Source organism: Saccopteryx leptura, chromosome 7 (assembly GCF_036850995.1).
Source record: "Saccopteryx leptura isolate mSacLep1 chromosome 7, mSacLep1_pri_phased_curated, whole genome shotgun sequence".
Classification (NCBI taxonomy): Eukaryota; Metazoa; Chordata; class Mammalia; order Chiroptera; family Emballonuridae; genus Saccopteryx; species Saccopteryx leptura.
Window position 1 is genome coordinate 51,098,536 of NC_089509.1, and position 237,750 is coordinate 51,336,285.

At 36.3% G+C, this 237,750-nt stretch overlaps 1 protein-coding gene, 2 non-coding genes and 1 pseudogene across 6 annotated transcripts; 3 read left to right on the plus strand and 1 right to left on the minus strand.

Moving 5' to 3' along the window:
* The first annotated feature begins 49,476 nt into the window (after nt 1–49,476).
* Nucleotides 49,477–192,824, plus strand: LOC136378259 (sodium channel protein type 2 subunit alpha-like). 4 transcript variants are annotated; one of them, XM_066344907.1, is made up of 27 exons: nt 49,477–49,668; nt 92,787–93,101; nt 94,250–94,368; nt 99,729–99,818; nt 100,514–100,642; nt 101,021–101,112; nt 102,192–102,464; nt 106,808–106,871; nt 108,369–108,510; nt 108,648–108,854; nt 110,216–110,497; nt 126,048–126,395; nt 128,353–128,482; nt 132,655–132,893; nt 144,041–144,214; nt 147,115–147,471; nt 148,924–149,403; nt 160,251–160,371; nt 165,791–165,945; nt 167,604–167,777; nt 173,451–173,573; nt 176,623–176,904; nt 178,214–178,267; nt 181,665–181,802; nt 182,367–182,471; nt 187,900–188,170; nt 189,856–192,824. In XM_066344907.1, the coding sequence occupies exons 2-27, from the start codon at nt 92,835–92,837 to the stop codon at nt 191,049–191,051; spliced, it is 6,012 nt and encodes a 2,003-aa protein (XP_066201004.1). In that variant the 5' UTR covers nt 49,477–49,668; nt 92,787–92,834; the 3' UTR covers nt 191,052–192,824. The 4 variants fall into 4 exon arrangements, with proteins under 4 accessions (XP_066201004.1, XP_066201001.1, XP_066201000.1 ...); XM_066344904.1 differs by lacking the exons at nt 49,477–49,668; nt 92,787–93,101; nt 94,250–94,368 and having other exon boundaries at nt 99,734–99,818; XM_066344903.1 differs by lacking the exons at nt 49,477–49,668; nt 92,787–93,101; nt 94,250–94,368; nt 101,021–101,112 and adding an exon at nt 101,208–101,299 and having other exon boundaries at nt 99,734–99,818.
* LOC136379291 (small nucleolar RNA U13) lies at nt 147,730–147,833 on the minus strand. Its single transcript, XR_010746765.1, has one exon. It is a non-coding gene; the product is annotated as a small nucleolar RNA U13 (small nucleolar RNA).
* Nucleotides 192,825–194,981: 2,157 nt separating the features above from the next.
* Nucleotides 194,982–203,994, plus strand: LOC136378991 (omega-amidase NIT2 pseudogene; annotated as a pseudogene).
* A 12,715-nt stretch (nt 203,995–216,709) lies between these two features.
* LOC136379255 (small nucleolar RNA SNORA3/SNORA45 family) lies at nt 216,710–216,821 on the plus strand. Its single transcript, XR_010746737.1, has one exon. It is a non-coding gene; the product is annotated as a small nucleolar RNA SNORA3/SNORA45 family (small nucleolar RNA).
* The last annotated feature ends 20,929 nt before the right edge of the window (nt 216,822–237,750 follow it).

Sequence of the window (237,750 nt, forward strand, 5' to 3'; positions counted from 1 at the left end):
TATTTTATGTAAAATGTGTTTATACCTAGTTTACTGATTTTAAAAAGTGAATTTAACTAAAAATATCCCTCACTGTTTATAAGTTCACTTTATTAGTGGTGCAATGAAATTAAAGGATATATTTTTAAATTTTTATTTAGAAAATTAAATTTAGCAAGGTGACATTGATCAATAAGAGTACATAGGTTTCAGGTAAATGTTTCTATAGTATTTGAACTGTTGATTATGTTGTAAGGATATTTAAATCAAATTAATCACAATTGAAATTGTCTTAATATTTCAGAAAATAACTACCCTGTTTAAGTTTACAAAGTAGATTAATTTTCCAACGTGCTCTATGGACAGGTTGTTGAGGAAAGGATGAAGATCAGGAAGTACAGAAGGAGGAATTGGAAGATAGTAATGAAGAGAAATTTGGAAAGGAAACAAGGAACTATATTACTAAGAGACTCCGTATATAAATACTAGAAGGAAGCCAAGAGGAAGACAGGAAGAAACATGGCATGTTACAAACCTGGGAGAAAAAGGTGTTGCCTAAGTTGATGGAAGTAGAGATAGATGAAAGTATATAGATTTGAAAGGTGTTATAGGGTGTATGTTGTATATATGAATTTCAACCTACATACAAGTGTGTGAAAATAGTAAATTAATAGTAATTTCAAATTAAGTTAACCAGGGCACCTCCACTCATCACATTGTGGATTAAAAAGGGGGCCACATACTAAGTCTCACAAGTTCAGTAGAGGCCTGCATGGTGGGCCATAAAAACTCAGAGACTTAAAGTAACTACATGGGATGGTCTAAAATTAAAACTTTCTAACTAAAGGCACGTCATGATGGGTAGTCATGTCCTAGGCCAGTGTTTTCTTTGACCAAAGTCAATATTTACCTAAACTGAGCCTATTGTCTTCGGGCATCTATGTTAACGTGCCTTTGGAACGTCAGAGTGATCCCCTTTTGTCAGACCCCTCAGGACACAACCTCCCTCCAGAGCATGAGACTACAGAACCCCTCATTGTTATCTTGATCTCTCACATACCATCCCTGTGGACTGTAATGTTTATTGTTAACTATCCTGTACCTACCAATGTAAAAGAAGTATGTGTCTATCCATTTTACCTTCTTTCCATTCTCGGAAATTCCCCTACTTTACTTTTCCTGCCTCTCTAATTCACCACCAGTGGATTTCATGTAACCCTCTTTGATTATGAGGTGTATAGAAAAAGAAAAGATGCAAAACTGCCATTCTTTGGCACATTTTCTCAATACATTGAGATTTTTCTTCCCAGTACTTGCCATCGGTTTGGCTCAAATAAACTCATAAGAATTCTCTGCCTGTTTGGACTTTTCTTGCATTGACAATATCAAAGTTCCAGAGTCTTCCATAGGGCCAAGGCATGATGGACGAGTTGAGGGGTTCAATTTTTGTTCATATATTTGCATAAGTTATAAGGATTCATTTAGTCAACAGATATTGAGCATCTACTGTTTTCCAGGAAATGTCTTTGGCACTTAGAACAAATAAGTAAATAAAACAAAGATTCCCTCTTTCAGGAAGTTTATAATTTAGTTATAGAAAAGTTAAAGCCAATAACAAATAATCATAATAGGCTAGTTAGTTATATACTATGATAGAAGATGATTAGTGCTACCTAAAGAAGTTAAAATTAAAACACAGTAGAAAGGAGCCCTGGCTGGTTGGCTCAGTGGTAGGGCATCGGCTCTGCATGTGGATGTCCTGGGTTTGATTCACAGTCAGGGCACACAGGAGAGGTGCCCATCTGCTTCTCCACCTCTCCCTCTCTCACTTCTCTCTCTCTCTCACCCTCTCTCTCTTCTCCTCCCATCCTGCAGCCAAGGCTTGATTAGAGCAAGTTGGCCCAGGACAGTTTCATGGGCAATTAAGCAAGGACCCCAGATGGGCAGAGCATCACCCCTTAGTGGGCTTACCAGGTGGATCTTGGTTGGAGCACATGTGAGAGTCTCTCTCTGCCCACTCACCTCTCACTAAAAGTTAAAAAAAAAAAAAAACAGTGGAAAGGATTAGAATGTTAAATGGGATGGTGAATTGTAATATTATGAGTGATCTCAAAAGGATTTATTAAGATGATAAATTTAATCAGTGATGTGTCTTTGGTAAATTTTGTCAAAATCTTTTAGAGACTGAGAATCTTGGTGCCTGGATTCATGTATTTTGGATGTAAAATTTAGCCATGCCTCTTTAAGGTCTTTGTCCCTTTATAGGCTGCTATGAGAAAAGAGAACCCAAATTCCTTTTTCTTAAATAACTATTTCTCTCAATCTGTATGCAGGTTCAAGAGGTCAGTGTCTCTTTTCTAAATTTATTTTCTTTCCTTTAAACCCTATCTTCTTTTTTTTTTTCACACTGTAATTTTTTTTTTTTTTTTTTTTTTTTTTGTATTTTTCTGAAGCTGGAAACGGGGAGAGACAGTCAGACAGACTCCCGCATGCGCCCAACGGGATCCACCCGGCACGCCCACCAGGGGCGATGCTCTGCCCACCAGGGGGCAGATGCTCTGCCCCTCCGGGGGTTGCTCTGCCGCGACCAGAGCCACTCTAGCGCCTGGGGCAGAGGCCAAGGAGCCATCCCCAGCACCTGGGCCATCTTTGCTCCAATGGAGCCTTGGCTGCGGGAGGGGAAGAGAGAGACAGAGAGGAAGGAGGGGGTGGGGGTGGAGAAGCAAATGGGCGCTTCTCCTATGTGCCCTGGCCGGGAATCGAACCCGGGTCCCCCGCACGCCAGGCCGACGCTCTACCGCTGAGCCAACCGGCCAGGGCTCACACTGTAATTTTTTAACCTACCATTTTCTATCCAGTTTTCTCTTTAATAGTTGGGAAAAGTTTTGGGTTGTGTGTTTCTTCAGAGTTCCTTGCATATTCCCTTCTTTTTCTTACTTGATGTCTACCTGAAACAGCTTTCTCTCCTTTGGATGTGAAGCAAACACAATGATATTCAAAGTGAGGAATCTACTTTCCCTAGTGGTGGCTGAGTGGCCAGATGCTGCAACCCAGAAATGTAAGGAGTTAGTTCTTTGTGTCATCAGTCTTGACCATATGAAGCAAGTCTATTGAGGGTCCATAATCTAGGCATTCGGGAAACAGCAGATTTCCTTACATTCTACAAACATTTTATTTAGATTTTGGTGTTCCATTCCACTGTAGTGAAAGGATATTTACACTACAGTATCATTTTCAAGACTGATTGCCTCCCCTCCTCATCACCAGAAGTGAAGCTTCCATCATCTTAGCCAAAGTCACTAGTTTTCTACCCAAACAATTTACTTCTCAGATTTTCATTTATTTATCTACCTGTCCTTCACCTCTCTGATACTTTGATATGAAAAATATATGACATAAAAATGTAATGGCTTATATTTATTGGACACAGTGATTGGTAAGGATGTGTTAAGTGCTTCACATGGATTTCCCCCCCCGCCCCAGCTCTATGAGGTAAGTGCTGATATTGCCTACATTTTAAAGATGTAGACATTGTGGCTTCAAGAGGTTAAGTAATTTGACCAAGATTACACAGTTCATAAATATGGGGTAGGAATGTCAGTAGTTACGGTACCTCTTGTACAAAACATTGGCTTTAAATAATTGTGGAAATAAATGGAACAAAACTATAAAATAAATTACAGTAAAATATCTCTTAAAGGAATATTTTTTTTTGACAGAAAAAAGAGGTAATGTATTGGCCCTGGCCAGGTTGCTCAGTGGATAAATTGTTGTACAGAGTATCAAAGGTCTCAGGTTCAATTACCGGTCACATAAGAGAAACAATTAATGAGTACACAATTAAATACAACAACTAAGTGAAACAATGAGTTGATGAATCTCTTTCTTCCTCCTTTTCTTCTCTCTCTCTCTCAAACCAGTGGATAAAAGGTAATGCATTTTATAATGCTTCCGCTTTTCAGATCCAGAAGATGGTGATGGAGTAGGCAGACGTTCCAACAACAAACTCCCAGGACCAAATTGGATTACAACTTAATTTAAGAACAATCATCTTGAAAAACCAATTAAAGACTAAATCAGGGGTAGTCAACATTTTTATACCTACCACCCACTTTTGTATCTCTGTTAGTAGTAAAATTTTCTAACTGCCCACCGGTTCTACAGTAATGGTGATTTATAAAGTAGAGAAGTAACTTTACTTTATAAAATTTATAAAGCAGATTTACAGCAAGTTAAAGCATATAATAATGATTACTTACTAAGTACTTTATGTCAGATTTTTGCTGTTTGGCAGAATAACTCTTTATAAAACAACTTACTATAGTTAAATCTATCCTTTTATTTATACTTTGATTGCTCTGCTACCGCCCACCATGAAAGCTGGAAAGCCCACTAGTGGGCAGTAGGGACCAGGTTGACTACCACTGGACTAAATGAAGAGAAGTCTATAACCAAGAATCAAAGAAGAAGCCACAAAGAAACTCGTAGGAAAGGCGGATACATAAAAGAGGCTGCCTTGTTCCCAGGAGTAAGGGGGAGATAAAATATATTATGCTCACTTTGTTAAAGATAGTGCTGCCCACGTGGAAGCCCGTCGCCCAGGTGATATTAATGTGTGTTGGGGGCGGGCTGTGGGCAGGCAGGATCCTTGTAGTCTGGGGCTTGGTTTTAGGACTAAGCCTTTCCCACCCTTTTTGATGCGGGGTGGTACAATCCCATCATGCCTCAGATAAGTGACTTTGTATTAGAGTCTTCCCTATTTTGTATACTGGATTAAAGGTTTTGATTTCTGTACTATAAAGTGGGGTAGACCGGAAACTTGCTCTCTTGGTTCCTGAGATTATCATTAGAGCAGAGAACAGAGAAAGGCCATGTGGAGGAGAGGAGAGAGGTAGCCAAGATGGCAGAGTGCTAAAGGAGAAGCTAGTTAGTGAAGAGTTTGTGCAGAGAGGAGATGGGGAACAAAGGAGAATGAGGCTGGTGAGGTAGACACCTTTGATTCTAGGAAACTCGGATAAGTCAGTAGCTTTGTGAGCACTGAATGAGTGGGTTTTGGAGCCCAGTGTGTGTTTTTACTTGCCCACCTGGTGCAAGCTAGGATTAAAGGTAATGGCCCACCAGTTCGTGGGCCATTACTGTCTGTCCAAATCCAACGCAAACCTGCACGGGCCAGGGAGCTGTGATGGTGGCCATGGATACTGGCTTTGTAGTGACACTAAGAGGTGTGGATTCTCAGCCCCAGGCCTGAAGCCCCAGTTTAGATCCCAGAGCCTAGAAGAGGCACCCAGGCAGTATTTAGCCATGAAAAGAGCTGGGTTACTGTTTGTGAGAAAGAGACAGAACTCTCAGATCCAGGCTCTGTCTTAAAGGGCCCGCACAATAAACCCTCCTTCACAGCCATTTACCTTGGGGCTCCAGGGGTGGGGAGAGCTGAGAAGACTGGAGTTGTGAGAGGAGAGTGTAAACCTGTAGGCCCATGGAGAGACACTGTGGGGGAAGGCCACCCTGGTGCTGAATCATTCCCCAACACTAAAGTGGTCATTTTTCCTGGGAAAAGCAACACCAACAAAGAAAAGCAATTACCCTGCCCACTGGAGTCTCTCTTACTCCACTCAGAGCAAAGCATCGCTCAGAAGCCAGGGGCACATCAGGGACACATGTTTTGGGTGCTGAGGCCTGAGCTACACCGCCCATCACCCCATGCTTCTGAGTACTTACCAGAGGGTCGTAGGCCAGTGGCACCAGGCCAGGGGGCAGACCACACCTCTGGATCTCAGAGGCCATACCCACTGGACTCCTATGGCCACCACACCCTTCTGAGGTCTGGAAAAATGAGAAAGTCTGGATAGAATTACACCTGAGGCCAAGGGACAAGCCACACCCACTACCCTTCCTAATCCCTGCATTACCATCCTTAGCCCAACAAGCAGCCAACAGTAAGAGGCATCAGAAAGTAGAAATCAGGGGAACTTGAACTTTTAAGCTGACTTTCCCCAGGACAAGAATAGCTAAAAGCCAACCCAGGAGTGCAGATGATATTTAACAATGGCACCTGGGCCCAGCAGTGGCAGACACAAACTCTGGATTGCTTGTAGCTCCAAGAAGGTTGCTAAGGGCCAGTCATAGGCTGTGAAGAAGAAATAGAAAACTTCCCAGACAAAAAAAAAAAACTCAAGAAATTCATTAGAACCAAACCAATACTGCAAGAAATGTTAAGGGGCCTGTTGTAAACAGAGCAAAGGAAAAAGAAATTCTAGAAAAAAAGGAATGTAGATTTAAAAACAAAATGGCAATAAACAACTACATATCAATAATAACCTTAAATGTAAATGGATAAAATGATCCAATCAAAAGACAAGGGTCTGGCCAGGCCATGGCACAGTGGATGGAGCATCGGACTGGGATGTGGAGTACCCAGGTTCAAGACCCCAAGGTTGCAAGCTTGAGTGCAGGCTCAACTGGTTTGAGCAAAGCTCACCAGCTAGAACCCAGGGTCTCTGGCTTGAGCGGGAGATTGCTCGGTCTGTTGTTGTCCCACGATCGGGGCACATGTGAGAGGGCTGTCGGTGAGTGGCTAGAGTGTTGAAATGAAAAACTGATGATTGATGCTTCTCATCTCTCTGTGTTCCTATCTGTCCATCCCTATCTATTCCTCTCTCTGACTCTCGCTCTGTCTCTGTAAAAAAAATAAATAAAATAAAAAGTTTTACAAAAAAAGAAATTATATGCATGATACACTTACTGTTTATCATTCTATCTTATTTCACTTAAAACAGATGTGGATCAAAACCTATCAAATTAAAAAAAAACATAGGGTAGCTGTGTGGATAAGAAAACAGGACCCATACAAATGCTGTCTACAAGAGACCCACCTTAAAACAAAAGATACACATAGACTGAAAGTAAAGGGATGAAAAAAATATTTCATGAAAAATATTTTCAATGAAAAAAAAGCTGGGGTAGCAATACTTATATCTGACAAAATAGAATTTAAAACAAAGGCTATAGTAAGGGATAAAGAAAGTCACTACGTAATGATAAAGGGAGTAATCCAACAGGAGAACATGACCATTGTAAATATCTATATGCCTAATATAGGAGCACCTAAATATACAAAGCTGATTTTGTGTCTCTCTCTCTCTCTCTCTCTCTCTCTCTGTGTGTGTGTGTGTGTGTGTGTGTGTGTGTGGCAGAGACAGAGAGAGGGACAGATAGGAACAGACAGACAGGAAGGGAGGGAGATGAGAAACATCAACTCTTTGTTGCAGTTCCTTAGCTGTTCATTGATTGATTTCTCATATGTTTCTTGACTGGGGAACTACAGCAGACTGAGTGGCCCCATGCTCGAGCCAATGACCTTGGGCTCAAGCTGGTGAGCCTTGCTCAAACCAGATGAGCCCACATTCAAGCTGGCGACCTCGGGGTCTCAAACCTGGGTCTTCCACATCCCAGTCCGACACTTCATCCACTGCACCACTGCCTGGTCAGGCTACAAAGCTGATTTTGATGGACATAAAGGGCGAGATCAACAGCAATACTATAATAGTAGGGGATTTTAGTACTCCACTAACATCAATAGATAGGTCCTCCAGACAGAAAATTAACAAAGAAACAGCAGCCTTAAATGACTCACTAGATCAACTAGATTTAATTGATATCTTCAGAAACTTTCACCCCAAAGCCGCAGAATATACATTCTTTTCAGGTGCTCATGGTACCTTCTCTAGAATAGACCACATGTTAGGACACAAAACGAGTCTCACTAAATTGAAGAAGATTGAAATCATATCCAGCATCTTCTCTGATCACAATGGCATGAAACTAGAAATTACCTACCATAGGAAAACTAAAAAACATTCAAACACTTGGAGGCTAAATAGCATATTATTAAATAATGAAAAAGTTAACAATGAGAACAAGGAAGAAATAAAAAGTTTCTTTGAAACAAATGAAAATGAACATACCACTCAAAATCTATGGAACACAGCAAAAGCAGTCCTGAGAGGGAAGTTCATAGCACTACAAGCATACCTTGAGAAGCAAGAAAAAGCTCAAATAAACAACTTAACCCTGAATTTAAAAGAACTAGAAAAAGAACAACAAATAAAGCACAGAGGAAGTAGAAGAAAAGAAATAATAAAGATCAGAGCAGAAATAAATGACATAGAAGCTAAAAAACCAATACAGAAGATCAATGAAACCAAGAGCTGGTTCTTTGAAAAGGTAAATAAGATTGATGAACCTTTAACCAGACTCACCAAGAAAAAAAGAGAGAGGACTCAAATAAATAAAATTAAAAATGAAAGTGGAGAAGTAACAACTGACACAGCAGAAATACAAAGGATTGTAAAATATACTATGAAAATCTGTATGCCAAAAAACTGGACAACCTAGGTGAAATGGATAAATTCCTGGAAACATAATCTCTCAAAAATCAATCTGGAAGAATCAGAAAACCTAAACAGGCCAATAACAACAAATGAAATTGAAACAGTTATCAAAATACTCCCAACAAACATTAGTCCTGGACAACATGGCTTTACAGGTGAATTTTACCAAATATTCAAAGACAAACTAACACCTATCCTTCTCAAGCTATTTCAAAAAATTCAAGAGGAGGGAAGACTTCCAAACTCCTTTTATGAGGCAAGCATAATCCTCATTCCAAAACCAGGTAAAGACACTACAAAGAAAGAAAACTATAGACTAATATCTCTGATGAACCTAGATACTAAAAGTCTCAACAAAATATTAGCAAACTAAATCCAGCAATACATGAAAAAAATCATACATAATGATCAAGTGGGTTTTATGTTGGGATTTTAAGGCTGGTACAATATTTGCAATTCAATCAATGTGATTTGTCAGATAAACAAAAGGAAGAAAAAATCACATGATAATATCAATAGATGCAGAAAAATAATTTAATAAAATCCAGAACCCATTTATGATCAACATTTTCAGCAAAGTGGGAATACAAGGAACATACCTCAACATGATAAAGGCCATCTATGACAGACCCACAGCCAACATCATACTCAATGGGCCAAAATTAAAAACAATCCCTTCAAGATCAGGTACAAGGCATAGGTGCCCCCTTTCACCACTCTAATTCAACATAGTTCTAGAAGTGCTAGCCACAGCAATCAAACAAGAAGAAATAAAAGGCATCCAAATTGGAAAAGAAGAAGTAAAACTATCATTATTTGCAGATGATATAATACTGTACATAGAAAACCCTAAAATCTCAGTCAAAAAACTACTAGACCTGATAAACAAACCCAGCAAGCTGGCAGGATATATAATTAATATTCAGAAATCAGTGGCATTTTTACACACTGACAATAAACTGTCTGAAAAAGAAATTAAGGAAACAATCCTCTTCATTATAGCAACATCAACAACAAAAAAATTAAGTACCTAGGAATAAATTTAACGAAGGAGGTAAAAGACTTGTACTCAAAGAATTATAAAACATTGATAAAAGAAATCAAGGAAGATACAAAGAAGTGGAAGCATACACCGTGTTCATGGATAGGAAAAATAAACATCATTGAAATTCTATCTTACCCAAAGCAATCTATATATTCAATTTAATTCCTATTAAAATACCAATGACTTACTTCAAAGATATAGAACAAATATTCCAAAATTTTATATGGAACCAATAAAGAACATGAATAGCCTCAGTGATCCTGAAAAAGAAGAATAACGTAGGAGGTATCACACTTTCTGATATCATGTTATACTACAAGGCCATTAGTACCCAAAACAGCATGGTACTGGCATAAGAACAGGCATACAGATCAATGGAACTGAACAGAAAATCCAGAAATAAACCCACACTGTTATGGCCAATTGATGTTTGGCAAAGGAGGTAAGAGCATACAATGGAGTAAAGGCAGTCTTTTTAACAAATGGTGTTGGGAAAATTGGACAGCTACCTGCAAAAAAAAAGAAACTAGGCCACCAATTTATACCATTCACAAAAATAAACTCAAAATGGATAAAAGACTTAAATGTAAGTTGTAAAACCATAAACATCTTGGAAAAAAACATAGTAAATAAACCCTCCGACATATCTCGTAGCAGTATCTTTGCTGATTTATCTCCACAAGCAAGTGAAATAAAGGACAGGATAAACAAATAGGACTATAAGCTAAAAAGCTTCTGCACAGCAAAAGGCAATGTGAACAAAATAAAAAGACAACCCACACAATGGGAGAACATAATCGCCAATACTTCTGATAAGGGGTTAATATAAAAAATTTATAAAAAACTTCTAAAACTCAACACCAGGAAGGTAAACAATCTAATTAAAAAATGAGAAAAGAACTAAACTGACACTTCTCCAAAGAAGACATACAGATGGCCACCAGGCATATGAAAAAATGTTCAACATCACTAATCATTAGAGAAATGCAAACTAAAACCACAATGAGATACCACCTCACACCTGTCAGAATGGCACTCATCAACAAAACAACACACAATAAGTGCTGGTGAGTGTGGAGAAAAAGGAACCCTCCTGCACTGCTGGTGGGAATGCAGACTGGTGTAACCGCTATGGAGAATTGTTTGGAGTTACCTCAATATATTAAAAATGGAACTACCTTTTGACCCACCTATCCCATTTTTAGGAATATATCTTAAGAACTCTAAATCACTGATTCAAAAAAAGATATTCACCCCCCATGTTTATTGCAGCATTGTTTACAATAGCTAAGATCTGGAAACAGCCCAAGTGTCCATCAGTGGATGAGTGGATTAAAAAGCTGTGGTACGTATACATAGTAAATACTATGCTGCTGTGAAAAGGGAAATCTTATCTTTTGCAACAGCATGGATGGACCTGGAGACTATTATGTTAAGTGAAATAAGCCAGGCAGAGAAAGACAAATATCATATGATCTCACTTATATGTGGAATCTAATGAACAAAGTGAACTGAGGAACAGAATAGAGGCAGAGGCGGGGTCACAGGGACCAGGAACAGCGTTCAGAAGGAAGGGGGATGATGGGATGGGATTAGAGAAGGTAAAGGGATTCATGAAATTATATATACATAACACAGAGATATAGATAGCAGGACAGCAAATCCCAGAGGGAGGGGAGAGGATGTTGAGGGGAGGGGGGCAAAGGGGTATAAAGGGAACATGGGGGTGGGGGTGTGGAAGTTATATTCAATGGGACACTTGAATCCATGTAAACATAATAAGTTAAAATTAATAAAAAATTTTAAAAAATGCTGCAGCTTTTCTAACCTGACATCTAATTAAGCAACTTGAAAAAAATAATATTAAAAGCTGCAGACAGCAGGAGTGCTCATATCAGAAAATTTTAATTACTAAGTATGAAGACAAATAAATTTGAAAATGGTGAATACAGTTTATAGGTAATGATTCTCAAATCTGACCCAAATGATAAGAGTAGCAGTCTCACAATTGTTAAGAGTTCAAATTCCATAAGAAAATATTAATTGTGTTATAGTGTTCAAGCCTAGGTAATGAAAAAAAAAATGTAACTTTAAGCATACAAAGTTTGGTTCTGTGGGAAAAAAATAAACACTATAATTTACCATAAATCTACCGAATTGTGTGGGTAGATCTAAGCAATTCTTCTCTCTCCCTTGTTAACTAATACTAAATGTCTTGTAAAATCTTTTGCATGATACCAGCATTTTTTTTCCTTTTTGCAATGAGTTATCTCTAGAAACACAAGTTTTTGTAATCTCTATCTAGAAAATAAGAGGACCTTTACTTTCCTTGCAAAATGTTCCTCTAGCTAAAGACAATAATCTGTTCCAAATTGGTAATGTGCAATCTCCCAGAAAAATCTTTCCCTCTGCTACCCAGACGAACAGGTGGCCCTGGCTTTGGTTCTTATTGCTATGAGTCTCTGCACACCTGGACCCAATTGTTCAGTCTCAAGTGGAGCAGGTGGGATGAGAGTGGGCTTGTCCTGTGGGACATAGCACAGTACTTCGCAGTCTCACTGAGTGGGTGGGCGGGCACAGGCTATGGGAGGCTCCAGAGGGCGCCAAATAGAAGACCTGATGAAGCACATACAGACTTTAGAATCTAAAATAATCCCTGGCAGGGAGTAGGATCTAGCAGCAGCTCACACAGTAGTTAAAAGCTGGTTAACACCAAGGCAGGTGCTCTGCCCAGCTGGACAATCGTAAGCACTTAAATAAATATTAGTTGTTGGTTTATTCTCACTGATTTAAGAATGTCAGCTTCCCAACCTTTAGTTAGATACTGCTAATTTACTCCACGTAGCTTCTTATTTATTTACTCATTCATTTATTCAGTTGTAAGAACACAGCAAAGGAAGTAGTCATATGAAAGCAAGGCTGCAGGTCACTATATCTGTGTAGGTTTGTAAACATAAATAAAAGTGTACAACCCATTAGCTCTCTAGTTCTCAGGAGCGGAAACTTCTGAGCAAGAATCATGTCATTCATCTACATTATTTTTTTTTTTTGTATTTTTCTGAAGTTGGAAACAGGGAGGCAGTCAGACAGACTCCCACATGTGCCCTACTGGGATCCACCCAGCATGTCCACCAGGGGGCAATGCTCCACCCATCCAGGGCATCGCTCTGTTGCAACCAGAGCCATTCTAGCGCCTGAGGCAGAGGCCATGGAGCCATCCTTAGCGCCTGGGCCAACTTTGCTTCAATGGAGCCTCGGCTGTGGGAGGGGAAGAGAGAGACAGAGAGGAAGGAGAGGGGGAGGGGTGGAGAAGCAGATGGGCACTTCTTCTGTGTGCCCTGGCCGGGAATCATACTCGGGACTCCTGCACGCCAGGCCGACACTCTACCACTGAGCCAACCGGCCAGGGCCTCATCTACATTATTTGATTATTATAATAGATCAGAGAATTGTTCAATGTGTTTCATATAAAAAATAATGTAATATTACTGTTAAAGAGTACACTGATTCAGGAAACCTCACCTTCAAAGTTCAAGGAATAACTTATAACTGGAATTTGAATCTTTTAAAAATATTGATGATTGAGTTATTTATTTACTCAACAAGTGTTTATTATAACCTTATGATGTGGCCCTCGTCTGCTAGATGGGGCACACAGGTAAGAATAAAACATGCTCCCTGACCTCAAGGAGCTTACAAACCAGGGAAGGAGACTGACAACACACCAGTGTGCACACGGTGCACAGCTGGAGAGAAAGGCAGGCACAGCTGCTGTTAGACACCTGGCTGGACTGCTCTGTAGAGAAAAATAGGTTTTTCTTTTATTAAGTAACCTAGAAACAACTATAAAACTTGGATAGCAGACATTAAGATGTGCAAATGTCCTAAAGTCACTCACCATACACAGAATGGTCTCTGTGAAAGGTATTACTGAACTCTTCTGATAAACTTTGTCAAAGGAAATCATGGACCATACTGACACCATATGCATTTTAGAGCACTGTGGATTTTGAGTGATAGAACCTTTATTCAAAAGATTAAGAAAGAAGGGGCAAAAATGGTGTAATGAACTAAATGTTGTAGGAGCTAAAGGTCCTTTGAGCTATCTGGGTCCAAGTTCTGAAGTGATAGCATCTGAAATCTTTTCCTCCATTTTTGGCTCTATTTTTCTATGCTGCCTTTTTTTCTTAGGCAAGCTGTCTGGATATGGTGAACTCCTGCAGGTCCTGGCTTACATCCAACCAGACTCAAGAATAGTGAGAATTTACATGCTTTATTACCAACGGCACTGGCAAATATCACAGGATCAGCTCTGATGACCTCTGATTAGATCAAGTGTTCAGCCCTGACTAATCACAGGGGCCAGTAATATGTGTTGCTCCAAAATTCAAAACCTGGGTCACGTACAACTTCTAGAGCAGGGGATAGAGTTAGCCCAAACAAATCAGGTGAATTGAAAACTTCTCTGAGAAATCTGGGAGCTCTTACTAGAAGTGAGAATGGTTGCTGGGCAAACCAACTACCAAAACCACATGATATTTATTTATTCTTTTCTTTTTGGGGCGTGAGAGGAGGGAAGATAGTGAGGCAAACTCCCACATGCACCAGGACAGGGATCTACCCAGCAACCCTGTCTTGGGCCAATGCTTGAGTAGAGATCTATTTTTAGAGCCTGAGGCTAATGTGCTCAGAACAACTGAGCTATCCTAAATTCCTGGGGCTGACATTTGAACCAATCAAGCCATGGCTGTGGGAGGAGAAGAGAAATATAAGGGGAAGAAGGAGGAAGGAGTAACAGATGGTTGCTTCTCCTGTGTACCTTGACTGGAATCGAACCTGGGACAGTCATATGCCAGGCCAATGCTCTATCCACTGAGCCACCAGCCAGGGTGACTTTTTTTAAATTAAACTTTGTATTTTGAGATTTCTGTAGACCCACATGTTTTTTCTCAGATTAAAAATATAATAATTTGCTCAAACCTCCTAAGCTACTCTCTAAAATACCTTCTGTTTTAATGTTATTAAAGGCAATTTCCAATTTGCATTTAAATTCAACATTTCTGTTTCAGAACATGGAAAAAATACTAGGTTCCTGCTTTGCTACTAAAAATCTGTGTAATATTAAGCAAATCGCTTGAATTGTCTGAGCCTCAGTGTTTTATCTGTAAATGCAGTAATTTTTTTGTCTTCTCTCACAAGATTGTTGCCAAGAAAAATAAAATGACAATGTGGTTTTCAAACTGTAAACTATTACTGCATTCCTTCACAAGCTTTATTTAGTTATTTGTTATTTATTTTTTAGCGAGAGAGAGGGCCAGACAGGGACAAACAGACAGAAAGGGAGAGAAATGAGAAGCATCAACTCATAGTTGCATTACCTTAGTTTTTCATTGATTGCTTTCTCATATGTGCCTTGACCAGAGGGTTACAGCAGAGTGAGTGACCCCTTGCTCAAGCCAGTGACCTTGGGCTTCAAGCCAGCGTTATCTTTGGGCTCAAGCCAGTGACCATGGGGTCATGTCTATGATCCCATGCTCGAGCCGGTGAACCCGCACTCAAGCTGGTGAGCCTACAGTCAAGTCAGATGAGCCTGCACTCCAGCAGGCGACCTCGGGGTTTCCAACCTGGGTCCTCAGCATCACAGGCCGATGCTCTATCCACTGTGCCACCTCCTGGTCAAGCCACAAGTTATATTTTTAAAGCAAATATTTTACTTAACTTTGTATAAAAATTTCTTTCCATTGTATTATGACTACTACTTATATACACACAGAAAACATTAGATATAGCCTCCTTTACTTTCAAAAATATTAAAACTTGGCTTTTATACTCTTTTGACTCCTCTAGACTCTTCCAATAGCTTTTTATTGCTTATTTGTTAGTCATCTGTCAGTTAGCCATACTTATTCTATTATTTGAAAACCTTCAAAATAAGATAAACATTGTGCTGTTAGTTAGGTGGCTATTAAAATGCCTGCACAAACTATATGCAGTAACTTCCTTTCAGGATCCTTTGCAATAGGTATCCTTATCCATATAGTGACAGTGTACAATATAATGGCCCTTTGAATATGCAGATTTTTTTCAATAAATACCCGTTCTGTTTAAGATCTATAGTTGGGAGTCTGTGAATGCAGAGGTCCTATATGTATTGATCCATTTCATATAGGAAACTTGGTCTTCTGGGGATTTTTTTTTATCCATGGAGGTCCTAGAACCAATGTCCTGCAGGCACTAAGGGACAAGTGCGTTTAGGGTAAGTCAAAATTATACTCAGACTTGCTACTGTGCAGGAAGTTGAAGCCCCTAGCCCCGGAGTTATTCAAGGGTAAACTATAAATGCTGGACCATCGGTTTGTTTATAGACTATCCACAGCCAAATAATACATTGAGCAGAGAGAGCTCACAGTGTCTGATCTTAAAAGGTAATTCTATTTTTATTTCCAGGAATTTTTTAAAGGGTATATACAGTGGGAGATTTTCTTCCCTGCTCATGGTTCAAATTTGAGGCCTGCCCCAATCATTTTTCTGGTCACTCGTAAGTAATACAAAGTCACATGGTCTTATTTTGTCACAAACATATTCTCAATGTACTAACTCTATATATCTATACCCATTGTAAAAACAAAACAAAACTTTGAGCCTGATTCGTGTGTGAGCACGTGGCAGCGCCCCGTGTGTGCGGCCTGTATAACACTACTGGTGCTTGCGCTCAGGGGGATGGCGGATGGCGGATTGCCTGCCCACACTGGGAGGGGCCATTTTTGCTGTTTGTTTGTCTGAGAAGAGGTTTTCCCCTGCCTGTGTGCTTGTCCACCGTTGTGAGACTTTATTAAATGAAATGGCCCTAAAAAAATAAAATAAAATAAAAATAAAACTTTAAATGAATTTAATTTAAACTTAACATTTTTGGCCCCAGCCAGTTGGCTCAGCGGTAGAGTGTCCGCCAGGCATGTGGAAGACCCGGGTTTGATTCCTGGTCAGGGAACATAGGGGAAGCGCCTATCTGCTTCTCCACCCTTCCCTCTCTACTTCCTCTCTGTCTCTCTCTTCCTCTCCTGCAGCCAAAGCTCCATTGGAGCAAAAGTTGGCCCAGGCACTGAGGATGGCTCCATGGTCTCTGTCTCAGGTGCTAGAAATGCTCCAGCCATAATGGAGCAACACCCCAGATGGGCAGAGCATCGCCCTCTGGAGGGCATGCCGGGTGGAGCCCGTTCAGGCGAATGCAGGAGTCTGACTGCCTTCCCGCTTCTAACTTTGGAAAAATATAAATAAATAAATAAATAAACAAACAACATTTTCTCTCCCTCAGTGGAAACTGAAAGGTGGGTGTCTCTTCCCCTCGTCCTGATCCCACCTCTCCTCCCAACACAGCACTCTGGTTCTGATCCCTCCAGGATTAAAGATGGGTCAAGATGGAAAGTGTGAGAAAGAGAGTTCTTCCTTGGTGGGGAAGGTTGATAAATGACTTTTCCGTCTTGACATGTCAGGGATTACAGGTGTTTAAAGGTCATTCTTTTAAGAGTGCTCCTGTAGAGGGACTATTTAAGGACATTTGACTGCATTTTCCTTCACATGGGCATTACCTCCTGGAAGAAACTCCTCCCTCAGCTCCTGGCTTTCTGGCAGTCCACTTCACACAGATTATTTATCCACCTCATCGTCTTTTCAAGTAAACAGTTGAAAGCATTTAAAACTGGTTCCAGATTGTGAAACATTTTAAATATTTTGCCTAAGAATTTCTGCAGATAGACTTAATCTCAGTGCAGAAACCACTTCTCCCATTTTGCAGAAGTAGCATTTGCAAAACTTCATTTTAGATTTTTCTGCGCCCTACTCTTTATTAAGCTCTGGGGACTTGTATTAAGCTCTATAACTCATCCCATTGAAATCCCTGTCACTATGCTTTATGTGAGGACAGACAGAGCTACCTTCACTATTCTCTGTTTAGTGCAGGGTGTTTGGGGGACTAACGAGCAGAAAGTTTTTTTTAAATCCTCTTTGAAAATCCTAATTTCCACAGACCTACTTTTGTTCCCTGAGGTGAATGCTGGCTTTTGAGAGACATGAAACTTGTCTCAGATATGGATTCTGGAAATTTCTTTGCAATACACCATTGCATTTATTAATTCTTGGAGATTTATGGGGTAATTTTTCTAATTTAAACACCCTGATTCATATATTGTGTTTAAACCATATTTATTTCATCTTTTCAAATCCTTCATAGAGTGCTGTTACATTTGTATAAAACACCACTGATGCACTTTCTTTTTTTTTAAGTTGAGAGGACAGGAAAATAGTGAGAGAGTCTCCAGCATAAGCCCTGACCGAGATCTACCTGGCAATCCTATCTAAGGCCGATGCTCAATCAGTCAAGCCATTTTTAGCACCTGAGGTTGACCCTCTAGAGCCAGTTGAGCTATCTTCAGTGCCTGGGCCAGCGGTTGAACCAATCAAGCCACTGACTCTGGGAGGGGAAGAGGGAGAGAATAGGGAGAGGGAAGGGGAGAGAAGCAGTTGTCCACTTCTTTTGTGTGCCTTGACTGGGAATTGAGCCTAAGACATTTATTTGCCAGGCTGACACTCTATCCATTTACTTTTCAGCATCTCTATAATCTATTGAATTTTCTACTAGCAGGTGGTGAACACACAATACAATGTAGAGGTGTTGTATTATAAAATTGTACCCCTAATGTCTATATCATTTTATTAACCAGTGTTACCCCAATAATTTCACTTTACAAAAGTGATCAGAAACTGCAACAAGTTTGTCCTTGCTTTATCCTCTCTTTGAAGAGTGTCCTTGTAGATTAATTGGACTAGCACAGTTTATATCGTCACTGACAAGTACCATGATGTCAATGATGATAAATGTCAATAACACAGTTTTTCTTCTTTAAGATTAAGTAGCTCAAACAATATTTCTTTACTAATTAGAAACTTGTCAATCAAATTCTCACACTTTTGGTAGAACTTTTAGAACACATGAAGATTAAGGACATAGCTTTTACTTTTTAAATTAGTTGCTAGTTGTTAGTAAATAAGTGGTAAAGGGCCTTAAACAATAAGTAAACAATTTGGTAAAAAAGAAATAACCATAATAATAAACTAGAGTGTTCATCTCCTAAAGAACCACTTCCAGACTTCAAAGTTTGACATAACTAAAACCACACAATCAATTAAATTCTTGACTACCTCTAGTGATCTACACAGAAAACATCTGCCAGAAAAAAAAATCTATTCTGGTTATGATGGTGACATAAAGATTAATGATTAAGCTGTAGACATTCTTCAATCACATTCATATGCATGAACATATACACACATAATTCTAATTAGAGAAGACTATTTAAGTAATTTCAACAAGCTTCAGTCTTACGATTCTTTGTGTCATTACACAATAGCATGCTAACTGCTGAAAAAGGAACCATTGAAAAACTATGTTATGTCATAAACTTGGGGGAAATAAATGAGGTGACAAAACAAGGGTGTCTGTCATTTCTTTTACAAGTTGAAGGCATTGCATTTAGTTAACACATTATGTCTGTTGGACAATCTTCATGACATTATAAATATGGAGGTCAATTGCAGGCAGATATACTGAAGTCAATTTCCTAAGAGCTGAATTCACTGGGTATGTCCTTAACATTAGCAAAAGCAAAACCTAGTATATTGTAAGAGCAAATAAAATGAGATTGTTATTTAAGAAACCAAATTTGTAATTGAGTGCAAGTGTTTCAAGAGTGAGAACTAAAAGTGCTTTCTGAGAGCTATCCTTCATCTGATAATGTTTTCCCTGAGCACTTGCAAATAAAAAGATTTCTAAGCTAGAAACTGAGAATATGACAACTTATCCCCCATGTGTATTCTTTCCCCAATGCATTTAATTTAATTTTTAAACAGCTTTATTGAGAAATAATTTGCATATCATGTAATTCACTGATTTAAAGTGTACAATGCAATACTTTTAGTGTATTTACAGAATTGTATAGCTATCACCACAATGAATTTTAGAACATATTTCCCACCTCTGGAAGAAACCTCCTATTCTTTAGTAATCACTTTCCATTTTATCCAACTCTTCACCCTTTCATCTCCATTCCTAGGTTACCACTAATCTACTCCAGGTCTTTATCAATTTACCCATTCTGAATGTTTTATTTAATGAAATTATACATTATGTGGTCTTTTGTGACAGGCTTTTTTCACTAACATGATTTCAAGATTCATCCATTATATAGTGTATATCAGTATTTCATTCATTTAATTGCCAGATAATATTTTATTGTAAAAAATATACCACACCTTACCTATCCATTCATCAGTGATGGACCTTTGTATTATGTCCAATTTTTGGCTGTTATGAGTACTTCTGCTATGAGCATTCCTGTACAAGATTCTGTGTGAATGTATTTTTTCTTATTCTTTTTGGTATATATCTAAGAATAAAATTGCTGGGTCATATGTTAATTTTAGGTTTAACTTTTTGAGAAACTGCCAAACTGTTTGCAAAATGGCTGCGCCATTTTACATTTGTATTGGCATGTAGAAAGTTCTAATTTCTCTATATTTTCATCAACACTTGTATTTTTCTTCTGTTTTTTTAAATTATTATAGTCATTGAGTGTGAACTGAAATCTATTTTTTTAGCAACAGAGACAGAGAGAGGGACAGACAGGGACAGACAGGGACAGACAGGCAGGAAGGGAGAGAGATGAGAAGTATCAATTCTTTGTTGCAGCACCCTACTTGTTCATTGATTGTTTTCTCATATGTGCCTTGACCCAGGGGTTACAGCAGAGCGAGTGACCCCTTGCTCAAGCCAGCAACCCCATGCTCAAGCTGGTGAGCCTGTGCTCAAGCCAGATGAGCTCATGCTCACCCTGGCAACCTCAGGGTTTCAAACCTAGCTCCTCTGCGTCCCAGTCTGATGCTCTATCCATTACTCCACCACCTGGGCAGGCTCTCCTTGTGGCTTTCATTTTCATTTCCCTAATGATTGATAAAATTGAACATTTTTTCCTGTTCTTATTGTCCATTTGTATATTTTCATTAGAGAAATGTTTATTAAAACTCTTTGCCCATTTTTAAATTGGATATTTTTATTAATTGTTAAACTGTAAAAATTTTTTATATATTCTGGATACAAATCTTTTATAAGATACATAATTTTCAAATATTTTCTCCCATTCCATGGATTGTTCTTTTCTTTTATTTTGATAGTTGTTGTTGGTTTCTTTTTACTGAAATGACATGGTTTGCCAAACCATAGATTTCTACTGCACAGCTCAATATAACACCATCTGCACATTGCATCGTGCACCTTCTGCCCTAAACAAAGTATCTTTCCATCTTGATTTCCCCCCTTTGCCCTCGTTCCCCTACCTTCACAACCGTTTTCCTCTGGCTGTTTCCACCCTGGTGTCTGCCTCTCTGTGTTATGCATATAAGTTTTTCGGTAATTCCCTTAAACATTTCCATTCAGTCGTCTTGCCCTCCTTCCCCTCTCTCAGCTGTCCATCTGTTCCATGTGTCCATGCCTCTGTTTTTGTTTATCAGTTTCTTTTCTGTGGATTGTCTTTTTATTTTCTTGATAGTGTTCTTTAAAAGACAAAAGATTTTTGTTTTGATGAATTCTAATTTATTAATTTATCTTTTGTCACATGTGCTTTTTATGTTGTATCTAAGAAATCATGAATATAACGAAGATTTACTTCTGTGTTTACTCTAATTTGAAAAGACATGTACATTCCTATATCCACTGTAGCATTATTTATAATAGCCATAATATAGCCAAGATATGAAAGCAACTGAGGTAACTATTGATAAATGAATGAATAAAGAAGATTTGATATATATAATGTAAATATATATAATGACATATATATATGTCATTATATATAATGGAATATTGCTCATCCATGAAAAAAGAATAAAATCTTGACATTTGTGATAATGTGGGTGGCGCTAAAGGTTATTAGGATAAGTGAATAAGTCAGAGAAAGACAAATATTGTATAAATTCACTTATATGTGGAATTTAAAAAACAAAGCAAATGATCAAGTATAACAAAACAAAAACAGGTTCAAAGATACAGAGAACAAACTGATAGTTGCCAGAGTGGAGGGGGTGGGGAGAATGTGTAAAACTGGCGAAAGGCATTAAGAGGTACAAACTTCCAGTAATAAAATAAATGTCATAAAGATGTAATGTACAGCTTAGGAAATATAGACAATAATATTGTTATAACTTTGTGTGGTTATTAGACATATTGAGGTATATAAATGTTGAATCACTATGTCGTACACCTGAAACTAATATAATATTGTATATCAACTATATTTCAATTAAAATTTTTAAAAATATTTAGTTCTAGCCTGACCAGGTGGTGACGCAGTGGATAGACATTGAACTGAGATATGGACGACCCAGGTTCGAGGCCCTGAGGTCACCTACTTGAGTGTGGGCTCATCCGGCTTGAGCACAGGCTCACCAACTTGAGCATAGGGTCACTAGCTTGAGCGTGGGATCATAGACACGACCCCATGGTCGCTGGCTCGAGCCCAAAGGTCCTGGCTTCAGCAAGGGGTCACTTGCTCAGCTGTAGCCCTCGAGTCAAGGCACATATGAGAGAGCAATTAATGAACAGGGAGGGTGCTGCAACAAAGAATTGATGCTTTTCATTTCTCCCTTCCTCTCTGTCTCTACCATTCTCCCTCTCTGACTTTCTTTCTGTCAAAAAAATAAAAATGAATAAATAAATAATATTTACTTCTACATTCTCTTCTAAGAGTTTTATTTAGTTCTTGAATTTAAGTTTATGATCCATTTTGACTTAAGTTTTCTGTGTGGCCTAAGAAAGGGTTTTAAGTTCATTCTTTTGTATGTGGATATCTGATAGATCCAGTACCTTTGTTGAAATGATCAATGAATTTTCTCAACACCCTAAGCTTAACAACTTGTTGATAAATACTGTATATTATAAGTTTTTAATTTCTCTCTTATCTATTCTTTTTCCATTCTGTTGCTTCTATCTTACAACCTTGTTAGTTTTCACTGGGATAGGGAGTGTGTGTGTGTGTGTGTGTGTGTGTGTGTGTGTGTGATGTGTCATTTGTGTCTGCAATCTCATCTATATACATTATCATGTTTTTGTGTGGTGCCTACATTTCTTATTTATGAAACAGAATTTATTCCATAAATATTTAAATATTAAAAAGAAAAATAAACTGAAGAAAAATTCTTCAATCCTTTACAAACTGTGAGGCTGAGTTTTCAGAAACCACCTTTTGATTTGTTTTTTAGGAAGCAAGCAAATGAAGAGAATACCAAGTACCTGAAATGAGGAATGTGATCCCATTAAAGGGAAAGAGAGACACTGGGATGTGAAAATGAAATTGTATGGAGCAAAGAAGAGTGAGGGTATAACAAACTTTGGTTTTTCTATATTTGGGGGGAGGTTCAAGAATTAGATAGTATTTTAAATAAAAGATCCATATATGAATCTGTTAATATATCAGAAGGGCTCATTTAGGGATATTTAGGATATAGTCCTGCTGAAAGACTCATAGAAATGAATAGATTTTATATCCCAAGTATACTAAGAATGTATTTCTTTCTATAACCAAAACATAATCAACATGCGTATACCTTCTTTATAGTCTATGATATTATTTGTATTAATACCATAACATTTATGAGATGTTTACTCTGGCCCTGGCCAATGTCTCAGTGGATAGGGTATTGGCCTAGCATATGGATGTACTGGGTTCAATTCCTGGTCAGGGCACCCAGGGAAACCACCATCTGCTTCTCTCTCCCTTCTTCTCTCTTTTCTCTCCCTCTTTCCTTCCTGCAGCCAATGGCTTGATTGGTTTGAGCATGGCCCAAGGCACTGAGGATAGCTTGGTTGGTCCAAGGGTATCAGCCTCAGGCACTAAAACTAGTTATTTTAGCATCAGCCCAAGACAAGGTTGCTGGGTGGATCCTGTTCAAGGTGCATGCAGAAGTCTGTCTCACTATCTCCCCTCCTCTCACTTAAGGGGAAAAAAAGAAAGAAAAAAGAAATATTAATTTTATTCTAGGAATTTTTTTCTACTGAAAAATTTTTAACAACTTTTTAACATTTTATTAATAGAATATTCACAACCTTACAAATAGTTACTGATGAGTATCACAGAGGTATTAAATGCTCCTTGAAAGGCTAGATAAATATTTGAACCAAGATTTCATCCACGGATTGTCTTGCACCAAAGCCCACATTCTTTCCTAGCCTAAGCACACACCAAAATATTGACTATATACTTATTCTGTTATTATCAGAATCAATGCTAAAAACTCATTGTTTAGAGAAAAGAGACAATATGGGCAAGAGTATTCAGAATAAGTTAAGAAATAAGTGACTCTTCAGCCAGGATGATGTAGGAGATAAGATGAAGATATGAAAGAGATAGTGGGTGTGACATCAGAGAAATGGTGCTGTGAGGAGCACAACCAAAAAATCTCCCCAAAATTTCAACAAGTTTATAAACCAGAGACAGAAAAATCTATCCTTGGAGAGTATGGAAGTTCCACACACTGAAGGGTGAAGGTAGGATCGAGCGAAAAATTGATTAAATATATAATCAACCCTGAAGGAAATAAGTCGAACAAAGAAGCACTCTGCCTTCCTCACTAACCTGAGCAAAGGCTGCTTTCACTTGGAACTGAGAGTTGGGGGGGGGGGTGTCTAAGGGTGTGGAGGAAGCTAGGCTATGGCACAGACGTTCGTTCAAGCCGAGGAAAGAGTGTGCCTGTGGTGAATCAGCCCACGCGAGCAGCCGCCCGCACGCTGCGAGCATCCCAACTGCGTGCGCCACAAGCAACCACCTGTGCCACGAGCAGCAGCTGCGAGCAGCACGCAGGGAGTGCACCAAAGCAAACTTCCCTATGCCCGAGTTTCTCTCTGTAGGCTGGGCGCCTCACCCAGCCATTCAAGCTAACAATCAAGCATCGGGGGAGGGGCGCGTGGGCAGCTTGCAGTCCTTCGGGGAGCACATCAGCAGATCCAATTGCTGAAACTAGCTTAACCCACAGTCTGCTCACCTCCCAACTGACCTATGTGGCTCTAATTGATAAGATCTCTCTCAGTTCAGTGATCTAAGACAAGAGGCATGATATTTTTTAGTGCCTCTTGCTAAAGGGGTGGGGGCAACTTCTGATTGGCAGAGCTTTCATACTCAGAAATATATGCTAAAAAGAGGGACTTGGCAGATGTTAAGACCTCCTGTATTGCAGGCAGCAACTAGGGCATCTTCTTCCCAGCCAAAACAGGTTACAAAGTGTGGAAAACCTGGGGAGAGTGGTCCCACAGAGTGCTAGGAGTGCTGAACAAGCCTGGAAGCACATAGAAAGTCACCTTGAGAGCAACTGGCTCCCAGCCCCACCTGATTACGTTGGCGACTCTGACTGCCAGAGCCTTACCCAGAGCCCTGCATTGAGTGGGGATAGAGTGGGGATTTGCCAACTCTCTAAACCTCTTACTCCCCAGGCAGAGGCAGCGGCAGCCTCACAGATGGATCATCAGGCTGCTAATTCAGGAAGGAGAGACTAGGAGAAAGGCTCTGGGAAAACGGACTCTCTCATTGTCGGAGCCTGCAAACGCTAACAAGCCTTGACTACCAACGAGACTTAAGCCAAATATATGACATTGCCGTAGAGTCTCATCAACTGCAAATCCCTACCTAAGCATGCCACAGGGACAGAGTCTGGGGTACAGAGTCACTGACCAGGAAGAGGGAGAGGAAAGAAAAAGGAAGAAGAAGTTAACTTCTCAAAATCAAGAAAAATCCACAGACTTTATAACTATTCCACTATTTTTTTGTTTCTTTCATCTTCTTGCCTTTATATTATTATTATTTCTATTTCCTCCACCTTGGTCCTTTTATTCTCTACCCATCTTATTCTTTCCTTTTCTTGAACTACACTACCCATAAGTGTTACATTTTATTTCTTTTCTTCTTCCTTACTCTCCATGAGGGTTACACTCCAAAACCCTTAACTCTCTCTCTCTTTTTGTTTTTTTTTCTTTTTTCTTCCTTTCTTTTTCCCCTTTTTCTTATTTCTCCCTTTCTATTAGTTTCTTCTTTTCTCCTTTTAATTTTCCTCTCATTCAATCCTCATTCATGAACAAATTTTTTAATTTGGGACTCAAGTTTTTTTGTGTGTATGTGGCATTTTGGGTGCTTTTTACTTCGCTTTTTAACTCATTAGCATTCTTCCCAAACCAGGATCTCCATTCAATTTAGTCTTTGCTCCACTTATTACAATAGTTATTTTTTTTCCTTTTTCCTGTTTCCCTCTTATTCCTCTCATTATATCTTAGTCGACCATCACTTACAAGAAAATCATTTTATACTTGACCCAAATTTTTTCCTTTTTTGTATTTTGTGGGTCCTACTTCCTTTTTTGCCCCTTGAACACTTACCCTCAACACAGGCCCTCCATTATAGGCAGTTTTAGTTCCATTTAGCATAATATAATTCACAGTTCATCACGATATTTTCCTAAGGAGGAGAGGAGAGGAGGAGAGGAGAAGAAAGAAAGGGGGGATAATAAATTATTATTGGTTTTTTCCCAAATTTTTTTTATTTTTTTTTTATTTTTTATTTTGTTTACTTTTTTTACTTTTTATTCTTTATTAATTCTCATTAGTGCTATCAACAAGACCATTCTCAGATGCCATTAAGAAAAAGGAAATCGAATATCATGGATACAAAAGATAGAGAAATAACACAGATAGATGTGGAAAAATCTATGGAGAAAAAATTTAATATATTGGAAACCTTGGAGCTAAATGACAGAGAATTCAAAATAGAAATCCTAAAAATACTCAGAGATACAAAAGAAAACACAGAAAGGCAATTTAGGGAGCTCAGAAAACAATTCAATGAACACAAAGAATATATTACCAAGGAAATTGACACTATAAAAACAAATCAGAGATGAAAAACAAGGTAACAAACTTAGCTAATAGAACAAGCCAGATAGAAGGTAGGATTAGTGATATAGAAGACAAGCAACTTCAGGCACAACAGAGAGAAGAAGAGAGAGACTCAAAAATTAAAAAAATGAGAAAGCCCTACAGGATTTGTCTAACTCCATCAAAAAGAATAACATAAGAATAATAGGTATATCAGAGGGAGAAGAGAAAATGGAATGGAGAATATATTCAAACAAATAATAGACGAGAACTTCCCAAGCCTGGTGAAAGAACTAAAGCCTCAAATTCAAGAAGCCAAACAGAACACCAAGTTTTCTTAACCACAACAAACTTACTCCAAGGCACATCATAATGAAAATGGCACAAACCAACGACAAAGAAAAAATTCTCAAGGCAGCCAGGGAAAATAAGAATACAACATATAAAGGAAGGCCTATTAGATTATCATCAGATTTCTCAGCAGAAACTCTACGAGCTAGAAGAGAGTGGACACCAATATTTAAAGTCCTGAAAGAGAGGAACTTTCAGCCAAGAATACTATACCCATCAAAGCTATCCTTCAAGTACAAAGGAGAAATAAAAACATTCACAAATATAGAAGAGATGAAGAAATTTATCATCAGAAAACCCCCACTCCAGGAAATACTAAAGGGGGTTTTCCAACCAGATTCAAAGAACAAAACAAAACAAAACCACAAGTAAAAGCTCCATCAAGAACACAATAAAATCAAATTTAAACTATGATACAGAGAAAAAAAAGGGGGGGGGAGAGGAGGACAGAGATTAACAGTAGCAAAGGACGATGAAGTGCAGAAACACTCATAAGATAGGGTACTACAATAAATATGGTAGGTACCCTTTTTATTTCTTAATGGTAACCACACTTGAAAAAACCCCCACAGAAGCACATGACTTAAAAAAGGTAGCAACAGAGGAAAGAAGTATGGAATACAAACAAACAAAAACAAATGATAGAAAAACAAAAGAGAAGAATCAAACAAGATACAAAACTAACAGAAAGCAATTTATAAAATGGCAATAGGAAACCCACAAATGTCAATAATTACACTAAATGTAAATGGATTAAACTCACCAATAAAAAGGCACAGTGTAGCGGAATGGATTAAAAAAGAAAATCCAACTGTATGCTGCCTACAAGAAACACATCTAAGCAACAAGGATAAAAACAAATTCAAAGTGAAAGGCTGGAAAACAATACTCCAAGCAAATAACATCCAAAAAAAAGCAGGTGCAGCAATACTCATATCTTATAATGCTGACTACAAGACAGAAAAAGTACTCAGAGACAAAAATGATCATTTCATAGTGATTAAAGGGACACTGAATCAAAAGACATAACAATTCTTAATATAAATGCACCAAACCAAGGCACCAAAATATATAAGACAGCTGACCTAAAAACAAAAACTGACAAAAATACAATCATACTTGGAGACCTCAATACACTGCTGATGGCTCTAGATCAGTCATCCAAACAGAGAATCAATAAAGATATATTGGCCTTAAACGAAACACTAGAGCACCTGGATATGATAGACATCTACAGGACACTTCATCCCAAAGTGACAGAGTATACATTTTTCTGTAGTGTACATGGAACATTCTCAAGAATTGAGCTATAAAAATAACATCAGGAAATTCAGAAAAATTGAAATTGTACCAAGCATATTTTCTGATCATAAAGCCTTGAAACTAGAATTCAACTGCAAAAAAGAGGAAAAAAAATCCCACAAAAATGTGGAAACTAAACAACATACTTTTAAAAAATGAATGGGTCAAAGAAGAAATAAGTGCAGAGATCAAAAGATATATACAGACAAATGAAAATGACAACACAACATATCAGAATCTCTGGGATGCAGCAAAAGCAACAAGAAGAGGAAAGTTCATATCACTTCAGGCCTTATGAACAAATAAGAGAGAGCCCAAGTAAACCACTTTAAATCTTAAGGAACTAAAAAAAGAAGAACAAAGACAACCCAAAACCAGCAGGAGAAAGAAATAATAAAAATCTGAGAAGAAATAAATGAAATAGAGAACAGAAAAACTATAGAAAAAATTAATAAAACTAGGAGCTGGTTCTTTGAAAAGATCAACAAAATTGACAAATCCTTGGCAAGACTCACCAAGGAAAAAAGAGAAAGAACTCATATAAACAAAATCCAAAATGAAAGAGGAGAAATCACCACGGACAATGTATATATACAAAGAATTATTATAGAATACTATGAAAAACTTTATGCCACTAAATTCAACAACCTAGAAGAAATGGATAAATTCCTAGAACAATACAACCTTCCTAGACTGAGTCATGATGAAGCAGAAAGCCTAAACAGACCAATTAGCAGGGAGGAAATAGAAAAAACTATTTAAAACCTTCCCAAAAATAAAAGTTCAGGCCCAGACGGTTATACTAGTGAATTCTATCAAACATTCAAAGAAGACTTGGTTCCTATTCTACTCAAAGTGTTCCAAAAAGTTGAAGAAGAAGCAATACTTCCAAACACATTTTATGAGGCCAACATAACCCTCATACCAAAAGCTGGAATTACAATACAAAAAAAAGAAAACTACAGACCAATGTCTCTAATGAATACAGATGCTAAAATACTAAACAAAATGCTGGCAAATCAAATACAACAACATATTAAAAAAATAATACATCATGATCAAGTGGGATTCATCCCAGAATCTCAAGGATGGTTCAACATACGTAAAATGGTTAACGTAATACACTATATCAACAAAATAAAGAACAAAAACCACATGATCTTATCAATAGATGCAGAAAAGACATTCGATAAAATACAACACAACTTTATGTTAAGACACTCAACAAAATGGGTATAGAAGGAAAATATCTCAACATGATAAAGGCCATATATGATAAACCATCAGCCAACATCATATTAAATGGCATAAAACTGAGGACTTTCCACCTGAAATCAGGAACAAGACAGGGTTGTCCACTCTCTCCACTCTTATTTAATGTGGTGCTAGAAGTTCTGGCCAGAGCGATCAGACAAGAGAAAGAAATAAAAGGCATCCATTCATATTGGAAAAGAAAAAGTAAAGGTATCACTTTTTGCAGATGATATGATCCTATACATCAAAAACCCCAAAGACTCCACAAAAAGATTACTAGAAACAATTAACCAATACAGTAAGGTCACAGGATACAAAATTAAAATACAAAAGTCCTTAGCTTTCTATATGCCAACAATGAAATATTAGAAAACGAACTAAAAAAAAATAATCCCCTTCACGATTGCAACAAAAAAAATAAAATACCTAGGAATAAACATAACAAAGAATGTAAAGGACCTATATAATAAAAACTACAAAGCATTGTTAAGGGAAATCAAAAAAGATACAATGAGATGGAAAAATATTTCTTGTTCTTGGATAGGAAGAATAAATATAATCATAATGACCATATTACCCAAAGCAATTTATAAATTTAATGCAATTCCCATCAAAATTCCTATGACATTTTTTTAAAAAAATGGAATAAAATATCATCAGATTTATATGGAAATATAAAAAACCTCGAATAGCCAAAGCAATCCTAAAGAAAGAGAATGAAGCTGGGGTCATTACAATACCTGACTTCAAACTATATTATAGAGCCACGACAATCAAAACAGCATGGTATTGCAGAAAAATAGACACTCAGACCAATGGAACAGAATAGAAAATTCAGAAATAAAACCACATATATATGGTCAAATAATTATTGATAAAGGGGCCAACAACACACAATGGAGAAAAGAAAGCCTCTTCAACAAATGGTGCTGGGAAAACTGGAAAGCCACATGCAAAAGAATGAAACTCGACTACAGCTTGTCCCCTTGTACTAACATTAATTCAAAATGGATCAAAGACCTAAATATAAGACTTGAAACAATAAGGTACATAGAAGAAGACATAGGTACTAAACTCATGGACCTGGGTTTTAAAGAGCATTTTATGAATTTGACTCCAAAGGCAAGAGAAGTGAAGGCAAAGATAAATGAATGGGAATACATCAGACTAAGAAGTTTTTGCTCAGCAAGAAAAACTGACAACAAAATAGACAGCCAACTAAATGGGAAATGATATTTTCAAACAACAGCTCAGATAAGGGCCTAATTTCCAAAATTTACAAAGAACTCATAAAACTCAACAACAAACAAACAAACAATCCAATAAAAAAATGGGAAGAGGACATGAACAGACACTTCTCCCAGGAAGAAATACAAATGGCCAACAGATATATGAAAAGATGCTCATCTTCATTAGTTATTAGAGAAATGCAAATCAAAACTATAATGAGATACCACCTCACACCTGTTAGATTAGCTATTATCAACAAGACAGGTAATAGCAAATGTTGGAGAGGCTGTGGAGAAAAAGGAACCCTCATTCACTGTTGGTGGGAATGTAAAGTAGTACAACCATTATGGAAGAAAGTATGGTGGTTCCTCAAAAAACTGAAAATAGTACTACCTTATAACCCAGCAATTCCTCTACTGGGTATATACCCCAAAAACTCAGAAACATTGATTCGTAAAGACACATGTAGCCCCATGTTCATTGCAGCATTTTTCACAGTGGCCAAGACATGGAAACAACCGAAAAGCCCTTCAATAGAAGACTGGATAAAGAAGATGTGGCACATATACACTATGGAATACTACTCAGCCATAAGAAATGATGATATCGGATCATTTACAACAAAATGGTGGGATCTTGATAACATTATATGAAGTGAAATAAGTAAATCAGAAAAAAACAAGAACTACATGATTCCATACATTGGTGGGACATAAAAACAAGACTAAGAGACATGGATAAGAGTGTGGTGTTTACCGGGTGTGGGGGGGAGGGGGGGTGTGGGATGGGAGGAGGGAGAGGGGGAGGGGGAGGGGGAGGGCCACAAAGAAAACTAGATAGAGGGTGATGGAGGACAATCTGACTTTGGGTGATGGGTATGCAACATAATTGAATGACAAGATAACCTGGACATGTTTTCTTTGAATATATGTACCCTGATTTATTGATGCCACCCCATTAACATTAATAAAAATTTATTTATAAAAAAAAAGAAAGAAATAGTGGAGGCATTCTACCATAAACAGTAGCATAGTACAAGAACTAGTTTCTTAAAACATTTATTCTGGGTCTTATGAAAGATTGCTTTTTGATTCATCTCTTTGGGACAAATGTTTTTGCCTGATTTAATAGAAATGGTATTTTCTCTGCAGATACCTCTGAGCCATACTCTGAGATGCAGAGATATTTCTTGTTAGAACCAGCTCTGCTAGCATGGTTGAATAAGCAAAATTATTTCTCTAAGCTATCTGAAATGAAGCTGAGATACCAATAAGCAAATCATAATACACAAGAATGGAAAAGACAAGCATTTATTCCATCCAACTAGTGCTTACATTAATCTGATTAATTAAAGCATGAATGAAAACTATTCACTTGTGTTATGAAAGAGCAGCAGTAAATCAGCTTTTTACCCAAGGAGATACACACTGTGATTGCTGGCTCTCATTCTGTTTTTAGCCTGCTTACTTTCTTTGTTAAAAGCAATGCCTTTTTTGTCATGTTTTCTAATAGTTGAAGTTGGGCCAGTGCATAGCCAGAAAAGAGTTTTGCTTATTTCACTGATGACCAGACTCAAACTCAAGCAGGGTTTTAATAATGAAATTAATCATGAAATTTGTCATCAGACAAGCTCATATGCATGCCCACAAGACAACTACCCAAATGGAAATTACTATGAGGGTCATCTTATTCATTTTTGAGGATTTTTCGAGGGATTTAGTTCCCACTTGGGTTTTCTCTAATCAACTTTCTTGTAAAAATGTTTACAAGCACCACATTTATTTCCAATTTTCTATCTGCTGCATTTACTATGGGGTTTCAGTAGGGAAAAAAATGTTTTTTATTGAATCTGTTCTAAAGACGGATTCTTCAGGATTCCTTAAATTACATAGAAAACTTAAGAATCTGGTCCAAATTGCTCATAAATTAGCCTTTTACTCAAAGTCTGATGTTGACTGAGTTTGGGATTTGATCTTTCAACGTCTGTCTGGAATGACTTTTTGAATATATTAGTGAGACTTAAATGAGCCTCTGTTATAAGGCGTCACCAATTTGTTCAAAAGACCAGAAAGTGTTAGTAGTCTCATAAATGCAGGACTGAAAGCAATAAGATATAAGAAATGGCTCACAATTGCCTGACCTATTGTGGTGCAGCAGATAAATTGTCGATCTGGAACACTGAGGTCGCTAATTCGAAACCCAGGCTTGCCTGGTCAAGGTACATATGGGAGTTGCTTCTTGCTCCTCCCCACCTTCTCTCTTTCTCTTTTCCCTCTCTAAAATGAATAATTTTTTTTAAATGTCTAAAAAAAGAAATTGCTCACAATTGAAATCACCTTAAAATAAAATTTAATGTGAAAGTAGTTGATTATGACACTGAGTGCCATAAAGTTGAAAATATTTGTAAAAAATTTCTTGGTAATAAATGAATATGCAAAGTAGTGTTTAAATATAACATCTAGTTATGTTTCAGTAAACAATAAGTTTATTTAAAAGTTAGACTGAGTGGGAGGCAAGAGAGGGGAGGAGAAACTTTAACTGGTAATTCAAAATATAGGTTATAAGAGTTTCCCAAATATAGATGATATTTGACCAAGCAATAAATTTATAAAACACATGGTCTGAAGGTCTAGGCAAAACCCCCAAAGGAGCAGGTCCTAAAATAACATCATTTTGTTCAACATCGTTTCTGTTAGGGCAAAATGTATCCTCAAGGCTCAAAAGCACCCCTTCCTAACCTTTTCTCAGTCAGTATGTGATGAACTGTACTTAACCTTTAAGTGACCAAACAGGAACCTGTTACCACAGGAGCCCGTTACCAATGAAGGCAGGAACCAAAACAACCCTGTTACCAATGGAGGCAAGAACAGAAACAGAAGAATATCACAAGCCCAGGCTGGAGGCCTGGTGACCAGCATCAACAAAAACTGCCAGAAGGGGGCAGCAGAGTATAAAACTAACCCTCTCACCCCTGCTCCGGCTGACTCTCATGGGACTCAGCCCACCTGCACCCAGGTGTTTGCAATAAATCTTCTTTGCTACACTTTGGCCTTTGCGTGGTTGATGTGACTTCTGTCAGGTCCCAGACCTTTCTGTTTCATATGTTGGTGAGAAAAAGGAAAAGTCCATTCCTGGTCAGAGCCATGTTTGTGTAGTCTGCACATTCTCCCTTGTCTGCTTGGGTTTTCTCTGGGCACTCGTCTCCTCCTGCATCTCAAAGATGTGCATGTGAAATTAAACGGCAAGTGTACAATGTCCCAGTCTGAGTGAGTGTGGGTTGTGGGTACACCCTGTGATGGAAAGGTGTCCTGCCCAGGGTGGGATCCTGCCTTACGTCCTAAGCTGTTGGGATGGGCTCCAGTCACACTCATCTCCGAACTGGAATAAGCAACTTGGGAAAGAATTCTCTCGTTTTTATTAATCATTCTTACATGTATGTATAGCTTACATTTATTTCAATGTTTAATATTAGAAGTGTTTTGGGTCTTTATTTAAAACTGTGGTGGTGTCTTTGAGACCTGATATATGCCATAGGAACGTAACTCTTACTTTTGTCTATTAACCAATGGTAAAATTAATTTCATTATAAAGTACCTTGTCTCACTTAAAGTTGCAGTTCCTAAGACCCTATGGACAATGTTAAATGAGGACTGATTGTAGGTTTGTGGTAGAAGTATAAGTATACTGGCATACATAGTTCTGTTGCTTTACCTGAGAAATCTCTCTTGATCTCCTCCTTTCCAACCTTGAAAGTATAACTCTATCATCTGTATACTTGCCTGTATTATATGTTTGTTTTACACTCTGTGCATATCTTGGTTTCATTTTGTGTTTCATTGATTAGAAGTTGAACTACCTGAAGCAGAGATGTTGCCTTGTTCATCTTTGCATCCCAAGCACCTAGCACAGGGCCTTTTAATAAACACTTACCCAATTGAAAAAATCTACATAGTTTTCTGGGTATTCTCAGACATTTGGGATTGACTTTACTTAAAGGGACCAGACAGGTTTGAAATATTTTGTGTTATCTTTTTAAGTCCACATGGCTAACACTTAGAGGTGCAAATGAGGTAGAGGAGAGCCCAAGAGCTATTTCTAGGAAGAAAGCATTTCTCTGATCCTTTGCTTCTGCCACAGTGTTAATAACACTTTGTTCAGCACCCACACTGTCCATTTCATTCCAGTTGGGACTCTTCTGATTAAAAGTCTACTCTTTGTATTCCCAGAGACAGACTAAAAGAATGGTAGATCACAAGGACAAAACTAAATAAATATGATATTACAATGTGACAGCATTTACATCAATGCCAAGGGAAAAAAACAAAGAAGCTCAAGGTTCTATTGGGATTATTATCCAGCACTGCCTACTGATAATTTTTAAATAGTTTTGTAGCAGTTTATTGTTTTCAAAATAACTTCATTAGCATTTTTTCATTTGATTGATCTTTCTAAAAACCTTGTGAATTTGAGTGGTAAAGGAAGCTATAATACTGTACTAACAATAAAGGAGAAGGAAAAGAAAGATGAACCTGTTTTAGATAATACAGTCTACACAGGTTCTGAGATTTGCAAGATTGGTAGATTATCAAAAAGACAATGATGGGAAAGAAAGAAGATTCTCAGTAGAGATGATAATGTGAAAAGAAGGGAACTGAGGCATAAAATATATATTGTGGTTGGCAGTAGCCAGTAAAATAAAACCTAATATGGTCTATGGTGGAAATGGGGTGGGGGTAAACTTGGTAAGGTGAGGTAGGCATAAATCACATCACAAAGGATCTTGCTTGCCCTCTTAAAAGTGTTGGGACTTCATCTCTGGACAGCATTGAGCCATCGAATGCTTTCTAAAAGCTATGATCAGTGTTGTGCTTAGTAAAAAATTATTCAGAAAGCACAATTTCTCATAATGGAATCATATGAAATCTTTCTCTACTTCAAAATATATACTGTTCACATTTGAGATCCAATTTCATGGTTCTAGCAAAAATGAAATGTTATTATTAACCTGCTAACTGTAAACCTTTTTTTCTGCTCTTAACTTTCTGAATAGTGAGTTTTATTCATGCTTGCTGACCCCCAGGAGTGAGGGGTTTTTTTCAAAAAAAAATGAAAATTTTGAATTCCTTTGAGTAGGGAGTTTTTTTCATGCTCACTGACCTCCAGGATTGAGTTTTTTTTTTTTTCAAGAAATAAAAATTTTTTAATTTCATTAAAAAAATGAATGGTCTTAATGGTCAGGAGGCACGAGGATGTGCATGAACATTCACACTACTCTTTAAAAAGCTTCTCTGAATGGAAGTGAGTAGAAGTCACACTACTATAGGAATAATCTGATAGATTTTAAATTATATTAAAAAATAATCATTCACCCATTATCATTATTAAAAAACATGATGTTCATTAAAATGAGAACATTTTGTCTGTTCAGACTGAAATGATAGTAGAAGGAGCCAGTAAAGAGCAATGAGAGGGCTAGATGGAGAACCGGGAGAGAGACCGGGAATTATTGGCACGCAGCAGAAAACCTGAACCTTGTTGCTGTAACTACAACTTCCATTAAATTTTTCCCAACAACAAAATTCCTACTTCCATATTTTAAGCCTTCTATGCTGGTACTCTGTTCTAAACATATGAGGCTGAATAATTTCTAACTAAAAAGTGTTTAAAAATACTGATTATAGTCCATGGATAAATTTTTAATGTGTGAGTCAAGCATTTTTTCTCCTTCAAAAATAGTATATATTTTAATAGAAAAAAAAAGCTGTTTATACTTATTTCTAAATGCATACACAATTTTGGAAGCAGTGAGAAAAGTTCTCTGGAGTTATTTTGATTTGTATTGTTTTTCTTTTGGAATCTAAAATTTTGGATATTAAACCCTTATTGGATGTTTCATTAGTGAATATGTTCCCCATTCAGTAGGGTTTTTTTTTATTTTTTATTTTTTTATTGATGGTTTCCTTTGCTGTGCAAAAACTTTTTGGTTTGATGTGGCTCATTTGTTTATTTTTAATGGATAGAAACTGTTATATTAAATTCTACTTTATTAGTATATTCCAATAGAACTTCAGAAGTGAGGCTGGGTGTTGGGTAATGGTCTCCTCCAAGGGTCCCTTTATCCTTCCAAGGGCAAATAAGGTAGCTGGGTCTAGGGTTTTATAACTAGAGAAGCTTGATATGCTAATGTTTCTGATGGTATATTCTATAAAATACTAGCCCCAAAGATATTTTTTAAAAAACCATACACAAAACAGTTTCTATAGTCCCATATTTATTTAAAATGTTCCTTATAAATAGCTCTCTGTTAAAGAATCATAATACATATTAGTACTCAAACTATCTTGAGAAATCCTTCAGTAGAGAAATAAATTTGTTTTTTATTGTTTTAATTTAGTGTAGCAGACTGCTAGTTTTCCCTAAAAATGTGTTCCTATCTTTTTCCATAATAAAAGAGTATAACCTGGTGTACAACCGCCCAACATCTTTCCTTGAAATTAGGCATGGCAAAGCAATGGAGTTCTTACCTATGGATTATAAATGAAGATATGTGTATAAATTCTACATGATTTGCTTAAACAAAAATTGCTTGTTTTCCAGCCCAAGTGTCCGTCAGAGGACGAGTGGATTAAAAAGCTTTGGTACATATATACTATGGAATACTACTCAGCCATAAGAAATGATGACATCGGATCATTTACAATAACATGGATGGACCTTGATAACATTATACGGAGTGAAATAAGTAAATCAGAAAAAAACTAAGAACTATATGAATCCATACATAGAAGGGACATAAAAATGAGACTCAGAGACATGAACAAGAATGTGATGGCAACAGGGGTGGGGGTGGGGGGAGGGGGGATGGGGCAAAGAAGGAGACAGGGGCACAAGAAAACCAGATAGAAGGTGACAGAAGACAATTTAACTTTGGGGGAGGGGTACACAGCACAATCAAATGTCAAAATAATCTAGAGATGTTTTCTTTCAACATATGTACCCTGATTTATCAATGTCACTGCATTAAATTTAATAAATAAATTTTAAAAAATTGCTTGTTTTCCACTTCCTGTCAGCTAGTTTCAATATGGAGATGAGTTTAATGTTCTACCTTTATACTTTAAACTTGCATGAGGAAGATAATTTTCTGTCCTGTTTAAGCTAGAGTATAACTTTGTTATATCTCAGTTTGTACTTCATTATACTCAACATTCTTTAAACTATTGTTGACCACAGAAACAACCCTTTTTCTTTGAGTGGAAAATCTATTAATGCGTTGAAAAACTAAACTTTCAAGAAACACTCTTTAGGCAACACTAGATTGTGCCAAAGAATTCTTGAATTCTGTTTTTTGGTTTTATTTTTAGCTCATATGTTTTGAGGCAAGACTTGCTCCATGATTTCCTCCATCATTGTTTACCTGAGTTAGACCCCTCTAAATTGATGACCTAGGACCCAGATACCATCCATCTAATGGTTCTTCAGAATGTCTACTGGGCTCTTTGGACTTAGGTAGGATACAGGGAGGAAAGGAGAGCATCAAGGATCACATGAAAAGATTCATGGGCCTGCAAAAAGAGAATGTCACTTTCACTTACACTGTTTTGGTTATAAGTCACATAGTCCTATCAATAGCCAAGAAACTGACAACAGTGGCTTTGCTATGTGTTAAAGAGAAAAATGAAATGGTTGAGTGAGCACAGAGAATTGTCTCTGCTACCCTGAAGTTTGAAAACTGTCAAAAACCCACTTTCTTAATTCATCTCTTTTTAGTTGCTCTCTCCTTTGGAAATACATGGAATGCTTCACATAGAACAGGGCAAAGCAATGAGACCACTTTTACTATAAGCCCCAGGGGGAATTGTACATTATTTTCTTGGTGAGAGACTATTTGGTACAGTGGAAAGAGCAGTGATTGAGAGATAAGGTGGTAAGACTTCTAGTTATTTCTCTTGAAATGATATCTTTGTTAAGCCAACCTACCTTTTCTGAGGTATAAATCAGTTTCCAGATTTATAAAACAAGAGAGTTGTGCAGTGTAGATATTTTTGCCCTGCATCTTGTTATATAAGAACCAAAGTGGCTCATAGGAGTCAAATATTCCTATAGTAGTAAAAGAAATCATCGGTTCAAAAAACCCAGATGACAACACTTTTGACAGGCATTCGAACTCTGATGGAACGCAAAGAAATTGCTGTCTGCAAGGCAGTTCTTTCCATTCTCACATGGCTATTGCTAAGTTTCTGCTTATATTGAGCAAAAAGCATTATGGCAAAAGCAAGTAGAACTCATAGATTTGAGATCTTCTTCTTCACTTTAGTTACTTGTAAAACTTCTAAAAGTCCCTCTGCATTGTTAACCTTTCCTCTGAATCATGCCACCTATCTATAATTGTTCAAATATTGTACATCATCATTCAGCTTTCTCATATGCAAATGTATGTTTCTCTTTTGGTCCATTTGCAACAACTCTGCCTACCAATTCTGGGGAACATAAAAAGTCACTGATATTGACTTTTTGATACCTTTTGATAACTTTCTCTTCCTCATCTGTGGGTTCACTTTGTACCTCAACATTCATGTCTTTTACGTTTGGTTCACTATCCCCATCTATTCACTTTGTTTATTATAATGTGAGTTCAAGTTCTGTAATAAACATTGCTTCCTATGCTTTATCCCCTTCTTGTTCCATAGACACATATGGAAATGTTTTCTCTTTACTTACTCCCTATTTTATTTTTATCCAAAAAAGAAATGGGTTAAGTGTCTCCAGATATGCAGATACTTTCCTCTAGGTCTTTTACAGACCTAAGCAGTGTAAAGGTAAAGATCAAAATGGGAATTTCAAGCCATGCCTAGCAATACAATGGAATCCTTTTGTGTACCTGAATACAAAGCATATATACAAGGCCAGATAAAGTTTTTGCTCTGGGAGATTCTGGTTAGATCAATATAGTTATTTGCATGGTTTTCCAGTTACCAACGATGAGTTACAATTATAGGTCTCAAGAAAACTGAGTTTTATATAACTTGTTACTAGAACTGAAGCCTTCCTCACCCAAAATCCTGTTGACTTATGCTCTGAAAGCTGGTTTGGAAGTACTGATGATGCCAACCCACCAGGCAGATATTTATATGCCCCCTTAAAAAACAACAACATCCTGTTTGTGTTTTTCCAGGTACCTTATCTTGCTGAAATAGAAAGATCAAATAACCAATGAAATCTCCTTTGAAGCCTGAGCACTTTCCTTTGGATTTGTCTTCTTGAATTCAGCCTGTGTCACTAACTGCCCCTACCTGAACACAGGACAGTTTTGACATAATACATTTACAGTTCTTGAGAACTTCACTGAGCTATTCTTGGACCTTACATATCACTTCTCCTACCACTGACCTTACATTATTTCCCTCAAATAAGAGCTTTCTGGTGGGGATGTTTAATTCATCCAAAAAACACAAACTACTACTCTGATTTCAATCCTTCTTTCTACTTTAGCATTTTAGTGACTGGCTACATGACAAAAACAATATTTGTCCACCCAGGGGACTCTGGTTTCAGTTAATTTTTAGAATGAGGAGGTGCCCATCAGAGCCAAATTCAAGAGAAGAAGAACTTCTTGACTGTGTTCATACACCTCATTCAATGATGCTGAATCCTGGAGGAACACTACTAGGTGTCCAGGTGGCGAAGTTGTAATTCTGTGACATTTCATTTCTAGGTGTTTCCTCTACTTCTGAAATCCTATATCTTTTATGAGTCAGTGAAAGCATCTTCTCAGTGAACTACTATGTGTAGAGGTAACTTTTAAGTAACTGATTCATTGTGATGAACATGGGTCAAGGGAGAAAAACGTGGATTGCCACCTTTTATCGCCAGAAGCTTACTATAGAGTACTTATTCCCCATTTTAAGGTGAACCTGAAGACACTCAAAAATTTCTCCGTATCTCATCTTTCTTTGCCTACTCCATTCACAAAAATAATTAGCATCTTTCAGGCTCCATCACTCTGAAGTTTTACTTTGAGTTCACTTTTCTCATTTGTCATGATGGAACTTTATCCTCTGACCGGTCCCTGTAACTTGTTAAGTGCAATTAATCCAATAAGGAAAAGGGATGCTTCTGGTTATTGAGTCTTCTCCTGTCTTCCCTTCCCTTGGTCAGCTTTCATACCTAATGTACATGGGCAGCAGGCTCTCCGCCTGGTGCATCGTCAGAATTCTAGGCATCTCTGATCTCTCCACTCCATCCTAGAATCCACCCCGGAGAGCTCCTCCTAAAAATCTTTGTTGGGTTCAATGTAGAGTAGAGCTTTTTTTCTCTACTTTGTGTTATTTACCCCACTGAGAGGTGAATGTATCAGAAAATAAAATTAGGAGTTTACTGAATGCAGGCTTAATTTAAACATTTTGGCTGATGATTATCATCATTAGTACTAATAATGATAAACTTGAAAAAATGAAATACTATGAAATGGCTACCATAAGGACCATAAAAATAGAATTTGGAGTTTATGATTAACCTTCTTTCTATCAGGGAGTTTTGTAGGCACCAATTGACCATACTTTGTTTTAAAACTCAGAGAATGTCAGTGTGACAAAGTGATTCTTCTTTTAGGTATTTTTTTTTTAGTTGGATAGGGGGGAGATAGACAAGGACAGACAGACAGGAAAGGAGAGAGATGAGAAGCATCAATTCTCTGTTGCAGCACCTTAATTGTTCATTGATTGCTTTCTCGTATGTGACTTGACTGGGAGATTTCAGCCAAAGCAGTGAGCCCTTTATCAATCCAGCAACCTTTGAGTTCAAGCCAGTGACCTTTGGGCTCAAGCCTGTGACCTTTGAGTTCAAGGCAGTGACCATGGTGTCATGTCTATGACCCCAAGCTCAAGTCGACGACCCCATGCCCAAGCTAATGAACTTGCACTCAAGCCAGATGAACCTGTGCTCAAGCAGGTAACCTCAGGGTTTCAAACCAGGCCCTCAGTGTCTCAGGCCAACCATCTGCCCACTGTGCCACTGCTTGGTCAGGCTCATCATGTTGGTTGAGTTTTTGCTTCATAACGAAAGCACATTTCTTGATCAATGATGTCAGGACAACATATTGTATTCACCTTTTGTAAGGTATCACCAACCAGCATTCATGTATTTCTGGTGTCAAAACAGAATCATGTGAGGCTCTTAGTATGTATGAGAACCTCTTGTAGTTCAGGGGATCATGGAAGCTAGCACTCTCTTTTAGACTTATCTTCTGGAAGAAAAGTGTCTTAGTCAGAGTGCCTGGGGTCTTGTGTTTCTCTCTCTCTCTTTCTCTCTCTCTTTTATTTCTTGCCAACCTCTCCTCTTCTCTCACTTATTACTCCCTTGGTCATTTGTTTTCTTTAATCACTCTGGCTCCTTCTGTTTCTCTTCCAGATTTCTTTTTCTGTCTTCCCATATTAGTTCCCCCATTGAGCACAAATTGCCAGTTGCTCTAAAATGGCGAACAGAGGCATACCTGGTGATCAGCCTGCTCTTTTATATTCTTCTTGCTCTTCTGATAATTGTGAAGACCTGAAGCTTGAAACAAAGAACATACATTTTCTAAAGTATATAGAATAGTTTTCCCAAGGTTTCTATTACCCAAGTCACAAGTAGAATTCAAATAGAACCTGAATATTGAGAATAGAGATCTGAGTTGGAGTTCAAGGTACATCTTTTACTAGCTGAGGTGTTTCATCTTTTTTTCCCTCATTTTGTGGCTTAAAAAATGAGAACCTAGTTGTTGTTGGAATTTCATGAAATAATCCATGCAAAGTGCCTGGGACATAAAAAATACTCAATCAGCCATTGCTATATTATTTGTTAAACCTCCTCTTTGAAAAGATTATGGTGAATACTCTGTCAGATTTTGTTTATAAAAGTTATACATTTTTTCCAGCCTAATTTTTTATTTTCCCTTTGTTTCTTTTATCTATCTATCTATGTATCTATCTATCATCTATCTATCATGTATCTATTTAAAGAGGCAGGGAGAGAGAGAAGAGAAAGGAATACTGAGCTATTCCTGTATATCACCTGCCCTGGGATAGAACTGGAAACCTCTGTGCTTTGGGATGATGCTCCAACCAACTGAGGTATCTGGCCAAGGCTCCCTTTATTTCTTCATCCATAATTTGATAACATATTAGTAAATGTCAAGTCATGCTAATTGGAACTTGATTGAGAAAGTATTTTTCATCAGTATTAGAAATTTTTGGATGTGGTATAAAAATATCTGCCTTTTCTAGATTGAAGGTCTGTGATGCTCTAATGATAATGCTGTAGGAGAAACATTAGATATGGAATTCAAGTTGGTTTTTTTGTTGTTGTTTTTTTTACTGAGACAGAGAGAGAGAGTCAGAGAGAGGGATAGATAGGGACAGACAGACAGGAACAGAAAGAGATGAGAAGCATCATCATTAGTTTTTCATTCCAACACCTTAGTTGTTCATTGATTGCTTTCTCATATGTGCCTTGACCACAGGCCTTCAGCAGACCGAGTAACCCCTTGCTCAAGCCAGTGACCTTGGGTCCAAGCTGGTGAGCTTTACTCAAACCAGATGAGCCCGCGCTCAAGCTGGTGACCTCGGGGTCTCGAACCTGGGTCTTCCGCATCCCATTCCGACACTCTATCCACTGGGCTACCACCTGGTCAGGCTGGAATTCAAGTTTTAAAACTGCCCTGAAGTTGGTTGGCATCTAATAATTTAAGAAATTAGCATAATTGAATTGTTCTTTTTAGTGGACTGCTTGGTTGCATTTCTTCAATGCAGATACATGTAAAAAGTGATGCAAGAAATATGTAAACACATAATTAAATGCAAACTAGACTCAATCTTCCTTTAATTCTTGAATTGGATGCATATTTTTTTATAAAAACCAAGCAGCTGAAAAATAAAAAGTGTTAAAATTAAGTCTTTAAGCCTTTATCAATGCCTGCAACTTAATAGAGTTGAAATTGGTTTTTTTTTGTTTGTTTTTTGTTTTTTTGTTTTTTGTTTTTTACAGAGACAGAGAGAGAGTCAGGCAAGAACAGAGAGAGATGAGAAGCATCAATCATCAGTTTTTCATTGCGACACCTTAGTTGTTCACTGATTGCTTTCTCATATGTACCTTGACCGTGGGCATTCAGCAGACCGAGTAACCCCTTGCTCGAGCCAGCGACCTTGGGTCCAAACTGGTGAGCTTTACTCAAACCAGATGAGCCCACACTCATGCTGGTGATCTCGGGGTCTCAAACCTGGGTCCTTCGCATCCCAGTCTGATGCTCTATCCACTGCGCCACCACCTGGTCACCTGGCTTATTTACTGTATTAGGGTCCTCCAGAGAAATAGAATCAATAGGAAATTATATATAAAAAAACATTATTATGTTTAGTTATTATAATTATTAACATGTATGTGAGATAATATTTGAAATATATATTATTATATAAAATATCTATAATCATATACAGTATGTTATATATAATGTATAAATATTTTTATATAATAAGTTATATATTTAAGTATATAAGTATACAAACACACACAGAAAATGGAGACCCAGGAAAACCAATAGGGTTACTCAGTCTGAGCCCAAAGGCCTAAGAACCAAAAGATCCAGTGGTATAAATTCCAGTCAAAAGCAGGAGAAATAAGATGAGGTGCCTCAGCTCAAGCAGGGAGAGAGATAACAAAGAGGATACATTCCTTCTTCCCTCATCTCTTGTTCTATGCAGGCCTTCAGCAGTTTAGAAGATGCCCACCCACACTGTAGAAGGCAATCTGTTTTGCTGAGTCCACCCATTCTAATATTAATCTCTTCCAGAGGGTTCTCAGTGGCCAATTAATTTGACACAAAATTAATCACCACATTTGCTTTTATCCTTCAAATATGAAGTAATTTTGAAAATCAAGCTGCCAAAATAAAAGTGTAGATGTTACAATCAAAGAAGTACCAGAGAGATATATCATTGAAAAATAATGCATTATTAGTTTGTTGTTGCTAACTAAATAAATGTCAACTCAAGTTGATTTCAGAATACCTTTTCTCTTTCTCTCTCTTGTTCTCTCTACACAGATACACACACACACACACACACACACACCTTAGGAAGCATAGCTTATTTTTTACAACTTATTTCAAAACATTCTAGATAAAATAAACATTTTTTTAAATAATAAATAGTTAAAATAGTCTCCTTCAATTCTCCTTCAAAGTCCAGGAAAAGAAGTGATAACATGAAATAAGAGTCATTCAATGGTACTTTACCAATTTCTTTTCCCAGAATTCCATGGATAATAATTCAAGAGCACAGTGGTCTAATTCTAACATTTATATAATTTACCTAATATATTTATTAACTACCCACCACATGTCCAGCTTTCTGTTTAGAACTTAGATGGTATTTTAATTTTAAAAATGTTATTGATTTTATACCATGTGACAGACATATTAATGAGAATATAGTAACCCACACATAATAATAAATAAAATTTTCATGATGTATTAATAAAAATAATGTGAACAGTCTATATTAAGAGATTCATTCATTATTTGGGCAGCTTTTTTATGATCTTATAAACCATGTTTATAACAGAGAACAAAACATATAAACATCTCTGCTTTCAAGGAGCTTACATTTTCTTTAGAGAAAGCAGGCAATAAACACCATAAATAACATATCAACTGAGTACCTCAAGGGCAATAAAAACAGGAGGGATTAGAGGATGTAACAGGATGGTGTTAAGGATCAGGGTCAGCCTCCCTGAGGAGATGATTTTGAACAATGACCAGAATGAGAGAGAAAGTGACTGGTAAGAAAGCCATGTAAAAGAAGTTCAGGCGAAGAGCCCAAAAGGTAAAATCTTCCTGATGAAGGAGCATTCCTGCCATGTTTAAGTAAGCAAAGAGTAGAATGAGTGAGGGCAAGGGTAATTAGAGAAGAAATCAGAGAAGAAAAAGGGCCCAGAATGTTCACAATATTGAGATCATTTAAGCAGGCTTTGACTTTCTTCTGAAAGAAATAGGTAGCTACTGGATAGATTTGAGAAGAGTAATACATTATATGATTTACAGTTTAATAGGACTATCCAGTTACTGTATTAAAATTTTATTATAACAAAGGTAGAGGAAATGTAGAGAAAGGAAATAGTTAAGAAAATATAGCAAAAACACTTAATAGAAATAACGCTGATTTATGTCAAGATAAAATAGTAAAATAGTGAGTTAGATTCTGGTTACATTTTGTGAGAGAAGGTAACAGTACTGTAGAGTATAAAAGTAAGAGAAGAGTTCAAGATGACATTGATGTTTTGACCTTAATCATTGAGAGGATGGAATTGCTATTACCTATGGTAATAAATATTGTAAGAGATGCAGAAGCTTGTTTTAGACATGCTAAGTTAAGAAGTGAATATATTGAATTAACATTTGAACAGAAATCTGGAGTTCAGAACAGAGGGTCAGGCTACAACAATAATTTGGGGGGTTTTTTGGTCAAAAACTGTTTTCTGGGGCATATCAACATTCAAAAATTGGAAAATGGAAGGGAAAACTAGCAAAGAACACTGAGCAGAAACAACCATAGGTAGAAGAACTAAAATATAAAATATTTTTAGGTAAAGGCAAGTGAAGAAAGTATTGCAAGGAGAAAGTAAGCAATGTTTCAAATGCTTTTTAATACTATGATTGAAAATACACTATTGGATTAAGTATAAAGAAATTAGATTTGGCTCATGACACATTATCCCCAAATAAACATTGAGTTCCTTAATGAATTTCTGGTTCTGCTGATCCTGGTCAGATTTGGCTGATTTTAGTTGGAGTTATTTTATTTTTTTTTTGTATTTTTCTGAAGCTGGAAACGGGGAGAGACAGTCAGACAGACTACCGCATGCGCCCCACCGGGATCCACCCGGCACGCCCACCAGGGGTGACGCTCTGCCCACCAGGGGGCGATGCTCTGCCCCTCCGGGGCGTCGCTCTGCGACCAGAGCCACTCTAGCGCCTGGGGCAGAGGCCAAGGAGCCGTCCCCAGCGCCCAGGCCATCTTTGCTCCAATGGAGCCTTGGCTGCGGGAGGGGAAGAGAGAGACAGAGAGGAAGGAGGGGGTGGGGGGTGGAGAAGCAAATGGGCGCTTCTCCTATGTGCCCTGGCCGGGAATCGAACCCGGGTCCCTCGCACGCCAGGCCGACGCTCTACCGCTGAGCCAACCGGCCAGGGCCTTAGTTGGAGTTATTTATTCACTTGATCAGCTGGCTGGTCAGACTGGGGTTAGTTGCTTTTGGAAGTTTGCAGCTAGAAAACCTGTCTCTGCTCCATGTAGTCTCATGTGCTCCACCAGGAAGATGCAGACTTGTTCATATGGCGATCAGAGAGCATTCCAAGACAATAAACAGAAGCATCAAGAAGTGTTGAGGCCTAAGCTTAAAAGTGAAACAATATCACTTCTACTACATTCTATTGCTAAGTAACAGGGTCAGCCCAGATAAAAGATGTAAAAATAGTCTCCATCTCTCAATGATAGTTCTATTACAAAAAATATGAATATAAAGAAGAGAAAAAGGATTGTGATGATGCTTGTAATTAAACCACAGTGATTTTGACAAAAACATATTAAAAATAATGAAGATAAGTCATAGCTATTTACAAGGTATGAGTTACTAATATTTAATTTCTTGTTTTGTGATTAGTCAAAACAAGTTACAAGCTAGAAATAAATACATGAAAAAAATTTTAATTAATTATTTATTTGCTGAGATCAATTGATTTTAAATCATATAATCTTGTGCTCCTCAAACAGGGCTATTGTGTCCATAAGGGTGAGCATGTGGCAGTAGCTTGGGGGTGCATGATATCCCAGGATAAGCTAAGCATCTTCTTAAAGGGCAAAATCTACCCTTAGAATAAGAGAAAAAAGTAATATTTTTAAAATATGTAAATGCTATATAAATTATTATAAAATTTCCATGCTTTTAATGATAAAGTAAAATTTTAGAGGGCCAAGTTTGTTTTTCTGACTTGTTTATTAATCAACTCTGGACAAGTTACTGAAGAGTGGACTTAGGTACCCTCACCTATTCAATGGGTGCACTAATGCTGAAACAATATATATAATATAACCTTAGCAAGAATAAAATAAAATGCTTTATAAATTATCCAAAGAAAGTGTGACTGATAATTATATTTTAACCAAAGAGATTCATAGGGATTGTGGTTTTTGATCAACATGTATGTTACATATTCTGTGGATAAAATATTACCTAGATAATTTTTGCCTTAGATATTATCACTTATTATGGATGATATAGAATTAAAAAAATAAAGTTATCTCAAGTACAACAAAGACAGTACTTCAGACCGGTTTAAGACTTAGAAACCTTTGCGTTCTGGAGCTGTTTTTCAGCACCACGGACAGAAGTACAGCGTTACTGCTGTAGCAGATAATGAAAGGTTTTGGAAACATTTATACGTAAAGACACATGTAGCCCCATGTTCACTGCAGCATTGTTCACAGTGGCCAAGACATGGAAACAACCAAAAAGCCCTTCAATAGAAGACTGGATAAAGAAGATGTGGCACATATACACTATGGAATACTACTCAGCCATAAGAAATGATGACATCGGATCATTTACAGCAAAATGGTGGGATCTTGATAACATTATACGGAGTGAAATAAGTAAATAAGAAAAAACCAAGAACTACATGATTCCATATATTGGTGGGACATAAAATCGAGACTAAGAGACATGGACAAGAGTGTGGTGGTGGTGGTTACGGGGGGGGGGGGGGGTGCAGAGGGCGCGGGAGGGAAAGTGGGAGAGGGGAAGGGGGAGGGGGAGGGGCACAAAGAAAACTAGATAGAAGGTGATGGAGGACAATCTGACTTTGGGTGATGGGTATGCAACATAATTGAATGACAAGATAACTTGGACATGTTTTCTTTGAGTACATGTACCCTGATTTATTGATGTCACCCCATTAACATTAATAAAAATTTATTTATTAAAAAAAGGAAATCAAAAAACTAGGGAGAAGTTTAGTTAATTGATAAACTTGTCCCCAAATTTAAGTGGCAATGTAGAAAAGTAAAAGGCTGTCTATATTTTTATTTCAAAATTTAAAAATGAACCAGGGCTTCTCAATAGACGATAAAAAATTAATTTAAAAATATATTATTGAGCACATAGTATACTCAGTTAACTGGTGTTATTTATCAAATGCATTCTCATTATAATGTAAGTTTTCTCTTCTTCTAATAAGATATATAACTACACACTACAGTATACAGTAATATCAAAGTTCATACAGGGTGTAATTTTATATATGTATACTTTGAAATATCTTTAAAAGCTGGGGTTTATTAATGATTTTTTAGTTTGTCTTTTAGTTATTTTATTGTCCTGTATTAATTTTAATTCTTCAGCATCCTCTCAAATAAAAACAATAGCAACGACATAATGCATAATTTTTCTAGAAACAAAAACTTGTACAAATTCTGCTCAAAGAGGTACCTAGTAAAGACAGATTAGACACCTATAAGTACTTTATAGTAAGTAATTTTCAGGTTGTAAATAAAGTTAAATAAATCTTAAGGTAAGCATGGCATTTCTAATTTTGTATGAAAAGCTTCCATTTAAATATAAGGTAAATAAATTTAAACAAATTCTAAAAGTAGGACTACAAATTTTTTAAATTAATACTCTAATGCTTCTTAAATGTTTAAATTACAATTAATTAAGGTAGTTGATTTCAAATTCAGTGGAATTATGGGCAAGACACCACCTACTCAAACTTGTTAAATGCAGCATTTCCAAAGGATCTTGAATGAATATTGTTCCACTTTTGGCCAGGAGATGGAGCTGTCATGTAAGATGCTGCCTTATATTTATTTATTTATTTATTTCAATTTAGCATGCTGCTTTCTAACAGACAGTGGATACCATCGAGTGAGTGTCAGAGCAGCAAGCTAAGGCAGAAGCAGAGAAAATGCTGTGCTCGTCCTTTCTTGTTTTTTTCTTTTTCAGTGGGGATGGAACACATGTGAGATTTTTCTTTCTGCTCTAATCTAAACACCGAAGAACTGCATTGGAGATTATTATATTCAACACATATATGGATGCTGTGCTACGGTTTACAATTTCCTTTATTTCAGGTAAGCCAACATGTTTCTGTCTTTGACCTATCAAAGAAGTATTTATTTGTGTTAACAAAAATGTTGAAAATAAAATGTGTGCTTTATAAACTTGGATTCATTTCTAAAAGATTTAAAGGCTCTACATCTAGCTGTTCTGCGTTTTTAAATTTTCCTAGACTGAAATGATCTCCAACTCTTGCTTGTTGTATTTGAATATGTCTCTGGCTTTCTGGCCTACAGTGTTTACCTATGGGTACACTTGTGTGCCTTTTGAAGGTAAAGCTTTCAAAGTGAAGGATGGATCTCCCTCCCACAAGGGAAATGCTGCTTCTTAATTCAGTGAACAAATTATAGAGATGTAATGAAGCAGATGAACATGGCAGTGGCTATGCTAAAGCCCTGAGCTGAGCCTCCAAATAGCAGCTTCAGAGGCATGCCAACATCCTGAGCCTGAAGGCCTGAAAATTTCTTGCTTATAATGATGGCACTGCTTATTCGTGCTTTTCTTTTCCTTCTTAGATATATATTTAAGTCGTTTCTCCCACACGAATGGAAGGTTTATGTAACATGTTTAACAGATCTGGAATGATAATACAAACCTTCCCTCTCCCTTCAGTATGGATGTAAGGAGTAAACCAAAAACAAATTAATTGCTGAGAAGTGGATTTTTCTCAGATCCTGGTGGGTTTGTGATGACAGAACTGTGATCGTTAAAATTAGATGATATTGTATAAGGTGTTCACATTTTAAATTATTTTTGGTCATGTGACTTTAGCTGTGCTAAAGAGTGGAATGACTCAGGCACTAGAAATTGCATATAACAGCTCTGCTTTTCTCTGCTTCTTCTCATGCTTCCCCCCAAATCCTCTTTTTATTAGTATCAAATTTATACCAAGGAAGCAATATAGAAAGCCTTTGTTTAACAGTCCTGATTGTTATTTAGATACATTTAAAATATTTTTAAATATTTAAAAATAACTTTGTAAGATTGTTTTTAAAAGCCTCATTCTCTTGTCTTTGGAAAGAGGTATGTGTGTGTATGTGTGTGTGTGTGTGTGTGTGTTGTGGTGTGTGTGTGTGTGTTGTGGTGTGTGTGTGTGTGTGTGTGTGTGTGTGTGTGTGTGCGTGCGCGTGCATGTGTTGATGGTGGTGGTGGAGGTGGGTGGCAGGTGGTGGGAATGCATCAGGATGTTTCTACCCACTCAGCATTTTCCAATGAAGAGGTAGCAGTGCTGTGTCAGAGGTTGTGAACGCTATGGGTAATGATTTTATAGGATGGTTTGAACCACCAAGAAAAAAAAAATCCATTCTTTTGACATGTGAGATATTTAAAGAGATTTAAGTTCCACATGTCTCTATTTATATGTGGGGATTTTTAGAATCACAGATCTTCAGCATTTATCCATATTATCTTTAGAATAACAACTGTAGCTGAGGGAGTAAATGAATTTCCCAGAGCCACATACTAAATTAGAATCAGAGGCAAGGTTAGAACACTGGCTGGCTGTTTTCAATGTCTTTTGTACCAGTAATCCAATTTACCTCTAGTGTGAATCCAAAAGACATAGAGCAGGTGTGCTGAAATTGATTCTGGGTGTGTGTGTGTGCATATGTGGGTGTGTTTGTATTTGGGTATATTCTATATAGAGTTTCTTTCAGTGTACATGTTACTCAGTGGCATATTATATGCAGTTTTCTCAGGCCTCTTGACAAGGCATCCAAGAAATCTGAAACTATGGAAACTCTCTTTCTTAGTATTCTCTTCTCCTCCTTTGATGAGGTATATGATTCTATTCTATGCCTAGGAATGATATGCATGGTCACATAATGGCTTACAGCTCTATTCTTCCTACCTAACAGAACAGACTATACGTATCGATTAGTCTATCTATCCTTATAAGAACCACATCTTGTGCCTTGTCCTTTCCTCTTTTTTTTCTTCTTACTGGGCTACAGGCTACTGCTTCAATATCTTGGGAAAGGAAGGAGATTAAAATTTGCCACCCCCACATACAATATTTACAGAGTACCACACACCTACCAAGAATGGTCCACTGTAGAGACTAAGATATAAACAGAGGCATGGAGTTCATCATGGAAATGTGCATATATAGTCAGAACTATAGCTCAAAACATTATAAACATGAAAATGAAGAGAAGTGAATGGGGCAGGTATGCAAATACTTACCTTGTACCAGGCACTCTGTTGTCTGAGGTCCAGAATAAGCTAGCAGTCACCATTTCTGTGCACGAGGAGCCCAGGGAAAATCATTTTAACTATCATATTGATAGTTAAATTAAATCTTTAAGAGCGAGTTGAGTATAAATAAATAAAAACAGAAAGTCACTTATTTCAAGCACAAAGGTAAGGTAAGTAAATACAAGGGAAGTGGGAATTTTAAGATATTATATAAAGAAATTATAGGGAATGTTAATTCTGAAATTCAATCTGATTGAGGCCCAAAGGTGGTGGTTTTTTGTTTGTAATTATAGCAAAAGCAAGGATAATGAATTTGGCTTTTGATGTTATGTTTTTGACTAAATACATGCTCTCAAATAGAGATGTTTTATATGGTGAAAATGTTATGGGCACGTACTAGATTAGAAGATAGATGTATATGAAGCTGTGGCAAGAATTAGGTCACACATTAATAAATATCTTTGGGGAATAAAAGGGAAGTGAAGATAACTGGGGGTATAACTTTAAGATTAGATGGAGTAAAAATGAATCTAGAAAGGATACTAATTAACTGTGGAAAAGTAATGGGAGAAGTTGTAACAATAACAATGCCAAAAGAGGCAAAGCCGGTAAGTTGACTATCAAAAAGGCTCTCAGAAACAGTAGCTAACTCATCAAGTGGTTGGTTAATAAAAGAATAGGTAAGAGCTGATAGACTTTATTATTATTATTAGGCCGTAAATGGATTTTAAGAGTAGATTTGCAGAGACAGGGTCTCAGGCTGAGGACTAAACAGGAAACAAGAAAGGAGAAGAGTAATTTTAGATTTGAAGACTTTTATCAGTGAAAGAAAAAAGATGACTTTTTTTTATTGAGTAACATACTGCTGAGAAATATTTGATTTTAGTTAAGGTTAGAGAAACCTAGTCCCTTCACAGAGTAAGATTATTAAGTCATTAAAAAAATTTATAAAGAAAAAAAATTAAATCACAGGACTATAAGAGATAAGAGAGGAAAGGTTCAAAAAGTTTTTTTTTTTCCTTTGGGACAGAAAAAGAGGTAGGGGATAATATAAAGGATAGACTGATGTAACTTACTTCAGATGTCCTGTTCTTGGAAATCAAAGCCTTGTCTGTAAGATAAAATGTCTCTTTTCTTTAAATCGGTTGGGTCCTCAGAAAAGGGTATTTGTAGAATATGGACTTTCTAGAGAAAAACAATTTATCTTTAGTAACAAAACACTTTCCAGTAGAGCACATTTCTGTCACATTAATCCTTGAATTGGCAACTAATAACACTTTTATACATTACGCTTATTATACTTATTTCAGTTTCATTCTCTTTCTTACTCAGAATGACCTGTTTAAAACCAGTTTTTATTTTAAACTTGCACACGGTTAGACCAACACATATCTTGTATAACTATCTAGTTTGATTATTGGGTAGGTTTGCCAGCATCTGAATTAATTACTCAGGCTCTGGCCTTTTCCTCCCTCAGTTTCATTAGTACTTTCACAGGATACAATGTGTAAAGAGAAAAGAAAGGCGACTTAATTACAAACTCCCTGCCCTACCCTCGTTATGAAGCTTCCTACTAGAAGTTCTATCTCTCTCCTAATTGACAGTTCCAGAATCTCTTGCATTTTTCTAGAGCCAACATCTAAATATTCCCTTGCACTCACATGCCATGGAATGGCCATGTGAGGTCTTGAAGAAGGTACAGGCATGATGAAGAATCCCATTCTTACAGGGATGTCTCAGTACAGATGAACTCAATTCAATTCAGAATTAGTTGAATAGAAATATCACTTCCTTGTTTCTGTACCTGACTCGATTGGGTTCTATCGGGAGCCTGACAGGTTAGAGTGAGAAGGGCAGAAGTAGGCATTTAGGTGGCAGTACAGATACAGATGAAGACACAGATACACCCCTTTCCTTTCCTCAGGGCGACGTTAAAAAGGCAGACTTCTCTCTACTTTTCAGCGTCTTCTTCCCTCGTCTCTTCTCCCCCTGTGGCTCACCTCTAGCTATCCTCATGACTATGTCACTCACCTACTGAGCCTTAAATGAGATTATCTTGATCTAGCTTCAGTTCCCAACCACTAAAATATATATTAAGATAAAATTTAGATTTGTGTTTGTTTTCATTCCGTTGTTATTAGGAAATTTTAGGTTATGATTGCCAGCCATAGAACTCTTAGCCCTTATCCATTTCAGAACATGATGTTTGTCTCCATCTTTCCCTGACCAGCAGTGTGGTCAGTGGTGGGATTCAGCTGGTTCACACTGGTTCATCAGAACCGATATCTAATTTTTTGTTGAGTTCAAAAAAACGGTTGTTAAAATGGCACTTATAATCAGGGTTCTCTCTAAGGTGGGCACCTAGGCAGCCACCCAATGTGGAACTCACAAATTTACATTCCTTACTCTTTTTTTAACATTCATCTGTGCAACTGCTTATTCTAAGCACCTGTAGTAATATTCATTCCAACCATAGGTGAAAAAAATTGCGAGCGAGGATGCCAATCAAGAAGCAATATGGAAATATCTTAAATAACAGTTTTATTGGTTTTCTTTTGTCAGGTATTATTTAATATTTTTCATAAATATTTTAAAACTCTTTCTTATAATCTAGTTTTGTGTACCTCTTTTATTCTTGTTCAAGTATTAAATGCATGAAATAATAAACTATCTTTTCGTATTTCTTTTTTTTTTATGCTTAAGACAGCCATTAGGACAGAGAATCGGTTGTTAAATTATCTGAATTCCGTCACTGAGTGTGGTTGTCTGGGGGTTATGAGTGGGATAACTGGTGATCTGAAACAGAAACACTAACTGAAGTTTAATTCAATTGACAGCTGTTGTTCACCCACAGAATGGTCAGTCGTGAGCAATGCCTGATACTAGAGGTCTTGAGGTGTATGCTCACCATGCAGCAAATCAAGCTCACCCACTCTCAGCACAGAGCATTTCTACAGGGGTTAAATTCTATGTTTGGTTTTATTGTTGGTTCTCTTTGAAAAATATTTATTTTATAATTTTATAATAGGTCATAGAAAACACAAAGCAGGCCTTAGAATAATATATTTCAGATTTCTACTCAAAGCAAACATGTTAGAGGATATACATTATGTTCTAAAATTTCTATTGAGCCTGGCCTGTAGTGGTGCAGTGGGTAAACCACTGACCTGGAAAGCTGAGGTCGCCGGTTCAAAACTCCAGGCTTGCCCAGTGCAGGCATGTAGAAGAAGCAACTACTATGAGTTGGTGTTTCCTGCTCCTCCCCCATCTCTCTTTCTCTCTCTCTCTGTCCTATCTCTAAAATAAATAAATAAATAAAGTCTTCAAAAAATAATAAAATAAAATTTCTATTGAAAATATTTTCTTGCAAAGGTCACAAATGCTTTTAACATCAATCCCAAACCACATTTAGATGCTGCCAATACAAAAATAATTCCTACTACTTTTCCTGATTTTTATTACTTTTTGCTCTATAAATTATTAATGCATTTTACTGAGTTCTTTAAATACTGATGGTAGTTACAAACAAATTTATTTCAAAAGGAAACTAATTAGAAAAAATTAAGAGATTTTAACATATAATTTGAATTTAAAAATACTATAGATTTGTATTTTGCCAACAGCTTCTTTACACATCTATTGGCTTTAGAACACAAGTGTAATATGGTCTCTAATTTTGTTTAAAAACAGTGACAGTAAGATCTTCAAAAACAGTGGTTTTCTTATGTTGGTGAAAAATCTTGCTTTGGGATTCAAAGAAGAAAAGTCATAATGCCTGTGAAAGAAAATAAGGTCTTTAATCATCAAACTTATAATTTTATATTATATTGATTTTAAGGTATGTTATAATTTTATATAGTTTTTGATGATGATGATTACCATTGGCAATATAGCAATGCCTATTGAAATATTATTTCTATGTAGGAAAAGATGGCCTGCATTGAGAATATGAAATGAAATTATATTAAAACTCAAAAGCAAAAGCTACTGGCATATCTCCCTATAAAACTCATACATTAATGTCATCTCCCTCTTACTGCAGTTGGGTTTAGAGAAATTGGCAGTGGGTGGAAGCAGAGGTGGAGGTGGACTTTGCAAATATTTTCTGGCAATATTCCTTCAAACTGTTAAATCTAGATCTTCATTTGGAAGAAAATATAATTACTAACTACATTAATAATGAAAAAATATTTTCTAACATGTAAGGATACTTTATTTGTGAAAATTTTTGAAGAAATAGTTTAGGAATCATGAATACATAATTAAATTTTACCTATCATGTGTTAAAAGATTTTTGAGTGTAAGAAATTATTATTTTGCCTGACCTGCGGTGGCGCAGTGGGTAAAGTGCCAACCTGGAATGCTGAGGTCGCCGGTTCAAAACCCCCGGGCTTCCCTGGTCGAGGCACATATGGGAGTTGATGCTTTCTGCTCCTCCCCCCTTCTCTCTCACTGTTTCTCTCTCTCTGTCCCCTCTCTCTAAAATGAATAAATAAAAAAAATCTAAAATTAATTAATTAATTAATTTTTTAAAAAAGAAATTATTATTTTACTTAAATTTCTGTTTCTACCTGCTGAAAATTAATTTTGTACTGGAATAAAATGATCTTAGGAAGCAATCACCCTTAAGAAGTACTTTGAATCATTTGAATCATTATTATACTTAAGAATGGTAAGTTTTATATTGGTATCTTGGATAAGTTCCAGCATGAACATGTTTTCATGGTATTAACAAAAAATATGCAGTTATGAGATTGTTATGCTGTGCTACAACTTGCGCTAGGGGATAGGTAGAGGAGAGTGACAGTAAAACAACACAGTCTTTATTAGGCTCATATGAAAGAGAGTGGATTGGCTGGAATACCATGAGAAATTTATGATAAGATTATGACAAGAGACTGACACTGTCTCCCTTCTCTGAGCCACTGATGTCAAAAGGTAAAATATCTAAGACATGAAATAAACCAGTCAAGGGCAACTGTGATTGTATCTTTATCAGTCCAGCATGTGGTCCTCCTTTTCTGTGTCTCCCCTAGACTGAGCAACTGTGGTGGTCCAGAAATTGTCAGACAGCTAGAATGTGCCAGAGAAATAATCAGACTTGTAATTTCCTGCACCAATGGTCCCACAGGACTAGGAAACTTAGTTGTATAGACAGAGTGACCATAAAGTGTATCATCTAAACCACAAAGTGTATTGTTAATAATTTCTCTATAACAAAGGAGTGAATCAGGACTCTCCCAGGCAAACTGTGATATACGGTCACTCCATTTCAAACAACTGGAAGAGAGGAAAGCCAAAAAAAGACTATGCCCTATTTTATGTTTGATTTAACTACCCAAATAAATGGTCCATGATTTAGGGGCTGAGGTGTCTGAAAGTTAAGAGGTAAAATGGTTCATAGAGGGAGATAAAGAGCATGGAGATAAGGTGCCCAATTACTGTCCTTGGAGAATCCACCAACTGAAATCTCTCATGACTCGTATGGAAACCTTAGTTATATTACCAGGAATCACGTAATTCTATGAATCTTGAATCTAACTTCTTAGGAAAGTCAACTGTCTGCATAAACAATTATGTTAGTAAATATGTGCTGTTATTACTAAGAACCAGAAGAGGCAGAGTACAGGAAATCCTTTTGTACTTGATATAACCTGTCCACCTGCATTGATGGTTTCTGGCACTAGTCCTATATCGTTGGAGCCATAGCTTTCTACATCCCCAGGAAGTTTAAAGTTAAATGAGACCTACTGAAATAAAAAGTAATTGGCCTCATTAGTGGTGGCACAGTGAATAAATCATTGACCTGGAACGCTGAAGTCACTGGTTCAAAACCCTGGGCTTGCCTGGTCAAGGCAAATATGGGAGTTGATGTTTCCTGCTCCTCCCCTCTTCTCCTCTCTCTCTGCCCTCTCTAAAATGATTAAATTTTAAAAAAGGAAATAAAAGTAACAATTTCCACAAAACCTATGAGAATTTTCAATTCTGGCACTTGGTAAACTAAATGTGCATGATACTTCTTTACCAATATCTAAAAACTCTAGCTATAAAAATAAAATGCTTTCTCAAATACATAGTTAAGCTCCTAATAAATAAAAGAAAACCTACAGTATTCAGTTATAAAAAGATAACTAAAATCCTGAGTGAAAAACATAAAAGCTAACACAGGAATCTGGATGGTAGAAAGAGGTCATATCTTATCCTAGTACTGCATCATGTCAATAGAATATGATTATATACTATTCGTGGAAATTAACTCCTCAGTGTCTAAATTAATGTAGAAATTGGTGTCAGAACAATATATTATATTTTTTTCTTTTTCTCTTTTTTTATTATTACTTTTTATTTTTCAATTATAACTGACGTTAAATATTATATTAGTTCCAACTGTACGACATAGTGTTTAGACATTTATATAACTTATGAATTTATCTCTCTAATATTTCTAGTACCCACCTGACACCACATATAATTATTTTAATATTATTGACTATATTCCCTAGTCTGTACATCTCCATGACTGTTCTGTAACTGCCAGTTTGTACTTAGTCCCTTCACCTTTTCCACCCAGTCTGCCAACCCTCCTCCGCTCTGGCGGCCATCAGTTTGTTCTCTGTATCTATGAGTTTGCTTCTGCTGTTTTGTGTGTTCTTTTCTTTTCTTTTTTTTTTTTTTTTAGATTCCACATACAAGGGAAATCATGTAGTACTATATTTGTCTTTCTCTATTTGACTTATTTCGGTTAACATGGATTCATCTGTGTTTTTGCAAATAGTAAGATTTCATTCTTTTTTTTTTTAAGGTGAGAGGAGGGAAAATACTGAGGCAGACTCCCTCCTGTGCCCCGACCAGGATCTACCTGGCAACCCCATCTGGGGCCAAGCTATTTTTAGTGCCTGAGGGAGAGGCCCAGGAAACCATCCTCAGTGCCCAGGTCCAATGCGCTCAAACCAACTGAGCCATGGCTGCAGGAGGGGAAAGGAGAGAGAGAGAAAAGAAATAGGGATGGGTGGGGAAGCAGATGGTCACCTCTCCTGTGTGCTCTGAATGAGAATAAAACCCCATACTTCCATACACCAGGCCAATGCATTACTGTTTAGCCAACTGGCCAGGGCCTGATTTCTCTCTCTCTCTCTCTCTCTCTCTCTCTCTCTCTCTCTCTAAAAGACAGAGAGAGAGAGAGAGAGAGAGAGACAGATAGGGATAGACAGACAGGAAAGGAGAGAGATGGGAAGCATCAATTCTTTGTTGTGGTACCTTAGTTGTTCATTGATTGCTTTCTCATATATGCCTTAACTGGGGGGCTTCAGCCAAGCCAGTGACCCCTTGCTCAAGACAGAAACCTTGAGCTTCAAGCTAGTGACTTTTGGGGTCAAGCCAGTGACAATGGGATCACATCTATGATCCCATGCTCAAGTTGGCAACCCCATGCTCAAGCTGGTTATGTCACGCTCAAGCCAGATGAACCCACGCTCAAGTCAACAACCTGAGGATTTGAACCTGAGTCCTCTGTGTCCTAAGCCAATACTCTATTCACTGCACCACTGCCTGGTCAGAATCATTTTTTTTATGATTGAGTAATATGCCATTGTATTTATGTACTACATTATTGTTATCTAGTCTTCTATCAACGGACATCTAGGTTGCTTCCATATCTTGGCTATTGTAAATAATGCTATATTGAATATAAGATTGTATATATCTTTTCAAATTAGTATTTTGTATTTCTTTGGATAAATACTGAAAGAAGAATCGCTGGACCATAAGGCAGTTCTATTTTTAATTTTTTGAGGAAAACTCCATATTATTTTTCATAATGGCTGCACCAATTTGCAATCTTACCAATAGTGCACAAGGTTTCCCTTTTCTCCACATCTTCATCAACACTTGTTGTTTGTTGATTTATTGGTGATAGCCATTCTGGCAGGTGTGAGGTGATATCTTACAGTTTTAATTTGCATTCTTCTGATGGTCCAAGCCAATATCTTTTAATACTTGGACAAAGCAACTGTAAAATAATGAAGGTCCTTTTCTCACACTTTAGATCTTAAAAGGAAGAAAACTTAACAGACATCCACAATAAAAAAATACAAACTACATGAGAAATAAACTACTGTAATGGATATTCTGCAAACAAAACAAAAATATACAAAATTAGGAACCTGAGATAATAAAATAACCTAAAATAAACTCTAAATAATCATATTTAAAATGATAAAAGTGTTAAGGGATGAAAACAAAAAATCTATGAACTAAGAATAGGCAGGTATTGAAAAAAGAAACCAAATATAATTTATAAATGAAATTAATAAAAATTAACATTTAAAACGTAATGTATGGGTTTGACAGATTACATAGACCTAAAATAAGAATGAATAATTTATAGATGGATGTGAGGATTTACCCAGAATGTGTTGAGGGCCTACTCGATGTAAAAAGGCATGATAAGTAGAATTTAAAATTTCAGCAATACCAAAGAGATATTCTAGAGATAATGGAGATAATGAAGGAGATTTGATATTTAGGAAATTTTTAGTACTGATGAAAGACATGTTTCTTTGGGTAGAAGAAATAAAAAACAAATGATGACACTTTGTCTTCAAACCCAGACAGAATGCTTTGACTATTTGAGAATATAATATTAAAAATGCATCAAGTAGGAAAACTTATTTGGGTCCAGTAAAGGCAGCTAATAGTAAGTGGCAAGAATTCATATTCAGCGGAGCAGATGAAGCATAAGAACAATGGAAGAACAAGAGCAGAAGGGCCAGGAATGGAAGCAGGCACATATGGGCCAAATGGGGTGATTCTGGAACAAGTTCTGTAAAACTACTCATATGGTTTTATTGCTGACCAAAGCCTACCTAAAGCACTCAAAGCAACATAATAGACTGGTCATAACTTTGGATATATTTCTTACTAGATTTCATATTTTGTTTGTTGCTTTAAAAAATTCATCAGGACTTCTTTTGTCATATTAGTTCAGATTCTTCCAAAAAGAGATAAAATATGGTACAGTGGAATACTCCTTTGTATTCTATACTGATCCCATTCCTATCATTCCCTTCTCAGGGAACAGCAATTTTGAATTTCATGTATAAACTTCACATTTATATTTTTAAATTGAACTCCATACAACTTGTACATGTGTATAATGTGGAACATTGCTTTACATAAAGCAGTGTTTAAATATTTTTATATAAGTGGTATCATACTGCATTTTTCTATGTTTTGCTATTGCCTTCAACATGATATTTTTGAGTGCTGATCATCTTAATACTCGGTTATATAGATCAATTCAACTGATGTATAGTTTTATAATATAAAAATGTTTCAAATTATTTATAGTCTCATAATAATAGATATTTAGATTACCACAACTTTTTTCACTTTTATAAACAATGTTGCTATGAACATCTTTATTTTTTTTTCAACTACTCATTAGTTTGTATAGATAAGTCAATGGATATCAAATACACCCTAGTTGATAGTATTACCCCTTTGACTATAAACCAAATCGTTAGTCAATAGTTGAAATTTCTACCACCAACATTAGAATAGCTCTGATATACTTTATTTTATAGAAGGTTAACTCAGTATAGTATTTTAGAGAAAAGTAAATGGAAAAATTCTTAATGTTCATGTGGGACTAGACTTTTAATTCAGGGTTACCATGAGGCTTCAATAAAACATATGTATAACAGTTTATAAAAACTGACTGCTTCAAACATATACAAAAGTTCTAAGTGTTTCCTCTCACTTTTTAATGTTTTTTATGTCATAATCTAGCTCTTTTTATATTGTCTACCCATTAACAAATTATAGTGGCTATTGTTATTTTTAATGCCCTTGCCCTTTAACTTTTATATTATAGTTAAGTGGCTAGTACACCACCACATTACAGTATAAGACTGTCTGAATTTGTCTATACATTTATCCTTACCAGTATGTTGCACATTTTTATGTTACTGATTATGTTCTTTCATTTCAGATTAAAGAAGTCCTTTTAGTATCTCTTAGAAGGCCGGTTTAATGGTGATGAACTATCTCAGCTTTTGTTTGTCTAGAAAAGCCTTTATTTTTCTTTTATTTTAAAGGATAAATTTGCTGAATAGAGTATTCTTGTTTGGCACTTTTTTTCCCCTTTGGTACTTTGAGTATATCATCCCACTTTCTCCTGGCTGACAAAGCACTGATTGCTTAATTGGGGTTCCCTTTAGGTTACAGTCTTTTATTTTTTCCTCCTGCTGCTTTTAATATTCTGCTCTTTTCTTTGATATTGTCAGTTTTATTATAATGTGTCTTAGAGAAGATAATTTTGGGTTAACATTATGAGGTGACTTATTAACTTCATGAACTTGGATGTCCAGATTTCTCCCCAGGTTTGGAAAGTTAAAGTTCTCAGCCACTATTTCTTTAGATGAGCTTGCTGCTCCCTTGTCCCTCTTCTTCTGGCACTCCAGTAACTTACACATTATGTATTTTTATGGTGTCCCATACATTGCATAGGCTTTCTTCACTCTTTTATTTTCTTCTCTTTATTCTCCTCTAACTGGGTTACTTCATGGTTGTTGTCTAATAACACAGATTTCTTCTATTTGGTCTTTTCTGCTGTTGATGGTCCCTATTACATATTTTATTTCATTTCATGGAATTCTTAAGTCCATAATTTCTGTTTGGATTTTTGCATGTACTCTCTAGACATCTATCAAAGGTCCCTCTGGCTGCCGCCCTCAGAACCCTGCACAGGGAGCCCATGGGGGTGGTGTGTGGGTGCGGCTCTCAGACAAGTTGTGGGGATCAGTGGGTAATGCACTACCAGTGGCTCCTGGGTGGATTTTCTGACAATGTTCACGATGCAGTTTTCAGACACCATGTACCTTTAATGCCCTGTGATAACTTTATCTGCTGCAAGAGAGTCTATTTAGCACAGTCCCGTGCAGTTGTGGAAGCCGGGCACTGACTTTCCATCTCTCCCTCCCCCATGGGGGAAGTCACAGCTGAGACGGTCTCAGCCTAAAGTTGTGCGGCCTTGGTGTGATGTGGGCAAAAGTAAGCTGTTTCTCCTATTCACTCCAGTGTGTCCAAGTCATATATCTTTTGCTCCACTATTGTGCTGGAAATTCTCCTCTGAAAACCCACACTTCCACACTTTATCTATGGATGACTTTCCAAGTCAGTCATCCTGCAGCTTTATTGCACTTGTCATAATGCGGTCTAGCCAGATACATGTGCACCTGTGCATTTCTTACATGAAATTGTGCCCTATGTAAGAGCAGACATTGTTTCTTGAAGTTCTACCAAGCTACCCAGCACCTAAATATACTACTTTCCATCAGAAGTAACCAATACATCTATTGATCTATAGTCATTTAAAACTTCGATCTGGACACTATTTGAAATTTCTTGCTTTCATGACATAATTATGTCCTATTTCAAGTGACTTGTTAAAATAACTATCAATAGTTTGCTTTAGTTTAACTGCCTTAAATAGGTTTTAAATTTAGTGTTGTAGTAGACTACTTGGTGATTTGTAAAAGAAAGTGGATATAATATACTTAAAGCTTTCAGAGAAAACTTAAATAATAAATATAATGCTGTCTCACTCTCTCTTTTTCTCTCTTTCCAAATCTTATTCATAAGAAATTTCCTTACTCTATGCATAAGTAATTTTTATAATCAATAACAGAATTAATCAACAGTAGTCACACTTATATATTTTTATACACACATAAATACCCGCAGTCATTATCTGTCTTCAAAATGCAACCTAAAAGGTCCTGGCTGGTTGGCTCAGTGGTAGAGCGTTGGCCTGGCGTGCAGAAGTCCTGGGTTCGATTCCCGGCCAGGGCACACAGGAGAAGGGCCCATCTGCTTCTCAATCCCTCCCCCTCTCCTTCCTCTCTGTCTCTCTCTTCCCCTCCCGCAGCCGAGGATCCATTGGAGCAAAGATGGCCTGGGCGCTGGGAATGGCTCCTTGGCCTCTGCCCCAGGCGCTAGAGTGGCTCTGTTTGCGGCAGAGCCCCCGGAGGGGCAGAGCATCGCCCCGTGGTGGGCGTGCCAGGTGGATTCCGGTCGGGGCAAGCGGGAGTCTGTCTGACTGTTTCTCCCTGTTTCTAGCTTCGGAAAAATACAAAAAAAAAAAAAAAAAAATGCAACCTAAAAAAAGTAATGTGATCCAGCTTAATAGAAAGCATTGAAATATAGATTTATTTTTTTATTTTCTAAGTGAGAGGAGAAGGGATAGACAGGCGCTTGCATGCGTCCCAACCGGGATCCATCCTACAACCCCGTCTGGGGCTGATGCTTGAATCAACCGAGCTATCATCAGTGCTGAGGCCAACACTTGAACCAGTTGAACTGGCTGCAAGAGGAGAAGAGCTAGAGAAGGGGGAAAGGGATAGGAAGAGAAGAAGATGGTCGCTTCTCATGTGTTCAAACCCAGGACTTCTGCATGCTGGGTCAACATTCTATCCACTAAGCCAACTGGCCAGGACTGAAATATAGATTTCAACACTATTTTGAAATCATGATTCAGGGAAGTGTATCTTATAGGATAGTTTAAATCCTTAAGTGCAGAATTGTTTGAGACAACACCATACTCTGCCAATCTGTTTAATCTCTGATCTTATGTAACTCATCATTTCCCCAGAGTATCTAGTTTCTCAAATTCCTGATCTTGGTGTACTGTTCAAAAACATTCTGCTCATTATTAAAAACCAAAAAGAGATGTAAATAAAACAAAATGTTACAATATATCAATATAATACATTTTACAAATCAAAACATTCTAAGAATATGTAAATTGATTTGCTTGTATTACTATATTAGTTTTTTAAACCCTTCACTGTCTTCTATCTGTCCTTTCTAAACCTTTATATTCAAAATTTTCTTCTTATTTATATACCTAGTAGTAAAAGTTCTTTCTTCCATGAAGTTTATTAAATTCTTCATGACATGACATAAACTTTGAGAGTGCCATTTTGATTTGTATCTAGCAGATTGATTTGTGTTAACATCACTTACAGTTCATTTATATCTTATATTGAGAGTTAACCAACTATCTCCTTCTATAAGCTCTTTTGTTTAAAATTGTTGGGAAATAATATTTTGTAACATAAAAAGTAAACAAAAATTGAACTTTAGTGTCCATAAATAAGAATATTTTATGACGTAAAAAGTAAATAAAAATTGAACTGTAGTGTCCACAAAGTTTCACTGAAATATCTATGCTCATTTCTTCATGTATTGTCCATGGCTGTTTGATGCTACTATGATAGAGTTGCATAGTTGCAACAATAACCATATGGCCAAAAATAGGTAGTTAATGAACCTTACAGAAACTGAGTTGCAGAACTTCATTATTTTATTAAGTAGTTGATAAATTTTATTTTAAATTTTTACATCTGTACTCTGTTTACTATAACTATTTGTTTTTGGTAAAGTTTTACTATCAGATTTGTATTTTTTTCTTCAAAATCTTTTGAGTAATTTTCTATTTTTCTATGCTTTGAGGCAGTTATAAAAATGTTGGAATAAAGTTTTCCTAGATAATGTTAATGTTTGTTTTTATAGAAAAGATCAATAACTCATCTATAAAATAATATCTTATTATTATTTTATAGTAGTTTAATATATTTTTTAATTCATTTTTAAATAATTTTTCTGGTCAACTTTTCTGATTCATATACCATTTTGACAATTTCATTTCCATACATGTTACTTATTTCATAAAGCATTTCAAAGATTTATGAAATTTAAAATAAATTTTATAAGTTTAGCCTGAGCAGGTGGTGGTGCAGTGGATAAAGCATCAGACTGGGACATGGAGGACCCAGGTTCAAAAACCTGAGGTCACTGGCTTGAGTGCTGGCTCATCCAGCTTGAGCATGGGGTCACTGGCTTGAGTGTGGGATCATTGACATAACCCCATGGTCGCTGGTTTGAGCATGGCATCATAAACATGACCCTATGGTCACTGGCTTGAGCCCAAAGGTCATTGCCTTGAAGCACAAGGTTGCTGTTTTGAGCCCAAGGTCACTGGCTTGAGCAAGGGGTCATTTGCTCTGCTGTAGCCCCCTAGTCAAGGAACATATGAGAAAGCAATCGATGAACAACTAAGGTGCTACAATAAAGAACTGATGTTTCTCATCTATCTCCTTTCCTATCTTTCCCTATTTGTCCCTCTCTCTGACTCTCTCTCTATCTTTGTAAAAAAATTATAATAAATAAATTTTTATAAGTTTAATATTTTATGGTCAAAGACTATGGGTTAAGCCTACATATTCTACCTTCCATTGTTTATTGAGGTAGGATTATTTTGGTTGTTTAATTGCTTGTTCATTTGCCTGCTGCTTTATTGCTGTGCAATTATTCAATTTTAGAAATTAAAAAAAATTTTCTCTGTACAGTACATTTGATACGTAATTATTAAAATAATAGTATTTATTATTTTTATTCTAATCTTTATTGACTTTACTTTGTTTTCATAGTGATCTCTCAAAAACTTAAAGAAATGAATTTATGATTTCTATAGTTATGTTGAATTCTTAAGTTTTGCATTATATTGTACTATAATTACCTTTATAAATTTATGACTAGTATATCTTAATTGAAAGAAGTACCTTTATGAAAATAAAGTTATCTTACTTATCTATTTAAGTTACTTTGGGCTTGAAATAAAATTTGTCTCTAATAACATTGCAAAACCTACATACTTGTTTGTATTTGCCTGGATTATTTTTACCCATTTCTTATTTTTAATGTTGGCAACTTGTTCTATGCTTTTTAAAAATAAACAACATCTGTTCAACTTTTGCTTTGTAATCTAATTTGGTACTTTTTGTTATTTAATGTGAATAAACCAATTGAAAATTTACTACCATAAGTGTCAGGTATATCTGATCTTTCTTCTCATAACTTGTTTTGTGATTTCTACATTTCTTCTTTATTATTTTTTCTAACTTGCCTATTGGACTATATCAGCTATAGTGTTCTTCTTATTTTTTCCTCCCTTTGTTTTTTCTAGTTATTTGGAATAAATAATAATCTTGTTTTTATTTCATTATTTTAAAATAAATTGTCAACATCATACATGAAACAGTATCTATTAACAACCTTCATGTAAGATAAAAATATTTTTTATTTCCCTGTCCAACTATGTTTTAGTTTTAAATATATATATATATATATATATATATATATATAAATTGCCATTTCATAATAATTAAAGAAGTGTTTCTTTATAACTGTATTGTTTTATTATCATGCTACCAACAATGATTTCAATTTAGCCTTATGGTTTAACTCTATGTTCTAACAGAGATTCTTTTAATGTTATAATTTCCCCATTCTTTCCATCATCTTGTTTTTTGCTTGTTGTTTAGGTGAAAGGAGGGAGAATAGTGATGCAGATTCCCACATGTGCCCCAATCAGGATCCACTTGGCAACCCCATCTGGGGACAATATTCAAGTACTGAGCTATTTTTAGTGCCTGAGGTTGTCATGCTCCAATGGAGCTATCCTCAGTGCTGGGGCTATGCTAGAACCAATTGAGCCACTGATTGATTTCAGGAGAGGAAGATGGAGAGAAGGGGAAGAAAAAAGTGGAGAGAAACAGATGGTTGATTCTCTGTGTGCCCTGACCAAGAATCAAACCTGGAATGTCCATATGCTAGGCTGATGCTATATCCACTGAGCCACCAGCCAGGGCCAGAATCATCTTTTCATAAAGGATGAATTGATGATATATTTGTTTAGCTCATGATGGGTGATAATGTTTCTTTAGTGTCCTCCTATAGGAATGACAATTTGTTGATACCCAAATAATTTTCTATAAAATTTCTTATTCTTTTATTCTCTGGTCTAGTATGAGGAAGATAAGATACAGCCAGAAGTTTGCTTATGTTTTCCTCCTCTTTGAACATTAGCTATATTTCTCCATTGGAAACCTGAATAATTTTTACCTTTATTTTTCAGCTTTCTTTAGCTGAACAAGATATGTCTAGATTTTTATTTATTTTAATTATTTTACCTATTATTTGAGGTCTTCTTTAGATTTGTTGACTCTTTTCATATAAATATTCCATTTTTCCTTGAGTTTAGAAATTATTGCAACTATCATGTTTGCTTTAATTTCTCCTTCTGAAATTAACCTTTATATTTAGAGCATCTTCTGGGCTTATGTCTCATATATTTTTTATATTCTTAATAATAAATTTCTTTCTCATTTTTTCCTCTAAGATCTGTGGTAACTTCTTGAATTTGTCTTACATTTAATGGATTTAATTTTTTGCATTTTCAAATCTGTTGTTTGCTGTTTATATTCTACTTATAAAATTAGCTATTTTTAAAAGTATACTTGCACTATTCAGTTGGATTCTCTTGCTAATTGTCAACTTTGCTCTCTTATTTTAAAGGTCCTATTAATCTAAATCAGAGTAGATTTTAACATTAGCATATCCTTTTCTGCTTCTTGTAGTAATTTTGTTTCGTAGGGAGATACCGGCACAAATTGTTAAGAACATGCCCTTTATTTTGAACAATGACGTACTTTTGTACGTCTGGTGATTTTTCTATGCTTACTCATTCTGACAAAGAAAAAGTTTATACTCTGTAACGTTAGGTTTTGAGATGGTTCTACCAAGTGTTGTTAGTTTCCTATAAATATATAAAAAAACATCTTTTAGGCAGAAGAGATATCTTTAAATTCCCAGTTGTTATAACTTTTGCCAGTTCAAGCGTGCAGTGGCCTAAGGAAATTAAGAGCTGATTAAGGCAGTAACTGTGTAGGTCGGGCAGCCAGGACTGAATCTCGGGAAGTGAGGCATTATTTCCTGAATTCATTTTCCTTTATGGGGAACAGCATTCCTGTTCTTTGTCAGGCATGACTGTCTGCACCTGTTGTAAGCTGAGCACAGATTTTGCCATATGGTGGATATCTCAGATATAATGGTCAAATCTTTAGTGTCCTACTACTGCTACAAATTATTTTCTTCCTCCAACCCTTGCCATGAGGTCCCATTGTGATCATGGTGTTCTATAGGCACATTTTTCATTTATTTCTGAGTTATAATGATTGTCTTATGCCTGCAGTCCTGCTAAATTAGGCTTTCTTTCAATCTGCTCCTGCTGGACTATATCTAGAAAAAAGACACTCATGGCTTGTGCAGCTCTTTCTTCCTAGTTTCCAGCAATGATACATTTTCAAATTATTACCAGCGAAAAGAAGTCAGAATATCAGAGCTTTAGTCCCAGATCTGACAATAACTACACTCCTAAATTCTATAAGCTTCTGTTTTATCACAACTAAAATGGAAGAAACAACATTCTCTTTAACGTGAGTTCTAGCTCTGTATCTTCTGCTGTCCATTAATACCACCACTGGTAATGTTCATGTTTAGAAACTACAAAATAAATCAACAAAGAAGGTTGATTTTAATCAAAATTAAAAGAGAATAGATTGCTCACACTTCAGTTCTGAATCATTAGTAAAACAAACAACTTAGACACTAGATAGACACCAGTGTGCAGTTAAATGGTTTAACCTTAGGTTTGCATTATTAACTTCTCTGTGGTTTTAATTATGCATTATTTGTGAAAGTAAACTATGCTATCTACCTCAGTAGGGGTACACACCTGTAAGGTGAGCATGGTTCACAGAATGCTCCACGTAGACATTTTTGCTGCCGATTATCTCTAACAGAGAATACTGTTGTGTTTCTACCACCTGTTCTCACACCTCGTCATTACAGTCACTCTCTATTACTGTGTATAATACCGAATGTTTTAGTTGTCTGAAACAGAGAAGAGGGATGATCTTTCAGTTAAACTAAAGTGTTGGCTTCTAATCAGCAATCAGTAGTAATTCTTTCCTGTTTATCTGGGTATTGCATCAGCTGCACAGTAAAAATGGCTCTTCAGTGCTTTGGGTATCTCTCAGATGGTATGGCCTCCATTTTTTTTAACTGATTATTATTTTAAAATATGTCAAGTGGAGAAAAACTTTCAAAATAAGGTCTTAAAGTCAATTAGTGTTTTATCCCAGGCAGCTATCCTGCCTGGAAATGGTAAAAGGATATAGACTATGGTTTATAAAATACCAAGGAAACATTTTGCTCTCCTGTGTGTGTGTGTTTTATGCCCATCTCCAATCATTCTTGGGGCTTTTGTAACATGCTCTTTCACCCTATCCCTTAGTGATCAGCTGCCTTCAGTTGAATTTTTAAATAAATGTGTTTTATTTAATTATTGACCTCTTTGGTGACTCCATAATTTAGTTTTCCTTTAAATAAAAATTCCATTCACTTTTTATATTGGTTAACTGTTTAGAATATTCTTTCTTAATACTGTTTTTATAATCATCCAGACTAACATAATTTAAATGAAGGAAAAGGGTTATTTTTCACTTTTTTATTACATTTCTTTTTATTGTAATTTTAAAAAATATTTTATTTTACTTCATAATGTATCTAATTTTAACACCCTTTCTGGAAAGGTAATTTTACTTTTTCTTATAGAAAAATAATATGTGAGTCAAATAAACTGTGAAAATATTCATCTACTCTTTAAAAAGCATATATATCTTTGTATTATTAAAGGCTGTGTCTATTGACTATTCAAACTTCACTCATTTTTTTAAATTATGTTTTATTAATTAACGTAAAAGAACAAACTCTTATAAAAGAAGAGTAAGTCAAACTTGCAAAAAATAAAATGAAAGCCCTGCTTGCTACAGTCCGTGCATTTGAATATTTGAATTGTATTTTGAATGCTAGGAGGTTGCTGTCAAAACCCATATTAATATTTTCATTTTGTTAATTTAAGAGGCAAAAAGTTGTATAACAAATTGGTTCTTGGGTTTCTTTGCATTTACAATAAGATTTAAGTCTTAAATACTTGGAGTTTCTATATATAAATCAAAATTCACTCCAATGCCTTTACCACATAAGACTATGTTACACAAAATCTTATGCACACCTCACTATCCTTTTTTTAGGTATAAAAGTAAAATAAATTTACCACCCCTAGATTGTAGAGTCTGAGAATTCTTTTGAAATTAAACAAAGTAATCATTATAGACATGGCAAGAACTAGACTGGCTTTGAGGATTCTTGTCAAGGTAACAGTTTCAGTCCCTTACTAGCAAGTTTTCAAAGTTTTAAAAGGGAGAAGGAATAACTTGTTTCTTATCTATTGACGTCATCACCATAGGTACAAAAGCACTGTTTATATAGGTAGCAGTGTACATAGCAGAGATAAGTAGACTTACTGTCTTTTTTTTTAGCAAGAGGGAGAGACAAACACAGAAGGACAGACAGGAAGGGAGAGAGAGATTTCAGAGAGTAAGAAAGTTCAGCTTTAACATTATGCAGAAACCCATGGGCAGCCTTTCTCAATCAAAAGAGCTTATTAAAGTTGATTTTTAAATACTGGCAAATATTATAGTTCATATAGTAATACAGTAAACAGATGGTGAAGTTGGTTCAGCATCCCTACATTTTATAGTACCCTTAACTCTAGTCTATACTTTGACTCAGTCACTCACATTTTTTTAAATTAAAATAATCAAAACTATTTATTCTTCACCATGCCCCCCTCCTCAACTCTGCAATTTAATTTCCAACTGACTTGGATTTCTTTTTTTTTCTTTTTTTTTTTTTTGACAGAGACAGAGAGAGGGACAGATAGACAGGAAGAGAGAGAGATGAGAAGCATCAATTCATTGTTTCAGCTCCTTAGTTGTTCAGTGATTGCTTGACTGGGGAGCTACAGCAGAGTGAGTGATCCCCTGCTCAAGCCAGCAACCTTGGGCTTCAAGCCAGTGACTTTTGGGCTCAGGCCAGTGACCATAAAATTTTGTCTATGATCTCATGCTCAAGTCAGTGACCCCTCGCTCAAGCTGGGGAGCCTCTACTCAAGCCAAATGAGCCTGTGCTCAAGCTAGCGAGCTGAGGGTTTCAAACCTGGATCCTCTGAGACCCAGTCCTATGCTCTATCCACTGTGCCACCACTTGGTCAGGCCCAACTGACTTGGATTTCTTCCTCCAAAAGATTCCTCACTAGTATCTTTGTTTTCAGTCTTCTTTTTACTCTAAAATTTCAGGGAGGAATAATTTTCAACACACTTTTACTTTGTTTTCCTCTACAAATTTGGGGTGCCTTCACATGAAATTGAAGTCCAAAGAACATGAAGGTTTGTGAATGCTGGAAAAGGCAAAGAAGGTATTTGTATCCTGTGGATCGAATCTCCCCAACAAAGAACCTTAGAGTCATCATAACTTCTGCAACTTCTTCTCCACCATTGGGCCATCAAACCTTAAATTTTATTGAAGGAGCTTCAGAAATGCTCAAATAATCTTTTCTTTATTTCATTGCTCTATTTCATTTTAAATTCATGAAATCTTGTCTGGGCTTTTAAAATAGCCTTATCTTACCTTCTGCCCTGGAGGAATTCATACCCTGGACCTCTTCCATACTATCAGAGTGATATCTGAGGAATAAACCTGATTGTGTTACTCTTCTGAATAATGTTCTCCAATAATTTTTTGTGTCCTTAGTTAAAAAAAAAATCCAGATTGCTTAATTTGCATATAGGGCCACTCCATCCCATGGACTTGATATTATTCAGCATGAGGTTCTGCTGAATATAAGGCCTGGAGGGTGTCAGTGGTCACAATCTGTCCTGTAACAGTAGACCTAAAATAAAATCTTGAAATTTTAGCACTGTAAGAGGAAATACAGCCATGACTGACAGTCCACAGTATACATAGGCAATTTTAATCACCACGCAAATGAGAACTTGGACTCAGAAATCGGGTTGCCCGAATCCAAATTCTGATTTCATTTACTGATCTGGCCTTGGGGAAGAAAGAAAAGTGTCTGGACTCCTTGTGTAAAATAGGGTTCATGATTGTTCCTACTTTACAGTTTGTCGTGAATATTGAATTAAATAATACAATGCACAAGTACATGTAAAACATTTAGAACAGTACTTGGGCTTAATAAGATTTCAACAAATATTTCTTTAACTAATAAAAAATGTTGATTATTATGATGTTCTGTTATGTTATGTTTTGGAGTATTCAGATAAAAATTATTTCTAATTTTAAGCCAAAGTTGACCCCACATAAGAACATAATATACTTTTTTTATTCAAGAGGAGGGAAAATGCTAACTTAATAATGACAGATCTTATTATGTAAGAATTACTACCTAAATTTATGTTTGTCAAAATTAAATCACCATAATTTCTACATTTTCATTATTAGAATATCTTCTTTCTTCTGTAAACATCTAACAAAATCCATTTTTTAACAATGTGAATTCAAATAGCCTTATTACTCTTTTCTGAATTTTCCAATCCCAATTTTTTTTTCTAACTTTTTTATAAGCAATATCTGCAGAGGAATTTACTCAAAGGATTGAGGTAATCAGTAAATATTATTTTCTGTGTTGACAACCTAACTTAACTGTATTTTCATGTATTTACACTGAATTTTTCTCATACTAAATGTTATTCCTCTTGATTTCAAAGTTCAATCCTTTCTTCTTTGTTCTTGACCACAACGTTACCTTATATTCCAAGAGAAAATTACCTTAAGGAAGTATTCTCTTTATATCTTTAATTTTTGATTCTTTATTAACTCTTTTTGTTCTGCCTTTAATCAAACATGCACCTCTCATATATTGAAAAATGTGTACTTTGGTTATATTTAATTTTTCCCTTAAAAGTGAATTTTTTAAACAAGTTTTATGCACATAATTTCTTTATAAACCATCTGTTGCTTATTTATTTTTACTACTGCATTAAAATTGTAATCTTAAGTATCTATTAGTATTCTCACATCAGTGTTTTATAGTATTTTAGATATTTTATAAAATATGCTTTTCTTTTAGATACTTAACTTTTTTCTTTAAAGCTTCAGCAAGCAGTCGTTGACCTTTGGCATTATATTTGACACTTTCTCTGTCTGACTTCTTTCATGCTTCTCTGGTTAGATCTGCAACTCGATCTAGGCAAGAACCTTCACTCCAGTCCAACTCATCATTTCATTTGTTATTGTCCCAGCCTACCTTATTTTCTCTTGTAAGTCACAGCCAGGTATGTTTGGGCTGGGCCTTTGCTCCCAATTTTCCTTCCAAGCGGAATGTCCTTCCCTTTGAGCAAAACCTTTAAAGCCCAGTGTAAGTCCTACTTCATCCAAGAAGTCTTTATTCATCACATCAGCCGCCAATGCTTTTAAACTTTTATAAATAGGAAAGGATATGGAATAAAATCTTTTCAGGAGCTGGGCGGTGGTGGTCAAACATAAGTTGCAGTCTTGCATCTCTTATTTATTTGCTGTGGACACCGACATTGACTAGCAAAATACTTAATTTCTTCATCTGTAAGATAAAGTTATTTATATATCCCTGATCTACCTCCTCAGGTAGTTGTAAGCAATAAATAAACTAGTGTATATAAAAACATTGGCACAGTTTTTAAATATCTATTTAAGCTTGTCATGTTATCACACATCATATACTGCCTGTTGTCTGTGTTATTTTGTTCTCTTATGCTGTTACTGGACCGTACTGTTGTTAAATTTCCATTGTTTATTTTGACTTCTTAATTTATTTTTAGATTATTTTTTTCTTTAATTTTTATGTGTTTATTTTGACTACTTAATTAGTCTTTGAATTCTTTTTTTTACTTTATTATAGTGATATTAATGATATCATGATCAAAGGCCCAAAAAGAGCCAATTCTCTTAGAGCTAATTATCTTAGAGGCATAATTGGGTTTGTATCTCCCAATAAAGTGTAACTCCATGTCTGAGAAGCTTACATTCTTATCTTGTTCACTTGGAGACAATAAATTGAAGATACTTGATAGAAACTATCAACTGAAAGAGGGTCAGCAAGAGAGAAAACAAAGATGCTTTGAATGTCTCAGCTTACCTAGCGTCTGGCCTGGTGTAGTCACACTGACTTATGAGAAAACAGGAAGTTGAAGAAAGGCAGTAGAGGTTAGGCTAATGCCATTTTATAAAATAGAAGTATAATTTGCATAAAATAAAATGTGTATTAGAGTTTTCACAAACATGTTGAATAATAATACTCTACTGGATACCTATATTTAATTTAATTTTATGCACTTATTGATGGATATTTGAATTGTTTCCTGATTTTTGTTTATATGTAAAAAATCTGTTGTGAACATTCTTGCATAGGTCTTTTTGTAGGTTTATACAAGTATTTTCACTATCCTTGAGATTGTCAACAGATTGCATAAAAAGCAAGACCCAATAATAACATGCTGTTCTTAGCAGACATATTTGGAGTATAATAATACAGGTTGAAAGTAAAAGAATAGCTAAAGATATAGCATATAAACACTAAGCAAAAGAAAATTAATATGATTATTTTAATATCAAATAATGTAGACTTCAAGACATGGAATACTAATACCGATAAAAAATGATAATTTCATAGGATAAAAGAGCCAATTTGTTACAAGACAAAACTATCTTAAATATGTATGACAAAATCATCAAATTCCAAAATAGAAGAAAAAATTGACAGGACTAAACTGAGAAATAGACAAATGCACAATTGTTTTTAGAGATTTTTAACAATTTTCTCTCAGTAGATAAAAGAACAAGTAGAAAAAAATTAGTAAGGATGTAGATGACTTGAATAATATTATCAATTATCAAACATGAAGTCCTGATTGATATTTACAAAGTGCAGATTATATGTTCCTTTCACGTGCACATGAAACAGTGACCAAAAACTGTAGCTAGGCCATAAATATGTATCAGTTCATAGAGTATTTGACTGCAATGGAATGAAATTAGAAACCAATAACAAGAATCTACCAAAAAAAAAACCACTTTTCTTTTTTGGAAATTAAGCAACACAGTTTTAAATAATTGATCCATAGTTCAAAGAAGAAAACATAAGGAAATTAGAAAATGTTCTATATTAAATGACAGCTAGAAAACTAGATAGAATTACATGTTAAAAAATCTGTGTGTTCATGCCTGCTAACCTTTCTATTGCCCCAGGAATTAATTAATCAAATTAATATTTCATTCTCTGCAGAAGAACTGAGGAAGTGGATATGCAGAAAATCAGACTGCAGGCTGAGAATTACAGGGATCATGCTCACCATTAGTCAGTGTTTTTATTTGCCTACAATTGTAACTAAGTCACTGGGTCTTGGTTTAAATAATAAAATATATTTTAAATGTCAATAAACAGAGTGCTTAATATTTTGTCAGTTTTCCCATAATAAATCCCATATAGGGATGTGTATGGTATTTCCATTTCTATCCAGTAAAGCACTAGCAGAAATAGTCTGGATACTGTTACTACTGATAGAGATTTTAACTAAAGAATAAGTTAGATGATAATTTTTTTTTTCCCATATTTTTCCGAAGCTGGAAACGGGGAGAGACAGTCAGACAGACTCCCGCATGCACCCGACCACCCGACCGGGATCCACCAGGGGGCGATGCTCTGCCCCTCCGGGCGTCGCTCTGCCGCGACCAGAGTCACTCCAGCGCCTGGGCAGAGGCCAAGGAGCCATCCCCAGCGCCCAGGCCATCCCCGCTCCAATGGAGCCTTGGCTGCGGGAGGGGAAGAGAGAGACAGAGAGGAAGGAGGGGGCGATGGAGAAGCAAATGGGCGCCTCTCTCATGCGCCCTGGCCGGGAATCGAACCGGGGCCCCCGCATGCCAGGCCGACGCTCTACCGCCGAGCCAACCGGCCAGGGCCAGTTAGATGATAATTAAAGAGCTGAATAGACAACCAAGGAAAGTTGTGAAATCTCTATTCTGAGATATGATACAAAGCCATTTGTCTCTGATTTTAGTTCAAGTCTTAATAAATATATGACATATAGTCTGGCTCAATGATGTCTTGGGAGGCCCCCCCCATCCAAACACAAAATTATTATTTTAATTATCACTGCTTATTGTGCCAAGATAAAGAAAATTTTTGCCCGATGTCATAAATAAAAATAGGCAGTCAATTCTAAATCAAAATTCTATCTTCCAATTTACAAATTCTTTTATTTGGAAGAATATTTTCTTTATAGAGCTCAAGCCAATCTCTTCTCTCTTTCCTTTTTCTCTCTCTCTCTCAATTAAAAGAAAATGTACCGTGCAATTTGAGATCATGACTTGAACTTTTCAAAAACAATATGAGTCATAGCTTGCCCATTCATCATTTCCAAGTGATGGGACTGTTTCATAGATTAGTCCTTGCTTTTAATAACTTCAGTATACTTTGTTTGGTTGGGACTGAGGAAAATAAATGGGAAATGTCATTCATGAGTACATGCTTGGAAATGAATATGTAAAAGGCAAATGATCAGTTGGGGAGAGGAGGTATGTTTTCCTGAGCATTTTGCCCTTTTCCCTTCTCAAGTCTGCTGTTTTCCTGCTTTAGTTTGCAGGTGAAATTGATGCAGCAATATGGTGGGGTGAGAATCATACGATCTGACATATGTGGGCTTTGCATTTATGTACGTGATAGGCAGCTGTTAAAAATTTAACTATCTAACCAAGTTCTAGCCAAACTTTTATAATTCACATATATTGAGTTATATAGAGAAACTTTCTAGATCATTTCATTTAAAATTCTATTTCGTCATTCATTTCTATAGGCAAATATTGATATTTTAATAGTATTAAGATATAGAAGAAAATAAAATTGCCTATCATGTTTTGTAGTTCAAAAAATATTTTACTTCTAATAACATAGATTTATTCTAACAGCAAACTTATGGATTTGACCAGGGTAAGAATTATCTTTATCCTAAAGAGAAGAGAGAAAGGAGAAAGAGGAGAAGGAGGAGGAGAAGAAGAAAGGAAAAATCTGAGGGTCAAGAGATTAAGTGAATTGAGGCGTAAAGTGGCTAAACTGGTCTCTCCAACATGTGTGAAGAGTAATTAAGATTAACAGGATGAGCTAGTGACAATAGCTGTCAACATGTTAAACAGACAAGTTCAGTTTTCACACAGGAAAACCAACACAACCTTTACACATGAAAACAAACAAAAAGTTTTGTAGCAATATCTGTTTTGTGGTTTATGTCTCTTAATTAGTGCTATTGTGTCCTTTTAAGACTGCACATTGGAACCAGAAGAGTTTTCCTTTTCTAATCTTTTAAAATTTCAAGAAATGCTTCTAGGCATATAGATAGGCAACATTTTGCGTTGTATGCTTCTCTGATGTTGAACTGTTTTTAGCTGCTATGTTTGGCTGCCATACTCACCATATATAAAAGCTATTCTTAGGTCCACCCTGCAGACAGACATCCTAGTTTAGACTTTTCTAAGCAGTCATGAATGCTATCCTGCTCTCTACATACCCCTCTGTGCTCAGGCTCAGGACATTGAGTGGCAGTGAGCTTTGCTTTATTTCTGGCTTGATTGTTGCTTCTCAGGTTTGGCTTGGGCTCTGATCATGACATTTATTTCACAGGTGTTACCGGTGAAACTGCTGGGAAACCAGATGGCAGGCCTAACTGAGGATGACAGCATCTGCTGTTGTGCTCAATGTCCCTGCTACCTGCTCCACTTTCTTCTTCCTGTTGATGTTATTGCCTTGTGTTGTCATTTTCATTCTATCAATGTTATTTACCTTTCTACAGGCCTTTCCAAAATGTGAATACTTGTCTGTAACCCCTTTTTTGCATTTGCTCTGCTTGGAACCCCATCATCCAGGTGGCTCATGACCTGGCATGTCTTTGAAGCCTTGAGTCCGTCAAAGGCTTTTGCTTAAATATCTCTTCCTCAACAAGACTTTTTGTAAGCACCTTATTTATTTATTTATTTATTTATTTATTTATTTATTTATTTATTTAAATGAGTGACACAGAGAGAGACAGATAGGAACAGACTGGCATAACAGTAAGAGAGAGAGATTAGAAGCATCAATTCTGTGTGTGTGTGTGTGTGTGTGTGTGAGAGAGAGAGAGACAGAGACAGGGATACAGAGAGAGGGACAGACAGGGACAAATAGACAGGAAGGCAGAGAGATAAGAAGCTTCAATTCTTCGTTGCAGCACCTTAGTTGTTCGTTGATTGCTTTCTCATACATGCCTTGACCGAGGGCTACAGCAGACCCAGTGAACCCTTGCTCAAGTCAGTGAGTAACCTTAGGCTCAAGCTGGTAAGCCTTGCTCAAACCAGATGAACCCATACTCAAGCTGGCGACTTCGGGGTTTCAAACCTGAGTCATCCACGTCCCAGTCCAATGTTCTATCCACTGTACCACCACCTGGTCAGGTGAGAAGCATTAATTTTTTATTGCAGCACTTTAGTTGTTCATTGATTGCTTTCTCATATGTTCCTTGACCAGGGGGCATCAGCCAAGCCAGTGACCCTGTGTGCAAGCCAGTGACCTTGAGCTTTAAGCCAGAAACTTTCGGGCTCAAGCCAGTGACCACAGGGGTCATGTCTATGATCCCATGCTAAAGCCAGCAACCCCCATAAGCCGTATGAGTCCACACTCAAACAGGCAACCTTGGGATTTCAAACCTGGGTCCTCTGCATCCCAGTCAGACCTTTTATCCACTGCGCCACCATCTGGTCAAGCCCTAAGCATTTTATAAATTTACACACACCCTTCTCTCCCCCAACCCTCTACACTGATTTTTGTCCCCAGCATTATCTTTTTCTGTCGCAGTTAGCACCATCTGCTGTATTCTATATTTATCACACTTGCATAGAATCTATATCACTAGGACACAGAATATTAGCTTCATGAGGACAGAGTTTTGTCTGTTTTTTGTCTGTTTGGATAATTACCATATTCTAAGCATCTGGAAAAATTCTGGTCATTGGTTAGCACTTAAAAATTGTTTGGTTAAATAATAAATTGCATTGTAAATTTTGAAGGATAGCACTTCTAACTTTACATTAGGTCTTATTCATTTTGCTTAATGCAATGCTATGTGTGGAAGGGCACAGGGCAAAATCGGATAGGAGTATCTGCTATGTGTTCTGGGTATTTTATTTATCTTCTTTAATCCTCACTAGATTCCAACTCCCTTGACCAAAGAAGCACAGCTAGAATTGAGCAGAATAAGGATGCAAAGTAGTTTTTTCTGGTTCCAAAGGTACAGAGTTTTTCTTCAAAAACATGGTGTCTGCCAAATAAGAGTAAGTCAAACATTCAAGATGCATGGTGTTTGCATAAATCTAGTGTAGCTAGAAAATGAGTGCCAAAAATGCTTGGCTTAAAAAAAATATTAATTAACTCCCTAATAAGTGGCAACCACAAAGAAGGAAATCTAAAACTACCAAATGTACTGGTAGGGTTGGCTAGAGACGGAAAAAAGAAATTTGGAGTATTCTTTAAATGTGAGGGAGAGGAATTTGTACATTACACAGATAGTAATGAAGAATGGTTAAAGATTCTTGGGTAAGGGGCACAAATGTAAGATATATTTTTATTATTAAAATTGACCTTGAATAGTTTTGAAAATGAATTAAAACAAAGATAAATATATGTGGACAGATTTATTAAGAGGTTAACACTCCATTCTTTTTCACTTTAAGTACATGGAAAATTCACAAAATAGATTCCTAAAAGAATGTTTTCTAGAGTGATTGCACATGAAGAATTGATACGATTGGGAAAGGCAAGTAAGTGGTTGTTGAATTTTCAGGGCTGGGAAAATAAGCTACAAGAGAAGAAACCATCATACCCGTGTATATATGCATGTATGATGTGTGTATGCAAGATGTGTGCATGTGAGATGGAGAGGAGAAGCAGTGAAGAGAATAGTGTACTTTAGGTTAAGGGCATGTATTACTTAGGAAAGGTAGGGTAAGCTCAAACTATGGAGGTGACATAAATGTATACAGAAACAAACAAACTCTCAGAAGCCCAGAATTAGTCTGCCATCATGACACATAAATTATACTGGAAAGAAAAGTGTATTCAGTGAAAACAACAAGAAACTTCCTGAATGCATATAGAGTTACATCTGTAATTCATCAATGATTTACTGGATAGTTTATCTCAGGTGGGGTACTCTGATGGATATTGTGGAAACCACAAAGAAAGACAAGCAAGATGAGAGGATAGGAGAGATAGGCTTTATGTATATAACTCTAATAAAATGTAGAAATGACCAAACACTAAAGTATTTCTCAAAAATGAAAAATAACCGTTATTTATTAAGCATCTACTATGTCCCAGTTATAGTGCTTATCTTTTTCTAATACATTCATTTCATAAAACACAAAATGAGCCGTCATTTCTACTGATGAGAAAACTGAGGCTCAGAGAGTTGAAGTAAGCTAACCCCACAATAACAAGAGTATAAGAGAAAACTAAGTTATTCCTAATAGGTCACCAGTTTGTTTAAAAGCAATAAGCCTATGGTATTCATAAACATCTTAAGTAGAGATAAGGACCCAGTAACTTAAAAAAATCAGATGTATTTCACATTACCCTTTTTAACTTCTGTACCATGGTACCTTTCTCACTTCTAAGGGAAAATGATATAATCAGTGTATTTAGAATTTGAAACCAGACACATGTGAGTTTCAATGCTGGCTCTGTGTGGCAATGGCAATAAACCAGTGTCACCACCATATTAGAAAAGTGAAAATACTACTTTCTTCACAAAATATTTAAAGAATCAAATGAGATGACTAATATCAAGAACCGAGGCTCTGGCGGAGAGCTCAGTTGGTTAGAGCATCGTCCCAAACCTCAGAGGTTGCTGGTTCCATCCCTGCTCTTAGCACATACAGGAACAGATCAAGGTTTCTGTTTCTCTTTTTCCCTTCCTCTCTTGCTAAAATCAATCAATAAAAAATTAAAAAGAAAACAAACAAACAAAAAGAACCGAGTAGAGGGCCAGAATTTAGATCATATTAATATAACATGAAGAAACAGACCCATGATTTCTTATGCTCTCATTTTCTCCCATCTCTAGTTTTCTTTCTGAGACAGACACATGCATATGTGCACACACACACACATTTTGCATCTAGGACACTTTGAAATGTAGCTATATTTTTTAGTAAGAAAAAAATTTATGGAGTCATGAAAAGAAAGTTTCCTGATCTCTTCTCAAATGCTTTACCAACTGACACTGAAATAGCTATCTTACCATCAGACAGTTTATATATTTTTTTAATTTATTGCAGGGGTCGGGAACCTATGGCTCGTGAGCCAGATGTGGCTTTTTTGATGGCTGCATCTGGCTCGCAGACAAATCTTTAATAAAAAAAAAATAATAACGTTAAAAATATAAATCATTCTCATGTATTAAAATCCATTCATTTCCTACCACTCATGTTCATGGTTGCAGGTGGCTGGAGCCAATCACAGCTGTCCTCTGGGACTACACCAAATTTTTATTGGATAATGCATAAGGTACACAGGTCATTGAATGGTTCTCATGGAATTACATTTTAAAATATGTGGCATTCATGGCTCTCTCAGCCAAAAATGTTCCCTACCCCTGATTTATTGGAATGATGTGGTTTACCAGACCATAAAAGTTTCAAGTGGGCCCTGGCCGGTTGGCTCAGTGGTAGAGCGTCAGCCTGGCATGCAGGGGTCCCGGGTTTGATTCCCGGCCAGGGCACACAGGAGAAGCGCCCATCTGCTTCTCCACCCCTCCCCCTCTCCTTCCTCTCTGTCTCTCCCTTCCCCTCCCACAGCCAAGGCTCCATTGGAGCAAAGATGGCCCGGGCGCTGGTGATGGCTCCTTGGCCTCTGCCCCAGGCGCTAGAGTGGCTCTGGTCGCAACAGAGCGATGCCCCGGAGGGGCAGAGTGTCGCCCCCTGGTGGGCAGAGCGTCGCCCCCTGGTGGGCATGCAGGAGTCTGTCTGACTGTCTCTCCCCGTTTCCAGCTTCAGAAAAATACAAAAAAAAAAAGTTTCAAGTGTACAATTCAATATAACACTATCTACACACCACATTGTGCACTCTCTACCCCAAGCAATGCCTCTCTCCACCCCCATTTCTCCCCCTTTGCCCTCCTCCCCTACCTCTACCTCTTCTTTCCCTCTGGCTATTGCCACCTTGTTGTCTATATCTATGTGCCACATATATATATATGGGTTTTGGCTAATCCCTTCCACCTTCTTTCATCCAGTCCTCTCAACTCCTCCCCTCTGACAGCTGTCCATATGTTTTATTTGACCCTGCCTCAGTTTCTATTTTGCTTATCAATTTATTGTGTTCATTAGATTCCACATACATTATAAGTGAAATCATATGTATTTGCCTTTCTCTGACTGGCTTGTTTCACTTAGCATAATAATCTCCAGGAAAGCAAAACAAGGACAAAATAAGCATATGAGACTACATCAAACTAAAAAGCTTTTGCACAGCAAGAGGAGCCATCAACAAAATGAAAAGACAACCCACTGAATGGGAGAACATATTCACTGAAATATGTAACAAGGGGTTAATAACCAAGATTTATAAAGAACTTACAGAGCTCAACAGCAAGACAAGCAATCTAATTAAAAATGGGCAAAGGACCTCAGTAGATACTTCTCCAAAAAGGACACACCAATGGCCAATAGACATAAGAAAAAATATAACATCAATAATCAGCAGAGAATGCAAATTAAAACCACAATCAATTATCACTTCACACCTGCCAGAATGGCTATCACCAACAAATTAACAAACAAGTGCTGGCAAGGACATTGAGAAAAGTGAACACTTGTGCACTGCTGGTGGGAATGCAGACTTGTGCAGCCACCATGGAAAACAGTATGGAGTTTCCTGAAAAAATTAAAAATAGATCTGCTTTTTGACCCAGCTATTCTACTTCTGGGAATATATTTTAAGAATCCCAAAACACTAATTTAAAAGAAGATGTGCACCTCCATATTCTTTTCAGTGTTATTTACAAATAGCCAAGATCAGTGGATGAGTAGATGAAATGTAGCTATTTTTTGAGCATCATTTTTCATTCCAAAGCCCTTCTGCTTCTGACTCTGCCTGCTTGTTCTGACTCTGCCTGAGGAATATTCCCAGACGTTCAGATCTACTACCCCATTGAGGAGTTAATAGGCTGCCTTTTTCTCCCTCATGGAAGAGGTTGAGGGCCAAGGGAGAAAGTTTTAGGTAGAAGTCCTTAGAATAGCTGAGGAATGGAGAAAACTGAGCTGGAAATATTTAGGCATTTGGAACAAACGGAAATGCCTTACTCTCATAGGGATAATCATACCTTAAGAAATCTTCCTTACTTGACTATTAAGATCCAGAAGTGGCAATCTATGATTCTTATAAAATCTAGCAATCATAAACAAATAAGATTAGAGGTTCCCTTCCAGCTGATAAGTCATTTAGAAAGGGTTGAAGTAGTTCATAAATATCTACTAACATGCACTTAATGCATCAGAAGATTAAGGAAGGATGTAGTGCCTGACTTGTGGTGGTGCAGTGGATAAAATGTCAACCTGGAACACTGAGGTCACCAGCTAAAAGCCCTGGGCTTGCCCAGTCAAGGCACATATGAGAGGCAACTACTACTAGTTGGTGCTTCCCACTCCTCGCTCCTCCTTCTCTCTCTCTCCTCTCTCAAAAATCAATAAATAAAATATTTTTAAAAAGAAAAGATATAAAAATATATTACTACTTTACCTGCAATAAAATAATAGTGCTTTATAAAAAATACAGGTATATCTCATTGTATATAATTTATTTTTTTCCCAAGAAAGTTGATTGTAAAGTTATTATTGTACATTAAATCATTTTTCAGGACTTATTGTGAGAACATTAGTGTGCACTTCTATTAAAGAAAGACAAAATGTGTATACAACATAATAATTTAAATAAATACCTATACTTTTATAAATAATATTGATCAACAATTACTATATGAATATAAAATACTAAAAATAAAGGTTTTCATATTATAACTAAACCTAACATTTAAGAGAAATGGCAGTTTATCTAAATAGTACACACATACTGAACACATGTCTTTCTTTTCTATTATGCTCTCTGTTCCTAATCCAGAAAGAGAAAAACATGTAACCCTGATTGTTTAGAACTTTTTCTCTCTTATGGAAATTGTTAGTTACAGAACTAAGCTTGTGAATCAAGGTTTAAGAGTGAAGGATATAAAAAAAAAAGCACAGTAAATGACAATCAGAAAGTTCATGAGAAAACAGACTCGAACCAATGAATTTAAATGAAGGAAACTACAAAATCCAGGGGGAAAAAAACTTCTGATAACATTTAGCAAATCTTTGCTTAGGTTTTGTTTTAAGCATTACTCTAATGTACTAAAGAAAATCAAATATTATAGTTAAAACATAGGATTAAAATATCAATTTCAGCAAAAGACATTGCTTAATATTTCTCAGCCTTCTTAACTTGAGGACAAAATCCTCTATTTTTTGAGCACTTATTCACAGGCATTAGTTATAGTATAGACTATAACTATTTCTTTATCTATGAGATTTAATGAGCCAATAATTTTGTTAGTATGAATTTAGCTTTAGAGTACTTATTATTATAAATGTGAATCTTTGTTGAAAAAATTATGTATTATTTATTATTACATAACTTTATTTTGTATTGCCTTATCTTTTATATAATTTTAACTACTATTTTTATATATGTCATCATATGTAATAACATGGTTTTACTTTTATATTTTAATTTAGGAAATAAATTTTTCTCTTTTATAAGTGAGAAAAAGAAAAGAAAGATGGCATGGAAAGGGAAAAAGAAATGTCAACAGATAGAAATCTAATTCTTAATGCTTTTCCCTTTCTAACTACTTAAAATAGTATTGTTTGTCTTTCCATTACTTATGGGTCTTCCAAATGTCATATCTGGCCTTAAAAGTTGTAATACAAAATCTCTTGTTTGGAAAGTACATACTATAACTGAATGAAGTTTAAAAATCTTGTAGATATCATTTAGCATTCTCATAAAATATCAGTATGGTGTTAACAAGGGTCAGAGCAAATTAAAAAAAAAAAGCTAATGTGCATGATTTCTGAAAATTTTACCCTGGGAAATCAGAAACAAGAGACTATGAATCTATTTTGTAAAAGTCTTTTTGAGATGGAAAAATATTCAGGTGTTGTTCATCCTAGGTCATGTGTGTTTTGATAAAACATTTCATGTTTACCCTTTCAAATATCAGAAAATATGCCAAATATACCTGTAAGGCCAGTGGCCAAGGCCATGCAGGTTCACATTGGATTCGGGCAGATGGTAAAGGAACTGTGGAGCCAGAGGATGGTGGGCCATTCCAATTTAGTAAAGTCTCGCAACAGCGGATGAGCAAGCAGGCAGGTAGTAAAAACTGCTTTCCTCTCTCTCTCTCCAGACTCACAAGCCAAACAGGCCAGGGTGCAGGGGACCCCTACCCTGGCAAAGAATAGCAAACAATGGCCCCTCCGAAGCAGGCAGGAAATCCACAATTTATAATCTGCAGCCCTGAGGGCAAGCACCTGCAGCCTTCCATAGACTATACACACATGGTGCTGCCATGGGCTTACGAACCAGTCAGGCAAAATATAAGCAAGCAAGCCTAACTAACACACTTGTTACACACTTGTTTACCCAATATTCCACCGCTTTAGAGTTGCTCGCTTCACAACCTACACCACGGTATCTTCCACAATGGTCCCTGTGCAAGAAGTGAGGTATATTACATAAACAAACAGACTACAGCAACAGCACATGTTATACAATTACCATAATTACAACGGTGCCCTTCACAATGTCTCCCTGAGCACTCTGCCCAAGGTTCTCACTGGAGGCCCATCTCTAGCGCCCTACCCAGAAGGTAGGTGGGAGGGCCTGTATAGTCCAGGCCTGTGTCCATGGAAACCATAAAATGTCCTTGGTGTGTCTCTCCAACTGGATGAGAGCAGCTTCCCGGTGCAGGAGGCCCTCCACCAGAGCTGGGCTACCCTCCTATCAGAGTCTCTCATATTGTCCAAAAGTGGCATGTTCATCCAACACGGAGCCAGTGCGCCCCTCTGGTTACAGTCCAAAAGTCCAGCCCTGGCCGGTTGGCTCAGCGGTAGAGCGTCGGCCTGGCGTGCGGGGGACCTGGGTTCGATTCCCAGCCAGGGCACATAGGAGAAGCGCCCATTTGCTTCTCCACCCCCACCCCCCTCCTTCCTCTCTGTCTCTCTCTTCCCCTCCCACAGCCGAGGCTCCATTGGAGCAAAGATGGCCCGGGCGCTGGGGATGGCTCCTTGGCCTCTGCCCCAGGCGCTAGAGTGGCTCTGGTCGCGACAGAGCGACGCCCTGGAGGGGCAGAGCATCGCCCCCTGGTGAGCAAAGTGTGGCCCCTGGTGGGCGTGCCAGGTGGATCCCAGTCGGGCGCATGCGGGAGTCTGTCTCACTGTCTCTCCCCGTTTCCAGCTTCAGAAAAATACAAAAAAAAAAAAAAAAAAGTCCATTAAACCGCTCAATGATCAGTCTATGATAGACAGCCCAACTGTCTGTGCAAATCACTAAGGTAAATGTCCATTAGAGGCAACTAAGCATACAGCTCTTTATTAACAGACCTCGGCGCCTTTCCATAAGCACTCTGTCCATTACCACAAGCCCCATCCAAACCCCCCAGCAAGCTTACAGGGCCTGGCGGGGTCAAACACATTCAAGTCCTCTGCCACCTTGGCAGTTCTCTTGTCTGTTACTGCTGCTGCTGCTGCTGTGAAAAAGCACTTATTACCTTCTAATGCCAACACCTGCTGCACATTAGAAGGGGACCAGTGGATTGCCAATTTCACATGGGGCCTCAGGCCTCCCTCCTCATTCCTGTTGTCATGCAGTTCTGAAGACACTGTCTCAGAGAGGAATGTGTAGTAATGGCAGCCAATTTCTCTATCTCTGTTCCAGAGAGCATGATGCCATCTCCCCTATGTCCCACAAATGCAGCAACCCTACCAGGGGCTCAGTAGGTTTCCACCTGAATTGTGTCCCCAACTCCATCAGCTCTGCCTGGGTTTTCACCTCCTAGGTGATCACCGGCTGGGGTCTGAGTCTGCGGACAGCAGCTTCAGCCCTAGACTTCTCATCCTCAGAAGAGGAGTTATAAATTCCTGCTCCTGATGACTCAAAGCTACTCCATGGGCACAAATGCTCTTTCTTCGGTGACCATTTCAGCTCCTGAGACTCAAACTCTTAAACCCACAGTTCTTTCTTCACCAACTAAATGATGGTGCCAGCATTCTGCTTCCAGGGCAAACTGGAGCTCATGAACCTGTAACTCTTTGTTCAGAGATTGCTCCAGTTCCAGGCACCATTGGTGTTCAGCCTGAATCTCACACTGTCGCTCTCAAACCCGGTCAGCCACCTTCTCCAGCACTGTTGGGCAAATGAGTTTGTAAAATCTGTACTTTTTTAGTTTGTTCACTTTTACTGTTAAAAATGGCGCTGGTCTGTGAAATTGCTAATTACCTTCCTGCTTGGGAAGGGCCATTGTTATGCTAATGTTTCTGGAGGAAGGGTTTTGTGTTAAACAGTTTGAAAAAAAGGAAGAAGGAGGAAGAAGGAAGCCATTTTTTGGAGAGTGAGAAAGGGAAGGAAGCCAAGATGGCAGGGTGCTGAAGGAGAAACTAGTTTGTGCAGAGAGGAGAAGAGAGAAGGTGTGCAGATGGGGAACCAGAGGTGACTGAGATTGTGGGGGCCTTTGATTCTAGGAAAAACTGGAGAATGTGTCAGGGTTTTGGAGCCCTGTGTGAGTTTACTCACCAGCCAGTGAGAGGCTAGAATAAAGGAATGGCCCACCATTTTTTGGCTCCACTGCTGCTTTACCATCTGCCCAAATCTAATGTGATCCTGCACATGAATGGCCACAATGGCGGCAGCCCCTGGCCTTACAAGCGCTCACTCCAGTTCATGCTGTCGCTGGTTCTCAGCCTGTAGCCTGACCTGCACTTCTCAGAACTACGGCTGTTCCTGGAGCTTTTGAGCTTGGGCAGCTTCTCACACAGAGCTCTCGGTTTCCTCTCACAGGGCTGTAAAAGGCAGCCAGCTGATAGTCTCCAAAAGGAGAGCCATGGGGACCCATATACTGGAGAGCAACAACCACCCCTCTACCCCACCCTTCAAGGGTGGCGATGGCTCCATATGGATCTGATCTGAATCCTGTCAGCTGCACCAGATGTAAGGCCAGGGGCTGTGGCCATGCATGTTCACATTGGATTTGGGCAGATGGTAAAGGAACTGTGGAGCCAAGGGGTGGTAGGCCATTCCATTTATTAAAGTCTCACAATGGCGGATGAGCAAGCAGGCAGGCAGGGAAAAGTGCTTCCCTCTCTCTCTCTCCAGACTCACAAGCCAAACAGACCAGGGGAAGGGGAAAAACCCTTTCCTTGGCAAACAATAGCAAACAGTGACCCCTCCCAAGCAGGCAGGAAATCCACAATTTATAATCTGCTGCCCTGAGGGCAAGCACCTGCAGCCTTACATAGACTATGCCAAGGGTCCCCAAACTATGGCCAGTGGGCAGCATGCGGCCCCCTGAGGCCATTTATCCAGGCCCAACTGCACTTCTGGAAGGGGTACTTCTTTCATTGGTGGTCAGTGAGAGGAGCATAGTTCCCATTGAAATACTGATCAGTTTGTTGATTTAAATTTACTTGTTTTTTGTTTTAAATATTGTATTTGTTCCCATTTTGTTTTTTTACTTTAAAATAAGATATGTGCAGTGTGCATAGGGATTTGTTCATAGTTTTTTTATAGTCTGGCCCTCCAATGGTCTGAGGGACAGTGAACTGGCCCCCTGTGTAAAAAGTTTGAAAAAAAAAAGTTTGGAGTCCTGGACTATACAGTACACACATGGCACTGCCCTGTGCTCATGCACCAATCAGGCAAAATACAAGTGAGCAAGTCTAACACACTTGTTATACACTTGTTTGCCCAACAATACAATTTAATACCTATGACTTTTTAAAATTAGAATTGATGCCACTGTTTGATTGTGTGTGTGTGTGTGTGTGTGTGTGTGTGTATGTGACAGACAGAGGGATAGAAAGAGACAGACACACAGGAAAGGAGAGAAATGAGAAGCATCAATTCTTTGTTGTTTTTAGTTGATTGCTTTTTCATATGTGCCTTGACTACATACAGCACACCAAGTGACCCCTTGCTCAAGCCAGCGACCTTGGGTCCAAGCTGGTGAGCCTTGCTCAAATGAGATGAGCCTGCACTCAAGCTGACAACCTCGAGGTTTTGAACCTGGGTCCTCCATGTCCCAGTCCAGTGCTCTATCCACTGCACCATCGCCCGGTTAGGCTGATTTTTATTTAATCATTATTTTAGGCTTTGTTTGCATGAGCAGGTGTTTCTTTTTAAGACCCAACAAAGGTCATAGATTTTTGGTGTCAGACTTTGAGTTGAATTCTGCCTATATGATATTAAGTCATTTTTTTATGTTTGTGTACTTGTTTCCTTCAGTTTTTAAATAAAGACAATGAAAGGATTTATCTGACGGAGTTGTAGGAGGATGAAATGGTATAGCACCTGCAAATATCTTAGCTTACTCAGTGACTGGCACATAGTAAACCCTCAAATTTTAGCTTTGTTATTAGTTGAAAGACTACCATTTAAAATCTCATTGGCTTTTCAATTTTCTCTTGCTTGCTTTTCAATCATTTAAATCAGAGGGAATGAAATTGGTATTTCAGGTTTATTGTACTTTTAGAGAAAGTTAAGTTGTGTAACATAAAGGCCATGTTTTCATTGGATTAGCAAAACAGGTTATTGGATTTCAGATACTCTGGGGCTGAGCCTAATGTTAGATCGCGCTGTATGTAATACTTTGGGTGATATAATAGCTATTTTATGAGTTTTGCTTTTTGTTCCTTCATTATTTACTTTCTTCTTAGTTTTAATTTGAATTATTTGTATTGATTAAATGACTTCTGGCTTAGCAAATAAAAAGCATGAGCAGAAGCATTATTGGTTAACAAAATTAATAATTGAAATCAGCAAGATCAGAGTTCCATTACTGAAAGCTTTAGGCTGCTTCAAACGTAGGTCTCTGTGTCCACTCTGAGGGATTTCTTTCCACAGCTCCCCCGCCCTCTAGTGGTAGTTATAAGAATGCCATTTTGTAGTCCCTGCACAGGAAATGTCGGTTTTACTTCAGTTACCAGAATCCTTTTACAGGAAGTTAGGTGTGGTCTTTGAAGGAGAATTAAAAAAAAGAAAAGAAAAAAAAAAGGGAAAAAAAAGAAAAATATCATGATGGAATTTTAGCTGCAGTCTTCTTGGTGCCAGCTTACCAACCCCAAAATCTGAGTATAAAAGATTCTGCAGGGGTAATGTTTTCCTATTCTTATTATGCTTATTCTCTATGATGCTTCTGTACCTTTACAGTAGAATCCTTGGGGGAATCTGCAGAGGACCACTTTCATTTTGAAAGTGCTGGCTGCATGTGTTAGCATGTCTCTTTTATTAGAACATCCAGGCATTGCAGTACCCTCCTTCCACGTTCCAGGGAGGGAAGTGCTGGGCCTGTCTCCAGGCAAAAGGGTCTCTGGGAGTGGGTGAGGAAAATGGGGATGTTTGGAGTCACTGTGATACAGAAGGCAGTCTGCTAGCTGGTGACTGAAAGATGCTACCTAGTCTACTTCTAAAAAAAATTTGGAAATTGGTACAGTAGCTTATGTTATTTTAGATTTCTCTGTCTGATCTGGCAACAGCTACAAAAATTATCCAGATATTGATGAATTTTACTCTTAGAAAATGCACCTTATTTAATAAAATAGAACTTCTCATTCCTGTAGAGTGGGGGGTTAAATAGATTTACATTTTTAAAAGAAGGAAAAATAGGTATGTGATTAAATGCAGATGGAATTCCAGGGTCAAGATTTTGGTTGTGTTATTTTTAAAAACATAGAAAACTCCTGCCACTGCTTCAGAGATAACATTTGGAGTGATTGGTGTGCTCTGTTGAGTTATATCTGTTAATCCAGTAAAATGTGATTAGAATACAGTAAACTTCATACATGTTATTGCAAAGACCAACATAACAGGAGTTTGCTTAAAGGATAAACTACTTCAACTTATTAATTTTTATCAAGTCCAAAGCTTCTGTGTAGATTTTATAAAAGGGGCACTATTTGAGAATATGGGCTATCTCCACAGTATTTTGTAAGGCACAGCAGATTTGTTAATTTTAGAAGCAATTACACTAGTCAGCAGCAGGTTGCTGAACCAGGGGGTCCAAGCTGCAGACCTCTGACGTGGGTGACTTCCTGCCCAGTTTGGCAGGAGCTGGATCCCTTCCTGTGCAGCTTCCGAGCAGTTCCACGCCCAGCCGGGCATCCCCTGCTCCTTCCTGCTCCCTTGTTTTCAGGCAGTATCCACCTATGTTTCCACAGCCTGGCATTTCAGGATTTCCAGAGCCTCTTATCAGGTGCGTTGATTTTGAATAAGCTCTTAGGGGTGGAAAAGTAGGCCAAAGGGAACACAGGAAAAAAAAAAAAAAAAAAAAAGGAGAGATACGTGCACAGCCCAGGTTCTACGATTTTGGGTGATGATTCATCTCTTGTTTTGGAGCTCTGATATTTTTTCAGAAAGGATGTTGAAAAAGATGGCTGCCAAGATATTCACACAAGTGAAACTGCAAGCACGAACCAGTTTCCTCCATTTCCCAGCTTTGACTTGGATAGTTCCACTTAGAACATTTTGGGAGTGGGAGATGAGATTACCTCATAGACATCTACTGAATATATAAAATAGCTCTCCATGCAAGCAAGTGAATGCATGCTTGAGAATTTCCTGGATGTCAAATACAGCTTCCTTAGTAATATATTATCACAGATCGTTTGGTTTATATATTTTATGTTAATATCATGGAATTGCCAGTCACCTTTTTTTTCTAATGGCCATTTTTTTGTTTGTTTTCCCCTCTTTCTCTTTCTCTTTCTGTCTCTGTCTCTCTCTCTCTCTCTCTTGTTTCCATAGCACTTTCTTATGCAAGGAGCTAAACAGTGATTAAATCAGGATGAAAAGATGGCACAGTCAGTGCTGGTACCGCCAGGACCCGACAGCTTCCGCTTCTTTACCAGGGAATCCCTTGCTGCTATTGAACAACGCATTGCAGAAGAGAAAGCTAAGAGACCCAAACAAGAGCGCAAGGATGAGGACGATGAAAATGGCCCAAAGCCAAATAGTGACTTGGAAGCAGGAAAGTCCCTCCCATTTATTTATGGAGACATTCCTCCAGAGATGGTGTCAGAGCCCCTGGAGGACCTGGACCCGTACTATATCAATAAGAAAGTGAGTTCTTAGTTAAGTTGCCTTTACTTACCCTACTTCCTCATTGGTTCCGGGCTATTCCTAGGGATGTCTGGTGAAGAACATTGTGCCTCTTTCTCACGGTCTCAGGTAACAGGAGAACACTGGTGGGTCTGACCATGGAATGACTCCATTATCCTATAAATGTTTTGGAAGCATTCATTTGAACCTACATTCCAGGGGCAGGCAGAACTGAAGAGGCACCCTGCAGGGTGGGAACTGAGGAAAAGCAAAGTCTTATCAGATTACAATGTGTGAAGCAAAAAGTAAAAGAAAAGAGTACATTTTTTATATGTATGTTTTATATCTCCTGGATTAGTATCTAAATCAGGGGTCCCCAAACTTTTTTACACAGGGGGCCAGTTCACTGTCCCTCAGACCGATGGAGGGCCAGACTATAAAAAAAACTATGAACAAATCCCTATGCACACTGCACATATCTTATTTTAAAGTAAAAAAACAAAATGGGAACAAATACAATATTGAAAATAAAGAATAAGTAAATTTAAATCAACAGTCTGACCAGTATTTCAACGGGAACTATGCTCCTCTCACTGACCACCAATGAAAGAGGTGCCTCTTCTGGAAGTGCGGCGGGGCTGGATAAATGGCCTCAGGGGGCCGCATGCGGCCCACAGGCCAGAGTTTGGGGACCCCTGATCTAAATGCTTCTTTATGATCTTGAGCTCTATATAAAGTATCCGGATTTTCAGCACGTTTATACCTTCACACCATAGACTTTGCTTGCCATGCTCTTCCCAGAAGAAATAATTAGCAGGTAAATTATGAGTGCCCAAAAAAAGAGTTTGACCCAAAAACATCGCTGAAAAACCCTAAAGTTCTTGTGAAAACTAACTTGGTAAAGATGCTAAGAATTTCTATGGCATTGACTACAAATTTTCGTGTTTTCTCCTTTAAATCCTTATGTCACATTCTGAATTGAGAAGAACGTATAATATAATGCTCAAAAAGAGAACACACCTATCCTCATGCCATATGTTCGTGATTAATGTGTTACTACATTATTTTATAAGGCTATATTTCTAAACAATGGTGTTACCTTTCTCTTAAAATGTCCTTGATGTATATTGTAAATCCGATTTTATTGTGTTGTGTTTTTTCTTTTTCAGACGTTTATAGTATTGAACAAAGGGAAAGCAATCTCTCGATTCAGTGCCACCTCTGCCCTGTACATTTTAACTCCCTTCAATCCTATTAGAAAATTAGCTATTAAGATTTTGGTACATTCATATCCTTTTTACAAATAGACAATGTAGTTTTGCTCTTTGAATGAGTGAGCTGGGAATTTATTTATAAAGTTGGTTGGCAATGTTATGTGCTCTTTTTTTTCTTTTATTTCTGAACAGTCAGCATGTTGCAAAATAGGATCATAGGTAAGTGAAAGAGTTTTCCCCATCTTTGAAGTATTTCTCCTTTTCCTGACTCACTACTTCTTTCTTCTTTTCTCCTCTGTTCCCTTCTGAATTGCTTACTACATCCAAGACTTCTTTATTAATTTTGACCATATTACCAGATTCTCCTATTATAAGTCTTCCTCTTTAAATGTTGTGTAAAGGGTAAACTTTATGAACTATTTTTCTTTAGTGCTTCTACATTTGGAAAACATATACATAATCTGAATTACCCAATTTTATTTCTTTTTTTGGTCTGAATTTTACTACTTCTGTTTCTCATTTTACCATTTGGAAGCTTCGATTTATAAATGGTTACAAACTGTGACTGTGTACACACTAGCTTTTCAAATATTTCTCTAAATTTTATTTCCAACAATATTCTCATTAATTTCTATTTTCCTTTATCGCCCTCTCCTCTCCTCTTCCTCTCACCTTTATATTTGTTAAAAATATCTGAAACTTTACAGTTTCAGCCACTCACCAAATTCCAAGAATCTTTAAAATATGTGACTGATAAAATAAATCCACAGTGATTTTAAAAAGTTAATGGATTTTGAAACTTTCTATTTAGAGATACTTATTAAATCAAAAGCATAAAAACATGACCTTAGTTATCTCTTATTTTGTGTTAAAAGCAAAATAGTTTTATTGGCTTTTCTTTTTAAATGTCAGTCAGGATTATTAACTTAAATACACTTTTATTATTAAAATGATAGTCATGCAATGTGGAAAACACTTGTTTGAACGTAATGTTTTGTTAGCTGTGACTTACTGGACACTAATCATTTTTATATCATTTACTGATATTGAAATATATATATTAGTTCATTATACATAATTCTACCAGTATAAATAGTAAATATTTTTAAGGGTTATAACCATTATGACATAAATTTCATGAGGCTATTAATTTACACCTTATGTTTTCCTTCTGTCTTCCCTTTCCAAAAAGAAAAATGCATAGAAACCTGTACTAAATATATGTGGAGACAAATTTCATATGTACTTTGTCCAATATCAATAACTATATCATCAAAACTCATTAAAAAGGAAAAAAATATTTATTTAGTGATAAAAGGGTTACAAAATTGAGATTACTTAATAATCAACTAACACTGTGTGAAATGACAACTACATAATGGGAAACAGTACAGTACGTTGGCATTCTAGTGGAAATGGTCAACATTAAAATTAGTCATCGGGGCCCTGCCCGGTTGGCTCAGTGGCAGAGCGTAAGCCTGGCGTTCAGGGGTCCCGGGTTCGATTCCCGGCCAGGGCACACAGGAGAAGCGCCCATCTGCTTCTCCACCCTTCCCCCTCTCCTTCCTCTCTGTCTCTCTCTTCCCCTCCCGCAGCATGGCTCCATTGGAGCAAGGATGGCCCGGGCGCTGGGGATGGCTCCTTGGCCTCTGCCCCAGGCGCTAGAGTGGCTCTGGTTGCGACAGAGCGACGCCCCAGAGGGGCAAAGCATCGCCCCCTGGTGGGCAGAGCGTCGCCCCCTGGTGGTCATGCCGGGTGGATCCCGGTCAGGCGCATGTGGGAGTCTGTCTGACTGTCTCTCCCCGTTTCCAGCTTCAGAAAAATGCAAAAATAAATAAATAAAAAAAAATAAAATTAGTCATTGGAGGAATAGTACAAGATGTTACTAGAGTTTATAACTGACATATCTAAACAGGTCAGGTGCTATTGTGAATAACTTTCTACTAGAAGTAACTTTTAATCTGCATACTAAAGCTGTATGAGTTGGCGCAGGTGAAGTTGAAAGCATTTGAAAGAGGTGAAAAGGGGGAGAAGAGATGGCATTTGCAAAGACCCTTATTTGAGAAAGAGCATGTTTCTTTACTTGATCTAAAATAATTTAATACTATAGGACAGGGAAGAGTGCAAGGAAGAGTGAATAATACAAAACTAAAGAAGAAAACAGGAACCAGATCTTCTAGAATCTAGACAATGTTAAGACATTTTATTATCATCCTAACAATAGTAGAAAGTTGTTGAAATTATCTGAATTACATTTCTAAATGTCATATTGACACAGTATGAAGAATAGACTAAAAGCAACCAAACATGGATTCAGAAAGACCAGTTTGTAGAACACTGCAACAATCTAAGTTAGACTTGATACACAACTAAACCATGTAGTACTGTGGGGATGGGCAAAAGTTGACTGACTCCAGATAACAGGTAGAATTGATGCTAAATTGTATGTAAAGCTTTAGGGAAAAGGAGAAATCCAAGATTGCTCCGAGGATCCTAGCTACATTATGGGACATTTTATAAGATATAGAGATTTCAGAGGAGCATTTTTTTTTTAAGAGGGAGCATCAGGGTGAGATGAAAACATTTTTAGTTCTTTTAGAACTAAAAAAATTTTAAATGAATTTAAAGTATCAATGAGATACAAAAGTGTAGATGTCTTATGGGACAGTAAGCTATGTGGAGGTCAGAAGAGAGGTCTTACCTGGAAATATTTGAGATCAACTGTTACATAAATGCTACTTGAAGCTATATTTGTTAATGAGCTCCACTCTACTAAAATGAAAATAGCAGAAGAGGAGGGAAATGGCTGAATAATCCTATGTCTTTCTTTTCAAAAAGAAATTAAAGCATTCCAATAAATACAGACAAACTGTTGCCCATGAGGCATGAAGAAACCAGGGGATTGGGACCTCATGAAGCAAAGGGAAAAGAATGTAATGAAAGGGGGTAGGGCCCTGGCCGGTTGGCTCAGCGGTAGAGCGTCGGCCTGGCGTGCAGAAGTCCCGGGTTCGATTCCTGGCCAGGGCACACAGGAGAAGCACCCATCTGCTTCTCCACCCCTCCCCCCCTCCTTCCTCCCTGTCTCTCTCTTCCCCTCCCGCAGCTGAGGCTCCATTGGAGCAAAGATGGCCCGGGCGCTGGGGATGACTCCTTGGCCTCTGCCCCAGGCGCTATAGTGGCTCTGATCGCGGCAGAGTGACGCCCCGGAAGGGCAGAGCGTCACCCCCTGGTGGGCGTGCCGGGTGGATCATGGTCGGGCGCATGCGGGAGTCTATCTGACTGTCTCTCCCCGTTTCTAGCTTCAGAAAAATACAAAAATACCAAAAAAAAAAGGGGGGGGGGAGAATCATCCTTGTCAAATACTTCTGAGAATGCAAGTCAAATAAGAACTCAAAATTATCCTTTGCTTTTAGAGACAACACATGGAGAGTTTGTTGTCTTCAGAAAGCAAAGCTAGTAGGTTGAGGAAACTATAAACAGCTTTTTTAAATGGAGAAAAGAGTTAGGGCTGGAAGTAACGGAGGATTGTGGGTTAGAGGAAAATATTTTCAACTCTTTCCCCAAGATAGAAGAGACTTAAGCAAGTTTATGTTGCTAGAAAGAGACCAGTAAAGTGGGAGATATTAAGATAAGAGAAGGAAAATATTTCTAAAGTATTCCAGAGAAGTGAAGGTGTCCAGAGTATGTATGGAAGGATTGAAAACTCCCCAGCTGAAACGAAAAGGAGAAAGGATAAACACCAATACAGAAAGATTTGTCAATTTGGTGGTGGGGAGCAGAGATGTGGCAGACTAATGTTACCTCTACTCTCAGTGAAGTAGGAAATAAGGTCATCAGCTTGAGGTGGAAGGAAAAAGAGAAGAGGTTAGAGGTCAGAGGATTGTGGAGAATATTTGAAATTGTCTTTGCAGAAATAAGAAATAGAGCTAAGTGGAGAAATACAGGACCATGTGGAGGACCGTTGAGCTTGAGAACCATGCGTTCAGAATGGTGCCAATCTGCCCAGGGGAGATACTTTCTCTAATAGGGCCTGACAGAATGACACATCACTTCCGTGGTCCTCTAGTTTTATATACTAATAGCAAATCAACTTCAATTTTATCTTATTTTTGTTTGTTTTTATCAATAAAAGAAAATGTTCTTCTTTGAAATGCTTTTCTGTGTTCTATTGGTTATAGTGCCCCCATGTCTGATTCACATCCTTCACTTATGATTATTTTTATGTTGATGTCTTTGAACAAGCTGAGAGTTAAGTATGTGCCATACATTGCTACTAATAAAAACAAAAAATCAATCATTGCTTTGACTAAAACCAGTTGCAGGTGCAAAGAAACTTCCTTTATAGTTTAATACAAAATTGGCTACACTCTGTCCTATTTTACCACACACAAAAAATTGTGTCGGTATTTTGTAATGTGAGAATAATGTTAAAACATACAGTAAAAATAAAGGAGTGGGAAGGGCTGTGAATAACATCTATTAATTCCCTGGGATTTTTATAATTGTGTCTAAATTTACATTGATAAAGGTTGTTCCTTTGCATTCTGGCAACTGAATTCTTATGTTTTCTGTTAACTATAAAAAAAGTTATGTCATTATCCGAGTACCAAATATTTTTAAAATTGTTGTTATTTCGTAGAAAAGTGGAAAGCATTGGCATGTGCACAAAAGCAAAGTGAGGTAGACTGAAATAAACTAGACATTTGTTATGAGTAATGTTCTCTATGAATCAGGAGGTTAGAAAAGCAATTTATTGAGCACCTACTATATACCAGATACATTAAGTATAGAAACTTTAACATCTTTTAAATAATTGGATCCTCACAGAAATCATATAAAATAGTTTTTTTTTCATCACTATTACAGTGAAGCAAATCAAGGGTCAAGAAATTAACAAGTACTTTGGCCACAGTTACAAATCCAAGAAATGTCAACACTAACACCAGCCATGTTCTCTTACTATTCAGAATTTTTATGAGCAATTACAGTATATTATATATACCACTTAGAAAGAATCTTAATAAAGACATTTCACTAGGTTGACCTTTACAATGGAGATATAATGCATTTAATTAATCATTTGAATTGTGTTGAACTTTTGTCATGGTTTACATTTATGTTGAACTTTCAGTTGTTGAGTGAGAGTTGAGTCCATTATTTTACAGAGTTAAATTTATAAATGATTTATTAATAAACACATTGTTTTGCATTTAATCTTTTTAATTACTAAAAAGCTCTAAAGTAGCATCAAAAAGTTGATGACTTGGCTCAACATAGCCTATATATGGGGTTGTTGAATGACAGAAATGGAAAGAACAAATTCAATATTAAAAGTGTAAGGGCATAAAAGTTCTAAACTTCATGCTGGGAAAAGACAGTAGTGCATGAAAGTGATATTTTCCATTGAACTTTGTCTTCCTTGACGATATTCTACTTTATTCAATGTGCTTATTATGTGCACCATTCTTACCAACTGTGTATTTATGACAATGAGTAATCCTCCAGACTGGACAAAGAATGTGGAGTAAGTAGAAAATTAAATATATCTTTTATCCCTTTTTATTTCAGATTGTGCATTTAACAGCTTGAGACTTCAAACCAGACTAGTTAAGCAACGATTTAAGTTCATTGCAAGTACTAATTTCCTCAACAACAAAACTTGCAGTGGTGGTTCATTCAGTACTTAAATTATTGCACTGGTTTGACAGCCAATATTTGTAACCCTTTATCTTCTTTGTGAGTTTCACACTCTTTTGAAGGTCAGTGATTACTAATATCCAATGATAAGAATTTTACTTAGTTTGTATCAATATATTCCTTTTCTCATGGTTTTTACTACTATGTTTTATTAGTATATATTTTGTGTAGCTTAATAATGCATATGTTATTGAACACTAGTGCCCCATTAATTTTTTGAATTAATACCTATTTGCTTTAATCAGAACAAAAGCAGTACATTTTAGATGATATCTCATATAGAACCATATTATTTGGGCCTTCAAATTGATTTAGCAAGTATAGTACTCATTTTGCTATAACGAAAATGTCTTCTAAAATGTAAGATTGTGGAGTTTTTTGCCTTAAACCCTAATTGCACTCTACATTGTATGGAGATAGATATTGACCCACTTAGAAGCCTCTAATTTTTGTTCTTTAAGTCTCTTAAGATATGTACTCATAAATTACCTTTTTAATGTGGGATTGGCTATTTTTTCTCAGGTACACTTTTACAGGAATTTATACTTTTGAATCACTTATAAAAATACTTGCAAGAGGCTTTTGTTTAGAAGATTTCACATTTCTACGGGATCCATGGAATTGGTTGGATTTCACAGTCATTACATTTGCGTAAGTATTTAAATACATTTTTCATCCTGGAAGAGTAAATCATTGGTGGGAGCATATGTTGTATTTCTTCTTGGTGGCTTCCCTTGACAGATCAAGCAATTTTCCTATTTATCATATGAACTTAGAATATTTTTCTTCCAATTAAATTATGTACTTTGGAGAAATTAAGAACTATTATAATAAATTAATGGCCTTGGTTTCAATTAGCACTGTAAAATATTTTCCCAAGTAACAGGAATTATGATTGATGCAAATGCCATTTTTCTCTTAATTTGGGAAATCTGATGGCAACACTCATTGAATTTGAAAAGGTCTTTATAAGACCAACGTAGACTTAGATTTCCCTAAATTCTGAATAACTCTGATTTAATTCTACAGGTATGTAACAGAATTTGTAAACCTAGGCAATGTTTCAGCTCTTCGAACTTTCAGAGTCTTGAGAGCTTTGAAAACTATTTCTGTAATTCCAGGTAAGAAGAAACCGGTATAAGGTGGTAGGCCCCTTATATCTCCAACTGTTTCTTGTGTGTTGTCACTGTGTTTGTGTGTGAACTCCCTATTACAGATATGTGACAGAGTTTGTGGACCTGGGCAATGTCTCAGCGTTGAGAACATTCAGAGTTCTCCGAGCATTGAAAACAATTTCAGTCATTCCAGGTGAGAGCTAGGTTAAACACCGAGGCTGAGTTTAGTTGCATTGGTGCTACAATCACAGCTTTTGTGCATAGGCCTTATTGCTTGTCACCTACTGCAAGTAAATATGTGAAAAAGCAAGAATTGGTACATCATATTTTGGATGGATTTGATTCTTTGCTTTTACTAGTTGCTTTTTTGAAAACTGTTCTAAATCAGCCTTTGAGTTTAACAAGTTTTTGCATGAGGCATTTGCAGTAACCGGCTACATGGTCTGCATCCTATAACATCAAGCTTTCTGCGTAGAAGATAAACTACTAGACATTCAAACTGATGCCAATTTGACCATTTAGGTCAAACACCGGTAATTTTCTTACCTGCAGATAAATGAAAGAGCAACAGAGAGCATGAGTGTTGCATGGGACTCAGTTTTCAGATGTCTTCCTTTTTTAAACCCATATTCAAGTTGGCAGAATTTGCAAATATATAACCTCATAATTCAGTGACTTAAAGATTTATTACTACTCTATTCATATATATAGATTGTTCTAAAATCACTAAAAGGTAAGGGAGTAAGACATCTGCAAATAAAAGCAAAATATTTACACAAGGTTGATGTTTAAGCATGGATAACAAAATCATTTTTTTTTTTTTTTTTGTTCGAAGGAGTGTTTGGAAATACACTTTGGTTCATTTCCATTCACAGTTTTCTAATGAACATGTAAGTTCTGCTTTCATTCATTTTCACCAGCTAGCAGGCTTTTCATGAAAATGTTATTCAATCACAAACATTAAACTAATATTGTTGGCAGTCTGCATGACATCTTTATTTTCCAGGACAAGCTCATGATGTTTTTGTCGGTAAACTAGCTGTTAAATAGTGTATTTAAATTTCTCTTCTTTATTTTATTTGTAGGCTTAAAGACCATCGTGGGGGCCCTGATTCAGTCAGTGAAGAAGCTCTCCGATGTCATGATCCTGACTGTGTTCTGTCTGAGCGTGTTTGCACTAATAGGACTACAGCTGTTTATGGGCAACCTGCGGAATAAATGTTTGCAATGGCCCCCAGATAATTCTTCCTTTGAAATAAACATCACTTCCTTCTTTAATTACTCATTGGATGGGAACGGTACCACTTTCAATAGGACAGTGAGCATGTTTAACTGGGATGACTATATAGAGGATAAAAGTAAGATGTATTTTGTAATCATTAAGTTGTTTAGTCTTTTAAATATTAAAAAAATACACATAGTAGAAATCTCAAATTTTATGTGACCCAAATAACTTAGACCAATTTAAGATAAATCAGTACATGTGATACAGAAGTTAAATAATATTTGATTTCTCTTTCTTTCTTTCTTCCTTCCTTCCTTCCTTCCTTCCTTCCTTCCTTCCTTCCTTCCTTCCTTCCTTCCTTCCTTTCTTTCTTTCTTTCTTTCTTTCTTTTTTGTTGTTGTTGTTGCTGTTGGGAGGAGGGGAAATAGCAAGGCAGATTCCCACATGCGCACCAACTGGGATCCACCTGACAACCCCATCTGGGGCTGAACCTGGAGTACCAAGCTATTTTTAGTGCCTGAAGTTATCGCGCTATGATGAAGCTATCCTCCGGGCCAGGGGCTACACTTGAACCAATCAAGCCACTGGCTGCAGAAAGGGGAGAGGAAGAAAATGGGGAGACTGAAGTGGGGGAGAAGCAGATAGTTGCTTCTCCTGTGTGACCTGACTAGGAATCAAACCCAGCACATTCATATGTCAGGCCGAAGCTCCATCCACTGAGCCACCAGCCAAGGCCTGATTTTCTTTTTTTATCTGTCAATCAATATGATAACCATTATCATTTGAAATGTGTTATCTTTTTCTAAGTCAATGCTGAAAGCAATACCATATTAAGCGAAATTTATTTGGTAGGTACTGGTCTGGAGTTTTGATCATCTTAAATCAGTAGTTTGAACTATTCATAATATTATGCTGACATGTATTGTTAAGAAGACAGGGAAAAAATAACTTGGCCCATTAGTATTTGTATTAAATATATATGATGTAACTGGAAATAGAGAAACCAATCACCAATGAAATATGAATTTATGTATTTATCAGAATGTTAGGCAACCCAAACCCAGCTATTCTCTTATTGATGATGGGAAAGCATAAACTCAAAGCCTGCCTCTGTAGTATTCTTGTTTTAGTGTATTCCTTTGGAGTCAGTCATTGTTTTAGATTTATCAGTATAGTCTGATTTTATTTTTAGGGATGAACACCCAAACAAATTTATGATGCCATATACTTCGGAATCATTTCTTACCATTAAAGCCAGACCCACCATTATTTGGATTTCCAAGTCTCATCCTCTCCATTTGCTATTAGATAGCCAACTTCCATTGACCCCTTAATTATCACCACTATACTGGGATACTTCTGCAGTATCCTTCATGGTTTTTTAGAATAATATACAGTTTTATCCCTTCTCACATTTCATTAATCTTTTAAGTTAGTATTCTTATGAAGACTATACATGAAGATTTAAGATTTACTGGATAAATGAATAAATAAATAATTTTATTGTTTATGATGTTTTCCATGTATTAATATTATAACAGCACAATGATAATTTTTGCATAGAAATATTTTCTTTACTTCTAATTCTTTCAGATGAAGTTCTATTAAAAAAATATTTTTTGATCAGGGTATGACCATATTAAGGCTATGGAGACAGTGGCAAATTGCTCTCCAGCAAGAATAGACCACTCACTAATATTAACTGTTACCATATTTTAAAATCTTTTGGTAAAAGCAAAAATGTATTCTCTTGTTCCTAATTAGTAATGCAATAAAAATTTAAAGTTATGTTTATTAATATCATTAGCAAGTTACATATTTTACATAATGTAAATTATCTGTTGATATTTTGCACACTATTCTATCAAGTAAGTATATTTTAGGGAATTCATATTAACTCTTTAATTTGTCAAGTATGTTTACTTTTTTAAATTTTTCTAGCAATCATATTCTCCAGCTTATTTTCCATCTTATTACTTATTTTTTTTTCCATTTTTCCAAAGCTGGAAACGGGGAGGCAGTCAGACAGACTCCCGCATGCCCCCGACCGGGATCCACCCGGCATGCCCACCAGAGGGCGATGTTCTGCCCTTCTGGGGCGTCGCTCTGTTGCATCCAGAGCCATTCTAGCACCTGAGGCAGAGGCCACAGAGCCATCCCCAGCGCAGGGGCCATCTTCGCTCCAATGGAGCCTCGGCTGCGGGAGGGGAAGAGAGAGAGAGAGAGAGAGAGAGAGGAAGGAGAGGGGGAGGGGTGGAGAAGCAGATGGGCACTTCTTCTGTGTGCCCTGGCCGAGAATTGAACCCGGGACTCCTGCACGCCAGGCCGACGCTCTACCACTGAGCCAACTGGCCAGGGCCTTATTACTTATTTTTGATGCATAAATGAGTCTCATTTTTTGGTAATGACATCATTAAATTTTTTTAATTTCTTTGTATATTTAAGTTTAGAAAGAATTTTTGATTTAGAGATAATAAGAATATCCACCTAGATATTCTACATATAAAGCATCCATCTATATATCTTATATTTAAAAACTATATATCCTTTATATCATATTAATAGACTTTTTAAATTTTTAATCTTTAAAAATCTAGAATTATTTTTTGATATATGTTGTGAGGTAAGGATTAAACATTTTTGCTAAACCATGACCCAGATTTCCCTGCATGATATATTAGGGCAGTGTTCCCCAGCCCCCGGGCCGCAGACTGGTACCAGTCCATGGGCCATTTGGTACCAGTCCGCAGAGAAAGAATAAATAACTTACATTATTTCCATTTTATTTATATTTAAGTCTGAACGATGTTTTATTTTTAAAAAATGACCAGATTCCCTCTGCTACATCTGTCTAAGACTCACTCTTGACGCTTGTCTCATAAGTTTGACAATTATATTAAAAAATACCACAGTTTTTACACCGGTCGCATAATTTTATTTTGTGCATTTATCAGTCCCACCCTAAAGGCCGGTCCATGAAAATATTTTCTGACATTAAACCGGTCCTTGGCCCAAAAAAGGTTGGGGACCACTGTATTAGGGTATTCCTTCAATAAAGGTTTTAAGTGTTCCTGAAAACAATCATAATTATTTTTTGTGCAGTATATGTGTGCAGTTTTTTTTAATGTTTGCATGTGTGTTTCTATGTGGAAATATACATATGTGTATTTATGTACATGTGTTTATTGAGATCATCTTTACAACTTATTAAAGTTATATGTAAGGAATTCCATAAGAATAAGAACTAAACATATCTAAAAAATATATTTCTCCAGAGAAGCAAGTTTATTTTTTTCATTTGAAAGATAGTAATCAAGCCAAAAAGCAAAATAAAACTCTTACTTGCAGCATCATAAAAAGCGCAAATACCTAAACCCATTTTTCAAAGGAAATTATGTTAAAATTGGTAGGAGAAAGATATCTTAATTTATTTGGAGTCCAAGCAAAAGTATTTTTAAAGTAAAATTTTATTTGCATGAAAGCATTTAAAAGCAAAAAGGGGCCCTGGCCGGTTGGCTCAGCGGTAGAGTGTCGGCCTAGCGTGCGGAGGACCCGGGTTCGATTCCCGACCAGGGCACATAGGAGAAGCGCCCATTTGCTTCTCCACCCCTCCCCCTCTCCTTCCTCTCTGTCTCTCTCTTCCCCTCCAGCAGCCAAGGCTCCATTGGAGCAAAGATGGCCCGGGCGCTGAGGATGGCTCTGTGGCCTCTGCCTCAGGCGCTAGAGTGGCTCTGGTCGCAACATGGCGACGCCCAGGATGGGCAGAGCATCGCCCCCTGGTGGGCAGAGCGTCGCCCCATGGTGGGCGTGCCGGGTGGATCCCGGTCGGGCGCATGCGGGAGTCTGTCTGACTGTCTCTCCCTGTTTGCAGCTTCAGAAAAATGAAAAAAAAAAAAAAAAAAAAAAAAAAGGAAAAAGGTGGCCTTGGCCAGTTAACACAGTCAGAGCATCTTCCCAAAACGCCAAGGTTTGTGGGTTTGATCTCCTCTCAGGGCACAAATGGGAAGTGATCAGTGAACGCATAACTAAATGTAACAACAAAAGAATGCTTCCCTCTCTCTTTCTCTTTTCCTCTCTCAATCTCTCTCTTTAAAAAAATTAAAAGTGACAAGGCTAACTTTTCTCTCACCTTTTTTTTTTCTTTTACCAAGAAAACAGCCTTAATTTAGCAGCTCTTTTTAAAGTATCTCAAGCAATTTGAATTTATCTTTACAATAAATGAGAATGCTATAATAGTTATTCCCTCCAAAATTTTTTGAAACAGATTTTCTAAACATTTGTTTAATTTCAACTATTATATCTTGATATATTTTTAGTATTTAATTATTAAAATATTTCCATTTAGCCATATACATATTTATTATTTAATCCATTTTGTTATAGTTGAAAAATTATAAACTTCATTATCTTGACACAATGGCTGAAGTGTTTTAAAGGCTTTTTAATGATTCTTTCCATTCCTCACTTTTTAAATAGGTCACTTTTATTTTTTGGAAGGGCAAAATGATGCTCTGCTTTGTGGCAACAGCTCAGATGCAGGGTAAGTGATGGTTCATATTGAGTTTCAGTCCACACTGCTCCATCAGCCTCAATAACCTGCAGCCTCCCACCCACCTGGCCCCAGCTTGCTTGCTCCTCATTCAAAGTCCTCCATAAATTCCACTTCATGCCGACTCTCAAAATAGCCGGGATAAGTGCGGATTCTCACTTCCTTCACACACTTATGTGCAGCAAGTATTTTTCCTTACTAGGTCACAGCTGATCTTCCAAATTAGTTCAATGAAAAAGAGAAAAGAAACCCATATATATAAGAAGCTTAAGTTAATAGAATTTATATGTGTGTACTTTTGTGTGATATCTTTATCTACAGGTTGGGGCACAAGTAGGTTTACAGTTATGAGTACATGAAACAGAGCTTATTCTTGTGTTGTTATATATTCATTGTTGTGTTATTTTCCATACGAACAACTGTAACCCTACTTGTGCTCCACCCTGCATGCTATGGTGGTGTCCGTGGCTTATCGTGTCACGATATCTGATGCATGGTGAGTGCATGTCTTAGCAGATATTTTGCAAAGTAGTTAAGAGTATAAATTAGAGAGTTTGCACAGATTAAAATCCTGACTCCACCATATAATGTCACCTATCCTAACCTTTTTTTTTCCTTATGTAATAAAAAGGTATAATAGTAGGGTAGCTGTAAGAATTAAATGGATTAATAAATGTATAGCTACTATAGCACTCAATAAGCACTTTTCACTGTTCTCTCTAGGGAAGATGATATTGTGGGCATTAGTATCATAAACCTGTAACAAAATTCCCAATGATTGTGGGCTTTGATTCGGCTCATATGAAAAGGAGTGTACTAATTTTACTACTTCAGATCGCAGATAAAAATAAAACAGATTGCTTTTGATTCCTTGTCTGTACTGTACTAAATTCTTTACGTACATATCTTATTCTGTGCTTATACAGTTGTGGAGCAGTTTCTATTGTTAGGCTTTTTTTACATATGAGGTGGCTGAAAGTCAGCCAGGTTAGGAAACCTGACCCAGATCAGGCAGCCCAGAAATGTCCAGAACAATACTGAGTCCAGTTCAGTCAGCTTGATCATCACAGCCCTGTGACATCTTCAAAATGCAGAGTCATCTCCTCTTTTCTGTCTCCCACCACCACCTATGGTATCTTTTCTTCACCTCTCTTCTCACACACACACTTCTGACTCTAGACTTATTTTTCTACTCATGTCTACAAGTCCCCAAAGATATTAATCATGATATGATTGCTTTTGTACGGATATGTGATATATATAATAATAACAGCTATGAATCACAGAGGAATTCACAAATAGACTTAACAGTCTCTTATTATGTAAATTGTAGTCCACGGTAGTGCTGAGTTAAGTGCCAGGTAAGGTGAGAGAAATCTGCTTTCCGTAATGTTGTATAAAACAGGCATTGGCATTGATAAAAACCACAAAGACAGCCAGCAGACTTGCAGTTACTGACTTGTTTTCTTTGCTTTAACCTAATTTCAGCCAGTGTCCTGAAGGTTATATCTGTGTGAAGGCTGGTAGAAACCCCAACTATGGCTACACAAGCTTTGACACCTTTAGCTGGGCCTTCCTGTCCTTATTTCGTCTCATGACACAAGACTTCTGGGAAAACCTATATCAACTGGTGAGAAGGGATAAAATAATTCTGGGAAGCATAAAATACTGAGATCTAGAGAATTGCTGTAAAATACTTTATTATTAGAGTGCGAGCTTTTAACTTTCTACATAATACTTTAATTAAATCTCTCTTCCATTTTGCAGACACTACGTGCTGCTGGGAAAACATACATGATATTTTTTGTGCTGGTTATTTTCTTGGGATCCTTCTACCTTATAAACTTGATTCTGGCTGTGGTGGCCATGGCCTATGAGGAACAGAATCAGGCAACACTTGAGGAGGCTGAGCAGAAAGAGGCTGAATTTCAGCAGATGCTTGAACAGTTAAAAAAACAACAGGAAGAAGCTCAGGTTAGCAAACATTGAGCTCTTTTGTGTTCGTTTATCTCAATTCTCTGACCACACCTGTGAGGCCAGTAGCATTTAGGAAACAAAACCAGCAGTAATTACATTGACATTTGAAACATGTCATATGTGTTAGGTAAGTGCTGGAGGCTATTTGGTTATTATTTTAATTTGATAGGAGATTATTATTTTATTTTGATAATTACTGTCAATACTAATGACATCAAAACATAGAGATTTATCATTGTTTTACTGACATTTTTTCTCGCTTGTGACTCCTCGTTAACTAAAGCTCACAGAGTACTTACAGTAACAGGCTGTCAATCAAAGTATTTTCTTAATCTTCATGGGAAGAGGACTTCACTTATTGTTTCTTCTTCATTAGTTTCATTAAAGGTTGAAAAAGTCAGAAAACTGGAGTCAAACTGAGAAGATTTTTTTTTGCTGAGTCTGGAAAGACAAATACCTATTTAATATTTATTTTTTATTTGAATAGTATTTAAATGCAAGTTTGTGGGTTGCATAAGTAAAACACTGATATGTAACAGAGTAAATTACTACATTCTCTGTCTCTTTCCTTTAAGTATTTGTTGAGGCTTCAGAATAAGGCAAGAATTACTCTGATTACATTTGCTTTAATGATATTAACTAATCCAATTACCTAATTTTTGGCTTTTCTTAGATCTTGAGTACAATTCTCTTTCAACATTGAATACCCTAAATATAGAATAAAGATCAGATAAATAAAATAGATTGGCCTAGCAGCAACAAAATAGAATACTGTATCTTTCCAGAGACTGTGCAATTCACAAATTCATTCAGATGCTATGATCTGAGATTTCTTTATGGATAATCTGTAAAATGCTTTTGATGTGTATTTCTTAGTGAAATACTTATTTTAAGTCAAAGAAGAAAAAATGTCATGAAAGTAAAACAATACTCGACTGAATTAAATTGAGTAATTTAGACCGGCACTAAAATTTATTGTCATGTGGAAGTGCAATGGATCAGGTTAAAATAAGAAACATTTAATTCTTAAATTCTTTCCTTCTTAAGATACTGTTTAAATCAGAGGAAAAAAACTGCTCTGACATTGAAGTGTCTTATTCCTATTGTTAGATAATTAGGAAACGTAGTGTGAGGCCAAAGCTTGAAGGTTTTCATCAGTCACATGTGTCATCTTGCACCTGTCTGCTAAGGTTAATTCTTTAATGGAATTAATGTCAATGCATTGTTTTCTAAAATATATCAGTATGAAGCATTGTTTTTCAAGATCATGTTCATGATACTCAAGGTGAATTAAGCAGTGACGGGATAGAGGTCCTCCAAGTTCACACGCAGCTCTCATTGGCTCTGTGCCCTTCTAGGCAGCCGCTGCAGCAGCGTCCGCTGAATCAAGAGACTTCAGCGGTGGGATAGGAGTTTTCTCAGAGAGCTCTTCAGTAGCATCCAAGTTGAGCTCCAAGAGTGAAAAAGAGCTGAAAAACAGAAGAAAAAAGAGAAAGCAGAAAGAACAGTCTGGGGAAGAACAGAAGGAAGATAGAGTCCGCAAATCTGAATCTGAAGACAGCATTCGAAGGAAAGGTTTCCGTTTTTCCTTAGAAGGAAGCAGGCTGACGTATGAAAAGAGGTTTTCTTCCCCACACCAGGTAAAAATATTATATTACATAAACTGCATTTTCATAACAAACAGTTTATTTGAAGTTATGCCATAATTTGGTAGAGGTAAATCTGCCCTCCCCCTGGATGGCACAATGCTATCAGAATGGTAATTGTCAAGTGTTGTGATTACGACCTCAGAGAATTTGTGAGTTTTACAACTGTTGATGTAAAGAAGTGTTCAGACCTGTAGAGAATTATTTATAAGATTCTATTTGAGCCAAACTGAGACATATGTGGGGAAGCAAGATCTCACATGCTCCCAAGAATAACATTTCTGTGGTTTCTTTAATAATTTGAACTCAGGAGGTAACGTGAGGAAGATTTCACAAAGGTGAGAGGAAGCAAAGTGGGGATCAGATTATAAACTAATTAAGGTTATATGTTCCCATGATTTAGAAGGAGAGGTCTGACTGGGGGCCATTTCAAAAGTGTGTTAGCCTAAATGCACAGAAACAATGGATGGGACCTGCTTAATGCAAAGATAAGCCATTCATTAAAATTATACGCCTGGGTCGTGACTACCCCCCATGACCTGCTCAGTTAGGAATTTATGAACAGAGCACTCTGTAAACTTACTTTCCATAGAGCTCCTTTTACTTCTACATACATTTTGGATCCCAGGAAAGCATTTTTAGAGCATAGATTTCACTGGGCATGGGTAGGTTTGTGGTTTTGAGGTTTCATTAAAGACTCAAATATCTTGCGGCAACTTTTCACATGAGAAATTATCAGCAGCTGTTTCCCATCCTTTCTTAGCTACTGTGCCTGAACTCAGTGAACTGTGGGTTTTCTGAGTGGCAGTTTCCTAGAAGCGAAACATGGACTCTTTCAGACCATCTGTTCAGTTCCCGTTCATGTGCAAACTTCATTTGAAGAATTTATTCTTTTTTATTTTTCAACTACAGTTGCCATACAATATATTATGTTAATTGCAGGTGTACAACCCTTTGATTGGACATTATATAACTTATGAAGCTATCACACCAATAAATCTAGTACCCATCTGACACCATACATAATTATTACAGTATTATTGACTATATTCCCTATGCTGTACATTATATCCCCACAACTATTCTGTAACTACCAATTTGTACTTTGTAATCGCTTCACCTTTTATCATCCATGTCCCCAATCCCCCTCTGATCTGGCAACCATCAAAATGTTCTCTGTCTCTATGAGTCTATTCCTGTTTACATTGTTTATTTATGTGGTTTTTTAGAATCCAAATGAAAGTGAAATAATCTGGCATTTCTCTTTGTCCTGTCTTATTTCACTCAACACAATGCCCTCTAGCTCCACCTATGTTGTTGTAGACAGCAAGGTTTTCATTCTTCTTTCATATTTTATTGTATATATGCACCACTTATTTTTTATACATTTATCTATTGATGGACACTTAGGTTGCTTCCATATCTTGGATATTGTAAATAATGCTGCATTGAACATATGGATGCATACGTCTTTTTGATTTAGTGTCTTGTATTTCTTCAGATAAACATACAGTAGTGGAATTTCTGGGTCCTTCTTTGTCTCTTGTTATGTAGCCTTGGTTTTAAAATCCATTAAGTCTGGAATAAATATGGCTACCCCAACAACCTCCTCCAGCCCTATTCACCTTGTTTTCATTTTTATAAAATATCTTTTTCCATTTTTTAACTTTCTTTCTATATATGTCTTTCAATCTGAAGTGACTCTCTTATAGGCAGCATATGTAATAATCTTGATTTGTTATCAATTCATGTGTCTTTTGATTGGAGCATTTACTCCATCTGCTTTTAAAGTAACTGTTGATAGATACAAATTTATTGTAATTTTATTATGCATATTTTTATCTTTTCTTCTTAAAGAAGACCTTTTAAAATTTCTTGTAATACTGGCTTGATAGGATGAACTCCTTTAGCTTTTTCTTGTCTGGGAAGCTCTTTATCTGTCTTTTATGTCTAAATGATAACTTTGCTGGGTAGAGCAATCTTGGTTGTAGGTTTTTGCTTTGAATCACTTTGAAAATTTTGTGCCAATACATTCTGGCCTACAAAGTCTCTGCTTAAAAATCAATGACAGTTTTATGGAAACTCCCTTTGAGGTAAATAACTGATATTTCCTGCTGCACTAAGATTTTAAAATGCCTAACCTTTGGCATTTTAATTATGATGCGTCTTTGTGTGAGCCTCTTTGAATCCATCTTGTTTGGAACTCTGTGCTTCCTGGACTTGTATGTCCATTTCATCACCAAGTTAGGGAAGTTTTCTGTCATTGTTTCTTCAAATAGATGTTTAATTTCCTGCTTTCTCTCTTATCCTTCCAGTACTTCCATGATGCAAATGTTGGTATGCTTAAAGTTGTCCCAGAAGTTCCTTATACTATCCCCATTCCTTTGGATTCTTATTTCTTTCTGCTGTTCTGATGGGATATATTTCTGCTTCTTTATCTTTTAAATTGCTAACTTGATCCTTTTTTCATTTCTTCTACTGTTGATTCCTTATAATGTATTCTTCATTTCAGTTAATGCATTCCTCATTCCTGACTGATTCTTTTTTATGTTTTATATCTCCATTTTTATGTTTTCTGTCTCTTTGTTGAAGTTCTCACTAAGTTCTACTCTTCCCCTAAGTTCATTGAGCAGCCTTATAACCAGTGTTTTGAACTCCACATCTGGTAGATTGCTTGTCTCCATTTTGCTTAGTTCTTTTACTGTACTTTCATTCTTTTATTTCATTTGGGACATGTTTCTTTGTCTACTCATTTTGGCTGCCTCCTCATGTTTCTTTTCTTTTCTTTTCTTTTCTTTTCTTTTCTTTTCTTTTCTTTTCTTTTCTTTTCTTTTCTTTTCTTTCCTTTGAATTAAGTAGAGCTGCTACATCTCCTGGGCTTGGTAGAGTGTCCTATGTAGTAAGTGTCCTGTAGAGCCCAGTGGCTCGGCCTCTTCAGTTGGTTTGGGTGTGCTCCCCAGGTGGGCTGTGCATCCTTCCTTTGGCCGTTGAATCTTGATTGCTGTTTTCATGTTAATGGGAAGGAGTTACCCATAAGAAAATGAGCTATAAGAAACAGCCTTGATCACTGTGAAGGATCTGCTGTGCAGTTGCTGACCCCACAGAACAGAACTCACTTCAGCAGGGCTCAGGTACCTGCTGAGTCCACCCCTTGAGTATGTTGCTTAGGGAGGTGCTTTGGTGTGATCTAAAGCTGTTCCCTGGCAGCGCTGGATCTGTGGCCTCCTGGAAGGTTCAAGTCAAGGTCAGTTGTCACCTGTGCCCTGCTTGGGACCACCTGGCATGAGCTATAAAGTAATTTGAAGATTACTGCTGCTTGTGTTGGGCTTGGTGGAGCCCAGGAGAGGCTAAGCTGTGAATCAAGATTGGGAGTCACTGGTGCCAGGCCTGGGGCCACTTAGCAAAAGGTACAGAGTATATAGAGTCCAGATACTGCTTGTTTGAAAGGTTTTAGGAAAGCTGGCAATATGAGACACACAGGCCATTGGGATGGAAAAGCCACTGGAAATGGCTTGAGATGGCACAAAAGTTAGGTGGAGTGGGTCTCAGAGAATCACCAGGATAGGGTAAACTCTATTAACAAGGTTTATGGAGACTCAGATATAGCATCTGCCTGCCAGCTCTGTGGAGGAAGGGCTTGCAAAGGAACAATGACCTCTGCCAACACTTCTGACTGGTAGAAAGCTTCTCTCCCTGCTCTTGTCCTAAAGCCAAAGAATTTGATTCCTCCTCATATGTCTCCAGGGCTTTTTGGATGGCCTTTTGGGATGCTGCCCTGGCACTGTAGTTCAGAGAAAGTCCATTCAAGTAAGTCCACGTGTGGGCCTTTAAGAGGAACTAGGACTCCAGGGGCCCTGCATCTCACTCAGCCACAATACCTACTCTTTTTTACAGCCAGAAGTTATGGAGGCTTCTCCCCTTAGTACTGAAACCCTGGGCTTAGAGGCCTAGTGTGGGGCTGAGACTCTTGGCCTCTAAGTAGGGACCTCTGCAGCCAAGCTATCCTTCCCTATTTTTATCTGACACACGTGGCTGTAAGACAAGCCCATGTCTCCAGCCCCCCTACCAGTATCAATGGAGCTTCTTCCATATATCCTTGGTAATAGGATTTCTGTTCAGCTAAATTTCAGGAGATTCTCAATGATGATTGTTCAGTAGTTTAGTTGTAATTTTGATGTGGTTGTAGGAGGTTCCAACTACTGTTCTTACCGACGCCGCCATTCTTGAAGATTGTACCTGAAGAGTACATTCTTCATGCCCTCTTTTCAAGGAGAACCAAAGCAAAATTTTACTGGAAGTGTAGCCAAAATTGTTAGGTGGGTGTGCACCGAGGTGTATTTATGACACTAGTGTTATTTAATTGCACTTGATTATCTCTTGATTATCTCTGCCTCACGTTTAACAAGGGAATGGCATAGAAAGAAAACCCTGATTTATATAGTAAATGTTCACTGCATACCTCTGACTTTTGTACCAACACTGTTAAAACTGAAATTTAGGATCTTTAATTGTCTTTCAATGAGCAAGAGAATTACCAGAAATGCACAGTTTCTCAGAAGACCATTTTCACCAGTAGTAAAATCTTAATATCTGTATAATAACAATAACAACTAGAACAACCTGGTAATAGCAATGATAATGGCTAACACACACTATATTGCAAATTGCAATATAAACTTATTTAAACTCCTCACTGCAGCCTGGGTTGGTACTATAATCATCATCTCCAATCTGTAAATAAGAAGAGGAGGGCTGTACTCATTGCTGAGTGCCTATTTTATGTTTTTATGTTTAGCATTCTTCTTACAATCATAATCAATGCTAACAGCTCTGCATACTGTTATTTGCACTATTTTTTATTAATTTTAATGGGGTGACATTAATCAATCAGGGAACATAGGTTCAGAGAAAACATCTCCAGGTTATTTTGACATTTGAATATGTTGCATACCCATCACCCAAAGTCAAATTCTCTTCCGTTACATTTTATCTGGTTTTCTTTGTGCCCCTCCCCTCCCCCCACCCCATCTTTTCCCCTCCCTCCCCCCTTAACCAACACACTCTTGTCCATGTCCCTGAGTTTCATTTTTATGTCCCAACTATGTATAGAATCATATAGTTCTTAGTTTTTTCTGATTTACTTATTTCACTCAGTATAATGTTATAAAGGTTCATCCATGTTGTTATAAATGATCCTATATCATCATTTCTTATGGCTGAGTAGTATTCCATAGTATATATGTACCACATCTTCTTTATCCAATCATCTATTGAAGGGCTTTTTGGTTGTTTCCATGTCTTGGCCTCTGTGAACAATGCTGCAGTGAACATGGGGCTGCATGTGTCTTTATGTACCAGTGTTTTTGAGTTATGGGGGTATATTCCCAGCAGAGGGATTGCTGGGTCATATGGTAGTTCTATTTTTAATTTTTTGAGGAACCACAATAGTTTCTTCCATAGTAGTTGTACTACTTTACATTCCCACGAACAGTGGATGAGGGTTCCTTTTTCTCCACAGCCTCTCCAACACTTGTTATTACCTGTTTTGTTGATAATAGCTAATCTAACAGGTATAAAGTGGTATCGCATTGTAGTTTGATTTGCATTTCTCTAATAGCAAATAAAGATAAGCATCTTTTCATGTATCTGTTGGCCATTTGTATTTCTTCCTGAGAGAAGTTTCTGTTCATGTCCTCTTCCCATTTTTTTATTGGATTGTTTGCTTATTTGTTGTTGAGTTTTATGAGTTCTTTGTATATTTCAGATATTAGACCCTTATCTGTGCTGTTGTTTGAAAATATCATCTCTCATTTAGTTGGCTGTCTGTTTGTTTTGTGGTCAGTTTCTTTTGCTTTGCAAAAGTTTTTTATCCTGATGTAGTCCTATTCATTTATCTTTGCCTTCACTTCCCTTGACTTTGAGCTCATTTTCTGATGTTTCATTGTTGGCATATAAGAAGGCAATGGACTTTCGTATATTAATTTTGTATACTGCAACCTTACTGTATTGGTTTATTGTATCTAGTAGTCTTTTTGTGGAGTCTTTGGGGTTTTTGATGTACAGGATCATATTATCTGCAAAAAGTGAAACCTTTACTTCTTCTTTCCCAATATGAATGCCTTTTATTTCTTTTTCTTGTCTGATTGCTCTGGCTAGAACTTCCAGCACTAGGTTGAATAAGAGTGGAGAGAGTGGACAACCTTGTCTTGTTCCTGATTTTAGGGGAAAAGACCTTAGTTTTATGCCATTTAATATGATGTTAGCTGATGGTTTATCATAGATGGCTTTTATTATGTTGAGATATTTTCCTTGTACACCCATTTTGTTCAGTGTTTTAAACATAAAATGATGTTGTATTTTACCAAATGCCTTTTCTGCATCTATTGATAAGATCATATTTTTTTTCTTTGTTTTGTTAATATGGTGTATAACATTAACCATTTTACTGTTTTACATATGTTGAACCATCCTTGTGATTCTGGGATGAATCCCACTTGATCATGATGAATATATTTTTAATGTGTTGTTGTGTTTGATTTGCTAGTACTTTGTTTAGTATTTTAGCATCTGTATTCATTAGAGACATTGGTCTGTATATTTTTTTGTGTGTGTTGTCCTTGCCAGGTTTCGGTATGAGGGTTATGTTGGCCTCATAAAATGTGTTTGTCAGTATTGCTTCTTCTTCAATTTTTTGGAAGATTTTGAGTAGAATAGGAACCAAGTCTTCTTTGAATGTTTGATAGAATTCACTAGTATAGCTATCTGGCCCTGGACTTCTATTTTGGGAAAGATTTTTAATAGTTGTTTCTATTTCCTCCCTGCTTATGGGTCTGTTTAGGCTTTCTGCTTCTTTATGACTCAGTCTAGGAAGAATATATTGTTCTAGGAATTTATCCATTTCTTCTAGATTGTTAAATTTGGTGGTACATAGTTTTTCATAGTATTCTACAATAATTCTTTGTACATCTATGATATCTGTGGTGATTTCTCCTCTTTCATTTTGGATTTTGTTTATATGATTTCTTTCTCTTTTTTCCTTGGTGAGTCTTGCCAAGGATTTGTCAATATTGTTGATCTCTTCAAAGTACCAGCTCCTTTTTAAATTAATTTTTTCTGTTCTTTATTTTGTTTATTTCTACTCTGATTTTTATTATTTTCTTTCTTTTGCTGGTTTTGGGATGTCTTTGTTCTTCTTTTTCTAGTTCCTTAATATGTGAAGATAAATGGTTTTCTTGGGCTCTCTCTTGTTTGTTCATGTAGGCCTGTAGTAATATGAACTTCCCTCTTATTACTGCTTTTGCTGCATCCCAGAGATTCTGATATTTTGTATTGTTATTTTTATTTGCCTGTATGTATCTTTTGATCTCTGTGCTTATTTTTTCTTTGACCCACTCATTTTTTAAAAGTATGTTGTTTAGTTTTTACATTTTTATGGGTTTGTTTATCTCTTTTTGTAGTTGAATTCTAGTTTCAAGGCTTTATGATCAGAGACTTTGCTTGGTATAATTTCAATCTTTCTGAATTTGTTGGTGTTATTTTTGTGGCCCAACATATAGTCAATTCTTGAGAATGTTCCATGTACACTAGAGAAAAATGTATACTCTGGCATTTTGGGGATGAAATGTCCTGTAGATGTCTATCATATCCAATTGTTCTAGTGTTTCATTTAAGGCCAATATTTTTTTATTGATTCTCTGTTTGAATGACTGATCTAGAGCCGTCAGCAGTGTATTGAGGTCTCCAAGTACGATTGTATTTTTGTTGGTTTTTGTTTTCAGGTCAGTCAGTAGCTGTCTTATATATTTTGGTGCTCGTTGGTTTGGTGCATATATATTAGAAGTGTTATGTCTTCTTGATTCAATGTCCCCTTTATCATTATGAAATGACCATTTTTGTCTCTGATTACCTTTGCTGTCTTATAGTCAGCATTGTTAGATATGAGTACTGCTACACCTGTTATTTTGGATGTTATTTGCTTGGAGTATTGTTTTACAACCTTTCACTTTGAATTTGTTTTTATCCTTGTAGCTTACATGTGTTTCTTGTAGGCAGCATACAGTTTGATTTTTTTCTAATCCATTCCATTCTGCTACTCTGTGTCTTTTTATTGGTGAGTTCAATCCATTAACATTTAGTGTAATTATTGACATTTGAGTGTTTCCTATTGCCACAATATTTCTTTCTGATAGTTTTGTATCTTGTTTGGTTCTTCTCTTTTATTTTTCTATTATTTGTTTTTGTTAGGTTGTAATTCATACTTTTTTTTCTCTCTTACTTCTTTTTTCAAGTCATGTACTTATATGTTGGTTTTTTCATGGGTGGTTACCACTAAGTAATGGAAAGCATACATAACATGTTTATTATAGTACATTATCTCATGAGTGCTTCTGCACTCCATCCTGCTTTGCTACTGTTAATCTTTGTCCTCTCCCATTTTTTGTTTCTTTGTCACAGATTAATCTTGTTTTTATTGCAATCTTGATGGAGCTTTTACTTGTAGTTTTGTTTTGTTTTGTTCTTTGTATCTGGTCGGAAAACCCCTTTTAGTATTTCCTGAAGTGGGGGTTTTCTGGTGATAAATTCCCTCATCTTTTCTGTATCTGTGAATGTTTTTATTTCTCCTTCTTATTTCAAGGATAACTTTGATGAGTATAGTATCTTGCCTGGAAGGTCCTCTCTTTCAGAACATTAAATATTGGGGTCCACACTCTTCTAGCTTGTAGACTTTCTGCTGAGAAATCTGTTGATAATCTAGTAGGCCTTCTTTTATATGTTGTATTCTTCTTTTCTCTGGCTGCCTTGAGAATTTTTTCTTTGTCATTGGTTTGTACCAATTTCATTATGATGTGCCTTGGAGTAGGTTAGTTGGGTTAAGATAACTCGGTGTTCTGTTTGCTTCTTGAATTCAAGGCTTTAGTTCTTTCCACAGGCTTGGGAAGTTCTTGTCTATTATTTGTTTCAATATGTTTTCCATTCCATTTTTTCTCTCTTCTTCTTCTGATATACCCATTATTCTTATGTTGCTCTGTCTGATGGAGTATGACAATTCTTGTAGGGCTATCTCACTTTTTTTTAATTCATGAGTCTCTCTCCTCATCTCTCTGTAGTACTTCTAGTTGCCTATCTTCTATGTCACTAATTCTCTTCTCAGTCTGGCCTGTTCTATTGGTGAAGCTTGTTACCTCAATTTTTAGTTCATGACTTGAGTTTTTCATCTCTGTTTGATTTGTTTTTACAGTTTCAATTTCCTTGGTGAAGTATTCTTTCTGTTCATTAAATTGTTTTTTGAGCTTTCTAAACTGCCTTTCTGTGATTTCTTATATATCCCTGAGTATTTTTAGGACTTCAATTTTAAATTCTTTGTCACTTTAATCCAAGGTTTCTAAGCTATTGAAATTTTTTTTTCTATAGTTTTTTCCTCATCTATCTGAGCTACATCACTATCTTTTGCATCCATGATTTTCTATTTCTTTAATGGCATTTGAGAGTGGTATTGTTAATAACACTAATAAGAGTTGATAAAAAATTTTTGAGAAAATACAGTAAAAAACTGAATATTCTATTGTGCTAAGTAGAACAGAAATACATAGAATGGAGGGCCTGGGTTAGGGAGGAGTGACAAAGAGGCAAAAAAACAAGTAAAGAACCCACAAAATGCCACAAGGAAGAAATTTAGATCAAGAATAAAATAATTTTTTTGTAAATGATGCTCGAATGAGAGAAATAGTGTAAGAGAAAAGAGAAAAAATACAGTGAAAAATAAAAATTCTATTGTATTAAGTGGCACAAAAACTATAGAATGTAGAGCCAGAGTTGGGGGAAATATAAAGAGATAAAAAGTGAAGTAAAAAGCACACAAAATGCCACAAAGAAAAAAATTGAATTCAGAATAAAATAATTTGTGGGTGAGATTCAAATGAGAGAAAAAGTGAAAGAAAAAAGAAGAAACAAAAAGAGAGAGAGAGAAATAATTGAGTTAAGTTTTTTGGAATGTAACACTCAAAGAAAAAAAAAAAACAATGTAAATTGTAACACCTATGGGTAATAACATTCAAAATGAAAAAAAGTGACCCTAGAATCTATGTAAACACAATTAATTAAATTAAAAAAATTAAAAATGAAAAGAAAAGAATAAAATGGAAAGAGGATAAAATGACCAAGGTGGAAGGAGAAAAAAAAAGATAAAAAATACAAGAATCAAAATGAAAAAGTCATAAAGACTGTGGATTTTTTCTGTTTTTGAGAAGTTATCTTCTTCCTTTTTCTTTCTTTTCTCTCTTTTTGGCTTGTGGCACTGTACTGTAACTCAGGTTGTGCCCCTGTGGCACTCTTAGGCAGAGATTTGCTGTTGTATTGCTATGATGATGACATAAACTACACCTCAGTCCTGTTGGTAGGCTGGGCTTGTTAGTGTTTGCAGGGTCCGACAATGGGAGAGTCCCTTTTCCTGGAACCTCTCCCCAAATCTCTCCTTCCTGAACCAGCAGCCTGGGGACCTAGTTGTGAAGTTGTCCCAGACACTGCCTGGAGAGCAAGAGGCTTAAGAGCTGCCAAGTCTGCCCTCCTCTTTATCCCCACTCAATGCAGGGTTCTGGGTAAGGCTTTGCCAACCAGAGCCGCCAGCAAAATCAAGCAGGGCTGGGAGCCGACTGCCTTTCAGGTGTCTTTCTCTGAGCCTCTGGGCATGTCTAGTTGCCTCAGCACTCTGCCAGTCTGCTCTCCAGAGGCTGTCTGCATGCTTCCCATGCAACCTTCCCCCCACCAATTCCTCAGTTCTCTTCCCCAGGAGTGTGTTTAGTTAGCCTGTATGGCTGGCGGAGGTGCCGCGCCCAGACAGGTCTGGATGTAGGAAAGCCGGCTTTCATGTACTTCCCATGCTATTATTTGGGAAGCCAGAATTATTCAGGAACTCTGGTCACAGCCCACACAGAAGGCCACTACTGACAGTCTCCAACCCAGCCCCTCCATTCAGGAACATAGGCACCCACGCCCAAAGCGCCAGGTGGAGCCACTCGCACACTGCCTGTGCTTGCCCACCGGGATACCAGGAGTAAACAAGGCAACTGCTTGCCCACCTCTGCTAGGGTCTACCGCTGGTGTTAGCTCCACATGGGCTGAGCCATGGGCACATTCTCTCCTCAGCTTGAACGTCTCTGCCCTAGCCCAGCTTTTTCCATGCTCCCAGCCCTCACTTTCTCTCAGTTCCAAGTGGAAGCAGCCCTTGCTCAGGTCAGTGAGGAAAGTGGAATACTCCATTCTCCATCTTATTTCCTTCAGAGTAGATTATATATTCAGCCACCTTTTCGCCCAATTGTACCTTTGTTTGATGTATATGTATTTCAGATGCTCTGAAGATTGTTTTTCTGTCTCTAGTTGTTGAATTTGTTAATGTTTCAGGAAGAGGTATCGGGGAGCACTCCTCACAGTGCCATTTTTCTCTATTGTCACTATTTTTTAGGCTCAGTAAAGTTAAAGAATTGCCCGATGACATATAGTTATTAAGGGCTGAGGTAATATTTAAATTTGGGCTGACTCTGAAATTCTTTACATTTCTACTCTATCAGGCCTATATAAAGAACATCTTTTACAATTGATAACAAAGTTTATGATTTGATTTTATTTTAAAAATGCATATATTTAAGGTTATACTTGCTCTTCACACATTTAATAATGTAGAGTCTAACTTTATTCTAATATGTGTGAAATTTTATAGATCATTATGATTCATTCTATGTCCAAATAACATTATAAGATAAAATAAATTAAAGGGTTAGTGGGTTTAAATTAAAATTTAAAATAGAATTTATTTTTAAGTAAATACCAACATTTACTCATTTTTATTTATGTTATTGTCATAATCATTATGATTCCATTGATGGAGACATGAATCTAAATAAATGTTGATTTCCTAAAAATAAATTCCCTTTTTTGAAGCATTGGTCATTTTGAAAAAGAAGGAAGGAAAAGAGAGACAAAGGGAGGGGCAAAAGTAGGTTACATCATGTAAAATTTTCTATATTTAAAACTGGAAATCATCCTGAAGAGGTGGTAGCACAGTGGATGGAGCATCAGCCTGAACTCTGAGGACCCAGGTTTGAAAACCTGAGGTTGTCTGGTTTAGCATGGGATAATAGAAATGGCCCTATGGTCCCTGGCTTGAGCTTAAGGTCATTGGCTTGAGCAAGGGGTCACTGGCTCAGCTGGAGCCCCCTGGTCAAGGCACATATGTAAAAGCAATCAATGAACAACTAAGAAGCTACAACAAAGAATTGATGCTTCTCATCTCTCTCCCTTCCTGTCTGTCTGTCTTTCTCTCTCTCTTGCTAAAAAAAAAAGTGTAAATCAACAGTAATCACCAAGTTTCTCCAATATGCTTTATTTCAAGTCCAATAAAACGAATTCTAGGTAAAATAGTTAAGCTTGAAAAGGTTAAGCTCTGTCTTGCTTCTTTCTGCAAATTTTGCTCACAGATATAACATTTTTCTAGTATTATCTTCTTCATACCTTTATTTGTTAGCTAGATGGCTATTATAATAACTGACTATTGACATACAACTTGGAATGTCTCACTCAATATATTTGTTCCTTAGGTGGTATATATATTTTAAAAATAGTGAAAGGCTTTTAACCTGATAAAGAAATAATCAAACAAATAGCAAAGAACATGGAGAGAGTGAGAGAGAGAGAGCAAGAGAGAGAGAGCAGGGAGATAGAGGAAAAGAGAAGGAAAAAAAAACAAGGGAGGGAGAAGGGGAGGGAAAAAGCTAAGGAAGCAGAGAATCCGGAATTCACACTAATGACACTTTGCAAGTCCATGGAAGTAATACTGAAAATGCTCAGCTAGGCAGAGGGCCTTATTCTGGGCACAGAGATAAAAGGCCCATGCCTTTGTTAGATTTTTCAGGAGTCCAAGACTCCAAAGTATTAAAAGCTAATATTTTACATGATAGAAAGGCAATTGGTTTGGTAACCATTTCTACTTTTATATTGAGAAAATATATAATGTAGGCTTTTATCACAAGATTATACTTTTCTCAATGAGTAGGTAAATTTTGTGAAATAGTTCTTAAACTTTGATTTGACTAGTATGGAAGAAGGGAGAGAAGGAAGTCAGTTCAATCTCTAATCAAGTCTTAAAACAATGGGGATATTTTATTTTGAAACCTTTATAAAATACAGTTGACCTTCCTAAGTTATTATTTCCTTCCCTATTTATAATAAACCAAGTTTTGTGCTTTAGAGCTTTACTTGGTATGTCATATTTTTCTTTATTGACAGCATAACATCTGATTATAATGGATTTACATAACTAATGTAAGCAATAGAAGTTGAGGATAACAGATAGGACACAGTCATTTTCAATGTAGCTGTCTGATGTGAATTATGCTCTTATATTGCATAATTTACTGTTGAAGATTGAGAAACCCTGTGTGCAGTTTTATAGCATAGTTTTCCCCAAATCTTCTATTACCTCTATTTGAGTAGAGTACTTGTAATTTAAAATATAAACTCTTACTAAGAGTGACACATATAAATAATTTCTACTTTAGTTTTTATTGCCAAGAATTTCTTGTCTGCATTTCTTTTTGTACTAATGATAATCAGTATATCACAAATTCTTTAGCCCTTATATCCTTGCAGCTAATTCAAAACCCCTGTGAAAAGAGAAAGATATGAAAGAAATTGGTTAGTCTAAGAGAGATTTTTTAAAAAATTAACTCTGCTTATATGGAAAACAATAAATCTTACTAATGAAGTTGATAATAAGAAGAAAAACATGTGAACAGGAAAAGGAGAAATGACTTATGTTGGGGAAGCATATCAGTCTTCTTAGATGTGCTACTTCTTTCTATGAATAGTGAGTAAGATTACATAAGAGAGTATTTAAAGTTTATGGACACTTTATAGCTCTTTATTAACATTATTAATAAAAATTATTCTTTAGCTTAAAATAAAATTAAAAAACATACTGGTCAAGAAATGTAAAAAAATTGAATATAAAATAATAATGTTAAGTAGCTTTAAATCTTTAGAGAACAAAAAGATCAGACATTTAAATGATGACATTTGTATTCTTCCTATTAAAATCATAGGAATCCAACTCAGGCCTTGTTTAATAAAAAAGAGAGCTTTTTATATCATATACATAGTATCTGTATGTAGGTTTAGGCATGGCTGGACCCAAGAGCTCAAAACACATTATTATGACCAAGTACTTTTTCATATCTCAGCCCAGGTTCTTCCAATATGCTGGCAAGATGCCCACTGTAGCTTACACTTATATGCAATATTTTTCCCAACTCTAATTTAAAACGCATATTTTGCCTGACCTGTGGTGGCACAGTGGATAAAGCATCGACCTGGAACACTGAGGTCACTGGTTCAAAACCCTGGTCTTGCCTGGTCAAGGCACATATGAGAGTTGATGATTCCTACTCCTTCTCCCCTTTTCTCTCTCTCTCTCCTTTAAAATTAATAAATAAAAAGCAATACATCTCTTTCCCAACAATTACAGTATAAAAGAAAGAGGTGGCTGTCAGTGTGAACCATGTTTAATCCATTCTCTATGGCCAGAGGTACACAAACACCCAGTGGCTATGCCTAAGTCTTGGTCTTGCCTAAGGATCATTTCTCAAAAATAATTGGTACTGTCAAAAGAAGGAGAAATAAGTATTGGACAACCAAAAGCAAGCATATACTACAAGGAAGCTATAAAAGTAGACTAGTAATAAACAGAAAGTGATTCATTATGCTTAATGTTGCTGTGCTTAAGAAGCAAGGTAAACTGCACAATGATAGTGACAATGTAACCATTTAGAAAATTGTTAAGTGATTGTGACATATACTTCATGAAAACCAGGGTTTTGTAAATATGATGTTCTTTAGATTTCTTAAGATAGAGGAGTGAAAATCAGGGAATAAATCATACAGTTCTTTCAGCTCGATTTGTTTAATTTATTCATGAACACATTATAAAATATGCAAAGGACAGGGAAGAAGCTTTGTTGTACTGTAATTAGATAGACTTACTAGCAAAATGAATTTTCTTTTCCTCTATGGTAAGATCTGCATTGGGATATGGTCACTCATGAGCTCTTACAGGGTATATTTTTAGCTTCAAAGGATCTAAATGTAGGTATGTATTTAATTTCTTTCTATTGGGTTGTTTAAATCAGATTAGTTTCTAGAGTGGGGTCTAGCAAAAATTTCAGTTTTGGGTGCTAGTAATGGGACAAAACAATGTTGAGGGATACTTGTGATTGTTGTGAGGTATGGGAAAAGCCGAAGAAAATGACGGTAAGTGAAAACTGAAGGAAAGGAGAGAAAGGGAAAGCGAAATGAAACAGCTGAACCTAGTAGAGTTCCAGAACAGGACCAGCAGCTGATTCCACCTGTCCAGTAACGTATTTGTAAGGAGGTCAACAGTTCTGAAACAGTGAATCAAGTCTTATATTTTTCAGGATGCCAGCTCTTAATTCTGTTCATCCGGTTTTTTTGTTTGTTTTTTTGTTTGTCTGTTTGTTTTCTTTCTTGTTGTTCATAGTCTTTATTGAGCATCCGTGGCTCCCTTTTCTCTCCAAGACGCAACAGTAGAACGAGCCTTTTCAGCTTCAGAGGTCGAGCAAAGGACATTGGTTCTGAGAACGACTTTGCTGATGACGAGCACAGCACGTTTGAAGACAATGACAGCCGAAGAGACTCTCTGTTTGTACCACACAGACATGGAGAGCGGCGTCACAGCAACGTCAGCCAGGCCAGCCGAGCCTCCAGGGTGCTCCCCATCCTGCCCATGAATGGGAAGATGCACAGCGCAGTCGATTGCAATGGAGTGGTGTCCCTGGTTGGGGGCCCGACAGCCCTCACGTCTCCTGCTGGGCAGCTCCTGCCAGAGGTGAGGCAAATGGAAACCTCAGCAGTTGGGGAGGAAGCTGAGGCTGGAGCAGACTCCACTGTTTCTGGTTTCCACATCTAAGAATTTTGCTGAGGCTAGTGTTCAAACGCTGGGATTGGTTCAGTCAAGCTATAAACTTATTTTGTCAAATTCTTCTACTCAGACTTTTCTACAGATTAATTAAAAATATAGGTTGGGTATTATAGAATATAATTAGAAGTATTCCTTCATCATTATTACTACAGCATGACATTTGCCAAAAAGAACAACAACAATTTATCAAGAATAATGTCTAATAAAATCGAGTTAAATGTAAGAAACGATATCAATACTTATTTTAAGGACTTTTTATCATTGTTCCTTTAAAAAGAGAATTTCATACTTTCACAAGAAGTATATACTATTATTCAGTGCATCTAAGTCTTGCAGAGTAACATTCTTTCTCTTTGTAGGTCAGAATGTTATAGCATTGTTAACACCCACTTAAGTGTCCCTAGCCATTGTACATTTGTATGGTAAAGATGTCACTCAAAAAAAGTCATGTGTTGTAATTTTTAGAGCAGATTTCAATTTTTATATTACTCTTATGAATTCCTTTTGTTAAACAAAGGTGCCCTAAATCAAATCTATGTAAAAGGATTTCAGCTAAATACCAGACACTTATGGATATACTGTTTTATTGAATTTCCTTTCTACAACATAAGTTGCTTTTTAATTTTGGTATTAAATAAGATTTCATTTGCCAATATAAAATTATTCTAGCAATGTCATTTGCTTATATTTCATAGTTGGCTGAATCATATCTTCTTTGTATTATTATTTTTTACACAATTCTACTTATTATAGTTAGACAAGCTCTTTAAGCTCCATTAAAATCATATGGCATGGGCTTTCAGTCACGAATAGAGGACCTTCTTACCTTGCATTATAGAAATAGCCATTGGTCTTCTTCACCTTTTCTCATGGCTTCTTTCCACTGCTTTCTCTCAGAGAAATGTCTGAGTATCCCGGAATCTAATCAGATCATGAAGAAAGTAGAACTTTGTACTGATGGAACCAGGAAGAATGCAAAGGGAATGTGAATTTCTCTTTAAAAATAATTGTAGCTAACTATATATCAGACACATGTGAAGTTATTTCATTTAATCCTCACAACTTTTTTTTTAATTATTCAGTGAAAGGAGGGGAGGTAGAGACAAACTCCTGCATGTGCCCCAACTGAGATCCACCCAGCAAGCCCACTAGTGAGCAATGCTCTGGTCATCTGGGAAGTTGCTCTGTTGCTTAGCAACTGAGCTCTTCTTAGCACCTGAGGTGCAGGCCATGGAGCCATCATCAGACCCCAGGGCCAGCTCGCTCCAACTGAGCCTTGGCTGCAGGAGGGGAAGAGAGAGAAATGAGAGGAAGAGGGGTAGAGAAGCAGATGAGTACTTCTCTGTGCCCTGACTGGGAATTGAACCTGGGACATCCACACTCCAGGCCAATGCTCTACCACTTAGTCAACCAGCCAAAGCCAATCCTTACAACTTTTATCATAGTTACTAATACGTATGTATGAGAGAGTAATCAATGAACAACTAAGTTTCCGCAACTTTGAGTTTATGCCTCTCATCTCTCTCCCTTCCTGTTTACCCTTCTCTCTCTCTCTCTTGAAAAACAAAAAGAAAATAAAAGGTTACCTGTCCAATGGTAAGTATGATCCCTCCAGTCCAAAGCTCCAAGATAGGGGAATTTAAAAAGTCCATCTTGCTTGTAAAACCAAGCATTTCTCAAAACTGAGACTCCAATGGGCTTTTAAATACTTCCCAAGAGTGATGATTCCAGCAGTGTCTTAATCAGCTGCTCACATCTGTGAAAGCATGAAGAACATTTAGTTAAGTAGCACCTATTATAGGAATGCTTTTGGTTTGACTTTCCTTAAGAATAATGGTTATTTCATTAAAATTTTTATTTTTAGGGAACAACTACCGAAACAGAAATAAGAAAGAGACGATCCAGTTCTTATCATGTATCCATGGATTTGTTGGAAGATCCTACAAGGCAAAGAGCAATGAGTATAGCGAGTATTTTGACTAACACCATGGAAGGTACGTCAAAAGTCTTACAACATAGCTACTTGGTGGAGTTTTGGTAATGATGAAAAAAAAAATTCCATAATTTCAAAGAAATTTTTTTGACTTGATACCACATCATTGTTATGTCTTTACTAAATAAAAGTAAAATCCATATATAACACATTTATTCTACCATCTATTATAGATTTTTACATTTAGCCTTCAGGAACCTACTGCAAATTCAAGGTATACTTGGAATATTACTTTCATTAATTAAATATTAAACTGTTGAAATTTGTTATGTGCATGACATTACAAAGAGTGTAATGATAAATGTTTATTTTTATAATAATGCTAACCCATTTGCATTGCCTTAACAACTTGAGACGTGGATTATAAAGTCCTCTGATTTAACAAGAAATATAAATGAAAAATTGTAGATTAGGTTTTGATATAAACTTCTTTGAGGCAAAGTTTTCAAATTTTTGTAGAACTGCTTTTGCTTCTTTCTGGTCTGAGTATTATAATGTATCATCTTTCTCTTAATTTGCAGATTATTTCTGAGTAGTTAACATATTGTTTAGAGCTCTGGATCTTATAAGACCAAAATAAAGACTTTTGGGACAGCCTGATCTGTGATCAATTTTGGGCTCTGCCATGTGTTAAATGTGTTAGTTTATGACTCTAAACTTCAGTTTCCTCACCAATAAAACGTGGATAATAAGTTTAGGCATAAAGTTGTTGTAAAGATTAAATGAGGGATTATATATGAAGCACCTACGTACCTGGCATATAGTAAATATTATCATTAATATTCATTGTTTTATTTTTGTTAATTTACATGTTTGTGCCTTTCCATCCTGTAAGTGAAAATGTCAACTTCAAGTACTTTGAAAATACTTTCATATAAAATATATTCTGTCCTTCTCCCTTGCCCTCCTTTCCCCTTTGCTCCTTTTCTCTTTCATAACCTTTCCTGTTCCACCCCCTCTCAGGTGTGTGTGTGTGTGTGTGTGTGTGTGTGTGTGTGTGTGTGTAGATGTGGCAAAGGGAAAGGAAAGATGGAGAATGACAGTGAGAGCGAGAGAGAGGAGAGCACATGTGCACATGACTTTCTATCTTTATTATTTAATATTGGATAGATTCTTGAATGATTATTTTCCAGTCTGAAGGGAAGAATCCCATGATCCTAACAGCAGTACCAAAACCCTAAAAGTAATAGCCAAAAAAACACTCGCCATGTAGATGACAGTGTACAGCAGCCACATCAGTATTAAACACCCAGTTTTCATAATGTCCTAATGCAGTATCAGAAATATTTTCACTGATTTCTATGGAATATTAAACTCAGTACATTCTTCCCCAACCTCACCTGCGTTAGCTTGCACTCCCTCTTCCCCCCCAGCTGCCAGTAGCTTGCTCCTCCCTGTCCCTCCAGGTAAATCTTTTGAAGATTCTCTGGTCTTCTGCTCCTTGCCATAGCAAAACCACTGAGAGGAAGCTGCCAGTGGTTCTGCTACTGATGTCAGCAGCATGTCTGCTCCCTAAAGCAAGAAGTAGAGAAGGAGACAGGGTAAGTCTAAATCAACAGTCCTACTTTGCACTTCTGATAGCATTAAGTTTGAGCTAATGTAAGAACTTACTTAGAAAACATCAACCCATCACAGTTCAGGATGAGTGCACCCACATCACCCTCCAGGAGAATGTATCCTGTGGAGTTGCTCAGGCGCAAAGGATGTCCTCACAATAAGTGTAACTGAGGAAGCAGGAGACTGAGTGTTCGAGTTTAATATCTGCAGAGCTTTGGACCTTATATTTTTGTGAGAGACAATGGCTAAGTGTTTATCCATTTTTCATATAGAATGAAAAGCTTACTTTTCTTTATTCAGTGATATCTAAACACTTCGAATGTAGCCACGGATCAAAGTTTGTTAGCAATACTTAGCATACACATGCATACTAGAGCTGTCTTCTATATATAATTCTTTTCTGTTGTTCATAATGGTGGAAGGGTTCCTTAGGTTGACATAATCTATTTATTTGGAGACATTTTCTTCCAAGTCTAATTATGATTTTTAGTTCATCTTCCCTTGATGAAGCAGGCTTGATGATTCACTGGCAACTTCTGTTTTCCTTCTTTTGAACTACAGCCACATCTCCATTGTTCAGGGTCACGAGTAGCCTCCTGGTTAGTGAAACGGTAGGAGACAAGCAAAAATGAATCATTTGCCTTTCAAGTTTTCCAAAATGCTAAAGCCATATAGAAGTGTTTTCTGGTCACATCCTTGGGAAGGATAGTGGGAGGATGAGTTAGAAACACCTGAGGAATTGAGAAGAGGCAGCAAAAGTCTAAACTAGGCTGCACATGCTTCTCCATACGTGTAGCCTACACAGGAATAATGGAGAGTGGCTGTAGTTCTCTCCTGAGTGCTTTGTTGTTTCAAAATATAAAAAATCTCTTGGGTGCTTCCTTGCATAAATAATCGAACACTTTTATTTTAGAACTTAAACAGCTTTGCTACACTTTTTCCTGCTGTCAAGATGAACAACCCTGGCTGAATTTCCACTTTTGAACTTTTCTCTGAATATTTTTTTCATAATTACTGTTTGCTTCTGTATTTCTGATAAATTATAGGTAGCATTAAAATAACTGTACACAAAGAGGGGTTTTTTTTTGTTTCTCTTTTGTTATGTACAAATAATAATGTAAATGATAATATCTTTTATATTCAGAAAAACCATAAGGCTACTTGGGAATCTTAAAAACACCTATAAAATAACTGGTTCATAATAATTATATTTATATTTTTCCTCTAATTTATAATTCAACTATTCTTTATTCTAAAAATTACATATTAAAAGAAATACAAATAAACTGTGCACTGGAAGAATTTCCCTATCTAAAGAGACAATTGAAGAATCTACCTCTAATAGAATTCTGTTAAAAATAATCGGATTTTATTTTTTTAGGGAAGTGGTAAATGTTGTAGCATTGATTAATAGTGAATGTTTATCAACAGAACAAAAAATCACTATGTATGGTCATGTTTGTTTATTTCATATGCTGTTTCTTTCCTTACAAAGTTTATTTCCTCATAAACTATACTGGATTTAGAGGAATATTTCAGTTGCCATAGTAGGAATACTAAAGTGACTTACCAGAGTCAATTATGCAATAAATGAAAACAGAATCTTTCCCTCTATTTTAGTGCTAAGACATGGTGATCTCCTTTAACAGAGCAGACAATAAGGTGTACAACAATCATACTGTCAGAAAGCAAATTCTGCATGATTTTCCCCTAAAGAGTTTATTAAGAGATCATCTTACCAGAGGAAGAGCTTTGATAATTTCTCACTTCCTAAATCCCTAAAGTCCTTTTCCAATATATACCAAGTTTCAGTATTTTTAAATATCATTTTAAAGTTCTATGCATTTCTATATCCTCTCTTATTATTTAGTTAAAATTCTTTTTGAAATCATTGTACTTTTAAAAAATAAGTGTATTTTAATATGAATACTATGAAAATTTATGAATTCTACATGTGTTCCACCTAAAATCCTCTTATATTTTACCAGTAATAATAAGTCCCATTTTGTGAAACATGGATTCATTATATAATAAGGATCTCAGTTTCTTAGAGTGGATACTTTCTCTTCTAGTTAGATTAAGTAAAGGAATCTTGTTGAGTTTAATATACAAGCTTATACTTAATGAGGGTCAATCAGAAAATCTTTGACTAAGACTGATGACATTGACAAAACTATTTTATTAAAATACTCACAAAACGTATGTAATCTAAGAAACTGAGATTCAGCATGACTGACAAAGGTTTTTAAGACATTGCTTAAGAAGAGGTCTTTGAAAATATACATGCATTTTTTCTATCTGGAATGTGATGATTTTTTAGTATACTTAACACAAGTCCTACCCATTAGATTCTGATAGCTTTGAAGATTATCAGACATTTAGTACTGCAGATAGAATCTTGAAAGCTATGTTTGCCCAAGATGAATTCGTAAAGTTGACTGGTCTTTCTGTGCTCATGCCTTTGGTGACAGCTAATCCATTATAAGTACTTTCTCACTCTACCATCAGATTAACCCATATTTCAATATATATATTTAAATCACTTTCAATTTAAACCAAACACTGCTTAATAGAAAGTAAGCAGTTTTCATGAGTATTCTAACTTTTTTCTTTCAGAACTTGAAGAATCCAGGCAGAAATGCCCACCCTGCTGGTATAAATTTGCTAATATGTGTTTGATTTGGGACTGCTGTAAACCATGGTTAAAAGTGAAACATCTCGTCAACCTGGTTGTGATGGACCCATTTGTTGACCTGGCCATCACCATCTGCATTGTCTTAAACACACTGTTCATGGCCATGGAGCACTACCCCATGACGGAGCAGTTCAGCAGTGTGCTGTCAGTTGGGAACCTGGTAAGGCTCACTGAGGGGTCCTCTTTCCACTGAAAGACTTCATAATTGTCATAATAAATTTTACTTTCACATTTCATGAATATCACTCTCAAATTAAATATGAGTTAATTGGCTATATATACCTGGACAGCAAAAGTGCAGCATCCCTTTTTAAATAACAAAAATACATCACTCCATTTAAGCACTGCAAAAAAAAATCAAAGATTTTATGTACAATCTGATTTAGAATTAAATTAAATTATCCATTTATTAGAAACATGAGTATGAATTATAGAGGACATTGGTTTATGATTTTAACAAATCCTGATATTTTTATAGTATTTAAAATATATTTGCTAAGACATATATACATTTGCCAAACAAGTGATAAAATATGCCATCAGATAATTTTGAAATATTATTTATAAATACCTGAAGATGGATTCTTTGGGGAAGAAACATCATATAATGGTAATTATTGCTGTTTGAATTTCTCCTGTGGGCCCTGGCTGGTGACTCGGTAGATAGAGCATTGGCCTGGTGTACGGACATCCCAAGTTTGATTCCTAGTCAAGGCACACAAGAGAAATGACCATCTGCCTCTCTCTCCTTCCTTCTCTCTCCCCCTTTTCTTCCTTTTGCCTTCCTGCAGCCAGCTTGATTGCCTCAAGAGTGGCCCTGGGCACTAAGGATAGCTTGGTTGGTCTGAGCGCATCAGCCTCAGGTGCTAAAAATGGCTCAGTACTCCAGTATTGGCCCCAGGTGGTGTTTCTAGGTGGATCTTGGTCAGGGTGCATGCAGGAGTCAGCTTCACTATCTCCCCTCCTCTCACCTAAAAAAAATTAAAATAAAATTTTTTTCTCTAAAATTAAGCATTTATAAAAGATGATTTTATGTATATTTTCACCTAAAAGTTTATATTAACATTCACTGGATACATGGTAGAGTGATAGAAATAAAGGTAAAGTAGTCTTTATGGACAAAGTAATTAAATTCATAAAATAAAAATATGAGGCTTTTTAAGTTCTTATTCACTTTCTAATCTGATATATGAACATATAAATAGATTGTAAGAAGATATTAAATAATATAGTCTAAAGTATAATATACAATCTTCTTAGGCTCAAAAATAACCATTATATTTTTATTATATTGCAGATTAGTCTTAACTGATCCAGTGATAAAATTAATATATGCTGATCACCTGCTTTATACTAGGCACTGTATTAAATAGTTTACATGAAATCCCTCTCTCTAGATTTCTACAAAGTTAATCCTAAAATAGATACTATGATTGTTTGTATTTTACCATTGCAGAAACTGTACCAATGAGAAATTGCCAAAGCCATGGAAGGTCTGAACCCTATATCACAGACTATAAAACTGTTTCAGAGACTATTACAAACTATAGTCAAAATCACAAAACTTTAGAGCAGGAAAGGACAAACCGTTCTTTAAAAAAAAAAAAAAAAACATAAAAAGCATAGAAGGGAATACTTGCCAACAAAGTTTGGAATTTTAAGCCACCAAGATAGAGAAACTGGACAAATACTTTAGGCTACTTTAGGCCTCCCTTTGAATCCTAAAATGGTCTACATTTAAGAGTAAAAACTATGTCAAAGAACCAGAAGATTTAACTAGGAAAAAGAACAAACCAAAATAGCTCTGCCCTAATTAAATATAATACCAAAGTACTGTAAGTTCCAGATGGCCAACTTGTAATTTAACTTCCTGCTGGAATAAAAATCAATATTATTCAGAGGAAAATAATTGAATCCAAATTCTCTATAACACATCATCCACAGCACATAAAATAAAATGATGTATTATGTGAAGAAATAGGAAAATGTGACTCATAGTTATGAGAAAAAACACTCAATAGAAATAGATCCAGAAATGACTGAATTGATAGAATTAACAATAAAAGGATTTTAATGGAGCTATTATTTAAAAATAGATGTTAGAGGAGTAATATATGTTTAATAATTTTAAAATTTTCTTCACAAAGAATAATCAAAAGGAGAATATGAACAGGAATAATAAAAACTATAATAAAATTATTTTAACCTTTTTTTCATTAAGTTTAGGGAAAGCAGAGGGAGAGGGAGAGAAAGAGAATGTCAAGTTGTTTTCCTATCTATTCATGCATTCATTGGTTGATTCTTATATGTGCTTTGAAGGGAGATAAAACCCACAACCTTGGCCATTGAGGCAATACTATAACCAACTGAGCTGCCTGGTCATGGCCAATCATCTGGACATTTTAAAACTGAAAAGAACAAATTCTAAAATGAAAAAATTCACAGGATATGTTACCAGTGCCCTGGTTTCTTGGGACTCGCAGGAGAAATATCAAGAATGTACCCACATTTAGAACACAGGCAAAGGTTTATTAAAAAGCTCATGCTGGCAAACAAAACAGCATCCAAGGGGAAAAGAAATGGCTGCTTGTCCCACAACAAAAGTCCGGGAACCGTTTTAAAAGAGTTGAGACAGGAAGATGGCATCTAAGCCTGACATCTAAGTGTATGGAGGCAGGGACTCTTTGGTGCCTATGCAGTGAAACTACATATTTCTCCATGTCTCATTAACATGTTAAGTCTCAGCCCAGGGATTTGCTTTTTACTATTTTAATGAGAGTAAAATCACAAAGCAGTCCTTCTGGGACTTAACTACATAGGCATTAGGTTTGAGAAAATCCCTTTACCTGATAAAGAGGTACCTAGTGCTGCTTTGGTACTAATTAAATACAGGGTTTGAGGGGCAACAGACAGAAATGCTGATTTTTTCAAGGAGAAGCTCAGCCTGTCTCAGATGTGTTTATAAGAAAATTGCAGGTGTCAGAAGAAAGGGTTGCTAAACTTCAAGCAAATCAATAGAAATTATCCAATTTGGACAGCATAAAAACTGAAAGAAAAAAACGAACTTGAGTCTCACGAATCTGTAGGGTAATATTGAGTTGTCTAATATTTGTACAAGAGGCCCTGACCTGTGGTGGCACAGTGGATAAAGCATTTCCCTGGAATGCTGAGGTCACCAGTTTAAAACCCTGGGTTTGTCTGGTTAAAAACACATGTGGAAACTGATGCTTCTTGCTCCTCCCTCTTCTCTCTTTCTCCCCTCTCACTCTTCTCTCTAAACTAAATAAATAAAATCTAAAAAATTTAAAATATATATTTGTACAAGGGAGACCCAGAAGGAGAAAAGAGAACAATAGTAGAACAAAACAAGTACTTGACGAAATAAAGGCCACAATTATTTTAAAATTATTAAAAAATATTAACTTAGACACCTTAAAAATAAATTATAAAATTTCATGAACATTAACAAAGATAAATATAAAGCAAACTGTGTTGAGCACAGCTTAGTCCAGCTGCTGAAAAGAAACTATAACAGCCAGAAGAAAAATACTTTAGGCAGCCATGCACCACATGATGACATTTCAACCACACAGACCACACCAACAGTAGAAGTCCCATAAGATTATAATAAAGCCTGACCAGGTGGTGGTGCAGTTGATAGAGCACCAGACTGGGATGCAGAGAACCCAAGTTTGAAACCCTTTGGTTGCTGACTTGAGCATGGGCTCATCCGGCTTGAGTGTCGGGTTGCTGGCTTGAGGGTGGGCTCATAGACATGACCCCAAGGTTGCTGGCTTGAGCAAGGGGTCACTCGCTCTGCTGGTGCCCCCCACTCCCTTCTTCAAGGCACATATGAGAGAGCAGTCAATGAACAACTAAGGTGCCAAAACGAAGCATTGATGCTTCTTATCTCTCTCCTTTTCTGCCTGCCCCCTCTCTCTGTCTGTATCTCTCTCACTAAAAAAAAAAAAAAAAAAAAAAAAAAAGGCTGAAAAATTTCTATCCCTAACAATATAGTAATATTCTAGGACATTATATTGTATTACACAAATATTTACCATTGTGTTACAGTTGCCTTCAGTTTTCAGTACAATAATATGTTGTACAGGTCTGCAACCTAGGAGCTGTAGAGGAACTGAATTTGTTACTCCAAAATATGTCTTTTTTGCACATGAATTATTTTGGCTTGTTAATGTTAAGAAACAGTACACAGGCCTGACCGGGTGGTGGTGCAGTAGATAGAGCATCAGACCAGTACACTGGAGAACCCATGTTTGAAACACGAGGTCACTGGCTTGAGCGCAGGCTCATCTGGCTTGAGTGAGGGGTCACTGGCTTGAGTGTGGGATCATAGATATGACCCCATGGTCACTGGCTTGAGCCCAAGGTTGCTGGCTGGAGCAAGGGGTTACTCATTCTGCTGTATCCCCCCCCCCTCCTGCCCTGGTCAAAGTACATATGAGAAAGCCATCACCGAACAACTAAGGTACTGCAATGAAAAATTGATACTTCTCATCTCTCTTTCTTCCTGTATGTCTGTCTCTATCTGTCCCTCTCTCTCTCTCTCTTTGTCTCTGTCAAAAAAAAAGAAAAGAAAGAAAGAAAGAAAGAAAGAAAGAAAGAAAGAAAGAAAGAAAGAAAGAAAGAAAGAAAGAAAGAAAGAAAGAAAGAAAAGAAAAGAAACAGTAGACAGGAGAGAAGCTCTGTAAACCAAATATATGTTAGCCTTTGTAAAAAAACATTTACATTTATAAGGGAAATTTCCATTTGGAAGGGTGCCTCCCAGCTATATCAGGAAGAGGGGGGTGACGTTATCTCTACAAATTCTTATCAACGTCTTATGTGGAAGACAAGCACTTAAATTTGTATAACAACCTTACCCTTGTTTATTGTGCTTTTCCTAGTAACCTTCCATAACTAACTATCTCCACCCCCAACATCTTCTTTTGTCTCTAACTGGAGATGGTATTTAAGTTGGTGGGCTCCAATCCTTTTGTCAACCTACTCAGTTTTCTTGATGTCCCATGTACACGTTATTAAACTTTTGTTTGTTTTTCTGCTGTTAATCTCTTTTATTGCAGGGATGTCTCAGCCAAGAACCCAGAAAGTTAGAGGAAAAATTATTTTTCTTCTCCTACAGAGAAATAGGCTATAGTCTGAGTGTGTAGTAGGCTATATATCACTAGGTCTGTGTGAGTGCATTCTCTGAGGTTTGCACAACAAAATTACCTTAGAACACATTTCCCAGAATGTATCCTTGTTCTTAAGCAGCACGTGACTGTAATACACAAGGGACTAACATTTCATCAGCAATATATTGCTCACAAACATTAGAAGATATTTATCACTTCATATTAATTTTGAAATATCCCCTAATGTTTGTAAGCAGTACAATTCAGACCCTAAGAAAGTGGCCTGGTGAAAGAAAAAGAAAAAGAAAAAACTTATTTTTCTATGTTGAAATTGTCCATGAGAAGCTAATGTTAAATAAATAATTTTAATATAAACAGAAACTGAGAGAAATCATTGCACTGAAATTGTGCTATAAGAAATGCTAAAGGACTTACTGAACATGGAGGCAGCTGTTCTAGTCCTGGTCTTGCAAGTCACATAGACCCTCAAGCAACCATGTCTAAGGGACCTGCCATTGGTACTGATCATGGCACCAACATGGAGAAGTGGAAATAATTGCCAATAATCAGGGAAACAAAACCACCCGAAGTTATGTTTACTGATACAGAAGATTGATCATTGATGCTATGGAGTCAAGTTACAATAAATTTTATCTACATAGTTTTTGTTGGCAAATGCTTTATTGGACATAGATATGATGATGTCAACATAGGAAATTTCCTAACCTGTAAGAGTTTTTAATGACTTATTTGAGCCCAACTGTCAACAATTGCCGGGAAGCACAGTCTCAACAGATTGAGAGAGACCTCCGGAAAATGGCAGTTTCACCACTTATTTTATACATCAGAACCAAAGGAAAAGATATAAGGAAGTTACATGAAATTGATTGGTGATAGATTAGGCTGCTGGGAGAAAGCAAAAGGGGAAGATCTCTGGGATTGGATAAAAGTAAAAATGTACATTTTGAAACTTCTTTTCCATAGGCTGGACCAAGATAGTTAACAGTTAGCAATTAACATGATAACAATAATAATGAAGGGGTTTGTTGGTTTTTTGCTCTGGTAGGATGCCTGCCCTGAGTGGGGCAGGAAACAAAGATTATCCTTATATTTTAAAGACTTGTTATTAGGTACATTATCATAGATGCAAAAGACTATAGACAGGCTTGAGTGCGGTAAGCACTGATCTTTGTTTAGAGAAAAACACCACTCTAGGACTTGACTAACCACCATAAACTGTTTTTGGTTAGAAAGTTTTTAATTTTTAACCATCCTATGTGGTTACTTTAGGTCTCTGATTTTGCAAGGCCATTGTGTAGGTCTCGCCTGAGCTTGTCAGATTTAGTTCATGGCCCCATCTTTTATTTTTTTCATCCACAATGGTGCTATTGTCAATTCTGATATAAAACATTGGCCTTTCATGGTGGTAAATGGTGCTGGTAGGCCAAGGTCCAAGCACAGCACAAGGGAGAGACATAAAGTTTCTATCCAGAAGAGGTGTCTATGGTTTGGACAATGATGAAAAAAATCACAGAAGCCTACCTTGGGAAGAATATTACCAATCCTTCTGTCACAGTACCTGCTTACTTGACTCTCAGTGTCAAGTTACCAAGGATGCTGGAACTATTGCCAGTCTCAATGTACTTAGAATTATCAATGAGCCAACTGCTGCTCTCAGCTTAGACAAAAAAGGTTGGGACTGAAAGAAATGTGCTGATCTTTGACTGAGGAGGTGGCACTTTTGATATGTCAATCCCCACAATTAAAGAAGGAATCTTTGAAGTCATATCTAGCTAAGGACACCCACTTAGGTAAAGAAGACTTTGACAACCAAATGGTCAACCATTTTATTGCAGGGTTCAAGCACAAACATAAGAAGGAAATCAGAACGAGAGATATTTGTCGCCTTCATCATATTGCTTGTTAACATGCTCTCTCTTCCAGCATCTAGGCTAGTATTGAGATTGATTCACTCATTCCATGAAGGAATCAACTTCTGTACTTCTGTTATCCACACCTGATATGAAGAACTGATACTGACCTTATCCGTGGACCTGGGACCCTGTAAGGAAAGCCCTTTGGCATGCCAGCTTGACAAGCCCAGATCTATGATATTGTTTTGGTGGGTGGTTTTACCTGTACACCAAAGGTTCAGAAGCTCCTACTAGACCTCTTTAATGGAAAAAAATTGAGTAAGAGCATCAACCTTGATGAGGCTGTTGCTTATAGCACCTCTATCCAAACCTGGTGACATATCCAAAAATGTTCAAGATTTTCTGCTGTTGGATATCAATCATTTTCCCTTGTCATTAAAACTGATGGTGGAGTCACGACTGTCCTCAACAAGCACAATACCACTATTCTTACCAAGCAGGTACTTACCTTCACTACCTACTCTGACAACCAGCCTGGTATGCTTATTCAGGTTTATGAAGGTAAGTGTGCCATTACCAAGGACAGCAATCTGCTTGGCAAGTTTGAAATCACAGGCATCCCTCCTGCACCTCGTGGTATTCCCCAGATTGAAGTCACTTTTGATATTGATGCCAATGGCATCCTTAATGTCTTCGCTATAGATAAGACTGCAGGAAAAGAGAACAAAATCAACATCACTAACAACAAGGGTTGTCTGAATAAAGAAGACATTGAACCTATGGTCTAGGAAGCTGAGAAGTACAAAGCTAAAGATGAGAAACAGTGGGACAAGATGTCTTCCAAGAATTCATCTTAATCTTATTCATTCAACAAGAAAGCTACTGTTGAAGGTAAAAAAACTACAAGGCAAGATTAATGATGAGGGCAAACGGGAAATTCTTGACAAATGCCATCAAGTTATCAACTTTAAGAACCAGAATACAAAGAAGAAACAATTTGAACATCAACAGAAAGAGCTGATAAAAGTCTCTTAACCCATCATTACCAGGCTGTACCAAAGTGCAGGAGACATGCCAAGAGGAAGGCCTGGGAGCTTCTCTGGTGGAAAAGCCCCTCCATCTGGTGGTGCCTCCTCTGGACTCACCATTGAAGAGATTGATTTAGCCAACCCTGAGCATTATTCCACATGAAATATTGAAAGACCTAACTTTGTTGCAAATTCTAGGACAGTTTTAAAAATTGAGTTGCTATATATACTGCTCATAAAAATTAGAGGATATTTAAAAATGAATAAGAAGTGATAAAATATCCCCTAAGTTTTGTGAGCAGTGTAGTAAACAGTTAAATGTTTTTGATACTTGAATATGAAATACGTGCACAAGAAAAGAAAATAATGCACTTTATAAACATTGTATTATAAAGTGAAAAATGTGATGTCTTAAATAAAGCTATTTAAAATTGGCATACACAAAATTTAAGGAAGTTCTTCAAGCTGAGGGGGAAAACATATCAGATGGAAATTTGAATTTGCAAATGATAGTCACTAGAAATGAATAAATGGGGGTAAATAGAGAATACTTTTTTTCTTATTTTAATGTCTTTAAAAGACTACTATTTGAAGCAAGAGTACAGCATATGCAAAGGTAAAACAAAAATTAGCAAATCGCTTAGTATAGCAAAGATTTCTTAGAAAAGAGTCAAACACTGCTATACATTATCTGAATATCTATATAATATTCAAACATTAGAATTCTACTCAATAATAAAAGAACAATAAACTGGTGAGGCATACATGGATGAATGTGGAAAACTCAGTAAGACTCTTGCTTGGGTTTCTGACATGGCTACCAAGTAGAGAATGATTCTATTTGCATGTACTGAGTCAGAAAATATCAGAACAGAAGCAAGGCTGTGTAGACAAAATGGTAAGGTGAATTTTTGACCTTTTGAATAACTGAAATTTTCATCCAATGGAGGTTTTGAATAGGCAGGCAAATAGGTAATTCTGCAGCTCAAGAAATATGCTAGAATTAAAAAATAAATCTCAAAATTTAAATGTATTATAAAAGGAAAATTAGAATAACAAGGTCCAGGACAGAGACCTCTGAAGTAATTCAATATTGAATAGTTTGTTAGAGAAAGAAAAGCATTCAAGCAGGTATGGATCACTAATGCTAGAAACAGAAACTATTTTTAAGGAACAAGGAATAGAAAACAATGTGAAGGTCCCAGCCAGGTAGCTTAGTTTGTTACACATAATTCCCACATGCTAAGGTTGTGGGTTCCATCCCCAGTCAGGGCACATACAAAAATCAAACAATAAATGCATAAATAAAATGGAACAGCAAATTATGTTTCTCTCTCAGTCTCCCTCTACTTTCCTTTATCTCTCTCTAAAATTAAATAAAAGAACTTTTTTTTTTTTTTTTTTGAGTAAAAGAGACAGGGACAGAGAAGGAAAAACAGACAGGAAAGGAGAGAGATGAGAAGCATCAACTCATAGTTGCAGCACCTTAGTTGTTTATTGACTGCTTTCTCATGTGTGCCTTGACCAGGAGGCTCCAGCCGAGCCAGTGACCCCTTGATCAAGCCAGCAAGCTTGGGCTTAAGCCAGCGACTGTGGGGTCATGTCTATGATCCCAACACTCAAGCTGGTTACCCTTTGCTCAAGCTGATGAGTCCACGCTCAAGCCAGTGACCTCGGGGATTCAACTCTGGTTCCTCAGCATCCCAGGCTGACACTGTATTCACTGCACCACTGCCTGGTCAGGCTAAAAATAAAAAGTTTTTTAAAGAAAAAATGTGAAGAATTCCTAGAGAGGCAAGCAAGATAATTACTAAAATTGTCCATTAAATTTAACAATGACAGTGCTGGTTATGTTGGCAACAGTTGGTTAAAGCAGTTTGTCTTGACTGGTAGGTTGTGAAGTAAGTTGAAGTAATTGAACCAAAGACTATAGATAAGTACACAGCCTCTTAAAGAAGTTGGGCTATCAGTGAGGATAGAGAGGGTAGCTAACAAAGAGGTGGAATGCATGCAGAGTTTACTTTTTTTATGACATTGGTGGTAGTTTTAAGGTGAATAAGAAGTAAGTGGCTGTTACTTCTTGTAAACCCCAATAGGAAGCAGTCAGTAGAAGGAATAGGTTGAAATTAAAAGTTAATTGAAAAAGCAAATTCTTCGAGAAGTCCAAAGGAGACACATGATACAGTTGGAGAATTAGAGCAAAGTAGAGACACTTCTTTCATTTTTAAGAAGGAAAAAGCGAAGCACAGTATGGATGTAAGTAGTTTGATAGATATAAGAAAACGGAAAATATTTCAGATTGGCTAACTTCCATTACCTCTGAGACACAACAAGTACTAAGAATGGAGGATAAGAAAAAACTGTCACAGATATGTGAAGGAAAGAATATTTGAAATCATCATACAGAAGAAAAATGGAGAATGGAAAATGATGCTTTTGGCCAGAATTTTTTCTTTTCAGAGAGAGTTGAAGAGGGCTGGGGAGAGAAACATTGATTTGTTGTTCCACTTATTTATGCATTTATTAATTGATTCTTTTTTTAATTTTTATTTTATTTATTCATTTTTAGAGAGGAGAGAGAGAGGGAGAGAGAGAGAAGGGGGGAGGAGCTGGAAGCATCAACTCCCATATGTGCCTTAACCAGGCAAGCCCAGGGTTTTGAACCAGCGACCTCAGCATTTCCAGGTCGACGCTTTATCCACTGCACCACCACAGGTCAAGCATTAATTGATTCCTGTATGTGCCCTAACTAGGGATTGAACCTACAACCTTGGCATATCAGGATGGCGCTTTAACCAACTAAGCTAATCAGCCAGGGTTTTGTTTTGTTTTTTTAACATTCTTACCATCTGAAGGGCTGGTGGTGACCATTTTTATTATAGCCTATATGAAGTCTTAGCATCAGCCTTGCCTGCAAGGCCACGGGAGAAGACTTTTAGATAATCCTTTAGTGAGTTTTTGGAAGGATGGAGAAATCAGAGACAGAGCCTAGCAGTTGACCACAATGAGTTATCTGAACCTTTCTGTAATAATGTAAAAATAAAAATATTAATTTTATTATGTTAACTCATGTTCTCTTCATCACTTGATAAATCTTAAATATAGTTAACAATTAAATATTGATTTGAACACAAACTATTTGAAGGTATAATTTGCTGGACTTAAACCAATTTTTGAAATACAGAATTGTGATTTGTTGGAAGTAAGTGAAATTGCTCAATAATAATTTGTTTTTAAGTTTATTCACTCATGTAATAAACATTTCTCATTTAGGTCTTCACTGGAATCTTTACAGCAGAAATGTTTCTCAAGATAATTGCCATGGATCCATATTATTACTTTCAAGAAGGCTGGAATATTTTCGATGGTTTTATCGTGAGCCTTAGTTTAATGGAACTTGGTTTGGCAAATGTGGAAGGATTGTCAGTTCTTCGATCATTTCGGCTGGTAAATTAACTGGGAGTATCCATAATGATTTTATATATCTAGTAACAATTAAATTTCACATGATTATGATATTATTTGAATATATTTTTAAAACATACCAAATGTTCAACAACTGGATGGTAATTTCTTCTACATCATAGTTTAAATGGGTAGGTTATATTCAAGTGAACAGCCAACAGTTCTCTTCTTACTAATTGAATGGCAGGACTAATGGGAAGAGAGAAAAAAAGGGAGTCATAGATAAACCCAAATCACAATTAAACAACACAACATTGATCTCTCAGTTATGTGGGGTTTGTTGAACTATGCATAAGGCATGGTTGGAATTTAGGATGGGTTCACTTTTCTATCAAAAGCTCAAGAATTATAGATTCACCCAATTTGCCGCCATTGAAGTCAAGACTCAGGACTGGGTAGAGCGTACAAGGGAACAGGACAGAGATACTCATACATCTGCTGCTTTGGCCATTTCAGGATGTCTCCAAATCCACTTGTTTTACTGTATTTTATTTTGTTAATTTAAAAGGAAGAGTTTTTCATTTGATCTTTATATTTTATGGATATACGGATCTTTTAAAGTTAAGAAACAAAATAGCACAATATATTTCCATTTAAAGTTTGATATACTTTATTGTGCTAATACTTTGATTTAGCTCTAAGTTTCTGTAATTTATTGTCAAATAACAGAGGGTATAGTTAGTTACCAAAGGCAGGTTTCTAGGTAACTTATCTTAAATGTAATTAGTCTCAAGACATTGCTGTGAAATCTGTTTAGAATTTCTCTTAGCATTTTCAAGTTCATATTTGAGTTGAGATCCTTAGTGCTGTGATTTTCCCCCGTCTTCATAGAGAGCTATGGATCTAATTTGAAGTCAATAGGATAAAAAAAATAGAACAAAAATTAGAAATGATCATAAAAATTAAATATGAGCAAATGCTTTTTTTTCTTTTTGTATTTTTCCGAAGTAAGAAGACTGGGGGAGGCAAACAGACTCCTGCATGTGCCCAACCAGGATCCACCAGCATGCCCACTAAGGGGTGATGCTCGGCTCATCTGGGGCGTTGCTCCACTGCAACTGGAGCCATGCTAGCACCTGAGGTAGAGGCCATGGAGCCATCCTCAGCACCCAGGACAACTTTGCTTCAATGGAGCCTTGGCTGTGGGAGGGGAAGAGAGACACAGGGAGAAAGGAGAGAGGGGAGGGTGGAGAAGCAGATGAGCGCCTCTCCTGTGTGCCCTGGCCAGAAATCAAACCCAGGACTTCCACATGCTGGACCGATGCTCTACCGCTGAGCCAAACGGCCAGGGCTGGAAAAATACATTTTTCAAAAATGTTTAGTAAATCTTTGTAATAATGTTATGGTTTGAGAAATAGAAAGAATAATATCATTGCATCTTGCTTAGAGTGTCAGCCTCTTTTACACAAAGTATTCTGTAGGAATAAATTAAACATGGTGTTTATAGCTTATCCTTTGAGTCATTTAGATGCTATTAAATAATGCACTGTTCTTGGCCTGACATTTATTGCAGCATTGGAAATAAAATGTTGCTACTGTTTAACCATAAATGGTACTTGAACAGCCTCCAAGAGCAAATACAACCAATGGGTCAAGCACATTGGTGGGGAGCCATTTACACACTCTAATGAATTGTTGATTAATTAAGTCACTGAAGACATAAAGGTTGACAAAATACTACTTTTACATAAGCCTCAGTATTTCTCCTGTGAATATAATAAATCTTTAAAATACAGCCTAATATTACAGCAAACTAAAGACATAGTAAGATTAAAGTAATCTAAAGATTTAAAAATATTGTTTTTCTTTTGTACTTTATATAATTTCTTTCAATTTTATCTGCACTTTTGCATTTCAGTATGATATTTCAAGTACACTGAAAAATTATATTCACTTTGGGATTTTAAATAATGACCTCTCCTTCTCTGAAATATTCTCAGTTAATTACCATTAATCTTAAATATCTCAGTTCCTTAAAGAAAAACAAAGAGTATCACATATACTTATGCAAGTGTATGGCCAGTAGTCACCACCATCATGGCCATTCACATGCAGGTTCACATTAGTTTTGGACACACACTAAAGAAATAGTGGAGCCAGAAAATGGTGGGCCATTCCTTTATTCTAGCCTTGCACCGGCTGACAAGTAAAACACACACAGAGGGTAAACACTTCCTTTTCACTCAGAGCTCACAAAGCTACTGACACATTTGGTTTTTCCTAGAATGAAAGGCCCCCACCAGTCTCAGTCACCTCTGGTTCCCCATCTGCACACCTTCCCCTTTCTCCTCTCTGCACAAACTGGCTTCTCCTTCAGCACCCTGCCATCTTAGCTCCTCCTTCAGCACTCTACATCCTCTCTGCTCTCACTCTGCCATCATGGCTTCTTCTACCTTCTACTTCTTCTCTTCTTTTTCTTGTTAAAACATTTTGATGTGAAACCCCTCCTCCAGCAAACATTAGAATAACAGTGGCTCTTCCCAAGCAGGAAGGTAACCCTCAATTTGCAGTCAACTGCCCTGCTCTGAGGGCAAGCACACACATGGCTGCCCAGTGTCACTTTTAACAATAAAAGTGAGCACACTCAAAATACCCAAATTTTACAAACTCATTTGCCCAATGGCAAAATTCTGGAAAATTTTTTGTATCTTATTCTTAAAATGCCAATAAAAACTATATAATTATTTTATTTATAATATAGACTATTTCCAAATGAATAAAACCTCATGATATCAAATAAACCAACTCATTTGCTAGATAATAGTTTGACACACAAATAATTCATTCCTCTACAATTCAGACATTGTAGATTTTCCATATAAATACATTTATAGATTCTTTAGAAGACAGAATGGTAACAGCCTTTTTGACTTTGTTTCCAGCTCCGAGTTTTCAAGTTGGCAAAATCTTGGCCAACTCTGAATATGCTAATTAAGATCATTGGCAATTCAGTGGGGGCCCTGGGAAACCTTACCTTGGTGTTGGCCATCATCGTCTTCATTTTTGCTGTGGTCGGCATGCAGCTCTTTGGTAAAAGCTACAAAGAATGTGTCTGCAAGATTTCGGATGACTGTGAACTCCCACGCTGGCACATGAATGACTTCTTCCACTCCTTTCTGATTGTGTTCCGTGTTTTATGTGGAGAATGGATAGAGACCATGTGGGACTGCATGGAGGTTGCTGGTCAAGCCATGTGCCTTACTGTCTTCATGATGGTCATGGTCATTGGGAATCTAGTGGTACGTAAAACAACATTTTTCTCACTTTCAGTAAAATATAATGTAACCAAATAGAATTATGTTCACCTGAAGAATGTTTTACATGGTTTGTGGCTGTGTGTGTATGTAAAAGCCATTTCCAATTCTCACTTATTCATCATTGCAGAAGCCAAGTATTGTTTAGACTATAGAAATCTATATAACTCATTTTAGGAGTTTTGTAAATATATTTTTCTTATTGAGACTTAATTGACATATATAATGAAAAAAATTTTTTCATATCGGATGAGTAATAATGCCAATGTCATAACAAGGATTGAGGAAGCACACCTCACACAAAAGCATGAACACCCAATCATTGTGCTTTTAATCCTTTGAGCAGTGAGTTTTTTTCATGCTTGCTGACCCCCGGGAGTGAGTTTTTTTTTCTTCAAAAAATGAAATTAGTTCCAGTTATAGTTTTATTAAATTAAAATCATGTTTGATAATCAATTTATGGAAACAAGAAGAACATACATTTGACTTTTTTTAATGGTCAGGAGGCACGAGGACTTACATGAACGTTCATGCTATTCAAAGAGCTAAAGTACAGAAGGATCTATAACACAAACTTCAAACTCTTAAGATACCCTTTGAACTAACTTCTTTGTCACTAATAACCCCTTACTATTTCATAGAAGGGTCCATTTATGGCTATTATATTTCAGTTCTTGTGCTAAAGCTTGGAAGGGTTACTAAGAACAGTCATTCAGTTTATTTATAAGTTCTAACAATAGTATTACTTGTTAATGTTTCAAATTTGAGTTTCCCACAAATCAGTCCATTAAGAGTACACAGGATCAGCTCTGGTCAGGTAGCTTAGTTGATTACAGCATAATCCTGTACAGTTGTACAGGATTTAATTTAGCAAGTTATCTAGGTGGGTTCAATTTGGCAAGTTGTCTAGGTACATAAATTGTTATAACTATGTAAAAATCAAATCATACTTAAAAACTTTGGAATTATCTTTAGTTTTAAGAATTAAATTATAATAAATTATCATTGTCCTGGAAAAATCTAAAGTAAAACTCATTATTTGTTTGTTTTTTTTTCACTGTACTCGTGATGGCGAACCTTTTTATAAAAACCGCCCACTTCTGCAGTGCTGGTCAACCTGGTCCCCTGTCCACCATGAAAGCTGGAACACCCACTAGTGGGCGGGAGGGACCAGGTTGACCAGCACTGCAGAAGTGGGTGGTTTTTATAAAAAGATTTGCCATCACGGGTTTAGACTCTAGATAATGTTAAAAGTATCATTTAATGTTGGCCAATTATTTATTTCACTCACTTTTTTTTTCAGGATAGTTTAATATGAGCTAGAAAAATATCTATTGCTAAAAATCTAAGTTTAAGAATAATTTTGGAAAACTTACAGTCAAGAGCAATTGAAGTAGCAGGATGTTTTGATCAACTCAATTTCCTATTGTGTTTTAGGTTCTGAACCTCTTCCTGGCCTTGCTTTTGAGTTCATTCAGTTCTGACAATCTTGCTGCCACTGATGATGATAATGAAATGAACAATCTCCAGATTGCAGTGGGAAGGATGCAGAAAGGAATTGATTATGTTAAAAGAAAAATACGTGAATTTATTCACAAAGCCTTTGTTAGAAAGCAGAAAGCTTTAGATGAAATTAAACCTCTTGAAGATCTAAATAACAAAAAAGACAGCTGTATTTCCAACCATACTACCATAGAAATAGGCAAAGACCTCAATTATCTCAAAGATGGGAATGGAACTACCAGTGGCATTGGCAGCAGTGTAGAAAAATATGTTGTGGATGAAAGTGATTATATGTCATTTATAAACAACCCCAGCCTCACTGTGACTGTACCAATTGCTGTTGGAGAATCTGACTTTGAAAATTTAAATACTGAAGAATTCAGCAGCGAGTCAGATATGGAGGAAAGCAAAGAGGTAGGAATTTTTAAATAAGATATTTTGGTATTATGTTTTAAAACTGAGACTATTTTAAAATTACATGTTTTCTCTCAATAAAAAGTAATAAATATCTATTGATACATTTTCTATGGCAATTTATCATTGATGATAGATTAAAACACAGCTACACTAATAGTATGCTGGAAAAGTTTTCAGGTATTTATTAATTTAATTATTGATAATATTAACATGCAGATTAATATGAAATTTTCTAAGTAAATAATTTTTGATTTATGAACAATGTCTCAGATTATTCACTTTCCTCCTTACAATTCTCCCACAGTGGTGGATTTTTTGATCTGTACTAGAAAAATACTTTGCGAGAGGATAATTCTAATTCTGATTTTGCTGCATTCTTGGCTCTTATGAAATACTTCATAAAATGTGATCTTATTTACTTCGCACAAGGTTATTTATTTATGGAAAATCTGATTGGAATCTTGGTTTGATATTTACTTGTGATTTAATTTTTTTTAGTAAATAATGTATTAAGGAGGTAAAGGTAGTGATGAGGAATGATGCTGAAAATATTTTAACCCTTTTTATGCTGTCTAAAACAAAACTATAATATAGTATAGAATGTAAAATTGTCAATTTACCAACCACACTAAGGTTGTTTGGTAGTTTAAAGTATTCTTTGATTTACCAGAAGAGTATGAGTACCAGAGTGAATATGTTTTTGGTTTGTTTCTAGGTTAATAAAACACGGAATTGGGGGTAAAGAGAAGAAGTAATTGCAAACCTTAGTGTTTAACTGTTTAATTATACAAAAATGTGGAAAATTTTCCCGGTAACTAGACCTTGCTTAACCAAAAAAGAATAACAACCAAAACCAAAGGGTTTCCTTTTATTTTTTTGTTACTTAGATTGTCAAGAAGAAAAAGACTTGTATTACTGTTATCATTCTAAGAAAGCTAGATGATTTGAGAGAGTTTAAAGCACTAAAGGATAAAAATTATGTAGTATAGCAAAGTCATAATAATTAGGGATCAGTTAACAAAGCTGTGAGCAAAAATATATAAATATTTCTTTTTTTTCTTTTTTTTAAAATATATAAATATTTCTAAGATGGGAATCTTAGATATTTCATTCAGTATTCTTATATTTATTCCATAAAAGTATTGAAGAATATGCTGTTTTTTGTTCTTTTTCATTTTTAAGATAGGTAACATTGCTAATTCAGTTATTAGGTAGAAGTAGATGTTAAGCATATACTCAGGGACAGTTTAAATATAGGTGCTAAAATTAACAGATAATAACAAGGCTATAGCCACTAGTTTCACAGACTAACTGATAAAATTCAAGTGGTATATTTAAAAATATTATAGGCTAGGGCAAGTAATAGCTGCAGTTAGTTGAACTCAAATGTTTACTAATAAGAACATTATTTTAAAATTTAACATCTTAAGATATTATTAATAAAATTTTGGATGAGCATAGTTGGTTGGAAGCTGGTATTGTGTATAACTAGAAACTGAAGTCAGCATGTAAAAAATAAAATTGGTTCATTAAATTTTAATATACATCTCCCACTTGTTTTGACATTATTCCTAACCGTTAATATTTCTCTTATAATAAGGGAAGTCATTTTTTTATATTTATGTACATTTAATTTTAGTATATGTATAAACTGAGAATCAATTATAAAAAAATCAAATGTTGAAGCCATCAGTCAGTTAAAACTTTTGGCTACTTGAGTATCTTTTTTAGGTGTGATTCACTTGACATCCAGTCTTCTTTATTCAAAAATTTTAAAGCTTTAGCCTTCTCCAAAAGACCGTGTATTTTTGCCTCACCTCAAACCATTATGTTTGACATAGGAGGAATGTTCAGTAAGGTGGGGTTTTTAATAGAAAAATCCAAACTATATTCCTGTTACGATTAAATTTTTTATTATTCTCTGTTTGAATTAAGTACATACTTCAAAATAATATATGTGATGTCAGTACTTTGGAATTGGAGACAGACAACTGATCTTTCCATTGTAAATAGAATTTTTTATTGCTTCAGCTGTGGAGTCCTTTTAATATCTTCCCACCTTAGAAATTGTTACCTGGTGTTAAAATTTATTATTTGGGGAATTTTTCAATTATGTTTTATCTCAAATTTCCTAAATATAAACTCATAACTAATAAAAAAATTAAGGCAGTAGTCTAGCAAGGAAATATATATGCAGGTTTTATTCTTTTGGTATTTTACCTGGTAGCTCTAACACTAGAAAACAAGAGAGCATTGAAACAATCAAGAAATCCAAATAGTCCCACCTGAAATATTTTTTTTAGTGCTCTCTCTTCAGGTTATTTTTATCTGGTTCTTTTCTTTAACTGGTGGGATGGGATTATGCTGTTAAATACCTCATATAGAGTTGTAAGAAATTGTATGAGGCTTATTGGTATTCTTTTCTCAGTGGTTAAAATAATTAAAGGGACTGAATTGGAGCACTTTTTAATTTTTGGAATATATAAATTATTATTTTTAATAGGGAAGATTAACTAAGTGGACCCAGAGGTTGTTTAGGTGTTTGAACCAAATCCTCTTCTATTTTGTCTTTGACAAATTTGTGTGATTCTTTGATAATTCTGTAAAGTTTCTAGAGAACATTTTAAAGTCATGTCATAATTATGTATGCTTTGACTAGATTGAATGGAATTCCTTTTATACTTTGTGATTTTGAATGATTGATTTTTCTTGAGAGTTTTAATAATGTTGAAGGCATGAATGATTTTTCAAAGTGAAATTGACTAGTGCAAAATATGGTGACCTTCACTGCTTACCATTCTTACTTCTCACAGGGGTAAAATCAAGCTGGAGCCATCAAGAATGCAGCTCTGGTGTTTTTTAACCAGCCAGAGACTCGTGCCACCACTTTTACCCAGGTTACCCAAGCAAGTTGTGCATATATAAATATGATCAGTTTCTAAGTGAATTTTGACTGGCCTGCATGTTACTCAGTTACATTCCTTGCCCATCCATTGGCAGTAAAATAAAAACACGCACAGCTGCTCTTATGCTGAGTCATAAAGCATGGTCAGGCAAGTCTGGCAACCCAACTTTTTAAAAAATGATTTACCTGCTAATTTTCTTACATGAATTTTTAATACAAATTATATTTCAGTGAAAAGTAAAAGTGCATGCCTTTATGGATTATTTAATTTTCATTCAATGTTACAGAGTTTTGAACATGCTTAAGAGTTTAAAAGAGAAATGTAGGTGATCTTTGAAAGACTTGCAGAAAAACTTTCTTTTGCCATCTCCCCCTTTTTTATTTATCTTTCAGTTACCCTTTTTTAAAAAAAAGAATATAGCCTCAATGAGTATACTTTGTTGGTAATTTTTTGTTCAGTGTCATATTAAGTTTTTCTGAAGGATAATCAACAATTAAAGCAATCCTTTATTCATGTGCAAATTTCTTAAAGAATGTTATTGTGTTATTATCAAGTAAATGAATTAGAATGTTTATGTTTTGGCTGCTAGCAGCATGGGTATAATTTTATCTACTTTATTTAGAAAAAATGGCATTGCTTTATTTAGCAATTGACCAAAAGTATTTTGCATTTAGAATATAATCCCCTTGGAGATTCTGTTCTTTACCTCTCAAACTCTTAAAACTAAAACAAAACAAAACAAAACATGTTTTTGTACACATACACATACCAAAAAAAGAGAGAAAGTCTTATAGGTGGTATTTTTATTCTGAAAATAGATCTGGTATCCAGTTTTTTTTACCATGTTGCTCCTCAGCTTTTTGTGTTTTTGTCTCTCCTCTATTTTATCCAGACCTGCTGGGAAACTTTCTCCTTAAGAATATTATTTAAACATATCATGAGTTGCAGATTCCTATATAGGAAGAGAATCATTGTGAGCTCTTGCTTCTTCTGTGTATTTTAAAGGAAAGGACCTCCATTGTCATGTGACTGTGGAAATGAGCATAACAATGCTCTGTGAAATCCATTTGGTGGTCTTTAATTTCCTGGTGTTGATATAACATTTTTGTGCTAAAATTTGCTAACCAAATTACTCAATCTAATCTAATTATTTTTTCAAGACTATTTAATACTTTGTCACTTAGATGAAGTTTTCTCTCCTTCTACCACTGAAACTATAAATCAGCCCTACCATAAGCAGATTTACTTCGTTGCAAAGAGCTATAATCTTGCCATTCTTGGATCATTTTCTTAAACTTTAGAACAAAATATTCAGTCATTGACATTCTATAGAGTCATGAAAAATAACACTTCATATATTGGAGGAATGATATATAAAATGACAACTAAGAAGTATAATTGCTCACAATTAAATGCATATACATAGGGACTAGCAAGAATCTTTTTTCTATTATGTATTAATTTTTCAGAAAAGCCCAATTTATGACTCCTTAGGATAATGGATTCTTCTTCCTGGGTTCTTGAAAAGAGATAATATTAGTTTTCTTATTCTATGAGTATGCCATTTTCCAAGTTCCTTTGTAGATAGCTATATTAGGGAAAGGAGATTTCACTGCAGTAATTGTAGAAGAAAACTAAATAGAAACTGATTTCAATTGACTTCATTTATTCTCAACTCTCACATTATTAGTTTCCAATTTTCTCTAATAGGTCTCTGATCCTCCCTTTGGAAACATGGCTTCCTAAGAGTGTATACATGCTGAATTCTAATACTTAAGAGGCGGGAAGGGGAAAAAGATGTGTAGGGAACGTTTGGGTAAGCAGTGGTAGGATGGGTTCAATAGAATCTCATCTATGATTTTTTTAATTTTTATTAATTTTAATGGGGTGACATTGATAAATCAGGGTACATATGTTCAGAAAAAAACATCTCCAGGTTATTTTGACATTTTATTATGTTGCATACCCCTCATCCAAAGTCAAATTGTCTTCTGTCACCTTCTATCTGATTTTCTTTGTGCCCCTCCCCTCTCCCCATCCCTCCCTCTCCTCCCCCCCCCCCAATCATCATATACTTGAGAATATGTAGTTCTCAAGAGAAAGTTTTCCAGTGGGATAGTGATTAAAGGAGAAAAAAAGAACAAAATGAGCCAAATATGTGTGCCTTTGTGGCACTGGTAATCTGAGGGATAAGTCTTAATTGTTACTATTATTATTGTTACTATTATTTGTCTATCCCAAAAAAGAGATTTGCGATCTTGCAATTTATAAATCAAAGAATTTTATAATGTATTCATTATAAAAATAAAAGATTTTCTGGAAAATGTAGTGCAATAATAATGGTAGTATTGATTTATCCATCTTCTTTATTAAGAAGATAAAACCACCAATTCCTTCTGAGTACTAAAGTGTGACTTTGGCCTTGTGCCTATCCCAAAGCAAGAAAAACCATCACTTTCATTGTTCCAGTGTTAAGATTTTTATGCAAAATGACTTAGAGTTTTAAGTACAAATTAGAATTAGGATACATGTGGAACAAAAGATTGCCATTCATAGAGAACAAATTTTAGTTAGATATGGAATATTTGATTTAATCTGTATTTGAATGATATTTTTATTTTTAAAAAACTCATTTTTATTGACTCAGATTAGAAAATATTACTCTTTTGCTAAATTATATATAATATGTACTAATTATATTTTATTAAAAATAACTTTGTAATGAGAAACAAGTTTCTACTTATGAAAAACAATAGGAAGTGAAACTTTCTCTTTTTCTGTTAGGTTAATTATTTTTATAAATACTTTTACTTTCTGAAAGAAGAACTATGTAATATTTTGGCATATTGATGTTTAATAATTTATCAATGATGTAAAAAGTAAAAGAAATGTATATGTTTAGAAATACAAAGTAAAATATTTGTGTCTCAATGTTTATTAAATCATTGAGCAAAACATAATTTTGTTCTGCTTAACTCCAATGACTATAATTACCTAGATTCTAGAAGAATACCGTAGATTTTAAATGATATGAGCTCTGTGATGAGGTTCTCACTTAAAAAAAGTTTAATATTTTCTTTTGAAAGTGAATTATTGTCAATGCTATTCATAACAAATAAAATTTGCTATTCCTGTTTGATATTCTTTTTATCCTGACATTGGAGCACATTCATATTTTATTAAAATTTAATAAAGTAAAAGCTATTCTAACAAAATCGTTTAGTCTACTGTTTCCCAATAAATAATCTCAGATAATAAGAGAAACTAGCCATCTAAATTTAGGAAGGGGAAGTATAAAACTTGTCAAGTACAGAACTTGAAACTATAGTACTGTTTTTATTTCTAGCCAGTTAATATTTTGATTTTTACTCATGTGGCATTTTTAGTGAATAATACCTAGACTGAAGTATTACAAACAACCTTTTTTGAAAATTCTTTTTTTAAGTGTATAAGTACTAATAGTATTAATAATGATGTGTTTGAGTCTTACTTGGTGAATTTGCACTATAGTTAGGATTGATTGTAAATGTGATCTAATCTGAAGCTGAAGATTTTTATATTCTTACTTTAATTCATTTGGTTTCTATAGGCACTTTACAAGTTTTAACTGGTTTAGTCAACATATTTTATAGTATTATGATATTTATCTCATTTAATTTTAAGAAAGTCATTGATTTAAGGTTATCTAGAATGGTTTTATAAATCAGAATTTGTTGGCCTGACCTGTGGTGATACAATGGATAGAGCATCAACCTGGAACACTGAGGTTGCTGGTTTGAAACCCTGGGCTTGCTCGGTCAAGGTACATATGGGAGTTGATGCTTCCTGCTCCTCCCCCTTCCTCTCTCTTCTCTCTCTAAAATGAGTAAGTTAAAAAAAAAAGAAACAAACACACAAAAAATTTGTTGGCTACATCTCAGGGTTATAGTTTAAAGTAAACTCTTGTTCCTAAAATATTCCAGTATATTTTAAACTCTGTTCTATAATAATAAATAGAAGAATATAAATATAATTTGAGCTAATACTAAGTTCATGGTCATGAGATACAGGAATCAACAATATCACAAGAACTATTCTGAACCTATAATGTTTAATTATATTCATATCTACTAAATATTTTAAATTGATAAACATTCGGCTTTGCCTCTAAATCATCAAAGAAACTCTCTTGAAAATCCTGGCAAAATGAAATACAAAGAGATCTAAAGTCCAGGTACTGACTCATTATGACTTTTGATCAGATGATTAAAACTCCACTTCCTTCTCTAAATAGACACTGGAATGGTTGATGTTGAGGATTAACATGCAGCCTAAATTCTTTTTTTGTAAACCAAGTAAAGCTATTCAAGTAATTCATGGTACAGGCAGGTCCTGTATTGTTCCACATCAGAGGAAAGTTGGAGAAGGATGAGATTTCCTCTTCTTAAAGAGGTTTCATTCACTTGCTGGGACTGCAGATTTATGTACATAGAGTGAAAACAGAGAAAACATTGTCAAAATAATTCACTATCAAAATGATTTTGGAGTCCTTCTAACTTTAGAGTTAAACTAAAGTTGACTTCATAGATTCAACTCAGGTATGAATAATTGGGATCTTGGAGTTGAGACAGCACCCCTAATTCTAAGAGTTGTTGGTCATTACATACATCATTCAAATTTGTGTTATTTTTCACCTTAAGTTAGAATATTATTTGTATCCCCTTGAATGTGAAAGTAAGTACTAGACAGGAGGTGCTAGAAACAGTGGTGAAATAAGAGTCCATGTGTAAGGCCAGTCTTCGCTGCTGTCACAGCCTCCAAGCACATGCAGGTTCCCATTAGATTCAGACAGATGGTAATGAAGCTGTGGAGCCAAGAAATGGTGGGCCATATTTTTTTTCTAGCCTTGCACCGGGCAAGCGAGTAAAAACAAACACACAGGGCACCAAAACCCACTCATTCAGCGTTCACAAAGCTACTGACACATCTGGATTTTCCTAGAATCAAAGGACCCCACCAACTCAGCCACCTCTGTTTCCCATCTGCACACCTTATCCTCTCTCCACAAACTGGCTTCTCCCACAGTACACTGCCATTTTGGCTGCTGCAGAAACATGGCCTCCTCTGCAACAATGTGGTCTCCTACTTCCCCTTTCTTAAAACTTTTTGGCGCAAAAACCCCTCCTCCAGCACACCTTAGCATAACCAAGCCCCTTTCCAAGCAGAAAGGTAATCAGCCGTATCAACTGTGCAGCAGCCATTTTTAACAATAAAAGTGAGCAAAATCAAATAACACAAATTTTACAAACTTATATGCCCAACACTGTGTAATAGTAATCAGTCCTTTTCTTAACAAACATCTATTAAACACACATTGGTTATAGGTACTGAAGATATAAAGATGGCAAAAGCATATTTGCTTTAAAAGATTAAATCTAATGAGATTTATCTTCTAGAAATAAAAAATACTTATGTTGCATTTTTGAAAAGTAGTAACATGACTTTTAAGTACATAAATATTAGGCTTCAGTAGAAAAAAAATCTATTAACCCTTTCAGTAGTGAGTTGTTTGTTTTTTCATGCTCGCTAACCCTCGGGAGTGAGGTTTTTTTCAAAAAATGAAATTATTCCAGTTTCAGTTCTATTAACTTAAAATCATGTTTGTTTGATAACCAAGTTATGGAAACAAGAAGGACATACATACATTTGCCTTTTTTTTTAATGTTGCCTTACATATTTTTAAAATAAATCGATCATACTCTGGATGTTCAGGAGGTACGAGGACATACATGAACGTTCATACTACTCAAAGGATTAATTATATGTCAATACTAAGTCATGTGTTACATGAAAAAATTAAGTTGATATTACAGAATCCTCTAAAAACTCTTGAACATTTTTACAAAGATTCCCTGGAATATCTTGTCTGATAACTTTTCCTATTCAAGGGTTAAACTTCATTATGTTATGAAGTTCATTCATTCATTCATTTTTTAAACAATATTTATTGAGTACCTTCAACGTACCCTAATGTAGGCTCTGATGCAATAACTCACCAATGCCACCCTGAACGTGTAGTGCACTCTGAATATGAATTTTTACTTGGGCCCCTCCCCCAGGTCTTCCTCTATGCTGTGTTTGTAGTATGATGCTTGTTTCTAAAAAGAAAGTTTTTCATTTCTTATTGGGGGCTGTCTATAGTTAGATCAGATATGAGTGTGATTCAATTTTTCTGATTACTTATATCACGTTTCAATGTCCTATGAATGATAAGATCAGAATTTTCAAGTCCCTAATATGTAACAACTTCATGTGAATCTTATGGGTTGGAATGAGAGGGTAATTAAGTCACTTCTTAGTTAATTATGTATATAATATAAGGCTACATTTATTAAAGACAAAGGATAGGAAATTAGAAAAAGTTTTAAAAATTAGGATATTTGTATAAATCTTACTTTGATATTTCATCTTAAAATAAAATATATTTAGATTTTAATGACAGAGGTATTATAATTGAGTATGTTTATATTGTGATATACTTGAGTAGAAAAATAAGTCAACAACCCACAAACACCTTCTAATATGTAATCATTGATTTAATTAATTGAGTCAGATTAAAAAATAATCCCCAAACTAGTTCTTAGAAGGCAGACGTATATGATATTTATACTTCTATTACTGGTATTGTTAAATTATGTAAGACAAAGAAAACATTTCAATCTCATGTATCTATGTATAAATATTTTACTACATCAGCACCACTTGTCAAGTAAATAGTTTATATAAAGAAAATTACTTTAATATAATAAAGGAACCATTTTTCCAGGGTAATTTATATAATCCTTAGGCCAAATATTCATAGACTGTCTCTAGTACTGACTACAATGTATATTTTATAATAGTTCAACATACTTCAACGTGCATTTTATCATGTGCTTACCTCATCCCCTTTATAATGTAGTTCTTATCAGCTCAGCCATTTCCTAATGTTATGCATTAATGGTAATAACATTGTAACAGGTTTGAGAATGCTGTGGCCCAAACTACTTTGATTCCATGTGGCACTCATACCTGGCCCTGTGACATTCCTGCAGCATTTTAGGACCAGGTTAAAGACTGGGATCCATTTATTCATGCTGATCCATGAACCTGACCTGGTTAAAGTTTGTTGCATTTCAAGATCTGAAAGAACTTCTTACTTAGTATATTTTTCTTTTGGTGGCATTTGATATAACCTAAAGGAAAACAAAACAACAACCAAAGATTTATATATGTGTCTGTATGAACAAAACAGGTAAGAGTGCCAAAGTAACAAGTAGTTTCCAAATGCACAATGGAATACAGGAGTGCATTGGCCAAAGAGAATGCAAAATATCAGCTCTTGCTATCAAGCTAACAATGTGCTGCTCTTTTTGGAATTAGAAAACTATAGAATATATTTAATAACAACCAGTGGTATATTTTTTCATGTCAACGAAAAGTGGATAAATTTAGATTGTTGCTGTTTATGTGCATTTGATCAAATCTTTTCTGCATTTGACATGAAAATACACTTGTGCAGCTTTCGTTGGTTGGGTCACAATTTTAGAACAAGACACACTGTACTGTTTGCAAACTAATTGACCAAAGCAAGATCACAGACGACCATATGACTCTGGCAGCTTACAGAAGCTCTCTGCAGGATTTTATCTCAGAATCTCTACACGTGGGCTTAGTAAAAAAAAATATTAAACTTGTTGGCACCATATTTTTTAAAGAAAAAAATATCCTGTGGTGCTGTATCTAATCTTGTGACCCCCCATCTCTACTAAAGCGAACTGGCAACATGTTTAAGATATTCTTAAATTACAGATCAAGGAAATGCGTACTGAAGACTTGAGGGCGAGCACGCCTTTTGAATTTTTACATTATAGATTAAAGAAAATATTTTAAAAGCTTTTCTGTGGAATTGATTTTCAGAAGCTAAATGCAACTAGTTCATCTGAAGGCAGCACAGTTGATATAGGAGCTCCCGCTGAGGGGGAACAACCTGAGGTTGAACCTGAGGAATCCCTGGAGCCCGAAGCCTGTTTCACCGAAGGTAAGAGACACAGTATACGCATGCTCGTGAGACTTCTCCTCACTGTCCCTATATTCTCGCTTCCCCCTTTTTAATCATCTTTGTCTATCTAACAGCTATTTACTTCTTTGTTTTACTTTTTCTATATCAAAACAAAGATTATTTTTAAAAGATAAGATTTAATTGATGTCGCCAGATATTTTTTATTTTTGTGGATCCTGTTCAACTCTAAGAAATGCTGCTAACTATCTTGGTTTTTTTGTTTGTTTTGTTTTTTTGTATTTTTCTGAAGCTGGAAACGGGGAGAGACAGTCAGAAAGACTCCCGCATGCGCCCGACCGGGATCCACCCGGCACGCTCACCAGGGGCGATGCTCTGCCCACCAGGGGGCGATGCTGTGCCCCTCCGGGGTGTCGCTCTGTCGTGACCAGAGCCACTCTAGCGCCTGGGGCAGAGGCCAAGGAGCCATCCCCAGCGCCCGGGCCATCTTTGCTCCAATGGAGCCTCGGCTGAGGGAGGGGAAGAGAGAGACAGAGAGGAAGGAGGGGATGGGGGTGGAGAAGCAAATGGGCGCTTCTCCTATGTGCCCTGGCCGGGAATCGAACCTGGGTCCCCCACACGCCAGGCCGACGCTCTACCGCTGAGCCAACCGGCCAGGACTATCTTGGTTTTTTGATGGCCTTCTAGAATATATAACAGATGAGAAAGCCAAATCATATCTATCTCTCCTTAACTTCAAAAAATAAAAGAAAGTATTTGAAAGTCAAAGAAGTAGTTTATTGTTTGCAGTTTCATCAGATCATAAGGGGTACTAACTGATAATGGTACATTTAAGGTCAAATAAAAGTCAAAAGTTCTTATTAGTTCTAAATTATAATATATAATTAAATGCCAAAATATACCTTGGGTTAGTATATATAAATATTATATAATATTTGGTACCATGCCATTAAAATAATCTGAAGAGAATTTTCCAAAGGAAGCTGAAAGTATATTATTTGAGGTTTGGATCAGTTATCTCTTGAACAATATAACACTATGCATCAAACTACCCAAAACATCTTAGCATGTAACAACAAACTTATATTTTTGCTCACAACTCCAGGGCTAGATAGCTAGTTTTACTGATCTTGGTTGGGCTCTTTCACAAATTTGAGGTCTTGTATGAGACAATTGAGGTGACTCAGCTCCACTTTACTCTTACCCTCCTCAGACTAGCCTGGCATTGTTCTCATGGTGAAGGTAAAGGGGCAAGAGAGAAGCCAAAATGCTCAGAACTTGTAGCCCCTGACTTGTTCACCTGGCCAAACCAGATTTAGTGTTGGAATTCACATCTAATGATGCAGAGAGGCATAAAGATTAGTGCAATACCATAGAGTACAAAATTCTTTACATTTCTTAGATAAACCACTGTTGTAGACATAGAAAGACTTCCCTGAAGCCCTGGAAATCATTTCATTTTAACTCATTTCTTTAGTTAACAGCTTTTTAATAAATTATACTCTTTTTTCTTTTTCTTTTTTGTGGCAGAAACAGAGAGAGTCAGAGAGAGGGACAGACAGGAACAGACAGACAGGAAGGGAGAGAGATGAGAAGCATCAATTCTTTGTTCCGGTTCCTTAGTTGTTCATTGATTGCTTTCTCATATGTGCCTTGACCGTGGGCCTTCAGCAGACCGAGTGAACCCTTGCTCGAGCCAGCGACCTTGGGCTCAAGCTGGTGAGCCTTGCTCAAACCAGATGAGCCCACGCACAAGCTGGCAACCTCGGAGTCTTGAACTTGGGTCCTCCGCATCCCAGTCTGACACACTATCCACTGTGCCACCATCTGGTCAGGCAAATCATAATATATCTTAATCCCAAATTCAATATCATATTGTAATTGCTGAAATAAAAGTTTATTTTAATAATGACAGCTTCAAATTTTTACTAGATTATTGCAACTAACTTTTTACTAGTTTATTGCAATTAAAATCTTTTTGAGGGGTGCTATATGTTTATTTTAAAAACATTAAAACTTTTAATATAAACTTTAAGTTAATTACTTTTTGTATGTATTTTTCTGGAGTAGCTGGGATGCAGACAGACTCCTGCATGCACTCAACCGGGATCCACCCAGCATGCCCACCAGGGAGCAATGCTCTGCCCATCTGGGGCATTGCTCCATTGCAACTGGAGCCATTCTAGCACCTGAGATGGAAGCCATGAAGCCATCCTCAGCAACGGGCCCACTTTGCTCCAATGGAGCCTTGGCTGACAGAGGGGAAGAGAGAGACAGAGAGAAAGGAGAGGGAGTGGAGAAGCAGATGAGCACTTCTTCTGTGTGCCCTGGCCGGGAATCGAACCTGAGACTTCCACACGCCAAGCCAATGCTCTACCGCTGAGTCAACTGGCTGAGACAAAGCTAATTTTTTTAATTGCAATTATATAGATGTTAGAAATCACATTGATGTCATATATTCTTTCAAGTTTATTACAGAAGATTATTTTGCATACACATTGATTTTGGACTTAAATGCATGTGTGATAATAAATATTTAAATATTAATTTTCAGTTATATAATTTCAGAGGGAGAAATGTTTGTTCAGCTCAAGTTATGAGAAAAACCATATTTTTTTCTATTTCCTTCAAAAAATCTGCATATATTTCAGTTTAGTTACTTAATTCTGAAAAAAATATGACTTCACAAAACATTCAAGTGGTATATCACAAAAATCATTTCTATAGTATTTGTTATTACTTTTCCCCTGATAGTTAGCTTATTTTAGGGTCACAGTATATATGCATAATAATAATGATGATGCCATCAACATTTGTCTTTTAGAAAGTTAAAGATATACTTAAGAATGAAATATTACCAACATAACATTACACACAACAATAATAACTAATACATATATACCAACCAACCAACTTTAATGATTTGATTATTTTGTTTCAATTTTGCTGCAAAGTTTTTAAGAATAAAACAGATACCTATTAGGTCCTTTTTGTACCCTTTCCTTTCTTCCATCTCAGAGGTAAACCAGTGTCTCAATATTTTGGCTTTTATTTATTTATTTATTTTTTTGCACTAACTCTGATCATTTTTTGGTAGCACAGTGTTTTTTCATTTCACATCCTCTTTAGGAGAGGAAATTAACTGAAGTTTTATTTAACTAATTACAGGAATATATTCAAGGCATATGATTTTTTTATTCTTTGGAAAAACAAAAATGTAAAACAGTTCTTGCCCTCAAGGAAACAACAAATATGCCCTGGGTTACTTAGATGAGAAACTAATAGCATTAAGTTTTCATGAAACAAAGGATATGGATATGATCTAGCCAGTGCATTATGCATCTGATAAATACCAATGCAGTAAAATATGATGCTCCTTGAAGATGAGGTATACATTATCCTATTCATTGAACAAGAACCTTGTATCATGGTTACAGCCCTATCTCCTGACCTCTCTGTTTACGCATCAGTGCAACCATTTTCTGTGTGCTGCCAGGTCCTGTCAGCCCAGCAGTGTTCCTGACCACTGTTGCCCTTGTTTTCACTTTCTTTCATGTTCAGCTGATTGTATCTCCTGAACTTTTAATGTTTTTTCCATCTTCTTTCTTCTATTTACCCAGTTTTTTAAATTGGCATAGATAATTCTAAATCAGTGTTCTTATCAGGTAAATCTTCATAACTCCTTAAAATTCTTCAATGTTTTCTTTATTAAACAGCCCCTAAAATTTAAATTTTCTAATTGATTCACTCCAGTCTTTTTCTCAGATTGGCTCTGGTCCTGACTCTGTCATGCAACCTCCAGACTTTCCTCTCATCAAGTTTGGCTTGTATCAAAATTTCTGCATTCCTTAACAGCTCTATGTACAGAATGGGTTATTTTATTTTTTTTAATTTCTTTTTTTATTAATTTTACTAGGGTGACATCAATAAATCAGGGTACATATATTCAAAGAAAACATGTCCAGGTTATCTTGTCAATCAATTACGTTGCATACCCATCACCCAAAGTCTGATTGTCCTCCGTCACCTTCTATCTAGTTTTCTTTGTGCCCCTCCCCTCTTTCCTCTCCCTCCCTCCCCCTCCGTAACCACCACACTCTTATCAATGTCTCTTAGTCTCGTTTTTATGTCCCACCAATATATGGAATAATGCAGTTCTTGTTTTTTTCTGATATACTTATTTCTCTTCGTATAATGTTATCAAGATCCCACCATTTTGTTGTAAATGATCCGATGTCATCATTTCTTATGGCTGAGTAGTATTCCATAGTATATATGTGCCATATCTTCTTTATCCAGTCTTCTATTGAAGGGCTTTTTGGTTGTTTCCATGTCTTGGCCACTGTGAACAATGCTGTAATGAACATGGGGCTGCATATGTCTTTACGTATCAATGTTTCTGAGTTTTGGGGGTATATACCCAGTAGAGGGATTGCTGGGTCATAAGGTAGTTCTATTTTCAGTTTTTTTGAGGAACCACCATACGTACTTCCATAATGGTTGTACTACTTTACATTCCCACCAACAGTGAATGAGGGTTCCTTTTACTCCACAGCCTCTCCAACATTTGCTATTACCTGTCTTGTTAATAATAGCTAATCTGACAGGTGTGAGGTGGTATCTCATTGCATAGAACTGATTATTTTACAGCCTTCAAAGTCTATTCTCAAATCCATTACCGCCGTAAAGTTCAATATCAGAAATTAAACTCTGCCAACCAACTTTCACAATACCTTATTTATTATGTGATATTCGTTGCTTTTTATAACTATAGAATCTGTGAGAAAATCTTCCCTGCTTAAAATGTATGCACTTTTTTGGGGCAAGATTATGTTTTACACATTCTATATAATTTGTCTATTACAATTCTTTGAATACAGAAGGTATTCAATAAATATTTGTTGACAAGCCTTTGATCTAGTCATCCAAAATCATACAAAGATGTTTATCACACTGTTGCTAACAATAACCAGAATTAAGGCAACATAAATAGTCAGTAATAGTAGAATAGTTATATAACTTCTGGCTAAGTCTGATAGTCTTATTTGGAGATATTGTGAAACCTTTCATATTCTTTTTATTTGTAATAAAAAAGAAATGTTTATATTAGACCATTAAGTAAGCTAATTAGAATTCAAATATACATAATGTCCACATATGAATGAAATCACACTCATAAGAAGAGGATGGAACTATCAGCTTTTGGTGATTTCAATTTTCTATGTTTTTATAATGTAATATAATGTATCACATAAAAATTATAGAATGAATGATTAAAATACCATATAAATGATTTGTATTTCTAAAAGTGGAAGCCATCTTAAAAAAGTAAAGTCATTTACAAGGTATCAGATAATAACATAGATGAATCTCTCACAGATACAAATGTATATAATCAAAGAGTTTTTTCTTTTTCTTCTTTTACTTTGACATATTTTAGACTGTGTACGCAAGTTTAAGTGTTGTCAGATAAGCATAGAAGAAGGCAAAGGAAAACTCTGGTGGAACTTGAGAAAAACTTGCTATAAAATAGTGGAGCATAACTGGTTTGAAACCTTCATTGTCTTCATGATTCTGCTCAGCAGTGGGGCACTGGTAGGTGACATATGATCTGCTCCTTCACCTTTACCCTTTCCCGTTCCCTTCAATGAACCGCCTATTACATCTTTTTACAATAAGCTGTCAGTGAGGATGAGAGTCATTGTGTGATATTTATAGTACAGTTGTGAGAGGCTCAATAAATAAGCGTGATAAGTGTATTGTTCTGGATAGGCCTCAGATTGAATCAAACTCAGAACAAGATGCTTCTGGTAATATTTAAAGAAGGATCTTTTTGACTTTCAGTTAACAGAGACAGTTCTCATTAAGAATGACTTATGTAGGCACGATATGGGATTATCAGCTAAATATCAAACTGCTTAACATAAACCCCATTGCTGCAGGGGACACACCGGTCTTGTTCATGCTGATTCTCTAGTGCCAACCATAGTGAGTGGTAAATAGTAAACTAACAAAAATACTGACTAGTAGCAAAGTGAAACATTACAAACTTATTTTATGTCAATTTTATTCAATGGGATAGTCAATTTGGTCAAAAGATTAATTAATATAATAAAAACAGTGTGGCTAGTTTTCCTACTTGGTCATACAAACATGGTTGCTTTATTTTTTTAGTCAGTGGTGTTTGTTGATTCATTTCAACATGAGGATAGCATTGTATCTAGAAGCATTTGACTGAGAATCCTGTTACTTGCCATGTACTCAGAACAGATAAGATCAACCCTGTGTTTTAATGCCTCATAGAAAGACAACTGTGAGGTCTCTTCAGTAACTCGTGTCCTTGTTTAGTAGTAGCTCTTGGTTTTCAAATACACCCAGTCAAAACTGGCTTTTCTGAGGGGCTTCCACCTGCCTCTATACATTGAACTGAAAAGCCATTAGGCCCTTGTGCTAAGCCCTGGGAACAAACTAGATCTCCATTTCTTCAAAATAAAGAATATTTTCCTTTATCCTTAATCCAGACCACCAAATTTCCCTCATAGTTTTTCTGGCAAAGGGATTGAGTTAAATAAATGCTCTTTTCATTCTAGAAGTCCCAGGGATTCCTTTTAATGAGTCCTCTCACCCTTTCTGAAAAGCTCCGCAAAATGATAGCAGAGGGGGATACTGTAGACATGCCCAGACTCTGTGTGTTTGTGTGTGTGTGTGTACAAGAGAGAGAGAGAAAGAGAGAGAGAGAGAGAAGAGAGAGAGAGAGAAAGAGAGAGAGAAGAAAGAAAGAAAGAAAGAAAGAAAGAAAGAAAGAAAGAAAGAAAGAAAGAAAGAAAGAGAAAGAAAGAAGGAAAGAAAGAAAGAAAGAGGAGAGAAAGGAGAAAGTGGGTTCCTTACCCAGGCTAAACGGGTGCCTTGCTTTACATTTGCAATAGAGAAAGGGTAGATTCCAGTGACTGCATTAAATAAAGTGGGCCTTCCTGCCATGACTTTCTGCTGTATAGAGAGAAGCAGCTGGCTGTCAAATTTTTAAAGCTTTTTAGAGATACCCTGATACTAAAATGTTAATATTATTTAAATTTGTTGGTTGACTGAAATGCAGTCATTTGCATATAGATAACTATAAAGCAAAATGCAGCTATGGGAAACACAAGGTTTCTAGCCTCAGGCACCTAAGAGGCTTGTAGAATGTTTTTTCTAATAAGCTACTAATTAGAGACAGTTCATGACAATGAAATTTAATGGGATATTTTTATTTACAGGCCTTTGAAGACATCTATATTGAGCAGCGAAAAACCATTAAGACCATGTTAGAATATGCTGACAAAGTTTTCACTTATATATTCATCCTGGAAATGCTTCTCAAGTGGGTTGCATACGGTTTTCAAGTGTATTTTACCAATGCCTGGTGCTGGCTGGATTTTCTGATTGTGGATGTGAGTATTTTTTACTTTCTTGTCCCATTCCATTGGCATGTAATGAGAAGTAGTCCTCACATGGTGCCCAACGAGTATATAATAGGCACTCTGAAAATACTGTATGCTTCAGCCCAAATATAAATGAAGATTCCTATTTTCCCAATGATAAAAATTCCCCAAGCAATTTTTTTGCTACCAATTTAAATGCCTTTACTTTCACAGATAAAACAGTCAAATGCTGTTACTATAATTATTGATTTATATTCAAATTAATATTTAAAATCTCAACTGATACAAATACTATATTAATGAAGATTGTGGAGTTTTATTTTTTCACTCTCACATTTAACACAATAGCAGTATTTCAGTTCTTCACTGGCATCTTTGACATTAGTATCTTTGTCATCACCAGACAGTTTAGAGAAGTGTTCATCCCACAGATAAATTAGTAATTACAAAGAAATTTGAAAGTCCAAATAGAAAAAGACACTTCTTATTTTGTATTATAGTTGAAACAGATTGACTATGAGCTAATTATTTAAAGGTTTTATTAATCACATTGGTGTTGCAAATAAAGTAAGATGCAGTACCAGAATACAAGAGGCTTTAAAACATTGAATATAACATTACTTCCTGATTTCTGAGTGAGAAGTTTGAGGAAGATCTTAGTTTTTATTCATAAATATAAGATCTTAACTGAACAAAAAAAAAAAAAACTTCCAGTCATTTTTATTTAATTTTGGAAATTCACTTCTTAAATACCTTTCAAATTAGGGGTTCATTCAGAATGGATAGGAAGGAACTTAAAGGCTTTTTGTCTAGAAAGGTCTAGGGGAGATGGTGAGTACCGGGAATGAGGGTTTGGGGAAAGGGACCAGATTGCTGCTCGCTGCCAACATAATGGAGAATTATGTGAAATTCTCAGGAAAGCACAGCGTGTTTAACAGTGCATTGTAAAGGTAATATTCTGTTGATTTTAATAATTTCTTGGCAATTAAAGACATTTTGATATACAAAATTTACTTATCATGTTAGCAAAAGAGAAAAATGAACCCTTTCTTGGAGAAAATTAATTTTTACAGTTTTAAGTGAAAAATATATTAGCTTATAATCCAATATGAACTTTCTATCACCAAACAGATGAAGAAAAAATGTATAAGAGGCAAAGAGAGTTCTTTGAATTTAAGAGAGAAAAATATCTTATTTTTTTAATCTGTTTGATGTGGATCTATTATGAAATATAACATAGAAAGTTACATGCAAAATTAAAACCAGAAGTTTTCTGGCAATAAAATATCAATAAATAATATATATATATATATATATATATATATATATATATATATATATATATATATATATATTATTTTAAGTGAGAAGTGGGGAGGCAGAGAGACAAACTCCTGCATGTGCCCTGTCCAGAATCTACCTGGCAAACCCCCTATGAGGTGATGCTCTGTCCATCTGGGGCTGTTGCTCCATTGCTCAGCAACCAAGCTATTTTAGTGCCTGAGGTGAGGCCATGGAGCCATCCTCAGTGCCCATAGCCAACTTGCTCCAACTGAGCCATGGCTGTAGGAGGGGAAGAGAAAGATAGAAAAAGAGAAGGAAGAGGTGGAGAGATAGAGAAGCAGAAGGTCGCTCCTCCTATGTGCCCTGACTGAGAATCAAACCTGGGCGTACACATGTTGGGTCAATGCTCTACCACTAGCCAAGCAGCCAGGGCAATAAACAATATTTAAAACCCATATGTTTGGACATTACAAACAATGGGAAAATATATCAAGTCTATGCCATTCTTTATTTGTATAATGAGCTTAGAGATGATACTTTTCCTTTTCCATATTTTCTGCATGTAGTGAAGATACATTGCTAAATTTATAATAAGATACATTATATTTAATATAGCTATGTAATAATAAAGGCATTAAGTCAATATTCCCTAAATAAAATAAATTATTTTTTTAATACTTAACCTTTTTATTAAAGTATAGTTGGTATACAGTATAGTATTAGTTTGACATATACAACATACTGATTTGACATTTTTATACCTTGCAATGTAACCATCACACTAAGTTCAGTAACCATCTGTAAATGTGCAAAATTATTATAATATTGTTGACTGTATTTGCCTTTACCTTTTTACCCATCACTTCTGGCAAACATTAGTTTGTTTTCTGTTTCTATGAATTTGGTTTTGCTTTGTTATGTTTGTTCATTTTTTTTATATTCCATATAAGTGAACTTGCATAGTATTTGTCTTCCTCTGTTTGACTATTTAATTTAACATGATACCCTCTATGTCTGTCCATGTTGTCACAAATAGCAAGATTTTTTATTTTATTGCTGAGTAATATTCCATTGTGTATATATAAAACCTTTTTATCCATTCATCTATTGATGGACACCTACGTTGCTTCCATATCTTTGCTATTTGAAATAATGCTTCAAAAGACATAGGGATGTATATATATTTTTGAATTAGTGTCTTTTTTCTTTGGATAAATACCCAGAAGTGAATTTCTGGGTTGTGTGATAGTTCTATTTTTAGTTTTTGTGGAATCTCCATATTGTTTTCCATAATGGCTGCACCAATTTACAATACTAACACAGTGCATGACTTGTTATTTGTTGATTTTTTTACTATAGCCATTTTTATTATAGATTTTTAATTATTATATTATAATATCTTATTGTGGTTTTCATTTTCATTTCTCTGATGATAAGTGTTGTTGAACATTTTTTCATATGTCTATTGGCTTTGGGAAAATGGCTATTCGTGTCCTCTATTTTTTTTTTTATTGTTCAGTTAGCTTTTTGTTGTTGTTATTGAGTTATGAGTTCCTTATATATTTTGAATATTAACCCATTATTGAATATATCATGTGAATATCTACTTTTATTTAGTAGGTTTTCTTTTCATTTTGTTGATGGTTTTCTTCACTGTATGGAAGTGTTTTAGTCTGATACTGTAGTTCTATTTGTTTATTTTTGCTCTTGTTTCTTGCCTAAGAAGACATAGCCAAAAAGATATTACTAAGAGAGATGTCAAAGAGTTACTGCTTATATTTTCTTCTAGGTTTTTTATGGTTTCAGGTCTTACATTTAAGTCTTTAATCCATTTTGAGTTTATTTTTGTATATGATGTAAGAAAGTGGTCTAGTTTCACTTTTTTTTTTCTTCTTTTCCAAGTAAGAGGAGGAGAGGTAGAAACAGACTCCTGCATGCATCCCAACTTGGATCGACCCGGCAATTCTCATATGGGGCTGATGCTTTGTCCATCTCCGGCCATGCTTGCAACCAAGCTATTTTTAGCACCTGAGATGGAGATTCCACAGAGCCATCCTCAGCACCTGGCCGATGTGCTTGAACCAATCAATTCATGGCTGCAGAAGGGGAAGAGAGAGAGAGAGAGAGAGAGAGAGAGAGAAGGGGGAGGGAGAGGGGTGGAGAAGCAGATAGTTGCTTCTCTTGTGTGCCCTGACTGAGAATCAAACCCAGGACTTCCACATGCTGGGCTGATACTCTACCACTGAGCCAACTGATCAGGGCCGAGTTTTACTTTTATGCGTGTATCTGTCCAGTTTTCTTTCATATAGTTGCTATTTCTTTATTGGGATCCTCTGTATTTTCCTTTAATTATTTTACATGGGTCCCTTTCACTCTTTGAATATATTTACAATAGTATAAAGAAATTCTTAAGACAAATCTAGTTGTTCTGCAGCTGGTATTTACATTACCTAACACATTCTGATATTTACCTTCTTAGATTTAAGAAAACCATTATGATAATATTAAACTAATCAATACTTTGCTTTTTATCCATATATTTTTGACCATCTATTTTGTTACTGAAGATACTAAGTTGCATGTCATTTTTCTGGGCCTGTAGGAGCTCAGAGTTGTCTAGTGAAGACAGATATGTATACAACTAGGAGATGAAGTCTGTATTAGAAGTGCCATTCACTTCTCTGAAGGAGGGGGAGAGGCTTGGTGAGGACAGTGCAGTATGAGCTACAGTTTGAGGGATAAGAATGTCAGCAGGTACAGATGAGGGGAGGGGCACCAAAATATTAAGACACTGATGCATGTCAACAGGGTATGTTCAAGGAACAAGTAGCCCTTGTGGGTAAGCACAGTGCCAGAGAGTAAGGGAAAGCATCCTGTAATTGGATGATAAAATAAGATAATGTGGAGAAGAGTTTAAAGACCCTGAAATACCATCCAAAGAGATTTAGACCTTTAAAGGTTTCTTCTTTACTAAACTAGAGATCATGGAAAGTATCAAAAGAAGTTCACTTTTTTAGGGAGAGAAATTTGGTGGAGATATGAATAATGGAAAGAATTTTAAAAAGGAGATTATTTAAAGGCCAAAAGACCAATTGGGACCTTTATTTTTTAGTTATCTGTAAAGAGGAGACCTACAAAGTCTGAAAGTTTAGATTTTAGAAAAAATATATATATAAACAACTAAAAATATAATTTTGTAGCTCAGGATTTTTCAAATTAGAAGTTTTGCTGTTTTAGATTACATGTGCAGGCCTGACCTGTGGTGGCGCAGTGGATCCAGCATCGACCTGGAATGCTGAGGTTGGTGGTTCAAAACCCTGGGCTTGCCCGGTCAAGGCACATATGGGAGTTGATGCTTTCTACTCCTCCCCCCTTCTCTCTCTCTCTCTCTTTCTCTCTCTCTCTCTCTCTCTCTCTCTCTTTCTCTCTCTGTCTCCTCTAAAATGAATAAATAAAAATAATTTTTAAAAAAGATTACATGTGCAGAATTGTTTGAAAAAGTCCAGTTTTGTTGTGAAAAATTTTCTGTTATAGTTATTTTTCTTAAAATGTTTTTTTTTTCAAATATCTTTAATACCATACTGTTAAAGCTGTATTATACATCTATGTTTATTTACCTGCTTTTGAAATTCAGGTACACTTTAGCTTATATAGTTTTAATGCGTTTTCTGGGTATTTTCAAAGGAAATCATACATTCCTGTGCCACCTATGACATTTCTTTCTTTTTCAGCTGAGATTTTAAACTTTTATCAACTACATTAGTCACATGTAAAAATGATTAAAGAAAACATTGTTTTGGCAATTTCTAATTAAGTATACTAAAATATTATAAGTTAATTTGAGCTAATTAATGATTTTGTACCCTCACTGAAATTTACGTAAAGGCAAAGCCGCTGTTTAGAGGCCCGGATCCTTCTGAATGTGTTATGTTCAGATTCACAAATGTTTTGCATACTTTCCTAATGTACTTGTGCTGTTTAAATTTCCCATTAAGTTCTGCTAAATAATGTGAGAAATGGTAAAGATGAAGATCATATAGCTGTGTCATTCTTCTTCTTGCTTTACATTTAATTTACAAAAACAAGTTCTTGTCAAGAATCTTGGAAAGAGAATATATATAGCTTTTTCTTTCTTGTTCATTTAAACCAGTGGTTCTAAAAGTGTGCCTTCCAGACCACTTTCATTAGACTCACCTGGGAACCTTTAAGAAATGCAAACTATCAGGCCCCACCCCAAAGCTACTGACTCAGAATCTGCCAGGGGTCTGTCTATGTTTTCAACAAGCCCTCCAGGTGATGCTGATACTGAGAACAACTAGTTTATCGCAAAAAGCAAAGTTGAACTGTGTACGCCTTTTTATGTGTAAATAGGAAACCTGTGTTGCTCTTTCTGTACAGGTCTCCTTGGTTAGCTTGACTGCAAATGCCTTGGGTTACTCAGAACTTGGTGCCATCAAATCCCTCAGAACACTAAGAGCTCTGAGACCACTGAGAGCCTTATCCCGCTTTGAAGGAATGAGGGTAAGACCAAAGGCTTTATAGTTTCTTGGAATTACAATTAAGAACAGACAAACATGTTGTACCTTAGAAATGGCGCATCCATGGGGAATTTGTGTCTTCTACATTCACACCGACATAAACCATCAATAATATTTGTTAAACATCCATAAATTGACACTGTTGGGGACACTCACAGAATGTAATGCCCGAGTGATTGTTTCTTACTAGATTTTTCACTGTGTGAGAGATCTCCACCATGCTGTGTAGGCTTCTGATGTGAGTCAAGAGTAATTATGTTTATTCCACTTATTACTGTGCAGGAAATCCCACTCACTGTAATTTAAAACCACCAAATCATTTGTCATCATTTCTTCATTGCACCATATAACTGACATGTTTTGAGCTTTTCAAAGAGCAAATGTGGCCTTTTAGCTCTCAAACAGAAGCCGAGATGCCTGAAAGTAGGTCATCTGTGGAAATCTAACACTCATTTTGAGAGGTGACACAAAGAACGGAGAAGTTTGTGTCAACCCTGGGCACAAAACCTGAGACCTCATACCCGCAGCACTGAGGAAGTGATGATGCTGTATCTTAGTGGATTTAACTATTAAAAAATGAACTGTTAAAAAATGAAGCTTTTTGGGATATTGAAGAATAGTTAGTTAGGACTTTCTATGAATGTTGCCAATATAACCAGAAATGAATGGTAGGCAGATGTGTGTGTCTGTGTTTGTGTGCATATGGTTAGAACACTTGTTAGTCTTTAAATTCTTTTCATTTGACCAGTTTAAAATTGCTGTTTTTGCAGTAGTTTTTCTGGTAAAAAATGAAATCAAACTTTTAGTCCTAGAATAATTTTTATATTTTCTATATCAAATTTGTATATATAAGACACTAAATCCTGAGTTCTTTCAGAGAGTTACTGTCTTGAAACAGTATTATTCTTTGCTATCCAGCTTTTTAAAAAATTATTACTGTCCCTGACCAGGCAGTGGCACAGTGGATAGAGCATTGGCCTGGGACACAGAGGACCCAAGTTTGAAACCCCAAGGTCACTGGCTTGAGTATGGGCTCATCCAGCTTGAGTGTGGGTTCACCAGCTTGAGCACAGGGTTGCTGTCTTGAGCAAGGGGTCACTTGAGCAAGGGGTCACTGGCTCAACTCTAGCCCCTGGTGAGGGCACATATGAGAAAGCAATCAATGAGCAACTAAGGTGCCACAATGAAGAATTGATGCTTCTCATCTCTCTCCTTTCCTGTCTGTCTCTCTCCTTTCCTCTCTCTGTCTTTCTGTCTCACTCTCGCTCTAGCTGTAAAAAAAAAATTATAACTATTAACTGATATCTCCTCACATTTGCATAGTAGAGCATTCCTTGTTGCGCACTAAAAAATTAAGTGTCAAGTCTAAGTAGCTCTGCATTTAAGAGTTGAAATTCGGGTAGTAACTTAACACTATAATAAATTCTTTAAAATTTACTTGTATTTAAAAATATATTAAAATATTATCCAGGTGCCAATTTGCAGATAAATTGTGCCTTTTGTCCAGTATTCATTGTGTATTGTTGCTGTAAGACATTGTTTCATATATATATATATATATATATATATATATATATATATATATATATATATATATATATTCCCCCCCCCCCTGAAGTGAGAAGCAGGGGGAGGCAGTCAGACAGACTCCTGCATGCGCCCAACTGGGATCCACCCGGCATGCCCACCAAGGGGTGATGCTCTGCCCATCTGGGGCGTTGCTTCACTGCAAATGGAGCCATTCTAGCCCCTGAGGCATAGGCCATGGAGCCATCCTCAGCACCCGAGCCAAGTTTCCTCCAATGAATCCTTGGCTGTGGGAGGGGAAGAAAGAGAGAGAAAGGAGAGAGGGAAGGGTGGAGAAGTAGATGGGTGCTTCTCCTGTGTGCACTGGCTGGAAATCGAACCTGGGACTTCCACATGCCAGGCTAACGCTCTACCCGCTGAGCCCACCGGCCAGGGCCGGTTACTCATATATTTATATGTTTGTATGTATTTGTATGTACTTTTTTCCCATAAAAGATTTGAGGAAAACTAAAGCATATATTTCTTGTATTTTACACATCTATTCATTGATAAAGTTTATTTCTGTTGTAGTTTATGTGAGCTTGTACAGAACAAGCTATTTAGCTCAATATTTACTTGAGAGTTAATTAAGAAATGTACTAAAAAATAGTCTTTAAAAGCCATAGTAAACTGAGAAAGCTGCAAATAACAAAGCCATCAAGTGAAATGCTTCTACTTAAATTGCAATGCTTTATGAAAATAAAGACACTCTTATTCATGTCTGTGTTCTGATTATTGTAATCTTTCATTTTATAATTTCAAAACTTTCTTCTGAAAGGATTACACAAAAGGGCCAGAAAAGTTAAATGCCTTGCTCTAAGGAGCATAGAAAATTTGTGATGCAAACTAGAATACAGATCTCCTGACTTTCAAGCTCCTTCTCCTTCCTCATCACGTGTTCAGTCTCCCTACTTTGATCTCTTTGCTCCAGAGCTTTTATATGTAGGGTGACTGTATATACGCTACATTGCCTGGGACAGTGCTGCCTTACACTTGCTTTCTCAGAATAGTTAATATTAGAGTTCCCTTTCACCCTGGTAATTGACCTTCGAATGTTCTCTTTGACTCTAAAATTTTGGATAGTAAATTTTGCAGTTTGCATGATTTTTAGAAAAAATGTGATGTTCGTGTGATGACGTGGCTTCTACAGTCAGTGCACTATTTGCAGCCTTAATTATTCTTTGTATTTATAGTTAGTTTCATTTTTCAATGAGATTTGATAGGCAGATGATCTTACCTCTTGGCAAAGCATTCTACAATATAAAATACATTTTATTCTGTTCAGCAGTAAAAGTTAAAAATTATAGTTGGAGCTACCAAAGACTAGTTTCTGACAAATATTGAACTTTAAGAAGAGATTTATGTTCTATCATTAGACTGTTGTTGTTTATAGTGCTTAAAAATAGATAAAAATAAATATTTGTTGTTTATGTTTCACCCATTTTTCCTTCTTATGTTTATGCCAGGTTGTTGTCAATGCTCTTTTAGGAGCTATTCCATCCATAATGAATGTACTTCTGGTTTGTCTGATCTTTTGGCTAATATTCAGTATCATGGGAGTGAATCTCTTTGCTGGCAAGTTTTATCATTGTATTAACTACACCACTGGAGAAATGTTTGATGTAAGCGTGGTCAACAACTACAGCGAATGTCAAGCCCTCATAGAGAGCAATCAAACTGCCAGGTGGAAAAATGTGAAAGTAAACTTTGATAATGTAGGACTTGGATATCTTTCTTTGCTTCAAGTAGTAAGTAACCACCTTATTATTCTCTATGATATATTATTAAAATGAATCTAAAATTCTCTCTCTGTGTTTGTAGGTACATACTTCTTCTGGTCTATCTGCCTAGACTCTTCCTCAAAAATCACTGAACTAAGCTTTGTTTCACCATGTTGAAAGTGGACAGCTCTGCAAAGTTTATAATCTCCCAGGCTATGCATTAGACCCCAACACCCGTTCTCTGTCATTGAGATTTCTATGCGGATTCCCATTGTTTCCCCCAATCCCTACTTTGAACAAGTGGAGGCACAGGCACTCGGGTGGTGTTGGAAACGTGTATGGGGGAAGTGGTAGATTTCTGTACTCTTTCTCAGGGACCCAAGATTATCGATACCCTCATCAAGTGTGCACTCATGTAACCTTTACCACCACCCTTATCAAAACTCCCCACTTTTACATCCCTCACACAGACTAATACCTCATTCCATCCTTCCTGCTTGTTGCTGGAACAGTTTCAGATAGAAAGATTGCTCGCCTGTAAATGAAACCTCCTACTAAGTCTATTACATCACTATCAATTCATAACAATTAATTCAACCTCTCAACTGACCACCCTGGGTTATGTCCACATTCTCCTTTAGATGATCCACCCACACAATACCTAACAAGATATGCATGTTGGAAGGAAAGATTCTGTGGCACTAAGGAACTGAAAAAAAATATACAAGACTTTTGTTTTCAGGATTAATGTGTCCACACATAAACACAAAACAAATACTTAAAAGAGTAAATTGCAGTTTAATATAATGTTTGATTTCAGATTATGAAACTGCTTTTTATAGAATAGTATGTCAAAATAGTATATATGTATAAAAGTATTGAGAAAATTTTCAGGAACAGACCATCATAATTAATTATTAATACCTTTTCAAACAGAAAACGCAGAAAAAAGTGAATTAAGATCAAACAATGCATCATATTTTTCAACTTGTCTGATGCTAGTACTAATGCATGAAATTATTTAATCAAATATCATGTTACATTGTACAAATACAAAGGTTGTTAATAATTGCTTTTATGATAGCATATTGTTATAATCTATCAGAATTTAAAGATGTTAAATATGTGCATAAAAATGTTATAGAAGAATATAAAGTTGAAGTATTCTCAAAGCATATACTATAAATTTTGCCCAAAAAATTTAGATGTTAATCCCAAATTATTGTATGTTCCTGTTTTGAATAAATCATGGTCAATCATTCTGATACTTAATTTCTTTTCTAAAACTATAATTTGTGAAAGATAAAAGAAATTAAATAATGTGACTTATTTTCAGGCCACATTTAAGGGATGGATGGATATCATGTATGCAGCTGTTGATTCACGAAATGTAAGTCTACTTAGAGGGAAAATTGTTTAATTTGATCCAGTGAGTATTTAAATGTGTTGTATTTTAGCGATATCAAGATAAAAATGTGAGTTAATTTATAGAGCACATCTATATTATAAAAATAAAATATTCTACTTTATATTATCTTTTTCAAAATTTTATTTAAACAATTTTTAAACTTACTGTGAATTTTTCAACAACATATTTTCTAGTACCTAGCATGGCACTTGACACTTAAAAATTTGTTGGCTGAATTTGAAATGAGACATTTTATTTTTGGCTCTGCTGGTTATGCCCTCACCGATACTTTCTTCATCTGTCCAGGTTTTCTTCAAATTTTGATCAAAGTTGTAATGGAAAGGATCTGGTTAATGGTGGAAAAAACAAACAATACAAAACAAACAAAAATTTAATAGTAGTTCTCTCTGGGAAGTAAAATTGGGGGGGGGGGTTTGGTTGAAAAATGAAGCTTTCACAGTTTACCTGATACACTTTAGTACATTTGAAAATTGTTTCACAATTTCCATTAATTTCTTACTGTATAACAAAGAAGAAGGAAATCACAATTTTAAAAAAGAAATTGATTTCTGATTTTTTGCCAGAGAATAATAATTATGTTTAATGCTGTTTACCTAGGACCAACAACCAGGTTTAATGCAAAAGAATTCCTGAGGGTGTCTCTTTTTTTTTTTTCCCCCACCATAGTGAAAAAGAGAGACAGCTATAAGAGTTAAAATCCCTGCATTGTATCTTTGTAAGTGCTATCAGAAATCCCACCTATGGTCTTTTTTGAATAATAATAAAAATTTATTATTTATTACCACTCACTATATTAAGGACTTTCTTACATTATCTCATTTAATCTTCAATAATAACCCTTTTGTGTAATTTAGTTTCAACTCTATTTTACCGTGGAAGCAAAGAGGTTTAACACATTAAGTGGTAGGACATGTTTTTGAACTTTGACCATTGTGGACTCATAACTGCTTTCTACAGTAGTTTTCTACTTATTTGAAGTTCTGTCTTTTTTTTTTTATCAATAACCTATATGATATGCAACTTATTTTCAGTTTCTATCTTAATAACATACATGAACTGCTACATAACTCCTTGACATTCAAGCAATTTACAAAAGATGGGCTCGAATTGCCACTAAAATTATAAAAAATCGCTTACTATAACTCTCATTAATTCAGAGGAATGTAAATTTAGACCAAAATGAGGTACCACCTACACTCCAGCCTGATTGGGAATATTAAAAAGTTTGACAATACTAATTGCTGCCAAAGATAAGTAGTAATAAAAACTCTTATACTTTGCTAAGAAGGGAAAAAGTGGGTAAATATTTATTTTAAAAGTTAAGAATTATCATATTATTTAATAAAATTTAAGATATTCTTTAACCCTGCAATTCTATTTTTAGCTATAGCCTACAGAAATTTGTGCACATGCATAAGAGAATCAATGTACAAGAATGAGCATAACCATAACTTTTTGTGTGTGTGTGACAGAGACAGAGAGACAGAGAGAGTGACAGATAGGGACAGACATCAGGTTTTCTAACGTGGGTCCTCCGCATCCCAGTCTGACACTCTATCTACTGTGCCATCTCCTGGTCAGGTTCGAAACCCTGAGGTCACCAGTTTGAGCGCAGGCTCATCCAGCTTGAGCACGGGATCACTAGCTTGAGTCCAAGGTTGCTGGCTTGAGCAACCAGTCAAGCCACATATGAGCCCCCCAGTCAAGGCACATATGAGAAAGCAATCAATGAACAACTAAAGTGCTGCAACAAAGAATTGATGCTTCTCATCTCTCTCCCTTCTTGTTTATCTGTCCCTATCTGTCCCTTTCTCTGGCTCTCTCTGTCTCTGTCACAAAAAAACAAAACAAAACAAATAAAACTATAAACAACTCAAAAGTGGTAGGAATTGACAAATAATTAAATATTATAAGCGATGAAAATTTTATATGAATATAATATACACAACAATGTGGATGAATCTTAAAAATATAAGAGGTCTAAAACAAATGTATCTACTCAGCAAAATGTAGGTACTACCTTATTGGTCAAGAATAAATACTTAGGTGTTAACTCTAAAGAAAAGGCAAGAAAATAATTACCATAAAAGTCAAGATAATGATTCGTTCTAACAGGGATAGTAGAATTAATGTTTTAGGAAGATCACACCAAGGGTTTCTGAGGTTCTGACAATGTCCTAATTTTTGAAATTCACTTTATAACAATTTATTACATGTTACACTTGCATGCTGTGCACTTTTGTATATTGCATTTTATTTCAAATGTTTAAAAATATTTTATATTACTTTTTGCAACACACGCATAAATAAAACTCTCATCAAAGGATAGACATTTTTATAAATATTTTTATATTTTTTATTTTATTCCATTTCATTAGGGGAAAAATTGTGTTGGCCATTACCCTCTAAAAAAATTTCATGACACAGTAAGTCATTACCTACACCCATTAACTACTGTGACTGGTGAACTGAGCTGGTTAGAATTATACCCTATGAGACCCGAATTACAGATTACAGCCAAAGCACAAATCAACTATTAAACCATTTTTTGATCAGAAGTATGCTAGACAAGAAAAGGTGTCATACAGAACCAGTGCCTAAGGCCTACTTAATAGGATGAGCCAATAGACTCATAATCAGACTGAAAAGATCTCACTGATGTACTTATATCACCACATACCTATCAAAAGATATGTGTAATGGGAATCAAACCTTTATACTTAGCCATTATATTACTATTGGCCAAGCACTGTTTTAAGTACTTTTCATATATTACTACTATATTTAATTTTCCAACCATCATATGAGGTGTAGATTCTATTATTTTCATTTTACAGATGAAGAAACTGAGTCAGAGAAAGTAAATTCAAAAGGTTTTAACATAACATTTCTTCTTTGGGAGCAGAGAATCCTTACTTTGCATGCCTCATTGGAGTCTTTGCTTATAAACAGCATTTATATTCTAGACCAGCAATTTTAACCAGTTGGCCACAAGTATTTTTAAAACATGCAATGTCTGATGATTTGATCAGGGGCACAGACCCCTTTCCCCTTAGATTGTCAAATTGAAAAATGACAACAGGCAACACAAATAATAGTGTGAATGAATCAAAATTATGTCTATATTTTGGTCAGATCAGCAAAAAAATATATTTTTGCTGTGCTGCAGAATTTTAGAAATTAGTTTATGTATGCCATGACATGAAAAAGGTTAAAAATCATTGCTCTAGGTATTTATTGGGGGAAAGTAATTTGTCCCCAGTGATTAAGACATGCTGTGAGAATTGATAATTCACTGATGTCCTTTTTATGAAAAAAGTATGAGGTCTAATAGTTATAATTTTTTTATATTTTGTAGGTAGAATTACAACCCAAGTATGAAGACAATCTGTACATGTATCTTTATTTTGTCATCTTTATTATTTTTGGTTCATTCTTTACTCTGAATCTTTTCATTGGTGTCATCATCGATAATTTCAACCAACAGAAAAAGAAGATAAGTATACTAAAACTTCATTTTTGCTCTAAAATGTGAACTAAACATCTTATATTGTTTCCTTTTGGCTCCAAAATGCAATCATCAAAAAGAAAAATTATAAAATTTATAAACTATTTTCTTTTCTTCTTAATGATTAATTTTAGAGAGATAGAGAGAGGAAGGGAGAGAGAGAAACATTCATCTGTTGTTTCACTTAGGTGTGCTGTTCATTGGTTGCTTCCCGTTTGTGCCCTGACCAGGGATTGAACCCACAACCTTGGTGTTTTGGGGTGATGCTCTAACCTACTGAGCTAACTAGCCAGGGCCTTATAAATTACTTTGAAAGATTTAATTAGCAATTAGTTTTTAAATAATTTATAGTTAAGATAGCATGTATGGATATTTACAGTATAGAAATCTAGTACAGAATAATTTATGTATTGAATATTTGCATCTCTGAAATACAGATATTAATTAGAAATATTAGAATAGAAGATAGGGTCAATTTTTTACACAATTACTAAGGTAGATTATATAGCACAAAAATCATGATTTTAACAAGTTTTGTTTTCATTTCTTTACTTTGGAGGTCAAGACATTTTTATGACAGAAGAGCAGAAGAAATACTATAATGCAATGAAAAAGCTGGGTTCAAAGAAACCACAGAAACCCATACCTCGACCTGCTGTAAGAATAACACTTTCATCATCAGTAACAGCTATGTCATCTATCACTTCCTTAGCTCAAATTGTTAGATACTAGTGTTTATTTTAATTTGCAAAAGTTTTACCTTAACAATGCGACTAGCTAGACCAAATAGCCTAAGTAAATGTATTCTATATGTACAATATGTATATAGTTTATACTGACATAAAATATATACAAATAAAAATTTTATACTTACATGCCAATAATATTACACAGGCTTGATGTATTTGAGGAGCATCTGTTAATATAGAAAACAAAAGATATCCATATATATACTGCTCACAAAAATTAACGGATATTTCAAAATGAATATAAAGCGATAAAGTATCCCCTAATTTTTGTGAGCAGTATACCATAGTGTTATTTTTATTTGTGTGCGTGTGTGTGTATTATAGTGTTGAAAGATTGTATATGCTCAGAGTATAGGGGGGGCCAATTGGGATAATAGGTACATCTCAGACATGTCCCATTTTCTGTCCAGCTCTGCAGACTGAATGGCATTGTTAACAAAACAAGACACAGGTTTTGCTTGTTTCTGGTTTTAAAAATAGCTCATATATTCCCCTAGTTTCTTGCCCCTAAATTAGATAACATAATTCTTTTTGTGACATTTTATGGTTATTCTAATTGCATATGTGCCATTTGCTACTGGTTCTGTTTGGTTGTTGCAAGGAATTGCTGTCAGGAAAGTCCCTGAATTTTTTCACACTCCTGAAGGAATACTTCAGCTACATCTCAGAACTTCTCCCCCAAGGGGTACATAGTGCAAGGATCCAGTATCCTCCAGGAGTTGAGATTCTATGATTCAATTAGTGACAATATAAAACTGGCTATGCCTGTGTTCACTTTGTAAGTTGGTCAAAAGCTCAAAGATCATAAACAGCTATATTGGAGACAATAAGGAATGTACAGTTTGAGCCTAGTCTTTGAAAAGTAATACATCTAAATGAATGGGAAGGCAAGCTGAGTACATTCCTTGTTTGAGAAAATTTATACTCCAAAACTATAAAAATAAATATTTCAGTTGAGAATAAGGACATTGGAATTGATGAGTAGTAAACATAAGGTCTTCTGGGTGAATTGAATGAAGGTAACCACTATGAGTCTGAAAAAGTTTATCTTAATTAAGCAATATAAATACTGTATAGTTAAAAGAATAGCATGATAATGTTAAAAAAAGAGATTTTAAAGACTGATTTAAAGAGATATTAGAGACAAAATAACTGTGGGCCATAGACAGGAAGATGGGGTCATAATATGGGGTTATGCCAAGTAGGACTGGAACATGGGAGCTATATGAGCCAGTAAGAGGACTCAATAGGCAGCTACCAAGTGTAGGAAGAGAAGGAGGACATGTAGATAATGAAGAATATAAAACAGTTCTGCAAAATTATGGGTTCCAATAATATAAAGTCTATAAATGCATTTGGAAATACAGATTTAGGTCATAGGGGATGTCAGACTGAGATAAAGATTTCAGAGTTGTCAGACAAAATTTAATTGAGCTCTGAAGCATAGATTCATTATTGAAAGAAAATTATGTACATAGGCAAAAAATGAAAATAAAAGTTCTGAACATGAATCCTTGGGCTCTTTACTGTTATAGGAAGAGGTAAATCAATGAGAGATTGATTAGTGAGATAGTATATATAAAGAGATGTATTATTGAGAAAAGTTAAAAAAGAGAGAGAGGCTGTTTAATTATATCAAATGACATACTGATTTATTTGGATATGAATTGGGATGCAGGGAAAAGAGCAGTACATTTAGCTATAATGTTATCGATGACAATTTGGCAAATTATAAAACAATATAGTAAAATCCATCTTATTTAGTCATTCATTAAGAATTCACTATGTTAAGCATTTGGAATTTAATATTGAATAACATAGAGCCTATTTGGTGCAGCAAATAGAAGTAAAATAGTCACACCAATAGAAATATCTAAGAATACACTTGGCTGTGAGAGCTGATAAGAGAGAGGGAACTGTTTAACAGGAAAGTTGGGAGAGCTTCACTGAAGTGATGTATGTGCTGAAGGTTGAAGAAAAATGAGAAGATATCAATAGATAAAATGTAAAGATAAAACCCTTTGGAAGAAGAAAAATGTAAATGTGGAGGCCCTGAGGTAGGAAGGCCAGTGTGGAGTGCAAAGAGAGGGGTTCATTGGATAAATGTTGAGAACGAAAAGGTTAGGATGAGCCAGACTTTTCTGGGCTTCATAGAACATGTGCAAGAATCATTTTGTTCTAAGAGCAATGGGAAACCATTGAAGGACATCTGATCTACTTGTGTTTGTGATGATCACTCAACCAGTATTGACAGAGGCAGTGGTTTTGTATTGGAGACTGGTTCTAGAGCTATCTCAGAGATAATAAGTAGCCCAAACCAGAGTGTTGTGAAAATATATAAAATAAGATGGATTTATGAGCTATCACAGGACTGAAATGAAAAGCCTTCTTTACAAATTTAATATGAGAACTGAAGAAGGAAGCAACAGATATGAGTTATGAGTGTCTGCCTTACATAATTGGATGAATAGTAGAACAAGCAGGATATGAAGTAGGGCATGAATGGAGAGAAAATTGGAGGTGCTAGTTTTCAGAATTTGACAATCAAAAGGTAGTGGTAGTCATGAGAGAGAATTAATATTTAGAAGAATTAGTAGAATAATTTTTTTAAGAATGAGAGATTAAAGTTAAAACAAAGCAGGAGTTCTGGAGAGGAAGAAATAGTTTAAAAAGGAATAAATATAGAATACAGATGCACAGGCTATGACTTGAGAACAAACAGTAAGGTTAGATTTAGGAAGAAAAGAGATTGAGTTCTTCAGTAAATTTGTAAATGTTTAAAAAGATAGGTGTGGAAATTGAGATAATATGAAGTGCAAATAGAACTAAAGGAGTTTCTTTACACCAATTGACTTTGATGTTTTCAAAAAAAAAAGAACAGAGTGCAAAGGAATGGGAAATTTCTGAGAAGTCCAAAACTATCCTGGTAGCAACTGAGGGACAAAGGATTTTTAAACCTTGTTATCAAAGATGAAGATGAAGTGATAGAACAGTGGTAGTCAACCTGGTCCCTACCGCCCACTAGTGGGTATTTCAGGTTCCATGGTGGTGATAGTGGAGCAACCAAAGTATAAATAAAACAATAGATTTAACTATAGTAAGTTGTTTTATAAAGGTTTATTCTGCCAAACTTAGCAAAAATCCGACATAAAGTACTTGGTAAGTAATTATAATTATATGCTTTAACTTGCTGTAACGCTGCTTTATAAATTTTATAAAGTAAAGTTACATTCCTACTTTATAAATCACCATTATTGTGGAACCAATGTGCAGTTAGAAAATTTTACTACTGACAGAGATACAAAAAGTGGGTGGTAGGTATAAAAAGGTTGACTACTCCTGTGATAGAACATAAATCTTTAATTAGCAAGGCCTCCAGGGTCGTATAGCTTCCTCCAGCACATTCTAAACCCTGGGATTAAACTGGAGACTGCATTCAGTGACTGGGAATTAAAGTTGTACATGGAGATGACCCATGGGAAAATTATGTGATCAGGGACTATAAGATGCTTTTTTATTGATCACGCAAATATGAAAAAAAAGACCAAGTTGTCCTTTACAGAAAATTTGAACCCACTGCACTCTAGGTGATATCTCTGAGAAAAAAATGGCACTGCTCTTTCCTTGAAGAGCCTCCAAACTACTGGTAGGCAAATTTTAAATTAAATAAGAGCAAATCACTGGCAATACAATGTCACCAATGTTATGACAAATGTGAGGACAAAGATTTCTGAGACTACATAGTACTTAAATATTAAAATTGAGTTAGAATTCACCAGATCATATGATGGAACAGTGATATGAAATATCAGAAAGATGTAAATAAAGAGAACATGGCCCTGGCTAGCTGGTTCAGTGGTAGAGCATCAACCCAGTGTGCCAACATCCTGGGTTCAATTCCAAGTCAAGGCACACAGGAGAGACAACCATCTGTTTTCCCCTCCTCCCCCTCCCCCTTCTCTCTCTCTTCTCCTCCTTCAGCCATGGCTTGATTGATTTGAGCATATTGGCCCCAGCACTGAGGATGGCTCCCTGGAGCCTCTGCCTCAGGTGCTAAAAATAGCTCAGGTGCAAGCATCATCCCCAGATGAACAGAGCACGTGCCCTAGACTGGGGTTACCAGGTAGATCCTGGTCAAGGTACATGTGGGAGTCTGTTTCTCTGTCTCTCATCTCTCACTTAACTAAAAAAAGGGGGGTACATAACTAGACTTGGAAAAGGAAACTGTAGTAAACAAGAAGGAAGAGTGTAGAACTAGAATTAGACACATTTATTAAGTCCAATACATCAGGCCAAATATGTATTCAGATGAAAGAGCAAAATATAACAAACAGGTGGAGAAGTCAGAACACTAGTATATAGAGTACATACCCATGAAAACATCAATCTAGTAAAACAGACTATGAAGTGTATAGGTAGCAATCATTGAAAAGGAGGATAGCCTAGCAGAACTTTGTCATGGTCAATGCCTTAGGGTATCTGATACAGGCAAAAAGCAGATACAACAAGGAAAAAAAACATGGTTCAAACAGCAGAACTGGCTTAGCAAATGAGGACTTAATTTCATTAACAAGACATCAAGGCAGTTAGTGCTTGGAAATATGTTCAAAATAAATAGGGCAAAGGTGGAATAGCTGAATTTTGAACCATAACTTCTTAAAGATAATTATATTTGTATAGAAGGGTTATTCCATCAAATGTTCACCCAGCTTATTAAATTTTTAACATCTTACATAATCATAGATCTGTTTTAAAACTAAGAAAGTAACCTTGGTATAATACCATTAAATAAAATATAGAACTTAATTGGATTTCACCAGCAGTTCCACTAATGCTTTTTTTCTTGAACTACAATTTTTTAAATCATTTCAGCTAAACCTTAAGGTGGTATTTAAGATGCTGTGGCTTTGGCAACAAAATATAAAAACAGAAACTAGAAAAAAGTGACAAAAAACATTGGAGGAGTATTTATTTATTAGTTCTTCAAAGTTAATTTTAATACCTACACCCAACATATGGGTTAACAAAGATTTATTGTAGTGGCAAATATTTACTGACTATCACACACGATGATGTTCTGGACACTGAAAACACAACAGGTGATTCTTAACATAAAGTCAGTTTATAAAATCTGGTATCATGAACAGTATGAATAAAACTAATACACTTGGAAAGAATTGCATATTTCAAAATATCAATTTTTTCCAAGTATAAAACAAACATGGCATGTTTTTATAAAAGTTCCATTTTTATTATTGCTGTGTTAAAATGAGATAAGTTGAATTTCATTTGTTATTCCAGTTTCTAAATGAACTTTTACATATTCTTCGTTTCAGAACAAATTCCAAGGAATGGTCTTTGATTTTGTAACCAAACAAGTCTTTGATATCAGCATCATGATCCTCATCTGCCTGAACATGGTCACTATGATGGTGGAAACTGATGACCAGAGTCAAGAAATGACCAACATTCTGTACTGGATTAATCTGGTGTTTATTGTTCTCTTCACTGGAGAGTGTGTGCTGAAACTAATCTCTCTTCGTTATTACTATTTCACCATTGGATGGAATATTTTTGATTTTGTGGTGGTCATTCTATCCATTGTAGGTAAGAAGGGCTGCTTTTACTCAATTAAGGAAAGTAGTAGTGAACATTTGTGTTTTAAAACTTTAAAAGTATTTTATACTAATCTTTTGGTTTATCCAGAAATTTCAAATAAAATCTAACAGTCCATTCTTCAACTTATCATTTCAGTAACTGAATTCTGTGTATAAAATGATGTGTAAAAGAAGAATTTATATATTTTTGGCTTTTGTGTATCATCTTGTCTTATTTTAGAAGACAATAACTGCAACTTTGGCATAATAGTCATACTGTTATCATATATATGGTATTGCTTTGAATAAGCAATTCACATATCTATTACTGGAAGTAGTTCATAAATAAAGCCATGAATAAGATCTCCTTGATAACTGGAATAGTTCACATTTGTGTTTCTATTCACATGCATATGAGCTTCACATTATCTTTGAGTTCAGATAGTTTTTAATAGCCTTCAGAAGTAAACATTTATTCAAAAATTCAAAACAGATTCATTATCTAAATACTTATTAATTATTTATGTATGGGACATTAAATAAGGTGCTAGAAGTAAACATAAGAGATTTAAGGCCCTGGTCGGATAGCTTGGTTGGTTGGAACTTCGTGCCAAAGCACAGAGGTTGCCTGTTCAATCCCCAGTCAAGGCACACACAGGAACAGATTGATGCCTCTCTCCCTCTCTCTTGGCCTCTCTCTCTCTCTCTGCTCCCCTTTCTCTCTCTCTACAATCAATCAATAAAAAATTTTTTTTTAAAGATTTAAGACAAGATTCTGCCTATTTGAGGAATAGGACCATATACATGGAGAGAAAAATCAACATTGCACTATTTGTACACTTTCTCTGGGAAAACAAACCTTTGAAAAAATGTCCCATTTTATTTAATCCTCAAGAAAGTGCTATGTGGTAGTACCATAATAATAAAAGGATAAAACTCAGGGGCCATACAGACCTGGCATTGGGCTGCCCTATTTCTACTTCTTACCAGCTCTGTGACTAATGGCAGGTTACCTCGCCTCTCCAATGCCTGGCTTTCTAAGAAATATTTCTATAAAGTGTTGTTGTGAGGATTACATGAGATTATGTAAGTAAATGCACTTAGCATTGTGCCTAGAAGATTCAGTAAATGTGAAGTTTAAAAACAATAACAAATAAAGGATTATCACCATTTAGTGATACATAAACTCTAGGGCCAGCAGGATTCAGTCCCAGAAATGTCTGTTTCCAAAGCCCAGATTCTTCCCTACACACCATTCTATTACTTTCCAAATAAAATGGATCACAATCAGCTCAGAAGAATAAAAACTCTTGTTTTTCTGATCAAATATCAGAACTAATATTTTAGAAATATAAATCCATTTCTGTGCTGGCTGCGGCATCCTTGTGACATATTTAAACTTTCAGTATTGCTTTTGATAGATATTTTTCTTGAACAAGGAAAACTGGCTATTAACACCTCAGTTAGTAAAAAGATGTTAATGTTATAGCACCAAACATACCAGTTTTATTTTGCTGAACAATATTGTGGATTGTTTGTGTATGCATGTATCTGTGTGTATAAATGTATGTGTATACCTAATTCTAATGTCCACATTTTGTAAAACTATTGAATGTTTATCTGAGCCATGTAAATTTTCATTTGTTTCTGTTACATATAACACTATTTTTGTCGTTGTCTCTTGGTTTTTCACAGGCATGTTTCTGGCTGAGCTGATAGAAAAATATTTTGTGTCCCCCACCCTGTTCCGAGTGATCCGTCTTGCCAGGATTGGCCGAATCCTACGTCTGATCAAAGGGGCCAAGGGGATCCGCACGCTGCTCTTTGCTCTGATGATGTCCCTTCCTGCGCTGTTTAACATCGGCCTCCTGCTCTTCCTGGTCATGTTCATCTACGCCATCTTTGGAATGTCCAACTTCGCCTATGTTAAGAGGGAAGTTGGAATTGATGACATGTTCAACTTTGAAACCTTTGGCAACAGCATGATCTGCCTGTTCCAGATTACCACCTCTGCCGGCTGGGACGGATTGTTAGCGCCTATTCTTAATAGTGGACCTCCAGACTGCGACCCTGAGAAAGATCACCCTGGAAGCTCAGTTAAGGGAGACTGCGGGAACCCATCTGTTGGGATTTTCTTTTTTGTCAGTTACATCATCATCTCATTTCTGGTTGTGGTGAACATGTACATCGCTGTCATCCTGGAGAACTTCAGTGTTGCGACTGAAGAAAGTGCCGAGCCCCTGAGTGAGGATGACTTTGAGATGTTCTACGAGGTTTGGGAGAAGTTTGATCCCGATGCCACCCAGTTTATTGAGTTCTCCAAACTCTCTGATTTTGCAGCTGCCCTGGATCCTCCTCTTCTCATAGCAAAACCAAACAAAGTCCAGCTCATTGCCATGGATCTGCCCATGGTCAGTGGGGACCGGATCCACTGCCTCGACATTTTATTTGCCTTTACGAAGCGTGTTTTGGGTGAGAGTGGAGAGATGGATGCCCTTCGAATACAGATGGAAGAGCGATTCATGGCATCCAACCCATCCAAAGTCTCCTACGAGCCCATCACAACCACTTTGAAACGCAAGCAAGAGGAGGTGTCTGCTGTCGTTATTCAGAGGGCTTACAGACGCTACCTCTTGAAGCAAAAAGTTAAAAAGGTTTCATCTATATATAAGAAAGACAAAGACAAAGAAGGTGATGGGACACCTATCAAAGAAGATATCCTTATTGATAAACTAAATGAGAATTCAACTCCAGAGAAAACCGATGGGACACCTTCTACCACTTCTCCACCTTCGTATGATAGTGTGACCAAACCGGAAAAAGAAAAATTTGAAAAAGACAAATCAGAAAAGGAAGACAAAGGGAAAGATATCAGGGAAAGTAAAAAGTAAAAAAAAAAACAAAAAAACAAAAAACGATTTCATTTTGTGATCACTTGTTTAAAGCCTGTGTTGATGATGGATTAGTATCAACAGGACTTCCACAGGAGGTCTATGCCAAACTGACTGTTTTTACAAATGTATACTTAAGGTCAGTGCCTATAACCATGACGGGGACCTCTGGTCAGCAAGCTGGAACTCAGTAAACCAGAAAATCAGCATTGACAGGAGGTCTCTGTTTCCACAACCAGCTGACACTGCTGAAGAGCAGAGATGTAATGGCTACTCAGACTATGGGAACCAATGTAAAGGGGGAAGGGAAGTTAAATTTTTAGGTAAATTCAACACGTAACACTTGATAATACTGATTGTCACCACTGTTTATGTTTAACTGCCACACCTGCCATATTTTTACAAAATGTATGCTGTGAATTTATCGCTTTTTTGTTTTAATTCACAGGTTGTTTACTATTATATGTGACTATTTTTGTAAATGGGATTATGTTTGGGGAGAGGGAGTAAAGTAGGGAATCTTTACATTTCTCTATTGTATAACGATGTATTTTAAATGAAGGCATGCTGCACTTCTCATTTACACATGAAAAAATCACATCACAAAAAGGAAGAGTTTACTTCTTGTTTCAGGATGTTTTTAGATATTTGAGGTGCTTAAATAGCTATTCATGTTTTTAAGGTGTCTCATCCAGAAAAATTTTAATGTGCCTGTAAATGTTTCACAGAATTCATAAGCATTAAAGAGTTGTTTTATTTTTACATAATTCATTATATGTACATGTATATATGTATATATGTATATGTGCGTGTATATACATATATATGTATACACACACACCATTACATAGTCATTCAGAGTCCTGGCAGCATGACTATAACATTTTTGATAAGTGTCCTTTGGCATAAAATAAAAACATTCTATCAGTCCTTTCTAAGAACGTGAATTGACCAAAAAGCATCCCTCACCACCACTTTATAAAGTTGATTCTGTTTTTTCCTGCAGTATTGTTTAGCCATTTTCTGCTCTTGGTAAGGTTGACATAGTATATGTCAATTTAAAAATAAAAGTCTGCTTTGTAAATAGTAATTTTACCCAGTGGTGCATGTTTGAGCAAACAAAAATGATTACTTAAGCACAGTATTTATTGCATCAAATATGTACCACAGTAAGTATAGTTTGCAAGCTTTCAACAGGTAATATGATGTAATTGGTTCCACTATAGTTTGAAGCTGTCACTGCTGCATGTTTATCTCGCCTATGCTGCTATATCTTACTCCTTCCACTGTTCCTCGGTCTAATGTGGGAAGCCATATGTCAGTGGTAAAGTGAAACCAATTGTTTTACCAAGACCTCATTCTTCACATCATGAAGCAATAGGTTGCAGCAAAGAAGAGCTTCTTGCTTTTTATTCTTCCAGTCTTGATTGAACACTCTACGGTTAAAAAGCCCAACTGTATAAGCCCAACTGTGCAAGCCGCTTCAATCTGTTGAAAATATATGAGTTTTCTAAGAAAATATAAATACTGTAAAAAGTTCATTTGATTTTATTTTTCAGCCTTTTGTACATAAAATGAGAAATTAAAAGTACCTTCAGGTTGATGTCACAGTCACTATGGTTAGTTTCTGTTCCTAGCACTTTTAAATGAAAGCACTTCACAAAATAAGAAACAAGGACTAAGATGCAGTGTAGGTTTCTGCTTTCTTATTAGTACTGTGAACTTGGCACACAACTCAATGTGAAACAAATATCAGACTGAGTCCAATGTTTATTTGCTTTCAAATAGTAATGCCTTATCATTGAAAGGTGTAAGGAAAGATCAGTTGATAAATCTTGGCATTGCTTGAATTAGATGTTTCCACCTAGTCTTTATATTAATTAAGTCATCAGTCTTTTGCAGCGTTGGTTTATACAGATAGATCTTATTCTTATTGACCCACCTGGCATTAAAACTATATCAGATAGGATATGAGATCCAAGCTTTTTTTCCCCCCACAGAACCCGGTAGTGAAATTATATTACCAGTTACAGCAAAGCATTTTGTATTTCTTTCACAAGCAACATTATATATAGATTCTTTATGCTAAAACTACTGACTTGTAGTGTGTTGGTGAAATGCATGCAGGAAAATGCTGTTACCATTAAGAACGGTAAACCACATTACAATCAACCCAAAAGAATAAAGGTTTTGCTTTTGTTTTTGTATTTAATTGTTCTGTCTTTGTTTCTATCTTTAAAATGCCATTAAAAGGTAAATTTCTATTATGTAAAAATGATTTATCAGAAAAAATTAATGTAAAGAACACACACAAAATATAATTCATCTTTAAATTTTTTCATGGAATGGAAATTAATGAAGAAGAGTGTACTGGATATCTAGTTTTAATATTGGCCAAAAACCTAGATATGGTATTGGATAGTGGAAAGTTATAAAAATTAATAAAAAATTGACTAACATTTTAAGTTGTGCATCCTTTCTCCTTCCCCTCTACCTATTGTTTTGTTTTGTGTTTTCTCTTTTTCATTTTAGCTTTTTCCTGTGTGTGTGTGTGTGTGTGTGTGTGTGTGCTTGCATGTGTGTATGGTGAGAGAGAGAGAGAAAGAGAGAGAGAGAGACAGGAAGAGAGAGAGATGAGAAGCATCAACTCATAGTTGCATCACTTTAATTTTTCATTGACTGCTTTTCATATGTGCCTTGACTGGGGAGCTTCAGCCCAGCCAGTTACCCCTTACTCAAGCCAACGACCTGGGGCTTCAAGCCAGTGACTATGGGATCATGTTGATGATCCTATGCTCAAACCAGTGATTTCACACTCAAGCTGATAACCTCAGAGTTTTGAATCTGGGTTCTCAGCATCCCAGGTTGACACTCTATCCATGGTGCCATCACTGGTCAGGCTTTCCCTATGTATTCTTGATCTTCTATTTCATCTCTTCTTTGGGCCCTCATGATTTTTCATTCAGGATATTCAGTTTCTTTTTTGTTTACCAAATTTCTTATTTATTATAATCTGGAGAAAATAAATTTGTGTACTTTAGCCCCTAATAATCTATTGTCATCATTAAAAAAGTCCTTAGAGTCTATTCATTTCTACAGTTTCCTTGGCAAGGTTCTAAGTGAGCCTAGATCTCAGGACTTCATAATACATAAACAAAATGACACAGATTCGGGTTTTCCCATTTAATTATGAGAAGTTTATGAAATGTTTCTCAATCCAGAATGCATATTCAAATTATCTGAGAAGCTTTAAAAATGCCAATGCTTGGATCAAAATCAGACCTCCTGAATTTATATTTCTGGGGATGAATCTTAAGCAGCTACATTTTAAATGTTTATTTTATTGATTTTAGAGAGAGAAAAGGAGGGACAAGGGAGAGACAGGAACATTGATCTGTTCCTGTATGTGCTCTGACCAGAATCAAATGGGCAACCTCTGTGCTTCCAGATGAGGCTCCAATCAGCTGAGCTATCCAGCCAGGACACATCTAGTTTTTTTAAGACTCTAATTTGTGTTGATTCATACCAAATAGTAAAAGTCAATGAGTTAGGATGTCTTTGCCTAACAGGAAAAGAAATATTGTATAGAAAATACAATATCTCCTTCAGAGATACATTACATAACTCATATAACTCATCATGCACAAAATGAGGTTCCCAATATAACAACTTTGGAAATGTTTGTCTTGTAGTATGACATTGATACATTTATATCAAGGGTTCTATTCTAGGACTATAGTTGGTAGAGAAGGGATTCCATAAGAATGATTTAGGGAACTTTTCAAGTTACACTTACATATCACACATGGTAGCACAGCCACTCCTAGTATATACCGTGTGAGATAAATATGGGGCTAGTTTCAGAAACATGTATGGATTTCCAGGGGAATCCTATGTGCCTTGTTGTATAATAACCACTACTCTGGACCAATGGGAAAGCAGCTCACATTTGCCACCATAAAGCAAATATTCAATTTATCATTATCAAGTCACAAATTTAAACAGAAGAGATTCCCGTTCTCCGTTACTGAACAGCTCTCATCATCATTTGTTTCCCTGATCGCTGTATAATACAAAATAATTTACAAAGAAAATAGAGCAAAGAAATTAAGGGAAGGAATAAAATGGAGAGGAGAAGAAAGAAGGGAGCCCCACAGCGGGGAGTAGAGAAAGAGAGGGTGGTATAAGAAATGGGAGAGCTTGCCTTATAAATTATCTTCTGGAAAAAGAAGTCTTTTGTTGTTAATATCTACAGAAATGGTGGGGTAAGGAGAAAGAAAAAGATTAGAGAGAAAAAAATTTTGCTTAGTTGTCAATATATTAAATACACAATAGAAACATGTTTCCCCATTCTTTTTCAAAGAAAAACAACTACCTATGAAAAAGGTGAAGAGGACATTATGCAAATACATGTTATAGATGATGCATGGATAGTGGGGTGTTTTTTTTTTCATCTGAACTGAAGAAATGTTTAAGTGTTTACTATTTAATAAGCTTTGTGGTAGCAGCTAAGAGATCAAAGATGAACTTAACTGTCCGAAGGAAGGTTTAGCCAGAGGCGAAGAACCTTGAAAGTCATGCTAAAGGGTCTGGAACATGTTCTGTTAGCAATGAGCAGTAATTAATTATTCTTGAGCAATAGAATAAGCAGTAAAATCGGATATCTCTGTCCCAAATTAATCTGAGAGTAATAGGATGCATTGCCCTTCTTTTCCTAATATTTTACAGAGATCTCATTTTCCCATTTCTTTATTTTTAAGGATATATGAGTTCTTACCTTTTGCTATATGTTTTTAAAAGAATATGCTTTGATTAAAAAAAATCCAAACTGAGTCCTGGCTGGATGGCCCGTTGGTTAGTGTTGTCCCAAAGTGCAGAGGTTGCCAGTTTAATCCCTGGTCTTGGCTCAGACAGAAACAGATATTCCTGTCTCTCTCTTCTTCTCTCTAAAATCAATAAAATAAACATTTAAAAAAATACAAACTGACATTTTTATTAATAGCCTATCTTAATCTACTCACATTTATTTTATGCACAAATGTATATATTTTTATTTTTATCAGCTTATTTCATGCTTTTCTTTTCAAGTTATTTTTCTTTGTTCTCTGCTTCTTGTTCTCTTTTGCATTAATTTTATCTATATTTTCTTTCCACAATCAATACTGGTTGGCAAAATACCCAACATCTTCCTTTTTTCTTTCTTTCCTTTGTCTTGCTCCTTTCTGCAAGTAATTACTCTGAGATTTTAATATGCATACATAATTAGTGAATTATAATTGATAATTGTATCATTATCTGCAACAATAACATTTCCTAAAATAATTACATATCATTGCCCACCTCTTACATTTTTTGTCCACTGTTTTAATTTTACCTTGTCTGACATCCAACAAATTAAAAAGTATCATTATTGTAAATTCATATAAGCAGTACTTATTTAGACTTACATATTAATGAATTTTTTCCTCAAATTTGCTTTTTCTGCCTACTTCTTTATTTTGTGTTCTATTTCTTTTCCTGAAATACACGAGGAATTCTATTAAAAAAACTATAATTAACAAAGCCTTGATTTCAGCAATATTTTTAATAGAGTATCTTAGATTGTTCTGATGTTTTTAAATATTTTTAGTCTAGTTATAAAATTATGTTTATTAACTAGACTCAAACTATGCAAATATAATTTAAAGATTCATATATTTATTAATAACTAATTCAGAAAATTTGAGGGAAATTATCAGTTTTTACATTACAATATTTTCTTTTATATTTTATTCTCTCCATCTTAAATTCCTGAAAGTTAGATGCTGAAATTTCTAAATTTTCTTTCATGTCTTTTTTATGTATCTCTCTTTTCTGCCAATTTTATTTTGTATTGATTTTAGGTATACAGTTTACAAGACAATCATATACTTTACAAAGTGTTTCCCTCAATATTTCTTCTCCTATATTTTATGCTCTTTCTGTAAAACTTTTCACATTTTTTTGTGCTCTTTCTGTCAAATTTGTCAGATTTTGGTATCAGGATAATGCTATACTTGTAAAACAAATTAGGACATGTTTATTCTGAAAAGAATTTCTGTAAGAGTGTAATGGTTTCTTCTACAAGTATTGATAAAATTCACAAATAAATCCACCTGGAATTTGAGTCTTTCTAATGCAAAAAGTTTTAATTTAAGATATTAATTAGCTTCTTTAACAGATATAGGGTTAATAAATTTTTTTATTTTTTTTGTATTTTGGGTTGTTTTAATATTTTATTTCCGATTTTTGCATGTATGTTCATGAAAGAATTTAGCTTATAATTTTTCTTTTAAAAGGCTTATTAGGTTTTGATCATAAAATTACATTAGGCCTAATCTGCAATGGTGCAGTGGATCAAGCGTCAACCTGGAATGCTGAGGTCACTGGTTCAAAACCCTGGGCTTGCCTTGTCAAGGCACATATGGGAGTTGATGCTTCCTGCTCCTCCCCCTTCTCTCTCTCCTATTTTTCTTTCTCTCCTCTCTAAAATAAATAAATAAAATCTTTTTAAAATTAAAAAAAATGATTATGCTAAACTCATACAATTTAGGAATGAATTTCTCTTTTTTCGTTCTTGGGTAGAGATTAGGATTGGTGTTATCTTTCCTTAATTATTTGGATAATTAATTAGTGAAGCCTTTGGGACTGAGTTGTTTTTTGGGTAGAAGTTTTTAATTATATGTTTTAATTTTTTTAATAAATTGAGGACTTTTCAGATTCAGTGTTTCCTTTTGTTTCATTTTCTATAACAAATTATTTTAAAGAATTTGCCCATTTCAAATAAAACTTCAGGTTTATTAACATAAAGTTGTTTATAACTTTATATTATCTTTTAAACTCTGTAGTAATGGCTTCCTTTTGACTCCTAATATTTGTACTTTGTGACTTCCTTTTTACTTATTCAATCTTTCAAAGAAGCAACTTCTGGCTTTTTTAATCTTACTATATGTCCTTTTGTTTTTCTTTCCTTTTCTTTTTGTTATATTTATCATTTTCTTCTTCCTATTTTCTTGGTTTTAATTTACCATTATTTTCTAAATTATTGAAATTGATTTTTATATTTTGTTTTTGTTTTAAATAAATGCATTTAGGCTAAAAATTTCTCTCTAAGCATAGCTTTAATATCATTTCCAAATTTAGTTAAATTTTATTTTGTTACCATGTAATTAAAAATATTTTCTAATTTCTATCCTGATGTCTTTTTATCTTATTAGAAATTTAGAAGAGTTCTACTATCCAAATACTTGAGGAATTTTCAAGATACATTTTTATTTATTTATTTATTTTTATGTTTTTGTATTTTTCTGAAGCTGGAAATGGGGAGAGACAGTGAGACAGACTCCCGCATGCGCCTGACCGGGATCCACCCGGCACGCCCACCAGGGGGCGATGCTCTGCCCACCAGGGGGCGATGCTCTTCCCCTCCGGGGCGTCGCTTTGCTGCGACCAGAGCCACTCTAGCTCCTGGGGCAGAGGCAAGGAGCCATCCCCAGTGCCCGGGCCATCTTTGCTCCCATGGAGCCTTGGCTGCGGGAGGGGAAGAGAGAGACAGAGAGGAAGGAGAGGGGGAGGGGTGGAGAGGCAGAATGGCGCCTTTCCTGTGTGCCCTGGCCGGGAATCGAACCCAGGACCTCTGCACGCCAGGCCGACGCTCTACCACTGAGCCAACCGGCCAGGGCTGTTTTGATTTCTAATTTAATTTTTCTTCATTAAGATAATATACTGTGCATAATTTTAATTATTTAATTTTAAGGAACTTCTTTGTAGCTCAGCATTAATAAATGTAATATAACTGTTCTGTGTAGTTGAAAATAAAGTGCACTATTCAGTTGTTAGATGCAAGGTTTTATGTATGTTTAATAGCTCAAGTTTAATATAAATCATGTCATTCCAAATACACCTTTATTGAATTCTTTGGTCTGGCTCTTTTCTGTCATTTACCAGGAAGGGTGTGTACAGTTCTTTCATTTGATTATGAATCTGTTTCTCCCTAATTCTTATTAACTTTTGCTATATATTTTTATTTTTATTTGGTTATCTGATATATAATGGATGTCTAAAATTTATAATTGCTACATTATCATAGATTGTCCCTTTTATCATTATGAAATAGGCTTCTTAATTTCTAGTAATGATTGGCTGAAGTTCCCTTTGATGCTATTATATCTACAATGGTTTTCATTTGGATGGTGGTTACATGTTATATCTTTTTTGATTGTTTTATTTTTAATGTTTTTATAACATCATGTTCAATATTGAAAATAACTGAGGTTTTTTGTATTTAGTCTGACAATCACACACACAATATTTGGATTTAAATTTATGACTTTTTGCCTGGCCTATGATGGTGCAGTGGAAAAAGCATCAACCTGAAATGCTAAAGTTGCCATTTTGAAACCCTGGGCTTGTCTGGTCAAGGCACATATGAAAGTTGATGCTTTCTGCTCTTACCCCTTCTCTCTCTCTCTCTCTCTCTCTCTCTCTCTTTCTCTCTTTCCTCTCTAAAGTGAATAAACAAAATAAATGAGTAAAAATAAATAAATAAACATATGACTTCTTTTGGATTCATTACTTGTATTACTTCATTTTACACATTTTGTTACTATTTTGTTTGTAGTTGCCCCAGCAATTGCCACACGCTTTTGTGACTTATTAAATTCTAAACAAATTAGTACTTGTACCAGTTTCTATACATTGCTAGAACATGACCATACTTTTATTTCTCCCCTTTAATTCTTTGTGCTATTATTGTCATATATTTTCATTTTGTAAATATTTTAAACTTTGAAAGACATTGTTAAAGTCATTACTCACATTTCCCAAAATTTTTAGGCTTTCTATTTCTTTCTAAAATTTTTTTACCTATCAATCTATCTACCTACTTTCCTTTTGCTTGAAAAACTCCTTTTATTATTTCCTTTACAGTGAGTCTGCTCTTATTGAGTCCCTCAAGTTTAATTTGCGCAAAAGTATCTCTCTCTCACTTTCAATTTTGAAGAATATTTTTACTAAATATATAATTCTAAGGTAATATTCTTTTTTTTTTTTTTTGTATTTTTCTGAAGCTGGAAACGGGGAGAGACAGTGAGACAGACTCCCGCATGCGCCCGACCGGGATCCACCCAGCACGCCCACCAGGGGCCACGCTCTGCCCACCAGGGGGCGATGCTCTGCCCCTCCGGGGCGTCGCTTTGCCGCGACCAGAGCCACTCTAGCACCTGGGGCAGAGGCCAAGGAGCCATCCCCAGCGCCCGGGCCATCTTTGCTCCAATGGAGCCTTGGCTGTGGGAGGGGAAGAGAGAGACAGAGAGGAAGGAGGGGGGGTGGAGAAGCAAATGGGCGCTTCTCCTATGTGCCCTGGCCGGGAATCGAACCAGGGTCCCCCGCACACCAGGCCAACATTCTACTGCTGAGCCAACCGGCCAGGGCCAGTAATATTCTTTTTTAAGATTTCATTTATATTGCCTAACCAGGTGGTGGCACAGTGGATAGAGCATCGACCTGGGATGCTGAGGACTCAGGTTCAAAACCCTTAGGTTGCTGGCTTGGGCGTGGGCTCATCCATTTGAGCACAGGCTCACTAACTTAAGTACAGGGTCATCGGCTTGAGCAAGGGTTCACTGGCTCGGCTGCAGCCCCCCAGTCAAGGCACATATGAGAAAGCAATCAATGAACAACTCAAGTGCCTCAACTACAAGTTGATTCATCTCATCTTTTCCCTTCTTATCCGATTCTGTCTGTCTGTCTGTCTGTTTCTCTCTCACACAAAGAAAAAAAGAAAGATTTCATTTACGGATTTTAGGGAGAGAGGGAGGGGGGAGTGATACTGTAGTTGCTTCACTTTAGTTGTTCATTGATTGGGCAAACCTGGGATTTCAAACCAGCAACCTCATCGTTCCAGGTTGAGATTCTATCCACTGTGCCACCACAGGTCAGGCTTTTTTTTCCCTCTTATTTAGTATTTTCAGAGTGACATCATTGTCTTTTGCAAAATGATAATTTCCAAAAAAAATTTAAAGATGACTCTGATATGAATAAAAAAAGTACATGTCAAAGATTTTATTTAACTCGTTTATTAATGAGAAGATACATAAGAACCTAAACAGCAGGATAAAATGAAGATTTGGCTTACAGAGATCCATGATCTCTATCTGACAACATTTATTTGCTTTTCCATTTATTTGCTGGCCACAGGTAAGTTTCTATGAATACAGACTCTACTCTCTTGATTCGTATTCCCTCTTCTCCATAAGTTGCCTTCAGATATCTCTGATCCACTGTGTTTTTTTTAATTTATTTATTAAATTTAATGCAGTGACATTGATAAATCAGGGTACATATGTTGAGAGAAAACATCTCTAGATTATTTTGACATTTGATTGTGCTGTATACCCCTCCCCCAAAGTTAAATGGTCTTCTGTCACCTTCTATCTGGTTTTCTTTGTGCCCCTCCCCTCCCCCAACCCCTCTCTCCTTCTTCACCCCATCCCCCCTCCCCCCACCCCCACCCCTGTTGCCATCACATTCTTGTTCATGTCTCTGAGTCTCATTTTTATGTCCCTTCTATGTATGGATTCATATAGTTCTTAGTTTTTTTTCTGATTTACTTATTTCACTCCATATAATGTTATCAAGGTCCATCCATGTTATTGTAAATGATCCGATTTCATCATTTCTTATGGCTGAGTAGTATTCCATAGTATATATGTACCAAAGCCTTTTAATCCACTCGTCCTCTGACGGACACTTGGGCTGTTTCCAGATCTTCGCTATTGTGAACAATGCTGCCACAAACATGGGGGTGCATTTCTCATTTTGGAGCCGTTCTATGATGTCCTTGGGGTATATTCCTAAAAGTGGGATAGCTGGGTCAAAAGGAAGTTCGATTTTCAGTTTTTTGAGGAATCTCCATACTGTTTTCCACAGAGGCTGCACCAGTCTGCATTCCCACCAGCAGTGCAGGAGGGTTCCCTTTTCTCCACATCCTCGCCAGTACTTATTCTGTGTTGTTTTATTGATGAGCGCCATTCTGGTTGGTGTGAGGTGATATCTCATTGTGGTTTTAATTTGCATTTCTCTAATGATTAGTGATGTTGAGCATTTTTTCATATGCCTATTGGCCATCTGTATGTCCTCTTTGGAGAAGTGTCTATTCATCTCTTTTGCCCATTTTTGGATTGGATTGTATAGCCTCAGCAATCTTAAAAAAGAAGAATAAAGTGGGAGGTATCCCACTTCCTGATATCAAGTTATACTACAAGGCCATTGTACTCAAAACAGCCTGGTACTGGCATAAGAACAGGCATATAGATCAATGGAACAGAACAGAGAACCCAGAAATAAACCCACAGTTCTATGGACAGCTGATATTTGACAAAGGAGGTAAGGAAATACAATGAAGTAAAGACAACCTCTTTAACAAATGGTGTTGGGAAAATTGGACAGCTACCTGCAAAAAAATGAAACTAGATCACCAGCTTACACCACTCACAAAAATAAACTCAAAATGAATAAAAGACTTAAATGTAGGCCGTGAAACCATAAGCATCTTAGAAGAAAACATAGGCAGTAAGCTCTCGGACATCTCTCGGAGCAATATATTTGCTGATTTATCTCCACGGGGAAGTGAAATAAAAGACAGGATAAACAAATGGGACTATATCAAACTAAAAAGCTTTTGCACAGCTAAAGACAACAAGAACAGAATAAACAGACAAACTACACAATGGGAGAACATATTTGACAATACGTCTGATAAGGGGTTAATAACCAAAATTTATAAAGAACTTGTAAATCTCAGCACCAGGAAGACAAATGATCCACTGTGTTTTAAGGTCTTTTTTACTCTGCTTTTTATCCCTCCCATGCCAGGAGTCCAAAGAAATTCTGAATCTTCTTACATGTGGGAAGCAGACCATATGACACTGTAGCCTGTCACTTAGTTCTGTTCCTACATAACAACACCTCATTGCTCTAAGGTTTTGCCAAGTGGAGGTCATTTCTAAAAATCTTGCAATTATCTTGGGCTATGTCCCAAAAAATTCAGATAAGATGGATTATCACCTAATGCTCAATTATAGTGAAACTTCCAATAAAGAATTGGCATCATTAAAAGGAACTGTGGAGGGAGGCCACTGCTACTTTCCGCTTGGCCCTCTTCCAACTTCAGGTTTTGTCCATCAAATCAGATAATGTCACTCAAGCTTGTGGCCTTGTCCAGAAGGCAGCCACACAAGGAGCAAAAAGAGCTTCTGTGCCAGAATGCTTTAATTCTCCATCTGGCCCGAACAATTTCCCTGAATCAGCAGAGAAAATTCCTGGTGAATGCACATGGAAGCTTTCGGAAATAGTAAAGGAGTTCAACATGTATCTCATGGGAGGTTCCATTCCTGAAGAGGATTCTGGGAAATGCTATAATACCTGTGCTGTGTTTGGGCCTGATGGAGCTTGACAGGTAAAGCACAGAAAGCTCCATCTGTTTGACACTGTTGTTCCTGGAAAAATTACTTTTCAAAAATCTAAAACATTGAGTCCCTTACTGCAAAATGGGCCTGGGCATCTGCTACAACATCCATTTTGCAGAACTTGCACAAATTGACTGCAGAGAGGCTGCCAGCTCTTGGTGTACCCTGGAGCTTTTAATCTGACACTGGACCAGCTCACTGGAAGTTGCTTCAGTGAAACTGGGCTGTTGAGAATCAGGTGTATGTAGCCACCACATCTCCTGCCTGAGATGACAAAGCCTCTTATGTTGCCTAGGGACACAGCACTGTTGTGAATCCTTAGGGGGAGGTCCTTGCCAAAGCTGGGACTGAAGAAACTATCGTGTATTCAGACATACACCAGAAGAAGATGGCTGAAAATTCCCATTTTTAGCCAGAAGAGATCAGACCTCTATGCTGTGGAGGCAAAAAAGCTGTAAGTGTTTTCCATTCCTGGGGACTATTGAGATATTGGAACTTTAGTACAGATACCGCAGCAGATGAAACAGAAAGAACTCAGTCTGACATTGAAGAGCAGAGAACGGGAGATGGCTCTAAAACTGATTCCATACTTAATTGCCTCAAAGAAGTTGGTAAAATTATCATATTTGGGTATTCTGGTGATTGATTCACCTTATAAAAATATATATTTTTGTGTCATAAACCTTTTATCTTATTGCCAGAATTGGAATCCATTATGTAGAAAACTGGTACGTTCTTTTCCCAGCAGTACCTTAAAGTTACGTTTTTGGTTATGAGTTGCTGTGGGAAGCAAGGTGATGGATCCTTGGTGTTTGCTAGAGGAGATAGCAGCCCTTGTATCATCTTTTAAGAAGGAACTAAAGAGTCAATGCTGAACCTTCTTTGTCTTGGGGGAAAGACTGTGTCAACAGCCAAGCCCTGTGAGAGAATGATAGTGGCAACTCAAGTATGTCTCTGCAGAAAAGTTTTTCTTGATAGGAGTCATGTCTGAAAGTCTCTTTTTCTTTTCTCCCTGATAATATTTTCTACCTTGACAAAGGCAAATTTTTAGCCTAGTGGTTCTCAGAATTTACAATTAAAAATTAAGAATTTCAATGAGCTGTTGTTCATGTATGTTATAGCTAGCAGTGGCCTGGTAAATGTTTAACAACCAGCTGTCCAAGAACAAGTCCTGATTTTGTAGTAATATTTGCCTATTTCTGCATTGTAAAGACTTCCACCAAGGCCAAGATCCATCTATGAATATGACACACTTCTCCACACACAGTTAGGAATAAAGTTGTACCGTGTGACACGTGTACATCCATGAAACCCCTTTAATTAAGGCAGAACATATCCATCACCCCCAAAGGGTTCCTTGTGCTCTATTTTATAATTCCTCTAACTATTCGTCTTGGTCCCAGGCAATCACTGATTGGCGTTGTCACTATAGATTCGTTTGAATGTTCTAGAATTATGTATAAATGGACACACACCATATATGTACTTTTTATTTGTTTTTCACTCGTCATCATTTGGATATTTATTCATGTGTGTGCATCAGTAAGCCAGTCCTTTTTTCTTGCTGAATAGCTGTTCATTGTATGCATATACCATCCACTCTACCTGTTGATAAGCATTTGAGTTTCCAGTTTTTGACTATGACAAATAAAGCTTCTTGTACAAGTTGAAAAAAAAAAGGAACTATGAATAGGTTTTTGCTATTGTCATTTATTTTCCACATTAACAAGCATTTTCTTGCAAAATATGCTAATATCTTAGGATAATATATTATGATGTGTATTGGTTGGTCACTTTTTGGTTCCTCAGAAAGTTAAACACAGAATTACCAGATGACGAAGCAGTTCCAGTCCAAGGTACTTACTCATGAAAAAAAGAAACATATTTCTACAAAGAAACTTGTACACAAATGATTATAGTAAGATTACTCATAATAACAAAAAGGTAGAACTAACCCAAATATCTAATATTGGATAGAAATAAAAGAGAAGTAGGTTTACAGTTGTATTGTGATTTTTTAAAAAAATTTTTTTTGTGTATTTTTCTAAAGCTGGAAACGGGGAGAGACAGTCAGACAGACTCCCGCATGCGCCCTACCAGGATCCACCCAGCACTCCCACCAGGGGGCAATGCTCTGCCCCTCCGGGGCTTTGCTCTGCCGACCAAAGCCACTCTAGTGCCTGGGGCAGAGGCCAAGGAGCCATCCCCAGCGCCCAGGCCAACTTTGCTCCAATGGAGCCTTGGCTGTGGGAGGGGAAGAGAGAGACAGAGAGGAAGGAGGGGGCGGGGGTGGAGAAGCAAATGGCGCTTCTCCTGGCCAGGAATCGAACCCAGGTCCCCCACACGCCAGGCCGACGCTCTACCACTGAGCCAACCGGCCAGGGCCTAAAAAATATTTTATTTATTGATTTTAGAGAAAGGAAGGCAGGGGAGTAGGAAGCATCAAGTTTATTTTGTTACTTTATATTAGTTGCTTGCCTTGATTCAGCAAGCCCAGGTTTTTGAACTAGCGAACTCAGCGTTCTGGTCAATGTTTATACCAGGTCAAGCAACATTGTGACTCTCTTTTTTTTTTTTTTTTTTCTTTCACAGAGATAGAAAGAGAGTCAGAGAGAGGGACAGACAGGGACAGACAGACAAGAAGGGAGAGAGATGAGAAACATCAATTTTTTGTTGCGGCACTTTAGTCGTTCATTGATTGTTTTCTCACATATGCCTTGAACATGGGGACTATAGCAGACCGAGTAACCCCTTAACTCAAGCCAGCGAACTTGGGTCCGAGCTGGTGAGCTTTGCTCAAACCAGATGAACCCATGCTCAAGCTGGTGACCTCAGGGTCTCGAACCTGGGTCCTCCACATCCCAGTCCAACTCTCTATCCACTGCGCCACTGCCTGGTCAGGTGTGACTTTCTTTTGAGTTAATAAAACTATTATAGTAATCATAATCTGCATGTCTTTTTTTTATACAAACAACTGTAAACTTACCTTGCCTTCCCCTGTACATACAATGTTATATTATTTAACAATAAAATAATGAGTACTAATATATATTATAATTTAAATTAACATAAAACATGTTGAGCTATGAATCTATGTTAACACAATAAATTAAAAAATTATTTTAAGGCCCTGGCCAGTTGGCTCAGTGGTAGAGCCTCGGCCTGGCGTGCAGAAGTCCCGGGTTCGATTCCTGGCCAGGGCACACAGGAGAGGCACCCATCTGCTTCTCCACCCCCTCTCCTCCTTCTTCTCTGTCTCTCTCTTCCCCTCCTGCAGCCAAGGCTCCATTGGAGCAAAGATGGCCTGGGCGCTGGGGATGGCTTTGTGGCCTCTGCCTCAGGCGCTAGAGTGGCTCTGGTCGCAATATAGCGACACCCAGGATGGGCAGAGCATCGCCCCCTGGTGGGCAGAGCGTCGCCCCTGGTGGGCGTGCCGGGTGGATCCCGGTCGGGCACATGCGGGAGTCTGTCTGACTGTCTCTCCCCTTTTCCAGCTTCAGAATAATACAAAAAAAAAAAAAAAATTAAAATACTTTTAAAAACAAAAACTAAAACAAAAATGTTGTGCTAAATGAAAGAAACCAAACACAAAGTTCACATATTTTGTGATTCTTAATATGTCATATATCTAAAATAAATAATCCAGAGAGATAGAAAACAGATTGGGATTTACCAGGGAATGGAAGAAGGCAGAATAGTGAGTACTTACTCTCTGGCTATAGGGTGTTTTACGGGGTGAGTAAAAAGTTTTGAATTTAGAGAGAACTTGTGGTTGTACAATATTGTAAATAAACTAAATATCACTGTATTGTACAGTTTAAAATGTTTATATTATGTGAATTCACCTTAATAAAAATTTATATAAAAAATTAGTTAACATTATTACAAAACTATCCACTAGGGGACACTGCTTCCATTAAGAAACATGACTAGTTTTTTGTTGTTTTTAGAGAACATGGAAAGTTAGTCTTGCAAATGCATTTTCTGTTTATTTTGTATCTATCTTAGTTTTTTTTAGAAACAAATGTATGTTTGAGAAACATTCCCAGAAAAAACAAAGTTTTACATTTAACATACTTCTAAATGAAAAAAATTTGTGAAGCTTCCATATTAAGAAAAGATTTCTTTTCCTAAGCAAAGACCTCACAGTTTGAAACTTAGAACAACATAAACAAATTATGAAACTGAAGAAAAAGATTTATGGAAAACACTTTAAAGATTTATATAAAACTGAATTAAGAAAGTGTTCAAGTATTCATATAAATATAGACTTTCAAATAATTTTTTATTATTACTGTAAGGATTTGTGAGGATCTTGAAAATTTTATCTGTATTTTCATGAGAACAGCAAAATTTGGTTGCCTAACTCTGTTTATGTCTTAAATTCTCTCTCTGATTTATGAAATAACTTGTCATTTATTAATTGATAAAGGTATATTAGTAGGAGTTGTATCAAGAATAAAACCATAGCCTGACCAGGTGGTGGCGCAGTGGATAGAGTGTCAGACTGGGATGCTGAGGACCCAGGTTTGAGACCCTGAGGTCGCCAGCTTGAGCGTGGGCTCATCTGGTTTGAACAAGGCTCACCAGCTTGAGCCCAAGGTTGCTGGCTCAACGAAGGGGTCACTCGGTCTGCTGTAGCCCCCTGGTCAAGGCACATATGAGAAAGCAATCAATGAACAACTAAGGAACTGCAATGAAGAATTGATGCTTCTCGTCTCTCTCCCTTCCTGTCTGTCTGTCCCTAGCTGTCCCTCTTTCTGACTCTCTCTGTTTCTGCCACAAAAAAAAAACACAAAAAACCATAATCTCCCCGAATTTTTGCAGCCAAGAGTATTAACAAAGTAACAGAAAGTATCACATATCCACATATGGGGTGTTGATTTTCAGCTCCAAAATCATGCCATAACTTACTCTTCCTATAAAGAAAATATTGTATACAACAAATCACAATAACAGAGAAAAATTAGCCTAGGAAAAAACAGTACCCAAAGTAAATCTGATAGAAAGCATTCTGATTAGTACTATATCATTGTAGCATTGTATAGTCATTCTTGAGTTAATTTATAAAGCCAACGGTCAGCATTTTCCAAGGTACACTAAGAGGAAACAAAGCCTTTCTATGGAATCAACTGGCAAATACTATAAAGACCATCCTCTGAACAAAGTCAGAATGATATCACTGCTAAGTCCTCCGTGAAACAAAAAGCAGACAGTCCAGTATAGATAGTTTGAGACAAGACTCAATGTGTGGTCTGGCAAAAGAATAAAATAATTCAGAAATATAAGCTTAATTATAGGCTTTTACTTAGAAAGAAATGGAAATTTATCAGAACCTACTCTAGTCAATATAGAAATTATATATAGATATTTTTTCTGTTTCAATTCAGTTATTTTAAAAACCAACAAAAAAGTAACTTTTTTGTAATCTCCATAAAATAACTTTCAATTATTGTTATTATAGAATATTGGTTTTCAGATGCTGAATAACAAATAGCCACAGTGTAGTGGTTCAAAGAACACATTTAATATTACACAGTTTCTATGAGTTGGGAATCCCAGCATAGCTTACCTGGGTCCTCTGCTTAGGGTTTCACAAGGCTGTTGTCAAGGTGTTAGCCAAGGCTGGGACCTCCTTAATAATTTAAAGAAGCTCAATAACCCCAAGCAGAATTAAAGTAAAGAAGACCATATCAAGGCATACCATATTCAAATTGTTGAAAATCAAGTCATAAAAAAACTTTTGAAAATAGCCAGAGAAAAAAGATAGACTGAATACAAAGTACAAGAGAAAAGAATAATGCAAGACTGCTCAGAGCATGATAAAATATATTTTTTAATTCTTTAAATAAAGCTGAAATTAAAAACTTTTAGACAAACAAAAGCTTCAAGAATTCATTTGCAGACCTTCACTACAAGGAATGTTGAAGGGAGTTCATCAAGCAGAAGGAAAACTATGTAAGAAGGAAATTTGAGTTTTCATACACACACTCAACAAATGAAGAAGAGCATCAGAAATGTTTGGATTTTGAGGATAAATATAAAATATATACATTTCTCAGTTTAAGTTCTTTAAAAGATAACTGATAGTTTAATGCAAAAATAACAACTCACTGAGTATTTAAGCACATGTAGAAGCAAAATGTTTGCAAAAATAGCACAAAGAAAGAAATGGAAACAAACTAATATTTAATATTTTTATACTAAAGACAAAATGGTATAATATTATTTACAGAATTTAAAAAATAAAAAGGTTTGTTTTATTGCTGGCAACCTCTTAAATAGAAAATAATAAGATATTGTTAATAAACCAATAATGGAGATAAAATAAAATTATAAAAAATATTCAATTTAAAAGAAAATAAAGAATAAAAGGAAAAGATAACTCCGGCAAACAATAAACAAACAAGCAAAAATCAAGTAGCAAGATAGATTTAAATCTTCTAGAACGACTAAAAAGACTGATAATAGCAAGTGTTGGTGAGAATAATGAAGCAACTCGCATGCTGTGTGGTATTATATTTGGGTGGCCAAAATGGTGCGGTCACTTAAGCAGTGTGGGAAATTTTTTATCAGGTTACATGCACAAGTACCATCTGATTCAACAATTTCACTACAAAGTATTTTTACTTATGTGTGAACATTTGTTTGAAGCTTTGTACTTTATAGCCTCAGTCTGAAAATAACTCAAATTTTTAGCAATTGGTGAATGGATAAACAAATTGTGGTATGTCCATGGGATGGAACACTATTCACCAATAAAATAAGAAAATAATAAACTACTAGTACATACAACAACATGGATGAATCTCAATAATCATCATGCCAAGTGAAGGAGGCCATATCTACTGTATAATTTTATTTATACAGAATTCTATGAAAGGCAAAATTACGACAGAAAGAGAGCAGCAGTTACCATCTGCTGGAGGTGGAAGAGGATTTGACTACAGGGGATACCATGGAATTTCCTGACCCTCCAATTTTAATTTGTAAAAAAACAAAATGCTTTTTCTTTTAAAATAAATAACATGCATTATGTTATAGGAGATAAAATCAATATTTAATATGCCTCATTCTTTAAGAAAAAACATATTTTGCCAAACAGTACTTGGATTTAGTAGCCCATCTTAGCTGACAAAAATACAAATAAAAAAATAAAATATGCAGATCCAAATGGAAAAATATAGTCTTTGTTTTTACTTTGTTTACCAGGTCATTTCACTCATTTCCTTATGTTGTTCCGTAAAGATTTTTGTTGAACTTCGAGTAAGTTTAATCTTTCCTGAAGATTAAATTAATCAAGTGTTAATTATATCTTTAAACAATGGTTCAAAACTCACTGAGATCCTCTGAAGATTTTTAATCAAGGCAGAAAACTTGGTCTTCATGTTTTTAAGTATGCAGATTTTTAGCAACAAAATTATATAAAAATGTAACTATCTCTTTTCAAATTGCTTTTTCCATAGCCTGTATTTCTTTCAGAAAAATATTATTTTCTCTTTATTGATCAACTTCTCGGCTCTTAGTGGCTTACTTCTCCCCGCTGGGGGGGAAACAGCTCGCGTGGAGAGTAGAAAATGTGTCAGCTGCGCCCTTTCCCGGTGCCTCACTTGTGGTTGCATTATTTGCAATGGTCTTCAATCAATCACAATTCTTTTCAAGCCACTACTTCATTTTCCCAAGGCTTAGGTCAGTGAAAACTAAGAGGAAAAAAATCCATAAGTCTACCTAAATGAGTCCCAGTGAACTGCTGTGTGTTGTAATACAGTACTACTTGACTAGGAGTGTTGCTATCAGCCCTTCCTCCATGTAAAAGGTGCACTTTTCGTCCCATAGTAAGTGACCCATGACTACCCCTGCTGATAGCTCATTGTGAGTACTACCAGAATAATAGTAAATCTTAATGTCTTTCTTAGTCTTCAGATAAAAACTGAGAGAAAGAGAGAGCTAATATTTTCTTCCCCCATCTTCAAAGAATGTCTTGAATTACTCGCTTTGAAGACTAATGTTTGTCGTCACCTTCACCAAGTCCCGGTAGTGCTTGATAAAATTTCCATTTCTGGGTCCCATAAAGACCCACTGAATCAAAATAACCGGGGCAATGATCAGAGTTTTAAAACAAGTTTTAGAGGTTATTACTGTACACCAAAGAGTGACAACTTGCTTTAAATCAGTAATTCCCAAGCAAAGTAGAAGAACAGGCTTATATTAAAATTAACTTGGGATGCTTGTTAAAAATATCCAGACACTGGATTCTATCCAAGACCAACTAAAATTAAGTCTCTAGGGGTAGGACCTGGAATTTTGTATTTTTAAAGTGATTTCTCATGCAGGACCAAATATAGAAACCTCTGCAGTTTATATCATTGAAGTGAGCTTTGTAGTAAAAATTGATGTTTTCTTATTCCTCTCAACATTCTGTTGCTAGCAAGTTTAAAGAGTCTTTTGAGGTTTTTGGTTTAGATCTGTGGTTCTCAAATTGTGGGTCTTAGGCCAGCAGCAACGGCCTCACCTGGGAGCTTTCGAAATACCAATTCTCAGACCCCACCCTAACCTTCTGAATCAGAAATTGCGGGTTGGGCAGGAACTTTACAATAATGGCTTATAACAATAATATGAAATTTAATTTGAAATTTCATATTCAAAAACTAACAATCCTTGAAAATTGTATTATAGACAATGAATAAAACCTAACGTTTTCTCTCTATGTTTCCCTTTATGCAGTGTATGCTGCAGATGTTGACAAGAAAAGCACCATTTCAAACATTTGCATTGAGGGAGTCTGAGATTACAATTTAGGAAATCTTTTAAGATGAAATTCTCACAAATACTTCCTCCCAAAGACCTTGTGCCAGTCTGTGATTTCCTGGCAGATGTTTTCCATTATACTGTTACTGGGTCATGTCAGATGCGCCACGGTTTGCAGTTGCCATGACAACCACATTTTTTTGGTCTGCAGAGAATAGTATACAGCTCAGAGGTGTACGTTTTCTCTTAGTAATGGAAATGTTGATCCATCAAACGCATTGATTAGGTTGACAACTGCACATTTGATAAATCAGCAGCAAATTTGAAGGATCACATTTGTTATACCTGCTTTATCCAGTGGATCTAATGCTGTTTCCACTAAATTTTCCAGACAAATAAAGATCCTGTGGTAAGCATACCAGTCTTTAAAACTACAAAAAGCTGGGGGAAATATATTTTATTATTGTTATAAGCCATATTTTTCATAAAGGAGGAAATGATTCTAGGGAAAAATAGCCACAAATTTTAGTGATTCATATTTGCTGTTTTGCATTCACATTGAGCCTATTTTCTCCTTGGTCACTTTACTACAAAAGAAAAGCAAATATTAATTTACAAAGCAATGATAATTTAATAACATTGCAGACTTGAAAACAATATATGTAGCATCTAATTGTTTATAATTTAATTTGGGAACTTGTTACCTAGGGAATCATTAGGTTTTACATACACAAAAAATGTTACTGCAAAATGTTTTCAGAATTAAGGTCCTTTGAAAAATGAGGCAATTATTACTTTTAAATTAAATCAGGAGAAAGTATTTTCTCTCTCCCTCTCTTTTACTTTCTCTTTGTCTACTGGTATATGTCTGGACATGATCATTTTTCTCTCAACTATTATTCATAACATCCTGAAATTATGTTCTGGTTGGTTTATGACCTTTATAAGAATGAACATCTTTCAAACAAAGGTATTTTAAATTATGGTAATTATTTTCCATACTAGGTCTCATAACGTCTGGGTCAAAGCATACTATTCATCTAATAAGCTGTGAAATCTAACTCTATCTCTTCTGGTACAACAGTAATTAGGGATGGTCTCTATTTTCTACCTTTTTTTTTTTTTTTTTTTTTTTTTTTTTGCTGTAGCACATTATTTTTTGTCTTGGATTATTTTTGGTTAAGTATAATTACGTATGTACATCATACTGATGAATGATTGTTCCATTTTAATCAATTCTTTATTTTTTGAATTGTATTATTTGTTTAAACTGAAAGTTTTAAAACTTTTTTATTTTTTTGTTTTGGAAAATATAAAATTCTTTATATTCATTTATTGGCAAACTTCTCTGAATTTACAGACCTTGAAATTATTGCATTTGGTACTTTTTTTTTTTAACCAGTTGTATCCTTTTGCCTTGTATCCATTGTACACGCACTTCTGTTATTTCTTCCTTGTCGACTATGTGCTTCCAGAAGTTCATTTTATCTCTTTGATTGCTCTTTTTATCCCTTGTATTACCTAACATATACACAGGTGCTCAATTTTTTTTTTAAGAGAGAGAGAGAGATAAAGGGATAGGGACAGACAGGAAGGGGGAGAGATGAGAAGCATCAATTCTTCGTTTTGGCACATTGGTTGTTCATTGATTGCTTTCTCATATGTACCTTGATGTGGGTGGAGCACAGAACACATTCCTAGCAGCTGTGGCTGATGCAATTCTGTGAGAATATTCCAGCTCCCAGAAGCCTCCTGGGCATACCCAGGTAGGAAGCTCGCTCGCTATAAGGAACTGACTTAGCACCAACCACGCAGCTCCCTGATCTTTTCATCCATTGGCTTTGAAGAACACACAGTAACACCCTATAGGCTGAACCCATCTATATAAGCTTGCGTACTTCCTGAATAAAGTGGATCTGCGTCACTGAACCTGGTCCCTGGAGTCGGGTCTTTGCATCTCCATAGTCCTCACCCCTGGCAGGATGGCAGAACTTGTCCACACCTTGACCCTGGGGCTACAGCAAAGCGAGTGAGCCCTTGCTCAAGCCAGTGACCTTGGAATCAAGCCAGCAACCGTGGGGTTCAGCTGACTTTCTATCCATTGCACCACCACCTGGTCAGGCAAAACTAATTTAAGTTTTAAAATAACAATGAAACTCAGTAGCTACTTGACTGCCTTGGTGGTCCTGTAAGCTCCACCTCACCTGGTAAGTGTGACTGCGGTGCTGGCAGGTCTTCCTCAACCTCCACCACTGCTGAAATTATGGATCAAATTTTTTAAGGGGTTAAGTCTATTTTATTTATCCAAGATAAATTACACATTCACACTCAGAAGGAAAGCCAGAAGCCCCACTTTTTCCTCATTCTGTTCTGTCCGTCTCCATGCCCGCCTTTTATCCTCTCCTGTTCCATGTTTTGGCCTTTTAGGAAAAGGAGAAACATAGGATCTTAGTAAAAAATGCCAGTGCTCTTCAACCATACATATTGGTGACTTGATATAAATATTTTCTTAACAAGTCAGAAAGGAAGTTTGCAAGTGTGTCCTCCATGAGACTAAAGTGTCTAGGAATTGTTTTATATTCTTGTTCATGGGTAAAAAGGCCTTTGTGTTTGTAAATCAGGAAGTAGCAAGAAGACTTTGAGCAAATAAATTGTCCAACATCTTAGAGGCAGGTAGGGTAATAAAGTTGTGATCACTGCAACTTTTTTCTTTTTACAACTCCAAGCTCTTTGTTACAGAAAAATATAACAATTTCTGAATTTCAGCTAAGGTTTTGTTAATTGAAGGAAACTGATTTATTTCATACTACTTTTACTAGATTATTATTTAATGGATGTCTTAGTGATTACTTGCAAATTTGGAGAAAATTATTTACCAAAATTGCAAAAATAATTTTTTCTCAAATTCAAATTATTATATTGTATTTTATTTTCTACATTTAAAGTGCCCTTTCTATAAAGTCTCAAGAAACCTCCAGTAGAACTTTGGTAAATATCAACTAGACCATTTTTGTAAGAAGTAAAGTTTCTATTTCCTCATAAAAAAATGTAGCCCTTGATAAAATTTTATATTCAGATGGTCCAGCTTCCAGTGCTACCTGTTTCACAAACTACCCAGAATTTAGCCAGGTCAGAAATGACTAAAATCTGAAGAAGAGAATATGACTGCAAAGATTAAGAAAGGCTCAAATCACAAAATATATTACAAGACACACTGTAAATGTTTAATAAAGATAACTATCTATAGAAGTGATGCTAAACCCAGATCATCTGAGCAACTTGAAAAAATGCCAGTGTCCAAACAGGAATTCTGAGTTTACTGATCTGGGAGGTAAGCACATAGCTATCTCATCACAGTCAGTCTCCATGGAGTGAGTAGTACTAGTAATGGTTGAAATAGCAATGGATCCTGCAGTGGATTAAATTCTCATCTGAATCTCCACACCAGTCCTTTATTGCATCCTAGAATATCCAGCATCAGTATGTAGAAAGGAGTGACAAATCTATCTCAGTTTTATACTGACGGAATGACTACTGAATATAGAACCTAGAGCCTTGGTTAATTGCACCCTAAGTGCCAAAGCTGATTGAGTTCATGATTGCCATTCAGGTGTCAATTTCTCAGTCTAGTGGAAGAACTTCCAAATAAAGTAATTGTGTCTGTAAAACTAAAGATACTTCAATTTTGTGAAGACTCAGAAGTAAGCAATAGAGAAAATTAGGGCTTTGGTGAGACTAAGCACCGCTTGCTGGATGTGTTCTGGCACATGGTCACAGTAGAACTCATTTAACAAAGAAAGATGTAAAAACATTCAAAAGATAGGACCAAAATTTCTGCATGAGAGACTAAACTTTGGCTGTCAGGACTAGAAATAGCCCATGGAAACCTATCTTAGTGTTGCATTTGGGCCCTGGCCAGTTGGCTCAGGGGTAGAGCATCGGCCAGGCATGTGGAAGTCCTGGGTTCAATTCCCAGCCAGGGAAATCAGGAGAAGCACCCATCTGCTTCTCCACCCTTGTCCCTCTCCTTCTCTCTGTCTCTCTGTTCCCCTCCCAAAGCCAAGGCTCCTTTGGAGCAAAGTTGGCCCCAGGCGCTGAGGATGGCTCCATGACCTCCACCTCAGGTGCTAGAATGGCTCTGGTTGCACAGGAACGATGCCCTAGATGGGCAGAGCATTGCCCCCTGGTGAATTCTGGTTGGGCGCATGAGGGAGTCTGTCTCTCTGCCTCCTAGCTTCTCACTTCAGAAAAAATACAAAAAAAAAAGTTTAATTTGCATAACAAAAACATTAGTTTTACCTAGCTGCTATGTTTCTTTGCAATGCAAGAAGTTATGGAGCCATGAGAGGCTGATGGAGCTTATAAGATTAACCACATAATCATCTATTTGTGCTGCTTATGAGGGTTTAAGAACTGGCTGGTTGACCTGAGACTAGAGTCACATCCTGACAGCTCTTGTCCTGGTGTGCTAGAGTTCTCAGAGAGAATCTGCTGGTCTTGATTCACTGATCTGGTGGTTCCCAGATCAGAAACAGACCCTCCCAGCTCTTCGATGCAGTGGTATAAAAATAAAAAAAATAAATAAATAAACTGACTGGTTGTCAAAGCAACTTGTTAAAATTTTATTTATTGATTGATTTTAGTGAGAGAAGAAAAGGGGGAGAGAGAGAGAGAGAGAGAGAGAGAGAGAGCAACTTGTTATTCCATTTATTTATGCATTTATTAGTTGATTCTTTTTTTTTTTTTTTTCTTTCATTTTTCTGAAGCTGGAAACAGGGAGAGACAGTGAGACAGACTCCCGCATGCGCCCAACCGGGATCCACCCGGCACGCCCACCAGGGGCGACGCTCTGCCCACCAGGGGGCGATGCTCTGCCCATCCTGGGTGTCGCCATGTTGCGACCAGAGCCACTCTAGCGCCTGAGGCAGAGGCCACAGAGCCATCCCCAGCGCCCGGGCCATCTTTGCTCCAATGGAGCCTTGGCTGCGGGAGGGGAAGAGAGAGACAGAGAGGAAAGCACGGCGGAGGGGTGGAGAAGCAAATGGGCGCTTCTCCTGTGTGCCCTGGCCGGGAATCGAACCCGGGTCCTCCGCACGCTAGGCCGACGCTCTACCGCTGAGCCAACCGGCTAGGGCTATTAGTTGATTCTTGTATGTGCTTTGCTTGGGATTGAACTCACAACCTTGGCATATAAGGATGATGCCTTAACTAATTGAGTTACTGAGTTACTCAACCAGGGCTCAAAGCAATTCTTTTTTCTTTTTCTTTTCTTTTTTTTTTTTTTTTTTAGCGAGAGAAAGAAACAGACAGGAAGGGGGAGAGATAAGAAGCATCAATTCTTCATTGTAGCACCTTAGTTTTTCATTGATTGCTTTCTTATATGTGCTTTGACAGGGACAGCAGGGGGGCAGGAGGCTCCAGTCAGGCCAGTAACCTCTTTTTTAAGCCAGTGACATTGGGCTCAAGCTAGTAACCATGAGGTTATGTCTATGATCCCACGCTCAAGCCCACAACCCCAGTCAAGCTGGTGAGCCTGTGCTCAAGCCAGAAATCTCGAGGTTTTGAGCCTGGGTCATTAGCATCCCAGGCCAATGCTCTATTTACTGTGCTACCACCTGGCTGGACTCAATGCAATTCTTAAGTGCAAAAAAACCAGAGGCTGCATCTTCTAGGAAGGCCACTACCAAAGGCCTTGAAATGATGCTTTTGGGAAAAGCATCAGTCTTCTGAATCACACGCAGTGGTGAGGTAGGTCTTCATTACTAACTAAATTTAACCACAGTTTGCAAATTCTTTGTGTTCCCTTCTTTACACTTAGCACAATCACCTCCCATTGTGCCGGATCAGTCCTATTTCCAGTATGTGCCAAGTCATCGAGTCATAAATCTTTTTTTTTAATTTATTTATTCATTTTTAGAGAGGAGAGAGAAGGGGGGAGGAACTGGAAGCATCAACTTCCATATGTGTCTTGACCAGGCAAGCCCAGGGTTTCGAACCAGTGACCTCAGCATTTCCAGGTCGATGCTTTATCCACTGCGCCACCACAGGTCAGGCCGAGTCATAAATCTTATCTTGTACTTCCTCTTCAATATTCACTCTGATAGCTGATTTTTGATCTTTAAGACATCAAAATTTTAATTATCCTTACCTACAGGATAACTGAAACAAAATATTATGAACTTGCTCCTTCAATGGAAACTAACCCCAAGGGTTCCATGGCAATTTTCTGTGCCAGTATTTAAAGAGATGTCACTTATGGCTTTAAGGAAGAAAGAAAACATGAATATATACATTTATTTACATTTAAACTCTGAGCAAGTCTCTAATTTACATTTAATCCCAGAGTGCCTTTAGATTAAGGTTTATACAATAGATAACTAACTTTTATAAAATTTAATACTTTCAATTAAAATTTTGAAACCTTACATTTTAATACTTAACTTCAAAAAATGTCGTGTGAGCACAAAACTTTAAATCAATCTGTGTTCTGTAGATCTTGAATTTTATGGTTTATTAACAGTTGCCACAAATGCTCATGGACACAGGATTTGCTAGATTGGGAAATGCTATCTTAAGCAAATCTAAACTTGCTTATTTACTCCAAAACTTCAAAATTTATGCCTATTAACTTTAGAAGAACATATTTAAACACATTTTCAAGATTATTCAGCCAATCAATCTATTTTGGAGAATCATGTGGTGAGACTAGTGTTTTAAAAAGAAAATGTCAGAGAATGTGTTCAACATGATGGACCGGAAACCATATATTTTGGAATCCCTAACAGAGTTCAAATTCCAGCTCTGTCACTAGATGATATCTGTCTCATAAGGCTGATCTGAGATTAAAAGAGATGAACTATGTAAAGACCTTGGGACACAGAAGTCCTCAATATCTCGTTAATCTGAATTTATTCCTCCCCTTGGCTTCAGTCTCTTCTGATGGCCCTTTGTGCAACTGCATCTATATTTACATGACTCTAATCAGGTTTCACATATGGATCTTGTTTGTACTTCTCTTAATTATTTACTATAAATATGGGCCTGTATTAACATAGTTCATATAACTTAACAGGCCAACTTTCATTTTATGTTATTAAACATTAGTTTCCTTGGACAATTGTTTATTGTTGGATATTTGAGCTATTTTCAATTTTTCCCTTTCATAAACAGCTTTGTATGAACAGCTTGGAACCAATTACTTATTTGCTTTTAGCTTATTTTCTAGGAGTTTATTCTCCAAAGTGAAATTACTAGGTCAAAGGAAAGAAACTGTTATATAACTTTGTCACAAATATCTCTGCAGAAAATTTGAACCAATTTATAATGCCACTTAAAATATATAAGCATACCTTTTACCCTAACCTGTCACCAATGGAATGGATCTTTATTGCTTTTGCTAGTTTAATGGGTACATACTGGTAACTTAAATTTGCTTTAAAGCAATTTTATTTCATCTCCAGAATGCTGTGGGTTTTTGAGTGTGCTGGCTTACTACTTTTGTTTTTATGCAAATGTATTAGCTGCTTATTCTACTTCTTTGATGCTTATTGACTAGAATCTGAATATCCAAGTTATAGGACCTCCAGCCAACCACATGTTTAAGGGCAAATATTGATAATATACAACTGCTTCTTTAGGCTGACTAGCAAACTTTGTCATGTGACTCCCACCTTTTGCTCCTACACCACTTTCCTTTTGCCATCTTAGCCTCTGAACCTAACAGAGCTTAGTGGATCTCAAATAGTTTTAATACAAAAATGATATCACAAAATATTCAGTGTTTAAATCTCTACTTATGGTTGGCCAACAATGCTTGTGATAACAATGATTCTCTTAAAATCCTGAAGAGCCATGACCTCAAACATATCAATAATCTACACCTATGGGCAAGCTTTTAAATGAGATCTTGATATTTTTTATATTAATGTGGAGAGGGACTAGCTAAACTATGTAAGATAGTTAAAGGATTATTTTACATAATATCAAGCTCTGTCTCCAATATTTTTCTCCATTACCAAGGCCACTTGGTGACTTTATACCCTGTTTTAAGCACAACCCTAACTTTAGACAACAAGTTCCATCTATATATATGATTATAATTTAGCATTAAGTTACAGGTACTATTAGTTCAGTCTTAGTCTTGCACATCAGTAATAATAACTAATTTATCTGTCTTGAATCCAAGGATTAGGGTACTGCCTTGACTTTGCATCTACTGGCACCCCACAAGGATAGTTGTCTGTTCCCCAAACCTCAGTTAACTGGGGGAGAGTTGATCTGTGACCTATATATAGACTGACTGTACATTCTGACTCCCTGCCTGTCCTAAGCTTTAGCAAATATGAAGCCATTTTATTAAGTACTAACAGATGTAAAGCTAGCTGAATCATAATCTAAACTCTGTAGCTTTACTATTGTTTCCCAGAGGAAAGAGTGTGTGTTATTCACATAGCAAACTGAACAGAGCTGTCTTGTAAAGGCGAACAAAATGAGGAATCACTTATAGGCATATGCATGACTCAAAATTTGCCTTCTTTGTATTGAAGAAATATGCAGCTTTATGTAGGAACAGATACTGAAGGTCGTGTACTGAAAGAAAAGTGGCAGAAGAGGGAGCCATAGATGAGATAACCAGCAGTTCTCTGAAGGAACAGTTCAGTAGATGTCACCTACACTTGGGTCAGGATTAAGGTTTTTTGAACAGAACACACTAGCAGAAAACGTGCCTTCTATTTCTGGCAAAAAAATTCTTATTTCTTCCCAACCTAAATTGGTGGAATCTGTGTATTGAGAATTATTTCAAGTCATTAAAGTAACTTTTGGCTTGAACCAAAGAGTTTTTAATGTCTGTGAAGTTTTGACATTTGAGCAATGATGTACTCTTATGTAATTTTATATAATTTATATTTATTATATAGAAATTTGAAATGCAAATAGGCAAAAGAAAATGAACAAAAACGCTTATGAAATAAATTTACCTCCAGAAATAAAATTATGAATATTTTGATATATTCTTCTGGAATTCTTTCTATACATACACAATAAAATGTTTGATCTTAAAGTACATGTTATAAATTATTACATGTCAATAAATACATTTTTACTGTGAATATACAATATAACTTAAATGCCATATTACTTATATTATTTATTAAGCATAATTTGTTATATTATTTATTAATAAAAATTCTATTATTTATTAGCCAGTTCTATATAGTCAAACATAGATACTATATATCCTTGAGATCTTAATATATTGAAAAATATGGTAAGCTTTAATGTATTTTTCTCATATGTTTTATATCAATGTGTATAACATCATCCAATCTTACTTAAACCATTTTAACATTTCCCTTTGAAGTAATTGTTCAGACTTAAAAAAAAAATTGATACTAAGCCACCTTTTTATCCAAGTACCCAATAAAGAAATCTGTGTTTAACAGTAAGCTTTTAATTCTGAGGAAGAAAAATGATGACTTGCTTGATGTGAATACTATTCACTCCAAGGAAGCTTGATAAAGCTCAACTTTCTTATCTGACTGTGTGGGGGGTTGGGAGGATCCATGGACAATATTTTGTGTGTGTGTATGTCTTTTACTGGCAAGAGACTCCAAAGGTTTTTAGGGTTTCAAAGATGTTAGTGACGTATTTCTGAGAACCAGATGTTTCTGTGTTCAAATTCCTTACTGGATTAGCTCAGGTAATTTATTTAATTTCTCTGATCTCATTTTCCTACCTGTAAATTAAAGGTCATAATATCTTCTTTAAAGTCACATTGGAATTAAATGAGATCATGTTTTTAAAGCTCTTGGTCCATAAAAAATATCAGTTTATTTTCTATCTATTTAAATGGATCTTTCCCCTTTCAGAAATAGAATCCATGATTCCTCACATCAATTGAGTGTATGAGTAAATAATACATGATTTTATTAAATACTTTAACACATTTTATTGAACTGCAGAGTTACAAGTAAATCATCTTTGTTGCTGTTATTTCCATGTGGCTTTTATCAATACGCTCTTGATCTTTTTACTTTTTTTTTTTTTTTTTTTTTTTTTCTGAAGCTGGAAACAGGGAGAGACAGTCAGACAGACTCCCACATGCGCCCGACCGGGATCCACCCGGCACGCCCACCAGGGGCGATGCTCTGCCCACCAGGGGGCGATGCTCTGCCCATCCTGGGCGTCGCCATGTTGCGACCAGAGCCACTCTAGCGCCTGAGGCAGAGGCCACAGAGCCAGCCCCAGCGCCCGGGCCATCTTTGCTCCAATGGAGCCCCGGCTGCGGGAGGGGAAGAGAGAGACAGAGAGGAAAGCGCGCGGAGGGGTGGAGAAGCAAATGGGCGCTTCTCCTCTGTGCCCTGGCCGGGAATCAAACCAGAGTCCTCCGCACACTAGGCCGACGCTCAACCGCTGAGCCAACCGGCCAGGGCCGATCTTTTTACTTTAAGCACCATACATCCTTACAATTTTTGTCTTCCTCTGATGTACCCAGTCCCCTCACTTTTAGTCTTTTCCTACCTGGCAAACTAATAGTCATTTGGATAATCATAAAATTAGTCCTGTTAGGTTATAAATGTGCCATTTCAGTTCTGTTGATATTCACCATGTGCTTGTGGAATACACTGGGTTTTGAAAGAAAATAATGATCTGATACTCTGGCAGCTTATCCTTCATACTCTTTGCATAATAACTTCAGAAATAATAGGAAAGAAGTTATTGTTCTTTGACAAAGCTTTTTGTTATCTAACCTGTTCAAGCATCACAACTATGTTTAGACTTACCCAGAAAGTGAAGGAATAAAGCAAGAACACTCTTATCCCTCCTCGCTAGCACACACATACACACACAAATTCACACCTCTTTAACAGTTTCCCCAAGAGGATATTGTGTCCAAGAAAAGCTATATTGGCCTGGCCTGTGGTGGAGCAGTGGATAAGGTGTCAACCTGGCACGCTGAGGTTGCTGGTTCAAGACCCCTGGCTTGCCCAGTCAAGGCACATACAAGAAGCAACTGTGAATTGGTGCTTCCCATTCCTCCTTCTCCCTGCCTTTCTCTTTCTGTCTAAATCAATAAAATAAAATCTTTAAAAAAAAAAAGAAAGAAAAGCTATATTGATGCTTTGTATTACCTTTATCAGAAGTGGTTTCTTTGTCAGTCATATTAGTAAATAGAAAACACCACTGTTCTAGAGTCAGTTTAGAAGCAAACGTATGCTTTGTGTATGTGGGTACATGTACATAATTTTAAATAGATAAATTAGTTTTAGTTTTTTATTTCTCAAAATGTTTCCACCCTATAGAAATAATCAGACAAAAAAACCCGTTAGATGGGAATATGTTAAAATCCATTTGCAGGCATTGCTCTTCTAATACCAGACATTTTCTTTCTTCTTTCTTCCTTTCTCCCCCCTAGGTGGGCTTGTCTGAATGTTTCCAGGAGTTAGTAGGTGGCAGCTTTTATCTGTGCTTTCTGTGCTACACATGTTTGCTTTTACCTTGGGTACCGCACAAATTGTGGTGCTCATGCTGGTTTACTATTTCAGGCTGCACTAGCTCAAGCTGTTTTACTGTCACGACTGCTGTAACATCAAGACCTAAACATTTAAAAGAGAGGTCAAAATAAATACATTTTGTTCCTTTACTCAATGGGCATTTATGGAGTGCTCAATATACACCAGACACTTCTTGTGTTATTAAGGGCTCATTTCTGTTATTAAATTATTTCTATTAGATGTATTTATTCCCACTTTTGAAAAAAATCTTTAGCCTGTACTATTATCTTCAATATATACCTTAATATTTTTTTTTGTAGAAAGAGAGACAGAGACAGAGATAGACAGGGACAGGCAGAAAAGGAGAGAGATGAGAAGCATTAACTCATAGTTGTGGCACCTTAGTTGTTCATTGATTGCTTTCCCATATGTGCCTTGACCAGGGGGCTCCAGCCAAGCCAGTGACTCTTTGCTCAAGCTAGGGACCTTGGACCCAAGCCCACAACCTTGGGCTTCAAGCCAGTGACCATGGGGTCATGTCTATGATCGCACACTCAAGCCAGCGATTCTGCCCTCAAACTAGTGACCTCAGGGTTTTGAACCTGGGTCTTCAGCATCCCAGGCCAATGCTCTATTTATTGAACCACAACCTGATCAGGCAATATATACCTTAATTCAATTGTTGCCCTTTGTATCTGTTTTATGAAGTTTCTGGTTTATAGGGTTTACTAGTTTCTGCCTTTCTGTGAACTTTGACAGAAAAATATATAAGTATTTAAACTCTTTTCCATCATTTTAAAGTTTAGGAAGGATTTATTTTAAGCTTATTAAAGTAGTCAACATAATTACCCCTTTCACCTACCTACCCACATTGAGCAAATTCCTGTTTCATATAAACTGAGATAAACTGATGAGAGTAAAACTATGTATTTGGTTTTGGACTTGAATGTAAATTGACATGTTTATTCAATTATACTTTGGAACATCTTCTTACACATCTGGCACAGTGATAAACAATAGATAGCTTGGTTGCTTAGAACATTGTCTGGATGAGCAGAGGTTGCACCAGTTCGATCCCCAGTCAGGGCATATACAGAAGCCAATCAATACTTCTGTCTGTCTGTCTGTCTGTCTCTCTCCATTCCTTTCTCTCTTATTTATTAAAATTGATTTATAAAGAAAATTAATTTGCCTGACTGGTGGTGGTGCAGTGGGTAGAGCATTGACCCAAAAAGCTGAAATCCCTGGTTTCAAACTCTGAGGTTCCTGGCTTGACCATGGGCTTGAGCACAGGTGAGCTGCTTGAATGAGGGATCACTGACATAATCCTAACGTTTCTGACTTGAGTCCAAAGGTTGCTGGCTTGAGAAAGAACTCACTGGCTTGGCCTGAGCCCCCTAGTCAAGGCAAGTATGAGAAGCAATCAATGAACAGCTAAAGCAAAACAACTATGAGTTGATGCTTTTCATCTCTCTCCTCCCTCTCTCTCCCTTCTTATCTCTCTTTCTCTCTAAATTTTTTTTTAAAATCAGCACACTACTATTATGTACTAAAGAATCTATATCAATGTTTTATTATTTATTCTTTTAGCAAACAAATTTAAAAAATATCTAGTATTTATTTATACTTGTTAAATACATTGTATTAGATACACAAATGAATATGTATTTTAAATGTAAATATTAATCATTAAACACAAAAACAACTTTACAAAGAAGTTATTATTACAATCCTATTATATATAAAAAGAAACAAAGGCTTAGAGACGTTTACATGATAAAGTAAAGGCTGGAATCAATGCTCTGGATCTGGAGCTCATGCTTTTAATTGTCAACTTGCCCTAGATGTTAGAGATTGAAGGATCAGCACATCAAACACCTTCCCTGACCTCAAAAAGCCTATAGTCTCATTATATAGTTTATTGATTAAATCATGCAAGTATATAAACACAAATCTTAATATGTCTGTGGAAGTACAAATACAGACTATTAGAACAAAACTGTAATGAAGAACCTGATACAATCCTACAGAGTAAGAGAAAATAGTCCTGAAATTTAGATTTGAGCTACTTTCTGAAGCATAAGCAAGAATCAAATTGCCTGGCCTGACTATGCAGTGGTGCAGTGGATAGAGTGTCGGACTAGGACTCAGAGGACTCAGGTTCGAAACACTGAGGTCACTGGTTTGAGCGCAGGCTCATCTGGTTTGAGCAAGGCTCACCAGCTTGAGCCTAAGGTCACTGGCTTGAGCAAGAAGTCACTTGGTCTGTTGTAGCCCCTGGTCAAGGCACATATGAAAAAGCAATCAATGAGAAACTAAGGTGCTGCAACAAAGAATTGATGCTTCTCTCTCTCCTTTCCTATCTGTCTGTCCCTATCTATGTCTCCCTCTGTCTATGTCACACACACACACACACACACACACACACACACACACATTAAATTGCCTGACCTTTGGTGGCACAATGGATAAAGTGTCAACTGGAACGTTGTGGTTGTTGGTTGGACACCCTGGGCTTGCCCATTAAGGTCACATGAGAAGCAACAACTACAAGTTGATGCTTCCTGTTTCTCCCCCACCACCTTTCTCTCTCTTTCCTCTTTATAAATTCAATAAATAAAATCTTTTAAAAAAAAGAATTAAATTGATGACTGTAACAAAATTGGGGGTTGAATAAAGCATTCAAGAACAGAGGGAAAAGCCATGAAGCAAAGGGGGATGGTGGAATTAAAGGAGACTCAAAGTGGCTGTGACACCTCCAGTCAGGAGACTGGCCTGAAAGTGACAAAGTATCAGAGGCTTAATTGTCCTGGCCCATACAAGCAATGTCGGAAATGTTTGTTCTTTTCCTAAGAACTCTGACAATCCATTTACTGGTTCGAAGCTTCTAAAATTTCTATCTACCTCAAAACTCTTGGCAATTTTGCAAACTTATCCCACATAAACACAGACATATTTGAGATGTGTTTAGTTTTTGGGAAGAACAATTTTTATAAGTATGTTTTGAGTTGTCTAAGGGTTTTTGTTGTTGTTGTTGTTTTGTGTTTTTGTTTTTATTGACAGAGACAAAGAGAGGGATGGATAGAAGAAAGGGAGAGAGATGAGAAGCATCAATTCTTTGTTGTGGCACCTTAGTTGTTCATTGATTGCTTTCTTACACATGACTTGACCAGGCGCTACAGCAGAATGAGTGACCCCTTGCTCAAGCCAGTGACCTTGGGCTCAAGCCAACAACCTTGGGCTTCAAGCCAGCAACCTTTAGTCTCAAGCCAGTGAGCATGGAGTCATGTCTATGATCCCATGCTCAAGCCAGCAACCTTGGGTTTTGAACCTGGGTCCTCCACATCCCATGCAGACTCTCTATCCATTGCACCACCGCCTGGTCAGACAAGTTGTCTAAGATTTTTATTTGAAGTTATTTATTCCTTTAAATTTTAATTACTTTAACCTCATCTTCATTTAGTTGGTTGTATAACTCTTGGCTAACTCCATCTATCTGGAATGTCCAGTGTTTGTATGGATAGTATTTTTGGCCTATAAGTTTTAAAAAACTATGTCAAAATAAGTATACTATATGTTATAATATATGTATTGTCTTAGTCCATTTAGGTTACTATAACAGAACACTATAGACTGGGTGATTTTCAAACAAAAGGAATTTATTACTCACTGTTCTGGAGGCTGAAATTTCAGAATTAAGGCACAAGCCAATTTAGTGTCTGGTGAGAATCTGTTTCCTGGTTCATATAAGATTGTCTTCTTGCTGTGTCCTCATATGATAGAAGGAATGGGAGAGCTATTTAAGGTTTCTTATATAATACTACTCATCACTTTGATGTGATCTTCACCATTCTGAACTAATCACCTTCCAAAGGCCCCATCTCCTAATACCATCACGTTGGGGGTAGGATTTGAATGTATACATTTGGGGGGAACACAAACCTTTAGTCCATAACAAATACAATGATGTTTACCTGTATTTATATAAAAAATGTATATGCAATTCCACTTCCCAATTTTATTTATTTATTTACTTATTTATTTTTAGCGAGTGAGACAGAGAGAGGGACAGATAGGGATAGACATACAGGAAGAGAAAGAGATGAGAAACATCAACTCATAGTTGCAATACCTTAGTTGTTCATTGATTGCTTTCTCATCTGTGCCTTAATTAGGAGACTCCAGCTGAGCCAGTGATACCTTGTTCAAACCAGCGACCTCGAGCTTTAAGCCAGTCATCTTGGGCTCAAGCCAGCCATCAAAGGGTCCTATCTATGATCCCATGTTCAAGCCAGTAACTCTGCACTCAAGCTGGTGAGCCCGTGCTCAAGCTGGCAGTCTCAGCATTTCTAACGTGGGTCTTCAGTATCCCAGGCTGATGCTCTAGCCACTAACCTGATCAGGCCCAAAAATTTTCTTAAAAGGAGTCACTTTATTGTTACAATTAGGTACACTGTTTTTCTGCATTGAAATATGAACAAAAGTAAAGTATATATGTTTTACCAAAAGTCTTTCCTTCGATGAGCTAAGTTCAAACAATATTTGAAAGTCATATATGCTTATATTTCTTGATTCATTACTACACTATAACACCATTTCTAAAACGGAGAATGGTACAAGAGTGACACAAGAGAATGAAGGCAGAGGGCAAGTGACCCTGTCGCTTCTCTATGTCTCCTTGAAAGAAATGGGCAAGACTTCAGACAAAGCATGGTCTGGTCTGAGGCTCTATGGCAAAGTGGAATTTTGTCAAGTTTTTTAATAAAAAAGAAGAAGAGGAAATAAAATGTAAGAATTCAGGGAAATTTTAGGGTATCAAATAACTACAGAACCATGATAACTTAGCCGGGGCAGGTAATAAGGCAGGACAGTTATACAGCTTGTGAGACATCGAGGTGGAAGTGTGTCATTTGCTGACCTTTGAAATCTACTTTCCACAGAAGTAGATTTTGTGACTTCAAACAACAGAGGACCTACAACCAATAAAGGAACCAGAGTTCACATAAATCATGAGACTATTTCTTGAAAATGATAAGTTATTTGACATTTATGTGAGAAATTATATAAAAATATTATTGTGGAGGTTGATAAAAGACAGTACACCTTTTTGAGACTCATCAAACTTTCTACTTTTATGGAAATTAGTAGTCAAGAAAAACACACAAAAGGGAGATGATCAATATGTATGTACAAAGATTTGGCTCCTGATAAACACCCATATGATAACATCGGCTCTACTCAGCACATTAGTAAAATTTGGCAAGGTTTATGAATTGCGTTAGCAACCTACCCTGGAAATGAAGTTTGGCTGATGCAATGTCATCTTAGGAAAGGCCAGATCTGCATATCATTGACATTTGTGTTGTTGGGTTCTCAAAAATGGTGTAGTCTGACCCAAAATGAGTGTTAGTATAACAACCCCTGCTTGCTATACAGGAGTCTAAAACCATCCGAGGGAAGCAAAAAATTAGACATTTTTTAAAGCACAAATGTCTGGTGTCAAAACTAGTTGCAACAGTGCTATATTCAGCAGCTGCACCTGCATGGTAACCAGGGAGCTCTCTGGCTATGAATGCTGGTTTCACACATCAGAATTTAAAGTAGAGGGTAGACATCTCTAAAGTATTGGGCTACATCTCATGAAAATGGATTGGGGTTTTCTTCCTCCCTCCATAATTTGAGCCTGGAACCTTAAAACAAGCATAAACCATGAAATAATGGTGATTTATCTGTGGAAAAATACATATTTTTCTATGCAACTAATGGTACTTAAAAGGGAAATATGCCTATTTGGTCACTGACCACTCCCACATTATAACTATCTTAGAATTTCCTTTTTAAGCAATCTTTCCTAGAGACCCAGTGTTGGCCGGAGACCAATTTACTTGATGCCAAAAAAGTTATTCTCAGGCCCAATTATCTAGAAAGCTCATGAAATGTGTACCTTGGCAGGCTGAAGGAAAAAAAAATTAATCAGTTTTCCAGAGGAACTCTCAGAATTTCCAACCCAAAATCCTATTTTGGTTGAAGGAGGGTATAAAGATAGAAACATTAATAAAGAAAATATGAGAACTGTTGTGTCCTATACAACACTAAGCAGATTTGTTCTATAAGGTTCTCCTAGTAAAAGTGGAGGAAATGATTAAGTGAAGGGAATGGTTAAAGGATCTAGAACTAAAGGACCGAAAATGCCCAAATACAACATGACAACAGTGACTTGGGTAACTTTAAGGAAAGACGTATTAGTTAGAAGTAGGAGAAAAGTGTCTTTTTGCAGTTATTTGGACCAGATGAGTATGTCAAAATCAAGGAGGACCAAAAGGTTAGTTTGGGATCCATATCAGGTGGAGGTCCAGGAGACAGAGATGAGGTAGAACTTAGCTTCTTTACACCCAGTTGTCCGGTTGCAATACCAGCCATGAGCTGAGTTAACAGCGGCACCAAACATACGTTAGCTGCTCAGAAACTCCCCTGGCTCTCTTCACCTCTGCTTTCTTATTTTTATAGCCTCAGAGAAATTCCCTTTCAGCCTCCATACCCAAGTTATACTCTCCTTCATGATTTTCAACCTCAGGAAATTGATACTTCTTTAAGGAGAAAAAACAACAACAATTTACTTAAAAGAAAATGGAGTTTGATCTGTAGATTTTGCTAAGCTTAACTCTTCTCATTTATTACAATTAGCTTCTTCCAATTTCTACCTTTGAACATATTTCCCAAACTCCATCAGAGAAACCGAAAGCATCCTCCATCCAATTCTTCTTAAAGCCTCAGCACACACCTTATCTCTTTCAGGAAAATAATCACAATATACTAGATCTAATTATGTATTGTAAATTCTACATAAAAACTTGAATAATTAATATTTTATTTATCTAATTGACAAAAAATCAAACATTTGCTAGAATATTCTACTGGCAAAACTGTGGCAAAACAAACACTCTAAATTGGGCTACAAGTGGTCATATAAAATGGCAGAAGTATCTAAGTAAAGAAATTTGTTAAATTTTGGGAAAATTGCATATATATATAATCTTTAATCTATTATATCTCATTATTTGGAAAAAATAATAAAGGGGAAAATAAGATTTATCTTGTCTTTCATATAGAAACTGTTAATCTGGAATAAATATTGAAGAAAGTAAATTTCTCAATTCCAGTCATTAAATTTATCAGAAATGACAGGATTAGATTGTCACTAAGTTTTAGCTTCTAATAAAACAATAAATCTATGTTAAAAAGCAAAATTCAACTGAGTAAATTTTACAGATTTTGTTTGCTTTCTTCAATGATTCATGAAGCAGGCAGCATCCAGTCTAGCAGATGGAAAGAAGGTCCAAGGAGCTGTACCAAATGGGAGACTTTTATAGGCAGCAGAGAGCAGGAACAAGGAAGTTATACTAGGCAAAAAAAAAAAAAAAGGAATGATTAAAGAAAGCCCACCTTCCTTTAGGGGATGGTAAGGGTCTATTGGGCAGATTACCTAACTAGTGCTGACTACACAATTCCTTATTGGCTGTTTTAAGATTCTGTTTCTGGGAAAGCCAAAACTGTAATGAAGTTTAAGTCTTTTATTTTGGTGGTGTGACTTTATTTTGGGCTTGTTGTCTTGTTTTGTTTGTGTTTTTTTATTATTATTGATCTCAGAGAGAGGAAGGGGAAAGAGAGACAGATAGACAGACAGACAGGCACATTAATCTGTTTCTGTAAGTGTCCTGACAAGGGATCAAACTGGCAGCCTCTGCACTATGTGATTATGCTCTAACCAACCAAGCTATCCGGACAGGGTTGGGCCTATTGTCTTGTTTATAACAAAGTTATGGATACAGAAAACCAACAAACAAAAAGCCAATCTGAACTTATACTGATAGAAATAGACACACAAACTAGGAACTAAAAGTCTGAAGGTGATCAAACTTCTATATTTAAGTACAAAAAGAACATATTATAACACCACGGGGATGCAATCAGCAAAATTGGGACCTTTTATTAAGTATTCTCATTTTCATGGCAATATTGTTATTTGCATAAATTCAATGAGAATACTGTCTCTCTTTGTAGTAGGATACAATGAGAAAAGTTGACTCTGTTACCAAGATTTTGACTGAAATCTCATTTTGGGGAATGATTTTCATAGAATCAAATATGATCAATTTTAAAGAACTAAGGTTGCCCTGGCCAGATAGCTCAGTTAGTTAGAGCATCGTCCCAAAGCAAAGAGATTGCTGATTCAATCCTCAGTCAGAGTACATACAAGAACAGATCAATGTCTCTCTCTCTCTTTATATCACTCTCTCCCTACCTCGCTAACTAAAAAATAGATAAACATTAAAAAATAAAAAAGATCTAAGGTTGAGTCAATAAAGCCTTCTTCAAAAAACCTTCCTGGCCTTTTGCTGTCAGGGTTTCTAGAGCCTTGCTTGGGCTAGGAGTAAAGAAGGTCACTTCCCGGTCGGCTCAGGAACCTCACGATATTTGGGGGAACTTGAGAAGAGAGGAATTTATCCAAATCTATTGGTATTACAGAAGACATCTGATAGCAAGTTCTTGGGTTGCCTTTGTAGCCTCAAGAGGCTTTTATTATTCTTTTAAATTGATTTTAGAGAGAGAGGAAGAAAAAAACATCTGTTGTTCCACTTATTTATGCATTTATTGATTGACTCTTGTGTATGCCCTGAATGGAGATCAAACCTGCAACCTTGGCGTATTGGAACAATGCTCTAACCCAGTGGTCCCCAACCCCTGGGCCGCGGACCGGTACCAGTCCATGGGCCATTTGGTACCGGTCCGCAGAGAAAGAATAAATAACTTACATTATTTTCGTTTTATTTATATTTAAGTCTGAACAATGTTTTATTTTTAAAAAATGACCAGATTCCCTCTGTTACATCTGTCTAAGACTCACTCTTGATGCTCGTCTCAGTCATGTGATACATTTATCCATCCCACCCTAAAGGCCAGTCTGTGAAAATATTTTCTGACATTAAACCGGTCCGTGGCTCAAAAAGGTTAGGGACCACTGCTCTAACCAACTGAGTTACCCAGCCAGGGCTAGCCTCAAGAGGTTTTTGAAAATCTAATCTGATATTTCTCATAAAAAAATTCCAACAAAGCAGACTTTAAAAGATCATATATGGTAATCACAATCCTTGCTGAATTTGTGTAAATAATCAGACCAAGTTTAATGAGACTAGACTTATGTTGCAAACAAATTAGTCTTACTGTAGTTATCTTTGATAGAAATTAGAGTGACTATAGATAGAAAAATATGTTTTGGCCCTGGCTGGTTGGCTCAGTGGTAGAGCGTCGGCCTGGCGTGTATGAGTCCCGGGTTCGATTCTCAGCCAGGGCACACAGGAGAAGCGCCCATCTGCTTCTCCACTCCTCCCCCTCTCCTTCCTCTTTGTCTCTCTCTTCCCCTCCCGCAGCCGAGGCTCCATTGGAGCAAAGTTTGCCCGGGCACTGAGGATGGCTCCGTGGCCTCTGCCTCAGGAGCTAGAATGACTCTGGTTGCGGCAGAGCGACGCCCGGAATGAGCAGAGCATTGCCGCCTGGTGGGCATGCTCGGTGGATCCCGGTCGGGTGCATGCAGGAGTCTGTCTTACTGCCCCCTCGTTTCCAACTTCAGAAAAAAATATATATATGTTTTAATGGGAAAAATTTTGCATGCTCTTGTGGCTATCAGAATCTAGTCCTGTGCGTTGCTTTTGAGGTTTTTGTTATCTACCTGCAAGCTGGACTGGATCCTGAATTCATTTTGTTTTCTCAAATATCTGGCTATCACTATCCAAACAAAAGTTTCCAACTTTCTCCCACCTTTCCTACTTGAAAAAACTAAGTCTGTTCTTAATCCTTTGCTTTAAATAATTTCACAACTGCAAATGATCTTTAAGAAATAATAATAAATAAGCACCTCACAGCATCTCTTTCAACTGTATCAAAACTTAAAATCTTGATGTCATTTTGTTCCCTCAAATGGAGATAGGGATAAAAATTGGGAAAATGAGATGACTTCAGAATGTGTACATGTGGGAGTATACAGAAATGCTGGGATTGAAACTGGACTGGTTTAAACTGGATGGAAAATTAAACTGGATTCAAAAATTGGCCTAGGTGTTCCATTCCCTTCTCTGGATTGTTTGAAGAAGTCAGTGACTACCAAGTATCAGAGCAGCACTGGGAACCAGCTGAGGCTTTCTTATACTTGAAGAAAGAGGAAACCCAAACAGTATTCTTTGAAATTTAATGAAACACAGAAATACCTTTGAACTAATTAAGAACACTTAAAGATTGTTGTTAGGATTCTTAGTTTTTAAAGCCCTTTTGAGAAAGAGAAAATTCACTTGAAAACATTTTATGCCCAAGTCTTCCAAGATGCCTGCTGCCATTTCAAATATTTGAATTCCATAGGAAATGTTGGCTAAAACTCATGTTGTTGTATGATCAAGGCAAGATTTACCTTGTTCTTTTTGTCATTTTGCAAATAAATCTCTTGTGTTGGCAAGGTGCAGCTGCAGATACCATTTATTTTCTTTCTGTATGAGTAGGACAAAACAAATGAACTTAAACATTTTATTTATAAAACATTATTATTGTGCTACTTATTTTCTTTTGCTTTCTGAAAATTTATATTTAAATATTTTTAGAAATTTTAGAAGTGATGTTTGTTCTTATTTTTATATTTAATACAAATAGCCTTGGATTGCTGTTATTTCCTGCTATAATTGTTCCAGATTTGTAATAAATATCTATTTACTGATAAGGAATGAGTGTCTACCTACAGTAATATCTAGAAGAAATGCTTCCCTGTGAGTTATGACTGAGATCAACTTGGAAGTAATAAGGTAACAAAACATCTTTCACTTCTAGCATTCCCTCTGAGATGAATACAGAAGAACAGGATGGATAGTTCTACAGTGCCCATTGTTAAGATTTACACAAATTGTTCCTTTCTTTCAGATTGCTGCTACTTTCCTCAGTGTTACATTCTGTCATTAAATTCTCCACCCTCACTATTACAGCTTCCATTACCACCCACATGGCACTCTGGCTTTATCCATGGGTGGCAGATGTTATCACCATATGTCATCCGATCAATTTTCCATTCAAGGATAATGTAATGTTTGGGGGAAAGCCAACTCACACTTTAGTAAAGGCTTTCTCTGTAGTCTTCACCAGTCATAAATGCAAGCATCCTTTCAACTTCTTGGCTCTGATACCTAACCAAAAAATCAGCAGGGATCTTAGAGATGCTTTGCATGTTTCTGTGTTAGCTGGGCTCTCTCTCTCCCTGTCACCTGCCAAATTGTTTCCTATTAAGGAGCTTGGCACTATTTTGCTTTTGTCTACTTCTATCTCAGAATATTCTGAGAGTTATTAGATAGATGAATACCAAAGGAGAGTAGCAGTTTCAGGTTCTGGTTCATGAGGCTGTTACTTCTTTTTTATTTCTAGTATCCTTAACTCACCTCCTTGTTCCAGAAGTAGGCATTGTTTATAGTTTGAAATTCTTATTCCATATACTTCTAAAGGGTAGTTAAATTTCAGACAAGATCAATTTATGTGTATAGTTTTAATTTGTGCATGCTCTCTCATTCTTTTTTCTTTTTTTCTTTTTTTTTCTCCCAGCTCATTCTCACTCTTGTTTTGGATTCATATCCTTCCACATTTATTGAACACTAATTATTTGCCAGTCACTGTGTATGCTTTCCATATTTAGGTCTTAAATATAATCTGTCCAAGTTTTTTACATGTTAAAGATAACCCTTAGATTATTTTGAAACCAGTCCAATCTAAACATTTCCCATTCATGTTGGGTAATTAAGATGTGGAATGTTTGGGAAAAGAGGAAGAGAAGGTGGAAATAATTATTTGTTTTTATGAATCATAGTGATCTCCCTTTCAAGTGCTGAAACTGCCTACAATTTGGAGAGGAAATTTCTGTTTACATCATCCACAATCAACATTTTAAAGACTTGGATTATGTTGTTGTTGTTTTTTCCTTTTTGTCTTAGCAGTTTCAAGTTACCCAAATCTTATGGTCAAACTCATTTGAAACTCCTTAATTTCAATGATCACTTGACTTGCCTTTCTCTAGATATTTTCTGGTTATTTTATGTCTTTCTTGATCTGTAATAACCAGTAATTACTATGGCATTTCAAGTGCAGAAAATCTGTACTTTAATATAAAATAAATATACATCATTTTTAAAAATTCCCCACTTAGATATTCCTGCCGAAAACAGAAAAGAGTTTGGTTTTGTGAGCATTTTTGGCCACTTTAGGAACCAAAGTGATATTCTTTTCATGAGTTACAACTGATGTTCAAACATTATCATATTATAAGGTTTAAATAACTTGTTCTAAATTATAACTTTACATCTACCCCTGATGAAAATCACCTACTACTACCTTGACCAAGTAGCTAGGTTGGTTAGAGCATCGACCCGAAGCACAGAGGTTGCTGGTTCAATCTTCGGTCAGGGCACACACAGGAACAATTCGATGTTCTTGTCTCTCTCTCTCTCTCTCTCTCTCTCTCTCTCTCTCTCTCCCTCCCTCCCTCCCTCCCTTCCTTCCTCTCTTGCTGAAATCAATAAACAAAAAACAAAAACAAAAAAAGGAAAGAAAAAGGAAAAGAAGTTTCCTATTTAAAAATAAGTTTCTTATTTTAAAAAAAAAGAAACTTGCCTACTAATTTATTGTTTATCCATGCTAACCTGTAAAATTTTCTATAGTTTATGCTCATTTATTTGTTATAGCAGTCCCCGAGAAATGTGAATAGAAGCAGGACACTTGAATATATTTTGCTGTTTCTCAAGAACATTTTATTAGTATCACTTAATTGTTATAAAATTTACAACCTTATCTGCAGCTATTTTCAGCAGGAATATCTAAGGAAACCATGTTATCAGTTTTCTTTTTATCCAGAACATATCCTTCCTATGAGAGTTTTTTATTTTTGTTACATCATTTTCACAATCCTTTTCTAACTTAAATGTTATATTTTGTGATAGTTTTGGTGTTGCTCATTTTTGCCACCGCAGGAAGAACATATAGTGCCCACCCTGAGCACATGCATAACAGTGGTTTCAACATCCTCTGGCCACCTGGTCTTAACTTGGCTCCGGGCCACCTGGTGTTTTTCTATCCCAGGGCCCACGTGCTCAGACGGTCTCAATATCACTTATATGTGGAATTTTAAAAAGCCAAACTTGTAAAAAAAACAATAAATAAAATGGTGGTTATGAAGGATGGGAGTTGGGGAATCAGGACAGGTCTTGTTTCAGGGTATTATCTTACAACAAGAAGTAAATAAGTGCTAGAGATCTAATGCACAGTACAGTGAATATAGACAACAATACTGTGTTATAATTATCAAACTTGCTAAGAGGTTAGCACTTACTTATTCTAACCCCTGAAAAGAAAGGACAACTATGTAACATGCTAGAGATGATAATTAGCACTACAATGACTATCATATTGCAGTATATGAGAATATTAAATTAGGCTCTGGCCGCCTGGCTCAGCAGTACAGCATTGGCTCGGTGTGTGGAAGTCCAGGGATCTATTTCCTGGTCAGGGCACAGAAAAGCGCTCATCTGCTTCTCCACCCTTCCCTCTCTCCTTCTTTTCTCTTTCTTCCCCTCCTGCAGCCCATGCTCCATTGGAGCAAAGTTGGCCCTGGCACTGAGGATGGCTCCATGGCCTCCACCTCAGGTGCTAGAATGGCTCTGGCCCCAACGGAGCAATGCCCCAGATAGGCAGAGCATTGCCCCCTGGTGGGCATGCCGGGTGGATCCGGGTCGGGTGCATGCACGAGTCTGTCTGACTGCCTCCTCATTTCTAACTTCAGAAAAATACAAAATACAAAAAAATAAAATTAAATTAACATATTGCTCACCTCAAATATACACAGTGTTTGTTATATGTCAAATATATATCAATGAAAAAGAAGTAAATTAAAATAAA

Excerpts from the sequence above, each read along its gene's own strand:
- LOC136378259 (XM_066344907.1), top strand. The coding sequence starts at position 92,835 with ATGGCACAGTCAGTGCTGGTACCGCCAGGACCCGACAGCTTCCGCTTC. Across the intron at positions 110,498-126,047 it reads GGTTTTCTTCCCCACACCAG|TCTTTATTGAGCATCCGTGG; the intron begins GTAAAAATATTA and ends TGTTGTTCATAG. Across the intron at positions 188,171-189,855 it reads GGTCATTCTATCCATTGTAG|GCATGTTTCTGGCTGAGCTG; the intron begins GTAAGAAGGGCT and ends GGTTTTTCACAG.